We start from the raw sequence: 288,358 nt of genomic DNA, 5'->3' as shown, positions 1-288,358 counted from the left end.
TTGGTTTACACTGTTGACTTCAAAATAGTTATAACTACTTGGCATACACTGGATTTTTTCCAAAGGACTTAGTAGAAATTGAAATGCTTGGTTGACACTATTAACTATGCAATAAGCTCAATATAAACTCATAATCTGAATAAATGTATGTCACTAATAACAACCATGAGTGGAATGTCAACATAAATAACATTTAATGATTTTAGACTTTTTTACACATTTTGGTATGGACCAGTGATCCCTATGAAAGAAACTTATCTAATTAGATTAAGAAAAAAAATGGGAAGTATCAAGATTATTATATTGTAGAAGACTCTAGAGATGCCTAGTTTAGGGAAGATCAAAAACCCTATACAAGAATGATGTGAAGTGTGGTGAATGCATATGCGAAGGACTTGACTTTTGGAGATTGTACATAAATTTTTGAAGTGAAAGAGTATAGCAATAGAGTGAAGCAGTGAAAACTAGAGAAAAGATATATTGAATAGGAGATAAGATCATAGAGTGGAAAGAGAAGTTCTATATTCAACACTTTGAGTGGAAACTAAAGTATTAGGTACTAATACATTTTAGTAATTGAATCAGGATTAATATCTTAATAGAGTGGTCCTAACAGGCCTATATAAATCTCCTAATAGAGTGCGTACTTCATTGTGATTTTTAAATCCTTTCATCAAGGTAGACCTAATAGTCTTGTAAAGATCTTGACAGGAAAAACCTGTCATAAAATACATCGTTAGAAGTGATCACGTTTGTATCCCTAATAGGAATATTTTATTACTATAGTGGTGAATTTTTTTGGGTGTCATACCCACCCTAATTTTACCTTCCACTTGGAGGGTTTCTTGGTAACCAAAATCTTTTATGTTATGTGTTTAATTTTAAGCTTATGGATTTTATGAGTAGTTAGATCTATTTTTAGCATTTCAAGTTTAAGGTTATGTAATTCATGATCTATATATGAGGTGGATTAAGTGGTGAATATTGTTAAGTTGTTATTGGCTTTGAAGGATAAAATTTTTAGCAATCTTGATTCACCCCCCTCTGAGTATGTCACTTTCCCAATAAACTTCCAACAACAATATACATAAACTCTTATCTTTTCTCTTGTTTTGACTAGTAAAAATTCTTATATTTCTCAGCACAATATTGATCATACTATTTTAAACCAAAAGATCTATTATTTACAAATCTATTGAAATCCATTCTTAAAGAGGCATTTATTCTTCCAAACAAACTATCTTATTAACAAACTTGATATATGCCCCTATTGATCAGGTCATCTTTAGAGACATTATCCATTTTATCTCGTACTCTTTTTGCATTGTCTGTAAAAAAATTAAGAACTTGTCAAATGACATTAGAATCGCTAACTCTTGTTCTAGTTGACATGAATTTTTTCACCCTGTGCTTTTGAAGCATCAATGTTTCAAATTTTTTTATCTTCATCAAAATAGTCAAAATTCACTAGAGGCAGAACCTCTACTCTATAATTCTATAAATTTTTGAATGGAATATCATCATGTTCAAAACCTTTCCATTTTCATTTTTCATTTTGATTTTCTTTAGGGGTGGCTTCTCTCATAGCTCTAGTGAAGTATCTCAAAGCTTATGTAGAGTTGGATGTGGTAAGTTTGAAGGCCCTTGCCTTCATACTAAGCATTAAGGTGTCTGAAAGAGATGATAGGACATTTAAGTATTTTTGTAGACTATAATGGTTGTATTAGCTGTGTTAGAATTGAATAAAATTGTTATCTTAAATCACTTGTTAATTTATCAAAGTTTTATTTATTTTTATTATTGCGTAGCCAATGCATTTTGTAAGAGAATGAATTATTGGAATTGTTTGGACAAAAGTACATACATCATATAAAATACCTTTAGTGAATTTCTCATGATTTTGAGAAATTAATTTTTAAGCCTCCCACCATGCTTCTTCATGTATTTTAAATACAGGATGGTTGGAGTGAAGCTACTTAACTTGATCAAGAATATCAATATGCCAATGATTAGAGAGACTCTTTTCGATGGTTTTGAAATAAGAAATAATTTCACATGCACTATCGTTGTAACTATAATAGAAATTATTGTTGGGTAGGATTTCATCTTATTTCTTGTATTTGACATCTTTATTGAGTACCATATTCTTATTCGTAAAATGATTAGACCACTTCAATAACTTTATTTAGGAATAAACTTCAAACATATTACCAATTGAGATATGTTGTTCCAAAACTCAATTTGGTACTTTCCAAATGGATCATACTACATGAAATATTTAAAGGATAAAATGACACCTAGGATTGTAGACTTACCTATTGGTGTATCTATTATGGTTTTATTTGGATGAGAACTTTCAAGAATAGGAAAAGAGGTTAGATTTACAGATATCATTTTGAATCTATCCATATATAGTGAACCTTTGGAAAATGAAAATGTGCAATTCTCACATTTGTGTAAATTATCTTCAAAGTAAAAATTTTGTACATGAGATTGGGAAGATACATCAGGACCTAGAGTTCACCCTTTAGATAAAATTTGATTTTGTATTGGGGGAGAAGCTATCGCAAATGCTATGGATAGAAAATAAAACATATGGCAAACTATACCCAAGACATCATCCACACTTCTCCTATATTCCCATCATGGTATCTTATACACATGGTATATCTATTCCACATATCTTGTAGATGATCATGTATGATGTGTAGTTATAATCCTAATAGATTAAGATCTCTATAGCTAAAAACTTTCTGGTCAAGAGGAAAAGTTTATGACAACTTTATTATCAAGTTCCCTAATACTAACACCCTGTAACTAAGGTGGGCTTTCTTCTTGAGAATATTTATCACATGGCTTGATTTCCCATTCAATATGAATTTTAATATTTTAATTCTGAAAAATATGGGATGGTTTCATTTTATTGGTTGGACTTTGGGATTTTTGTATGGTTGACAAGGCTTCCCTCAAAGACATGGATTTTTTGGGACTCAAAATTAATCGTGGGGAGATTTTATATAACTTGTAATAAATTAAAAAATATAAAAGTATGGTATACTAAGGCTTTCTTCATTTGTAGGTTCATGTTTTTGAACTCATATATCAAGATAGTATTTAGAGTACCTCTAGTAGACTGACAAAATAATCAAGTAGGAAATCAATGTAAATAGGTCAATCTGACATAAGTCACATTTTTCTTGTTATAAGGCATCATATATTTTAGTGAACCTTGCATCTCTTAACATTTTCATTATAATGATGGGTAACCCTTTACTATAAAGACCTAGAATCCCAATTCTTACATACAAAAAATGCATATAGTAATAGTTTTGGGGATATTGCTAGCATGAATTATGATGATATTCCTTTTGAGGAGTATCCTAAGAATTGGAGAGCATGTGGAAGTTTTGACATGTTGCATTCATAACTATGTTTATCATTGATGTAAATATAGAAGTAATTCTATGAAGACTGGCATAGTAGATGATAGATATCATGATCATACAGACAAAGCTTTGATAATTAGGTGACATGAGGTTATGGAAATGTTCCACATTATGTACTAATGATGAGGTTAAGTGTGTGTAACATAACTCAAAGTGATACAAAACATGTAGGTGATTTACATAAAGCAGTGCATAAATAGAATATCTAATAAGAAGTTTCTTATGATTATATTATATCTATTGAGAGATGTATAATCAAGGTATGCAAAGTTATGAAATCATATAGGATAGTCTAATAATGATGAAAAAAAGTGCTTAAGTCCTAAAATTTCACATGTGAGAAGTTTTAAAGACTATGAGCCAACATTGTAATGTGATAGTGAAATAATTAATTATCTGATTGTGGTCATATTAGAATTAATTGGGAAAGCCTCAAGGCCCACTCAAGTAAATTTTTTGAGGACTTGGTATAAGGGAAATTATTTTCCTTGATTGTAAAGTGCATGGAATGTGAAGTGTTTAAGGAATTGTGAACAAGACAAGAGTGTCTGGTAAATGAGAGTAAGTGATCTAGGGGATTATTGGATGCAAAGTTTGTGATCTGGTATCAAGATCAAAAGGAGAAAAAGTCTAGTGGATAGGATGGAGAAGTATAATTCTATTCTATTATTATACAAGGAATAATATGATATCATTGGACAATGGGTCCATTGGGCTTTCCCTTAAAGCTATTTGGACAATTGATCCATCTTCCTTCTACAACTCCTAACAACATTGGCATAACTCCTAAGAGGGTTGGAATCTCTTAACAGGGATTCAAAGTCTCCTAACAAGGAATTATATGTACTAATTTCTTTTCATAGACTCCTAACATGGTCCCTCCTCTAATAATTAATATTTATATTAGTACATCATCTTGTGGGTACCATCCCCACTAGGGTTTTCACTTTGATCAAGGGTTTCCCTAGTTAACATATCTAGTGTTATTGTGCATGAGTATCCTTTTGTAGTTTTTGATTATATTGATCATACGGGTAAGATTTAATAAGGTTGATAATTTTGATAATAGTTCGATAACTGATTCACACCCCACCCCCCCCTCCATGTTATACTGGTGGACTGTATATTCTAATAGTTCTACCCTATCTTTTCTATTGTCCTATATCATTTTCTTTCAACAACTCAAGTCTACCCTCATAACCATATTTTTATTGTGTGTTGTAGCTCATCTACATTACATTTAATAACAACTTTATATGAAAAAAAAATTGGAGACCTTTACAAATGTCTCCATAGATCTATGATTCTTTTATAGATTTCAAAATTTTGTTAATGGATTAAAGAGGGATTTCAAAATTCTTTAGCATCTGCACCACACATCTTGCCAAATGAAGGTAAAACACTTCCAAGGTGAACCCGGTATTGTTATAATTACTTATAAAGAGTTTCAACATTCTTTTTTATTTTAATAATGAAACTATTTAGTAATCATGGATTTTATTTTGGCCTTCTATACATAATAAGAATGCAATCACTTCAAAATGATTATCCCTTGTATTTATTAAAGTTACTTTGAGGTGACAATCTTACAATAACTTAATCTTATATTATGACATCTAAGAAGATCACAATAGATTATATCTAATATTGTGGATAAAGTTCATTAAATAGTTCATGAATGTTCATATGATAACTATTATTGATGATATGTGTGCACATACCTTATAAATATTTTTGAGTACTCGATGAGTATTATGCAACTTGATGTTTAGAATGCCATTACTTATAGAACTTGGTACATATCATCTGACCTATTCAGCTAAACTACAAAAACATTAATGCTCATTATATATATATTCAAACAATATTAACTTACATGATATTAATATATCTTTATAAACATTGAGTAAACATTAATAAATATTTCAAATAAACTCTCATATATGTTAATATATTATGAGAGTCACATGCCTAGTGGGTCATGACTCCTCATTGGAGTCAGATACCTAATGGGTCATGATACCACACTGAAGTCATCCCCATTGGGCATATGACTCCCTAATTTCATATATAAAAGGTGAGTGATCTATGAATTGAGAAGATGAAATGAATGCAGATTTACAACAATCTTATTCAGTTTCAAATTTGTAGAACTCATCAAACAATGAAGTCCTTAATTTGAGTTTAAATTACTCTACTCAAAATTATATTACATGTTTTATAGTTATAATATTTTTTGAATGAGAAGAAACATATAAATATATTCATCTAGAACATAGATCAAGAAATATAACTCTAAAGAAAACAAATTTCTCATACATAGATAAACCTGATATAGAAAATTGATAAAATATATCAAAGCTTCCTTTTGATTCAAAATTAACATACTAATACTTGTCATTATTCTAATATGTATATAATCACAAGATTGTGCAGATAACATTTCTTTATTTTTAATATTCTGTGAAGGAGTAGTCAAGGAGGAACTTTTGTGTGTGTGTGTGTGTGTGTGTGTGTGTGTGTGTGTGTGTGTGTGTGTGTGTGTGTGTGTGTGTGTGTGTGTGTGTGTGTGTGTGTGTGTGTATTGTTGATATGAGATTGTAATGTTTCAATCATTATTTTTTCACTAATGTCAAACCTGCTACTTTCTGGTAAGACAACTACTTAGTTTATTTGAGTACTATCATTTGTTCAATTGATGAGGATGCTTTGATCAAATATGATAACAAGAACGCCTAAAGGAAAGGTTGAGTTATGATATGTAAAAGGAGTACAATGATCAGTTAAGACAATGATGACATAGTGTATTGATTATCTACTTGAGGTTGGAAAGGATGGATACATTGATCAAGTCTAGAAGAACAAGTAAGAAGAATTAAGTCTGCCAAGGTTGATCAGGTGGATAGTAGATGCTGAGGAAAGTTAGTGTAAGCCAAGAAGAAAATAAATTGGAGATGAGAAAAGTGAAGTTTCAGTGTATATCGAGTGAACTTAGTGTAAGCCGAGTAAATTTTAGTGTTATTTTAGTTAACTAGTTGAAGACGAGTGGAAGAATAGTATGGAAGTTGAGTGATGCTATCGAATGCTAGTATTCATGTTAAATCATAGATTTGACAAATTTGAGTTGACTATTTTGTTTTCTTGAATTGTGTGAAGCATGTGAAAGATAACTACGATGAGCTGGTGGCATAGAATTTAAGGTAAACCATTTTGAGGATAATTCAAAGAGGACTATGTAAGAACTTTCTAGAAGAAGCAAATGGAAAAGTCGGTAGATTCATTGAATCCTATCTAATCCTAAAATTGATAGTTAAGGTTGAATGAAAAAAGATCTTAATTCTCTATTTATAGAGAGAGTTGGTTAGAAGAAAAGTTTGTCATGTGCAAGACCCTAAGGAAGACACAAAATCGAGGGTATTGATTCATTTAGTCACTAAACATAAGAGACTTCTAATGGAAAGCAAAGAAAGAAGGCTTAAAATTATGAATGCTTGAACAGTGAACAAGCTATTAGAGTTGAAGTGTGTGAAAGTAAAGTAGAATGGAGGACTGAAATAGAGATCTATAATTTGCAAGTGAGTTGTAAATTGATATCAGGTCAAGCCTTACTGCTAATTTCTAATCATTGTGTCATTCTAGGGTAAATCCTTTGTATTAAGGTTGATCGAACATTCATTTATAAATCCTTTAATTGGGTGACATTACAAGTGAATGATCTAAAGTCCTCTAATAAGGCTCACTCCTAACAAGGTGATTGAAATCCTCTAACTAGGTCACATCTATGTATTATAACCTTTAACAAGGTTGGCCTTTCACAAGGTATCACTTTAGAAGAGTGAGAATTAGTAGCATGTTATTGGTGGTTTTTCCAAATTAGGTTTCCATATAAAATCAATGTGTCAAATGTGTTATTGAATCTATTATGTTTCATGTTTACATTTCTCTAGGATTATTTTGACCTAGGACAATAACCTACAAATTTTAAGCATTGTATGATCTAATGGATATGTGCATATTAAGTTTTTATGGATATGGGTTCACTAAGCTATGAAAAGTTTTATTTAAACATCTAGACCTTGGATAATTAATTCACCCCCCTTCTCACTTATTCTAAGAATTCTAGAAGTTGGTATTAGAGCCATCTACCTAACAGGACTAGTTTGAAAGTGCTAGAAGCTAAAGATCAAATAAAGGTTCCAACTCTCACAGTTCCACTATTAGTGTTATGGGTTAGAGTTTTTAATCACCTTGGGATAAGTGTAAATGCCAAAAAAATGTGAGTATGTAATTGAGCCATCATTTTGGTGAACTAGAAGGTGTAAATTGGTCGGATGATTGTAATTGTAATTTAGAGCATTCCAAAAAAGAATCAGGTCAAAAGACCCCATGGTTTGAAAGTTATTGCAGTTTTTTAGTTTCTGGAGACATCCTAAGAATGCTTCAATGTCAGGTTAAGGGCATTGAATAACCTCAAATAGGGCCAAAAAATGGGGGAAAAGAATAACTTTTCCATAGGGCTATAGAGCACTTTGATAGCTTTTCAAAAATGTAAACGGTTCGTCAATTGGAGCTATAGTTTAAAAGTTATGCCTCCCGAAAGTTTGGTTACCATTTCTGGATTGTTCTAATTTTGTGCCGACTTCTAATGCGACTTTTAGAGCCTTCTATTTGGTCAGTGGATGCCTACTAGCACTTTCTAGAATGTATTCCTAATCCTTAACCCTCTGAGGTCTATTTAAGAACATTTCTGGCATTGTAAAAAAGCAGTTAGGAGTTGAGTTTGAGAGAAGGTACTAGGAGAAGAATTTATCTCCAGATTTATGCTATTGTAAGCCCATAGGGCATGTTTTGAAGTCTATTTTCTCTATACTAAATGTATTAACTTATTTACAAAGTTAATAAAGTTTCCCTTTCCTGTTGCGTCCATTCTGTACTTGGGTTGTGTTCCCTTCAAGTGGTATCAGAGATGGTTTTCCTGAGTGTGTAGATAGAGCACCGACTGTGAGGCAGTTTGCACCAGGACTGTGTGGTTGTGGGTTTGAGTTAAGAAGATGCCTCCACGAAGAGAGCATGGTGGAAGGGTTGGAGCTATTAATCCTAAGGAGGTTAGGGCCCTCTAAAGGTAGGTACAAACATTGCAGGAGGAGCTCCGTAGAGGAGCAAATGTTGTTGTAGGTGACGAAAGTGGGGATGAAAATGAAGAAGAAGAAATTGGACCATAAGGGGAATTTGAAGAGGAAGTTCTGAATCAGGCAGAGGAAAGGCTTTTTAGGGCCATTACTAAGTTTTGGAAAAGACCTACAATTGATGTGGGTGTATTTTCATGAAATTTCAACCAAATGAGTTGATCGATTGGATTAATGAACTGGAAGAGTACTTTGAGTATGAGTATATCAGGGATCCAGATAGGGTTAAGTTTGCAAAGGACAAACTAAAAGGCCATGCCAAAATCTAGTGGCAAGAGGTTCAATTGGAAAGAAATAGAAGAGGGAAGGAGAAGATCACAAGATGGGATCTAATGGTGGACAAACTGAAGAAGCAACTCATTCCTATTGATTACGAGCTTGATTTGTTTAAGAAGATGCATGGGTTAAAGCAAGCAGGAAAATTAGTCTAAGAATTTATAGAGGAGTTTTATCAACTTCTAATTAGAGCAGGCCATGCAAAAGCAAATAAGGAGAAGGTTGCTCGTTATATCAGTGGGTTATGACCTAGCATCCAGGAGGAATTAACTCTAGTAAGAATGACTAGCATTGAAGAGGCAAAGCAGTTTGCCCTATGAGTTGAACAAAAGCTAAATAAGAGGTTTGAAGGGAGACAAAGAGGGCATGTTCAAGGATGAAGGGGTAGTGGTAGGTCATCTGGAGGCCAAAATGAAACCCAAAAGAAAAATGAAGATGTGGGTACTAGCAGGAACCAGAGGAACGAGGGTTTCAACTGGTCCTGTGATCAAGACTTTGGAAATTAGAGAGGAAGAGGTAGAGGATGTAGAAAAGGAAGAGGAGGCTTCTGTGGTACCTATTTCCATTGCAATGAAGAAGGTCATCATGCCTTTGAATGCCCTCAATGACAAGGAAGGACAAATAGGAGAGCTGAGGTTCAAGCTAGGGTTGCTCATGTGGATGAGGATGCATAATCATCACATTCAAAGGATGTAGAAAGAGGAGAGACTTTAGTAAATGAAAGGGTCCTACTAAGTGGTGAGATTGAACTAGGACAAAGAAGGAGTCTATTCTGTACCAGGTGCAAGTGTGAGGATAAATGTTGCAATGTGATCATTGATGGCGGTAGCACTGACAACTTGGTGTCAGAAGAGATGGTCTCTAAGCTGAAGCTCAAGAGGGAGAAACACCCCCAGCCATATCAGATTGCTTGGGTGAAGGATGATCATAAGGTCCTGGTAAGTGAACAATGTTTAATGAAATTCAAAATTGGAAGTTACCATGATGAAGTTCTCTGTGATGTTATTCCAATGGATGTTTGCCATCTATTATTGGGAAGACCATGGCAGTTTCATAGGCATGCAGTACATGATGGTCATGCAAACACATACTCTCTAACAAAGGATGGAGTTCACCACAAACTGAAGCCCATGAAAAAGGAAGGCGAAAAGGTATGTAGCAGTGCTAGGATTTGTCTTGTTGATGGAAGGAAGTTTTTAGATGGCATGAAACATCAGCGTATGTGCTATGCTTTGATCCCTAGGAAAGATAAAGAAGGTAGTAGTTAAATACCACTTGAAGTTTCAAATTTACTAGGTGAGTTTGGAGATATAATTTCTGATAATGTTCCAGAAGGATTGGCACCGGTAAGGCAAATCAGTCATCAGATAGATTTAATCTCAAGAGCTAGTTTTCCTAACAAGGCTACTCACAGGATGACTCCTACTGAAACTGAGGAGCTAAATAGACAGGTTTAGGAGCTATTGAGAAAGGGTTTGATTCGGGAGAGCCTGAGTTGATGTGTAGTACCTGCAATACTAGCGCCAAAGAAGGATGGAGAGTGGAGGATGTGTATAGACTCTCAAGCTATAAATAGGATAACCATCAAGTATCGATTTCCTTTGCCAAGAATGGATGATCTTATGGACTGCTTGAGTGGAGCTCAGTACATCAAAAAGATAGATCTCAAAAGTGGCTATCATCAGATATGGATTCGAGAAGGAGATGAGTGGAAAACAACCTTTAAGACCAAGGAGGGTCTTTATGAGTGGTTAGTCATGCCCTTTGGATTGACAAACGCCCCAAGCACCTTCATGCGGCTTATGAATGAGGTACTTAAGAAGTTCTTGGGAAAATTTGTTATTTTCTATTTGGATGATATTTTAATTTTTAGCAAGACTTTGGAAGAACATTCATTGCATATTCATAGTGTCCTTGAAAGGTTAAGGGAAGAGAAACTATTAATTAATCTAGAGAAGTGTATCTTTGCAAAAAGGGAGTTAGTCTACTTGGGGTTTGTTATATCACCTGAAGGTCTCAAAATGGATCCAGAGAAGGTAAAAGCCATCTTGGAATGGCCTACTCCAAGGTTTGCTACTGAGATAAGATCATTTCATGGTCTAGTTATTTTTTACAGGAAGTTCATTAAGAATTTCAGTGGCATATGTGCACCTCTGACTAACACAATAAGAGGGGATAGAAAAGAGTTCAAATGGATTGCAGCTGTTGCAAGAAGTCTTGAAATGCTGAAGAAGAAGGTGACAAAAAAACCTATGTTGGAACTTCTAGATTTTACAAAGGTGTTCTAGGTGGATTGTGATGCTAGCGGCAGTGCTGTTGGAGCTGTATTAAACCAAGAAGGTAAGCCTATTGCATATTTTAGTAAAAAATTGAATGATGCGAAAAAGAAGCATTTTGTTTATGATCAAGAGTTCTATGCAATAGTTCAGGCCTTAAAGAAATGGAGGCATTATTTATTGCCAAAGGAATTTGTTTTATATACTAATCATCAGGCATTATAGTACCTAAATAGCCAAGGTAAATTGAATCAGAGGCATATGAAGTGGCTAGAGTTCTTGCAAAGCTATACATTTGTGTGGAAGCATAGAAGTGGAAAATCTAACAGGGTTGCAGATGCATTAAGTAGGAGGCAGTTGTTGCTAACAGTAATGCAGGTTGAAGTAGTTGGATTTGATGAAATCAAAAATCTGTACGCTGAGGATCCTGATTTTGTTGAAGCGTGGAAAGCTTATAAAGAGCCTCTATAGTAGACAGAACTAAGTGGTTAGACTATCTAATTTAGGATGGTATGTTATTCAAGGGCAGTCAATTATGCATTTTAATGAATTCCATGAGGGAAAATCTGATTAAGGAGAAACACAGTGGAGGGATGGTAGGACATTTTGGTCAAGATAAGACCATTTCCATTCTTAGAGAACATTATTTTTGGCCTCATATTTCATAGGATGTGAAGAAGTTTGTACAGAGTTGTCAGATTTGTCAAGTTGCCAAGGGATTTAGTCACAATACTGGACTATATCAGCCATTGCCTATTCCATCAAAGCCATGGAATGACATAAGTATGGATTTTGTTCTTGGATTGCCAAGGACACAAAGGGGTAATGACTTAGTATTTGTGGTGGTTGATAGGTTCTCCGAAATGGCACATTTCATTCCATGCCACAAAACTCATGATGCTGTCCATATTGTAGACTTGTTCTTCAGAGAGGTGGTGAGACTACATGGTCTCCCAAGGAGTATAGTTTCTGACAGAGCTACTAAATTCATTTCCACACATCACCCGTAGACTGACGACCAAATAGAAGTGGTAAATAGAAGTCTGGGCAATTTGCTGAGATGTTTAGTTGGGGATAAGCCCAAGGGGTGGGATTTGATTCTACCACAAGCAGAGTTTTCTTACAATAACTCTATAAATAGGAGTACAGGTAAATCACCATTCCAAATTGTATATGGAAGTAGCCCAAGGACTGCACCAGAATTGAGGAAGATAGAGCAAGGGGAGAGGACAAGTGCTGAAGCTGAAGAATTTGCTAAACATATCAAGCATCTACATGAGAAGGTTCAGGCACACATTACCAAGATGAATCAAGAGTATAAAGCTAGGGCTGATCAAATGAGAAGACATAAGGAATTCCAAGTAGGGGATCTAGTCATGGTACAATTAAGAAAAGAAATATTTCCAGCCGGTACTTACAACAAGCTAAAAATGAAGAAATTTGGCCCCTACAAAATTTTGAAGAAACATGACTCAGGAAATGCATATGAGGTGGAGTTGCCAGATGGTATTCACATTTCTCCTATTTTCAACATTTTAGACTTAACAGAGTATCATGATGATGGTGCAGATGAGGAGCCGATGTTAGAGCCATGTCCAATTCCTACTTCTAAGAAGGAAGAGATAGAAGACATTCTAGATCATCGTGTGGGTAGAAGTACCAGAAATAGGTAGTATGAAGAGTATTTGGTCAAGTGGAAAGGATGACCGATAGAGGACTCAACTTGGATACCAGTAGCTGAGGTTTCCCATTTGGGATTTCCCCTACCATTCATAAAGTGACAGGGTCACTTTTCAATCTACCCTGGGTGTCTAATGTAGGAGCATCCAGAGGTATAAGGGCAATCCTATGTCATCTAAAAAAATTTACTTAGACTTAGTTTCTATTTCATGTGTTTTTATTTTTGGATACCCATTTGGGTCAAATAAAGGTTCCAACTCTCATAGTTCCACTATTAGCGTTCTGGGTTAGAGTTTTTAATCACCTTGGGATATGTGTAAATGCCAATAAAATAGGAGTATGTAATTGAGCCATCATTTTGGTGAACTAGAAGGTGTAAATTGGTTTGATTATTGTAATTGTAATTTAGAGCATTCTAGAAAAAGAATTAGGTCAAAAGGCCCCATGGTTTGAAAGTTATCGCAGTTTTTCAATTTTTGGAGACATCCTAAGAATGCTTCAATGTCAGGTTAGTGTCATTAAATGACCATGAATAGGGCCAAGAAATGGGGGAAAGGCATAGCTTTTCCATGGGGCTATAGAGCACTTTGAGAGCTTTCTGGAAATGTAAACAGTTCGTCAATCGGAGCTATGGTTCAAAAGTTATTCCTCCCGAAAGTTCGATTACCATTTTTGGATTCTTCTAATTTTGTGCCGACTTCTAATCCGACTTCTAGAGCCTTCTATTTGGTCAGTGGATTCCTACTAGCACTTTCTAGAATGTATTCCTAATCCTTAACCCTCCGGGGTCTATTTAAGAACATTTCTGGCATTGTAAAAAAGCGGTTAGGAGTGGAGTTTGAGAGAAGGTACTGGGAGAAGAATTTATCTCCAAATTTATGCTATTGTATGCCCATAGGGCATGTTTTGAAGTCTATTTTCTCTGTACTAAATGTATTAGCTTATTTAAAAAGTTAATAAAGTTTCCCTTTCCTATTGTGTCCATTTTGTACTTGGGTTGTGTTCCCATCAGGTACCCAAGCTTAACAAGGATAACTTCCCTACATGGAAAAGTCTAATTAATCTACATCTAGGATATCTTGGAGATCATGCATAATTCAAAATTATCACTGAGCATATCAATCCTTCTCGAGTCCTAACTGGTGAAGATCTAAAAGGAAGAAAGAACACAATTAGGCAATGTTGGAGATTTCTTTTACCCTAAGTTATTGTAATTTCAATGATATCAAGGGTTGTGTGTTAGAAACATTACTCCAACAAGATAACTGAGAGGGGGGTTGAATCAGTTATCTAACAATTAAAACATTTATCTTCTTTAAACAAACTTAACCATTCAACCAAAGTAAACAACAACCATAATAAGATTCACATAGACAATTATACCAAATATGTTAACTAGAGAAACCCTTGATCAAAGGGAAAACCCTAGTGGGAATGATGCCCACAAGATGATGTACTAATATAAATATTTCTTGTTAAAGGATGGCCCTTGTTAGGAGTCTATTACAACATTTAGTACAAAGAGTCCCTATTAGGAGACTTTGAATCCCTATTAGGAGATTCTAACATTTTTAGGAGTTGTGCCAACCCTGTTAGGAGTTGTAGTATAATGTATGAAAGAAAAGCCCACTACCCAAAACTACAATTTCAAAGACAAGAAGAGCTCACTGCTCAATCATGCAATTTACTATTATGTTCTTCTTTCCTTTTTTTTTTCAATCGAACCAATCACTGCCAGACCCTGTATACAAGATCATGAACCTTGGATCCAAATATCAAACCTTGGATCACTTAGTAGAACCTTAGTAATTAAGTTTCTTTCACTTCTACTCTGCTCTTCTTAACTTCACATTCTACTCTTACTATTTATTACCATCAATCAAAAACCATACCTTATGATCAAGGATAATATCCTTCATTTATACCAAGTCCTCAAAACAATTCCTTGAGTTAGCTATTAGACCTTCTCAATTAATCATTATAGGACCACATTAAGAACATGTTAAACTTAGTGATAACATTAATCTTTCATCTTGCAACTTGAATATATTTCTATACACACAATCTTATGATGAAAGAACTTAGTTAGAACATTATCAATATATCTCCTTCATATCCTCAATCTTGATTCTCAGAATAACAATTTTACTAAGAGATATAACAAGTTTACTAGAACATGCCTCTATAAACTCTATCTTAGAACAAACATCACCAAAACGTACATAACTTCTTTTAGACTTATCATTTCTTCTTCCAATGTTAACAACATATACTAGATACTCAGAAGTATCTCCCATAACCTTAGATAGTTAGAATATTCAACTAGTCATCCATACCAACTTGATCTTTCCATTGTTCTTCTGTTAGATACCACAAAAAGTTTCTATGTTGACACTAATGTCAAACTCAATCATGAATGTAGCATACCATCATAGTAACATATCTCAATACTCCCCTATGGTAATATCATCAATATTCATGCTTGTAACAATCTTCCCCTTTGGCATTGATGTCAACAGAGATGAAAAACATCTAGTTCCTAAAATACCAACAAAAGACTATTCATCTTTCTTTTCAAATCCTCTTTACCAATAATTCTCCCCCATTGATATATCTCAATGTTCTTTCTATCAAACTTTCATTCCATGCTTGTTGTACTCATGCCAAACTTCTCCAACTATCATGATGTATGTTGCTTTTCACTATTTTTCATGTTGAACTTCTACCCCATTGACATCAATGTCAAAGGTTTCATCAACCGATCTTTACTGCATCAAGCTCTACAACAACTGATTCTTACTTAGCTAAAGTGTCAAAAGACATTGTTTAAAGCAATATCCAACAAGAGACCTAGATGACACTATCCATCATAGATACTTCCCCATAAAGGAAGCATCGATATTTGGTGAAGACAATAATGGTACTCTATTACACTAGACGAGTGCACTCTTGCATCTTCTACTCTAACATAGGAAGGGGCATAACCCCAAGCATACCTAAAAAATACTACAAAGTCTCTTTAGGAAGAGTCTTAGTGATTATATCTATAATCTTCTCTTTAGTGGTCACATATTCCAATCTAATTTCCTTTTTTGCAACTTTCTCTCTCAACATATAATACTTAATAGAAATGTGCTTTTGTCTTAGAATGCAACATTGGATTCTTAGACATATTTACCATGCTTGTGTTGTCACAATGTATAACAATTGGTTCATTGATTTCTATTATTATATCCTTCAACATCTATTTCATCCAAATAACTTGATTGCAATTCTTTTTTGCTGAAACATATTTTACTTCTGCTATACTTCGTGATGTACAATATCACTTTTTACTTAGCCAAGAAACCAATCTTCCTCCAAGAAAAAAGGCTCCATCACTAATGCTCTTTCTATCATTCATACTACTTGCCCAATCTGCATCAACATAAGCACTTAGAGTGAAATCAATAGATCTATAATACTACAATCTAAACTCAGATGTTCCCTTTAGATATCTAAATATCCTTTTGACTTCTGCATAATGTGCTTTTCTAGGATCAACTTGAAATCTTGTAACAATTCCAACTGCATTTTCTATGTCTAGCCTTGTGTGTGTCAAATATTGCAATCCTCCAATCATAGATCTGTACTTCTTCTACTCATCAGTGGGTGTCTCATCCTTTTATATAACTTGTGTCTAGTTGCCATGGGTGTTCTAATAGGTTTGCATGTTTCCAAACCAAACCTTTTTAGTAAATCATTCAAGTACTTAGTTTGAGAAATAAAAATTCCTTCTTTATTCTAGATAATATATAATCCTCAAAAGTATTTTTGTCTCTCCTATCATACTCATTTCAAATTCTTTCTTCATCTCTTCTCAAACTTCTCATCATTTCCTCCAAATATGATATTATCAACAAATATTACCAAAATCATCAAACCATCATCAATTTCTTCCCAATAAAGATTACTATTTGCCATACCTTTTCTATATCCAAGCTTTGTCAAATTCTTGTCCAACCTTGCATACTAGGTTTTAGGTGCTTGCTTCAAGCCATACAATGTTATCCTCAAATTGCATACTATGTCCTTGTCATCTATCAAAGGATAAGCTTCAGGTGACTTAGTGTACACTTCTTCTTCAAGTTCTCCATTAATAAATGCTGACTTGGCATCCATCTAATACACTTTAAATTTCTTTTCTATTGCATAGGCTAAGAATAATCTCACTGCTTCTATTCTAGTCACTAGAGCATATGTCTTCTCATAATCTATTCCTTCTTGCTATGAGTAACCTTTACATACCAATCTAGCCTTTTTCCTTACAACTTTGTCTTGTTCATTCATCTTTTTCCTAAATACCCATTTCATTCCTATCGCATTCTTGTTTCCTAGTCTAGGAACCAATTCCCATGTCTCATTCTTTACTATCTGATCCAATTCCTCTTGCATAGCTTGTTTCCAATGATCATCTTTACATGCATCATATACATTCTTAGGCTCAACTTGAGATATCAAACATAGTTCTTCATTCACTCTACTTTTTTTCATTACACCTTTATCTTTTCTTCTGATGATCTGCTCAGATGGGTAATTCTTTATCATATTCTTTCCTGATGTAGGAGTTGTTATCTCAACTCTTGGCTTTATTGAAGGTTCTGAGCTTTGTTCCTACCTTGGCTCTCCTTCATTCTACAAATCACTATTATTCTCAAGAAATATCTCATCATTCCTTGGCTTAGGAACAACATCATCATCTAAATTGTAATAAACTATTCTCTCTTGTATCCTAAATTTCTCATCAATTCTCACATTTACATTTTCCATATTAGTTTTAGTTCTTTAATTATAAAATCTATAAGCCTAACTTTTCAATGAATAACCAAGAAACATACCTTTATCACTTCTAGCATCAAAATTACCAATATCATCATCTCTTTTCATATAATAGTTACTCCCAAAAATTTTGAAATACTTAACTGTAGCTAAGTGACCAAACCATAGTTCATAAGGGGTCTTGTTTGTGTCTTACTTGACTTGCACTGTGTTCATAGTTTAGACTATTGTCTCCACAACTTCTCTCCAAAATTTCTTGGATCCCTCATTCTCAACTAACATAGCTCTTGCAGCTTTTGTAACTGACATGTTCCTTCTCTCTACAATGTCATTCTATTTAGGGGTTCTCAGAACTGATAACTATTGTTTGATACAATTTTTTCCACAAAACATGTTAAACTTATTTGTAGTAAATTCTCCTCCTCTATCTGATCTTAAACATTTAATCTTCACACAAAATTCATTCTCAACTCTATTCATGAATATCTTAAACTTATCAAATGTCTCATATTTCTCTTTAAGAAATGTAACCGACATCATTCACCATAGAATCCATTAGTCTTTGTAGGACCACTGAGATTTGTATATATAGTCTCCATCTTTGTTGTAGTAGTAAACTTCTTGCAAGGAAAAGAAGTTTTGTTATGCTTTTCCAACACACATTCCTTACAAATAGTGTTAGTAGGCTTTACAATCTTTGGCAAATCTCTAACTCCAAACATACTAATAGTCTTCACAATATTATCAAAGTTTATATGAAAAAACCTCTTATGCCATAACCAACTATCATCTACCTTTGCAATCAAACATGTCATTTTAGTGGGGTTCAAATGAAATGCATTACCTCTAGATCTGGTTTCCATTCCAACCACCTTTCTACCTTTCTTTTTTATCATTGATGTCTTTGTTGTGAACTACAATTGATAACCTTTGTCCACTAGTTGTTCAACACTCAAAATATTGTGCTTTAAACCATCAACATAGTATACATCCTTAGTGTTATCTTAACATCAATAGTTATAAATCAAAAACATTTAGCTTGGCATGTTGCATTGTTTCCAACTCTGACAATGCCTCCGTCCTGACTTTTGAAGTCCACAAAATTTTTCATATCACCATTCATATGATGTTAACAACCACTATCAATTATCTAATCAAATTTCTTCTCAACCTATGACACCAAAGCTACTTTCTCTGAACTTTCTTCTTTAATTCCATGAATCCTATTTCATCATCACTAGCACTCACTACTTGTTCATCAAAATCATTATCTTCATTTGCATACCAACACACTCTATCTTTTCTAAATTTGTAATTTCTCTTATAATTTTTCTCTCTTTTAGGACACTTAGATGAATAATAACCATATTCATCAAGAGTACAACATTTAAAAAAATTCTCACCTCCTTTTTCTCTTTTTACCAGACGGTCTACTCCTTCAATATTTCTATCCTCCTCAGGTTTGTTGTGGCTAGCAAGATCTCCTCTAGCACTTGTGCTTCTTGATAAACTAGGTCAAATATTCAAGGCGCTGGAAGCTATCTCTATTTTGGTCAATTCTTTGGACTGTCTAAGCTCATTCTCAACTATTTCAACTCTTCCAAGCAATGAATCCTTTGTGAAATCTTTGCTACAAGATATCAACAATTGAATCATTTGAATTATTGACTTAAATGGTGGTGTTAGAGTCTTTAATATCTTCCATATAACCTCATTTTCTTCTTTGGTTCCTCCTTGATATTTAATACCTGCAATAACTTTTGATATCCTACATACATATGTTCTTATAGATTCATCTTCCATCATTTCAGCATCTTAAAATTCACAAATCCAACTTTGTAGCCTCAACTTCTTAGAATGTACATAACCTTCAAAACTATTTTCTAAAGCTTTCAAAATCAAATATGAAGTAGCAAGTTACTTTACCTGATTGTATTCATATTTTGGAAGTGAAGTCAATAGTGCTTCTCTAGATCTCATGTTGCACATAAAAAGATCTCTTTCCACCTCGATACAAGTTTCCAAATCCTTTACAACAATGATTGTCTTCATTGATTTTGTCAAGATCCAATATCATGGACCCATACACATTAGATGTGTCTTCATCTTGTCCTTCTAGCTATCATAAATTGTTCAATCAAACTTTAGACTATCTTTCCTGAACATGCTCATCATGGATTTCCCAAAGCTATTAAACTTTACCTTCAAGGACCCGATTCTCTATTATCAATTGTTAGAAACAATAGTCCACCAAGATAACTAAGAGAGAGGGTGAATTAGTTATCTGATAATTAAAACATTTATCTTCTTTAAACAAATTTAACCATTCAACCAAAGTAAACAATCATAATAAGATGCACATAGACAATTACACTAGATATGTTGACTAGGGAAACCCTTGATCAGAGGGAAAACCTTGGTGGGGATGATGCCTACAAGATGATACACTGATATAAATATTCCTTATTAGAGGATGGACCCTATTAGGAGTCTATTACAACATTTAGTACAAGGAGTCCCTATTAGGAGACTTTGAATCCCTATTAGGAGATTCTAATCCTATTAGGAGTTGTAGTGTAATATATGCAAGAAGAACCCACTACCCAAAACATGGAATTTCAACTACAAGAAGAGCTCACTACTCAATCATGCTATATAAGATTGTGTTATTCCTTCCTTTATTCTATCAACCAAACCAATCACTATCAGATCTTCTAGGCTAGGTCACAAACCTTAGATCCAAATGTCAAACCTCAAATCACTTAGCAAAACCTTGGCAATGAAGTTTCCTTCACTTCTGCTCTACTCTGCACAACTTTGCATTTCACTCTTACTATTTCTTATCATCAATAAAAAATGATACCTTATGATAAAGGAAAATATCCCTCCTTGATATTGAGTCCTCAAAATAATTCCCTGAGTTAGCTATTAGACCTTCTCGATTAATCACTATAGGATCACATAAAGAACACGCTACACTTAGCAATAACATTAATCTTCCATCTTGTAACTTGAATATCCTTCTGTACACACAATATTATGATGATAAAACTTAGCCACACTATCACCAACATGTATCCTTAATATCCTCTACCTAGATTCTCAGAATAAAATTTTTGCTAAGAGTTATAACAAGTTTAGTAGAACATGGCTCTGTAAACTCTATCTCAGAACAACCATTACCATAAATTACATTACTTCTTCTAGACTTATCATTTCTTCTTTCAATGTTAACTACATATAAGTTAGATACTTAGAACTATTTCCCATAACCTTGAATAGTTATAATACTCAGCTAGTCATCTATACCAACTTGATCTTTCTGCTATTATTCTGTCAGATACTGTAGAAAATGGCTATGTTGACATCAATGAAAAACTCAATCATGAATATAACATACTATCATAGTAACATATCTCAATAATCCCCTATGAGAATATCATCATCAATCATGCTTGCAATATTTTGATAGTGCAAAGAAAATGTGGGATGCTCTTCACACCATTTATGGAGGAGACACAAATGTTCTAGGAGACAAATTTGAAAGTTTTAGAGGTAAGTTCAATCATATGAGAATGGAAGAAGGTGAAAATGTTGCACAATATTGCTCTAGAATAAAAGATGTTGTTAATGCTATAAGAGGAGCTACTAGTATTATTGATGATGATAGTCTATTGAGTAAAGTACTAAGAATACTATTGCCCATCTATGCTATTAGAGTTTATGCCATACAAGAACTAAGATGTATACTAGGTTTTAGACTAACTTTGGAAGGTTTGGTAGGTAGGCTTACTATCTTTGACCTCTCAAATTTTGATATTTTCAAACCTAACAATGTTGAATCTTCTTTCAAAGCTAAGTTGTCATTAAGAGAACCTAAGGAGAAGAAGAAAGAGGTCAAAAATGTTTCTAGCGATAGTGACCAAGATGAGGAGGATGTAGAACAACTTGAAGCACTATTAGCAAGGAGATTTCATAGAGGCAAATGAAAATTTAAATTTAAGTTACTTATCATGTCATTTTATTGCAATGAGGTTGGCCAAATTGCTGTAGATGTCCAAGGAAGAAGAACAATGGAAGTGGTGACAAATATAGAAGTAGAAGAAAGGTAGACAACAAAGATTACAAAGAAAAAGGCAAGAAGTCTTGCTACATTGTAAAAGAGGAAACCAAAGGTAGATCCAGTGATCATGATGATGACATGGTGTATGTTGTAATGAAGGATGAATTTGATGAGGATCATTGATAGTGGGTGTTCACATGACATGATTGGAGATAAAATTAAGTTCATTACCCTGAATTATTATGATGGAAATAATGTAAGGTTTAGTAATGATGTACCCTATCTAATAAAAGGAAAAGAATATATCAAACTAACAAAAAAGATTTTACGTGACAATACTTATTATGTTGAAGGACTTAACTATAATTTTTTGAGTGCCACAACTAAATAGTTCAGGTTGCAAGGTTGAGTTTGAGAATAGGATAGCTAAGATCTATGACCTTAATGAGAAACTAATTGGAAAAGGTGATCAAAATAGAGGTAATCTATTTTATCTTGATATGAATGTTGCTACTTGTCTTGTTGTAGAATGTGATGATGTGTGGCTATGGCACAAGAAGTTATGCCATGCTAATTTTGATAACTTGGTCAGTATTAGTAACATGATCTAAGAGTTAGAGGTCTACTTAAGTTGAAGAAACCTGAAAATGTATTTGCAAACAATGTCAAAATCTAGCCTTAAGAAGTAGAAGAAATGTGGACAACAAAGATTTAAAAGACAAAGGCAAGAAGTTTTCCTATATTGCAGAAGAGGAAACCAAAGATCGATCTAATGATCATAATGATGACATGGTGTATGTTGCAATGAAGGATGAATCTGATGAGGATGATGCAACTGCACTGGCATCTTATGTGAACAAGAGTGACAAATGGATTATTGAGAGTGGGTGTTCACATGAAATGATTGGAGATAAAAGTAATTTCATTACCCTGAATTATTATGATGGAAATAGTGTAAGGTTTGGTAATGATGTACCCTATCTAGTAAAATCAAAAGGACTTATCAAACTAACAAAAATGATTTTGTGTGACAATGCCTATTATGTAGAAGGACTTAACTATAATTTTTTGTCATAACTAAATAGTTCAGGTTGCAAGGTTGGGTTTAAGAATAGGATAGCTAAGTTCTATGATCATGATGTGAAACTAATTGGGAAAGCTGATCAAAATAGAGGTAGACTATTTTATCTTGATATGAATGTTGCTACTTGTCTCATTATAGAATTTGATGATGTGTGGGTATGGCATAAGAGCTCATGTCATGTTAATTTTGATAACTTGGTCAATATTAGTAAAATGAGAAGAGTTAGAGGTCTACCTAAGTTGAAGAAACTTGACAATATATTTGCAAACAATGTCAATTAGGCAAGATGACAAAATCTAGCTTTAAGAGTAATAGTCACACCTCTAAAGGAATTCTCAAGATTGATAATACTGACTTGTGTGGACCAATTAATGTGTAAAGATACAAGGGTGACAAGTACATTATGCTATTTGTTGATGATTAATCTAGAATAATGACAATTCTATTTTTGAGACATAAAACTAATGCTTTCCAAATGTTTAAGTGGTACTTACCAAGAGTTGAGAAGGAAAAAAGTAAAAGCCTAAAATGTTTAAGATCTAATAGAGGAGGAGAATTTACATCAAGTGAATTTGAAATATTCTATAATGATAGAGGAATCAAAAGATAGACATCTGTACCTAGGATCCCTCCATAAAAATCTATAATAGATTGTGCTAGGACACACATGATGGAGAAGAATGTTGCTTTGAAATACTGGAGTGGTTGTAAGTATAGCTATCTATACATTGAACCATATGCAAGTCAAGAAAGGTACTCATTCAAAACCTTTTGACTTATCGTATGGATACTCATCCAGTGTAAAATATTTTAAGGTATTTGGAAGCAAGTGTTATATTCTTAAAGAGTTTAGGAATGGTAAATTAAATGATAAAAGTGAAGAATGTATATTCTTTGGCTATACCACAAGAAGTAAAGTTTATAAGTGTTTAAATACTATCACTAAGAAAGTTGTGGAAAGTGAAAATGTGAAGTTTGATGAATATAAATAGATATAAGAGGATGAATCTATGTAGGAACCAGAGAATACAAATATTTTTTATACTTTTATGAAGGTATGCCTATTGATGAAGATGTTGTAAATCAAGTTGTAAATCAACAACAACTTTCAATGGCTTTTGAGTCACATACAATGAATGTAAACCTACATTGAGGAGCTAAGCTACAGTTAAGTATCAAGTTGTAGACTAAAGCTAAGACACATTCTAATTCTAAGATTAGTATACATGAAAGAGATGTTGAATTACCTGATAGAGAAGTACAAAGTGATTCATAGGTTGACATAGCTAGTGAGGAAAATAGAGGTGAACCAATATTGTCAAAGTATGTCAAAACACATCACCCTGCTAAACAAATTGTTAGAAACAAAGATGCTAGACCAATGACAAGGAACAAGCTAAGAGATGATACATGTTTTCTAAGCATGCATTAACCTAAGTTAGTGAAATATTCCTTAGACAATGTGAACTAGAGTAGAGCCATTAAAGAACAGATTGAATAGATTGAGAAGAATAAGACATGGACTAGTTCCTAGACCAAATGATAAAAATTTGATTGGAACGAAGTGGGTGTACAAAACAAGTTAGATGAGAATAGTGAAGTCACAAGGAATAAGGAAAGATTAGTTTGCAAAGGGTATGCACAAAAAGAAGGGATAGACTATGGAGAAACATGTTCCCCTATTGGAAGATTGAAAGGAGTAAGAAGTTTACTTGCTTACTCTAAATACAAAGGTTTCAAATTTTATCAAATGAATGTGTAATCTACATTTTTGAATGGAATATTAGAAGAAGAGGTTTATATAGAATAGCCAGAAGGATTTGTTGATGCTAACAACAAGAACATGGTATATGGACTACACAAAGCTTTATATTATTTAAAGCAAGCATGAGGAGCATGGTATGAAAGGCTTCACAATTATCTTGTGAGAATTGGATTCGGGAGGACTAATGAAAAAACCAATCTATACTTAAAGACAAAAGGAGGTAAATGGAATTTATTAGCTGAATTTTTTGTTGATGATATCATATTTGGAGGTCAACATGAATTATGTACAACATTTGCATATGAAATGAAGAAAGAATTTGAGATGTCTATGTTTGAAGAGATCAAGTTCATTGTTGGTTTGTAAGTATATCTAATGAAAAATGGTATATGCATCACTCAATCTAAGTATGCGAAGGAAATATTGAAAACTTTTAGATTGAAAGATTCAAAACTAGTTAGCACACCTATGGTGACAAGAGACAATTTGTCAAAGAATGATGATTTAGTCAATGTGAATCAAACATTATATAGGTCTATGATTCACAAATTGCAATATGTAGTACATAGTAGACCTAAAATTGCATTATCTATTGGGATAGTTACAAGATTATTTGCTAATTCTAAGGAGAATCATTTGATGGTTATGAAGAGAATAATGAGATAACTAAAAGGAACAAAAGACTGTTATCTATACTACAAGAAAAATAGAATGTTTGAGTTGAGAGCCTAAATTGATGCTCAATGGACAGGAAACATTGATGACAAAAAGAGCACTAGTGGTGGAGCATTTTTCTTAGGAAAGAGGTTGGTCACCTAGACCAGCAAGAAATGAAATTATACATCTCAATCTATTGCTGAGATTGAATCTGTGTTTGCTACAGTAAATTGTATAAGAATTGTATGGATCAAATAGTTTCTCAAAGGTATGAAGGAAAAATTACTAAACCTATGATACTTTATTGTGATAATACAAGTGCTATAAATATATCAAAGAACCTAGTGATGCACACAAAGACCAAGCACATTGAAATCAAGTGCCATTACTTAAGAGAGTTAGTTCAAGACAAAGAGGTAAAGATGGAATATGTGAATGCAAAATAGTAGATAGATGATATATTCACAAAAGCATTACCAAAGGATGCTTATGAGTATCTAAGAGGTAAACTAGGGGTGATACCCCTATCTAAAGTTATTTGAGAAGCATAAGTAGTGCCCTACATCAACTGGAGCTGAATGTTGTATCTCAAACATTTATGCAATGGATATTACTTTTAGAGCTACCTAAAGTAATAAAAAAGACAAAATAGAAGATTATCCAAAAGTAAGGTGACAGAGGGAGAAATTTAAATTTTTAACATATGCATGTTGAGATGACAAGAATTTGGCATTATTGTCAAAGATGAAGAATATATAGTACACATCAAAGGGATAAATATGGAATATCAACTCAAAGGGAGATAGTGTTGAGGGAGATATAAGAATAGAGTTGAGATACCTAAATACCAGAAAGAGGGAGTGGTCAAGAGGAAGTCATTAGGATGAGTTTATTGTTTGTTGATTAGAACAAAATTTTGTAGCCTATATAGAAGACGAAAGTTGATGATAGAGGGAGAGATTTCACTACAAGGAATTATTGTCTTTTCAGTATGGTTTTCTATCAATGCCAAAGATTGAGATTGTTGATATGAGACTATAATGTTTTAATCATTGTTTTGTCACCGATGTTAAACCTACTACTTGTTGGTAAGAGAACTTATTAGTTGATTTGAGTACTATCATTTTTTTGATTGATGAGCATGTTTTGATAAAAAATGATAACAAAACACCTAGAGGAAAGGTTGAGTTATGATATGTAAAAGGAGAACAAAGATTAGTTAACATAGAAATGACATAGTGTACTGATTATCTACTTGAGGTTGTAAAGGATAGATACATTGATTAAGTCTAGAAGAACAAGTAAGAATAATTGAGTCTGCCAAGGATGACCCAATGGACAATAAGTGTTGAGGAAAGTTAGTACAAGCCAAGAAAAAAATTAGTTGGAGCCAATCAAAGTGAAGTTTCAGTGTATGCTAAGAAAAAGTAAAGTTTAATTGATGTTGAGCACTAGTAAACATTAGTGTTTGTAAAGTTAACTAGTTGAAGATGAGAGGAAGAATGGTATGGAAGCCGAGTGATAGCATATTGATGCCAAGTTCTAGTATTTATGTTAAATCATAGATTTGATGAATCTAAGCCAACTATTTTTTTCCTGAAATGTGAAATGTGTGTGGAAGATAACTATGATGAGCTAGTGGCATAGAATTGAAGGAAAACCATTTTAAGGTGAACTCAAAGAGGATTGTGGAAGTGGTTTCAAGAAGAACCAAATGGAAATATGGGTAGATTCATTGAATCCTACCTAATCATATCTAACCCTTAAATTGATTATTGAGGTTAAATGGAAAAATATCTTAAGTCTCTATTTATACATAATGTTGTTTAGAAGAAAAGGTTGTCATGTGTGAGAACCTAAGGAAGACAAGGAATCTAGGATATTGTTCCCCTCAATATCTAAATAGAAGAGAGTGTTATTGGTGAGCAAAGCAAGCATGTTTAAGAGTATGAATGCTTGAACAGTAAACAAGCAATTAGAGCTGAAGTGTGTGAAAGCCAAGTAGAATAGAGGACTAAAATAGAGATCAATAATCTGAAATTTTGTTATAAATTTTTATTAGATCAAGCCTTACTGTTACTTTTTAATCATTGTATCAGTCTAGGGTAAATCCTTTAGATTAAAGTTGACCTAACATTCATTTGTTAATCCTTTATCTAGGTGACATTCCAAGTGAACGATCTAAAGTCCTTTAACAAGGCTCACTCCTAACAAGGTGATTGAAATCCTCTAACTAGGTCACATTTAATAGCGTGTATTGTAATATTTAATAGGGTTGGTCTTTCATAGGGCATCACTTTAGAAGAGTGAGAATTAGTATCATGTTGCTCATAATTTCTCCCAAATAGGATTTCCATGTCAAATTCATGTGTCAAATGTGTTGTTGAATCTATTATATTTCATGTTTACATTTTTGTAAAGTTATTTTGACCTAGGAAAGTAACCTACAAAGTTTAAGCATTATATATTCTAATGGATGCATGCATATTAAGTTTTTATGGATATGGGTTCATTAAGCTATGAAAAGTTTTATTTGAAAATTTGGACCTTGGATAACTAATTCCACCCACCCCCACCCCTACACAACCTCTTAGTTATTCTAAATAATTCCAACATGTGTATGTGTGTGTGATTAGATTCTTTCAAGAATCAAGGCATTAGATTGTAGAGTATGCACTCTATTGGAAATATTCAAGACTATGTTATGTTACTGAGAGGAGAGGGGTGAATTAGTAACTTCTAAAATTTCTAACAATTTCAATTCTAAATCCAATAAACCATTTGACAATTAATTTATCATGTTAGATCTAATTTCATGCACATGAAACTAACAATATAAAAGCATCCACAATGATTGAACATAATGATTTGGTAACCCAGAAACCTTCCAAATAGAAAGTAAAACTAGGGTGTGGATGAGACCCACAAAACTTCAATACTACAGCATAAAGTTAGTCTGTTAAGGGTTACAATGATCACTTCTGATAATTTGTCCTATAAAGAGCAATTAGGACTAGTAGGTCCACCTTGTTAAAGGTTTTTACGAACATTCGATAAAATATGCACTTTGTTAAGAGATTTAAGAAAGACTATTATGTCTACTTTTTGAAAGGATTTAGACTGATTCACCTACTAGAATGAAATAGTAGATCTCTGACTTACAACTAAATTGCTGATAAAGATTCCTTAAAGTACTGATCACCTTTTGTGATGGATATGTCTTTGCTGCTCCTTTTCTAAAATGGCCTTCAATATATACTTTATCTATTTCCTGGTCACATTCACATTCTTACATAATTATGTTCATGAATTACATATTTACACACATTGGATATGATAAAATATATTACATATATACCAATATAATTTAAATAATAACAAATTCAGCCATTATATAAGTTAACATCGATATTACAAAGTTGGCCAAAATGAAGAAACTCGGGTTCTAAAGACTAACTTGGTGAAGTTCTAATAGTAGGCATCCACTATCATTACTCGGCATTGTCATGCACTTGGTAGAAGTAGAAGCTTGGTCCATACTAATTAACAGTAGTCTTGAACTTGGTCTACATTGCTGACTTAGTAGATACTGTATCACTTGGCATAAACTAAATTACTAGTTTACCATGACTTCACTTGGTAAATACTAACTTTGCATATGGCTCAGTTAACACTAGCTTCACATCACATGAACTACTAGTTCAGTAGAAACTACAAAGCTTGGTAACTACTAGAGTGCTTAGTTTGAACTGCTATGCTTCACACTAATTGAATTCCCTTGGTAACCATTGGAATGCTCAGTGGCCACTGGAATTAGTCCAGAAGACTCAGTAGCAATTGTAGAATTTGGTGGCTACAAAATTACATGGCAAACACTATAGACTATTCAATGAGTTCAGTAGCCATACTAAATCTAAATAAGTGTTTTCACTAATAATAAACTTTACTAATATGTCAACAATCTCTCCCTTTGGCATTAGTGACAAAAACACTTATTAGCCAAAACTTATATACATCACCATGTCATATTGGCTCGATAGAATATACTATTTTGAGATTTTTAAATTTTTTTTTGTCTTTGTAAGTATATATAGTATACTATACAACATATCTGAAAAATTCTCCTCTACTATATACATTTTCTCCCTTTGCATGATTCTCCCCCATACAATATACATAGTGTCTCACTATACATAGTCTCTCCCCCTTTTTGACAATAATGCCAAAGATTTATTCAAAAATTATTTACATGGGGATAGCAAAATGAGATAGAAACTCATAATGTACCTTAAGAATAAGTGGTAGAGTTTTATCCTTGTTCTCTTGCAAAATATTGCATGTATGAAGAACAATTTGAACTTCTATAGAGAGTTCTATCATGTGATCTGGAATAGAGAAGTTGGTTTCATGGATCAAGGTTTTTGAATTAACAATATGTTTCTACATTGTATCCATGATAGGAAGGACCATATTCTAAATATCTATCAATGTAGACTGGATCCTTGCTTCTTCTCTCAACAACACTTCGTGCATGTCTAATAGAAATTTGATCTTCATATGATATTCAGAGCTTGAACTAGAGTCAAGTTGCAATTGTTGTGTACTGACTTTCAAATCCTCTTCAATATTTGTCAATTCACCCTTTATCTCCTTTGTGAACTTGGTAACATCACACAAATTTCCAAAAAGTGATGTCACATTAATGCAAGAGGTTTCAAGACTAGTCAAAATTGAGGAAAGCTCAACTCGATGGATATCAATTTGCTGAGCAAATGTGCTCAAGCACTTTATTGTCAAATTTCTTTTTTTCTTTCTCAATTAATTTATCTTGACCACTAGTGTCCTCATTAAACTTTTGGACTAACTTAGCTAATTGCAATTAAATAGGTTGAGAAGTATCAACCTCAATACCTATAGCCTTAGAAAAAATATTCTTAGCATCATCTATAATTTTATACTCTCTCTCTCTCTCTTAATTCTTTTTTTTCCTTCTTCTGGAGGAGTTCACCAGCTTTATGCATTTGATCCACAGTAAGATTATAAAAGTCCCATTTTGGAATTTCTATTTCCTCATCTAGGTCTATATCCTCTTCTATCTCCTTACCTCTACTCAAAAATCTTGTACTCGGTTAAGCCTTAGGTTCAATTGTCCTTATACTTAATGTCTTTGTATTTGGGATGGAAATGATTGTAGATATACTAGGACTTGCTATGAAAATTGATATAGTACGAATTGATGGAATACTAATAGTAATGCTTGTTGAATCCATAACTAAAGTCATAACTGATGTATCCATTACTGAAGTAGAGAAAATTGTAGAATCCAAAATTGAAGTACTTACTACTAAAGAGCTCAAAATTGTAGAAGCCACTGTATTCATAACTAATGACTACAACTTAGGAGCTAAAGAAGAGGGAGGGTGTAGATCGGTAGATGAAGTGGTAGTCACTTCTATCAATGATGTGCTAAGCTGTGTGGGGGCAAAGAGTGATTGGACATTTGAAGTACCTGTAGTTGTCACAATCAAACTTGTTGAAGTTGTCTCTAAGCATGATATAGCAACTAGTTTGCTTGGAGAGTGAGGAAGTGAGGAAATGATTGTAGTTGCTATCTTCATTGGGCTAGTCTCCTCATCATCTTCTTTATCTTCCTCTATAGCTTCTACTTATTGCTCGTCTTCTTCCTCATTTTCTTTTTCCAATTGCTCCTTATATTCTTCATAGTCAATAGCAACATAATGAGTTGCTCCTTCATCATCTTCTTCATCCTTAGCTTCTTCTTCTTTATCATTATCCTTTACATCAACTAGGAAGTCACTTGGTTTATGTAGATGATAAACATTCTTCCACATGCTTGTGGCATTCATAACTACATGTTCTATATCCTTGATCAAAATTAAACATGTATTAAATCTAAGTCATGTTATCTTCATTTTTTTTCAAGGACTCTTTCACCTTAGCATCTATCATGCTTGGTAACAATTGCCTCCAGGTTTGTGCATAAATATTTTTTACTATTTGCATTACGAAGTCCCTTCTTGGCTTTATTTTCTCTAATAATTCATTAGAGATTTGGGAGGCTATTTGATTTGGCCAATACTTCCATTTTCCCATTTTGGTCAACACCAATTCTTCACCTATTTCTTCTCTACCTTTGTCGTAGTTTCATACTTCAAGGATTTTAAGTTTGTTATGCTTGCACCTTCTTCCATCTATTTCAACTTTTCATGGAAGGTGGTAGGAGGTTTGCTAAGGACAATTTCACTGCCTTTCTTCCTGGACCTCTTTGTGAAGACTCCAGTGGATGGTTTAGGTGGCTTGATAATGATCACCTTGCCTTTCTTCTTCACAGGTTCTTCTTCTTTTTCTAATTCCTCTTTATCCTCTACCTCTTCATCTATATCTTCTCCTTTTCCCTTGGTTAACATAAGAGGTGTGCTTGATTTTAGTTTTTCTATCCTTCTCTTACCTTTGTTGACCACTTGTGGGGGCTTTATCTCTAGTTCTATCCTTGATTTTTCCTCATCATATGTTCCAAAGTGTGGTGCCTTTGGATCAATAGGTTCATTAATCAAATTTTCAATAATGTCCTTTGTTTCATCAATGTTTACCTCATAGGGAAGAGGTTTTACCCATACAATTCTAGGCTTTACTGCCTGAATGTGGACTGTATCACTATCTATCATGAAACAAACATCATCTTTGTAATCTTTTACTAGTTTCCTAGGTATTTTGAATCTATTATTCATTTTCTCATTGAATACTTCAAAGTAATTGTCCATAATGCTAACAAATTTCTCTCCCATTTTTGCAATGTGTTCATTAATCTAGTATAGTATATGCACATATTTTCTCCATACTCCCATGCCTTTGGAAGGGAAGAACTTCTGAACATAGAAGAATACACATGTCAATAGAGAGAAAAATTTGTAGGGCTTGTTCTTGGAAGTCCAAATACTTTCCATGTTATTGTTGAATTTCTTCAATAATAGATATGCCAAGTCATAAGACAAATTGTTCTTCACAACTTTGTAAGCTAAGTCCACAGCTTCACATGATACACTATTAAGGTGGCTCAAACTATATATCTTGTGAGCTATCACATGTATCCTAAATTTCAGTTTTGCATCAGTTACACTACTAATTTTCATGCCTCTGCCATCCCACTTGGCTAGGGTTTTCTTTTCTAGCTTAGCTTGACCTAGGGTTTCGTTTGTTTTAGCTTTTGTGAGCATGGGGAGGCTGGTGATGCAATGAATCATTTTCTTTGTGATTACAACTAGTTTCTCAAGCCATAGCTAATCATTATACACTCAGCTTAGAATGTACTTGGTCCATTTTATTTGAAAACCTTGGTGCATGTGAGGAATGTGGGTCAAACCTATGTCTTCCAAATGTTTATGCTTAGGTTTGAGAACTCCATTAGCACACAATTCACTTAGGGAATCATCCATTTCTAAGGTCTAATTTCTTGATAGAACACTTGAAATGAGTTTGAATATTGTTAATAAGGAGTACCTTAGGTGGGATTTGGAATTGAGCTCTGCTTGGGTTGAGGGTTTCTGCAATCATGGGTACAAGTTTGAAGTCTAGCACTTTCCACTTGACTCCTTGGACCCACATCTCAAACCATTTCTTCACTTTGTTGTTGCTACTTGATGTCATAATTACTCAATAAACTATGAAAACCTTGATAACTTTGTTGCAAATTCTCTTGAAGTCACTTGATCACACTGGAATTTGCTTCTTCACAATAGCACTTAGATTTCATGGTGAAAAATGAATTTGATTTCAAGTTTTTTGTTAAAATTTGGCCATCAATACTTAGTACAAAGGTAGCTAGGTTGACATCATGCTTAATATTATGCTCAACAGCCTATCATCCACTATTGAATTGATTACTTGATGAAGGCTTCATGACTCAGTAACCATGTGTGCTTTATTACTCCCGACCTTTCTCAGTAGAGTCTATGACCCATCCTTACTCAATAGAGAAGGTAACTTGATGATAACTGATACCGTTCTTCCTCAATGATCCTTTTTTATCTTGAATATTGATTTGGATCTTTGTCACCTTTCAATTGGAAGTATTTGAATGTGATCTTGATAATGTAGTTCTAGTTATCCTTTGGAAATCTAGTTGAAAATGGTGGAGTCACCCACTTCTTGAGTGACATGACCATCATTACTTGAGCTAGCATCTTTGGTAGATTTAGGAATCCATTTCTACCTCATCAATTTTTTCCTTCTTTTCATCTTCAATTTTACTTGTGTTCATGCAATTTTTGGCTAGATGACCAAGTTTAGTATAGGTGAAACATCTTATGGTGGTATCTCTTCTCCTTATGTGATGTTTAATACAATTCATGCTAATGTGTCCATATTCTCCATAGTAATGACATCCACACCAAGTGTTGTAGTCCCAACCAAATATTGCTTTCACAATTTTCTCATTTGGATTGAATGACTTAGTTCTGCATTTTGATGCCTTGTGATCTTGTTTCTTGCACTTGTGACGATTGCCCTCAAATTTTGGTTTCTCTTTGCATTCATTAGAATTGTGACCATGCTAACTACACTTGTAGAATTTTCCATTAAATTTTGTTTTACCATTATTCCAACATTTGTTTGATGTATGAACTAACTTACCACAATAATTGCAAGTAGATCTTTGATTCCTTTGAGCACCTTGTTCGGAGGATTCACCTTCTTCGTTGTATCCAATTTTTTCTCTACCCTTTTGTCTATAGACATTCTTCTTATCTAGTTGAACCATGTTTGGTTGAGATTTCATCATTCTTTCATTTATTTTGTTTCTAGTGTTTAGGTCATTTTTCAATCTTTCACTAATTTTCTTTTTAGACCTTAGCTCATTTCTTATTCTTTGATTGATTTGTCTTTCCAAATTTAGATCATTTCTTAATCTTTCATTGATCTATCTTTGGGTCATGATTTCCTCATTTTCATTAGAGATTTTATCCATAAGATTTGCATGCTAAGGGGATTGATTCTAGATTTCATTGTTTCATCCATCCATTTCTTCTTTTATCTTGTTTCTCTATTCCAAGATTTCACATAGTCTCACTAACTGAAGTTCTTGTTCTCCTTTTAGATTTCTTACTTCTTGTAGGGAACCATTCTTCTCTAGGAGTTCTTTGATTACATCATTTCCTTCATCTAAACTACTTGAAGGGAAAAGGTTTTCAATTCTTGCTTCAATGTATTGATGATCATTCATCTGATTTGCAAGTTCCTTCCTTCTTTTCAGTGATTGGGAAAGTTTCTCCTTAGCTCTCTTGAATTATGCAATTGTTATTTCCAGATCCAACTTTTCATTGTCAATTTCCTTATCAGATATGTGCAAGATCATGTTCAACCAAACTATGCTCTTAAGTGGCCATAAAAAAAAAAAAAATCAAGGTTATGTCAATTTGACATGCAATTTTCTACTTGTTATTAACTTTACATCAAAAAGTTGAGACAAAAGATTCTCTATCAAATTGAATCTAGTTTCTAAACTAATAGGACTTATCTCAAAAAAAAATTTCAAAATTTTGAAATTATTTGCAATACTAGAAAATTTTTAGAACAAAAATAAGAAGTAGACGTATGTCTGACCACCTTAATCAAAATCAAACGATAATATTTTTTAATAATATTCTAGATATCCTGGATGTGGCACATATTTTTGGGTATTTTTATTCTAAATAAATAATTATTAATTAATTTTTGACTTTAGTATTTTTGGAATCAAAAGACTCTCGCATCTGACCACCTTAACTAATTCAAAACTCTACAAAATCCAATTTTTGATCTTTTTTTCCTTATAGTAGAAGAAACATAGAATGTGATGCACCTTTTGGATTTTTTATTTTTCAAGTAGTGTGTTAGTCAACACTTTATATGTAACTCCATTAGAAAATAAGTAATAATTACTTACTAAACTCATAATTTGACAAACCTTGCATTTATTGAAAGATAAGAACATCTTAAGAAACCCTTTTCATTTCATCAAAATTTGGTGAATAAAAAGTTCTCAACTACATGTTTGAACTAGAAATTACATAAAAATATGCCAAAAGCACACTTTTAAGATGTTTTAAAAATTGACTGGATATAGGTTTGGTATCAAAAGATATTAATTGTATTCATTTAGTATCAGGGTGGGTGTGAAAAAAGTTAGAATATATTTTGAAATGGTTTGAGATATTTCAGAACTACAGGTTTTTTAGATTGCCACATTTTCGCACACCATGATCCTGCACATACCCTATCAATTTTGAATATCTCCATATTCTTGATCTCTACTCAAGCTGTTCAACTTTCTCCTAAGAACCACAAAGCACTAATACCAATTGTTGGAAATTTTAAAGACTATGCTAAGTTACTAAGAGATTAGGGGTGAATTAGTACCTTCTAAAATTTATAACAATTTCAATTTTGAATCCAATTAATGATTTGACAATTAATTTATCACATCAGATCTAATTGCATGCATGTGAAACTAAAAATATAAAAGCATCCTCAATGATTGAACAAAATGATCTGGTGACCTAGAAACCTTCCAAATAGAAAGTAAAATTGAGGTGGGGATGAGACGCACAACACTTCAATACTGCAGCATAAAGTTATCTTGTTAACGCTTAAAATGATCACTTCTAATGATCTGCCTTGTAAAGAGCAATTGGGACTGCTAGGTCCACCTTGTTAGAGGTTTTACAAACATAAAATAAAGTATGCACTTTGTTAAGAGATTTAAGAATGACTATTAAGTTTACCTTGTGAAAATATTTAGACCAATTCACCTATTAGAATGAAACAGGAGATCTCTGACTAACAACTAAATTGCTGATAGAGATTCCTTAAAGTACTAATCATCTTTTGTGATGGATATGTCTCTGCTGCTCATTTTTTGAAATGGCCTTCAATATATACTTTATCTACTACTTGATCACATTCGTATTCTTACATACTTGTGTTCATGAATTACATATTCACACACATTGGATATGATACAATATATTACATACATACCAATCCAATTTACATAATAACCAAGTCAGCCATTATACAAGTTAACATCAATATTACAAAGTCGGCCCAAATGAAGACACTCAAGTTTTGAAGACTTGGTGAAGTTCTAATACTCGACATCCACTCTCATTACTTGGCATCTTCATGCACTCAATAGAAGTAGAAGCTCAATCCATACTAATCACCTCAAAGTAGTCTTGAACTTGGTCTACACTGGTGACTTAGTAGATACTGTGTCACTTGGCATAAACTAAATTACTAGTTTACCATGACTTCACTCGGTAAACACTAACTTTGCATATGGCTTGGTTAACAATAGCTTCACATCACATGAACTACTAGCTTGGTATAAGCTACAAAGCTTAGTAACCACTGGAGTGCTCAGTTTGAACTGCTACACATCACACTAACTAAATTCCCTTGGTAAGCATTGGAATCTTCGGTGGCCATTGGAATTAGTCTAGAAGACGCGATAGCAACTATAAAATTTGGTGGCTACAAAATTATATGGAAAACACCATAGACTATTCAATGAGCTTAGTAGCCATACAAAATCTGAAGAAATCTTGTCGCAAATAACAAACTTCACTGATATTGCAACACACTCAACATTGGAAGGAGTCATATTAAGAGAAACATAAGGGTTCTTTGTACCTCAAGTTGAAAAAACTCTATAATCCATCTCTTATGCTGAAAACCTACCAACATAAAACTTCATTTTTAAAAATTATTTGTAGTTAGTTTGTACTTGTTTATCCCCCATCTTAATAATTAGTTTAGTATTATTTATAAAATATAGAAAAGGTTCTTCCAATTAAAAATATTATTACATCATATTAATGACCAATAATAATCCCATCTAGGTTAATTTAATGCCTAATATGTCATATTTAATTCTCTTTTAAAATTAATCCCTCTTTCCATTAATTTTAGATCCTTTTATGGGGCAGTGTCTCGGTACTCTTATAAAAATACCATGTGAGATCTTTCAATTTTTTCTTTAAAAAAGAGTATATGGCATACAGGAATTCATTTGAAAGAAAACAAGTAATTACATCATGCTACCATAATTTAGATCAATATTAGATTTTCTCATTCAAGACCCTTAGTTGAAGACAATTTGAAAAGAGTATTTTTCATATTTGAGTGATACAATTAGTAGTTCCTGCCTATGATAGGATACTAATGGAATTGTTTGATGAAAATCCATAATTAATTAAGTGAATAATATTTTAATATTTATTAAAAATTTATACATTTCCTATGTTTATATATTTATTCATATTTCTAAAATATTATATAAATTGATTATCTTGAATTCTATTGGTGGAGAGTAAAAATGGTAAGGAGAAAAAATTTTTTTGTTGCAAATAATTACATAATTTTCTAAACTCTTTCTAAAGCAGTGTTGGATATTGTGAGAATTCTAGAAGCTTCTCACTAGTGGCAAGTCTTTGCTAATCATAATTCTAGAAATTCTATTATGCTTCATGAAAGGTTAAAACCTAACTATTCCATCAGTAGTGCACCGAATAGGGTGAATTGTGATGAGACTATTTAGAGACATGACACCTAAGCCAACAAAGAATTTCTAGGTACTCTACACCAGCTAGAAGGGCATGGGATAGTTAGGAAAACTCCTCCATTTCTAGGGCTACTATTCCTATTGCATCATCCATGGCATTATGTGGCATGGCTATCCTCCATTACAATTGATGGAGGATAACCCATAAACCTTAAATCTGCATTGGATAAAAGTTAAAACCCTACATGAGAAACACTAAAAAATTTTATGGACAAACTAAAATTGGCATTTTCCATTCACTAGATTAGGACAATGTATTGAGAATATACCTCTGAGAGTGTTTATTATCATATCATTGCAACATATTATGAAAATGTATAGGTGAGGACTCTTTAAAGCAAGGTTTGGAGTGACAAGTTCAATGTAAGAAAGGTTTGTGATAGAGATCATCCACCATTGGAGGGAGTTCAACAAAGAAGCCTATGAATGGTTTGAGATTCAAATATGTACTTGGCTTCCTAAACCTGGGTACCCAAAATACCCACATTGTCTACATTTCTTACAACTTTGAGATTACAATGCCATGAAAAGAAAGAGGAACATTATTTAAATCTTTAGAATCTCTAATTCACACCCACCACATAGAAACTAAACATGAATTACTTGAAGGTTGAGGAGGAAGGGAACCTCGATCTCCTCTACTTTGGTAGCCAAGGATAAGAAAGTCATAGCTGCGAGTTGGGTCATCTAGGGCTTATCTTTCTATAGTGTATTCCTGTTAGTGTATACAATTATTATTTATGCTTTACTTTTAAGTTTTCTTAGGATAAATGTATTATTTTATTATTTTTTAGGTTAGACACCTAGGAGTTTGCATACTAAAGTTTGTATGAACAACTCAGTCATCATGTAGACAACATAGTTTTTCACACTATTATTTTAGCACATGGTGTCTAAAACATTATTATACATACTACACCTTTGTAGTCTTATCCTCTCATAATTTCACTAACTCTTGTGCTTAATGGAGGATAATCCACACCTAGTGGATATGTGCTTGGCTGTAAGACTTATCATGTTGCTAACTCCTAGACATTCTAGATGCATCTTAGAGGCCTTTATATATAGGAACCTCTAGCAAATTCGTACAATTACTTCTTGTGTTTTTTGTTGATGATCTGATCATTATAGGGAGTACAACATCCATTATTGATAGTGTAAAGGCTACTTTGCACCTGATAGGTTTTTGATGACAGACTTGGGTCTACTACACTATTTGCTTGGCATTGGGATATGTCGGTCTTCATTAGGGATAACACTATCACAACCCAAGTATGCTCTTGATCTTCTAGCTTAGTTTTTCATGAGTGATTGTAAGGGTGCACCTACCCCATTCCTTTTAGGTGTTAAGTTAGAAACTAAATGTTCCACTCCACTTGTTGATGCAACCTTGTATAGACAATTGGTTGGAAGCCTTATCTACTTGACAAATACACGCCTTGACCTCTCATCTGTAGTTGACATGGTTTCTTACTTCATGCAAGATCAACATAAACTTTATTGGAAGGTAGCCAAGTAAATCTTGCAAGTCTACTTAAGATATATGTTTCATCTTGGTTGGAAGACTAATAAGCAAAACACCATTTCTCTCTCATCGATTGAGGTTAAGTATTGAGGCACTAGGAATGTAGCAACAGAGGCTATTTGGCTACATCAAATTTTGAAGGAGTTTGGCTTTGATCTACCTAGACCTACAATCATCCATTGTGATAGCTAGAGTGCTATTGAAATCTTGAAACAATTAATCCAACATCAGTGGACCAAGCATATTGAATTTGATATGCACAACATCAGAGAGTTGATCCATGAGTAGGTCATCACATTGCAGTATTGTCCTACTAAGTAGCAGGTAGTCGACATCTTCACCAAGCCCTTCAGAAAGGTGAAGTATATTTATTTGTGAGATCTCTTAGGGGTGAGGGATTTTTTACCAGGAGGGGTCACATGATCCTTCTCTTTTATATTGTACATATCTCTCTTTTTGGGTTAGGGTTTTTCCCCCATGAGGTTTTTCGTCTTTCTCTACTTGTAGAGAGATTTCATTACTTTTTAGCATTGCATTGTACTTGGGTACCTAACATGGCCTACTATTCAGGACCCATTATGCATTTCATCGTAGCTTTTTATGAGCTTAAGTCCATTCCCCTAAGTTGCACTTAAGAAGGGGGTTTTAGTGTAAATAATTAATTTTTACGCTTTACTTAAGTTTACTTATGATAAATGCATTATTTTAATATTTATTAGGTTAGACACCTGGGAGTTTGCATACTTGTTTGAGTTGTCATTTTGACAACACAGGAGTAAGCAACTCTAATTTAGCACATGGTGTCTATAACAATGGAGCTTGCATAAACAACTAAGTTGTCATGTAGAAAACATAGTTGTTCACACTATTATTTTAGCACATGGTGTCTACAACATAAATGTACAGGCCACACCTCTGTAGGCTTATCCTCTCATCATCACAATAACTTATGTGCTTAATGGAACATAATCCACATCTGGTGGACATGTGCTTGGTTGTAGGACTTATCATGTTGCTTACTCCTAGACATTCTAGATGCATCTTAGAGGCCTTTATACATAGACACCTCTAGTGTACTATACGATGAATTGAATATCATATTGTTATATTGATCATACTCTATTGGTCTATTTTGTGCTAGTTATTGTGCTTCTTGGTCATGGGTGAATTTTTCCCTAAGGAAAATTCTTACAATTCTACCATGGTTAAACACCAAAAATAGACAATGTTATGCATTCCTCCATTGTTAAACCTCAAAACATACAATGCTACAAAATGAATTTACAAATATAACACCACAAGAACCCATATATCCAATATTATAATAGAAAATATCTCATATGTTGGAAATACAAGAGGAGCAACTAAGAAGGAGGGGTATTTCATTTACCATTAAAATAAATCCTAGATCCCTTAGATGTCAATACAAAGTAAACTCAAAAAACTTAACTTTGTTGATGCTTGGCAAACACATAGAAAAATGTTGTAACTCAATAGACAATGAAAATGCTCAGTAAATACTTAACATGAAAACCTTTAAGATGTTATTTGTGATTACTATTACTTTAACTTAGTTGCAAACAAATAAAAGAAATAGCAAGAACATATTTGACACCAAGATTTAACATTGAAACCCAATTTGGGAAAAACCACCAATTGCAACTAGTTACTAATTTTCACTCCTTTAAAGTCTGCCCTATTAGGAACCAATCCTATTAAAGGGTATACAACACATTGTTAGGTGTGACACTATTAGAGGATTTAATCACCCTATTAGGAGTGGCCTTTTTAGATGTCTTTGGACAATTCAATAGAAATGTCACCTTGTTAGAGGATTTAGAAATAATTCTTAAATCAACTTTGCTAAGAGATCTAGATCATTGCTACAATGGTTAGAAAGTAACAATGAGATGACCTAATTTCATATAAAATAGAATTGTTGATTATAGATCTTAATTCTGGTTTTAATACTTGATCCTTCGTAATCAACTATATCTTTTCAACTCTACAAGGATATTTTGCTCATCCTTCTGATTTTCTTGCTCTTAACATCTTCAACTATCTTCCATGCATTCACACTTTCTAAATTTCAACTTGACCTTATACTTATATCATTCATATTGTCAAGTTGGATAGAAAATAACTTAGAATAATTAATATTTGTTTCCTCAATTTGCTAGAACCAATAGACAAATCAATTCGAAGTTAATATGCCAAAACAAGAAAATCCTTCATTAGTCGATCCTACTCAGCAAACACTACCTCAGAAACAATTTTCCTATGTTAACCAAGTGAACTTGGTCAACACTACATGCTCACAAAGTTCCTTTGGTAATTTAGTGAGGTTGGTTAGCACTAGTTCCATCCAATATTTCCTTCATTAAGCAAGTGAGCTTGGTTAAAAGTCAACTTCTACAAACTTTTCTTTAGTGCCTGAGTGAACTCAGTAGATACTATTTCCTAAACTTTTTATTAAACTTTGGAATGCTAAAAAGACATAAAAAATTGTCTTCAATGCCTGAGTGAGCTCAACTTACATTGACTAGTAATGATATTGTATTTTGTGTAACATCAAAGACAATGTGAAATTAATTAATTATTTCAACAATCTCACTCTTTGGCCTTGATGGCAACACAACATTTACAATATAATGAAATTTTAGATCTAAAATAAAATAAGGAACATATCCTTAGTTTCATTTATATTCTCATCCATGAGAACTCCTTCTATCAGTGTGAACTCTTTCTACCTTTAGTTTCTCCCTCTATTAAAAAACTTCTATCTACTATAACTTAATCTGATAGCAAACTCTACCTTTGGACCAAGTTCATTCTCGCTTTGCACATCTCTTTACAAAATTTCTATGAGATATGACAACAAACTTCTCCCTCTTTGACATCTCATGCTAAACACAATGTTCAATGAATATCAATGTATGTCATGTATTGATTCATTTCCAATATGCCCTTGTCAATACTACACCAACTAATTGATCTTCAACATGCTCAGGTTGATGCATCACTAAACTTCATTTAGTGAGCTTTAGATAGGTGAATGACACCTAGCTTACCTTTTAGATATAGAAATGCATCCTTAGGTAATGACTTGGTGAATATGTCGGCAATTTGTTCTTTTGTATTCACATATTCCAATCTTACTTCTTTATCTTGTACCAATTCTCTCAAGAAATGATATTTTATAGCAATGATTTTTTGTTTTGGTATGCATCACTAAATTCTTTGATATATTGATTACACTAATGTTATCATAGTATATGACTACTGGATCCTTGATCTCTATCTTGATACCTACCAACAGTTGTTTGAACCAAACAATATTACAACAATTTGCTATGGACTTAGAGAAACAATTATGTTTCTTGCTTGTCCAAGGCACTAGTCTTTTACTAAGAAAGAATGCTCAACCACTGGTGCTTTTTCTATCATCAATACTTCCTACCCAATCAACATCAGTGAATACTTTTAAGTACAAATTGCCTCCTATTTTGTACCATAAACCATAGTCTTCAGTACCTTTTAGATATCTCATGATTCTCTTGATTTCTATCATATGATTTTCTTAGGGATTTTCTAAGAATCTTGCCACCATATTGACTACTAATGCAATATCAAGCCTTGTATGCACCACATACTACAATTTTCCAATCATTGATCTGTATGTGGTCTGATCTACCTCTTTGGAGTCATCATTTTTGGAAATCTTATGTCCAGTAGACATAGGGGTTCCAACTGGTCTTGAATCTTCTATTCCAAATTTATTTAGTATCTCCTTGATATATTTATATTGAGTAATGTAGATACCATCTTCCTTCTACTAGATCTACAATCCAACAAAGAATTTTATCTCTTTAAACATAGACATCTCAAATTCTTTACTCATTTCTCCTAAAAATGCCTTGCATAAGTCATCATTTCCTATATAAAGTATCATCAACAAATATTTATACCAACACAATCCTTTTGTCTAGTCCTTGTTTGATATACAGACTAATGTTATCATTTGTTCTTTTAAAACCAATTTGTACCAAGTAGTTATGAAGTCTTTTCATACCAAGCTCTGGGAACTTGCTTAAGGCCACATAAAGCCTTATGTAATTTACAGACCATGTCCTTTTTGCTCGGATCTACAAAACTTTCAGGTTGTTCCATGTAGGCTTTCTCATCAAGAATTACATTTAAGAATGCAGATTTTACATCCATTTGATAAAATTTAAATCCTTTATGTGCTGTATATGCTAGTAAAGTTCTGACACCTTCTAATATTGCAACAGGAGAAAAAGTTTCACCATAATCATTACCTTCTTCTTGAGAATAGCCTTTACAAACTAACCTTTCTTTATTTCTAGAAACTTCTCCATCTTCACTTAGCTTGTTTTCAAATACCCACTTTGTGCTAATTACATTTTTATCCTTAGGTGTAGGAACAAGAGTCCAAGTTTTGTTCTTCTCTATCTATTCTATTTCTTCATTTATTGCTTCAATCCAACTTTCATTGTCTAATACATCTTTAACATTTCTAGGTTCAAATTCAGCAAGCAAACATGTACCTTTCAATTTGTTTCTTGTCATTGTTCCATTTGATTTGTCTCCAATGATCTAATCAAGTCTGTGATACATTTTGACATATCTTGCTAACATAGATTCTTCGCATTTGGAGTGTGTACTAATTTCATTATGAGCTTCAGTATCAAGCTCAAGTCCCACTATTTGTGACCCAAGCCATTAGACTTGGTTTTCTCTTGTAGTAGCTTGCTAACCTCTGATTATGACTTGGGTCCTTTAGACTGTGACTCGAGTTGCATTGTTTGCTACTTGGTAGTTGTTGGAGATTTTGGGGACTCAGGAGGTGAAGCTTCCTTTCTTCTAGATAGATTTTGTAGGGTATCAAGTTCATACTAAACAAATATTTTGTAATCCTCTTGCTCTTTGTTGCTTTCTTCTTCACTCTTTTTTGAAAACTCGTCAATTCTTACATGTGTACTTTCTATGATTTTATGAGTAGATAGATTCAAACATTTGTATGCTTTACTTATGCAAGAGTATTGTAGGAATATGCCTTTGTCACCTTTGACATCAAATTTACCTTTTCTAGATTCTTTCAAGATATAAATTTGTTACCAAATACTTTCAATTAACTTACATTAGGTTTGCAACCATACCATAGTTCATAAGGAGTTTGATTTGAGTCTTTCTTCAACTATACTCTGTTCAAGGTATGTACTGCAGTGTTGATTACTTCCTTCTAGTATTTTATTGCAACATTCTTTTCTATTATCAATATTCTTGCACAATCCATTATGGATTTGTTTCTTATTTTAGGTATGCCATTTTGTTGAGGTGTACCAGGGGCTAATACTTGTCTTTTAATTATTTTTTCAATGAAGAATCCATTGAATTTAATAGAGATGAATTCACCACCTCTGTGTGATTTCAAATATTTCAACTTCTTTCCAGTTTCTTTTTCTAGTCTTGCCGGATACCTCTTGAATTTTTGAAAAGATTCTAATTTTTCTCTTAGATAAATTACAATCATCATTCTGGAATAATCATCAACAAAAAGAGTGAAAATCTTATGTCCACTATAAATCTCTATTCTAATAGGTCCACATAAGTCTGTATGCACAAGCTTTAATACTTCTTATGAATGATAGTTCTTGCTTTTGAAACTAGTCTTTCCCATCTTACCAATTTGAAAATTTTTGCATAGACCCATATTAGGTTTTCTCAAGCTAGAAATACCTCTTACTCTTCTTTTTTGTCTTAGCTTAATAAGATCATCAAAGTTTACATGGCATAATCTTTTGTGCCATAACTAGCTTTCTCATACTTGAGTAATAAAACATGAACTTTCATTGAGATCAAGATAGAATAGGTTACCTTTTGTTTGTTTTCTAGATCCAACTGGATGTCCTTTTCCATCTAGTAGCTCGGCCTTTCTATTCATAAATTCTACCTTGAATCCAATTTTATTCAATTGTGTCACACTCAATAGATTGTGCTTTATTCCTTCAACAGAATAAGAATTATCACATATAAGTTTATTTTTTAATGAGATACATTCTTTTTCTTTTATAAAACAAGGTTCATTATTTTCAATTCTCACAATACCAACATCATAATATTCCATGTGCTCAAACTTTATTTTATCTCCAATCATATGATGTGAGCAGCCACTATCAATAATCCATGTATAATTTTTGCTAACATGAGAGATTAGTGCTATCTTATCCCCTTCATCATCAAATTCATCTTTTATAACAATATATACCATTTCACCTTCACTATTATCAGAATATTTAGCCATAAAATAGATTTTTTACCTTTGTCCTTGTAGTCCTTGTAGTTTTTGAATTTCTTCTTGCCTTTGTACTTATTTCTTTTCTTTTCACCCTTGTTTTCTATGTTTGGTCACCTTGCAGCAATATGACCAACTTCTTCAAAAGGAAAATAGATTAGAGGAATTTTACCTTTGTACTTTCCTCTGCCTTTGGAATATTTCCTTGCAAGTAAGGCTTAAAAAACTTCAAGATCATTGTCTAAGCTTTCTTCTTCTTCTTCTTCTTCACTTTCCAATTGATTGGTCTTTGATTTCTTACTCTTGAGTGAGATTTTAGGTTGAAATGTAGACTCAATACCTTTGGAATTATGAACATAGTTATCATAGTTATTTGACACAAAAGTTGTCAATCTTCCAACTAGAGAATCCAACGTTAATTTTCTATTTGGATCACATCTCATCTCTTGAATAGTAGACACTCTAATTACATAGATAGGAAGAAGGGTTCTAAGTACCTTGCTTATAACTATTTTATCATCAATGTCTCCTCCAGATGCTTTAATTGTGCTCACAATTTCTCTAATTCTCTCAACATAATTTGCAATCTTTTCATCTTTTCTCATCTTCATCTGATCAAATTTTCCTCTGAGACTTTTAACTTTAGCTCTTCTTACATTATCATCTCCTCCATAAATATATTTTAATTTAATCCACATATCATAAGCTGTCATATAACCTTTAACTTCATCAAATTTAACATAATTAAGAGTAGATGCAATATCAATCATCATGATGTTATGATTTTTCTTTTTAGAAATTTCTTCAACTAATAATGTTCTAGTGGGAGTCTTGTATTCAGTATCAAGATACTTACCGTCTCAAACATTGATAGTTATCATATGTAATTTCATAAGTCCTTACCATGTTACAAAGTTATCTAGGTTTAATTTGGGAATCTCTCTTCTATAAGACATCCTGATCTTTAACTTAGGTCCTTGAAACCTTCTCTTCAAGCACCAAAAGCTATGATACCAAATGTTAGAAATATAAGAGGATTAACCAAGAAGGGAGGGGTGAATCAATTACCACTAAAATAAATCCCAGATCCCTCAGATGTCAATACAAAGTAAATTCTGAAAATTGAGCTCTGTTGATGCTCGACAAACACATAGAAAAATCATGTATCTTGGTAAACACTGAAAACTCTTGGTAAATACTTAACATGAAAATCTTTAAGATATTATTTGTGATTACTATTACTTTAACTTAGTTGAAAAAACATAAAATAAATAGCATAAACACATTTGACACCAAGATTTAGCACAAAAACCCAATTTGGGAAAAATGACCAATTGCAACTAGTTACTTATTTTCACTCTTTTGAAGTGAGCCTATTAGGGACCAACCCTATTAAAGGTTACAAAACACACTACTAGGTGTGACCCTATTAGAGGATTTGATCACCCTATTAGGAGTCTCCTTGTTAGAGGTCTTTGGACAATTCAATAGAAATGACACTTTGTCAGAAGATTTACAAATAGCTATTAAGCCAACTCTATTAAGAGATTTAGATCACTGCTACAATAGTTAGAGAGAAACAATGAGATGAATTGATTTTAGATGCAATTGACTTGTTAATTATAGATCTAAATTTTGGCTTGTATACTTGATCCTTCTTCATTGAATATATCTTTCTAGCTCTACAAGGATATTCTACTTATCCTTCTTATTTGCTTCCTCTTAGCATCTTCAATTATATTCCATCCATTCACACTTTCTAAATCTCAACTTGACCATATACTTATATCTTTCATATTTTCAAGTTAGCTAGAATACAAATTACAATAATTAATATTCATCTCCCTAGTCGGCTAGAACCAACAAAAAAATCAATTTCAACTTAATATATTAAAATAAGACAATCCTTCGTTAGCCGACCTTGCTTGGTAGACACTAACTTAGAAATTATTTTAATGTGTTAACCAAGTCAGTCAACATTGTATACTAGCAAAGTTCCTTTGGTAACCAAGTGAGCTCGGTTAGCACTGGTTCTATCAAACATTTCCTTTATCAACCAAGTGAGCCTGATTAACACTCAACTTCTACAAATTTTCCTTTGGTGCCCAAGTGGACTCAGTAGATACTGTCTTCTGAACTTGGCAAAATCTAGAATGCTCAGTAGACACAAAAAACTATCTTCAATGCTCAAGTGAGCGCAGTATACATTGCCTAGTAATTATATCACATTTTATATAACATCAAAGATAATATACAATTAATCAATTGTTTCAACAACATATTCATAAAGATTTCAGACAAGATAACAATAACACACATGTCCAATGTTGTGAAAGTAAAGGCCATCAATGTATATTAACTTCAAGGACATAATCAAAAGAATCCATGAGGGCTTCACAATACCTACTCCCACATATGTCATATTGAAATTGAAGTAGAAACTACCATAAATAAATAAAAGGATTAGCAAAAAAGTCAGATTCATGAATACAACAAGGTGTGTTATATTGGGTTTGTTTTGTCTCCTATCATATTCATCCATGCAAAAAGAGAAATAATATAGTAAATTATGGCTCCATTCATAGCTCATGCTTCGATTTTCTCCTTCCCCATCTTTTTCACCCTTGCAAGTGTAAGATTTGAAAACATAGATAGGGTACATGTTTTCTTTTGCATGTAAGCCATGTGTCAATGACATTTAACAATATGTTTGACAATCTACCGCCAATATAAAACATAAATTTTTTTTTTTTAACTATTAAAATGAATCACCTGCATCTACTATTTCATTCTGATTACCATTCTTTAATTGATTATCCTATCTTTGTCTAATGTTTTTCTCCAAAATATTTTGTCAAGAAAATGAGACAAACTTGTGTTAACACAATAAATTTTCCTTAGTGAATTCATATTAGTAGAATATTGTTAGAAATGGAAAAAGAAATCTATAAATAAGCAATACCAGGAAAGAATCTAAGTGAGTAAATGCATGAAAAGATATTACCATAAAATAGGAGAGAGAAAGCTTCAAGTTCCAACACCATGAGACAAGATATTTGAAAAGGGGAAAGCAAAGAAAACCCCTTGTGACATTATGAATGAGGCATGAAAAGCCTAAGAAGAGAGAGAGAGAGAGAGATAGAGAGCAATGCTCATACAATAATTGAGAAGAGGAAGAAACCTCATTGTGAATGAGAGAGGAGGGTCATCTCTTAAATAGAGATGAGAGAGAGGAGTTAGAATGTAACTCCCATGTCTATGAATGCCACCATTCATAAGTGTGTGAGGCCAAGTGTGAGATTCCTCTTAAGGAGGAATAATCTAAAATTAGAAATTACAATAAATATTTGTCCTCACATATTCCACTAGATGACAAAATAAGATGTAGTGGAAAAAGGACAAAAAAGAAATATATTAGGATACCTTGGCTTATATCCTAATATATTACAACAATAAAGAATGAAGTTCTAACCTTGGTTTATAAATACACCAAGGAAAGATTACAACTTCTAACACCCCCCTTTAATCCTTACTTGGGGTAATTACATCAAAGGGTATTAAACCCATAATTTACAAAAATCTGCAACTTAATCTTCAATATGAAGTAATTTGACTATCTTCAAGCCATATGGAACATTTGTAGATCCAAGAGAAGTACATGAGTTCTTTCAATGTGATCAAGTGGAAGCATAGACACATCTTCATATGTGAAAAATTGAGAAGGTTCCTTGATGGATCACCTGAAAAAAAAGTAGAGAACCAAAAAAAACTATCCACAAGTAGAATGCCATCATATATGCAAATTCGAAATCCTTTTGAATAAGGATAATAAAATTCTCATAGAGAAACAATAAGTAAAACATGTTACCACAAAACAATGGAGATAACCTGATATCAAGATAAAGTATATGCTCAAAAATTGTCAACAAGGACAAATTGAGTAAAAAGCTTGATCAATGCTCTCATGAAAAGTATATTATACTAATGCACAAATGACCACAGACAAGGCCAACTAATGATACTTGCATCAATCTTGCATCAATCACATGGATATAGACAGTCCACTTAATGAATCATCCCACTGCAAGCTAATGGGGGCATCCCTCCATAACATGCATGACTCATGATCTAAGCAATAAAGTATGCAGATCATTATCACATTAATATATGAAAATAACATAAAGGAGAGACATGCTGATTAAAGTAGAACTATCATGATTTGTTAGGATAATCAAAAGAATGGATTATGAGGATATAACAACATATTGGCTTCAAATTGGATCAAATCATCTGAATTTGGAGAGAAAACTCCAATAATAACATCCTCTTCATTGAGGAACAAAAATGGAACAACATGGAGGGAAACTCCATAAAAATATTATCCTATCAAAATGGAACAGATAGGATCAAATGGAGGGAGACTCCATATAAAATGAGTGCATACCAATAGAGGATGGAGGTATACTCCATGGGCCAGATAAGGAAACTATGTATCAGTTATACTGAGGGGACCTACATAGTTATCCTTGAAAAATTGGCTCCCTATGCAACTCAAAAAATATCATTTAAATCATGTATATCAAAAACCATAAAGTGCCAACATGGGCATGGAACGATGCTATAAAAGCATAAAACTGCAACCATGTGCAGATAGATCAATAAAATCAAATCATTAAATAATGAAGGCAATAGTGTAAGATTACTCATAATCCAATTAAGTAGAATGATTTAAGGAAGATCAACTAAATATAGATATCAGGTATAAAACTCCATTGAGTGTAAACATGAGTATTTAATTCATTTTGCAAAGGTATATATGAATTTCTGAAAAATTATAGTCATAAATTATATATTTATCTGGGCATATATGTGGGCCCCCATATATACTCAAATAAATATACGAAAATAGATTGGTTAAAGAAAATAATCACCTTTCCATACTTAATATTTTGGAAAGTCACAATATTTACCTTGGTTCAAAAATATAACCTCAAAGTAATAAAAACATAAAGTCATGGGGCAAAAAGATCTCCCCATTTTTCTCATACTTTGCCTTCAAGATTGGAAGTGATTCAAAAAGAATTTTTTTTGAAATAAAACATTAACAAAGATATAACTAAAAAAACTTAGTAATTAATGATAGAGGTCAAATCTGGTAGATAAGAATATACTAAAAGGAGTTTAAAAACTTTTCTAAAATTTTTTTGAATAAAAGCTTGTAATTAGTAAGAGAGATTTAAAATAGAATATTGCACTTGTCTGAAAATGAATGATTTCATGCCAAAAATAGGTTGACAAAAGGCAATGATAAAAGCAAATGATGCCTCTGTCAAGAGCTCAAAAAAAGAAAAAGAATCTTGCATGAAAAGACAAGAAAACATTACTAAAAATAATAGATTTTAGGAATAGACTGACGAAACCAAATAAAATCATAGCTAGCTAAAAAGAAACACCTGCCATAAGTTCTCAACGACAAGGAAAAAACTAGGTAATGTAATGGTAATGGCAATCTCAAGAAAAATAAAGGGATATGGATTCACTGACATGCATAGCTCAGCTGTCAAACATAAAAAATTTCCACGATATATGGATAGTAAAAAACATGATAGTTGGAAGCTGACACAAGAAACTAAGTTTTCAAATTTGCAAGCAAGATCACTGTCTCGACATCCATTTGGCAATGCTTTGGCTTTAAGAAAATGGCCAAGTGATTGCAGAGAGTTGGAGTGCAAGGATCATTTTCCCCAAGTGCAAGGGAAGAACTTAGTCCAGTCAGGTTATGAATATGACACTCTGAACTCACAAAATTCTTTTCACAGGACTGAGTTGGAGCAGGGAATTTCTTCTCAATTAGAAGGGTCGTACAAAGAGGAGACTATAGAGCTGCAATTAGGACCATTTAGAAACAATTGGGGGAATGTGGCTTTCAGTTCACTGAAGGAGTGCCAAAGTCTAGAGCCATCAATAGATGAGAACTGCTATTCTAAAAGACAAGTTGTAGAGGCAACTCTAGATGTCTCCTTTCCATTTAGACATAAGGTCTATGATAGATCTGGATCATTTAAGAGGGGTCCAGAGGGGCATCAATCAATTCTACTAGCAAGCTCTAGTTTCTTAAGTTCAACAAAATAGACAACGGATGATAATTCAAAGGGTATCAGAGAAAACTTTGTGTTAGATTTTGAAAACAAAAGCATCTCCTACCCATATTCTCCGCGTGCTTCTGGTCTAGATTATCCGAAGGAAACAAAGGCACTAAAAGGAATTGTAGCCAAGGATAATTCTTTTCCAGTACAAACTGATTCGATATACTCTCTTCCTCAAAGAGAGGATTATCAAACATCTCTCAGCACAAATGATCAGGCGATGAACCACAGATTTCTTTTTCCATTTCTAACAAATATTGTTTTAGAAAGAGTATGAATTTAATAAATAATTTAGAAATAGTGTATTAGAGATAAAGATTTTTTGTGGACATGATCTTTATATCAGAACAATAGAATGAAAACTCTATCTTGGAATAGTTTAGCAAAATGACTCTGTTCAGTAAAATGAATCTTATTTTCAGCCAAAGAAATTTACAAATGTTTATCAACATATCAGGATTATACCTTGTATATTTATTAACTCTTCTTGTGTGGATATTCTTTCAGAGGTAGAATAATATATTCAAGGATTTTATTTCCAATGGATTTCAGCTAGGTGAAAAGACTTGGTTGCATATTGTAAACCAGACCACAATTCCGAAAGGATAAACTGATATCCATGTATAATTTTCTAGTGCTAGCCCTAAGATGTTTCTTTATTTTTCCCATTGAACATTGTCATTAATGATCTTGGTAATGGAAGCTCTAGAAATTTTCAATTTTATTTTCCAGGTTTGGAAGCTATAACTAAAACAAGCCATAAAATCTATATTCACTAAGATTGTAAATTTTACTTTAGATTGCAAAGTGTTCTGTCAAAATTTGTGTGGAACTTGTATAACCTATCACGCATTTTTAAAATATTAGCACTATAATGGAATTTGCATGGTAAAGCTCATTTATGCTTTATTAATTTACCAGCTAATAGAAATCTTTCTCTTTGGTTTGACAATAGTAATTGGTTCCCATTTAGCCATTTTGTTTCGTAAGTTATGCTCCATTATCTTTTTATCTATGAACTAACTTTCCTAGTTTTATGAATTTCAATTTTTCCCTTTAGGAAATTTTCACATTTAGTTGCCATTCATTTCATCTGATTTGTTTAGAGTTCTTCCCCTCTCTTTATGATATGAATAGCATCGTTGATTCAAATTTTCAGTAATAATATAGTTCTTTCCATTTATCAAACCTAAACATCTATGATTTTAAGCTTGATGAAAGTTCAATTTGATAGATCATAGGCCACCTTATATTTAATTACTACCTTTCTAATAAATAAATGTAATAAAGTAAACGTAAAATAATCGTAGACAAACTAGCTCATTCTCTTCACACTAACTATGCTCCCAAGATTCTGTTGGTATATATAGCATTATTTTCAAGAATTAGGCTATTATTTCTTTTGGAGATTCTAATCATTAGAAAATTTTTTTGAGGATTTTTAAATATTGTGATTAAGAAAATATGTCACTAGGTTTTATTTAGAATATTTTAATTTTTCCTATCAAATGTGAACAATTTAAATGTTTAAAACTAACAATATTAATTTACTAATGAAAGATTTTGTTTATGTGCTTAATATATTAAATATCAAAGATGGCTATTTGAGACTCAAAACTAGATGATAATGCAGAAATGACATGGTCCTTTAGTCTAGTCATTGTTAAATTAATTGTTTGAGTTTGTTCTTCTAATACATCTTATATTTCCTGATCAGTGAGAAAATAATGTAGTGTCTTCATATGACTTATTGAATCGAAAGGAGATTAGAAATAATGCAATTGTAAATGGATAATTTATAAAGGAAGTGCGTACATGCATTTATGTATAAAGGGGTATAAATATGCCTTAGCACCTTAGAACCTAGACTTTTGGTCCTTTTCTAAGCCCATCATTTCTATTGCAATATAGATTCTATACATGATTGTGATTGTAAATTTCACTTCAAAGAAAAGCACTTTATTTTTAAGTTAACAACTTGGTACAACAACAATTGGTAAAGGTATTAGGTGCAATTGTTCCACTACAAATAAACATGCATATCTATAGGAAAAAAAGTCTCAACCATCACAACATCTTTATCTCTAATATTTCTTCTCAAACAAACACAAATCTCACCTCTTTGAATCACAAAGGTCATGAAATACACCAATTTGAGAGTTTTAAAACACCAAAACACTTGCAAAACTTCACTATAGCTAACACGATACAAATGTATACATGCTCGTCATATTCTAATTTTTGTTGGCTTATACTCTAATGAGTGACCTATATATATGGTGTCACATATGTACATGCAGATGGCTCTAAGGAGTTTGGAGTTAACATGGATTGATCGACAACTTGATATTTTAGATATTCATTTCTCTGAGTTAGTGGCATCCTTAAATAATTTGGTATTTTCCTAAGTTAATTAATGTCTTTTAGATGGACTTTTATTAAAATACATTTGTAATTTTAGTTTTCATTCTATAATTGAATAGTTATGCATATCCTTAATCAAAAAATTAACTACTTAAATGTGTGGCTTACTTACTAATGTTAAATTTCTTCATTGCTATAACTGTCACAACACTTTTATATATATATATATATATATATATAGGTTTCTTCTTTTATCAAATTCCATCTTATGTCTTTTGAAAATTTTCAAAATAGTCATCTGGATTTTTTCACATTAAATGTATTTTGTGGAGTGGCTTATGAAAATAAAATATTGTTATATTTATATTTCATTGTATAATATTATTAAACTTAATCCCTTTTCTTGTACATTACATTTATCGAATGAAATGCTTCTCTTCCAACTATCAAGTTATGGAACATCAACATATAAGTAGCTATGAATTATGTTAGTTTGCAATTGATCGTCTATTAAATAAACATGAACAACTTATTTTCATAATCGTTTACACTATTCTTACCAATTTCAAACTTTGATCCACATTGTGTTGTTACCATCATCATGGTGCTCCATAAAGCATTAAATCATACTTCTCAGAATTAGTTTGTCTTCATTCATTAAAAGTTCCTCTTGGTATCTACGTGCGATTCCACCACTCAAAACCTTACCTCAAAACATACCATACTAAAGGCAAGAACTTTGGGGCTCCCACCCCTTGTTACTTTCAAGTTTATGTTTAAATTTGTTTTCAATATTTAATTTATATTTATTGGTTTGGTGATTTCTATATGGTGCTCTCTAATATAGATATAATCCTTGGTTTTTACATTTTAGATTTTTTTTCTAGACACACAATTAAGGTCATTGTGTTTACTTATTTTTCTTAGTAGTGATTGCTTTTGATAATATTAATCAACAAGATCGAATGCTTACATAATGCATATAAGACATTGTTTAAAGATATAAGATTGAATATTATTATTAATATTTAATTGTGTATCTTTTGACATTCTAATAACTATGATTTCATATATGTATTATTGAATTGTTAATCTTAATACAATTATTGAAAATTTAAATCTCAAATTCAATAAATGACATAAAGAATATCTGCATAAAAAAATACATACAAATATACATACTGCATAATTTTTTTTTACTAATCTATTAAAAACATAAATCTAATATTTAAAAAAATTAAAATTCCTAAATACTTGGAACATCGATAAATAAGTAGAAAATACAAAGACAAAATCATCTTTCACCACAATAAAACAAGTGCCACTAGTGGCCAGTATTTGTTGTAGATTATAATAGTTTTATAAAGTACAATTGAAAAGTTTGAAAATATAAGAGAATAAATTAAAATAGTTGTAATAGAAATATTTAACACAATTTAAATAATATTCTAGTATATTAGTAATAGAGAAATATTTACAATTAAAATTAATTTTTAATTTGATATAAATGTAGATTTATAATTATAATGTGATTATAATATTAAACTTTATTAAAACATAAAATTGTTAAATTTGGATTCATGATGTAGATGATATCCTTTTGGGAGATATTAATTAAACATTATATATATATATATATATATAATCTTCTAAAATCAAATAGTAGCTACTTCCAATCCATTCTATAATATCCAATGCACAAGTGATTACAATATTATAATGCCTAACAAATACAATAAGAACATAGATAGGAATGGTTTGTTTTTAATTAGCAATTCCTAGTATAGGGGAATCCTCAATGTGAAAAAGGCTGGCTCATCAAGACATTAAGACACATTATGGTTAAACCCACCTCTATTGATAGAGAAACAGAAAAGTACTAGTCAACCTTTCCTTGACTCAGAATTCAGTTTCCCAAAGAAATAGTAAATCATGGCTGACCAATGAATCTAGAAAAGTCCAGTAAATTGTGGTTATTTCATCTCTGAAGTTTCGATGCAATATATAAATTGATAACATCTATTGTTTGGTTAAGGATGAGTAGCAATTTTAATGCAAATCCAAGAAAAAGACTGACCAATGAATTGAAAAGATTCATTTTAAAATTTTATTTTATTTGAGCAGAGTTCCATAATAGACTTGAAGTTTGTAGAGACATATTTTATTTTAATCCATTATTATGATGTTAATTCTTGTTTGATTAGCAATACCTAGGTTGTTAAATCCATGGCTGAGATATTAACCGTTTTGCTTAGATTTGGAAAAGAGTCTATATATAGACGCGCCTCTCTGAAAATAGAATGAAGAATTAGGCAGGCCCAAATTTGCACTTTTTTGGTATTTGAAAACGCTGGAGGGTTTTCAATTATCCCATTGAGAAAGTGACAGGTCTAGGGTCAGCTAACTCCCATTTTCAACATGCCATTTCTGACAACAGGCCAACTATAATGACCCTTCTTCTACTTTAGGCTCTACTAAACCTAGGTAGGTAGACCTCATATTCCAATGATACCGTACCAGTGCAAAAACATATCCCTGAATCTATTAAGCAGATGAAAACCCCTTATATCTCCTAAGAACTCATGAAATGACACAGATCTACGATAGCTAAATACAAACCTATGACATACAAAAGCTGAGTGAGGGTTAAACTTTAATGCCCACTTCAACATGAACAACTGAATTGATTTGATTTAAAGATTTTGAATTCAACAAAACCCCTAATATGCATCAGCATGAACAAGTGATCCTATAAATGACCTGTGCCTTATCTATTGAGCAAATCCATGAATTAAATGCATACATATGAATATTTGAGACATATGTGTATCTTCAGATATCTGATCTATCCATTTAACTTGTAAATGGACATCTATGCTCAATCTAAACGTCATTCTTACATGATATCCCCATCAGCAAACTTGTAACCCTGTTGATTCTTTGAAGCATTTACACAACCTCTTGAGTTATAAGCAACAATGAATTAACATACAGCCTTAAGGAGCTACAACTACAACCTAAGCTCTTTGTTCAGAGATTGTAAAACATTGAAGATCACTGATAAAGGAGACGAGAATCAGAACGAAACTAATGAAATTCCTATTCCTTTGTATTAATTTCCTTGAAACAATACATTTAAATGCATGCAATCAAAACATGAAAACACCTAACATGTCTGAACTATCTGTATTATTTGCACTACTGCTGTTCATACAAGAAGAATTTGCTGAAGAATGGAGGTGGAATCACAGTTCTAGATCCAAAGAAGTAGTCTCACAGAATGACTACAAATTTCCTACCAACAATGGTTTCACAGTTAAAAAAAAACTAGAACCCTAACAATGAGAAAGAAAAAGAGATATATAGAAGAAAGAAAATTTTGGATTTTCTCTGTTTCTGACATCTGTCCACTTGACATTCCCTCTCTTTGCCATCAAAAGACTCTCTCTAACTTCTCTCTTCAACTGAATATTTGATTTGATTTCATCATTTCTATAACTAATTTGCAAATATCTTTTTCTGAATGAGGAAACCTTTTCGAGTCATCAAAATATCTAATTTTGCTTGGTAAAATTCAAATTTTACTAAATGAATGTGTTCAAATTTCAACCCAAACTGTATTTTTACTACCCTTTAACCATATTCAGGTCATCACCATGCTAGAAATCACAACTGAATTTTGATACCTAAATTTGGTTGCAAGATAGGAACCTGAGACAAATCCTCCTATAACTTGAACAGACAGATTCCTGTGTAAAAAAAACTCCAAAATCGAAAACTTTGGATTTTCACGATTCTGACGGTATATGATAAGGCACATTTTGGCTTCCAGAAACCTCTTCAATCTCCATTTGAAAATGTCCCTCCTTGTTGAAGACTCAGATATGCACATTTAAAAATTTTAAATTTTCAAAAATTTAAAATTTGTCTAAAGTTCAAACTTCATACTTAAGCCTTCTGAATTAAAAAAAAATCCTGCACGTCACTCCTTTGAGAAAATAATAAAATACTATTATTTTTCATTGCCTTCATATTTTCCTTTACCCTGTGATTCCAGGGTCAAACCTCTGTTGACTAGGTGCCATGTGTCAGCATATCATTGGTCTTACTTGCTGCACAATCATCATCGCTATCTCGCTATGTTAATTGTCGTGCACCTTCCGCTTGGCGAGTTAGCAACGACCCTCCAATCTGATAACGTGTCACGATCTCATTGCAACTAGTTTTAATTCACCACATCACCTCCTGCTCGCTACCACTTGGCATGATCTGATTCATTGTTGCTCCTGCAAGCGAGACCCCATAGCATTTTGAATCTCGTCAGATTTCAGAGTTTCCCGACAACCTCGCTATGTCGCTAGCTAGATTTTCTGAGATTTTCCAGCTAGCGAAGTAGCGAGGCGCCAGATTTTTTAGTTCTCTGGTAGCTTTCATTCTGCTAGCGTCATGACACTTTTGCTTGCGTGTTGGTTCAAAAGTTAACCTCTAAATGTTTAAGTCGGACCCACTTGCTGCTGCATGGCTCCACAAAAATGTCTTTTTTTTAGGACATTAGACAAGGTGTGTGCAATAGTATTTAAAAAGATAAAAACTTGATACCGTAACCCATATGGGATAAAATAACCTGTCCAAGCCTTCCTATACTCTGTTCTATTTTCCTGCCATGCATTCAATGCGTGGGCTCTGCATTGGATAGCTTATGAATACCAGCCTTCATTGCTGCACACAAACTTAGTCGAACATGATGTCTTTCATCAATATTTTGACCATTACTCTCTACTTTGTCTGCGCTAATCTGCTGTACACTTGATGTGCCTTTCTCCCTTATCTCTTACGTGTTCCCTCTTCTTGTAAAGCATGGGTTACTTAGTTCATGGCTTCAGTTTGACTTGTGGTTTCAATATGATTACTGCGCCATTCTTTCCACATGGGATCCTTCCAATTCAATGCCGCCTCCCCTGCTAGTTCCTTGTGGTGGTTTTCGTTCCTTACATGGGCATTTTTCCTTCTTTGCATGTCTGTCGTCTTTATATGCTGTAAACGTTGTGCAGGAGCAGTTGAGGAGGCAATCTTTCTTGAAATCTTTCTGTGTGGTTGCATCAGGATATGACGAAGCAAAACCATTAGGTAACGTGATGTGCAGCTCCAGGAATCCGTCCGTGCTACCATTTTTGGCATCATCGTTCAATGAGTTCTGCCAAATACAACCACTCAGCCATGACTCTCCCGACTCTCAAGCATGAGCATCAGCTGGAGCGAAGCCTTCAATGCAGCTGCAAGATTGAAGATTGATGGAATTGCAAGTTCTGAAAGCGCCGCAGAGACCATATACAGAACATTGGTCTATTGGTTGAGACAAGATCATGCTCCATTCCCCATTCCCATTATCAATTAGAAGATATAATTGCATCCCTCCAGATTTTATTAGGACGTATCGTGACAGCGCGTTCTACATATTCATCAATGAAAATGTGAAATACAAACCGGATTTAGTATCTTCAACACTGATATTGTAGAAGTCTGTGTTCGTCATTTGTGGGATTTGACTGAAAACTTTTCCGTCCCATGTTCCGCTTGTCCAATACTGCTCAGAATTGTTCCATTTTAAGATGAACTGTTTGGTTCTAGATGGATCGAGCTGATAAGAGAAAAACCCAGGAGAAGGATCCAATGAGCTTTATCAAGAGATCAGCTTTTGCTGTCGACCAAACCTCATGCCTGGCAAAAAAGTGTCGACTGGATAGTCAAAACTCTGCCATACAGTTTCGGATTTGGTGTCACCACTGAGCATTACAAAGTTACCAGACTCTAATACTTTTCAGTTGGATACACACTCCAAATAACAAAAGCGGGCTTAAGCAGAACTTCTCCCTAACTTTCTCCATTGCTCAAGTATAGGTTAACGATGGAGAAATCTCCCTCTAGAGTTAAAGTATAGGAGGCATGCTCAAGCAGAAAACCACCTGAAGGAGAGAAGTCACTTCCAAGAGACCTTGACAGTCCAATTACATGTTCTGGAAAAGACTATTCCATGGATGGTCGGAGATTTTAAAAAAGTACCCATGCTGTCTTGTACAACCTATTCCTGTACTCTGCCTATACATACAAAGCCAGCTCTCATTGCTCCAATCGTGTCCTTAGTTAATATTGACATCTCCTCATCCTCTTATATTAAAACCATTCAGTCCAAGAAGGTGCTTGACAAAGACGAAAAATGAGGATACACCCAATTACTCATTCTTTATATTTCAACGCAAACAAATATGAGAATGTAAGCACTTGTAGTAACAACCCTACATGTTACTCCTTGAAGCTCAAAGTAATCCAGTACTTTAGCAACCTGCCTTTTTAAGTCAACAAAAAAAAGCTAAATGGACAATTTCAATCATGCATAACACTTATATGTTAATCTGATGAAGATTGGTCAGGTCTCAAGGCGGGTCTGACTAACAAATTTTCATTTCCAGACAACTGATCCTTCAGATTAACTCACTTGGCATCTCGAACTGATTGCAAACAAAATCCATCACTGAAACAACATTTAAAACTCATTTTATCACTTTCTACAACTAGTCAAATTTTGTGCCAGGAGGTCCATTGACTAGCCTCAAAAACTGACCAAATCACCTGATCGGGCTCTAGAAACTAGCACGCTGATTCTCTCTTCCGCACACTTCTACCCTGTCAAATCTCTTCGCATGACGAATTCCCAGTCAAAAGATATTTGTTGTTAAAGTTGACCTCTCAAAATCACCTGCAAGAAAACATGTCAGAAAACCATAAATTGGTTTTGGATTTGGCCTTGAAAACTGGGCAAACTAACACTTGGGAAGATGAAAACTGGGGCATTGGTTCTTTGTCATGAGGACATTATGAAACTGCGATTTGGGCTCACGACAAATAACTAGACGCAAATGGCGAGCAGTCAAAGTAGGCTATTTGGATTCACTGACTGAAAACAATGGAAGAAAATCATTTTTTACAAATGGAATTGACCCAGAAAAGTGTGCATACAGATTCCTCATGACTTGCAAACTGACACATTTGGAGAATTTTCAGAGGACAACATAGGAGTACAATCGATTCGACTTGACCTATCACAGATCTTAAGATATGATGTCACGAAGAGGGCTTCCAATCAATCTGCATATACTAACACCAGTAAAAGATAAAAAATTTATTTGGAATCGCATTTGAAAATTGATCAAATGGATTCATCAAGAGCTGAAAATTGAAACATAACAAATCCCTAACACCTAAAAAATAACGCAATAGTAATTTTTACATTTGGGTCAACTAGTCAAAAGTTATAGCACATCAAACAGGGCTACCCAGAATTAGGAATTAATTGCAAAAGTATGAAAACAGTAACTGACCAACTTTGAGGGATTCAAAACCTAGTCAAATGGATTCGAAATGACTCAAAATCGAAAACATAAGTTCTCAGGTATGGAAACTAGATACTCTCAAAGTGGCGGCTCATGACACTATTCTTGGTCCAGGATAGTCAATGGCAAACATAGCCTCCTATCGCTGTTTAACACTTAGTGTAAAATGCAAATTAGAAATGCACTCAAAATAGGACTTCGTAGAATGGTTTGAGACGTCAGTTTGTCATCATGGAACACTTAAATGCACTGAATGGAAGGTTTTAGAAACATTAAACACCTTAGGGGCCTCACAGGTACAGCTAGGTACATATGCAATTATGGGCATTCATAGGGCTTGGTTTGACTCAAAATTTGAAATGGGGCTAAAAATAAAGCATGCAATTTTTCGTCCCAACACACTTTACCAAGTAGCGAGGTGAAATTCTCTTTAAGATACTATTTTCATTACAACTTTGAGTTCCTTCTTACGATTATATTTTCTTTATCCAATTTTAACAGGTCCGAAATCTGTCTGGCATGGATTTCAGAAGTCTCTCTCTGTTGCTCATTACCTTTTTTGTTGGGTTATTGAGTTTCACACGTTCCAATCCAGATGGTAACCTCTTTTTTCTTCTTACATGATTTCGATCTTGCAATTTTAGTGACATTATATTGTGTCTTTTGTTCAGGCTTCTTCAACATCAACTGTGGCGCCATCGATAACTAACAGACGAGCAGAACCTACTTTGGATTTCTGATTCCCCCTTCATTAGAACTCGCAACATTTGGACGACCAGTTCAACAGAAACACTCGCCATGCAATTCTGGACACTTGCCTACTTTAAGGATCCGTCAGTGAAGAAATATTGCTATCTCATCCCTGTGAGTCCTGATGTAAATTACTTGGTAAGAGCATCATTCGGTCCAAATTATTGAATTCCTTTCCCAAGATTCTTTGATTTAATTGGACGAATGTCAACCTATCCGGTACAGACAATGAAACATTTAATGCTTACGAGATCATCTTGGCTGCTAAAAGTGCGAGTCTGAGTTTATGCCTTGCCCGCAATAATCAGACAGAACAAAATCATTCTGTTTTCATTTCAAACATCGAGCTGCGCCCACTCGAATCCTCCATGTACAATTCAACGGATTTCCAAAAGAGCGCATTAGATCGCGCACATCGCATCTACTTCGATGCATCTATTGACAGCTTCCTGAAGTAAGTGTTTTATGAATGAGATTCCAACTTGCTACGAATCTTTGGCGCAGTAGACGCGAATCTAACAACTGTTGTAATTATCCGAAACATATTTTTGCTCATTTTGGCAGGTACCCTGACGATCCATTTGATCGCGAGTGGTATTCTTCAGTAGCGAGTAAAGGTAGTGTCAATATTACCGTTGATGGCGAACATACATCTTCATTAGGGAAGGAGCTAGTGAATAAACCACTGCTTAACCTCTCAAGTACTGCAATTGGGATGGGAAAAGTAGCCAACATGACTATTTCAGATATATATATGGTGTCCTCTGACCCAGGCATTTACTCTTTCGCACTTTACTTCTGCAACCTCAACCAGACCAAGCTCAGACAGAAATTTGCTGCCTTCATTAACGAATACCAAATATCAGATTTCATAGAGCTTAAGTTTTTGGAATGCTACCAAGCAAATAAAGACTTACAGCTTGACAATCCCGAGCCCATTTAAATAACTTTGCAACCCAGTTTTTTATCGGAGTTGTGACCCTTCATAAATGGAGCAGAAATGTATAGAAAGCTTGAGACCCAGACAACTACAGACTCCGAAGTCGGTGAATTTCTGTATTCCATTCCTACTCTCTATTGTTTTGTGTATATTATTAGTTCCAGATATTATATACGCTAATAATGTCTTCTGCAATTGTGGGAGTTCAGTGGTTGCAATCAGAAAAATAGCAGATGCAATGAGTGTTCCAGACGATTGGACGGGAGGAGATCCATGTTTACCAGCTGGTTATTCTTCAACAGGGATTACCTACAGCGAGGACGATCCTCCGCGAGTCATCATCATGTAAATTAGCTTGTGTTTTAATTATTCATCGGAACATATATCTTATGCTATTAATGTGTATGATTCGAATATTTTTTGCAGAGATCTAACAACAATGAATCTGAAAGGCGCGATACCTTCAAATATAGCGGACTTAACAGCACTACAACAGCTGGTAAGAGTTTAGTAATTCGCTTCTGTAGTGAGAAAGCCAAAATTGCTTTGGGTACAAATTATATTGCTCAATCCAGTGTTACTGTGCTACACTAACTCTATGTCATCGGTTGTAGCTGCGAGGAAATAACAATTTGTCAGGTGATATTCCGGACCTCAGTTCACTGAAGAATCTTAGGATACTGTAAGGCCTCTTTTGTTTATTCCCACCTGAAATGCCTTGTTTCATTGTGAAGGGTGGATTTTCCTTTCTCTTTGTTAATCTTGCACTGGATTTTCCTCAAAATAGTATTGCGGCAAGCAGCCACAAGATTAAAGTTTGGGTGGTTGGACTGTTGATTGGGTGTTCGGTGATGTTAATTTTGGTCATCTTTTCCGCAATTTTGCTATGGAGGCGCAAACACGCATCGCAACCATTTTCAACCACACATAATCCAAATGTATCAAACCAACATATATTTGGAGGTATTTATCCAATCTGTTCATTGAAAAAAACAGGTCCAACTTTAGTGTTTCTAATTTGAATGGGGAAGTTTTATTCCTTTTTCTTCCTTTTCGCGCCTTAAATAAGTTTTCTTCATTTTTTCAATCTCAGGTCAAAATAATCAAAACGATTATCACAGGCTGGCAATAGAATACACATAGAGAGATATTGTTGGAATATTTAATGCTGTTGACGTTTGCCCTTGGAGCCAAACGCCCACCTACCACCCCTGATGGACTCCAAAATAGACATAAAACATAAATGTAGTGGGTGAGTTTTGAAATTAGGAAAAGAGAGAGAGGAATATGACAAAAGGAATGTTTTATTTTCATTTCAGACTGTGTGTTCAACAGAACAAAGAAGAGAGACCAGTTCAGCAAATCAGAAGTTTAGCAGAGCAGAGCAGAGTAGAGAAGGAAGAAGAAGAAAGTGATCAGTAGATCCAATCTCTCCAGTTGCACGTGATTCCTCTGATTCATTCAGTAAGTTCGTTATTGTTGGTTTTGTCATGTTGAAGCAATGATTGCTCTAGGCACCATTGTATGCAGCCATTAGAGCTGCAAGTTTAAAATTCGTTGAAGTTTGAAGTTTTATCAGTTTAGGGTTATTTTAGGGTTCTCTAGTTGAAGCCGAATGCTCCCAGATTTTGTAATGTTTTTAATTTCAGTTGAATAGAAATCAAGCAGGCATACTTGAACCCATTGTCCTTCTTCTATTCATTGCATTTGTGAAGTTTGTTTAGAAGCTTCAAGCTTTGGCTCTCTGGTTTTAATAGTGGAAACATTCATGTTGAAATTTCACTAAGTTATAATTTTTTAGTTTGAGCCGAGCTCACTCGGCATCCATTGTTGCAAAGCATTGCCTTTGTGTGTCGAGCTTACTCAGCTTCTTCTTGTGTCGAGCTAACTCGGCACCTACTGCTTGTCACTCGGCAATTGTTAGTGCTAAGCAAACTATCACTTGGCACCTTCACGTGCCGAGCACATTGCCACTCGACACCTTCAAGTGCCGAGCAAACTAGTACTCATCACCTTCATGTGCCAAGCAAGTTGTTTTAGATTTTAGAGTTGTGAGTTTTAATTGAATTTTATATCTCTCACATAGTATCAGAGCTTTGAGAGCCCACATCCACAGTGAGTTAGGGCATTTATTTTCTTTGGATATTTGACATGGTAGTAGATACAAGAAAGATATGGCAGTAGCTACCATCCTTTAATAAGAAAAATTATGATACATGGGCAAAGAAGATGAAAACCATAATAGTTGGAAATGATTTATGGGACTTTATTATAAATGGGATCAATGATGTGACAAACCCAGCTCAGTATGCTACTCATACTAATAATCAAAAGACTCATTTGAAAGAGTCAAGGAGGAAAGATGCAAAGACATTAAGTTTGATTGAAGCAGTAATGATAGAGACAATATTCCCAAAGATTGCAGTAGAAAATTATGCAAAGGAATCTTGGGATATCTTTGATACAAACTTCAAAGGGATTGATAAAGTCCATATTGTAAAGCTACAGAATATAAGGAGGGAGCTTGAGAACCTTTAGATGAAGGAAAATGAATTAGTTCCAGATTTTAGTTCAAGGACCTCCAATGTGATTAATCAATTGAAATCAAATGGAGAAGACTATCAAGAGCACAGGATAATGGAAAAGATATTGAGGAGTTTACCTCATAAATATGACAATTTGGTCATGACATAGAAGAGGCAAAATACCTCACTATTTTGACAATGGATGTGTTGATGGGTACTCTTCAAACCCATGAGGATAGGATAAACATATTTGCATCTTCTTTTTCGTAAGAGCAAGTATTCAAGATTCAGTCAAATCCAAGAGGAAGGGGGAGATGAAGAAATGGCTTAAGCAGAAACTCTAGAGGTAAAGGTCGAGGTAATGGAGGACAAAGAAATGTTGCAGCAGAAAGCTCAGGAAGAGCAGATGGAGCAAGTAGCTCACAAAATACTTCAAGAGGAGGTAAGAAAAATTACAACTCAAATAGGAGTAATGTAGAATGCTACTACTATCATAAATATGGACATTATGCAAGTGAATGCTGGAAGAAGAAAAATGATTAGTCAAGACAAGCAAATGTGGCTAATGTGAACATGGAAAGTGGAAACAATGCCACTGCCTTCATCATGTGTAATGTTGGTGAAGAAGGAAGCCCTAAGGTTTGGTACCTCGGCTGTGGATCTAGCAACCACATGAGTGGTAATGAAACCTTGTTTTCATTCATTGACAAGAGTTTCAATCTGAGATTAAAATGGGTAATAATGGAACCCTACCAGTACTGGGAAAAGGATCTATTATGGTCTGCACCAAGCAAGGTGAGAAGAAGGAAATAAAAAATGTGTATTTTGCCCCTAGTATGAAGCACAATTTGATGAGCATTGGTCAGCTCATTCAAAATGGATACAAAGTGTTGATAGAGAATGACACGTGGGTCATTCATGAAAAAGATGGGAGAAAGAACTTACTTGCATCAGTTCAAATGACAAAGAATATAATGTTTCCCTTGAGGATAGAGACATGTTTCTCATCTCAAGTTAGTGCTACACCTCCCACACAATCAGCTCTAAGGAGTGTGATTGAAGACCCCTCACGGTTATGACACCTCAGGTATGGTCATCTTGGCTATGCTAGTTTAAATTTGTTGTCAAATAAAAGAATGGTAGAAGGTTTGCCACAAATAGGAAATTCATGTGACAAGTGTGAGGCTTGTATTTTGAGTAAGCAACATAGGCTTCCCTTTAATTCTGAAAATTCTAGGAGGGCTAGATATCCATTAGAGTTAGTGCATACTGACCTAGTCAGTCCTATGCAAGTTACTTCCATTGGGGGGAGTATTTATTTCATGACATTCATTGATGATTTTAGTCGTAGGATATGGGTTTATTTTTTGAAATCTAAATCTGAAGCATTTGATAAGTTTCTTGAGTTCAAAGCCTAGGCTGAAAGAGAATGTGGACACTATATCAAGGTCCTAAGATCAAATAGAGGAGGGGAGCATACCTCCAATTCTTTTGTAAACTTTTGCAGAAAACATGGTATAAAGAAAGAGCTCATAGCTAGCTATACACCATAGCAGAATGGAGTGGCTAAAAGAAAGAATAGGAGCATGATGAAAGAGAAAGGTCTCCCAACTAAATTTTTGGGAGAGGCTGTGGCAACAATAGTTTACCTAATTAATAGATGTCCTATAAAGGCAGTCTGTGATAGAATTTCAATGGAAGCATGGTCATGAGGAAGATAGATAGTTGAACATCTAAGGGTGTTTGGATGTGTTGCATATGCACATGTGCCTAAAGAGAAAAGGCATAAATTGGATGAAAAAGGTGTGAAGTGCATCTTCATAGGGTATAGCTCAAAATCAAAGACATACAGATTGTATGACCCATTGAACAACAAGATGATTCTTTCAAGAGATGTGAATTTTTTTGAAAATCAGTCTTGGTATGGTCCAACTGATGAGTCACTGAGCACCTCAAGTAAAGTGTCAATTATGAGTGAAGAAGATGCTGATGAATAGCAAGAAGGAGCAAATAGAAGAAAAGGCAAGCAACCTCAGTCATTGCCGAGCTCCTCTAGGCATGACCAAGTGTCAATGCCGAGTACTAGTGAAGAACGAGTTGGTCGGCAAAGTAGCAACAGTGAAGATTTTGATCCCACACTCTCCTCCCTATTACCAAGAAAGACCAAGAGTCTTAGGGAGATATACCAAGATGAAAGGTATGAAGATTATGATAAGAGTGTTAATTTTGTATTACTTTCTCATAGTGATCCAATATATTTTGAAGAAGCTGTTAAGGAGAAGAAATGGTGTAAGGCCATGGAGGAGATAGATGCTACAAAAAGGAATGAGACATGGGAGCTGACTGATTTTCCTTCCAAGAAGCAAGTGATTGGAGTGAAATGGGTCTACAAGACCAAATGCAATGCTGAAGGCAAAATTGATAGGCATAAGGCAAGGCTGGTAGTAAAGGGCTACAAACAGCAGTATGGAAGAGATTATGATGAGACATATGCCTCGGTTGCAAGAATGAAAATTGTGTGTGCTGTCATAGAAATTGCAGCTCAGTAAAAATGGAAAGTATATCAAATGGATGTGAAGTCCGCCTTCCTAAATGGTATATTGAAGGAAGAAGTATATGTGGAGTAGCCACCTGGTTATGAAGTTGCAGGTGAAGAGAATAAAGTATATAGATTGAAGAGAGCTCTTTATGAGCTCAAACAAGCTCCACGAGCATGGTACAATAAGATTGACTCATATTTGATGAGCAATGGCTTTAGCAAAAGCAATGGTGAACCTACTCTCTACATCAAGGCAGCAAATGGAAATGTGTTGATTATTGTCTTGTATGTAGATGATTTGATTTTTATTGGAAATGACAAGGCTCTAATTGGTGAGTTCAAAGAGGCCATGAAAAATGAGTTTTAAATGATAGACCTAGGTCTTTTGAAATACTTTCTAGGCATAGAAGTAAAAAAAATGCATAATGACATCTTCATCTCTCAAGAAAAATATGCAAGGCAGATCTTGGAGAGATTCAAAATGCAGAACAGTAAGGCAGCCCCCACACCAACAACAGTAGGTCTGAAGTTGAGCAAGGAAGACTCTAGCAAGAGAGTGGATCCAACACTATATAAGAGTATGGTTGGAAGTTCAATGTATTTGACTGCAACTCACCCAAACCTAATGCATGCAGTAAGTTTAATGTTTAGATTTATGGAAACACCAAAGGATTCCCATTGGCAAGCAGGAAAGAGGATCCTAAGGTATGTGAAAGGTACCAAGGAATTTGGAATTTTGTATACTACAAATAATGATTTCAAGTTGGTGGGTTATACTGATAGTGATTGGGCTGAAAGTTTAGATAATAGGAAGAGCACTTTCGGATACATGTTCCATATGGGATTGGGTGCAATTTCATGGGCATCCAAGAAGCAACCTATTGTTGCTCAATCTATAGTAGAGGTTGAATACATAGCAGCAAATGCATCAACATGTCAATCAATTTGGCTAAAGAGGATCTTGACATATTTGAATGAAAGGCAAGAGGATGGAACCACAATTTATTGTGACAACATTTCATCAATTGCATTGTCCAATAATCCAATCTTCCATGAGAGAAGCAAACACATTGAAATCATATATCACTTCATTAGAGAGTTGGTGGAGAATGGGGATATCAAAATGGAATTTTGTAAGTTTGAGCAGCAGCTAGCAAACATTTTTACTAAGCCTCTAGGCATTGGAAGTTTTGTACACCTAAGAGAGTGTCTTGGTGTAGTTGATTTGGATCAGCAATGATCCTTATTTTTTTGGCTCAGGACAAAGAGGGAGTATTGGAATATTTAATGGTATTGACATTTGCCTCTGGAGCCAAATGCCCACCTACCACCCCTGATAGACTCCAGAATAGACATAAAACATAAATGCTGTGGGTGAGTTTTGAAATCAGAAAAAGAGGGAGAAGAATATGACAAAAGGAATGTTTCATTTTCATTTCAGAGTGTGTGTTCAGCAGAACAAAGAAGAGAGATCAGTTCAGTAGATAAAAAATTTAGCAGAGTAGAGAAGGAAGAAGAAGATAGTGATCAACAGATCCAATCTCTCCAATTGCACATGATTCCTCTTATTCATTCAGTAAGTTCATTATTGTTGGTTTTGTCTTGTTGAAGCAGTGATTGCTCTAGGCACCATTGTATGCAGCCATTAGAACTGCAAGTTTAAAATTCATTGAAGTTTGAAGTTTTACTAGTTTAGGGTTATTTATTGTTCTCTAGTTGAAGCTGAATGCTCCCAGATTTTGTAATATTTTTAATCTTAGTTGAATAGAAAGCAAGCAGGCATACTTGAATCCATTGTCCTTCTTCTATTCATTGCATTTGTGAAGTTTTTTAAGAAGCTTCAAGCTTTGGCTCTCTGGTTTTAATGGTGGAAACATTCATGTTGAAATTTCACTAAGTTATAATTTTTTAGTTTGAGCTGAGCTCACTCAACATCCATTATTGCTGAGCATTGCCTTTGTGTGCCAAGCTTACTTAGCTTTTTGTGCCAAGCTAACTCGACACCTACTGCCTGTCACTCGACAATTCTTAGTGCTAAGAAGACTATCACTTGGCACCTTCACGTGCCAAGCACATTGCCACTTGGCACCTTCAAGTGCCAAGCAAACTAGCACTCAGCACCTTCATGTGCCGAGCAAGTTGTTTTAGGTTTTAGAGTTGTGAGTTTTAATTGAAATTTATATCTCTCACAGATATTAGAACTTCTACCAATAACTATTCCACATTGATTCGTAAGGGAAGTTTTGGATCTGTATTTTATGGTAGACTTTCAGGATTTGAGGTTGCAGTCAAAATACTTAAGACTGATTCTAACCAAGGCCACCAAGAATTCTAGACTAAGGTTTGTATTCTTAAACAGATTTAATAAATCATCAAAAACTCAATTTTTGTTAATTCTATAAGTTATTATCCTTTCAACTCCAAATTAAGGAATATTTTGTGGTTACATGTAGCTATATTATCAAGAATATATCATAGAAATCTTGTAAATCTTATTGGGTATTGCAAACAAACCATAATGGCATTGGTCTACGAATACATGCCGTTTGGAACATTAACCGATCATCTGTATGGTATTTGTTGAACCTTGTGTGAAGTCAATATGAATTCACCAACATATGAAAGAAAAAATTTTATATTGGGATTTTTCATGTCATTTGTAGGCGCAACCAAATTGAAAATGCTACTTAATTAGCATAAAAGATTAAATATTGCTCGGCAAGCAGCGGATGGTAAGCTGTTTGTGGCAACAATTGATTGATGTTTTTTATTGTTTTGGGGAAAAAGTAAATCTGATCATATTTCAACGATTTTGCAGGTTTGCTTTACCTACATCAGGGTTGATATATGTCAATCATACACAGAGGTATAAAGTGTAATAATATATTGTTGGATAACAAGATGTCTGCCAAACTAGTTGATTTTGGCATTTCAAAACTGGTAGAGAGTTCCATTGGATATATATCAACAAAAGTGAAAGGAACCATGGGCTATCTTGATCCTAAGTATTTCACTTAACATCAAATAATTTCCTCTTTTTCTTAAATATTCATAGTTTAAGCACTCTTCAATATATTTTTCATCTAGTTTTTGTAGATTAAAAGGTTAAGCATTTATGTAGATACTTCACCACATCATCATTAAATGAGAAGAGCGATGTCTATAGTTTTGGAGTGGTTTTACTAGAGATTATTTCAGGAGTATCACCCAAGGAGGGAAGAGCACAATTGCTAATCCATCTATTTGGTGCCCAATTCAATATTTTTAGTCATTTTTTGGGTATGTTTATTGAAAACATATTGAAAAAGTTATTGCATCAGGCACACAAGCTGCTTTCATGTGGCAAACTAGCAGAGCTTATGTATTCATCATTGGGTGGCCAATATGACATAGAATCAGCTTGGAAAGTAGCAGAGGTGGCATACATGTCGACAAAAAAGGAGTCAACAAATAGACCCAAAATGAGCACTGTGGTGAAAGAATTGGAAGAAGCTTTGACACTTTCATTTGGTGATAAAAATTATGCTTCACCACATTCCATGGCATCTTTTAATCTTGGTGACTTGCCCATCCTTAGGTATTAAAGATCTTATCATCGTATTCTGTTGGCTTACACATCTTTAGGCATAGTTTGAGTAATCACAAAATGTCTTATGTGAGGGATATATATTATTTACTATTGTTTGTGTTGAACTATAAATTGCATTTCTAATATCGTTCGAGCACCTTAACCATCATAAGAGTCATCTATATAGTGGCATGTCTGTTAGACTTATCTTGTATTTATGTGTTTGAATTAGAATTTGTCATATCATCAGTTTATTTGATGTATACAATTTAATCTATTCTACCTAGCAAACTAAACTAGAAGTAACAGAAGAATATGCGAGAGATGAAAGACAAGATTGGATAAAAATAGTGTACAAGTAGCATCTATATTTATTTCTTTTTATCAAGGTAGGTTTAATCACATTTCATGTTTATCTTCAAAGCAGGATTGAATTATAATTAAATCAGTAGAATTTTATTTTTTTTGGTTGTAAGAGTTATATCAATAGGGTTATATAGAAATGTTTAACCACATTAATATCTATTAAGAAAAATTTACATTTATTTCTTTGAAGGTTGTAAGGGTTATTTCAATAGTGTTATATATATTAAATGATTTTTACTAGCATTTATTTCTTTCAAGGTTGTAAGGGTTATGTCAATAGTGTTATATATATTATATGAGGTGATTGTAGTATTGATGTAGAAAATTTTCTCATAATATTTTTCCTACCCAATAAAAAAATATTAAGATAATTTTATCTTTATTGTTTCTTCTTCTTTGATAACCATGGAATACACCTTCATTTGTTTGCTCCTCCATTTCTTTGTCTCCTGGAACTTGTCCTTTCATTTACTTATCAAATTCAACCTCTATTGCTTCTTTTCTTGAAGAAATTGGGTTCCCTCCTTTATCACCATCCATGTCTTTCATTACTAGATAATAGGAAACACTTGCACCATTATTCTGAAATAAGGTTTCCACTTATTCAACATCACCTTCACCTTCAACTTGAATTCCTACCACTTTCGTCACGTCCAATTTTATCCTCATTTGCACAAATGTATTGTCTTCCTATGAGGCCTCTATGTCCCTACAAAACTAACCTTTGTCACACCTTCCAACCACAATGAAGGAATGGAAAAAAACTATTGTGTATTTATGTGTCATAGATATCTCTTTATCATTCCTATATTCTATCTCTTTATGTGACCTATGTGTGATAGCTCTTCCATGTACAAATTTTGTATTGCTCTAGCTATCTTTTTACAATTTCAAGTCTTCTCTAACATAAATCTTAGTTTTAAAATGAAATTGTCAAAATATCATTCATGGTAAATAGATAATATGTCTTCATCAAATTTATTTTTCTAAAATAAACCCTAAAATCCTTGTTTGTGGCATACATACCTCCACTAAATTATTTCTTAGAAAACAAAATAACACTACATATTAACATATCTTTCCTCGATCTAAATTCAAAGAAGGAGATTTTCATCTGAGGTTGAGTTTTAACTTTTTTGTGTGTTTAGGGACATAGTTAGTTGTTTGATTTATGGTGCTTGTGCAGGCTCTTCGTTTTGGCTGATTGGCTAGGTTTTTAACCTTTCTACAAGTTGATTGGGGTGATGACTATTGTTCTAGTACTATTGTTCTGATCTACTTTAACTTTTGTGATGTAAATACTTTTGTGATTTGAAGTCCCCTAGAAAATCCCTATTTAACCCTTAATCAAAAATAGAAGAATGTGACATATAGATTTTAGGAATTTGTGCATAAGCCTCATTACCATGCATCTCAATTGACTTATTGATTTTAAGAATGCATGAATAATCAATTTGCATTACATTTAATGTCAAATGATTGGTCAAATCTCCCAAGACTATAAAATGTATATGTATGTGTGTGTATGTTTACATACACTCACATACATATACATATTATAATTAAACTGATAGTATGTTTTAGTACTAACCAAGCAAATATGCATAGTATTTCATCTCAGTTTGATATGAATCTGCCTCCTAAAATAAAATAGTCACAATTAGTTAGTATTAAATAACTAATCAAATCTTGTAGGAGATCAAACTAGTTAGTTAATGTACTAATTAAATACATAAGAATATCATGACTCTTGGTATAGAAAGATCATGACTTATCTTGAGAAGCATCTATTAAATACAATATATATGTGCATCAATAACTATAGTATTGAGATAAAAATCAATAAATGATCAATACTTACAAAAGATCGATATCCTTCCATATTACTCTACATTTCTTCCTTGCATTCTAATTTGTATTGCACTTGTAGATCAATGTACCTATGTAGTCTATTAGACCGGCACTCATACTTAGATATTGATATTACTTGTAGATCATATTCACTAACATAGTGTGACTCATATATTGTAGAATAAAGAGTATTGTACAATATTAATAAGGGTGAATCTACCCATAAACGATTAAAACTTTCATCAATTACTAGTGGTAAAATTTGAAAACCTACAATTTGATATAAGTTTCATCATTTACGTGGTATTAGAGCCATGGTTATAAGAGACCTAAAATTAAACTTCAGAATTTAGATTGTATACCTTTAACTTATCAAAATTTATCTTTCCAAATGACAAGTGCAATCAAACTTGAGGATCATCTTGAGGGAGCCAATAACTTCACAACATGGAAACTGTGAATCCTAATGGTATTAGATAAAAACAAAGTAGATTCATTTGTTAAAAATAAAAGTATAGGGCTTGAAAATGAGCCAGAAAAATTACAATGGATTTAAAATTATAAGAAAGCTATGAAATTAATAGTGGATTCTATAAGGAATCGCATTGTGCCTATTCTTAAAAAAAAAAAAACTACACACCTCATACTCAAGTCCTTAGAAAACACATTTGAGATAAATAATAATGGAAGAAATTATACCCTAAAAATACAATTAAACCACATCAGGATGAACAAAGGTGAATCTGTATATGCTTAATTTATGAGAATTATAGAATTAAGAGATCAATTATGTAATGTTGGGTATGAAATAGATAACATGGAATTGTTCCTAATAGCCTTAAGTGGCCTCCCAAGTTCATGGGAACCATTCAAACAAGGTATTCATGCAAGATTAAAACTCTTAAAGTTAGACCAACTAAGATTTATCTATTTAAAAGAAGAAGGTAGGTCGTTACCAAAAGGAATCAAAAAAAAATCCTTAGATGAAGACATACACGTTCTGAATACAAATACTAAGAAGAAATTCAAAAGAAAGGAAATACTTCATGGTAAAGGGAAATATGAAAAATATGCTTCAAAAATACAATGCTCTAGATTTGACCAATAGTGACACTCTGTTCTAAATTGTCCTAACATAATGAAAAACAAGCATCTTATGCCCATGCTACAAAAGTAATCTCACAAGAAGAATATGAGAAGTTTGTATTTTATCCAGCACTATGAAATCAAGTATCAAACAAATCAATCACCTGGGTAATTGATAGTGGGTCATTCAGACATATTGCTAGATTTTAAAGAAAGATGAAAACTATGAATTAGAAAAAAGTGATGAAGAAGTGAGCATCCAAGATGGATTTTCACAACCTCTAAAAGGTGTAGGGACCTGCAACATTAAACTAGAATCAAGCATGACAATTCAACTAAAGGATGTACTATACCTACCTAAACTTAGAGCAAACTTAACATCTATATTATCTCTTAAAGATAATGGATAAAGGATCACATTAATGGATGAGAGAGTTTTGGCATGGAATAATTCCACCACATTTAAGAAAAATAAACCTATAGGTATAAGGAAAGGTTATCTATATAAACTATGTATAGAACCTAAACAAGCTCTCATTCTTGAATCTTGCGATATAAATGAAATCTGGCACAAAATATTTGGGCACATATATTATTGATCTTGAACTTTAAGGGATAAATTGGTCACCAAACTACCCACACTAAACTCCTCACATTCTAGAACATGCAAAGGATGTTCTTTAGGGGAAAACACCATTTGATCATTCCAAAATAGTTCAAGAAAAATGAAAGATGTATCGGAACTACTTCACTCTGACCTATGTGGACCTATGACCTCACCCTCCAAGGCAAGAACCATGAACTATGGAATGTTAATAGATTATTTCTTAAGGAAAGCATGGATATATTTCAAAAAATGTAAAGAATCCAAGGAAATCCTAAATATATTCAAATAGTTCAAAGACCTTATTATTCAAATTTATTTGGGAAGAAAATTAAGACCTTGAGAAATGAAAATGGCATAGAGTACACTTTAGCATTATTCATACAATATTGTGTTAGTTTAGACATTAAGAGGGAGTTAACTATACCCTACAATTCTCAACAAAATGGGGGAGCTGAAAGGAAAAATAGAACTATAGTGGAGGCAAAAAAATCCATGATGTGCTAGCAAAATCTATTATCAAATTTCTATTCCTCTTTTTGAGCAGAAGCATCTAGAGTAGCTATTTAGATTCAAAATAGATGTCCACATTCTCATCATGATAAGAAAACACCTGAGGAGATATTTACTAGGCAAAAACTAGATATAAGTTATCTAAGGATCTTTGGTTGCCCAGTGTACATTCATGTACCCAAACAAAAGAGAACAATACTAGAACCCTCTGATAGAAAAGGAATCTTCATGGGATATTGACATAGAGAAGATCTAAAGGTACCCCTACTAGAGGTAAACTAGATCCTTGCAAATCACCACATAGGAGAAACACAATAACAATGCAAGATTTGATACCAAATGTAACTCCTTGTTCATATATAACAATTGTTTACATGCAATCTGCCTAGCTATAATACCTTCTAGGTTAGTGTCAAATACAATAGCAATTACCAAAAAAAAAAAGTTATGCAAGATCCCTCAAGATCCAATCCCAAAACTAGCTAGTCTAGATCCACACTCTTGTAGAAACTTCCAAGGAAGATCTCAACTTGTGCTTGCAAGCCCACTAAGCAATCTCCTTATTTCCCCAACCTCAAATACTAGCCCTTCTCAAAGTTCACTCTTCTACCGAATCCTCTTCTCCAATCTAGATGATAATGACTTAAGACTCCACAAAACACCCTTACTTATACCCAACTAAGCCACAACTTGGCCTAGCCCATTAAAAATTAAAATAAACCATTATATTAAATATTAACATAAGCCACAAGTCGGCTGCAACACTCATTAACTACCCACAACCCAAATTAAATGCAAAAATTTGGCTCACAGACAACTTTTCCAACATAGACACCAAGTCCAAAATGGGCATTAGTGAACTACTTCCAAACATTAACAAATCAACAAGCATAACTGAGCCAACTTAGACAATAGTAGAGCTAAGTTCCCAATGTAAACTGACCCACATATACATCAAGTTCCCCCTTTGGTGGTTGATTCCCTTCAATGAATGAGCTAACTTGGTTAACACTGTAACCATAAATGACTTAGTTTTGACTCAAATCCTAGTGCACACTAAGTGCCTTTGATAATTGAGCACCTCCTCGTTCTTGGACCAAGTCCTCCAACTCCAAGATCAAACCACACCATCCTATAAGATTTCTAGCCAACAAAGGATGCTCCTACATGAGACACCCTAGGTTCAAGAAGATGTTCTTAATAGCTAGAAGAACATCTTTTGGGATTCAACACATAAATCCCAAATTGGTTCTTCATATACATATCCTCCAAGTCCTCAACTTGTATACTCTTTCCCTTGGTTTTCTACTTCTTCACATCCATCTTTGGTGTTTCATAGGTCTTCTTTTCACAAAGATCTCTAACCCTCTCAAAAACCTTCAACTCAACTCAACTACCAATACTAAGGTTCCTCCTACCAAACTCTTCATTCTATAAAGGAATAAAGGAATGCTTCCTACCACCTTTCACAATTGAAATCACATTCTTGGTGTAATCATACACAACCTTGCAACTATACTACCAAAGTCTACCAAGTACCAAATAACAAGTGTTCATGTCCACAATAACACACAACACTTAATCTTTATACTACCCAATCTTGAAATCAATAAGGTAGTACTCTCTTACTTCCAAAGGATGCTCACCTTACAACTAACCAATCATATAAGGACAAGAATGTCCCAGTCTCTTGAAATCAAGTTTCTAAACCATCTCCTCAGCAACAAGGTTATCTATACTACCACCATCTACAATCACCTTGCCGACTTTACCACTAGACTTACAATAAGTCTTGAACAAATTACTCCTCTTACAAGATTCTAGCATCATCTAACCAATCAGTACTACTAGAGGTCATCTAGATCCCTACAAATAACCACTTAATGAAAACACAACTATAATGCAAGATCTGACAAAAAATGTATCTCTTTATTCATATATAAAAACTATTTACATATGATATGCCTAGCGGTAAGGTCTTCTAGGTTAGGACCAATACAATACCAATTACAAAAAAAATAGTTCTACAATATCTCTCGAGATCCAATCCCACACTAACTAGTCTAGATCCACACTAATGAGGCCAATTATTACCTCTATTTTATGTTAATTTTCATACTCTATTTTTAATACTACTAGGATATTTGTGAACTCATAACCAATTGAACTTATGATGAAGTCCAAAAAGAGAGTTGTTAAACCATGGGTAGATATTTATGTCATATTTTACCAATATTATACATATTATGTAGTATTTCATATAACCATCAAAATGTGTGTTCTAATATTTGGATTTAATTTTTTTAATACTTATTCGCATAAATATTTCTGCATCACAACTAACTTGCTAGAAAAGGAAGAAGCTAGAGAGTAGTTGACAGCATTCAAGATGGAGCATCAAGGCCCAACTATGACAAAGTAATCATTATGTCACTAGAAGACATGACTACTAAAAAGGAGGAGCTATTATTCTAGGAATGCAAGGCTGAAGTGTTGTTATATTCCCTCTACATTTACAAATGTGTTGAATTGATTGCCCAAACTTTATTGCTTATACAGTGGGTTGTTATATTTCCCACTTCTTCTTTGGCAGGTTTTTAGTTATTTTTTTTTCTTTCATGTTTTAGAATAAGTGTCAATATTCTATTTATAGGGATGGAATTGATAGTTTTGGAAGGTTGGAAAAAGTTTATGCAAAAATGTTATTGACTCTTGTAGCGAGTTATCTATAGTTTTATTTATTGTTCTTATGTAAGGAGTTTTTGAAATATAATGAAGTAATTGTTGGTTTACATTTTGTATTAGTAGATTAGAAGAAGCTAGCCAAGGGGGGCCACTTGGGAGGTGGATTAGATTAGAGTAGTGTAGATATCCTTCCAGCATTTCCAGTATTTTAGATAGAAGTTACAGTTTCTTCCTGCAACATCATACTTTGTGAATGTTCTTGCAACATCTACAAGAGTAGTTATAATGGATGGTCTAGGTTGAAATATAGGTTACCATAGAGTTGTATTTCTAGCATACATTTTAGTAAGGAGTTAAGTGTGTCACTTTCCTATAGAACTAGTGTAGGTTCTTTATATGCATTTTACTTTCTTGCAGCATAAGCATAATGATTCTTCAAGGAACCTAGTGCACATACCGTGCTAACCATTTCAAGTATATGTCCTAGGCTTGACAAATTAAATACACCTCATGGTGGCAGAGGTAATCGTTATATTGAGTAAACTATTCCTAAGTAAGGCTTTGGGCATAATTATCACACACCTATTATGAGGTGGATCATTTTTGTTGTTGTTTTTAGGTATGATGTCAAGCTAGGAACATCTTTTTGAGTCATAGTTTCTTTCATATATGCAGGTTTTTTTTAGAGATTTGTAGTTCTAAAAATTATTTCATAATTGTGAAGAATTCAATTGCATGCATCGAAGAGGAAGACCATGAGATGATATGGTAGATTTCTTCCATGAGGGTCTATTAATTTGAATGACAAAATTGAAGAAGTTGAGTTGCCTTTTGAGGATGCAAGCCTTGATTTTCCCACAACATCTTTCTCTAGTGTAGAATCCTTGGATATAAGTGGTCTTCAACCTTTTTTTGGAACCTTAGCTAGCTTTCTTGATAGTTCTAGTCCAAATCCACTTATTTTTAGCAATCTCCTAGCTAATGCTCCTTTCTAGCAGAAACCTCATACTCAAATACCTCCAGTTTAATGGCACACCCTACTTTTCCATTTCCTCTCCTAAACCTCATGAACAATGCTAATCTCAAAAGTATACCCGTAACTACTCTTCCAAATTTTTATGGCCTTGTAACTAAGGATCTTGATACTTTCTTGCTTGAGTTTGACATACTTTGTTGTAGCTTTGAGTATAATATTGATGTCCACAAGCTCAAGTTGTTTCCATCAACACTGAAAGAATCAACCCTATGATGGTTCATGGGCTTAGGAGCCAATGCAACAGGTACTTGGGATGAGATGTAGTGCCTCTCATGTTTGCAGTCTATACCTTGTCTATTTTGATTTGAGAGATACTTGATATTGTTATTGTAATTTGTATTTGGAGATGACCTAAGGGTTGGATGTTATAATTTGATTTAGTATCATAGATGCTTTACTACTATGCTATTTAGTTTATCATATTTTCATGTTGATGCCATTTTGAGATGATAATATATCTATGATGATATTTGATTATCTAGTATTTGGGCATATTCCTAATTATGTTATGTGATGGATTTCATGCTATGGTTATTTAATTCATTCTTGTATCTCTATGCTTTATGAAAATGTGAGTGACATAAATGGATTAATTAGTTATTTAATGCATTTTGCTTCGACTATGATATTATTATGCAATTACACTTGATCGTGTGTTTTAGTGTGTAGGAATTATATTCCTGGCAGTGGCACATGGAGTTAGTGATTCATCTATTCATATTCTACCAATGTCATCCCTGTATGGTCAACTTATCCTTATTTTAAGTGTTTAAATTAAGACCTTTTGGTGATTATTAAATCTAAACTCATTTGCATTATGTGATTAGACCAGTAAGTGTGTCTATGCATTTAAGGGTTTGCATTGTCACGAAGGTTGTTTAGAGATTTCTATGATTTTGTGTTTTTGGGCTTTAAATCTTTTTGGATTTAATTTCTAGTAGCTTTTCCTTAGGTGAATTTCCATTATGGATAATAACCTATTTTCGTTTGGGTTGAGTCAAAGTCTAGCTAGTCTAACCAGCTATGTGCTGTAATTGACTATTCACTCGAAAAGTGAATAAGTATTGAAACTTCTCACTTTTTTCAAAATAGAAATTTGAGAGCTTTTTGAGAATCCTCTTCTAAAGGATTTGATTTCTATTCATTCTTGGAGCTATGAGTGTGGGTTTTTCATGAGATCGGAGTTATTGGATCTGACTCAGGGAGTTCTTGCCTTGCCATCACTTTCAATAGTTTCGGTGCGATATTTATTTTATTAGGCTATTTTTGGTTTTTTCCCATTTTGCTATTAGGTAGGGCCTTCCTATTTTATTTTTTCTCCTCCATTTCAACTTTTGTTTCTTATAGCAGTACGTTAGGAGGCTTTGAACTAGTGTTTCCCTTTGTTTCTATTTGCTGGTTCTACCCAGTTGGTTAGGTATGAATGTTTTTCTTGCTTTCGGGATGAGGGTTTGAAGTTTTGAGACATTATGTTGGCTATTTTTATATACAGAGTCTAAACTCAATTATTTTTTGTTTTTGGGGCTTTTACATGCAAAGGCCAAATGGGTTTTAATTTTGAAGTTTTCCAAATTTTGGGGTTTTTACCTCGTTTTACTTGTCACCATGTTTTCTTAAGTTTTCTTCGCACAATGTGGGTCATGGACCTAGATGATCTATTTTGATGTCAGTCAAACCACTATTGCACTTTTATGTTGCATTCGGATGCATGTTGCATCTGTCATCTCAATCTTGTTTTTGGTTGAGTGATTTTCTACATGGAGTTCTCATCCAATCCTTGTGTTGTAATCTTCATGATAGTGTTGCACCACACATGAGTACATGTGTGTACATCTATCAGGTGACTTGTGAGGCTTGATCTTCCATGGTACTTTTGGAAGTTATGATCATTAGGGTTTGGTTGGGGATTTGCATGCCTATGGGCACTCATCATTGGATGAGCATGGGTAGGGTAGGGTAGCATATGGAGGGGGCTTCTACATCACAACCTAGTGATCATTGTGCCCAGAGGGTTGGAAAAGGAAGTTTTAATTAAGTTATAACTAAACGAAAATACTAGGTGGTAATAAATAATTTAAGATAATTAAAATTAGACTGTGTGCCTTCTGTTGGGGAGAGCAGCTACCACTACTAGCTTGGGCTTGTCAATGCCAAGAAACTCTCTATGATTTCAACCCCTACTTAGTAGCCCATTGATTGTTTGACCAATACTTTTAGTTTATGTAGTCTTTATGTCTTGGTTTCAGTCATCATACTACCTAGCATGTGTGTTAGCCATGGATGTTTGTGTCTTTCTGGTTGGATCATTATCTCCATCAGCATGGTAGGTATGGACCTATGGATTCCATGTGGTTGCGAGGCATAGCTACCTAGACCACTACTAGGGATGGGTGTATAGAGATGGTCTTTTGTCCTAGCATGACCATTCTTGGATGTTCTCACTTGGTGCTTCAAGTTCTAGAGTATGCCTTCTTGTGATTTATGCTTTCATTGGGATGCTTGTATATTATGTTTAAGTGATGTTAATTATTGTCACATTTCTTATTATGATGATTAGCATGTGATAGGTGATATTATCTACTTTGTAGGATTATCTTATGCTTTACTTCTAGCATGTTAGATTTTCTTATGCTTATTATTGTACCATGTTTTAGTAGTGACATCCTTATTATGATAGTACCAATGATCTGATTAGTGGCTTGGGATGTTTACATAGGGGATGGCTAGGGCCCATGATGGTCTTATGATGTTATTGTTGGTTGGGAAGAACTGCATATTTAATTTGTTTGTACTACTCATTGCAATGTTATTTCCATTTACTGGGATGTTGCTTTTGTACTCTGTGATGTTTCCCTTTTGTACTTTCCCTTCTCTGCTATTTAGATGGTTAGATGTAGTTTTCATCTTTTGGTAGTGTGTTTGAGTGTTCATGCCTCAAATTGTGGATCTGTTGCTCCCTGGTGTGGAGGTTTTGAACACTGTTTAACCTTTTTTTTGTTGTCCTTATGTGTTTTCTTTCTTTTCCTAGGTGACCATGTGTCAACATGGGGTGAAACAATTTTATGTCACATGCCCATTAGGATTCTATTGTGTGAAACTAGAAAGTATTGCACCCCTTAGGAAGAAATATCATGTGATATTGGAAAGTATCACACCCTCTTTCATGAAGTGTCATATGGGTATGTGCAGGATCATGGTGTGCCAAAAAGTGGCGATCTAAAAAATATGTAGTTCTGAAATGTCTCAAAGAATTTCAAAATCTATTCTCACTTTTTTCCCACCCATCCTGATACTAAATGAAAACAATTAATACCTTTATAATTCCTACTATATCTTTCAATACCAACCTTATATGGTCATCTTTAAAACATCTTGAAAATGTGTTTTTGGCATGTTCTTATGTGTTTTTTACTTCAAGCATGTAGCTGACGACTTTTTTTAAACCAAAATTTGATGTAATGAAAAGGGTTTCTTAAGAATGTTCTTAGCTTTTTATAAATGTAAGTTTTGTCAAATTACGAGTTCAGTAAGTAATTGTTACTTATTTTCTAATGGAGTTAGCTACAAAGTGCTGATTGACATACTGGTTGAAAAATAGCTATAACTTTCAAACCGTATAAGATTTGTGAAATCCAAAAGATGCGTCACATTCTATTCTTTGACTAGTATAAGAAAAAAAAAAAAAACTTAATTTTGATTTTTTTTGAACTAGTTAAGGTGGTCAGACACGAGAGTTTTTTAATTCTGAAAATAGTATAGTAGAAAATTCATAATTAATTAATTATTTCGAATAAAAATTTCCAAAAATATGCGTCACATCCAGGCATGAGTCTACTTTTTATATCTAAAATTATATTTAAAAATATTATCATTTGGTTATGATTAAGGTGGTCAGACAAACACCTATTTTTTATTTTTGCCCTAAAATTTTTGTAGTACTGCATTAAAATCCAAACTTTTGACCAATCAAATAATTTTTTCTCTAGATAAGGCCTAGTAGTTTAGAAACTAGATTCAATTTCCTACAGATTATTTTCTTACAACTTTTTGATATAAAGTCCAGAACCACTTTAAAATTATGTGTCAAGTTGACATTACCCTGATTTGCTGGTTTTTCACTGCCACTTAAGGCCATAGTTTGGTACACCATGATCCTGCACATACCCATATGATACTAGTAAAGTATTGCACACCCTTAAGAGTAGTATCATCCTATCCTTGAAAGAGTCACCTTGCTCCATTAGAAATTTTGCACAATACTAGAAAGTATTGCCGAGTGCTGATTTAAAGTATCACCTAGAATTTGCAAGAAAGAAAACCTCCACAGGCAGAAAACACGCACTTTCTAGTAAGACCCAAAATTTTTGGGAAATGTTTAGAGTACCCTCTTAAGTGCCCCTTAATCCTTTGGTGTCACATTTTTATTTAGTATGTTTTGATTTGGATTCAGTTCTGCATCTTGTGTTGCTAGTCACTTTGGTCAGTAGTGGCATTTGGAGATCCACTAGTGTCAGGATGTTTGGATAGTCTTCCATTATGATATGTATGACCCTTGTGTGATGCAATCTTGTGCACTCATACTTGTAAAAACAAAAAAATCTTGGCTTGTATTTCATCCTTGTTCCAAGCATCTCTAGGTGGGGCACGATTACTATTTCTGGAGATATACAAAGATTACTGCAAGGGGAGTGATGCAAGGGGAGATGACATTTTTACAATATCAGAAAAGGAGGATGAAACATCGCAAGACTATGTTTTACATTTTTTGTACACAATTTAGAAGAACCCCCAACATGTACTAGCAAAGGATTCATAGAAACTAGTCTTCTTGAGAGGGGTAAATGATAATTGTCTAGAAGCACTAGACTTTATGGCTTGTGGCAATATATACCAATATTCTTGGGATGACCTAAAGAAAATTTGTCTTAACTACTCTAGGTCAACTATGAAGAAATGAAAAGGGTACTGGTCCACAACCACTAAAGGGATTAGTTAGGGTATTTCAAAGCTCTAGATATCTAATTTAGTTTTATATTTCAAGAAGGACATCATAAATGATGTCGTTAGACATCTCGACACAATGACTGGAAATAAGAAGCACACAAAGGCTTAATCATGATTGACATATTATGGTCCTCACTATTGCAAACTTAAAGCAAGACTACACATGTAAGATGGTAGCCAACCTAGAGAATCAACATTTTCTAACTGAGTACATAAAGATAGATAGGGACAATGATCAAGTGTTCTTTGTTGCTCAACATCAACCATGGGCTTCAAGACAAGGTATACCTCAAGATCCTCTAAAGTTTTCAAATCCTTACAACAATCAATGGCACAACCAAAGTTATCAGAATCCTTCTTAGTACTCCCAACCTCCATAGAAAAACCAGCAAAAAAAATAGTGGCCTAATTAGAAAAATAATCAATGGCAAAACTAGCAAAACAACCGGTAGCCTAATTAGCAAAATAACTAGTGGAAAAATAAATGGAATCAATGGCAAGCACCACAAGAAAATTGGCAAAAAAATAACCAATGGAGGGTGCCTCCATAGTGGCCTAACCAAAATTATGGTAACCTAGAACTACCACCTCTAGTGCAACCATATGCAATAATCCCACTTCTTGCAACAAATAATGCTAATCCTAAGCCAACCAAACTACCCTCTAAATCTCAACCAAATCCAAACAAAAAGCAATCGTATGAGCAAATGTACACCATTGATGCTCAATAGTGCCCTACTTATTCACTACAGATATCTGATATCCATTTGAGATCTTGTACAACTTTTCCTACACCAAAATATCCTTTTATCATAGAAGTTGCAGACACTCTTGTAGTACCACTTCTATAGCTACATTACCAAATACCAATATGCTAACTGATGTACCTAGTAGGACTACTGACCACACCTTAGTGAATCCTCCCTTTCCACATAGGCTAAATAAAGAGAAATCCATATCCCAAGAGGAAGAGACATTTGATATTGTTGAGTAGCTTAAAAACATGTACATCCAAATCCCTCTATTCCAAGCTATCAAGGATGTCCCTCTTTATGGAAAGGCTTTTAAGGAAGCATGGCTTAAGAAGCCAAGGAAAAAGAAGAAAGATCCTCAAACAATCCATGTTGTTAGATAATTACCAGATATCATGTTAGGGAAGGTACTGATACCAAAGTATTTAGATCCTGGTAGTCCAGTAGTTAATCTGATCATAAATGGATAGGCTATGAAAAATTCTTTAGTTGATTTAGGAGTAGCTATAAATGTGATGAGTAAAGATACAATGCATAGGTTACACATAGAAGGCTTAAGGAAAACTCCCATAGTGTTACAACTTGCTGATAGTTCAACTATTACTCCAGATGGTCTCATAGAAGATGTGATAGTGACTTTAGATTCATGGGAATACCCTACTGATTTTCTTATCCTATCATCTAAAGTAAAACTTGTTGGTTGTCCTATCATATTAGGGAGACCTTGGTTAGCCACTACTAATGCTAAAATTAGGTGCAAATCAGGTAGTATGAAAATTTCAAATGGACAAACCATAAGGAAGCTAGCGCTATATCCACCTACCCAACCCCAACTAGACTTGGGATAACCTATTTGGCTAGATTTAAGGAATGAAGAGGACGAACTGAATTCTATAGCCTAGCTCATGATGTTGCATAGGCACTCTTTTTCAAAAATCCAAGAGGAAGATGATGTAATACATAGTATTGTTACCAATGAATGTATAATGGCTAGAGATATTGCTAAGAGTTTTGTCTTAAAGCTTTGTACCTATGAAGACTATGTCTACCCAGCAAGCCTTGAGATAATTGATCAATTAATGCTAAGTGAAGTAGCTACAAGTCCAGTACCATAAGTGTCAATGGTAGAATTAAAACCTACTGTGGAACTCTCTCCCAGTCATAATCTCCATGTAAATAGAAATTTGTTCTAATCACAATTGTAATTGCTAACCAAGCTCCTCAATTAGCATGAAAAATTATTTGCTTAGGATTATAAGGATATGTTAGGAATGAGCCCTAAACTTTGCACCCATTGGATCTACATCAATGATGGAAGCTTGCCACTTTGTCAACCTCAGAGGAGAATAAATCTAGCATTGCATGAGATAGTTAAGACTGAGTTGTAGAAGTTTTTGGATGCTAGATTCATCTAGATCCAATCTCTTATAAAAAATGGGTATCACCATTAGCTATTTTACCTAAGAAAGGAGGTAAGTGGTAGATATGTGTAGATTATAGGTAGTTAAATAATTCCACAAAGAAGGATCACTTTCATTTTCCCTTTATTGATCAAGTTTTAGATAATTTAGCTAGAAAGAAATACTTCTCATTCTTGGAGGGATACAGTGGTTACAACTAGATAAGTATTGCTCTAGAAGAGAAAGAGAAGACCACATTTACATGTCCTTGGGGTACCTATGCCTATTCTATATTAATTTTTGGCTTATGCAATGCACCTACTACTTTTCAAAGAGTTGTAATTAGTATCTTTGTTGACATATCAGATGATTGCATGGAGATATACATGGATGACTTCACTACTTTGGTGTCACATTTGAGGAAGCCCTAAAGAACTTGGAGAAAGTATTAATCTAATGTGAAGATTACAACCTATCTTAGTGAGAAATGATTTTTGATGACGTAGGAAGGCATGGTCTTGGGACATTTTATTTGTAAAGCTCAAATCTAGGTAGACCCTATGAAAATAGAGGTAATTCTCACACTCCCTATTCCCACAAAGAAAAAACAAGTCAAATATTTCCTAGGACAAGTTGCCTATCATACAAGGTTTATCAAAATATTTAGTCAGATAGCTAGTCCTCTATATACTTTGCTTACAAAAGAGGTTGAATTTTCCTAGACAAATGAATGTGATGGATCCTTCTAGTAGCTAAAGTTATTTTTGAAAAATGCACCAATATTTAGGGGTCTTGATTCGACATTTCCTTTTCAAATACATATAGATGCTTCAAACTATGCCATAGGTGTAGTCTTAGGACAAAAATCTCAAAACCTTGAAAATGCAATCTACTATATTAGTAAGAGACTTCATGGACAGGAGTTAAACTATACAGTGACTGAAAAAGAACTATTAGCAGTAGTTTATGCTCTAAACCAATTTCAGCATTATATAACTACTTATCCCATATTTGTGCATACTAACCATGCAACAATTAAGTATCTCATGAATAAACCTGCGCCATCATAGGCAGGTTAACAAGATGACTACTTCTTTTGTAGGAATTTGATATCAAAATCATTAACAAACTTGGGAAAGCAAATGTGATAGGTAATTATTTATCGATAATCCACCATGATGAAAAAGATACTAGTTTGATAGATTATACATTTCTAGATGAGCATTTATTTCATATTTCTATCCAAACCCCATGGTATGTAGACATAGCTAATGAAATGCCTGTACATTTCTCTTAAAAGTATATGAGGCTACTTGCAGAGAAAAACTTCCATTTCTCATGGATTGATAACACACTGTTTTACACTAGATCTGATCAATTTATGAGGAGATGTGTAGGAGAACATGAGACATATGACATTATACATGCATATCATAATGAACCATGTAGGTGGCACTTTTTAGCAAAAAGAACAATGTTGAAGATTTTAAAAACTAGTTACTATTGGCGTACACTTCATAAAGATGCAACCAATTATACATGAAAGTATGATAAATTTTAAAGGATGGGCCAAGCAACAAGAGCTGATAAAATGCCTCTAAATCCATAGGTGGTGCTAACAACATTCGACAAATGAGGCATGGAATTCATTGGTCCAATAGATCCTCCATCTAATGGGTAATCCTACATCCTCATATCCACTGACTACTTGACAAAATGTGTTGAAGTCAAAGCCATGAGGCATGCCCATGACCATAAAGTTGCCGAATTTCTATATGAAGAAATATTTACTTGATATCGCATACCTAGAGAACTTTTTACTGACCAAGATGCTCAACTCACTTCCAATCCAATCACAAAACTCATGAAGGAATATAATATCATACATCAGAAATCAAGCCCTATGATCCTCAAACTAATGAATAAGAATAAGTTACAAATTGGGAGATAGAAGCCATCTTAAAAAAATTAGTTCATTTGCACTACAGAGATTGTAGTAGCAAACTACAAAAATTTGTCTAGGCATATCAAACAATATGGAAGACCACCACAGGGTTCACACCATTCGATCTATTGTATGGAAAAGCAATAATTCTACCCATTGAATTTGAACACAAAACTTTAAGAAAACCACTGGAGTTAAACATTGATCTTCCTATAGCATAGTGAGAGCACTTATTGCATCTTAATTCTTTGGATGAGATGCACAAGTCTACCCTAAAATACACATAAATCATATAGAAGCAAAGAAAAAAATGACACGATTCCCACATTATGAGTAAGAAAATTCAAATTGGATATTGGGAATTACTTTATGATTCCAAATTCAAAGAAATACCAGGAAAGCTACAAATAAGATGGCTAGGTCCCTATGAAATAAGCCATGTATTTGCAAATGGAGCAATCTAGTTAACCACAATTGATCCAATAAACTTCAAGTTATTAGTTAATGGACATTAGCTATACTTGTATCACTAGCACCAAATGAAAGAAGATTTCCTGTAGCAATTTCAATAGCTAGTTCCAAACAAAACAATAGGTAACACTTCCTACAATAGAAGGTGCCAACCTTCTTCCTGCAGTTCTTAATTAAGAAGTCCTTCAAGCATGCTCATAATAAAAACTTTATGTTTACATAAAGTTCAATTCTCCATTCACTTTATAAATTCTTCTTTTTAAATCATCTCATTTCTTTCTCTACCATCCACCCACCTTCCATGTTATCATTTTTCAATGCTTTCAATAATATGGTGAGTCCATTGGCATATGTTGTTGCTTCCATTCTTTCGCTCTTGCCACCTTTATTTGGCATGTGTAATGATCCAATTGACAGGTATAAGCTTTTCAAATTTTATTCATTTTTAGTGCATAGATTTCATTGGTTATATCTACTACTACATTAAATACATCATCATGTCATTATGCTAGTTCTATACCTCGTGCCAACTATGACAAGTGAGGAAACTTGTCCATGTTTCATAGGGGGTAGAGAAGGTTCATAATTCCCAATGAAATTTCTATTTACTCATTAAAGATCCTCAAATCTATGCTCTCTCTTTGTTTTATTAAAATCCAGTTGGCATAGTATGCAAGTGTCAAGTGCCATACCTTTATTCCTGAACAATTGATTATTCTTAGACTAAGACATGACCTGAATTAAATTAGAATGTGACCCAAATTAAATTTTGAAGCGATTCACATATATATGATTTATACTATTAAAACCACATTAATATTGTTCATGATGGAAATTCATAGAAAATAATGTGAAAAGGGTATGTGGTTTTATAAAGAAGAAGTCTGAAATTCACAAAAGGGAATAAGGTAATTGTTGAGAACAAAGCATAGGTTGAGATTAGTATGCACAAATGGGAGGTCAGATATAATGACATGAACCAATAGATGATAGTGTTTTACTTTCTAATGTAGAAGCATTAGGAAGATTCAATGCATGTGGCTGGCTAGGATATTTCTTAAAATTAAGGAATGAATAGTGGAAGTAATTGGGTTGCCAACAGTAGGGGAACATTACCCCAATGAGCATGATGCCATATCAGCTAGGGCCCAATTGTCCCTACCAGGTGACCCTCTATTGGAGATTATGAAATAGGGGTACAAAAGAATGTCTCTTCCTCTATCATACAATGAGTTGGCCATTCATATTATCAAGTCTTTTACCTATGAAGGAATATTTTCTAATTTTCATGCACATCATTTTAAGTTACTCAATTATGTAAGGCATAATTTTCTACTAAATATCCACAATTTCTTGTTTAATATGTTATGCATTAGTGCTGAGGAAACCCAGAAAGTAAACGACAATTTCATTACTCACCATGACCTAATTAAATTTTTCATAGAAAGATCTCTTAGGCATCTCCCTCCTATGTCATTGCCAAAATTTTTCTAGCATAATACCCTATAGCCTCAAATTGTCCCTTATGTACAACCTAGCCAAGATAATGCAGTCTCCAGTAACACAACTATTAAGTAAGGCACCCAAGGTGTGGAAATTGAAAATGTGCAAGAAAATGTTCCTTTACCCACTCAAATGAGAAATGTACCTAATTCTACCAAAGTAAAGAGAAAATATAAGTTACAAGTTGAAACTTCAGTTCTGACAGAAGAAAAACAAAACCCTACAATCTTAATACAAAAGAAAGTAAATTCAATTCTTGTAGTAGCTACTCATGTAGTAGAAAAATTGAAGAGGGTTAGCAAGAAAATGGTTGTGGTGCTTGAAGAAACCCCTATGTGAAGAAGTTTTAGAATGAGAGGACAATTTTTTAAAGTGACCTCAGAAACCTATTACACTATACCTAAAAAATTTGATGAAGAACCTCCAGTACAAGTTATCCTAGATGATTCCCTCAATCAACCTAAAATTAAAAAAATTCCTCAGAATCCTAATGAGGAATTTAACACTGAGATGAATGAATGCCCAAATGATTCCCAAATAAGTCAATAGGACACCCCAAGTTGTGAAGAAGAAGAAGACCCAATAATGCACTCATTAACATGTTCAGAAACTTCCTAGGTTCCTATAAGAAAACATGGTTTACAAGCTCCTTAGAATTTTTGTGGAGGGAACAGAGGAAGAAAAACAACTAGGATGAAGAAAGTGGCCCGATTACCTTACAAATGCTTCTTTTTTAGCTATATAATAAACATGTGTTAACAACAAGCTTATGGGAAGAAGAGAAAAAGAAAATGAAGAGGGTAATAAAAGACCAAGGTGAAGAAATTGTAACATTAAAAGAGAAATTGGGGAGATAGAAGAAAAAGATGGGCCATGCCCTTAAGTTGGCTAACCAAATAATTACTTACAAGATGCCACTTAGGATCTATGCCATCTATTTAAAAGAAAAATTCCTCTTATTCTAGTTGATGATGAACCTCAAAGATATAGATATAGAATTTAGGTCAACTCAAGAATTGTATGGTTTGTACTAGACCCTTCCATCATGGCATAAAAATTTACTCTTTGAATTGTATGTGCATAATTTCATTATCCCTATAGAAACTCAACAAAAAACTCTACTTTATATAGGGGATATACACCTTAGGGTCGTAATGCCTTGGATACACAATGAGGCCAACTATGATAGACATCTAAACAATTACAAAGAAAAATAGAGAACAGAACCCCTACCATTAAAAGTAGAAAGTAATACACTAGAAGAAATCCTTAGGGATTTGTTTAGGCTAACCTTTAGGTGTTGACATTACAACTTATTCATATTGTGATCACCTACCAAGATTATTATATAGTTAATAGCATTAACCAAGCATTTTAGTTGATATGAAGTCCTTTGGACAGTTTACAGTTTGCACCAAGTAGTTACTACAAAGTTGTTGATTAGTAGTATAAACTGAGCATCTCAGTGTATGTTGAGTTTACCAATGCAAACCAAGTCTTGCAGGGCTTACTGAGTTCACAGTTGATGTGATGCAAGTCTAGTGTTAACCAAGATACTCAATGTTAACCAAGTGACTCAATTTATACGGAGCTTATAACAGTAGTATTGATTGAGCTATGTAGTGTGAATCAAGTGATTCAGTTTATATGCCGAGTTTCATAGTATTCACCAAGTTACTAGTGCAGACCAAGTTCAAGACTACTTGGAAGTGATTAGTATGGACCAAGCTTCAAAATCTATCAAGTGCATGAGAATGTTAAGAATTGATAGTGGATGTCGAGTATCAAAACCTCACTAAGTCAGTCTTTAGAACCCAGATTTCTATAGTTTAGCCAAATTTGTGATTTTGTGTAAACTTGTATTATGGATGACTTGTAATTTTTTAATTGGATTGATATATATATATATATGTTTTTTTGTGTGTGTGTGTGTGTGTGTGTGTATGTAATGTATTGTATCACATCCAAAGGAATTGATAGGGAAGTATGAAATAAGTAGTGAAGAGCAAATTACAAAGGCTACAACAGTATAAGGAGCAACAAAGATTTATCTATCATAGCAAGGTGATTTCTACACTTAGAGGAATCTCATTCAACAAACTAAGTTTTAGATCAGAGATTAGCTACTATTTCATCCTAATAGGTGGATCAGTTAAGTCCATTAACAAGGTAGACCTAACAGTCTTGTATAAATCTCTTTACTAAGTGCATACTTCATTGTATGTTTGTAAATCCTTTTGAAAGGTGGACCTAACAGTTCTTATTGCTCCTAATAGGGTAGCTCATAAGTGATCATTGTAAGCCTTAATAGGCCAACTTTTTACTACAATTCTAAAGCTTGTGTGTATCATCCGCACCTCAATTTTACTTTCTATTTGGAAGGTTTCTGCATCACCAAATTTCGTGTCAAATGGGTTATGAATGCTTTAATGTTTTTATTTTCTCATGCATGCAATTAGATTAGAATACTCATGAAGGATTAATTGCTAATTAAGGATTAAGTTATATCAATTACTAATTCACCCCTCCCCTCTTAGTAACTTAGCCTATCATAATATTTCCAATAATTGGTATCATAGCTTTGTGGTTCTTAGAGATAAGTTTAACAACTTGAGCAAAGATCAAAGGCTATAGTGGTGTTCAAACTTGACAAGGCTATTGACAATGAGAAGCTAGATTTGGAATTGGCTATTGGATGACTCAAGAAAGCAAAAGAGAAACTTTCTCAATCCCTGAAAAGAAGAAAAGATATTGCAATCCATATGAATGATCAACTTCTTATTGAAGAAAGAATTGAAGGCATCTACTCAAATAATTCAGATGAAGCTAATTAAGCAATCAAAAAAAAAGTTGAAAAGAATAGTACTCTTCAAGAAGAAGTAAAAAATTTGAAAAGAGAGAAAGAAATTCAGTCAGTAAGATTGTGTGAAGTCATGGAAGAGAAAAACAAGATAAGAGAAGAGATATAAGATAAGAATAGTGAAATTCAACATCTATCCATTCAATGTACAAACTTCATTGATCAACTCACTAATGTAAGTGAAGAAATCATGAATCTAAGATTAGAGAATGAAAGACTATAGAATGATCTAAACACTAAAAGGAAAACCAATGAGAGCATGATGAAATCTCAAGTAGACATGAATAAATTGAATGATCAAAGCCATTATAGACAAAAAGGAAAAGTAGGAATTGGATATATAGAAGAAGGTGAATCATCCAAGCAAGGAGCTCAAACGAATCAAAGACCTACTTGCAATCACTATGGTAAGATAGGTCATACATCAAAAAAATGTTGGAGCAATGGAAAAGAAAAATTCAATGGATAATGCTACAATTGAAATCACTATGGACATAGGTCTAATGAAGGCAAAGATAACCTAAGTTTGAAGGAAAATGTCACAAATACAAGAAGCATGGGCACAATTCATTAGAATGTAAAACTAAGATATTGAATCTAGTAGAGAAAATTGTAAAAGCTATATTTGGTTGGAACTATAGCAGTTGGTGTAGATGTCATTACTATGGAGAATTTGGACACATTGGAATGAATTGTGAGAAACATCACATGAGGAAAATAGATACTACCAAAAGATGTTTCATTTTTATTGAACTTAGTCATTTTGCCAAGAACTATATAAATACTAGAAGAATTGAAGATGAAAAGAAGGAAAAAGTTGATAACATTAGAAAATAGATGAGATGACAATGGGTTCCAAATTCTACTAAGAATGTAAGTCCAAGAAACCATGATCATGTCAATCAAGAATTGGGTGACTCCAACATTTCCACTTGATTTCTCAAAGGAGAACTGGAACTAGGATACTAGAGAAGACATCTAACACTAGTTCTAGTTGATAGAATGAAAGATCCATGTTGGCATTAAAGATGACAAGGGATCAATGAGTAAAGATGGTAGTCACTACCAAGTTACTATCTTACTGAGCGAGGTCAAGTTGTAGACCTTGTTGACCAAGGTCAAGTGTAACCAAGTTTATGTGGCTACCAAGTCATGGAAGACTCTACTGTGTATTCAATGCAAGTGAAGTGGACACAATTTGTCATTTGAAGAAACAATCATGCCAGGAATTTATGGTGAAATTTGATAAAAAAGGGTGAAATTGAAGTCATTTCTCATCATCAATTTTCAAGAGCTATTTGTGCAAAGTGATCTTCTAAGTATTCAAGTGATTTGAATGAATTGTTATTGAATGTTTTTTATTCTCTCAAACCCTACCAAACGAAGATGGAACCCACTAGTAGCAAGTCAAAGAAAGGTTTAGACATGATTGTTTGAGGCATGAAATGGAAGGAACTAGATTTCAAGCTAGGTCTTGCAATTGTGAAAACCCTAGATCCAAGTGGAGTATTCATAAATTCTACCTAAGGTACTATTAATCAATGATATTCATTTGCATTTCAATGTGCTATTCAAGATATCAAAAAATTAGAGATGGATGAATCATTGAAGGGGTTATGCATTGATGGTGTATTGAAACCTAAGCATTAACATCTCAAGACAAAATGTTTAACTCACATTCCTCATAAGCCATGGGATTTCCAAATAAAATGAATAATATTTATTCTAAATCATGTGCACAATAGTCAACTGTGGTTGGATCAACTAGTTTTGATAACTCAGATGATGATCCATAGGATCACTAGTCTTCTAATGTTAGCCAAAGAAAAAATAACCAAAACCCTAGGTTGGGTTGAATTGGAGAAGAAAACCCTTGTCAAGTGGGATAGAAGGAAAATGAAGATAAGCTTTGTCACTAACATGGAATTGAAGTTTGGTATACATGTCATTGCCCACAAAATCTATAGCTCGAGTAGATTGAACAATGTATCATGTGAAGTAGTTGATTTGGCATATAAGGTGGTAAAAAAAACCTATCACTTGACCTTGACAAGTTACTATCGAATCAATTCAACAAGAAAAAGGAGAGCATTAGAAATTCCAAGAAAAATCCATGTAAGTTTGGTTCATTCTTGACTTGTTTTTTTTCTATGTTCAAAAGTTCTTCCCATCAAAAGGTACAGTAGTTTAGAGGAAGGATGTACCTATTCTATATTAGATCAATGAGTATATTGTTGAAATGGGAGAGAACTATGAAAGTATTATGGATAACTACTTCAATGCATTCAAAGAGAAGATGAATAATAGATTCAAGATTCTAAGGAAGTTAGTTGATTATTACAAAGATGATGTTTGTTTCATGGTTGATAGTGACAAAGTATACATTTAGGAAGTTAGGCCAAGAATAGTATGGGTAAAACCTCTTGGATATGAGGTAAACATTAATGAAACCAAAGACATAATTGAGGCATTGATTAATGAGCCTTTTGATCCTAGAGCTACTTATTTTGGCATTTAAGATGAGGCAAAGGCTAGGATAGAACTAGAAATCAAACTCCCTTAGGTAGTTAACAAAGGAAAGAAGTGGATTGCCAAACTGAAAACCAATTCCACTCTTATGCTGACTGAAGGTAAGGGAGAGGATGAAGAAGCAAAAGATTATGAAAAATTAGAGGATGAAAAAGCCACTGAAGAAGAAAGGTAAGGTAATCATTACCAAGCCTACCAAGACATCTATTATTGTGTTCACTAGAAGATCATCCAGGAAGAAAATAGATAAAGAAGGAGGAGACATAATCACCAAGAGGTCTCCATCCACCTTTGAAGAAATAATGAAAGAATTAGAATCAGGATCTGGCAATACAAATTTCAAGGCACTAAAGTACGAGTCCTAGACTATAGAGGAGTAGGAGCAAATAGAAGATATATTAATATCCAAGATGGGTAAGTGGAAGTACTCACTTGACCAGCTAACTTAGTAAATTCCAAATGCTCTAATGGAGAATATTAAGCCAAGATGGGTGAATGCCATGAAAAATACAAAAGATATATATGGGCAAACCCTAACGCAACTCATGTCAAGTTTAGATGACAAGGAGGTAAAGGAATCTTTGAAGAAAAATGATTAAAGTTAACTTTGAGATTTAACACTTGTCTTATACTATTGAAAGATATTGAGCATGTTGTGAAGAAGGCTACAAACACATGGAAGAATGTCTATCTTCTTCACAAGCTAAGTGATTTTGTAGTTACTGTAAGTGACAAGGATGATGATGATGATCAAGAAAAAGATGAAGAGATTGATAATGAAGAGATGGCACATTTTGGCAATGTAGATGATGAAGAGGAATAGGGAAGAAAGCTACTGAGGAAGACTTATCAGATGTGCAAGATATTGAGGAGACCAACCTAGTAAAGATTACTGCAATGGTCATAGCCTCATTTCCTCATTTTCCATGCAAAAACTTGAAAACTCTAAGCCCTGACAAAGCTTTATCAGGATTGATTGTGACCAACACTAAAAACACAAGCACTCAATCAATCTTTGCACTTGTCTAGCTCAATACTTCATTGATATAAGTGGCAAGAACTTCATCTACTAATTTTCAAGCACTTCCCTCTACATCAATTTACCCCACATCAGGTATTTCTACTATAGGTATTTCAACAATGAGTGCAGTATCTACATTTTCAATGAGTTCTACCATTTCCACAATTGTTTTCATTCCTAGTATGCAATTAATAAGTGCAAGGATAGTTGAGACAAAACCTCAACTGAGCACAAAATTTTTGGGAAAAGGTAAAGAGAAGGAATATGACATAGATCTTGATGAGGAGATTGTTATTCTGAATTGGGACATTTCCAATCTAAATCTTGATTAGATGCATGTTTTTGGCAAAATTCTTCAAAAGAAAGCTAAGCAACAGAGGCTTAGAGAGGAAAGGAACAAGGAAATCAAAATAATTGAGGATGCTAAGAATATCCTTGCAGACACTTTAAACATAGAGGTTGATACTTCTCAACCAATTTTGAACTAGTTAGCGGAGGTGATCTAGAAATTTAATGAAGATTTGGATGGACATGATAAATTGTTGCAGAGAGATGAAAAGAAGTTTGAAAATAAATTTTTGGAACTTATTGCTCAACGAATTTCTATTCATCAAGTAGAGTTATCTACTATTCTAGGCTCACTAGAGACCTCCTGCAACAATGTATCTTTACTTTTTGGTAAACTATGTGATACGTCAATTTTCACAAAAGAAATAAGAGATAAATTATCAAAGATTGATGAGGATTTGAAGGAAAGTGCACAACAATTGCAACTTGACCCAAGTTATAGGTCTATCCACTTCAACAAAATCAAATTACTAACTAAAAAGTAGGTGAAATTTCTAAGAGAAGAGGCAAGAATAAGAGCTAAATTGATGCATTGTAGAAACACATTCCACATGCAAAAATGCTCATCTATGACAATAACTTCTCTATTTTAGATCATATGATTGAATTTTGAGTAGAAGTGCAGATAGCATTATACACATGCAAGGTATTATGAGAGAATTGGGAAAAGACTTTGGCACTTATATTGAAGGTGCATTCAGATTTCTTGTCACATTTTGTCATTTTTGTATAGAATATATAGCATAAATATTTGGCATTAATGTCAAAAAGTGGGAGAAGATTGCAGATTGTATAAAATGTATATTGTATAAAGGAGAAGACTATAGATTGTATATAGATGTGTTTGTATTGTGTAAAGGAGAAGATGTGAAAAGATGTAAAGTGTAATGTATATTATGTATGGGGGAGCATTACCATATTTCTCATGTATAGAAATACATCTCTTACAATTTTTTTTTTGATAAATCTCATAAATAGTATACTCTATGGAGTTGGAGACATAAGGTGATGGATAAAGATGTTCTTGAACATTTTGAATTCAGTTTTGGTTGATAAGTGTTTTAGTCACTAATGCCAAAGGGGGAGACTGTTAACATTATAGTCATGTTAGTTATTAGTGACATATACTTATTTAGATTGAGAGCATTTACTAAGCTTATTGTATAGTTAACAATGTTAACCAAACATTTTAGTTGCTATCGAGTCCTTTGAATATTTTTCAGTTTACATTGAGTAGTTACTACAAAGTTGTTGATTAGTAATGTAAATTGAGCATCTTAGTGCATGCCAAGTTTACTAGTGCAAATTGAGTCTTGCAGTGCTTACCAACTTCATAGTTGATGCGGTGCAAGTCTAGTGTTAACCAAGTGACTCAATTTATATTGAGCTCATAGTGATAGTGTTGGCTGAGCTATGCAGCGTGAATCAAGTGATTTAGTTTATATGTCAAGTTTCACAGTATTCACTGAATCACTATTGCAGACTGAATTTGATGCAGGAGCATCCAGAGGTATAAGGGCAATCCTGTGTCACCCAAAAAAAATACTTAAACTTAGTTTTTGTTTCATGTGTTTTCATTTTTGGATACCCATTTGGGTCAAATAAAGGTTCCAACTCTCACAGTCCCACTATCAGTGTTCGTGTAAATCCTGAAAAAAATAGGAGCATGTAATTGAGCCATCATTTTGGTGAACTAGGAGGTGTAAATTGGCTAGATGAATGTAATTGTAATTTAGAGCCTTCCAAAAAAAGAATCAAGTCAAAAGGCCCCATGGTTTGAAAGTTATTGCAATTTTTTCGGGTTTTGGAGACCTCCTAAGAATGCTTCGAAGACAGGTTAGGGGCATTAAATGACCTCAAAAAGGGCCAAAAAAGGGGGACGATCAAAGCTGGTCCATAGGGCTATAGAGCGCTTCGAGAGCTTTCTGGAAATGTAAACAGTTTGTCAATCGAAGCTATGGTTCAAAAGTTATGCCTCCCGGAAGTTCGGTTATCATTTTTGGATTCTTCTAGATTTGCGTCGACTTCTAACGCAGCTTTTGGAACCTTCTATTTGGTCGGTCAATGCCTACTAGAACTTTGTAGAATGTTCTCCTAGTCCTTAACCCTTCAGGGTCTATTTAAGGAGATTTCTGGCATTGTAAAAGACAGTTCAAAGTGGAGTTTGAGAGGAGGTACTGAAAGGAGAAATTATCTCCAGATTTATGCTATTATAAGCCCTTAGGGCACGTTTTGAAGTTTCTTTTCTCTGTACTGTTTGTACTAGCTTATTTTCTTAGTTAATATAATTTCCCTTTTCTATTGTGTCCATTCGATGTGTGGGTTGTGTCCCCATCAAGTGGTATCAGAGCTGGTTTTCCTGAGTGTGTAGACAGAGCACTGACTATGAGGCAGTTTGCACCAGGACTGTGTGGTTGTGGGTTTGAGTAAAGAAGATGCCTCCACAAAGAGAGCGTGGCGGAAGGGCCAGAGCTATTAATCCTGAGGAGGTTAGAGCCCTCCAAAGGTAGGTACAAGCATTGCAGGAGGAGCTTCGTAAAGGAACAACTATGGCTGCAGGTGATGAAAGTGAGGATGATAACGAAGAAGATGACATTGGACCAAAAGCGGAATTTGATGGGGAAGTTCTGAATCATGCAGAGGAAAGGCTCTTTAGGGCCATTACTAAGTTTGGGAGAAGACCTACAATTGAAGTGGGTGTATTTTTAGGAAATCTGAAACCAGATGAGTTGATCGATTGGATCAATGATCTGGAAGAATACTTTGAGTATGAGGATATTAGGGACCCAGATAGGGTTAAGTTTGCAAAGGCCAAACTGAAAGGCCATGCCAAAATCTAGTGGCAAGAGGTTCAATTGGAAATAAACAGAAGAGGAAAGGAGAAGATCACAAGGTGGGATCGCATGGTGGACAAATTGAAGAAGCAGTTCATTCTTGTGGACTACGAGCTTGATTTGTTTGAGAAGATGCATGGGTTAAAGCAAGCAGGAAGATTAGTCCAAGAATATACAGAGGAGTTTTACCGACTCCTGATTAGAGCAGGGCATGTAGAATCAAATAAGGAAAAGGTTTCTCATTATATCAGTGGGTTGCAAGCTAGCATCTAGGAGGAATTAAGTCTGGTAAGAATGACCAGCGTTGAAGAGGCATACCAGTTTTCTCTACAAGTTGAAGAGAAGCTGAATAAAAGGTTTGAAGGAAGACAAAGAGGGTGTGGTCAAGGAGGAAGGGGAAGCGATAGGTCATCTGGAGGCCGCAATGAAAGCCAAAAGCAAAATGAAGATGAGGGTACTAGTAGGAACCAGAGGAATGAGGGTTTCAACCACTCCCATGATCAAGACTTTGGAAATCAGAGAGGAAGAGGTAGAGGACATGGACAAGGAAGAGGAGGCTCTCGTGGTACCTATTTCCATTGCAATGAAGAAGGTCATCGTGCCTTTGAATGCCCTCAACGACAAGGAAGGATAGATAGGAGAGCTGAGGGCCAAGCTAGGGTTGCTCATGTGGATGAGGATGCACAATCATTACATTCAGAGGATGCAGAAAGAGGAGAGACCTTGGTAAATGAAAGAGTCTTACTAAGTGGCGAGATTGAACCAGGACAACGGAGGAGTTTGTTCCGTACCAGATGCAAGTGTGAGGATAAATGTTGTGACGTGATCATTGATGGTGGTAGCACTGATAACTTGGTATTAGAAGAGATGGTCTCTAAGCTGAAGCTCAAGAGGGAGAAAGATCCCCAGCCCTATCGGATTTCTTGGGTAAAAGATGATCATAAGGTCCTGGTAAGTGAACAATGTTTAGTAAAATTCAAAATTGGGAGTTACCATGATGAAGTTCTCTGTGATGTTATTTTAATGGATGTTTGCCATCTATTGTTGGGTAGACCATGGCAGTTTGATAGACATGAAGTACATGATGGACATGCAAACACATACTCTCTAACAAAGGATGGAGTTCACCACAAATTGAAGCCCATGAAACAGGAAGGCGGAAAGGTATGTAGCATTGCTAGGATTTGTCTTGTTGATGGAAGGAAGTTTTTAGATGGCATGAAACATCAACGTATGTGCTATGCTTTGATTCCTAGGAAAGATATAGAAGGTAGTAGTGAAATACCACTTGAAGTTTCATATTTACTAGGTGAGTTTGGAGATATTATCTCTGATAATGTTCCAGATGGATTGCCACCAGTAAGGCAAATCAGTCATCAGATAGATTTAATCCCAGGAGCTAGTTTGCCTAACAAGGCTACTCATAGGATGACTCCTACTGAAATAGAGGAGCTAAATAGACAGGTTTAGGAGCTATTGAGGAAGGGCTTGATTCGGGAGAGCCTAAGTCAACGTACAGCACCTGCAGTACTCACACCAAAGAAGGATGGAGAGTGGAGGATGTGTACAGATTCTCGAGCTATAAATAGGATAACCATCAAGTACCAGTTTCCTTTGCCAAGGATGGATGATCTTATGGACTGCTTGAGTGGAGCTCAGTACTTCACAATGATATATCTGAAGAGTGGTTATCACCAGATACAGATTCGAGAAGGAGATGAGTGGAAAACAGCCTTCAAGACCAAGGAGGGTCTTTATGAGTGGTTAGTCATGCCCTTTGGATTGACGAACGCCCCAAGCACCTTCATGCAGCTCATGAATGAGGTACTTAAGAAGTTCTTGGGAAAATTTGTTATTTGTTTATTTGGATGATATTTTAATTTTCAGCAAGACTTTGGAAGAACATTTATTGCATATTCGTAGTGTCCTTGAAAGGCTAAGGGAAGAGAAACTGTTAATTAATCTGAAGAAGAGTATCTTTGCAAAAAGGGAGTTAGTCTATTTGGGGTTTGTTATATCACCTGAAGGTCTCAAAATGGATCCAGAGAAGGTAGAAGCCATCTTGGAATGGCCTACTCCAAGGTCTACTACTGAGCTAAGATCATTTCATGGTTTGGTTAGTTTTTACAGGAAGTTCATAAAGAATTTCAGTGGCATATGTGCACCCCTAACTGATACAATAAGAGGGGATAGAAAAAAGTTCAAATGGATTGCAGCAGCTGCGAGAAGTTTTGAATTGCTGAAGAAGAAGGTGACAGAACAACATGTGTTGGCACTTCCAGATTTTAGAAAAGTATTTCAGGTGGATTGTGATGCCAATGGCAGCGTTATTGCGGCTATATTAAGCCAAGAAGGTAATCCTATTGCATATTCTAGTGAAAAATTGAATGATGCAAAGAAGAAGTATTCCGTTTATGATCAAGAATTCTATGCAATAGTTCAGGCCTCAAAGAAATGGAGGCATTATTTGTTTCCAAAGGAATTTGTTTTGTATACTGATCATCAGGCATTATAGTACCTAAATAGCCAAGGTAAATTGAATTAGAGGCATATGAAGTGGGTAGAGTTCTTGCAGAGTTATACATTTGTGCTGAAGCATAGAAGTGGAAAATCTAACAGGGTTGCAGATGCACTAAGTAGGAGACAGTTGTTTCTTATAGTAATGCAGGTTGAAGTAGTTGGGTTTGATGAACTCAAGAATTTGTACCCTGAGGATCCTGATTTTGTTGAAGCATGGAAAGCTTGTAAAGAGCCTGTTGCTATAGATAGAACCAAGTGGTTAGACTATTTGATTCAGGATGGCATGTTGTTCAAGGGTAGTCAATTATGCATTCCAAGGAGTTCCATGAGGAAAAATCTGATTAAGGAGAAACACAGCGGAGGGATGGCAGGACATTTTGGTCGAGATAAGACCATTGCCATTCTTAGAGAACATTATTTTTGGCCTCAAATTTCACAAGATGTGAAGAAGTTTGTACTAAGTTGCTAGGTTTGTCAAGTTGCTAAGGGATTTAGTCACAATACTGGCCTATATCAGCCATTGCCTGTTCCATCAAATCCATGGGAGGACATAAGTATGGAATTTGTTCTTGGATTTCCAAGGACACAAAGGGGTAATGACACAGTATTTGTGGTGGTTGATAGGTTCTCCAAAATGGCACATTTCATTCCATGCCACAAAACTCATGATGCTGTCCATATTGCAAACTTGTTCTTCAGAGAGGTGGTGAGACTACATGGTCTCCCAAGGAGTATAGTTTCTAACAGAGATACTAAATTTGTGGGGTATTTCTGGAGGACATTGTGGAAGAAAATGAAAATAGACTTTAAATCCAGTTCCACACATCACCTGCAGACTGACAGTCAAACAGAAGTGGTAAATAGAAGTTTGGGCAATTTGCTGAGATGTTTAGTTGGGGATAAGCCCAAGGGATGGGATTTGATTCTACCATAGGCAGAGTTTTCTTATAATAACTCTGTAAATAGGAGTACTGGAAAATCACCATTCCAAATTGTATATGGGAGTAGCCCAAGGACTGCACCAGACCTGAGGAAGATAGAACAAGGGTAGAGGACAAGTGTTGAAGCTGAGGAATTTGTAGAACATATCAAGCGTCTACATGAGGAGGTTCAAGCACACATTACCAAGATGAATCAAGAGTATAAATCTAGGGCTGATCAAAGGAGAAGACATAAGGAATTCCAAGTAGGAGATTTAGTCATGGTGCACTTACAAAAAGAAAGATTTCCAGCCGATACTTACAACAAGCTAAAAATGAAGAAATTTGGCCCCTGCAAAATTTTGAAGAAACATAACTCAAGAAATGCATATGAGGTGGAGCTACCAGATGGTATTCGCATTTCTCCTATTTTCAACATTGCAGACTTAACAGAGTATTATGATGATGGTGCAGATGACGAGCCAGTGTTAGAGCCATGTCCAATTCCTACTTCTAAGAAGGAGGAGATAGAAGACATTCTAGATCATCGTGTGGGTAGGAGTACTAGAAACAGGTAGTATAAAGAGTATTTGGTGAAGTGGAAAAGACGGTTGATTGAGGACTCAACTTGGATTTCAGTAGTTGAGGTTTCCCATCTAGGATTTCCTCTACCATTTATAAAATGACAGGGTCAATTTTCAATCTACCCTGGGTGTCTGATGCAGGAGCATCAAGAGGTATAAGGGCAATCCTGTGTCACCCAAAAAAAAATATACTTAGACTTAGTTTCTGTTTCATGTGTTTTCATTTTTGGATACCCTATTGGGTCAAATAAAGGTTCCAACTCTCACAGTCCCACTATCAGTGTTTGTGTAAATCTCGAAAAAAATAGGAGCATGTAATTGAGCCATCATTTTGGTGAACTATGAGGTGTAAATTGGCTAGATGAATGTAATTGTAATTTAGAGCCTTCCAAAAAAAGAATCAAGTCAAAAGGCCCCACGGTTTGAAAGTTATTGCAGTTTTTCGGGTTTTGGAGACCTCCTAAGAATACTTCAAAGTCAGGTTAGGGGCATTAAATGACCTCAAAAAGGGCCAAAAAATGGGGGGTGATCAAAGCTGGTCCATAGGGCTATAGAGTGCTTCGAGAGCTTTTTGGAAATGTAAACGGTTCATCGATCGGAGCTACGGTTCAAAAGTTATGCCTCCCGGAAGTTCGGTTACCATTTTTGGATTCTTCTAGATTTGCGTCGACTTCTAACACAGCTTTTGGAACCTTCTATTTCGTCGGTTGATGCCTACTAGCACTTTCTAGAATGTGCTCCTAGTCCTTAACCCTCCAGGGTCTATTTAAGGAGATTTCTTGCATTGTAAAAGACAATTCAGAGTGGAGTTTGAGAGGAGGTACTGAAAGGAGAAATTATCTCCAGATTTATGCTATTGTAAGCCCTTAGGGCACATTTTGAAGTTTCTTTTCTCTGTACTATTTTTACTAGCTTATTTTCTCTGTTAATATAATTTCCCTTTTTTGTTGTGTCCATTCGGTGTGTGGGTTGTGTCCCCATCAGAATTGAAGACTACTTTGAAGTAATTAGTATGGAGCAAGCTTCTACATCTATCAAGTGCATGATGATGATGAGAATTGATAGTTGATACCAAGTATTAGAGTCTCATCGAGTCAGTCTTCAAAACCCAAGTTTTTACACTTTGGTTGACTTTGTGATTCTGTGTAAACATGTATTGTGGTTGACTTTGTAATTTTGTAATTGGATTGGTAAATATTTAATGTATTGTATCAAGTCCAAAGGAATTGATATGGAAGTATTTAATAAGTAGAGAAGAGAAAATTACAAAGGCTACAATAGTATGAGTAGCAAAGATTTATCTATTATAGTAAGGTGATTTCTACACATAGAGGAATCTCATTCAACAAATCAAGTTGTAGATTAGAGATCAGCTACTATTTTATCCTAATAGGTGGATCAATCAAATCCATTAACAAGGTATACCTAATAGTCTTGTATAAATCTCTTTATCGAGTGCATACTTCACTGTATGTTTGTAAATCCTTTTGCAAGGTGGACCTACTAGTCCTTATTGCTCTTAATAGGGAAGATCATCAGAAGTAATCATTGTAGGCCTTAATAGGCCAACATTTTATTGTAGTACTAAAGCTTGTGGGTATCATCCTCACCCAAGTTTTACTTTCTATTTGGAAGGTTTTTGGGTTAGCAAATTATGTGTCAAAAGTGTTATGAATGGTTTAATATTTTTAGTTTCTCATGCATGCAATTAGATCAAAATACTCATGAAGGATTAATTGGTAATTATGGATTAAGTTTTATTGGTTATTGATTTACCTCTCCCCTCTCAGTAACTTAGTCTATCATAATATTTCCAAAAATGGGGATGTTTGCAAGGAAATAAGAAAAAAAATCTTTAAGGCTAAAACAAAAGTGTATGCAGAGTATGACAACATGCCTTACTTTCTCTTTCAAAGAGCCATGGCTGGTGTCAAAAGTAGATGGAGTAGAGTTGTAAAGGGAGTCTAAAGGTTATAACCATACAACCCTACCAAGCTAGAGGTATCTCTTCACTATACACCACAATACATGCAGCTACGAAGGAAAATGAGACCAGAACTTTGGTTTCCATTAGTGATGCAGACATTAATGCTTCTTTTGCCCCTGTATGACATCAACTCTGAATTACTTGATAGGTGGAAGGAGGATCATAGGAGGGAAGTTTGGGGAAGAAAATGAGAATTCTACTACACTTTTAGGAGTAACAAGGGAGGGAGGACTGAGGTTGGAGACTTGAAATCACTTTCTAGAAGATGCAATACTTGAGGACAAGCATGAAACTTACCAGGTGGGCAAATGATGAGGCTAATTATTGCCTATATTTTATGCTAATTTTAATACTTTGTTTTTAATATTGTCGAGACATTTCTGAACTCACAACTAGTTGAACTTATGATAAAGTTTAGATAGAATTGTTAAACCATGGGTAGACAGTTATGTCATATTTTGATAATATTATCTATATATATATATATATATATATAATATATATATATAAAATGCAGTATTTCATATAACCATTAGAATGTATGTTCTAATATTTTGACTTAATTTGATTATGTTTACTTGCATAAATATTTTTGCATCGCAACTAACTTGCTAGGAAAGAAGAAGCAAGACAGTGGTCGACATCATTCAAGAAGGAGTGTCAAGGCCCAACGTATCATTATGTCACCAAAAGACACAACTATTACAAAGGAGGAGCTATTATTCTAGGAATATAGTGATGAAGTGCTGCTATATTCCATTTGCATTTACTATTGTTTTGAATTGGTCACCCAAACTTTATTGCTTATATTGTGGGTTGTTATATTTCCCTCTTCTTCTTTGATGGATCTTTAGTTTGTTTGTTTTCTTTCTTGTTTCAGAATAATTGTCAATCCTCTATTTATAGGGATGGGATTGATAGTTTTGGAAGGTTAGAAAAGGTTTACGGAAAAACATTGTTGACTCTTTTAGTGAGTTATCTACAGTTTTATGTATTGTTCTTATGTAAGGAGTTATTGAAATTTAATGTAGTAATTCTTGGTTTACACTCTGTGTTAGTAGATTTGTAGAAGCCAACCAAGGGGGCCCACTTGTGAGGTGGATTATATTAGAGTGGCATAGATTTACTTCCAACATTTTCGATATTTCAAATAGAAGTTACAATTCCTTCCTACAACATTTGCAAGAGCAGTTATAGTGGATGGTCTGGGTTGAAATATAGGTTAGCATAGAGTTGCATTTACAACATCCATTTTAGTAAGGAGTTAAGTGTGTTACTTTTCTATAGCACTAGTGTAGGTTATTTATATGTTTTTTACTTCTCTACAACATAAGCATAATGACTCTTCAAGGAACTTAGTGCACATATTGTGCCAACCATTTCAAGTATATGTCCCTAGGTTGACAAGTTAAATACACCTCATGGTGGGAGAAGTAATCCTTAGATTGAATTAACTATTCCTAAGTAAGGCTTTGGGCATGATTATCACACACCTATTGTGAGGTAGATCACACACTATGGTAGAAACCCCCAAGGAAAATCTCAACTTGTGCTTGTGAACTGACAAAACAATCTCCTTGTTTCCTAATCCTCCACTACTACCCCTTCTCAAAGTTCACTCTTCTTCCACATCCTCTCTTCCAAGATGGATGAAAATGACTTAAGAATCCACAAAACAACCTTACTTATACCCAACTAAGCCACAAGTCAGCCTAGCCCATTACAAATTAAAATAAACCCTTATCTTAAATATTTGCATAAGCCACAAGTTGGCTGCAATACTTATTAACTATCCACAACCCAAATAAAATGCTAATAGTCAGCTCATAAACAACTCAACAAACATAGACACCAACACCAAACTAAGCATCAATGAACTACTTCCCAACATTAGTAAATCACCAAGAATAATTGAGCTCCCTTCATTGACCCAACCAACTTAGGAACACTTGATTCGATTTCCCAATGTAAACTAAGCCATAGTATATGTTAAGATCCCCCTTTGGTGACTAAGCCCCTTCAATGATCAAGCTAAATTGGTTAACACTTCAACCATGAACAACTCAGTGTTGATTGAGTTCCTAGTACCTGTCTAGTGCCTTTGATAATTGAGAACCTACTCTTTCTTTGACCAAGTCTTCCAACTCCAAGGTCAAACCACAACATCCCTTAGGATTTCTAGCCAACCAAGGATTCTCTTACATTAGACACCCCAAGTTTGGTAAGATGTTCTCAGTAGCTAGAATAACATCTTTTGGGATTCAACATATAAATCCCAAATTGGATCTTCACATAGATATCCTCCAAGTCCTCAACTTGTACACTCTTTCCCTTATTTGTATGCTTCTTCACATCCATTCTTGGTGTTTTATAGGTCTTCTTTCCACGCTGATATCTAACCCTCTTAGAATCTTCAACTTAACTTGATTGACAATACTCTGGTTCCTCTTACCTAGCTCTTCATCCTATAAAGGAATCAAGGAATTCTTCCTACCACCTTTCACAATTGAAAACATATTATTGACACAATCATGCACAAACCTACTATCATACTACCAAGGTCAACCAAGCAACAATGACAATTACTCATGGCCACATATCACACAATACTTGATCTTATAAGGACAAGGATGTCTCACTCTCTTCAAACCAATTTTTTGAACTATCTCCTTAGCCCCATGGTTATATGTACTACCACCATCTGCAATCACCTTGAAAACTTTGCCACTAGACTTGCAACAAGTCCTATTCAAATTACTCCTCTAAAAAGATTCTAGAGTCCTATGACCAATCAATACTTTTAGAGGTAATTTGGATCACTCCAAATAAGCACATAGTGGAAAAAGAAAATGATAATGCAAGATTTGATACCAAATGTAACCCTTTATTCATATATAACAAGTATTTACATGAAATATTTCTAGCTATAATGGCTTTCAAGTTAGGGCTAAATACAATAGCAATTGCAAAAAAAAAAAGTTTCTACAAGATCTCTCAAGATCCAATCACAACATAGCTAGGCCAGTTCCACATTATGGTAGAAATCTCTAAGGAAGATCTCAACTTGTGTTTGCAAGCCCACCATGAAATCTCCTTATTTCCCAAGCCTTGAGTACAAGCCCTTCTCAAATTTCTCTCTTTTACCACATCCTCTTCTCCAAGATGGATGATAATGACTTTAGACTCCAAAAAATACCCTTATACCCAACTAAGCCACATGTTGTTCTAGCCCATTACAAATGAAATTAAATCCTTATATTAAATATTTACAGAACCCACAAGTTGATTTCAACACTTATTAACTACTCACAACCCAAATTAAATGCTAAAAGTCAACTCACATATAACTTGGAAAATATAAGCACCAACACCAAATTGAGCATCAATAAACTACTTCCAAACATCAACAAATCACCAAGAATTATTTAGCTCCCTTCATAAACTGAGAAAACTCAGCCAATAGTAGTGCCAAGTTCCTAATATAAACTAAGTCAAAGTATACATTGAGTTCCCCCTTTGGTGACCTAGTCCCTTCAATGATTGATCTAAATTTGCTAATAGTGCAACCATAAACAACTCAATGTTGACCAAGATCCTAGTGCACACCAAGTCCCTTTGATAACTGAGCACCTCCTCCTTTGATCGAGTCCTCCAACTCCTAGGTCAAACCAAATCATCCAATAGGATTTCTAGCCAACCAAGTGTGCTCCTACATTAGACACCCCAGGTTCAAAAAGATGTTCTTAATAGCTAGAAGAACATCTTCTAGGATTTGGCACATAAACCCCAAATTGATTATTTATAAACATATCCTCCAAGTCCTCAACTTGTACAATATTTTCCTTTCTTTTTCTTCTTTACATCGATCCTTGGTGTTTCATAGGTCTTCTTTCCACACTAATCTCTAACCATCTCATAATCCTTTAACTCAACTTGGTTTTCAATACTCTAGTTATTCCTACCAAGCTCTTCATTCTATAAAGGAATTAGGGAATGCTTCCTACCACCTTTCATAATTCAAAACACATTCTTGACACAATCATGCACAACCCTGCAATCATATTGTCAAGGTCTACTAAGCACCAAATGACAATTATTCATATCCACAATATCACACAAAACTTGATCCTTATATTGCCAAATATAGAAATCAATTAGGCACTGCTCCCTTACTTCCAAAGCATGCTCACCTTGCAACCAAAAAATCCTATAAGGACAAGGATGTCTCACTCTCTTTAAACCAAGTATCTAAACCTTCTTCTCAGCAACAGTGTTATATGTACTACCACCATCCACAATCACCTTGCATACTTTACCATTAGACATACAAAAATTCCTAAACAAATTACTCCTCTAACAGGATCCCAACATCCTCTAACCAATCAATACTTGTCAAGTACTAAATTCTCTCCTTGTTCATGTTCACTAGTAGGGTTTTTAGCCTCATTCACAACAACAAGTCTTGTCACTATCCTTCTATGAATATTCATAAGATCTATGTCCTACTTTACTAGATCTTTAGCAAGTACCCTTAAACTCACCTCTACCTATCCTTCTCTTTTGATCAATGGGTTTTGGTTCATCTTTTGGACTCCATTTAGCCTTTGCTAAGTAGTCAAACTTCTCATTCCCTTTGGAATTACCTTTACTTTTCCTCCTCAACTTATCATCATCATTTCGGGCATACTAAAAAGAATCCTCAACCCAATCAATCTTCAATATAACAACTTTTTCTTGGATATTGAAGTTTAAACCATTAATGTACTGAGCTACTGTCTCCTTTGACAATTCTCTATGCTTAGACTAAATAGTCAATTTGTAGAACTCCTCGATATAATCTTTCAAAGTTATATCTTTTTGTTTCTAATTTTGTAACCTCTTAAACAACTCAAGTTCATAATCAATAGGAATAAACATAGCCTTCAACATAGTTACCATCAACCTCCATCTATTGATCTTCATTTCACCTTTCTCCTCTCTATCTCTTTGTAGTTATTTCCACCAAAGAGAAATATGTCCTTTCAACTTAGTTTGTGGCAACCTTTCTCTAAGAGGATCCTCAATATTCTCAAGCTCAAAGTAGTCTTCCTATTCACCAATCCAATCAATTAGGTCTTCAAGATTCAAAGTAATGAAGAATTTAGAAACCTCCATCTTATGCTTCAATTTCAATTGAGATCTAGGTGTAGAAAAATGACCAACCCTATTTCTCATAGGTCTCTCGACAAAATTTGTTCTGACCCACCACTCGATCTAGCAACTTTCTCAAAACCATGTTTAGTACCCACATGCCGAGGTACACCACCTATAGCATTTATGATCTCATCAATCATATCACTCTTCATTAATGCCATCTTAGATGTAAAATAGGATTTAAGATCCTCTATTTTAGATCTAAAATTTTCTTTAACCTACTCTGAGATTATTTCTTCCACAACATTACTAAGATCATCAATCACCCTAGGGTCCAATCTTCTTAAAGACATCTTCCAAGATCCTTTTCAAACTCAAAGAAATAAATCCACAAATCCATAAGATCAATCAGCTCCACTAGATCAACCTTCTCCTCTAGTCTTCACCCAAGCCCTAGTACAAACTACCTCAACTTTGATGCTCAGTCTACACACTTAAGAACAACTATACTCTAATACCATCTAATGTAGAGAGGATCCAAAGGTACCCCTACTTGAGGTAATCTAGATCCCTGCAAATAGCCAGATACTAGAGACATAACAACAATGCAAGATCTGATACCAAACGTAACTCTTTATTAATATATAACAACTATTTACATGTAATATGACCAGTTATAAGGCCTTCTAGGTTAGGGCCAAATACAATAGAAATTACCAAAAAAAATTTTGGAAGATTCTTTAGGATCCAATCCCAACACTAGCTAGTCCAGGTCCACATTGTGCTAGAAACCTTCAAGGAAGATCTTAACTTTTTCTCATAAGCCCACCAAGAAATCTCCTTATTTCCCAAGCCTCAACTACTAGCCCTTCTCAAAGCTCTCTATTTTTCTCGATCCTCTTCTCTAAGTTGGATGATAATGACTTAAGACTTAAAAAAACACCCTTACTTATACCCAACTAATCCAAGAGTCATCCTAGCCCATTACAAAATAAAATTAAACCTTATATTAAATATTTGCATAAGCCACAAGTCGATTACAATAGTCATTAACTACCCCAACCCAAATTAAATTCTAAAGCTAGCTCATAAACAAATTAGGCAACACAGACATCAAAAACAAATTGAGCATCATTGAACTACCTCTTGTTTGAAATTAACAAGTGGGAAGTATACTTCTTGTGGGGGGGGGGGGAGGGGGGGTGAATCAGAAGTATTAAACTTTAATCAATAGAACTCTTAAACTCAAAAACACTTCATGCATAAACATATTAAAATATCATGTAAAGTAAATGCATCCACATGAACACTTGACACATTATGATTAACCAAAAACCCTCCAATGATAAGGTAAAACTAGGATGGGGATAACACCCACAACTCTTCACTACTGTAATAATAAAGTTCACCTATTAAGGTTACATATTTTGACCATTCTTTTGATCTATCCTATGAAAAGCCTACTCTGTTAAAAGCATACAAGGATTTTAACACTCTATCAAAAATGAATCAGGCAAAAGGATTTACAAAAAATTCACTTGGAATGTCACCCTATTAAAGGCTTTACACAATAGTTGTTAAACCAACCTATCTCCATAGGATTTCATTCTACCAATACAATTATTAGAAAGTACATTAGAATGTTTGACCTAATCACTTGCAATCTAATATTATTGATTTTAGAACCTTGTTCTATTCTATCTAATCCTTAGTAATTTGCTATGGAACTATTGTGACCTTGATTCTCTATTCTACTAACTGATATGGAAATGTTGTCTTTATTCTAAGTCAACTCACCCTTTTCATTACCTTCAAACTTCACTAGTTTTATCTTCTTGCATGCATTCTCTTCCTTTTGCATACTCTCTCATACATTGCTGAATTATGGGATTTTGACCTCCTTAAAAAGGTTTTGTGACTTAGGGTTAGGTATGAATCTATGATTGAGATTCATCCATCTTTCTCGCTCAAATCTTTCCATTTTTATGATTGGTTGCATGTTCATTGCATAGGGAATCAAGTAGATTCGATCTTATCTTTTAATTCTTTGAGATTTATCCATATGTCAGCTCAAAAATGGTTTACATATTAGTTTTTGAAGGGACAAACTCTTATGCCAATTCTGTTTTACTTGGTACTTACTAATTACTGATGCTTGGAACATACTAAATTCTATCTTTCTCGACACTTGAACTTTGCTTGGCGTCTATTAGTCACTCGACATCTGAAAATTACTGAACACTATTTGTTTGCTTGACATCTAAATGACTCAACACTTGATGAATTTCTGGCTTAGTACATATTGTGACTCAACATCTATATTATAATTTGCATCAACTTCAAAAAAAATTTAAGTGTGTTGACACTCAATTGTCAAAACCAATCCGAGATCGATAATCTCCCCATTTGACATGAGTGTCAAAAACACTTAACTATACATAATGAAACTAATCTCTTCAAGTATAATATACATTCTATTTGGCATATATACAAAACATCAAAATTGGTCAAAATTTTATGAAGAAATATAGAACTCAAAATTTTGTATCTCCCCCTGAGTTGATGTACCATATCCTTGAAACCAAAATATCTCTAAATAGATTGATGTGTCCTTGTTATGCTCTAATTTTCTCTATTTATTTTATTACTCCCCCTTTTATTTTAGCTCCCCCTTTCACATGTGTCCCTTGTAGATTAAGTGTCCTTTTGGATTTTCAATTTCTCCTAATGTACTAAATTTCTTCCCCCATCAACAATATCTCCCCCTTTCTTACACTTATGTCAAAGGGTTTTAGACACTGACTAAATACTTAGCCAAGAAGTTCTTGTTTACTTCCATTACAACTCATAGAGCAGCATCCCAATTTTATATTACAACTTCTAGGGATTTATTTTGAATGGTTGTCTCTACTACAAGGTGAACTAAGCCATCTAAAGTGGAAAGATTAGGATATTTCTTTATCACATTCTCTGCATAGGCTAGTTCCTTCTACAAAATTTCCATGTGAGGGGTGAGGGAGGCTTGTATCTATACCAATTTGGCTCTTGTGTTAGCCTCTTCTACTATTAATATAGCTAATTCTTTTTGAGTGTGAAGCATTTTATTAAAGTTCTTCTCACTTTTAGCTAGATCTTTGGGTAGTTGCATACTTGATATCTTCAAGTTCCTCTCCAAGATCATGATTCTCTAGCTGGTTTCCTATGTGAAGATAGAAGGACCACACAATTTTGAGTACAATGAGAAGATGTTCTCAAGTACTTGCTTCACCTTTTCATTTTTTTTAGCTAGTTCTACTTAATATAGTGCTATCTCAGTAGATATTCTTTCATCACTTGTGCTTGAAACTTCATTTCTTACCATTCCATTAGCTTTGCATTAGTATCATTGTCTTCACTATGCACATGGTCCACTATGTTTGAAAGTTGTTCCATTATGGGTTTTGTTTCATCATGTGCCTGTAAGCTAAATGCATCTAAAAAGATGTTCTCTATTTCAATCAATGCTTGCCTCTATTTATACTCATTCCTATGTATCTCCTACTTCTTTTTCCTCTCTAGTGCCTCTTGCACTTCATTGATTTAATCAATGTTCATAGTTTCATAGTCATACATAGGAATGTCTATTTCTTCATCTAGTGCAAGGTTTCCATATTGAAGTTCCCTTGCAACCTTTATAGAGCTTGAGCCTAGTGCTGATATTTGAAGTGGTACTACTTTAGTGCTCGGCTTTTGTTGCATTTTTGTTGGAGTCCCAGAGGTTGGCAGATTAATCAAAGTTTGAATTGCTATGTGCTCCTTTTCTTTTGGGGTCTCCTTCTCCTCCTCTTATCTTCCTTGATGAATGATTATTATCTAAGGTGGTGCACCTTGTGCTTGTGTAGTAGGAGCAAAAATATCCATCTATCCTATTTGATCTTTTGTTGGCTCCTCGATAGTTGTAGTGACTTTGACCATGGAGTCAACCTTAGCTAATCTATCTTGTGTAGCTTGCTCTTTAGGTTGTCCACTTGTAGCTATAAGGATGACTAAAGATTTTTCTTGTGTTGCCATCTTATCCCTAGTCAAATCAGCTACTTCATTTTGTAATTCATTTATACTGACCGACAATAGATTGCTACATAATTGGGCTTGTAGAGGTGTTTGGTCAAGGATCTTCTTGAGATCCTCTATAGTCAATGGATTTATGTTTTGACTAGAATTGTTAGGAACATCCTTTAACATTATTGCTTTTGTAGATGTAGAAGTGTCATGTAGAGGACATGGAGGTGGCAGTTGTGTGTCATACACACTCTGTTCTATTTGTTTCTCTTTAGCAGTTGGCATATCATCCTTTTGTGTTTCTACCTCTCCACTATATCTAGCTTTTCTTTTTCTCCTTCACCTTCCTTTTCATTTTCATCCTCCTCTCCATTATTTCTCATTTCAAAGGGATCTTCTTCTCCTACTTTTATAGTTGTGAGGCCATAGATTAAAATTTCCACATTTATGTGGACTATTCACAACATCCTCTATCTTATTTTGGGGAATAGTGAATGCTCTATATTTGGGTGCAAATTTTCTCCCATGCTTCTTATTTTCCTTTCTTATTTTCCCTTTTGTGAGCTCAAGAATTATTTGAGCTAATGGTGACTCTCTTATTTATTTTTCCATATTAAGGAAATAATTCCATTTATTTTCTACAATAAAATATAACTCCTTAGGCATTGAATTGTCAAGTTCAAGTGGAGTGTTCTTGAACTTGGCCATCATAGTGTATACAAATTATTCAAATATGTTCTATTATTCTCCATTAAAGTTATTAAAATCAATGCTTTTAAAACTAGATAAGTTTGCATTATCTCTAATGTTAGCATATACATTTTCTAAATCAGACTTGGTGGTGTGACTTACCACTTTTCCTCATCTAATTTAGGAGGTGTAACATACTTTCTTCTTAGCTTCTTCTTAGCTGGACCTTCTTATGTAGTAGCCTTCTTATTTTCCTACTCCTTAGCCTCCTTTTTTGTAGCTCTTGTACTTTCTCTTGTAGTAGGCTTAGCTGGAGTTGGCTTTGCTAGCTTCTTGCCTTTGGGCTGAGCTACAAGCTATTTTTGAGCTTTCCTTTCCTTTGGCTTCTACTTGGTAGGTGCCTTCTCAGCTTGTTCTTCCTCCTCAACATCTTCTTCCTCTTCAGCATCTTCACCCATGCCTTGTGTTAAGGAAAGAGGCCCTTGGCCCTATTCTTCTTCTTCTTCTTCTTCATCTTCTTCTTCTTCTACTTTAAAAATCCCCTCACCAAATCTGGCCTTTAGCTTGTTGACTAGTTTATCCTTCTTCTTTAGGGTTGAAGTAGTTTTCAACTCCATCTCTACATTGGATTTCACAACATCAAAAGTGCCAAATTGTTTTGCACTTTTATCAATATCTTATGCAAGCAATGTTGTAATTGTTGTTGATGCCTCATCAATATTAATTTCATAACCAAGTGGTCTTAGCCATCTTACCCTTGGTATTGCTGCTTGGATGTATCTATAATCAATGTCAACTAAGAAAAAAATGTGATATATATGCTGATCTACTAGAGATACTAGTATTATGAACCTTTTCTTCATAGACTTCTTAAAGTCTTCAAAATAGCTTGTCATTAAGGTTTCAAAATTGGCTCCCATCTGCTCTATATACTCATTAACCTATACTGCTATAGACCTATTTTTTTTCAACGTATTTTTTCAAAAGAGAAAAATTCATTCTGAACATAGAAAAATATACATATCAAAATTGATCCAAAATTACATTGAGCACTCTTGGATCTCCTTATTGCTCCTAAATTCTCTATAATCTATTGTAGTTGCAGCTTTGCTAGAACATATGTATGATCCTTCTTGACAATTTTATGTCCTACATCAACTAAAACGTATGGGACACTATTTATTCAGCTTGAATAGTAGAATTTATGGGATGTTATTCTACAAATGGATCTCTAATTGTGTCTATTGTCATGTCTCTTTTGTTCCACTTAGCCCCAGTGTTCTTCTCTATCGCTTCTTTTGAATCACTCCTCAAGGTCTTTGGTCATTCTAGGGTTGGGTACCCTATTACTCTATGTATGATTCTCTTTAACAACCTTATGGGTCCACCCTTAAACCATAAGCATCCATCATGAATTTTGCTCAACAGTATTCTTCTCCATTCAGTTTTAAAACTACAAGGAAATCTAGGGCACGAGTTAAGCCCTTTCTCTCAAATATTCAGAATTCCTCCTTTAATACCCAATTTTCACAAAGTTTATCATAATATTTCCTAATCTCCATGTCACCTATTTCTCAAACTTTGCAATTGTAACATTTTTTGACATCTTGCACCATAGAAACCTTTGGTGGGATAATAGATAAAATGTTGGCAAGGTCATTTTTATAAGCAACTTCAAGAATTAGTTTGAAATTTGGTTGTTTTACATCATTGCTAACAAACTAAAACTCAAACAGTTCCTTGTATTTGGGATTCCTAGAGCTATATGCCATTTCTGAAAACTAGAGTTTCAAAATATAGAAATTTCATAACTGCGTAGCTCAACACTTGAGTAAATACCTTAGATCAAAAAAGCAATGTTGAATCTTAGCTAGAATCTTTGCACAAGCATCAATCTCTACTTGGAAGTAATTTCTATGCTCTTCTTGCTCTTGCACTATGTTTGCAATGATGAGAAATGATTGAAAACTCAACCTTATACCCTTTATTTCATAGCATTTAATGCTTAGTGCATGTATAGCTGTCCACTCAGCTCCTTATGTAATTTTTTTTCTTTCAGCTTCTATTGATTTTCCAACACTCAGCATCCACTGGAGTTTCCCTTACTTAGCTTCAGTACGAATTTTCTTTTTTAGTTGGCAATCATTACACACTCAGATCATACTAACTTTGGCAAACAACTCGGCATACACTAGGATTTTACTCGACAACTGAGGGAAACTTTCCTTACTCAGCAATAGTGTAAAAACTTTTGAGGTTTTAACCTTGCATTTTTATTCATGCTGATTTAACCTTTTCAGTGCTACATCATTCTAGGAACTGATGTATGATAAAGCATTTAAATATCAGTCCCACATACCTTCTTACTTAGTTTGATGAAGTATGACCACCTAACCCTTTAGGTGAAGTGATCCCTTCATTTGATGTGCTACATCCATCTTTCTTCTTCTATGTTTTATTCATCTCTCCTCTAATATGATTAACATCTACCTTACCTTTTCCCTTGTCTAAGTTAGTGTTAGGTGTCGTCGTCCATGTTGGGTAATGCTTGCTGATGTGACTAGTCTTAAAACAACTAAAGCATGTAGTTTGGTGGAACCATCTATTGTAGCTTCCACTAAAACATGTTCTTGTACAATTATTAGGGATGTGTCTATACTCTTGATAGTAATGATAGCTATGTCTTGTGCTGTAATCCCAATTATAGGAATTTTCATGGCTTTTTCCCTTGTTTGATGACCATATGGACTTGGATCTACATTCAAAAGCTTTATGTTCATACTTTTGATAATTGTAGTAGTGTCTTTCAAATCTTGGTGTATGCATTGTCCTTGTTCTACATTCATGTGCCTGGTGACCTTGTTTGTTGCACTTGTAACAATAGGTCACATTCTTTGGCTTAGCATTCTAACTATCATTCTTGTTCTTACAAACATTAGTTGTATGTCCTTTCCTACCACAAAAATGACAAGTGGTTTGAAGTTCTTACCTTTTTTATTCCGTTGTTTAGAAAAGCCTTGGATGGCTCTCCTTCCTCAGTGCTTGTATAGCCCAAACTTGATGTGTCTTTACTGGATCTAGGGGATTTCAGTAGTTGCTCAAAAGACTTGATGGCTTCATTTGGCTTATTGAAGCTTTCAACAAATTCCTTCTCTCTTTTTAGGTCTTTCTAAAGTTGCTCATTTTTCAATTTCAATGTCCTTGACATTCAACTCATGGTGGGAGATTATCATTTGGCTCAAGGTATCCAACCACATGCTTGAGATCCTTGAAAACTTTGCTAACTTTTCTTCCAATCTATTTAACAAAATTATTTTATCTTCTTCAATCATTCCCATATCCCCAATGACTTTCTTCTTTTTTTCATTTACTTCACATAGTAGTATTTCCTATGATTCTTGCTCCAACTTGAGATTTCTAATCTCTCCATCTTGTGCTCTGTTCTTGTCCATGAGATCTACAATTGTTGCATCAAACTCACATGAGTTACGATCTATAAATAAATTTGTATTGTCAATCTCCTTGTATTGAGTGTTATTCTTAGCTATGGAAATTTGTTTCCTTCTCTTTAGTGAACTCCTCAAGGCATTTCTGCCTTCATCTAGTTGTTGTAGTAGGAGGCATATCTCAATCTCCTGATTCTCAATGGTTTTTCCCAACTTGTAGACTTCCATCTCAAGATATTTTCTCCAAGTTGTAAGGCTTCTCCTGATGAGAACTTAGCTTTGTTACCAACTTCTATGAATTAATAAGTGGGAAGTATAATTCTAAGAGTGGGGGTGAGTTAGAAGTATTAAACTTTAACCAATAAAACTTTTAAACTCAAAAACATTTCATGCATAAATATATAAAAATAGCATGTAAAGTAAATGCATCCACATAAACACTTGAAACCAAATATGATTAACCAATAATCCTCCAATAAGAAGGTAAAATTTGGGTGGGGATGACACCCACAACTCTTCACTACTGCAACAATAAAGTTCACCTATTAAGGTTACATATTTTGACCATTCTCATGATCTACCCTATGAAAAGCCTACTCTATTAAAAGCTTACAAGGATTGTTAGATCTTGCCTTGTTAAAGGATTTTAACACTCTATCAAAAGTGTACCTAGCTAAAGGATTTACAAAACATTCACTTGGAATGTCACCCTATTAAATGCTTTATACAATGGCTGTTAAACCAACCTATCTCTATAGGATTTCATTTTTCTAATACAATTATTAGAAAGTATAGTAAAATGTTTGACCTAATCACTTGCAATCTGCTATTGTTGATTTTAGATCCTTATTCTATTTAATATGATCCTCATTGATCTAGTATGAAACTTTTGTGACTTTGATTCTTTGTTTTGCTAACTGATACTATAATGCTATCCTTCTTTAAGTCAATTCACCCCTTTCATTACCTTCAAACTTCACTAGTTTTATCTTCTTCCATGCATTCTCTTTTTATGGCATACTCTCTCATATATTGCTGAATTATGGGGTTTCAACCTCCTTAAAAAGGTTTTATGACTTAGGGTTAGGTATGAATCTATGATTGAGATTCATCCATCTTTCCTATTCAAATATTTCCTTTTTTCTAATTGGTTGCATGTTGATTGCATAGGGAATCAAATAGATTCAATCTTATCGTTTAATCCTTCAAGATTTATCCATATGTCAGCTCAAAAATGGTTTACATATAGTTTTTGAAGTCACAAACTCTTAAGTATGTTGATTCTATATTACTTAAAACTTACTAATTAGTGATGCTTAGCACATACTACATTCTATCTTTCTTGGTACTTGAACTTTTCTTGGCATCTATTAGTCACTTGACATCTGAAACTTCCTTCGCACTATTTGTTTGCTTGACATCTACATGACTCAAAACTTGATGAATTTCTAGCTTAGCACAACTTGTGACTTGACATCTATATTGTACTAAGCATCAACTTAGAAAATTTCTTAAGTGTGTTGACACTCAATTGTCAAAACTAATCTAAGATCAACACCTTTGAGCATCAACAAATCAACAAGCATAACTAAGATCCTTCATTGACCGATCAAACTCAAGCAATACTAGAGCCAAGTTTCTAGTTTAAATTGAGCCAGAGTATACATTGAGTTCCCCCTTTGGTAATTGAGTTCTTTCAATGACCTAGCTTACTTGGTTAATACTTTAACCATGAACAACTCAGTGTCAACCAAGCTATCAGTTCATGTCAAATGCCTTTGATAATCAAGCACCTCCTCCTTCTTTGACCAAGTCCTCCAACTCCAAGGTCAAAATGGAAAAGAACTATGATGAGTTAGAAAATCAAAATCCAACCTTAAACAAGGACATATATTCTAATCTCTAGATTTAGTCAAAACTCCTTGAAGACTCCTCATTTCAAAATCCACCTAAATCTGAGACTCCAAAGGAGTATGATGATGAAAATCAAAATACCAACAAGATAAAACAACCACTTTTGGGTAGGAAAATTGTCAAGGAAGCTGAAAACTTTGCAACACTTGATGATACATTCAAAGAAAGCAAATGGCCCCACAAACTAACGTATAATGCATTGATGAGAGAAATTCTTAACTCTAAACCAACCAATGTTAATGAAACCCTCAAAAAAAAATCCTAAAAGATGCCATGACAAAAGAATATCACTCCATTTTAAAGATTAATGTTTAGGAGAAAGTTCCTAGACTAAATGGAAAATCACTTGTTTCCTCCAAGTGGTTGTTAAAACTTAAACATGTTGTAAATGGTAGGTTAAAAAATGAAAAGGCATATTTTTTTGCTAGAGTATTTTATTAGAAGGAAGGCATTGACTATGAGGAAACCTTCACACCTATGGCTCAGTATACCTCTATTTGAGCTATGTTGCCATTGCAATAACCAAATATTAGAAGGTTCACCAAATGGATGTAAAGATTGCATTCCTAGATTAATCTATAAAAGAAGAATTTTATCTATAATAACCTAAATGATTTATTGTTAATAATGTCGAAACTCATGAATGCAAATTAGTGAAGGCTCTATATGGACAAAAATAAGTTCCCTAAGCCTAGTATGGAAGAATTGAGGAATACCTCATGAAATCAAAATTCTCAAAGAATGTTTCTAATCCAAATCACTATTTTAAAATTATTAATGGTGATATGATCATTCTAATTCTATATGATTATTACTTATTACTCATGGGAGAGTATAATCTTATTACTAAATGCAAAAGAAATTTAATTGCAAAATTTTAAATGAATGATTTTCATATTCTACACAACTTTCTAGGATTAGAGATATGGTAGAAACCTAATGGTTTCTTTATAAGTGAAGGAAAATACACCATTGATATACTTACAATATTTGGAATGTTAAACTATAGACCAATGTTGACTCCCATGGAGACAAACTTGGATGTGCTAAAAGAAGCTACAAAAAAATCCAAATTTGCAAATCCAACACTTTCTAGTAGAATATTGGGTCACTTATGTATTTGGTTAACAGTAGAGCTAATATATGCTATGTAGTGAATGCTTTAAGTTAGTTCATGTGTGAGACTCATGAAATTCATCTTGTAGCTCCCAAACATATTTTTAGATACCTACATGATACTATTGGATATGGCCTAAAATACAAGAAGATTGATCTTGATCTACATGGATTCATAGATTTAGATTGCGTTGGCAGTGTGATAGATCAGAAGAACACATCCAGTTATTGTTTTAGTCTATGATCCACTATGATGTCTTGGACAAGAAGAAAAAAATCCTTCATAGCACAAATATCTACAAAAGAAAAAAATATTGCAGCTTCTATGGGAGTGGGAGGAGATATATGACTTAGGAAATTGATTTAGGAACTATTTGGAAAACCACTAAAGCCTACTACTATTCTATATGATAATCAAAGTTGTGTCAAGGTGTCAAAAAATCTAGTGTTCCATGATCGGTCCAAGCATATTGAAATTCCCTTTCACTATGTGAGAGATATGTTAGAGAGAGAAGCCATCCAATCAGATTATAATAACACTACTGATCAAATTGTAGACATTCTCACCAAGTCTCTTTCTAGAGCTAAAGTGGAACACTCTAAAAAGAAACATGACTAGTATGATTGCAATGTAATCAAGGCTCAGTCTCTAATTTATTTCATTTGTAAAATTATATATTAAATATGTTTAATGTGTAAAATCCCTTTTTCATATCTATGACTCTATGACTTATGGGCCATCTTCTTATGTAAATTACATTAAGGTGATGATCTTTTTGATAATATACACTTGTATCAAACATTGTGAGGTGACTACTTTATAATGTTTCTTAACATGATAGTGTTATCTCTAGAATGTTTTAATGGATATCATGAGATGTGGTATCTTTCTAGATCATTGTGTTCCTTATGAGATAATCGTGGTGGGATGCCATGATGTATTATGGTAGACATCATGCGACATGGTATCAATCCTAATGCTAGGGTTATAATTTTATTATTATTTTGTTTTTCCTTTAGGAGTCATAGGATATTAGTGCACTAGTCCAACTTATTAAATGAGATAATGAGGTATATATATTTGAATATTAATATTTTGTTGACTTATCTAGGATGAAATACTAAGAATATTTTAGTTGATTGTTTTGTTAGTCTATAGTAGGCATCAAACTATTTTCCCATTCTCATACAAATTCTAGAGAAGAGAATATGAGTCTACAAAATACTTTGTCATAAGATTTTTAGGCTATGTCTTATTTTGAAGTTAATTTCATCCATTACTATTAGGAAACTAAGAGGATTTTCTTGGTGTTAGGTTGGTGCTATTCTTTGCATCTATAAAGTCTAGTGATTTAATAACATCAAATAACTCAAGATTAAGACTATAATGTACAATTTTTAACTTAAATATATTTTACAGATGACTTGAACTACATATGAAATTTCTTGGAAACTAAATGATTAATTTCCCATGCATGCAGATGAATTATTGAAATATAAGAAATTTTTATTTCCATTACATCCAAAATACATAACAAGGAACCTTGCAATGAAAACACTCAAGTCTACATTGAATGGTTCATACAATGATTCTCTCACATGAAAATTCTATAAGTTTTAACTACTGATTGCATACATGAATCTACATAAGGACAAGTAACTAAATCAAGAACTTCATCATGGACTACAACCAAACTATGCTCTAAAGTGGCAATAAAAAAATTAGAAAATCAAGGTTATGTCAACTTGACATGCAATTTTCTACTTGTTATTAACATTATATCAAAAAGTTGAGAGAAAAGAATCTCTAGAAAATTGAATTTAGTTTCTAAACTACTAAGACTTATCTCAAAAAAAAAAAAAATTGATTGGTCAAAATTTTGAATTTTAAAGCAATATTACAAAAATTTCAGAACAAAAATAAGAAGTAGATGTATGTCTAACCACTTTAATCAAAATCAAATGATAATATTTTTCAATAATATTATAGATATAAATAGTAGACTCATGCCTAGATTTGACACATATTTTTGAGTACTTTTATTGCAAATAAATAATTAATAAATAATTTTTGACTTTAGTATTTTTGAAATAAATAAACTCTCATGTCTGACCGCCTTAACTAATTCCAAACTCTGCAAAATTCAAATTTTCATTTGTTTTCCTTATAGTAGAAGAAGCATAGAATGTGAGGCATCTTTTGGATTTAAAAAATGTTGTACCATTTGAAAGTTATAGTTGTTTTTCAAGTAGTGTGTCAATCAACACTTTATATGTAACTCCATTAGAAAATAAGTAATAATTACTTATTAAAATCATAATTTGAAAAACCTTACATTTATTGAAAGATAAGGACATTCTTATGAAACCCTTTTCATTTCATCAAATTTTGGTGGAAAAAAAGCCATCAACTACATGTTTGCAGTAAAAATCACATAAAAATGGGCCAAAAGCATATTTTTAGGATGTTTTTAAAGTTGACCATATATGTTTGGTATCAAAAGATATAATAGAATTTATAAAGATATTAATTGTTTTCATTTAGTATCAGGGTGGGTGGGAAAAAGTTGGAATAGATTTTTAAATGCTTTGAGATATTTCAGAACTAAAGATTTTTTAGATTGCCACTTTTTGGCACACCATGATCCTGCACATACCCATATATATAAGTATATAATAATTTATTTTTCTCCTTCCTATACAAAAATAAAGAAAGAATACAATCTTCTCTTACAGTGCCAACTATATACATAGCATCAAATCTCACTTTACACATTTCTAATAATATACAATAGGGAGTAATTCCCTCTCACATTACAAAAAAACAACAATGGAAGTTTGATATCGAACAACACATTATAAGATGGAATGGAAAAGATTGATTCCTTCACAACACTTGATTCTTCAAAAATGCCAAGGGTGAAACCTTGGTCTCTTCATAAGATTCATTCTCAAAAAACCTACAAAAAACAACACAAAACTAGGAAACATGGAGGCTCACCTCCCATCCTAGACCTCCAAAGTGGCCACCCACCGAGCTAGGGAAATAGGGCCCAAACAAGATACAAAAAAACATTTGTTAATACATACAAAAAAGATAATGCAACATAAAATAATCCCTCCCATGGCTTTCATATTGTTTCACCATTGGAATCATGAATACATTGGGTGAAGGTGGACTCTTCAAAGAGGAGAATACCATATCCATAATACAAATATCAAACCACAATTTCATTTTTTCCTTTCAAGGCTATCACAAAAATCTCCTTCTTCTTACACAATCCACTTATTCCTCCAAAAACACAAAAGGCATGTGGCTTTAATGGAGGCCACACTCCATGAAAGAAGAAACAACTCCTCACTATGAGGTAATCTCTCTCAATTACAATGTTGGGCCCAACTAACCCCTTCACCCAAGGCTGCTCTTCCCTCCCACGGGTGAGTGAAGCCTTCACACCCATTAACAATTCAACATCTCAAAAACAAACAAAGAGATCAAGAAGGAAAAACAAAGAACATACATGTAACACAAATCACAATCACAATCACACCATCACAACACAATACAAGGATTCACAATAACAATATATGACTCCACAACAATAATACATGCTTTCAGTTCTGTTATGAAAATGCAAAGAATGGTCATGGTTTGAGCACCAACCTTGGTCCAAGCTAAAAGAAATGATAGTTGATGAAGAGCTCCCTTCTTCTTGGACTCCCTCAAAAACCCTAACTGTCTCTAAACATAGAGAGTGGGGTGAACACTCCACTAGTTTGTCCATGCCCCCCTAAAAAGGTTCTCCCACTATCTATCTTGGTAAAAACATCAAGCCACTACCTCTTAAAACCTTTTCTACCCCAAGTTTTCTATTTTTGACTTAGTGGAAACATGGGGAAGAACTCATGTGACAACTCCATTTTTGAATTAGTGGAAGAATGCATTGTTAAAGGGGTCCTCTAGGATAGCTAAGCATTAACATGGTCAAATTTAGGCCCCTAACATCACTAGTAGAAATTTGGAAAATAAATGCATAGGTGACAAAAACATTTAGTCACGTGACTAATATTTTTTGTCACATGACTAAAATAGATCAAATTTTATTAATTTCTTATAAATCACAAGTTTAAATGACTAAATAAATGACTAGTTTGGTTACCAAGTAAAATTAAAGCTAAAAAATTAGTCACACATATAATAATAACTAAATAAATAACTACTTGAAACTTCTATGACGAGGTTTTTTGCTTTGCTAGGGTTTATTGTTTCATGTGAACTTGCAGTTTTCTTGCACACAGTACTTTGTCTAAACTTTCCTTCTATAGTCTCCACTTGTCACACCACATTTACTATATGAGCTTTTAGGCTAGGATTTAATGGCCTCAGCTAGTGGTGAACCAGTTGTTTTTGGTGTTCACACTATTGTTTTGGATTACCATGGCATGGCCATAGAACAAATGCTCTCGTAAATTTTTCTTGAAGGTTTTTCATGAGGTAATCTTTATATTATCCTTTCTTTATAAGAATTTGATGCTGCATGTGACTAGTAAGAGCAACATACTTTGATAGGATATTTTATGGGTAGGACTCCTCCTAAAGCTATGCTTCGAGAATGGGTTAACAAGTGTTGGACTCCTCATGGAGTCCACCTTGACGCTATGGAAAACCTTACCAAAGGTTTTTTTTCATTTCACTTCACCAACCCATCGTAGGTAGATGCGATCTTTAACAATGGACCTTGGTATATGTGGTCGTGCTTGCTTGTTTTTCAAAAATGGTCATGAGACTTCATAGTCTCTAATGATAAAATGCTTAGGGTTCCTATGTGGGTCGAGTTCTAAGGTTTACCCTTGTCATGCTCGCCTTTCATTGAGTCCATTTCCAAAACCCTTGGCAAAGTTGTCACAAAGGAGCCTGAGAAATTTTTTAATGCTTGCCCATAGAGGTGTGTTTGCATTGAGGTTGATCTTTCCAAGGATCTTAAGGATTCTATGGAAATCTAGATTGGGGTTCAAACCTTCTCTCTTATAAGATGCTCTATTTGAATCTCCCCAACACCTATTATAGGTTCCAGTCTGCAAAACAAAAGATTAGGGATTGCCCTTTGGCTATGCCTAGGGTTAAGTCCACACCTAAAGAAGTTCTTACCAAGCTAGTCGAAGGGAGAAAAGAAGGGAAAAATGAAGAATGGGTTACTGTTGGGTGCAAGGGAAAGGCTACCGTGGCTCCCTTGGCCCATAAATAGTCCTACACGATGGTTATTACGACTCCTTCTCTCCCCACAAAAGCATCAATTCCTACCAGCATAGGGATGCAAGCAAATTCCACAACACCTACTTCGAGGGTTTTCTAGGTTTCAAAACTTTTTGGTACACAGGGGACTAAGGGAATCACCAGGGCTTTTCCCTTGGCTATGGTTCATACCCCTCTTGCTACTTCTTCCATTATGCCACAAGTGATGTAGTGTTCTTGCAGTCCTCTTGGGCATGTGGAGATACCAAAGGTGAAAGAGTAGGCTATAAGTTTAGAGGATTTTCCTTCTGACTTCTACCAAGTTTCTACCTTCTTGTAGAATAGCTACTCCTCTCTTGAGGAAAAGGATGATATGGAAGAATTTTCATGAATTTTTTATCATGGAATGTTAGAAGTCTCACAAACCTCCCTAGAAAGTACTATGTTTGGGATACCTTTCATAGACTTGGTAACTTAGATTTTATCTATCTACAAGAAGTTAAGATTTCTGGTTTCATGCTTTCTTCTGCATGCCATGTCATTTGGCAGGATGGAGTTATAATTCCCTCTCAGCATGAAGTTGGCTGAGGTGGTGTAGTTACTCTCCTTTCACCTCATCTTCATTCTACTATTATTTTGCACGGGCCTAACCCCATGCATGGAATTATTTTGCTTTTGCTTTCCATTAACAATCATTCCTTTGGAGTTATTAATGTTTATGCTTCTAATGATGTTATCGAAAGATCCTAGATGTGAGGCTGGCTAGCTAACAACTTGCCTCCAACAACATGGGTTATGTGTGATGACTTTAATATGGTTAAGGTGGCCTCTGAAAAAGATGACGTTCTACTCTATAATTGGACAACTAGGGAAAGGGAAGCTTGGTACTAGATGTACGATAAATTGGGCCTTTCTAATCCCAATATTAATCACTGCTAGGATAGTGGGGTTTGGCACACCTAGTTCAACTTTTGACCTGGCTCTAACTGCATATTAAAGCATCTTGATCATGCTATGATTACTATGCAATATATTTTCTCTTTTTCTAAGGATCAATGTTTTCCTTTCATTCCCTTTCCAGATGTTACATTATCTAACCATTATCCCATTTATTTTTGTCATTTCATGGCAAAAAACTATCCCAAAAGTTGCCAAGTCTCGGTTCTTTCTCAACATGTCTATGCTTATGCATGCATCCAACATCACTCATATCCTATGTGTCTAGAATTTGGAACCACATTCTCATTCTTAGAAGGGATGGATTCAATGGTGGAATGATGTCATTTCTAGAACTGCTTATTTTCTATAGATTTACGGGCACTAGTTGGCAATTTTTAGAAAATGGTCATATGAAGCCAACACTCTTGCACTCAAAAAAGCTTCTGAGGCTCTCACCCTTAATCCATTCGATGTGGATTTGCAAATTTAGTTGGCCAAACTTTTCCATGACAAACAAGTTGTTGATAAATATGCCACTCAAGGAGCCCAAATCAAAGCCCATCTCTACTGGCTAGAGGTTAGCAATAATGATTTGAAGGAGTTCTTCCAGGCTCTTTGTGCCCATCAACCTGATGTTGGGATTTAAAAGATCAAAGAACGAATTGTTGTTCTTTCCAGTCTCCCTGACATCCTGCAAGCATTTTTTCATCACTATGAGAACATTTTGCTTCATAGGGAAATTTGGTTGCTCAAGAGAAGCTCTTAGAAAGTGTATTTCTATTACTCCAAACTGCTTAGTAGTTGAGCAACATGCTTTCTACGAGAAACTTCTTTCCCTCTAAGACCTTAAAGAGGTGGTCTACTCCATGGCTAATCACAAATCCCTTGGGTGTGATGGGTTTCCCTGTGAATTTTACAAACACCCTTGGGAGCATATAGGTCCTAATCTACACAAACTTTACCTTGAATCCTATCATTCTAAAAGCTTATGAGCCACTATAAACAAAGGAAATATTAAATTCATACCTAAAGCCAGCAATCCAGAGGATATTTGCAATTGGAGGCCCATTACCCTTCTAAATGTGTCTTATAAGATGATTTCCAGGGCACTCTCTCTCAAAATTTGGCATATGTTGCCTCTAATTGTGTGCCCTAAGAAAATTGGCTTTATTAAGTCTAGATACATTCTCAACAACATTATTGTTCTCTAGGAAGGCATGGAATGGGCTCATAGGTCCAACCAAAAGGCCATCTTTCTAAAGATTGATTGTTTTAAAGCTTATGATCACATTGAATGCCCCTTTATTTTGTCTATGCTCTAGGCTTTGGGTTTTGGTTCCAATTTTTTACAGTTCATGGATATTCTCTTTGGTGATGCTAATGCTTTCATTACCATCAATAATTCACAATGAAAGGCTTTTTCCCTTTTTCACTCAATCAAGAAAGATTTCCCTTTGGCTCCAACACTTTATGTCCTTGTTGCTAAAGGTTTTGGCTATTTTCTAGCTCATTCTATGTCTTCTGGATTGGTTCATGGTATTTCCTTGTCTCAATCATCTTTACAGTTAGTCAATGGCCACTTTACAGATGATTCCATTCTCATTCTTCTTGAGGATGAAGAAAACATCAACAATGGTTTAACTTGCTTGGACACCTTTTGCCAAGCCTCTAGATCTGCCATTCAATGGCATAAAATGCTCTATTTCTGCCAGTCATTCTTGCCAAGTCCACCTTGGCTTAGCTAGTTTGAATTTAAATGGGTTACACATGGGTAGATTTTCCACTTTCTAGGTATCCTTTTGCTTTCTAGGCTTTTCCTATTGAACTTTGGAATGTTGTGCTTGCCAAGATCACCAAGAAGCTTCATTATTGGATTATGAAATTTCTCTCCCTTGCAGGAAAATTCTAGATTTGCTCAAAGATTCTTGCAACTACTCATGTTTATTATTCTTCTTGTTGGGCTCCCTCCGAAGCTTCTTACTCAAAATTTAAAAGACTTCTAATGGATTTTCTCTAGGCTTCTAGTTTAGATCATCATGGGTTTCATAGAGTTGCTTAGGATTTTTGTTGTCTCCCAAAAGAATTTGATGGTCTTGGCTTGCTTTCCACTTAGAAACAAGGCCTTACACTTTGTGCTAAATGGATTATTTGTGTTATCACTAGAGATGAAGCCTTGAAGATATTGGTTCGACATTGCATATTTTCTAGCTTTCCTATCAACAGGCCTACTTGGAAGGGGATTGGTTTCAACACCCTTCTCATCATGCATGAGCCAATAACCATACATGGCTCATTTTTCATCAAAAGCATATGGAAATCTTGGGAAGCTATTAAGCCTTAGTTTCAATGGGCTTGGGATGAGTTCCACAATGGCCTTTCCTTGAATCAGTAGAGCATTTGGTCGTCTCCCTTATTTTCCACTTAAGATAATCTGCTTACTAAGACTCAAGGTGCTAGTGCCTTGTATTTTTTCAAATGGGGTGTTAGAACTCCCAAGGACCTCTTCTCAAGGGTTTCCATGAGTTTTAGGTCCTGGGAAGATATGCAGGTATAGTACCACCTTATTCATTTAGAGTGGTAGACTTTTGACCTATTGTGCTCTTCAATTCTAGTCCACTTAATTCACAAAATGGGTATTCAATTTTCTTAGCCTTGGTGGCATGATTGGAAGTAATATCCTAACAGTCCATTTTCCAATTATAAGCCAAGTCTGGGACATCGATGGCTTTTGCCCCATCTTATGATGGTGGACATGCTCAGCCAAAGATGGTTTTTGCAATCTTCTCTCTTAGTGCAGAAAATGCTTTGATACCATTTGGAGTGCTATAAAAAAATCCAAGATTGCCCATTTTGCTTGGTGCCTTGCCTTCCAAGGTCTTCCCCTCGGGTCTTGGCTCAAACATATTGGGGTTCCAGATACCAGATGCCCTTTTTGTGGACAAATAGACTCTTTCATTCATATCTTCTAGTTTTGTAGGCATGCCCAAAATTATTGGCACTTGATTCATGATTTTTTCAAGCCATTCAAGCATGAAACTTTTTCTTGGCACATGATTTTGCTGGGTGATTCTTCCAAAATCCCTTAGAATTCACCTAGATTTGGCATACTTTTAGGATGGAAATTTTGTTTACTTTGTAGAAAGATAAGAATGTTGTTCTTTTCACACACAACTTTTTGGCTATTAATATTGCAATGTACACTAAGGCATGCATTTTTAATAGTGTAATTATACAGATTCAGGTGCAAGCTAACAAAGTTGCCTTTGAGGTAGCTCACCTACGAGAGTTGCTAAACCATTGGGGCAATGCCCCCTACACTATTTCCAGAGTTCCTCCTTATGCCTCATTAGAGATGTCAATGCCTCATGGCCACCGTTCGTGGTATCATTCCTTAGGTTGCCACTCGCACACACCATGCTCCTAGGCTTCTAGTCACTGCTCTCCTAGTGGAGCTAATGGTGGATGGAGGCACTGATTAGCTTCCTCACCCCATGGTGGTTTTAGTTAGTCCTTGGCTCCCCCTCCTGGTGCTCATTGGGTGTTTTATGGGAAATGGCCTCTCCTAGATCTAGTGATTTCTCCTTCACGTCTAGAGGCAAAAGATGCAAAGGCTGCCACTGATCCTCTTGCTACTACTACTGAAGATTTCTAGACTATTCTTATCCCACACCCCAATCCCAAAGATGATTGGGGCTTCCATGATAGAGATGAACCACCACCTTTAGCAAGCACTACTTTGGCCTCCTGAGGTTGCCTTTTATATGTTCTTTTTGATGAATAGTGTATAATTTTGAATGCAATCATGTGTTTTTGCTCTGGCTATGACCATGTGAACTCATTCGCAAGGTCATATTATATCCCCTGACCCTTTTTTGTGAATTGTATATTTTTATTAATAGAGAAGGACTATTCATCAAAAATATTCTATGACTAAATAGATGAATATTACTCCTTTAGTCATATTTCATATATGTATTTATTTTATTTTTGTATTATCATTTTAATAAAAAAATTATTCTTCGTATATTTAATACTATTATTATATTACAATTAGGTGTGAATACTTGTAATCACCCAATTTTAGGTCTAGTAAAATAAGTGTTCTCAATTTGAATAATTAAATTAAATAAAAAACTAAACCTTATTATGCATTCATTAAATTTTTCACAATTAAATTCATCATTTAAATCTTTATTCATTTCATCAAAAGATGATTAATTTGATTTAATTCTAAAGTTTAATCACCTAATCCTATGTTAATTTAATTAAAGAGCCCCATCTCTTTTAATTAAAATACTTAAATCGCCTATTCTAAAATACACATTAAAATTATATTCTATAATAAAGTAAAATAAAATGACACCACTTAAGCACACACTTTTGGGAAACTTCCAAAACTATGAGCACATAGATCACCAAACATCCAATGTCCACTATTGCTCAATGTTGCTCATTATTGTACCTCAACCATTAAAATATTTATACAATCTATAAAAGGGAGACCTCGATCTCATTTGAAAGGATTCTAACTTTGTACTATTGTTATTTTGCTAGTTTGCACAATGATTTTTCTTTGAGCTTCTTAGAGCTCTTAAGCATTTATCTTATTCTTCATTTCTTTGCATGTAAGATTAAATAATATAGATTAAACTAGCATGGATTGTAATATTTCATCTTTGTTAGTTTAGTCTTGATTTTTTCTTAGGTTTGTTTAATCATTTTTCGCATACGTGCATTCATGGATTTCTTAGGGTTCTTGCAAACCTATTGCATGTAACTTCTTTGAATTTTCCATCTCACTATACACTTTGCAAATGTCTCATCACTCTATTAGAGATCACATTTCATATCAAAATACGCTTTTGAAAGATGTGATTGAGAAGTTGTACAATATTTTTCAAGGGCTTAACTAAATATATCTATTAGATATAATGATCTTCAAAAGCATGCAATTTTTGTGATATAATACAATGACATGCATGGACACGAGAAGATATAAGATGAGCTCTTTTTATTAGTGTATGACCTTTATTGATGCTTAGGAATAGGAAATATGGATGAACTAAAAAAATATAAATATAAATTAAACATCTTGAAATCCACTCCTTTGTGTGTTATTTTAACAAACTAATTATTAGATTTCAAAAGATTGAAGATTGATATCAATATTAAGCAATAATAATAACAAAGAGGCCAACTTGGAAATATTTTTTACTATTATACTTAGATACATTTAGAAACATTCAAATGCACATTATAAATATTTTCATCATAGGAAAAAAACAAATATTTCTAATAAAAAAACTATAAATTTTTCTTTAGTAAAAATTATTTTAAGTTGAACGTTTTGTTTACAAAATGTTTTAAAAAGTGACAATTTTCTTTGATCATTAAATTAGAAAATAGATTAAATTTGATAAATTTAAGAATTTTTAATGATTTACAAGAATAATAGAATAGAAAGATTCTCTTTTATATATAGAAAAATAATAGAATACTTTTATTTTAAAATATGTAATTATGTGCATATAGAAAAAGGTAAGAATGAAAATAGAAAGATTCCATTTATATGTAAAATTATTTTAATGTCTAATTTTAAAATTTATTTTTAAATAAGATTTACATACATTAATTTTTTATTAAACTTCAAAATGAATTTTTTTAAAACGTAAAATAATATAAGAAAAAAATAAGAAAAAAATGCAAGATTAGAGTAGAACTCATGCTTTCCCTAATATATTTTCGAAAGGAACAATTGTTAAATCCAAGGATCTAGGAATGAGATTTTTAGCAAGCATGAATGTATGAAAATTTCAGTTTAATTTTTTTCCAGTTTTGAATAGGTTCTTCAAAGGAATGATCATTGAATATGAATATCTATTGAATTTTAGTGCAAGTGTAGGGTGTGATTTAAATTTCAAAAATCAGATTGAAATGAGACATGGAAAACATCTTTATCAAGAAGTCATACAAACAAGAAGAAGAGGATTTTTAATGAGTAATGGAAGTGAGGATAATGATGTAGTTACTGGTGAATAGGCTATGATCCATTTTAGAATTAATCCAAAAGAAAGTAGTCTGTGCACTCTAATATATGGCATGGTGAGACAATGAGAATTATAGGTACATCACAAGGATAGATGTTGTGAGTGAATCGAAGAAAAATGTAGATGAAATTTTTTTATCTATGTATCTGATGAGGTAATAATGTTCAAATATGATGCCCTAATATGATATTGTATGTTCTGAAGTTGGGGAAGAGCATGAAGCTAAAGCATAATGTAGCAACACAGAACTTCAACTCAAATATTGTGGAGAATTTACAAACCCACCTTTAGAGAAGATAGTTGGGAGAGAGATTTTGGACCTAATTCTGATGGGGAACCCTAAGATTTGCAAGGATGACCTAAAACCCCACTTTCATTTGCTTCTTCAACCCTTGAATTGAACTAGATAGGTATGTGCTAATTTTGTAGTAATTCTCTTTTCACCAGTGATGACTTCATCTATACAACCACTAGAGGATGGAATGACTATCCCTATGCAAGTTGCAAGGTACAATGAGAGCATGCAAGGGTTTTAAATAGTTTTTAGAATTTACGTGATTTTTTTGCTTACTTGAATGATTTTTTTAAAATCAAAAGAAAACATTAGCTATAAGAATCATTTCATCAATCAATCATTATAAAGAACTTGAATATATGTACAAATTCATTGGAAAAACTTAGCCAATTATGTATAATAAAGGATATTTGAGTGGAAAAGTAAGAATTAGTGAAAATATTTTTTTATTCAATCAAATTTAGGCACAAAGTGGGGAACTTTTGGCTCTCTACTTCCATGGAAATAATAGAGAACCATAGAATATTTTGAAGGTAAATATTGTAGCCTTTTTAACCTTTCTTGAACCTCTCACCTATCTCCATGCCATGAATCATTATTGTTAGTAATAATCATTTAAGGATTATTTTGAAAGTCTTTATGGTGGCTGACCTAAGATGGGATCATCTTTTGTGGTCGTGTATAGATTTGGGTCACTTTTGTTTTTTTTTTTTTCAAATCCTACCAAACAATGTCTTAAATGGACCCCTCTGATTTTAGTTTTTTTTTGTTCATAGATGAAGGCCTAATGTAGGTTGTCATATAACTAGAGCATTAAACTCATTACCTTATCCTTACTAGCAATCTCATCAAGCCATTTTTTACCCTCAAGTAGTAGGATCCATCAATGAATGTTAATTATTTATATCCAATTATAGATCCTAATGAATATTACTCATTTTCTTTTACGAATAATCCTCACCAGTGTGATATTCTAATGAAAGTTTCATAATAGATCATTTAATAATTTTTTATTTTACATATTGAAAGAAAATGAAATCTAAAAGATTCAAGAATGAACTGCATGTAGACTTTTTATAAAATGCAATGATTATCTGGAATTGGGATGATATGACTCCTTAGATTAGTATGCAGTTAAAGTTTAAATTGGCAATGCTTGATGGTGAAATCTTTAAAATTGTTTATAGTTATAGGTCATTAACTCAAAGATATTCATGCATTGTATAATGGGTTATGTGTCCTTAAGATGACACTAAAATATGTCCTTCCATGTTGAAAGATATATCATTGAAAGGATCAGAGCTTGTAATTTTCCATAAAATCTACACTAGTATTATAGATGAAATTAATGGGAACACCCTGATTGGCCTGCAGCTTAAGTGTAGCCTTATCGTGTGTAGTCAATTTAATCACATGTCCAATAGATAGGGAGTGAAGGTGATTTATAACAATAAAATAATTCAGGTGCAACTCCTAGCCCAGTATTGGCGAGTTACTTATCCTTGTTTTTGAAATTCAAAAGATACTATAAACTTATTATTTAGACCAATATCCTATCAAATAATTATATTATCCTTACTTCGATTATTTCATCATCTTTTCATAGTTTGCATCAAGTTTTTAAAAATTTTCTGAAGAAAATAAAATGGTACTAAAGTAAGGCTCATCATCTACCCTAGGCTTCTCAAGATCCTCAAAAGTAGCTTTGGTGCTTGTTTTCTGAATTTTTTTTACTTTGTTATTTCTTATGCAGTAACATAGTGTGCTCTAAGTAGTTCCTACTCTAAAGGGACTTTAAAACACTATTGGAGGGAGTGGAGATCAATAATTAATGGTAACTAGTAGCTAAGATTCTAGTTCATGTCCTTTATATTTGACATTTGTCAATATTTTGTAATTTTTTATTATTCAATTGACATTGATTACCTCTTTATTATCCATTTTTATCCTAATAGATTTTGCAACTTGTCTATATTATTTTCATTATTCAATTAAGATTAATTAATTAATAAGGTTTATATTAGATCTAGGCCATCCCTTAATTTTTCTACTATATTACTAAATGCATTTTGTAGTAGTTCATCTCTTATCTAGAATTCTTATTTATGAAATGAAAATGTTAACTCCAAATCAAAAATGTTAGGAATAACACCTAGATGTTGAGCTATAATTTGACATTTTGTACAAAAGGTAGCTGCAAATGAAAGTTGGAATTGAACTAATAAAACCATGCTAAAATAATAAACTATAATAATAACAAATTCTAGCACAGTAGAAATGAACCGTGCTTCTGGCCTTTGTTGACTTCTAGCATGAAAACCAAAAAACTGGCAATAGGTTAAAAAGAAGTGAACCATATGTGAACTAAAATTGAAGAGATTTTCATTCTTTCTTTGAATGTATTGTCTATCTAGAGTATTTATAATTATTTTATAGTTTACCTAGCTTAGGACCTATCAACACAATCTCTTCCATCAATTACAAACTTATAGTTTTGACTTTCCAACATTGGGTGCCCCACAATTTCTACATGTAAAGGAAACTTCTCATGACCATCCTTATTTTTATTATCCTCTTATTAAATTTATTTTTTCATGATGAGAAAATGCAATTGAGTTAGATGAAGAAAGGGTACCATCAATTAAAGATAAGAATTCTATTTATGTAATCTGTGCAATTATATCATCTAATTAAGGAAGAATAGGTTGTTAAGCCATGACCTCTTAATTCCAATGGATATTGGAATAGGATTCCTAAAATCTAAACTATGAGTTTCTTTATGATGTCATGAGACCCACTGGCATCATCATAAATTGCTTCAAATTTATTCATTTTTAAAATATAGATGTAAGAGCATTCAACTACATTTGTTGTTGATCTTGAAGTTCTTGCAAGAGCATTTCCTAATGTTTATGCCATATGTAGACCTATAGAGTCCAATATATGTTGAATCATAAATCTCCCAATTTTGCAAGTGCCCAAATGTATTGAAGGAAAGGGCTTATCTTCCCTTTATTAGCCTATTAAACAAATCTGATTTTCCTACATTTGACTTTCCAATGAGAACTATTATTGGAACTTGGACGTATCTTGACTTAAACTCTATCATATGAGAACTATAGTTGGATTGAATGAATAACATAGTAATTCATCTATTGCAAACTATTAAAATCAATTTGTCTAGAATTGACTTTTCTATTGACACATTTTTTTAAATTATTGACCACACTGAGTTATACTATGTTTGATATGATTTGTTTTGAGAAGGGACAATAATTGAATGATTATCTAAAGAGAGAAATGTTTCACCAATGTCTACGCTGACATCACAATGACAATTTGGTAATTTTAATAATTAAATTAAAAATTATTTTGTAGTTGTATCTTACATTTAAATTTAGTAAAAAATATTTTTTTTGATGTTGACATAGACATCGCCCAATGTTTCTTATAAAGAAATTATAAAACTATTTTTAAAATAAAAATAATTAAAAAGTGAAACAAAATGAAGTTACTAAAATAGCTTATTTTAAGAAATTAATATTTCTATTTATTTAACAACACAACTTTAATAATTTTAGAATGAGAGGTCATTCCAAAATATTAATTTTGTAAACACAATAGAATTTTGTGGGTGCTAAACCATTTCTGCAGAAAAACCCTAGGTGGCACTATGGTTTTTGATAACTTCTTGTGTTGAAAACAACATTATATAGTAATAGGTATTAAAAGCCAAATTTTACTTTAAATTTTTAGAAATACTAAAATTTTACTTGTTAAATCCAAAATATTCTTTCATTATGGATTTTTCTCCTACAATACCACATATATATATGTCCTAGTTAAATCACTCCACCTTAACAAAATAGCAAAATTCTTGCTACTTGAAACTAGCAATCTCGTCCTGAATTTCTCTTACTAGGGGAAAATGATAAAAATATTTTGGACTATCATAGAAAAAATTATTTGACAAATCATGTGTGGTTACCTAGATGGAAAGACTCAAAGTTTGAAACTAGGCAATTTATATGAGATTTTAATATAAGTTTTACGCCATTCATGATCTATATGAGAAAAAAGGATAGAACAAAGTTTAACCATACAACTATTGAATCTCTCCATTAGCTCAAAAATGACACACTTAATGGAGTTATGATTTCTCTCGTATCAGATATACACACTACAACTACAAGGTCTCCAATACATTGCAAAAGAAGAAAAGGGAAAGCATGAATCCATTGCCAAATCAAATGGTTTGTCAATTAGATCATCAAATTAATATGTTAGCCAATCATTCTATCAATTATTGTCACTTTTATCCATAAAAGATGAATAAAATAAAATTAAAATAAATGAAAATGTGTTTATCACATATCAGTTTAAGTTATTGCACTAAAAATGGGTCAATGAATGTTCTTTGATCTATTAGCATAGATTATATTTAAAAACTTATTTTGGGTGATCGACATTAAGTTTCAAGTGACAAAAATGAACTTGTAATTTTTGAAGGGCAATCAAATTTCCAACATTAGAGATAACATCTTAGCAATATGGTTTGTTAGGATCCAAGAGTTGCGACAACCATGAGAGGTGATCTGTGTGCTCCAGAGGTTCTGCATCATTTACAAACTTATTTCCAACCATAATTTATGCTCTCCAAATCCTACCGTAGCCACATTATTATTTTCAACTAGCTAAAACTTATATTAGTCATGATCCTATAATTTTTGGAGGTCTTATCAGTACTGTATTAGGTGTTTGGTAAGTGGGTTCAACCCAAGAAGAGTTGCACCACTCGTCACGTATTTTGTACTAGCATTTGGAGGGTTTTACCATGTTGAATCAAATGTAAAGACGACTCCCCAAGTCCACTAGATGAGTAATTGGTGTTGTAATGAGTAATTTGGATCATTATTTTATATTGGAGTATTTTGAATATATTCATTTGACTATGTTTAGCTTATAGGCTATTACATTGGAGAAACCTCCTGATAGTGTTAAATTCCTCAACCTGGGAGGAAGGAAAAAGTGATCCTTATTGATGGAGGAACCCTTATATTGGGAGATATGTTTGTGAGTGTCTCATCATATTGGCTTGTCTATAAAGAAGAAAGAAATAATGGGGAAAGATTGACTCTTTAGGGGCTTAAGCTATGATATTGTTGTTCAAATTTGTGCATTTTCTTGTTGCAGATTAAAGACATTAAGGGTATCTAAAAACAAGCTTTCATGAAATGCTTTTTATGCCTATTTTAAAGTTCAATTTATTTGGTGTTGTCACACATTTGATTGAAAATTATTTATTGTTATTTCACAAGAGATGCACTTTTCCAAATAATATAGAAGCATCATAGAAGCATCTAGTAGCAGTGCAACATGCCTTCCCCATTAAGGATTTATGTGGGAAGTTTACGTCCAATGTGGTGTGATGAAACCAATATTAGATTCAGAAGATCAAATTGGGTAAGAAATCATGGGGCAACTCAATTTTCGAATTGGTTGAAGAATGCATTGGTTAAGGGTCTCCCTAGGCTAGATAAGCACTAAAATGGTAAAATTTAGGCCCCTAACATGTTATGCTATCATATGGGTAGCTTATTTTCACACAAAGGAAACTTTGAGACCGCATAATGACCCTTTCAAACCTTAGTCAAGTCTGAGTTCGAATTTCCCTTTGATATTGACTCATCCTATTCCTTCTCAAGTGGGTTTACTTAATCTTTCACAAGATAATTAGTTTAAGGGTTAAATGCCATCAAAATTAAAACCCTAGGTGACAGGTGATTAACACATAACAATCTACAAGTGTCAACTGACACATTAAAGAACATTACACATCATCATGAAATGTCCCTAATGCATCTTTGAGATTAAAATTTTTACACACATGCAAGCTTACATTTACAAAATAAAATACATCACAATGAGGCTTTTGAGTCTTCCAAAGATTCACCTCGGCTAAACCGTGTTCACATGAGTTTGGACCTTGTTTCCCTGATAAATTTCTATGGTTCCACTTCCTACACACCAAACTTGAGCATCAATAGTCCAGAGGAAGATCACATAAAATACATGTCATAATGCATACAAATTCCAATGCTATGTAATCAATATTATATAATTCAATTAAATTACTTTTTTTAATCATTTCAAATAAAATATTTCAAAATATTAAAATATCAAAATCTGCATATCACATTTAATCTTAAATCAACATGATCAAATTAACATTTTGCATCACATCCGAATCTAATTTTCTATCCTACCATGTGTAAAGTGGAATCCATATTTGTTCAATCATCCCATACAAAAAAACTTGGTTCTTAATACATATCATAGGTGGATTTTACTATTGTAAATACCAAAATCAATAGATAATATAAGCCAATGTCCATCTAAGCCTCAAATAAATGTCAAAATATCTAAATCTTGAATATACAAATGCAAGTGAAATATCTATGCTATGACGGGTTGGGGTGAGGCCTCACACCCCCCCACCCCAGGCATGAACTTCCTCCTAGAGTTCATCATAAAGGTATGGGTACTGAAATTTCATCCCAGTTGCATCCACCCATGAAGTTGTGACCTTGTCATAACAATCCCACTAGACTGTAAGCTTGACCCTCAAAGTGTGATGGTCTATCAAGCCAAAATGTGAATGGGCTCCAACACTATTTTTTCATCTAAATCCACCTGCAAAGCATCCCAATCTATGTTGTGATATTATTCATAAATATACTTTGTTAATATAGATACATGAAATACATCATGGATGTGTGACAGGCTAGGTGGTAGGGCTAAATGATAAGCGACTAGTCCTATCCACTCTAAAATCTCAAAAGGACCCAAAAAATGAGGTGCTAACTTAGAGCCTTTTCCTAAATGGATTGGGCTCTTATGTGGTTGAACTCTTAAGAAGATTCTATCACCAACCATGTACTCCCTATCCACCCTCTTCACATCTGCATATTTCTTGTGTCTATCTTGGGCCTCTCTAAGACATTTTCTAATCAGAATCACTTGTTACTCCATATCCTTGACTGACTGTGACCCTATAGATATCATGCCTTCAATCCTATCCCAAGTCAAGATTGTTTTGTAGGACCTACCATACAAACCTTGATAGGGTGGCATGCATATGGAAGTGTGATACCCATTTTTATAGGAAAATTCTACAAGATGAAGGTATTATTCCCACTTGGACTAGTAGTCTATCATGTACATTCATAACATATCCTCTAGGATCTGGTTAACTCTCTATGTTTTCCCATCTATCTAAGGATGATAGATCATGCTAAAGTTGAGCTTAGTACCTAATGATGTCTATAATTCCCTCCAATAGGATGATGTAAATAAATAATCTCTTTCTAAGATTGTCTTACAAGGAATGCCATGGTGTCTAACAATATTGTGCAAGAACACCTGTGCAACTACAAGTGCTATGAAGGTAGTGTGAATGGGTGAAAAGTGGGAAACTTTGGTTAAAGTGTCAATTGTCACCATGATGGCATCATGATGATGTGAAGACTTTGAAAGACCAACAATAAAATCCATTGAGATAGTACCCCACTTCCACTCAGGTATCTCATGTGGCTGCAAGAGTTAACTTGGATGTCTGTGCTTTTCTTAACTCTCTAACACTCTAAGCATTTAGTCATGATGTTGGAAATTTTCATTCTCTTTCCTAGCCAATGATATAATAATCTCAAATCAGCATGAAGCTTCTTAACACCTAGATGTGCTACATAGGGTTCTTTGTGAGCTTCCAAAAAAGTGAACTCATGTAAGTCACCTATGGAGGGTACATAAATGTGCTCTTTATGGTGTAGTAATCCATCCAGACTAATAAGAAATCAAAAAAATTTCCCTCTAGGGGTCTCTAAGAGTGGACTAACTAACAAACTTATTCATAAAATACATCTTTATGTAGGTGGTGTAGTATGTGCTTTCTCAAATTTGTCTTAGTAATCATAGAAGACATCTCATGATGCCTCCTACCCAAGGCATCTACAACTACATTCTCCTTTCCCTTAATGTAATGCACATCAAAATCATATTCACATAAGAACTCCATGCATCTTCTCTATCAAGAATTAACATTTAGCTATGTGAAAATATACTATATACTTTTAAGGTCTAAATGAAGCTCAAAGTGATGACCCAAAAGAAATTGGTGCCATCATGCCAAAGCATGAACCACTACAAGAAGCTCTAAATCATGGGTAGGATAACTAAGCTCTTGATTCTTAAGTTTCCTAGACTCGTATGCTATAACTCAACCATTCTACATGAGAATGACTCCAATCCCATCCAATGAAGTATATCTGCATACTAAAAAATCTGAAGAAGTGTTAAGTACTACTAGGATCACTAGTGACTATCTTTTGAGTTCTTGAAGGCCTTCTTGTACTTTTATACCCATTCAAACTTCTTCCTTTCCTTTGAAGGGATGTGATGGGATGAGCTACCCTAAAAAATCTTTCCATAAACCATCTATAATACCCTACTAGTCCCATGAAGCTCCTAACTTTTGTAACATTAGTTGGTGCTGGCCAATCAATGATGGCCTAGATCTTGGATGGGTCTACTGTGGTTCCATCCCCTAATATCATGTGACCTAAATAATGTACTTCCTTTTTGAAGAAAGAACACTTTGAAAAACTACCATATATTTGATTTTCCCTTAATCACTATAACACATGTCTCAAATGCTCTTTGTATTCCTTCTAATCATGAGAATATATCAATATATCATCAAGGAATACTACTACAAACTTATCCAAAAATGTGTGGAATACCCCATTCATAAGGCTCATAAATGTAGTTGGAGCATTTGTAAGACCAAATGCTACCACTATGAACTCATAATGGCCATACCTTGTACAAAATGCAATCTTATGAAAGCCACTTTCCACAATCTGCAACTGATTATACACAAACTTCAAGTCTATCTTAGAGAATACTCAAGAACACTATAGCTGATCAAACATGTCATCTATTCTAGGGAGCGCGTATTGATTCTTGATAGTTAACTTATTTAATTTTTGGTAATCAATACACAATCTAAGTGATCCATCCTTCTTCTTTACAAAAATCATTGGTGCACCCCAAGGTGATAATTAGGATGGATATGTCATTTATCCAAGTGTTCCTCCAACTAAATCTTAAGTTGATTTAGATCATGTTTAGTCATCCTATATCAAGATCTAGAGATAGGCTCATCTCTTGGCACAAGTTCTATGTGGAAATCAACTGCCTTAGGTGATAGAATACCTAGAAGCTCTAAGGGAAAACCATCCTTGAATTCTTGTAATATTTGATAGTCATCTAGAGAGGGTTCCCCCTCATCTTCTTCCTCCTTATTACTAATAGATACTGCAAACAACTAACATCCCCTTCATAAACACCACTTAAGTTGCATGGCAACGATCATATGAAGAGACACTAGCCTTTGCATCCCTAGAATTACTATAGGAGTACCATGATCATTTCTTCTATCCATGGTCCATCTTAGTGGTATGTGCACATAGCCAATCCATTCCATGAACTACATCGTAAGATCATAGGGGAGTGACATGTAGATCTAAGGTAATGCTTATGTCTCCAATTTGAATTTAACAATCATGAATAAAGGAATTAACTATCACCCTAGCCCAAGAGGCCAAGTCAACTTCCCAATTATCATCCTACCTAGTTTCCACTAGCTTGCAACACTCCACTACAAAAAAGAAATACAAAAGAATTAATGGCTCTAGAATTAAACAATATAGAAACATTAATACCTATTATTATACTTGTGGCCCCAATTACTCTGGCCTAATGCTCAGCTTGGTGATTATCAACTGCTATAAATATCTTGTGGGACCTGCCTATGTCTCCTACTATAGTCTTTGAAGTGGCTCCTTGCTAATTACCGATTATTGGTCCCTATGGGCACTCTCTAGCTATGTGACCCATACCACCACAAGTAAAACATGGTCTATGAGTCTGAATCTAAATGTTGTACAACCTAGACTATTATTGACCCCCCATCTTGTTGAACCCACTATAACCTCCTTTGGAGGAATCTTGAGTCCTAGTTGGCTATACATATGGAGCCTATGAGCTCCTTGGGAACCCTGTGATTGCCACTACTTGGGCTTAGAGCCCTGATACCTCTTTGAAACCTTCTTCTTATAATCCTGTTGGGAGCTTTGTTGTGCCTGTGGGGCCTTAGAGGACCCCACTGAGTGACTCTAATAATCCTTCCATGAGGGTTTTTGTTGTCCTACATGCTAGGAGAAATTTTGGTTGTGAGATCAATCATAGGATTCCTATTTGTTATGGAGGTCTTTTTGCAACCAATCTTGTCTTAACTACCTCCTTGAAGGTGCATGGAAAAGCTAGGCATACCAAATTTTGAAGAGAAAAATTAAGACCCTTAGTGAATCAATAGATCCATAGCTTCTCATCTTTAATGTACTTGACATAAGGAAGGATCTCTAGAAATCTACTCTCATGTTGTGTTACAATAAGGCCCCTCTATTGGAGATCATGAAACTCCTCAATCTAGCTTTGTCTAAAATGCTCTGAAAGATACCTATCTCTTAATTTGACCACAAATGCCTCCCATATAAGAGTGTCTACCCTCACTTTTCCTATGGTCTCTTCCTATTTCCACCAATTGGAAGCATTATCTCATAATAAGTGTATAGCAAGTCATGCCTTCAAATTGCTCCCATAAGGCTACAAACCAAAGCACCTCTCTAAGCTTTGTAACCATGCCTCTTCTTGTGTACCATCTATGGTTCCAATGAAGAGAGGTTGTTTGAATTAAATTAATTCCATAATATCATTCCCTATGTCTTTGGGTTCTCTCACTACTACTGGTGGCTCTAAAATGTGTGGTGGTTCAATCTAATGAATCGAGGCCTCTTTATGATCAACTTGTCCCTCTACATCTCTAGATTTGGGGCTCCTGCTTCTTTCCCTATTATCTTCTCTATGTTCCCCTATTCCTTGTTGTTTGGGCTATGGAATTACAGATGGTATCCTCTCCTAAACTACTCCAATAAGGTTCTAAATGGCTATGAAGAGCTGATTAAATTTTTGAAGTTGCTCGAGTGGGGTCCACCAATACCATGTTCTGCCCCTCCTTGTGCTACTCATACATCCCTAGAGACTCTGGCCCTCTGACAACCATTATGTGTGACAATAGGCATCCTACACACAAGTTTCAATTTTAATGTGTTAAGCATAATGGGTTAGGCTCTAGTGCTAAAACCTGGCTCTAATACTAGAATGCCATGCCCAAGTTCTACAAGGAAAAACACAACCCCAAATTTCTTTTTTTGTAACTATAAAAAATTGCATAACAAATATGTTGGTTATGATTACTCTAATGAGCTATTTAGTGTTCAAAAAAAAATTTACTCATGTTTCTTGCATTATGGTTAAGTACACAGATGATACATTCATCAATTATTAAGTCAAACATAATCCTTTAAGTTGATTGGTAACATAGACAGAGAGAGATTCTCAATAGCTTATGGAAAATGTTAACACTTCAACCTTATCTTAGGTATCATGAGTCAAATGATAGTTGCAGCTTGGGGAATAAATAGTCTTAGGTGATGTAGGAGAATTCATTTCATTTGGGACTCTAGTCCTTAGAGTTTAGCAGAGTATTAATAAGTTTTCACAATGCTACCTTTGTTGAAGTCCAAATAATAACATACATACTAGAGGGTAATATGGGGTATTACTTTTAATTCCTATATTCTAACTTATCAATAACCATTGTGTGAACTATATGTTTGTCAACTTGGGACAAGGAATAGATAGAACTATGCATATCTTTTATTTGTTGTGATTTCCCTGCATTATAACTATCTCTTTTCCAACATAAGGTATCCTTAATTCATTCATATTACTATGCCAACTCTATACTCTTTTATGTTTTTTTTGTATAAGTGATTCCTATTAAATGTAACCTTACATTTCCTTATTTAGTTATGCCTTACCTCTATTAATATCCTACCAATTATGTTATTAGATTAATTGTTAATTAATACTACCTTACATTATCAACTATATACCATTACCCTTAATTATTAATTAAAATTTATACCTCTCAATACTAAGCTTAGTAAACATTATTTACTTACTGACAAGTTCAAATACTAACTAATCCAATAAAAGCCCACAATCCAAAAACTACTTTCATTAATCACTAACAATCTAATATTACTTAAATTTTAAATTAAATAACTTAAATACCAAGTATATTAATTATACTAAACTCTTATTCTAACTTGGATCAACTTAATACCTACTATACTCCCCTAAGCCAATAACAAATTTCACTATTACTAACAATTCCTTACCTAAAACCATTTGCAAAATCATAGCTTTATGATCATAATTAGTTACCAATTACATCTACCAAATGAAAAATAACTAACTACCATTAATTTCTACTAACCATTAAATTAACTTATACTATTCTAATTTCTAGTCATCTTTTATTAACATTGAAACCTACTAACCACTACTTAAATAACTCCATACTACTCTACCCACCCCTACCAACCATCAACTATTCCACAAACTCAACTTTGAAATCCACTTTCATTTCTATCCTTACTACCAAGCAAAATTCTCTTCAACAGAAGCCTATGTACCCACCAAGTGCATTTTCTCTCCATCCAAAGCGATATGACATGGATCCCATCTATTTTAACCTCCTTAGGTGCCTAGGTTGGAGAAGTTGATAGCTTTTTCTAAGGCCTAGGGTGGCGGTCTGCAACTCGCATGGGGGGTGGTGCCACTTGGAACCCATGTGGGCCAAAGTACCTGTACCTAGCTTAAGTTCTTTGCTCACCCTCCACTTGGTTAAGTTCCTATTCATAGAAAGGTACAAGGATGTAAGATGTGTAGGTGGGGTTGGAAGTGGAGATCTTTTTGGGGAGCTTGTTCCAAACTTAGTGGTTGCTCACCACCTCTCTAATTGTAGAGATACTTAGGATTTGGAGGAAAAAACTTGGAAGCCAAGGAATTGAAGCTCTTCATCACCATTCTTAACCATTAGCTTGGAAGGAGTTTAGTGCTTCATGCCATGTTTTCTCTCATCTCATGAAAGTAGTTCAGATGGAAATTGTAAGAGTGTTCTTGTAGGATTTATGTGCTTTCATATGGTGCATGTTGTAAATGTTTGTGTATGTGAATGAGAATGTTGAATCTATTTGCATTTGGTTTTGTTTTCTTGGTTTGTGGTTGTGGATTGAATGTTGTGTTGGGTGTGAAGGCTTCACACACACTTGGGTGGGAAGAGAAGCCTTGGGGTGGAGGGGTTATTTGGACTCAACATTGAAGTTGAGAAATCCTTCTCTTAGAGAGGGGATAGTTTTCATAGAGTATGGGCTCCATTGCAAAGCCATATGCCTTTATATTGTTCTATGGGAGGTATAAGTGAGGATTTGTGAAGAGGTGTAATGTCCCCTTTTTGGGACATTCATATATTTTTCCATTTTCATCCATACCACTTTCATAATCTTCTATATGATGATTCTTCTCCAAAGTTGATTCAATATATATATATATATATATATATATATATATATATATATATATATATATATATATATATATATATATATATATATATATATATAATTTTATTATAAGGGTCACTTCCTTTCATTATATCAATAATAATAATATAGTTATATTATATTACTTATATATTTATATTAATAAGTTTTTGATTAATTAATATAACTATATTAATAAGTATATCATTTATATATATTTTATAAGATATAAGAATTAAATATGTTATATAACATTATATGTTTATAATAACATATTCAAATATATGTTGTTATAAATATAATATCATATTGTATTATTGTTTATATTAATTCTTGTATTATTAATATATATTGTATTGATTAGTCTATTAATCAATTTATTATTATTATCATTAGTTATTAATATTATATATATTCAAATGTGAATACATTATAATCTTCTTTGGTTTCATAATGTAATTATAATATTTATTATTATCTATTTATTATTATTCTTAATTATTATTATTATATAATATGTTATTCAAATATTCATATATCCTTAAATTTGGGGTCATGACAAGTCCGCCCCTCTCGAATTTTCTTGTCCTCAAGAAATAATCATTTTCATATTTGTTCCACCTTATATAACGAAATTGACTACTAGATCCTATTCAAATTTTTACTTATAAGATTATTTCATTCTATTCTGCAAAGAGCCACACATGTAGTATGCATTTGAATGCGAGGTATGCATATGAATGCATGAGGACACAAAGAAAACACAAGGCATACACATTGATGCATAAAGACACGAAGTAGACACAATGTAGACACATCATACATAGTCTTGATTAAATCCTAAAATTAACAATGCACAATGACTATACTTCTTTATTAGGCTTATGAATCTTGCAACCACAACAATAAGCATTAGTACATGCATATATATAAACTTAAAAGAAATTTGAATGATAATAATTTAATCAAAGCCAAATCCATGCTAAGCCCAAGAGCAGAACTTTTGGCCCCCTTGGCCTCGGTGGTAGGTGTTAGGCATCCACACGAGGTGGTCTACTTAGTCGATTGCTTGTTTGACTAGAAAGGTTCTTGTGAAAAGGAACCATTACTATCTTTCCCTTAACTAGCACTACAATAGGGTGTCCTAACCGCTCTCCCTTGATTGCAGACTCCATAGAAAAGTTGATAGGGTGCCCTTACTATCCTCCCTTTAACTAGTACTACAATAGGGTGTTCTCTCCTGATTGCAGACTCCATAGGAAAGTGGTAGGATTCCCTTACTATCTTCCCCTTAACTAGTACTACAATAGGGTATCATAGTAGCTCTTCCTTGATTGTAGACTCAATAGGAAGGATAGATGCCCTTATAGTCTTTCTCTTAACTAGTACTACAATAAGGTGTCTTAACAGACCTTCTTTAATTCCAGACTCCATAGGAAAGTTAAATATGGCCTTTCCCTTAACTGATACTACAATAAGGTGTCTTAACAGACCTCCCTTAATTGCAGACCCCATAGGAAAGTTAAATATGGCCTTTCCCTTAATTGATACTACAATAAGGTGTCTTAACATACCTCCCTTAATTATAGACCCCATAGGAAAGTTAAATATGGCCTTTCCCTTAGCTGATACTACAATAAGGTGTCTTAACAGACCTCCCTTAATTGTAGACCCCATAGGAAAGTTAAATATGGCCTTTCACTTAACTGATACTACAATAAGGTGTGTTAACAGACCTCCCTTGATTGCAGACCCCATAGGAAAGTTAAATATGGCCTTTCTGTTAACTGATAATACAATAAGGTGTCTTAACAGATCTCCCTTAATTGCAGACCCCATAGAAAAGTTAAATATAGTAGGGTTTCTATATAGTCTTTCCCTTAACTAGTACTACAATAAGGCATCTTATAGACCTTCCTTGATTGTAGACTCCATAGGAAAGCTACTTTAAATCCCTAAATCATTTCTCAAATAATCAATTTTACACCCTTATGATTACATTAATTAAGAAAACTTACAATTTCATATTTTTAACTATGGTTGAACTTTCTCGAAGCTCCATTGGCTTCCCTCTTTGTTCATTGACTGAATGTTATTAGTGTTTCCTTAATCATATCTCATCTTCTTCGGTGTTATTTAGGCATTCATGACTTATAGAAAATAGTCAAATTTTTAAATCACTATTTATTCAATCATCCTTATTGAGGCACACAAAAGGAATGATGCTTCTATATTTTAATATTTAATATTTGTTAATCAATTTGTGATAGATATTTTCTTTTACATCTAATAGATCATATTTTCTTATTAAATTTCATTTTTGAAATATAATATCATCCTTATAGATTACTATATACTTTTATATCTATTAAAATACCCATTATGTGTTAAGAACTTATATAACACATTTTAATAATATGAAAACAAAAATTAAAAAAAATCACAATGACTATACTTCTTCATTAGGCTTATGAATCCTGCAACCACAACAATAAGCATTAGTACATGCATATATATAAACTTCAAAGAAATTTGAATGATAATAATTTAATCAAAGCCAAATCCATGCTAAGCCCAAGAGTGGAACTTTTGGCCCCCTTGGCCTCGGTGGTAGGTGTTAGGCATCCACACGAGGTGGTCTACTTAGTCGATTGCTTGTTTGACTAGAAAGGTTCTTGTGAAAAGGAACCACTACTATCTTTCCCTTAACTAGCACTACAATAGGGTGTCCTAACCACTCTCCCTTGATTGCAGACTCCATAGGAAAGTTGATAGGGTGCCCTTACTATCCTCCCTTTAAATAGTACTACAATAGGGTGTTCTCTCCTGATTGTAGACTCCATAGGAAAGTGGTAGGATTCCCTTACTATCTTCCCCTTAACTAGTACTACAATAGGGTATCATAGTAGCTCTTCCTTGATTGTAGACTCAATAGGAAGGATAGATGCCCTTATAGTCTTTCTCTTAACTAGTACTACAATAAGGTGTCTTAACAGACCTTCCTTAATTCTAGACTCCATAGGAAAGTTAAATATGGCCTTTCCCTTAACTGATACTACAATAAGGTGTCTTAACAGACCTCCCTTAATTGCAGACCCCATAGGAAAGTTAAATATGGCCTTTCCCTTAACTGATACTACAATAAGGTGTCTTAACATACCTCCCTTAATTATAGACCCCATAGGAAAGTTAAATATGGCCTTTCCCTTAGCTGATACTACAATAAGGTGTCTTAATAGACCTCCCTTAATTGTAGACCCCATAGGAAAGTTAAATATGGCCTTTCACTTAACTGATACTACAATAAGGTGTGTTAACAGACCTCCCTTAATTGCAGACCCCATAGGAAAGTTAAATATGGCCTTTCTATTAACTGATAATACAATAAGGTGTCTTAGCAGACCTCCCTTAATTGCAGACCCCATAGAAAAGTCAAATCTGGTAGGGTTTCTATATAGTCTTTCCCTTAACTAGTACTACAATAAGGCATCTTATAGACCTTCCTTGATTGTAGACTCCATAGGAAAGCTACTTTAAATCCCTAAATCATTTCTCAAATAATCAATTTTACACCCTTATGATTACATTAATTAAGAAAACTTAAAATTTCATATTTTTAACTATGGTTGAACTTTCTCGAAGCTCCATTGGCTTCCCTCTTTGTTCATTGACTGAATGTTATTAGTGTTCCCTTAATCATATCTCATCTTCTTCGGTGTTATTTAGGCATTCATGACTTATAGAAAATAGTCAAATTTTTAAATCACTATTTATTCAATCATCCTTATTGAGGCACACAAAAGGAATGATGCTTCTATATTTTAATATTTAATATTTGTTAATCAATTTGTGATAGATATTTTCTTTTACATCTAATAGATCATATTTTCTTATTAAATTTCATTTTTGAAATATAATATCATCCTTATAGATTACTATATACTTTTATATCTATTAAAATACCCATTATGTGTTAAGAACTTATATAACACATTTTAATAATATGAAAACAAAAATTAAAAAAAATAATGGCTTACCACATATACTTACCTTAAGGAGATCCTAAGAGTATATTTTTGTAGCAATAATAATCTGTGCCATGCATATCAAATAGGATATATCCCAACGCTTATACGTAACGATCAACATCTCTTTTTGTACTCCCCATGTACTTTGATTGAGTAGCTGCTCACATCTTATTGCCTTCGTCCACGTATAATTCGTACACTATGGTGGTGTTTATCCTTCTTGCTTGGGTTCGAATCCCTTTGATGCGCTTGTTTCCTTCTTATTAATGGTGTGAATTGCCGATATTATATTTTCAAGGCTTTGAATCTCCAAGTGTTGGATATCTCTTAACTTGGTAGTTTATTACTGGTCTTCAATACGCATAAGGAGTCAACTATAAGGAAAATTCTATTGGAATGATTGCAATTATTATATTAATCAATCTAGTAATTGGAAGGTATGCTGAGTTCCCCGTCTAGCCTTCAATCTGTGTAAACTATGTTCTTCCTGTTATCACCTTGAATGAATTTTGTTTGATGTTTCTGGCATGTAGAAAACATAGTGAATCCCCCTCGATGTACGTAAATGTTTGACTGATGTAGTTGTTCACTGAATCTATGTTCATGGCCTATTTTGGTCATTGAGTGACCTATGTTATTTTTTTTTATCCTACCCTCTTTGCCAACCGTGTCTTTTTGATGACTTTGGTGGTTTTATGGAGGTTTATGTATGCTCTCCGAACTATGTACATCTGTGCATCCATGGTGAATGATGACTATTCCCGTGCTTTGTCCTTGGTCTTATCTCCTCCATTTTCCTCCTTATTTGGTCCATGCTTCTTCGTCATTATTGCTCCAAATTCTTACGAGTTTTCTATGTACAACCTCACCTTAGAATATTTCCATTTCTCTCAATTCCTCCTTAAGAAATGGTAAGGATCGATAGAAATAATATGAGGCACGTAAGCATCCTTGTACTTTTTCAGCAATTCATTTGATGCACTGAAAATGCATGTCGACTTATCATAACCTTGTAGTACATAATGGACATTTGACATCGCTTCAAGCAGCCATTTTTTGTGGTGTGAATCAGAAACTTTGCCAATTCGCTCTTTGAGGTCTAGATTGTGGTGTAATTGGAGACATTACCAGTCCGTGTGTGGCTTAATTTGCCCATCTAATGATTTTCTATCTAATCCAGGCATTCGAGTTTTTGCAGGAACATGCTAGGGATGACAATGCAAATGTTAATATTTTATCACACATTCTTCTTGTAACTTTAGTAGCGATATTACAGGATGGAAGAATCAGGCTCTAATACCATTTATAATGTCTCCTTTTTTGAGACATTCATATATTTTTCCATTTTCATCCATACCACTTTGATAATCTTCTATATGATGATTCTTCTTTAAAGTTGATTCAATATATATATATATATAATTTTATTATAAGGATCATGTCCTTTTATTATATCAATAATAATAATATAGTTATATTATATTAATTATATATTCATATTAATAAGTTTTTGATTAATTAATATAACTATATTAAGAAGTATATCATTTATATATTTTTTATAAGATATAAGAATTAAATATGTTATATAACATTGTATTTTTATAATAACATATTCAAATATATGTTGTTATAAATATAATATGATATTGTATTATTGTTTATATTAATTCTTGTATTATTAATATATATTATATTGATTAGTCTATTAATCAATTTATTATTATTATCATTAGTTATTAATATTATATATATTCAAATGTGAATACATTATAATCTTCTTTGGTTTCATAATGTAATTATAATATTTATTATTATCTATTTATTATTATTATATAATATGTTATTCAAATATTCATATATCCTTAAATTTGGGGTCATGACACTAAGCGCCACCACAACCTCTTTTTGTGATATGGTTTGTTTATTTTTTTGGTGATGGTTCCCCTCTTCACTAATGAGTATCATGGGGTGGGGTAAGGTATTTTACACACACACACACACACATGTTTTGAGGATTAGTCCTAATGCTAGGGTTATAATATAATTATTATTTTGTTTTTCCTTTGGGAGTCATGGGATATTAGTGCACTAGTCCAACTTATTTAATGAGATAATGTGGGTCTAGTAGGTGTGTGTGTGTGTGTGTGTGTGTGTGTGTGTGTGTGTGTGTGTCTGTGATGGTTGATTATTTTATTAATATGTAATAGGCATCAACTTATTTTCTCATTCTCAAACAAACTCCAAAGAAGAGAATGTGTGTCTACGACATACTTTCTCACAAGACTTTTAGGCCATTTCTTGTTTTAAAGTTAATTTCATCCATTAGAATTAGGAAACCAAGAGATTTTCTTAGTATTAGGTTGGTGTTATTCTTTGCATCTATAAAATCTAGTGATTTAATAGCATCAAATAACTCAAGATTACCACTATAATGTACAAGATTTAACTTAAATGTATTCTTCAAATGACTTGAACTACATATGAAATTGTTTCAAAAGTAAATGATTAATTTCCCATGGATGCAGATGAATTATTGCAATATAATAAATTCTTATTTTCATTACATCCAAAATACATAATAGGGAACCTTGCAATGAAAACATTAAATTCTACATTGAATGGTTAATATGATGATTCTCTTAGATGAAAATTCCATAAGGTTTAACTATTGATTGCATACATGGATTTACATAAGGACAAGTAACTCAATCAAGAACTTCATCATGGACTTCACAACAATGGGCATTCATTCACATATGTATATTTCCCTTCCTATACAACAAGAAATAAAGAATACAATCTTCTCTTACAATGCCAACTATATACATAGCATCAAATCTCACTTTACACATTTACAATAATATACAATAGGGAGTAATTCCCTATCACATTACAAAGAACAACAATGCAAGTTTGATATCACAACACATTACAAGATGACATGGAAAAGATTGATTCCTTTAAAACACTTGATTCTTCAACAATTCCAAGGGTGAACCCTAGTCTCTTCTTAGGATTCATTCTCACAAAACCTACAAAAAACAACAAAAAACTAGGAACCATGGAGGCTTATCTCCCATCCTAGGCCTCCAAAGATGCCACCCACCGAGCTAGGAAAATAGGGTCCAAATGAGATACACACAAACATCTATTAATGCATACAAAATACATAATATAGCACAAAAAAATCCCTCCCATGGCTTGCACATTGATTCAGCATTGGAATCATGAATACATTAGGTGAATGTGGACTCTTCAAAGAGTAAAATACCATATCCATAATACAAATATCAAACTATAATTGCATTTTTGCCTTCCAAGGCTATGATAAAAATCTCCTCCTTCTTACATAATCCCTTTGTTCATCGCATAATAGAAAAGGCATATGGTTTCAATGGAGCCCATACTCCATGAAAGAAGAAACAACTCCTCACTATGAGGTAATCTCTCTCAACTACAATGTTTAGCCCAACTAACTCCTTCACCCAAGGTTCCTTTGCCCTTCCAAGGGTGAGTGAAGAATTCACACCCATTAACAATTCAACATATCAAAATAAAACAAAGAGATCAAGAAGGATAAACCAAGAACATACATGTAACAAAAATCACAATCACACCATCAAAACACAATACAAGGATTCACAATAACAATACATGACTCCAAAACAACAATACATGCTTTTAGTTCCATTGTGAAAATACAAAGAATCATCATGGTTTGAGGACCAACCTTGGTCCAAGCCAAAGGAAATGATAGTTGATGAAGAGCTCCCTTCTTCTTAAACCCCCTCCAAAACCCTAACTATCTCTAAACTTAGAGAGTGGGGTGAACACTCCACTAGTTTGTTCAAGTTTCCCTAAAGAGTCTCTCCCACTATATATTTTGGCAACAACATCAAGCCACTACCTCTTACAACCTTGTCCCCCCCAAAGTTTGTTATTTTTGACTTAGTAGAAAAATGCGGAAGAACTCATGTGACAACTCCATTTTCGAATTAGTGGAAGAATGAATTGGTAAAAGGGCCCTCTAGGATAGCTAAGCATTAACATGTTCAAATTTAGGCTCCTAACATCTTATACTATCATATGGGTAGCTTGCTTTCACACAAAGGATACTTTGGGACCACCTAATGACCCTTTAAAAACCTAGTCAAGTCTAAATTCAAATTTCCCTTTGATATTGATTCATCCTATCCCTTGTCAAGTGGGTTTACTTAATCTTTAACAAGGTAATTAGTTTAAGGGCTGAATCCCACCATGACCAAAACCCTAGGTGACATGTCATTAACACACAACAATCTACAAGTGTTAAGTGACACATTAAAGCACATTACACATCAACATGACATGTCCCTAATGCATCTTTGAGATTAAATTTTTTACACATATGCAAGATTACATTTACGAAATAAAATACATCACAATGAGGCTTTTGAATTGTCTAAAGATTTGCCTTCTCTAAACTATGTTCACATGAGTTTGGACCTCGTTTCCTCAATAAATTTCCATGGTTCTACTTCTTGTTCACTAAACTTAAGCATCAGTAATCCAAAGGAAAATCACATAAAATACATATCATAATGCATACAATTTTCAATGGCACATAATTCAATTAAATTTATTTTCTTAATCGTTTCAAATAAAACATTTCAAAACATTAAAATATCAAAATCCACATATCACATTTAATCTTAAATCAACATGATCAAATTATATTTTAGATCACATCATAATCTAATTTGTATCCTACCATGTTTAAAGTTGCATACATATTTGTTCCATCATCCCATAAAGAAAAATTTGGTTTTTAATACATATCAAAGGTGGATTTTACTATTATAAGTACTAAAATCGATAGATAATATAAGTCACTATCCATCTAAGTCTTGAATAAATCTTAAAATATCCAAATCCTGAATATCAAAATGCAAGTGAAATATATTGGAATTATAGAGGGGGTAACTGAGAGAGGGGGTGAATCAATTACCACAAAAATAAATCCAGAGATCTCTTAGATGTTTTAAATATATAGTTACTACTGATACTCAATAAACACTACAAAAATGCTATAACTTAGAAGATTAACTTGTTACTAATCTTCAAGCATTCATAATTATAACATGCATGTAAAATTAAATAACATAAAAACAAGAGACACCAGATTTAATGTGGAAACTCAATATGGGAAAAACTACAAAGTAACTAGCTACCAATTTTCACTCTTCTGAAGTGAGCCCTGTTAGGTGCCAACCCTATTAAAGCTTACAAAACACACTATTAGGTGTGACCTTGTTAGAGGATTTAATCACCTTGTTAAGAGTAGCCTTGCTACATGTCTTTAGAACAATTCAACCAAACTATCACCTTGTTAGAGGATTTTAAAAATGGCTGCTAAACCAATTATTTTAAGAGATTTAGAAATCACTACTACAATGGTTAGAAAGTAACAATGAATTGACTTGAACAAGATGCAACTAAATTTTTTGATTACAGATCTCTATTCACCACTAATAGATCCTCCTTGATCAAATAAAACTTTCCTACTCCTCAATGATCTCTGATCAACCTTCAAAATTCACTCTCTCAATAATTAGTCCTCCTTCACATTCATATCACATCAAATCCATCACACACACTTAGAATTCGCAACTTGACCTCTTATATATACCATTTAGATTATCGAGTTGTCTCATTCACAAGTTACATTTACCAAAAAACCATACATCAGTTGGCTACAAATATTGCATTAAACAAATAAACTTTATTCCACAAAATAGTGAAATCCTTCATTGGCCGACCCTGCTCGATAAACACTGCTCTAGAAATAATTTCCTAAGTTAACCATCTCAACTCAATTAACAATGCAAAATCTACAAAATCCTTTGTCTACCAAGTGAACTCAGTAAGAATAGAATTTCCTTTGCTAACCATGAGAGCTCGGCAAGAACTGTCTCTACCATATTTCCCTTTGATGACCGAGTAAGCTCGGTAACAACTAAATTTCCTTGCTTAACCTTGAAATCTCACTAACAACTGTCTGCATAAGGTAAAGCTTGAGAATGCTTAGTAGACACTGTAAACCTTCTTTTCTAACCTTCTAAGCTTGGTAGGCTCTATCTTTTTCCTTGCTGACCAACTTAGCTCGATAAAATCTGACTGATTACTAGTATGGCACTTGTGTAATATCAAAAGGAACACATAATTGAATAATTGTATCCAATAATCTCCCTCTTTAGCATTGATGGCAACACAACATGTCATTGCACAATGAAATTTTAAAACAAGTCTTCACTGATAGAATGCTTCACCTTCTTACATTTCATTCCACATAACTCCTCAAATAAAGTAATCTCCCTCTTTCATAGTAATCTCTCCCTCTTGCATAAATTCTCTTTTTTTTAAAATTTTTTAGAAAGATACGACAATAAACTCTGTCTCTTTAACAACACATGGACAACACAACTCAAATTTAAATGAAATTCAATGTTCCTTAAGTACTAATTCATATGCAATGTCTTCATTACTTTGTTGCATCAACTGATAGATCTTCAATTATGTTCATGTCGATGCATCACTAAAACTATATTTTAGTGAGCTCAGATAGGGGAATGACCCCTAACTTACCTCTTAGATACAAGAATGCATCCTTAGGTAAAGGCTTGGTGAATATGTCAGCAATTTGTTCCTTTGTATGGACATATTCCAATCTGATCTCCTTTTCCTGAACCAATTCTCTGACAAAGTGATACTTTATAGCAATATGCTTGGTTTTTGAATGCATCACTGGGTTTTTGGATATGTTAATTGCAATAGTATTGTCACAAAACATAACAACGGGTTCTTTGATTTCTTCCTTCATACCTTCCAATAACTATTTGAACCAAACAATGTTTGAATACTTTACTGTTGCTACAACATATTTAGCCTCTACTGTGGACTAGGATGTTCAGTTTTGCTTTTTACTTCTCCAAGAAACCAACCTCTTTCCAAGAAAGAAAGCTCCTCCACTTGTACTTCTTTTGTCATCAACATTCCCTACCCAATCTGCATCAATAAGCACTTTTAAATCTAGATTTCCTCCAATTTTATACCATAATCCATAATCTTCAGTTCCTTTCAAATATCTCATGATCCTTTTGATTTTCTAAAAATCTTGCTACAGTACCAACTGCAAGAGCAATTTCTAATCTTGTATGTACTACATATTGCAACTTTCCAATCATAGATCTATACAATGTTTGATCCACTTCTTTTGTTTCATCATCCTTGGTAATTTTCAATCCAATACACATAAGAGTCCCAACTAGTTTGTCGTCTTCCATACCAAACTTTTTCAGTCTCTCCTTGATGTATTTAGATTGAGTGATGTAGATGCCATTCTTATTCTGTTGAATTTGAAGACCAACAAAGAATTTGATCTCACCAAACATTGACATTTCAAATTCCTTGTTCATTTTTTCTAAAAATTCTTTGCAAAGATCATCATTTCCTATAAATAAAGTGTCATCTACAAATATATCTACCAAAACAATCTTATTATCTAGTCCTTCCTTAATATACAAGTTACTATTATCATCAGTTCTTTGAAAACCAATTTGAATAAGATAGTTATGTAGTCTTTCATACCATGCTCTAGGGGCTTGCTTTAGACCATACAAAGCTTTATGTAATTTGTAGACCATGTCCTTGTTGTCTAGATCAACAAAACCTTCAAGCTTTTCAATGTAAACATCTTCATCTAGTATACCATTGAGAAATGTTGACTTGACATCCATTTGATAAACTTTGAATCCCTTGTATGCAGCATATGCAAGTAAGGTTCTAACACCTTCCAATATTGCAATAGGAGCAAAAGTCTCTCCATAGTCTACAACTTCTTCCTGAGAGTATCCTTTGCATACTAGTCTAGCTTTGTTCCTTGACACCTTGCCATCTTCATTTAACTTATTTCTGAATACCCACTTAGTTCCAATCACGTTTTTGTCTTTTGGCCTAGGTACAAGAGTCCATGTTTTGTTTTTCTCTATCTTCTCTATTTCTTCATTCATGGCTTCAATCCAACTTTCATTTTCTAGTGCATCTTTGACATTTCTTGGTTCAAAATCAGCAAGTAAACAAGTGCCTTTCAACTTACTTCTTGTCATAGTTCCTTCAAATTTATCTCCAATGATCCGATCTGGTGCATGATGCCTCTTGACATACTTGGCTAATACAAGTTCATTGCCTTTTCAATGCTTTGCATTTTCATCCTCTTGCACTTCAGCTTTAGGTTCTGGTTGCTCGGGTTCGATAGATATTGATTTAGTAGCTTCTATTTGCAACTTAGGTCCTTGCATCTTGGTAGGTATTGGCTTGGTTTGAACTTCTTGTAACTCAGTTATTGAAGACTTGAGAGTTGAAGATTCCTAATTGATAGGTGTATTTGGCACTGTATCAGATTCAATGTAAACGAATCTCCTGTTCTCTTCTAGTTCCCTTTTGCTTTCTTCTTCGATTCTTTCTACAAACTCATCAACTTTCACATGTGCACTTTCTATGACTTTGTGAGTAGACAAATTCAAACATTTGTATGCTTTACTTTTGTAAGAATATCCCAAAAAAATTCCTTCATCACCCTTCACATCAAATTTACCTTTTCTTGATTCTTTCAAAATGTAACATTTGCTTCCAAATACTTTTAGGTAACTTACATTGGGTTTGTAGCCATACCATAACTCATAGGGGTTTTGAATGAGTCCTTCTTCAACTGTACTTGATTCAAGCTATGAACTATAGTGCTGATAGATTCCCTCCAGTATTTCATAGGAATGCTCTTTTCAATCATTAAGGTTCTTGCATAGTCCATGATAGATATGTTCCTTCTTTTAGCTATTCCATTTTGTTTAGGAGTTCCAAGTGCTAAAACTTGTCTTTTGATCCCCCTTTCAATGCAAAAGTTATTGAACTCATGTGAAATGAATTCACCACCTCTATTTGACCTCAAACATTTCAATCTTTTCCCTATTTCCTTTTCTACTCTAGCCAAATAGTATTTGAACTTTTCAAATGCTTCTGATTTCTCTCTTAGGTACATGACAGTCATCATTCTTGAGTAATCATCAAGAAAAAAAATGAAAAACTTTTCACTAGTATAACTTTCTATTCCAATAGGTCCACACAAATTAGTATGCACAATTTCTAAAACTTCTTCAGAAAAATAGTTTTTACTTTTAAAGATAGTCTTTCCCATCTTGCCAATTTGACAATTCTTGCATAGATGAACCTCATGTTTCTTTATGTTAGGAATGCCTCTTACTTTCTTGAATTTACTTATTTTCACCAAGTTATCAAAATTCACATGACACAACCTCCTATGCCATAACCAACTTTCTTTAACTTGAGCAATAAAACATGAACATTCACCAAGTTCAAGATAAAACAAGTTACCTTTTGTTTGAGTGCCTGATCTAATCAGCTTTCCTTTGCCATCCAACAGTCTTGGTTTTCCATGCATGAATTTCACTTTAAATCCATTATTGAGTAGCTATGCCACACTTAATAGATTGTGTTTTAGTCCTTTTACCCAATATGCATTATCACATACAAGTTCTTTAGTTACCGAGATTCATCCTTTTCCTTTTATGTAGCAAGGTTCATTATTACCAAATCTCACACTGCCACCATCATAGTCTTCAAAATGTTCCAACTTATTTTTATCACTAGTCATGTGATGAGAACAACCACTATCTATAATCCATGTATCATTTTTGCTCACATGAGAATTAAGTTCCCTTTCCTCATCATTATCAGACTCATCCTTTACAGCAATGTAAACAATTTCATCTTCTTCTTCATCATCAAAATCATTAGAATCTTTAGCCATGAAACATGTTTTCTTACCTTTATCCTTGAATGATTTGAATTCTTTCTTTTCATTGCACTTGTGACCTTTCTTCTCATCCTTGTTATGGTTATTTGGGCACCTAGTAACAATATGTCCAATTTCTTCACAAGAAAAATAGATTAGAGGAGCCTTACCTTTTTATTTCCCTTTGCCTCTTGAATATTTCCTTGCTAGCAAAGCTTTAACCATCTCAAGATCACTATATGAACTCTATTTCAATTCTTCATCACTATCTAATTGAGGATCCTTTATCTTCTTGCCTTTCTTCTTGAGTGAAAGCTTGGCTTCAAATTCTGATTCAATGTTCTTGGAAGCTCAAACATAATTATCATAGTTGTCTAGCTCAAATGTAGTCAATCTTCCAACTATGGCCTTTAAATTTATCTTATGATTTGCTTCACATCTTCTTTCTTGAATTGCAAAAACTCTAATTGCATAAATGGGAAGTAATGTTCTAAGAACTTTATTTATAACTATTTCCTCCTTGATATCTCCTCCAGATGCTTTTATTTCACTAACACATGCTTTAACTCTTTCAACATATTTTGCAATGTTTTCATCTTCTCTCATCCTCATTTGATCAAATTGACCTCTCAAACTTTCTACTTTGGCTCTTATCAAATTATCATCACCTCCATAGATCTCTTTCAACTTGTTCCACATTTCAAAGGCAGTTTTGTAATCCTTGATGTCATCAAATTCTTCATAACTTAGGGTAGATGAAATATCTATCATCATGTTGTTGTGAGTCTTCTTTTTAGCAATATCATTTACGGATAATGTACCAACAAGTTCTACATATTTTTCATCAAGGTACTTTAGCCCTTAATCAACAATAGAAGCTAGATGAAGTCTCATCAACCCCTACCATGCTAAGAAGTTGTCCCTATTAAGTCTTGGAATTTCCCTCTTGTAAGACATCATGATCTTTGCCTTAGATTCTTGAATTTTTTTCCTGCAAGCACCAACAACTCTGCTACCAATTGTTGGAATTATAGATGGGGTAACTGAGAGAGGGGGTGAATTAGTTACCACAAAAAAAAATCCACAAATCCCTTAGATGTCTTAAATAACTAGTTACTACTGATACTCGGTAAACACTACAAAATGTTGTAACTTGATAGATTAACTTGTTACTAATATTCAAGTATTCAAAATTATAACATGCATGCAAAAGTAAATAACATGAACACAAGAGACACCAGATTTAAGGTGAAAACCCAATATGGGAAAAACCACCAAGTAACTAGCTACCAATTTTTACTCTTCTAAAGTGAGCCCTCTTAGGAGCCAACCACGTTAAAGGTTACAAAACACACTATTAGGTGCAACCCTGCTAGAGGATTTAATCACCCTATTAAGAGTGGCCTTCATAGAGGTCTTTAGAACAATTCAACTAAACTATCACCTTGTTAGAGGATTTACAAAATGGTTGCTAAACAAAATCTGTTAAGAGATTTAGAAATCACTACTACAATGGTTGGAAAGTAATGATGAATTGATTTGAATAAGATGCAACTGAATTTGTTGATTACAGATCTCTATTCTACACCAATAGATCCTCGTTGATCAAATAAAACTTCGCTACTCCTCAATGATCTCTGATCATCCTTCCAAATTTTCTCTCTCAATAATTAGTCATCCTTCACATTCATATCCCATCAAATCCATCACACACTTAGAATTCATGACTTGACCTCTTATATATACCATTCAGATTATCAAGTTGGCTCATTCACAAGTTACATTTAGTAATAAACCATACATTAGTTGGCTACAAATATTACATTAAACAAATAAAATTTATTTCACAAAATAGTGAAATACTTCATTGGCTGACCCTGCTCAGTAAACACTACTCCAAAAATAATTTCCTTGGTTAACCATCTCAACTTGGTTAACACTACAAAATCTGCAAAATCCTTTGTCTACCGAGTGAACTCGATAAGAACTAAATTTCTTTCACTAACCATGAGAGCTTGGTAAGAACTGTCTCTGCCATATTTCCCTTTGATGACCGAGTAAGCTCAATAACAACTGAATTTCCTTCCTTAACCTTGAAAGCTTGGTAACAACTATTTACACAAGGTAAATCCTGAGAACATTCAATAGACAATGTAAACCTTGTTTGCTAACCTTTTGAGATCAGTAGACTCTGTCTTTTTCCTTGCTGACCAACTGAGCTTGGTAGACATTGATTGATAACTAATATGACATTTGTGTAACATCAAAGACAACACACACTTGAACAATTGTATGCAAAAAAATATCTATGCTATGATGGGTTAGAGTGAGGCCCCACAAAATGTAGGTCAATTTTGACAAAATTCTTAAATTAATATGTCTACCATATGAACTCAAATGATTCTTCATAAGTTGCAAAATTATAATTTTTTACAAGGACTATCATCAAGTACTATAAGAAGGCCCTATAAGACCTGGTTTCCACATAATATGCACTTATAGAAGGTCAACCTTTCTTGATGTGGGCCTTGCTAGAGGTTGGACCCACTAGATGTGGACTCCATTTGGTGTGGACACTGCTTGATGTAGGACACTATAGATAGGTGGGTCCCATAGGTAGGTAGGCCGCACATGTAGGTGGGCCCCACTATTGAAAGAGTTAGATTAAACAATGGGAAATGAAATTGATATATTAATAATATGGACCAATTTTTGATGTAAATGCTCAGAGGCATAATAGCATCAATATTTTCCAATGTGTTATATGATATATTTGATATATAACTAAGATATGAAATGCAAAGAGATAGCTTGTTTATATAAGCATGAGTTGATAGAAGGTTTGGACAAGGTTTAGACAAGTGTCTCAACTTGGACGAAGTAGAGTCCTCATGGACTCAACCAACTAATATTCACCTATAATCAAGAAGGGTAGTCTCCAAATTGGAGTCAACCACATGTGACATTTTAGGGGTAGTTGAAGTCAAATGGATGACTTCATAATTCCTCCTAATTTATGATTTCACCTAAGTAAACTTAGCAAAAGAGTTAAATGGGAAAAAACCATTTACTCTAATAGGAACTTCATGTTTTCTTATCTTCTCATTACAATAGGGTTAACAAATTGGTATGGTTACATGTCATGATTAAGCGACATACTAATACTAATTGTTGATAGTTGGCCTCATAGGCTTTTAAAGGGCAAACCCACAATATTAGGTTACACTTTTTAAGAGAAAGAAGTTTCCTCCAAAACATAAAATGCTAAAAAAAAATCTCATGAAGTTTTGATAAAAAGTCGTTTACTTTCATTCCAAAGTGCCTTTTTTAGGTACTTTCAATTGAAAGTAAAACAATTTTAATCAAAATTACTTTCTTGAAATCATGTGAAATTTTTGAAATAGTTTCAAATGAAAATACCCAAAATAGTTTTGATCAAAACTACTTTCTATAAAAAGTCCCAAGCATACTTTACAAAGGCTAAATAATTTCTAAAGAAATCTTGGCTTGGAGACTCAATTAGTGGGAACAAATGCAAAAATTAAGAGGTGCACATTACATGGAACAAGTACTCAAAACAAGATTTTATAGATTTCATATATTTTTGTTTTATTATGTAAATATTTTTTGACGTGAATTAAACATAGGTTTGTTGTCCAAAATGAAACTTTATATTGGACACTATTAGAAAAATAATAAGAAACATAATAAAAATTCTTGAAAAAATAAAAATATTTTTATATGGGTCATCTACGTAGCAAAAAAATAAAAAATAAAATTGGATAAACAAAACATAAGTTACATCTATAATAAACAACATATGTAGAAATTAGAGTTAGGTCAACTTTAAACATCCATAAAATATGAAATACCAAGAGTATAAACATCAAACCACCTTCATGATCATGGTATTGGTGTTGCAAACTAAATTTAAAAAAAACATTGATATCTATTATAGGAACAATGTAATGCTTGTAAAAAATAGAGCCACTCTTTAAAAATCAAGTTTTTGACAACATACAAGTTTTCTTGTAAGAACAAATAATAGAATCAAATAAATTCAAAAACTAGAATAAAAAATATTTATAATATAAAAAAAAACCCTAAAATAATATAATTTACTTCATCTTCAAATTATCAACTATTAAAGGATAATTTGCATCTAAAAGTTAATTTTTTTTTGAAAAATCACAATTCTATGTGAGTTTAGGCAAAATAGTGTAACCCAATGTTTAGTAATTGTTGTCAAGAAGAATAGTTGTCATCTTGTGATGAAGAAAATTGATAACCCCTTATTTATTTATTAACAAATAACATCATTCTTTAACACAAGGAGACATGAGACATATTACATTTCACCACTATGTGTCATGTAATAACAAACTGATGTCCACATCTAAATTACTTGGTAACACACTAAGAGAAAATGATGCTCTCAATAGAGATATTTTGTACCAATTTAGATGCCATGGTGTATCTAGGTAATGATAGAAGATAAGAAAATTTTTATGCTATAGTAGCATGTGGGACCCACAACCTCTTAACTAATAAATTATTCATGTTCATGTATGAAAGGGATAAGTCATCACAACCTTGTAGGATAAATTTTAGTTAAGGAAATTAGTTGTGATCTTGTAATGAAATGAATTGATAACTAAGGTTGGGTAAGTTACAAGATTTTAGAATTTTATATAGATTACTTAAAATAATATTTGACAAAATATTAGGAAAAGAAGTGGTGGAAGGAAGAATTTCAGAAATGACATTAGCAATGTTCGAGTATTGTAGCTTTTTGTCTAAAAATCATCCCCTTATCAGAAAACCATTCCTTAGCATTATCAATTGGTTTAGCACCACAATCCATGTATATCAGTTGTAATTTGACTTAGTTTAACCCCTTTTTATTATAGTAAAATCCCTATGTAGCCTTACAAATCCCCATTCTTAGAATTCAAATGAAGAAACACTCCCTTCTAATCATGAAAACCCCAGATTTAGACAACACACATAACTCATTATGCACTTCTCTTTCTACATTTAAACCATTTCTAACATTTTCAAGTTACAAATAATGAAGCATCAACTATCCCAAGATTGGAAGAGAGTTTTTTTTGTTTGAGTTCTAAGGATGTTTCAAATCTTGTGGTAATTGTTAACCTTTTTAGTTTAAAATGAGAGAAATAATTGAATACAAGAAGGGAGCGATACAAAATTAGCTAAGTGTATTGTCTAGATTTGGTATATTCATGATTGGAAGAGAGTTTTTCCTTTTTTGATTTCTAAGAATGTTTCTTGTTGAGGCTAGAAAATAATTTTACTACAGCAAGAATGCATTAGACCAAGCCATCTTGTAAGAAATATATAAGAATCATGATGGCGAATGAGTTGATAATACATTTTTTAATCATAGAGATATTGAAAGATATAAAATTTTAAAAAAACTTTGTCCACAAATTAAAAATGCCTCTAACCTTTCATATTACTACTTTTCTTTCATTTTCTAGAATGGAATCAAATTTTTTTGGGTATAGACATAGAAAATGGGAGTTTGAAGTCATTTGTTTCTCCTTCTATTGTATTTTTAAATCCATTTACCCTGAGGGAAGATGGTTCAAATTTTGTATCCTAACATTGTATGAGTCAAAAAATACATGTTGATGATAATGGGATGGATTAGAAATCTTTTTGAATCATAGGCCTCATAATAATAAGAAAACATAACATTGCACTCTAGATGTTAATCCTTATGCAACACAATAAATGTAAGTAGGAAAACATGCCATTATATATTCACTGATAGGGAGGTTGGATGAATCACTCATTGATTCATGCTCTAGGTCCTCATACAAGACTCATAGGGCATCTCTTCCATACAATTTATCACCTATAGGACCTTAACTACCTAAAGATCCCCTAGTCTCTCTAGCCAACCCAATTACCAAGAAAGATTCCTCAATCAAGCCAAAACTTGGTGCATTCTAACTTCAATCAACCTAGCCCTTAAAGCAACATAAGGGCTCTCAACCTCCAAATATCGAACTAGATGTTGCAGAGGTGTCAAGGTTTCTTCAACCACTTCAATCCAACCAATTAGGTGTGTTAGAAGCCCCATCATTTTTATCTTCCCATTTGATTTCTTCAATTCTTCTCAAATAGGCCTAAAAGGCTAGTAGCCCCAATTAGGTTTTCTATAGCAAGAAAATATGGCTTTTATTGTATGAATTCCAAAATAACCCTACAATATTTTATAGGTTTCTTTTTTAATTATTCATCGCCTAAATTTTTTTTGGGTCTTATACCCTTCCATCCATTAGCCTAACCCAAATTAGGTGAAAATTGGGCTTTTTACGCTTCACAAGTTGCTTCAACAATCTCAATTGTTTTGGGATTGTTCTAGGATTTGTGTGATCCTCTCCAATTCATGAGATGATAGAAATACTTCCTTCTTCCATGTCTAAAGGAATCTAGACTCTAGCTTTTCTCCCCTACAAGATATGTTGATTTATAGATGGTCTTCCTTAGCCAAGAGGACCATAGGCTCGCCTAGGGGAAGACCTTTAAAATAATTTATTTGTATTTGAGTGCCCTAGATTTAGTAAATATTATGTACATTAGGTCTAATAACTATTCCTAAGAGGTCATATAGATTGGACATTGGGAAAGTGAGTTAGAGATCTATCTTTAACAACTACTTAGACAAAACCAATGAGAGTGTAAAACCAAAGTAATTTTATAGAAGGAAAATAAAATGAACAAAATCCCTATCTACCAATGCATAGAATCAAGAAAACATGTCATACAAATTTTTTATAGGTGAGAGTATGAGTCTTGAATTTCTAACTACCTTCTGTCACTAAGACCAAAGAAAATGCTCACAAAATACTTCAAGATGTTGATTGCAAAAAAACTCAATCTATACAATGGGCATCCAACTCTTCTCATCAATCTCATAATGCCTTATATATGGTGGTTGAGTGGTTATTTATTCCTTAGGTCTCCTCTCCAATGATTTTCAACTTCATTGACAAAATTTTCTCAATCAACATTTAAAAGTTGCAAAGTTACACAATGCAACTTTCACATCTTTTAGCAACTTTTCTCCACTTTGATCAAGTGACCTTCATATCTTCCAAAACTTAACCAGAAACCTTAACTAAGGTAAAAAATTTACACTAACCTTTTCTAGATGTTATTTACCTCATGATGACATCATCATCATGCTTTGTACCAATTAGAGGGCTTTACAACTTGCTAGCCACTAATTGTACCTAGTAAAAGGCTCTAAGATACTATGAAAAAAATCTTCATTGTACTCCTACCATGCTCAACATGACCTTATATCCAAAACATCTAAAATCCTTAAGGCTCACACCCCGACAAAAAAAAACATGAAACCTTATAAAATTTCCTAGGAAATCCCTATGTGCTCTTGCACCATTAAGGAAACAAGTTGACAAATAGAAAAAAGCAATTCGATTATATACATAGAAGAGTGAAATAGGGCCCCATTAGAATATTTAGAATAATTGAGAGGATGGGGGTGAATCATTTATCCAATTTCAAGACGTATCAGTTGAACAAAAAAAACTTAAATAATTTCAGACCTTATTTTTCAATTTCTCGGTCTCTAGTGTAAACTATTTGCAACATTAACTAGTTGTCCATTGTTCTTAAAACTAACTGTATAGGATAAAATATGGATGTTGAATATGGTTTTAGAATAGTGCACATGAAAGAGACCTTGAGCCCATATTTTAAACATACATATAGATTATTATGATATGAGATGTAAATATAGGAGACTAATATTCAAATCAAGAAATAAAGGGCACTTACCTCTGAAAAAGAATCGGTTGAAAACCCTATCAAGTGATCTCAAAAACTATTTATTTCCATTTCCTTCAACCAAAATTGGGATATCTTCAAAACGTAGAAATATTTTCCTTTTCTAAGGTTAGGTTGACCTTGACACAAATAGAGGGGCGCAGTTGTACCCTAGTGCAAAATCGTGCCCCAAAAAGTTGACCTTGAACTGCACTGCTCCGATAAAATTTATGTTCATTGATTTCATTATTTTGACAAAAAGGGTATCGAAATCTACACTAATATTTGTTGTTCCACACATGTAGCTACAATAATTTTTTTTTAGCTTGTTTGGTCAAACCCTAGTTTGGAATCAATCTTGAAATGTAATTCAAATTATAATATGAAAAAATAAAGTAAATGGAACAATTCACCTTGTTTATGCTGAAATCCTTGTGGAGGATTTGAATCCTTGAATCCACAAGTAGGTATGCTCCAAATAAATATAGAATGTAAGATGTCTCAAATCAATGGCATTAGATCTTCAACATCAATATTGAATGGAAATGGATGAATCTTCAACAAGAGGGCTCCATAGAGCTTGAATCCTTCAATAGCTACTAATGGATCTCCTTGATGAATTAAATGCTTGAAAATGGATACTTTCTTAAACTTGATAATGCTTGGATGCTTGACCATGAAAGATTATAACTTCATCTCATCTCCTTATGTCTTGTTCTTTTTCTTAAGTCTTAGAGAAAATGAGAGAAGGAGGATTCCTTATATAGAGATCTAGAGGACAAACTTCTAGAGAAGGCCGACATGGGAGCATTAAATCCCAATTAACTTTAACCCCTAGAAATGGACCTAAATTAGATGCAATTTAAGATTTTACCATTTCAAAAACCAAAACAATTAACCTAGAAGTAGGAAAATAATTCTTTTCCAAAACTCAACATTAAGAATTCATGGAACTTTTAATTGGACCTAGGGTCAAGGATGAGGTCAACCCTACCCTAGGTCAAGGTTGAGGTTGTCCATGGCCTAGGTCAAGGTCAAGCTTGACCTTGATCTAAAAGGTTTTCCTTGACCCTGAGTTCAAAAATCGTAGGATCTCAGTCCAAAATACCAAAAAATTGCAGAAAGAAAGTGGAAAAGGGGGCAAAATAGGGTAAAAAGCTATATCCAAGTCAAAGACCTATTCAAGGAACTTGACATTCCCCTAGACCACTTAATTTAAGGGCTAAACACTCTTGACATGGAACTTCTTCAGTTTTAAGATGATACATTTAGCCCCCACTTTAGCAAGAGTATGGAATCGATGTAAACTCTTCGTAAAGAAGAGCATAATGAAAAGATATTCTCATTAAAATCAAAGGGACAAAGGGATCCTAAAGCCCCTATATACTTAAGTCTTGTTTAACTCCAAGATCATGATAAGAGAGATATCTCTAGAAAAGAAAGAGAACAAAGATAGAGGAGTGGATAGCTCACCCAGTAAGATGTGTGAATCTCACTATGTACCACAAAATAAATAGGATAGACTACCAAGAAAGAACTTGATAGTCACCCCATAAAGTTGTGTGCCTTCTAGTGGCTTTGTGCATGTATATAGTGTGTCTTTTGACAAGTTTTATAAACTACCCATGGATCCATATTCTCATATAACCATATAATACATTTTATAAATGTGTATCTCTTTAGGGTTTAGCAACTTATCTATGTTATCTTCCAAGGATTTAGCATATTTGAAATTGTAAATGCGTGTCACTTTAGGATGTAGCCACTTATTTTTTTTACCTTCCAAGATTTAACATGCTACAAAAAAAAAAGGTTAGAACAAAAATGCATAATATAGAATGAGGGAGGCCATATATATTCCCCCCTCCTTAAGATGGAAAAAATACATATATTTTAACATGATAAGGAAAGAAAAGAACAAGGATGAAGCCTTCCTCAACATCAAGAAAATATCCATAGACAACACCCAGTCCAAGCCAAGAAGGTCACAACTCCTATGACACCTTGGAAGAGACAAATGCAAAGAGATATCATGAAAGAAGAGAAAAAGTAACCAATGTGAGGGATAACACATTATCCAAATTCCAAGGTGAGAGATTTATCATCCATGGAAACCCAATGTCAAATAAAAAAATACTTATTGTTAAGGATAGATATCTTCAATGCAACCCATAATTTTCATGTATGATTGAATATCACATAATAAATAGATACTGTTTAACCAAGGAAAGGTGGATCCTAGAAAGATAGAAAAGAAGGAGATGACATCCTTGCCCCCCCAAGCATAGGAATGAGGATGAGAGGATACCTATTATATTGTTCACAACACTATACAAGAAAATTCACCCCCAAATCATAGGCTAACATTGTTTACATAATGCAAAGTTCCATAATAGAAACATAAATTTTAATTGGAGAAAATAGGATTGAAATACAATTCTTTTCCATGGGAAATATAAATAACCTTACTATCAATGAGCTACCTAATCCTATAATGTTAAGCTTGACATTTATTAGTAGAGTGATCATGAAATCTATGATATAAACAAAATTGAGAGTCTACAAGTGTGGACTACATTTCTTTTTGCATTTAGGTCTAGTAATTATTTTAGAACAAAGGACTTTAGGCAAACGAACTTCTTTGTCAAAATCCTTCGTAGTTTCATCATGTTTTGAAGTGTTAATTGACATGTTGTGAACATTGATTTTTTGTTGAGGATTAAATCCCAATTTATAAGAATGGTGATGCCCCCCATTCTTTTAGGGTGTTTGAATTCCTTGTTTATTTATACCACATGCTTTACAATTGAATGCTTGTTTAACTAGGAAATGAGAACCAAGACCATAATGAGAAGCCATATCAAAAGGATTCAATGGAACTTCATTAGTCACTATGTCATTACTAGTAGGTATCATAGTTTCATTGCGGATATAAGTAGCAAAAAATTTGCTACAAAGAGATTTAGAAATTAAAAATCATTGTTCAAACTCTCTTTGTGGCTTCATAAAATCAATATCAAAAACTTTATACTCTCCAATACTCTCCAATAAAGGTAGAAGAAAAATCCAAGGTTCCCCAATCATCACCAAGAAGAGAATTAGAGGAAGAATTATTACTATTAGAAATAGGATTAGTGTGATTTTAAATATTCAAACAAGGATTTGGCACATCATTCATTTGAAGTGTATATATCATGTTGTCATGCATAAACTTGGCTTTACATGAAGGGTGGAAGGGATAGCATGCATCTCATGTGACCAAGGTCTATCAAAAAGAAGGTTATAATTCAAAGGTCCTAACATAACTTGAATAGGTGTATTCATGATGATTGAACTTACTTTGGCAGGTAAGGTAACGATTCCCAAAGTGCTCTTAGAAATATTATCAAAGCCACATATAGGAACAATATTAGGTTGAATAGTTGAAAGATCAACTTGAATTTCTTTTACCATACCATGCTACAAACATTAAGCCCAAATCTATTATCAACCAAGGTCTTCCAAATGATACCTTTATTGATAGTAACGGCCACCATAATAGAATCATATTAATTTTGAACTTATTTAGAACATAAATCCTTTTGAGTAAATACAATGTTAGGAACTCTCAAGGTAGTATGCATGCATTGTAAGAATGTATTAATGTTCTCTTGATTAGGAGGTGGAGTGGGAAGAGTTTCTAGAGCTTTTTGCAAGGCTTCATAGTAGGTAGGTGAAGTTTTAAGAAGCTCCCATAAAGAAATCCTAGTAGGGGTATTTTACAATAGGTTTATCAAATCATACTCCTTGCTAGGAAGATGGCATGGAGGAGGAAGAATGGGTTGAGAAGGTGGAAATGAAGTAGAAACCAATAGAATAGGTTGAAGGTTACTACTTGTATGATATGTGTGGGCTATAGAACTTTGGTCATGAAAAGACTCTAAAGACTCCATAGGTTTACCTTTGATAGTAATGCAAGGGCAGCCTTTGATAGTCAAAAAAGGTTCTAGATAATCCGTGTTAGTCATCTCAATACTAGAAACAAATTCATAAGAAGGAAGAAAATAAGACATCATAGGAGAAGATGAATTAGAATCTTCATGCTTCATAAGATCATCACTAAGAGGGAGAGAATTAAGGAAAAACATATCATTCTCCACTACTGCCTCAACACTAGAAGGAATCTCAAATGGAGGTAAACCATCTATAATGTCATCTTCATTCAATAAAATGTCTACATAAGGGGAGTGTGTGCTAGAAAAAGAGTTATCATTGTGTATGAATATGTCATTGATTAATAAATTACCCTCTTTTATGGAAGACTCTTCATGAAGAGGGAATAAATCAATGTCTTCATCCATAGGATCATCCACAATGGTTTCATGAGGAAGTGAGTAATCAACATCCAAATCTGAAGGTTCATCCCAAATAAGAGAATTATCATACCTATCAATAAAGAACATTGTAGGATTATATTCTAAAGAAGGCTCATAGAAAGGAGACATATTAGGAGAAGAATTAACACCAATCCTCAAATAATCTCCACAAAGAGAAATATGATGGAGATATAGATTAAGGTCATCTTCCTAGTCTAATATATCAATACAAGGTAATTCAAATGCATTATCACACGCACTAAAAAAATTCTTTCTAGGTGTAACACCATGTGATGGTAAGGTAAGAGGAGAATGTTGTGTAATCCTAGAAGAACATTTGGAAAATATTTGAAACAACTTGTACAATATGATAACAAATAAAGAAATGCATAAAAAATAGATCTAGATGAATTCAAATGAAATTTATATGCATGAAAAGAAAATCAAACGCCATAAACACAATACGGCATCTAACTCCACAAGGCATTAAAAATGTAAATGTTTTTTGTATTTTTGAAGAAATTTTGCAATTTTTTAATATCTTTTAAAAAAGCAAGAGCATAAAAGAAATTTAATTTTATATGCATGTAAGATCTAACATAAAATGCAAATCTAAGAACAAAAGAAAGAGTTGTCTATTGCAGGTTCACCAATATGTGAGATGAAAGTGAACACAAGATATTTTGAAGGGAAAACTAACACAAAAAATATAATAGGACATCTAATTATAGAAAAGAGAGGAGGTAGGCACATTGGGTTCACCAAAATATATAGGATAAAATATGGATGATGAATAGGGTTTTATAATAGTGCACATGAAAGAGATTGTAAGCCCATTTTTTATACATACATATACATTATTATGATATTTGATGTAAATATAGGAGACTAATATTGAAATGAATAAATAAAAGGTACTTATCTATGAAAAATAATCGACTAAAAACCCTGTCAAATGATCTCAGAAACTATCAACTTACGCAATTTTGAATCAAAATTGCGAGATCTTCAAAACCCAAAAGCTTTTCCTTTTCTGAGGGTAGGTCGACCTTAACTTAGATAGAAGGGCATAATTGTACCCTAGGGCACAATTGTGCCCCCAAAAAGTTGACCTTGACCTACATTGATCCAAACAAATTTTTGTTTCCAAATCCCAAAAGTTCGACGAAAAGGGTATCAAAATCTACACTGATATTCATTGTTCCACACTTGTACCTGCCAAAAAAATGGTTTTTGTTTTAGATGGGCCAATTTTCCTTGGTCAAACCCTAGTTTGAAATCAACCTTGAAATTTAATTGAAATTTTAATATGAATAAACAAAGTAAATGGAAAAATTGACCTTTTTTATTTTGAAATCCCTATGGAGGATTGAATCCTTGAATCCACAAGTAGGTATGCTCCAAATAAATGTAGAATGTAAGATGTCTCAAATCAATGGCATTAGACCTTTAACACCAATCTTGAATGGATCTTAGATTAAGAAGAGGCTTGAATTGAAATGGATGAATCTTCAACAAGAGGGCTCCATAGAGAGTGAATCCTTCAATGGCTACTAATGAATATCCTTGATGGATTGAATGCTTGAATATGGATTCTTATGTGAACTTGATAATGCTTGAATGTTTGATCATGAAATAGTATAACTTCATCTCATCTCCTTATGACTTGTTCTTGTTCTTAAGTCTTAGAGAAAATGAGAGAAGGAGGCTTCCTTATATATATATATATATATATATATATATATATATATATATATATATATATATATATATATATATATATATCTAGGGCACAAACTTCTAGAGAAGGTTGACATGGGAGGACTAGATCCCAATTAACCTTAATCCCTAGAAATGGACCTAAATGAAATGTAAATTAAGATTTAACCATTTTGGAGACTAAAAAGGCTGACCGCGAAATGAGAAAACCATTTTTTTCTAAAACCCAACATCCAAAAATCATGAACTTTGAAATTTTGACCTAGGGTTAGGGACAAGGCCAATCCTGCCCTAGGTTAGGATCGAGGTCATCACTGATTTAGGTTATGGTCAAGGTCAATCTTGACCTAAAAGGTTTTCCTTGACCCTAAGGTTAAAAATCTTAGGATCTCTGTCCAGAATGGTAGAAAAGTGTAGAAAGAAAGTAGAAAATGTGGAAGAATGGGGCAAAAAGCCAAATCCAATTCAAAGACCCATTCAAGGCACTTGACATGACCTTAAACCACTTACTTAGTGGGATAAACACTCTTAACATGGATGTGCTTTCATTTTAAGATGACGCAATAATAGACTTAGAGAATGTAAAATTAAATCAATAAAGCATCAAAATAACATTCACACAAGTTTGTGTTGGAAACTTACAATTAGGAAAATTGTTATCTTATCATTGATGACAAATCTATTGAGAAGATATATTGCTACCTAATATAAATATCATATCTACTTGATCGATGAAGAGGATTTGAGAAGTTGTTCATAACAATAGCACCTAGAGGAAAGGTTGAATTATGAGGAGCAATTTACAATAGACATTTGATTAGATAGACTTTGATAAAGAAAAGTGTTTTTTTATGTCAAGAAAGCTAAGACAAGATGACAAATATAGAAAAAATTCTAAGGAATGTTGAGTAATATGAGTGTCAACTGAGCTATTATTTCCAAGAAAAAATATTTTTTGATCAAAAATTAGCATTGACCAATTAAGACAGTTGATGTTGAGTCAAGAAGATTTTTAGAGACCAAGTGTTCTAGTGATGATTGAGTGTTATACTTTAGATATTGTCAAGTGATAGTATGAGAATGAGTTCAAGGAAATCATGACATATAACTAACTCAATTGATTTCTTGGGAGATACAAACCAATATGAAAATAAGATAGATGAGTTTGATCATTAAATTACAAAGAAGGATTAGGTAAAGACATAACAAAAGAATTCTGAATGATTTTTTGAGAAAAGGATCCAAAAGATGGACAAATATAATGAATCAAGTTGAACCTGATTGAAAACTTTAATATCTATGGTATATGTAGAAAATGGTAAAGCACAATTTACCCATTTAGAAAGGTACAGAGCCAAACAAGTATGTGTGTATATGTGTGTGAATGTGGGAGCTTGTATGTGAAGAGAGATATATAGAGAAAAGTTTATTAGTAACGAACGAGTGTGAGTGATTGTGGAGCTAAGAGAGAAAATTTGCATATATGATGTTGATGTTGATAACTAAATCTAAGCTAAAGGCTTATGTGCTATTGAGAAGAGCGGATTGATTCCTTGAAGGATCTCCAAGTGAATCAACTCAGAAATGGAAGTTAAGAACTTATCACCTAGTCAACACAAGGACTGAATAGAGATCTAAACCAACAAAAATGAGTTGTAATCACATAGATCAAAATCTACTATTTTCTTTCTATTCATTGTAAATAGTTTGTATTGAAATCCTTTTAACATGGTTTCACCTAATAGTCGTTTGAAGACTTGACAATCTGTGTAAATCCTTTAACTAGGTGACATTCAAAATGGAATGATCAAAGTCCTCTCACAAGGTCACTCCTAATAAGGTGATGAAATGCTCTAATCAAGTCACATTTAATAGTGTTTTTTATAACCATTAACAGGACTAGCTCCTAACAGAGCTCATTTTGAAATAGTGAAAAAGAGTAACCTATTGTTCATAGTTTTTCCCAAATTGGGTTTCCACATAAATATCCTAGTGTAAAAATTGTGATGAATGCTTTATATATATTTACATTTTATTATGTTTTTATTATGCAATAAAAGTTATGTTTATGATTGTTTTACAGTATAGATTGAGCAACAGTAAGATAAATAGGACAATGAAGAGTTTTTTTTTAAATTGTGCAAGTGGTACATATTGACCTTGAGTAAATGATTTATCCCCCCACCCAGTTACTCTATACAATTCTAATAATTGATATCAGAGCTCAATGCTTATAGAGATAAGTTTGAAGGTACTTAATGTGAAAGATCATGACTAATAAGAGAGATGTACCCAACTTGAACAAGGAGAACATTTTTGCATGGCAAACCTTAATGATGTTGCACATAACAAGGTAAAAATAAGTACTCCTTTGATTGTTGAACAACTAAAATAGAAGCTAGAACATAACCAAGTAGTGTTGGAGATTTCCTTAGCCCTGAGCTATGCTGATTTTGTTGGCCTAAAAGACTATAGAAATGCAAAGATGATGTTGGAAAAATTAAAGACCATATATGAAGGTGATGAAAATGTTCTAAGATAAAAATTAGAAAGCCTAAGAGGTAAATTTTATGACATGAGAATGATGGAAGGTGTGAACATGGCACACTACTTCACAAGAGTTAAATATGTTTTAGATTATGATAAGAGAAAGTTTTGAAGGGACCTCAAAACCCTTTAACAACTAGGGAAAAGATATAGCAATAAAACCACCAGGAAAGAAGTCCTAAAACCAACAACAAAATCAAGTTCTGTAGGGACCTGAAACCACAAACATAGTCCAAAAAAAGATGTTGTTAATGCTATTTGAGGTGAAAATTGAGAAATCAAAGATGAAAAAGTGATAAGTAAGGTATTGAGGACTCTACTCCCTATTTATGCAATTAGAGTCTCTACAATCCAAGAACTGAGATACACATTGGGTAACAATTTGACCTTACCATGTGTAATTGGTAGACTTGATACTTTTGAGATGTCTAACTTTGATAACTATACACCTACTACTATTGAATCTTCTTTCAAGTAATAACTAGTTCTTAGTAAGAAGAAAGCTAAATATGTGAAGAGTGATAGTGATAGTTTTGATGATAACATTAACGAACTTGAAGCCCATTTTCCAAAAAGTTTTGGAAAAGGAAGAGGTAAATACAAAGGTAAGTTACCTAACATTTTTTTTTTCACACAAAAAAGTTGGTCATATTACTAGTAGATGTCCCGATAGAGATGATAAGGATGAAAAGACAGAAAACAAGTACAAAGTTAGAAGCTATGAGAAAGACTACAAGAGAATCAAGGATGAAAAAGGTAAGAGATATAGTCATGCTTCTATAGAAAGGACTATAATAAATCTAAGAGTAATGACGATGAAGTTGTTTATGTTCCTATGAAAGAAGATTCTAATGAAGATGATAAAATTACATTAATTTCTTATGTGAACAAAAGTGAAAGATGGATAATTGTTACTAGATGTTCTAATCATATGACTGGTGATAAAGATATTGGTCCATATAATGGTGGATGTTTTAAGTTTGGTAATGACATACCATGTATTATAAAAGGTAAAGGTATTATTCAACTGATTGATAAGATAACATGTGACTATGTTTACTAGGTTGAAGGACTTTAGTACAATTTGTTGAGTGTTTCACAGATGAACAAATCTGGTTATAGAGTTGAATTTCATAATAGAGAGGCCAAGATACATGATGGTCAAGATAAGATAATTGGAATTGGTGAGAGAAAAAGAGCTAACTTATTCTATCTAGACCTAGCAAGTAAGACATGTTTTTTTACATGACAACAAGATGTTTGGTTATGTCACAAAATATTATGTCATGTAAACTTTGACAATTTGGTGAATATCAGTAAGATGAAGAAAACAAGAGGGTTGTCTAAACTTAAGAAGCCTCAGAATGCTATGTGTAAACAATGTCAATTAGGAAAGATGACAAAGTCTAGTTTTAAGGGTCAATTATATACTATTAGTGATATTTAGGAATTAGTTCATATTGACCTTTGTGGACACATTGGTATTCAAAGTTACCATGGAGATCATTTTTTCATTTTATTTTTGGATGACTACTCTAGAATGATGACTTTGATATTTCTTAAAGCTAAATATGATGCTTTTTATTTATTTAAGTGGTATTTAGACAAAGTTGAAAAAGAAACAAGGAATATTATGAAGTGTTTGAGATTTGATAGAGGTGGTGAATTCATTTCACATGAGTTCAATACATTTTGAAACAATAGAGGAAGAAAAAGATAGATGTTAGAACCAAGGACAACTCCTCGGAATGGAATAGCTAAAAAGAGAAACAAATCAAGAATGGACTGTGCAAGAACATTAATGATGGAGAAGAAGATATCACAAAAATATTGGAGATAAGAGGGTAGTATTTCTATTTATACCCTAAATAGGGTACAAGTAGAGAAAGGTACAAATGCTACACCTTTTGAACTATGGAATGGTTATGATCCTAATGTAAAGTATTTCAAAATATTTGGTAGTAGATGCTATATACTGGAAGATAAAAGGAATGGAAAACTTGATGCAAAAAGTGATGAAGGAATATTCCTAGGTTATTCCACTAAAAGAAAAGCTTATAAGTGATCAAACTCTAACATTAAAAAAGTTCTCAAAAGTGCAAATGTGAGAGTCGATGAATTTTTAGAAAGAGGTGACACTTCATGTAATGAAGAAATTAAAGAGTATAGTACATTCATCTATATGGTTGATGATTCTCCTAGCACTCAAAGTGAGCAGATAGATTAAGCCGCAAGTTCCCATCAGATAGAAAATGATGGAGTGCAAATGCAAATTGTCAAGTAGCACAAAGTGGGTACCAAGAAATGGAGTAAATATTTCAAGTCATAGAGAGGTAATGTTGACCATCAGATAGCAAATGTTGAGCATGTAGAATCTATATCAACATCAAAACAAGGAAGAGAAAATGAACTTGACATTCATCTCCAAGATGAACCTATAGAAGATTAGAGAAGGAAACTACCTATGCTAGCAAAAAATGCAAGAAGAGAATAAAAATATGAACAAATCATTGGTGATGTTGAATCAAGTGTTATGAAAAGAAGAAGAATCAAAGATAATACATGATTACCTTGTGAGTTTGAGCCCCCAAGTCAATAAAGGATGCTTTAGACAATGAATATTGGATCCAAGAAATGAATGAATAAATTGACTCAGATTAGGAAGGAAATATTAATGAAAAAACCATTCCTAGTGGAGGTTCATTCTTTCTAGGAAAGAGATTTGTGTCATGGAAAAGAAAGAAGCAAAATTGTATTTCCCAATACACAGCTGAAGCTGAGTATGTGGATTAAAAAATTATTGAAATATATGAAAGAAGAAATCATAGATCTAGTGGTTATCTACTATGATAACACAAGTGCTATCAACATTTCAAAGAATCTAGTTTTGCACACTAAGATAAAGCACATTGCTATCAAGTATCACTACTTGAGGGAATTAGTTTAAGACAAAGAAGTAAAGCTAGAATAAGTGAATACTAAAGAACAAATTGATGACATATTCAAAAAATCCTTAACTAAATATGGTCATGAATTTCTTAGAGGCAAACTAGGGGTGATTCCCTTAAATAAAGCTACTTAAGTAGGCAAGGTGCATTGCATCATATATGTTAATTAGAATATCCTACATAGTGGTGCAATAATACTCTACTTTGAGAAGTTTTGAAGGTATATAATTTAGTGGTTCATAAAAAAATAGTGATAGGTAGATGACAAGTATCAGCCAAACATGTAAAATATACATAATTGAGATGTATGAAGAATTTGAAGTTGAGATAACTACATGTCTTTGGCATTATTGTTGAAGAGGGAGAGATTACTATAGAGAGAGAAATCTAAAGAGAGATAAATTAAGAGAAATATTACTAAAAAGAGATTGATACTGTAAAGAGAAACAAAGATTATTTTTAAAGAGGGAGATATTGAAATAATATACATTTCAGAGGAAGAAACTTATAAAAGAGAATCAGCTTGTTACTAATAAAATCTTTTGGATTGTACTCTAACTAAGACACAACTAGTATTGAGATATTTGGGATGTTGCCATCAATGCCAAAGAGGGAGCTTGTTGGAAAGTTACATTTGGAACAATTATTTTTTAGTCATTGATGTCAAATCTATTAATAAGATAGATTGATACCTAATCTAAATGTAATATCTATTTCATTGATGAAGAGGATTTGAGAAGTTGTTCATAACAATAGCACCTAGATGAAAGGTTGATTTATGAAAAGGGAGTTATAGTGGACATTTGGTTAGATAGACTTTCATAAATCAAAGTAATTATTTTTGTCAAGAAAGCTAAGATGATATGGGCAATAAAGTAAAAATGCTAAGGAATTCTGAGTAATGTAAGTGTCAACCAAGCTATAGTTAGTGCAAAGAAAAACTTGTGTTGACCAAAGAAAGAAAGTTTATGGAAAGTCAAGAAAAATTATCAAGACTAATTATTTTAGTGATGACTATGTGCCATAATTTAGAGATTATCAAGTGAAAATATGAGAATGAATTCATGGAAATCATGAGATCAACCTGACTTAGTTGATTTCATGGGAGACATAAACTGTATTGAAGATAAGATAGATGAGTGATTGGAAATATGATTAGATAGATGTATTAGTGGTTGTCATTTATGGAAACATGTATTCAGAATTTCATTTATGCATTTAGAGATAGAAAATTGTCTAAGTGTTAGATAGTTTGTAGTAGCATAGACAACATATGTGATGTGTACCGATAACTCATTATGAGTTACCTTATATGTAGTTAAGGGAAGCTCTATGACATTGTTGTGATGATGTGTACCAGTGTGTAGCTGTGTACAAATAGTGTACAATGAGTTATGATTGAAATACCACTACAGGTATTTAATAGAGCATAACAAAGCATAACAAAGAATATGATTGTACGACTTGAGGAATTATTTTGGTTATGAAATAGTTACTAAGCCATGATGAATGGACTATGTGTATATTATTTCATAAGTTATTTTATATTATGTCAAGTGTGTGAAGGCATGAAGGTTGACTAAGAGAAGAATAATGAAGATGTGAGGTATAAATAAAGATCTTATCTTGTGAAGATATGTGTGTTGTGCAAGTGAAAGATATGTGAGATATGTGATAACCTATGCAACATATCTATGACCTATGCAACATTTGTGATATACAAACTACATCTGATATTTGACTAGAGAAAGTGCAAAATAAAATAGATAGAAAGTATTTTTGTAATGCCCCACCAAGGGATCCAAAGAATTAACCTAGAATTTTGCTAAGTTTGGTAGCATTTTTTTTTTTTTAAAACATGAAAGTAAATACCACTTTATAACTTATACACAATAGAAAAAGCAATAGCAATGTCCATCTAAAAGTAAACATAACATACATAACAGATTATATTCTTTAAGGATCCCTTAACGTTGAATTACATCTAAATCAACTAACATTATTGAATCCATTTAATACAAAAACCACATGAAATAATAATGATAAGTCCAATGTTTATACATTACATTTCTAAATGCTCAATCATCCACTGTACATGTCACAGGGTATGAAAAGCTTAAAAGAATATACATATGTGAAATAAGGTACATCATCCTATTCTAATCCATGATGCATCAAAGTAAAGATAATCACATGATACACATGATACATCATCATAGAAGATATATACATCCATCATAAAGATCAAACATAATAAACTAAGTGCATGGTTCCTCCCAACTATTAACAGCATCATTAGACCATCGTGGGCCCTAGCCATCCCTCCATACGTAACATTCCAAATCATCGAGGAGATCATCAGTATTAACATAGTAGGAATGTCACTCCTAACATACTACATCATATGTAGAAAATAATCTAACATGCAAATATAAGAATAAGATAACATCATCTAACATATGCTAATCATCAGTGAAAGGATACATATCCACCATCACAAAGGATGCATTAGCCACGATGTCTCAAATGGATCTCAAATGATAAGAGTGGAAAAAAACTACCACCCGACTGCGTGGTACCTAAGTGGTACACTCCCACCATGCTGAGGAGATAATCTCAAGTCCCAAATAGGCTATCAAAATAATATAGCATAAGAATACTCTCTAAGTCTTAGAATCCTAGAAGTATACTAACTCAAAGGTTCCAATCACAAAACTGACATCTAATTCCCAGAGGCACACAAAGACATGTAGGAACCTACTATGCAAGTGGGAAAGTGTCATCACATATATCATGTAGAAGTTACCCTAGTAGTTAGCTAAACTCCATGGGTCCCTACTGATCCTCATGCGGCCACTAGTATCCTCTCATACTAACAAGGCATACTATGGAATGCAAGGTCGCAACCATGCATTCTCTCTACTCCTATCCTAGTCTATACAAGCACTCGAGGCATTCACGAGAACAAAAAAATTATCTTTTTAGGTTCATTTAGTTAGTATTAGGTGTGAATGTTTTCACTTATTAAACAACTTACAATGAGTTACCCCGATAGCCTCTTAGGGCCCCGACCCCCATTGCAAGCCACTTCCTGACACTACAAGCAGATAACCTACCCTAAGCTCATGGAATCATAAATCTCAAAATCATAAAAGATAATCCATAATAAGAACATCAAATATTCACAATAAAAGCATCAAATCTCCATGAGCAAGCATCCATAGAAAATCATGACCACAACAGCTCTCTATTGGAAACTGAAGCATCGCTAATAATCAAAAGTAACCATTGGTTCTCAATAACCAAAATATATCTCAAATAATACTGATCAAAGAATCCAAAATGGTTGAGTCAAAACATGTCACAACATGACATCATAAATCAACATTTCAGTCCCATCATGGCAACTAGAAAATAAACAAAGATAACTAATCGATGACTCAAAAATGGTTAAGTCAAGTGTCTCATACATATGAATCTCAACTATAACAATTAGTAATTATAAAAATTACATAGAGCATTCCATCACATAACCATGGTTTGTTTTATAAAGATCAGAAATAAGACATCATCAAGACATCACAATCATAACCCCCAAGCCTCTGGTAGACGTCCTATAACTGGTCAACACTAGTCAACCCAAAACCCAAAACAAATAGCATAAAGAATACACAATGCAAGCACATGTTTTGGTTTTGCTAAAAATTACATCATTGAATTAAATGTAGAGGTCTCAATTTACGTTATCAAGTTTGGATAATGAATGGAGGAACATTTTTGTATTTTTTTCCTAGCCCATGTACTTGTTTGATAGATAAAAGTCTCTCCCTAAAACCCTTAGAATCAATTTTCCAATTAGTCTAATGATATATTGTTTATATAAATATTAGTTGAAAAAGATCCCCATCAAATTTAAATCGTAATTGAGAATTTACCAATTCTTTTTATTAACTTCTCTTCTTCATAATACAAATCAATTAAATAATTTAATTAAACCTAAATTATCAAACTTTAATATTACAACCTAATTTTTTATTAAAAGAAATGATCTATTTAATACAAATCATTTTTAAATATAATAATTATTTATTATCATCTATATATATATATATATATATATATATATATATTTATATACATATATATATAAACATATTTATATATATATATACATATATATTATAATAATAATATTTTATATAAATGAAATATAAAAAAATGAATTTTACAAAGCATATCATTATAATCAAGGGCAAGTTATTTAATAACCGCCAGTCACAAATGTGCAACCTGCGGATCGCAGGTACACTGCAGACCACAGGTACTCTGCAGTACCACAGTCTGCATTACATTGCCGTCGGGGGGGTGGGGAGATAAGTCTCTCCTGCCCCTCATAAAACTTCAAAAAAAAAATTTATCATGTTTCTAATAAACATTACAAACATGATTGCGATTTCATTTTTTTAAATATTTTTTGAATAACATTTTTTAAAACATATTCGATCAATCACGATGTGATATCATTTGGCTTTTCAAATAAGTATATATATATATATATATTTATTTATTAATTTATATATGTATGTGTAGACACCTAAATTGGATTATATTGCTTCGGTAATCCTATTTAGTTATCTCAAAAGGCATCATTAATTAAATTCCTATTTAATTAATCCTTTGCCATCCCCTAGCTGATTAATCTAATTAATCATCTATAGTCCTAATTGATAAATCAAATAACTTATTACTTATCAATTAAATCCTATTCTTCTATTTAATTCCAAACTCCCCATTTATTAAATAAATCTATTTGATAAATGAAACCCTCAAATCTAATAACCCTTAACTTATTCCTAAACCCTCTTTTTAGCCTAATCCACCCCATCCACCCATACTAACTAAGCTTAGTCACTAACTCACCCACCCTCATGAATGCCATCCACTTGCAAATCTCTAACATCCCTAATCTAATCCTAAACCCAAGCCTAATCCACCCCCTAATGTTGTCACATTCCCTAAGAAAGCTTAAGACTTTCCTAAGCCAAGGAAAGTCAACGAACTCAACTCCTCTCAAAATATCCCAACCACTAAGCTTTGAATGCTCTTACAAAAGCCATAAAGACTCTTACAAGCTCTTACAAGCCATAATGAAGGGTCTTTATGAAGATATTATCCTTTGAGCCTCCTTTGTTGACTCATCCTTCCCCTTTCCTCCATCCACTCACCTTGTGACATGTGTCACTCCCTGATTGGTGCTAAACAAGCACAATCCATGTGCTCCCTTTTGAGTGCATCCTAGCCCTCCTTAAGCTTTCATCTTTCCTTCCATCTTAGCCCTCCACCCCTCAAGCCCTTATCCTATAAATTGAATCCCCTCCCAAGCCATTTCATCACAAAAACTTTTAAGCCAAAGTTATAATGCTAGTTTGAGAAACAAAGCCTTTTACCATACCCTTATAATGCCAAATTGAGAGCTCACAAAGCTACCAATTTTCCATGTTCCATCTCCATTGAAGTATAAGTTTGAGAAGCCTTGAGCATACATACCAATCATTTACATAGACTCATCTACCAAGCAAAGAGCTAATTCCTTTTGGGAGAGTCCATTCATTTGGCTCACATTCTTAATTAGGGATTTCTCTTTAGTCTCTCTTATATGTTATATTAGTTTTGTTAGTTAATGCTTTGTTCTCTTAATAGATTAGTATTTCTTGCTAACATATTAGTATATACATTTTGGCACGCCCGGTGGGACCCCACTATGGGTCATTTAATCAACCATTTTTATCTATATGTTGTTTTTTCTAACCATCTAATGTTTGTTGTTGTTTGAGTGTGTTGTAGGGTGTTTTTCTTATTTTTGCAGGTTAAAGAATGCACTTAGGAAGAAGAAATACCATCTAAAAATCCGAAAATAGCAAAAAATTAAAAAAATTCTGGAAAAAATTTGCGTTTTTCACCCTTTTTCACCTAGTGTTGTCTCCGTAGTTTGGCGTCTGTGCCTACAAACTATCGTCTCCGAAGTGAATTCTGTCATTTGCGTAGATCAGTGTCTTCGCGTTTAAGCATATCCATGTTTTAGCATCTCCACCTGGCTTTATCGTCGTCTCTGCCTTTAACCATCATTTCCACCTGTCGTCTCCGTTGCTACCATCAGTCAAACTGTCATCTCCACTGCCGCCAGCAAACAAACTGTCATCTCTGTCGCCGCCAACTTAATATGTTGTCTCCGCCTCTTCCTCTATCATTTGTGCAGATTAGCGTCTTCGCAGTTTGGCGTCTGTACCTGATGAACTGTCATCTGCGCAAATCAGTGTCTCCGCTTGTCACCAATTTTTTGCGCCACAAATCTGACCTGTCGTCTCCGCTCTGTCGTTTTCGAATACTAGCGTCTTCGCATTTCAGCGTCTCCATAGTCTGGCGTCTTCGCTTGATAGACTGTCATCTCCGCCTATTTAAGTTGCACTTTTTCTTTAAAATCTTTATTTCTGCACTTTGTAGTAAAAATTTGACTTTTAGTGGTTCCGTAGGATTTAGACCATTTTAAGCATTTTTACGCATAGGAAAAACAGCAAAAAAAATTTAAATTTTTTTTCCCATAGTTAAGCTTTCCTTTTTGAAGATTTTGGTGACTAATCAATTTCTTTTTTGTTTTATTGTAGGTTGGAGCAACTTTTTGGGTGACTAATCATGTTTTTTAGGTTTTTCATGGAATGAACTTGGATGTTTAAACACATTTTCTATTGAATGAATGTTGCTAAAAAACACACTCTTGAATGCCATGGGTTAAAATCAAATTTTCCTTGAATGCATGATTAAAACAACAAATCCAATCTTGAATGCTAAGGATCAATTAACCATTGCAATATCAAACACTTCATTTGGAGCTTCTAAAATTGAACAAAACAAATCTCTTTTCCACATGCAATCTAGGTAAAGTTTGATGTTTGGACATTTAAGAAACCTTGTTAAGTTAAAATACAAATTCACAAAAATCAATTTGAGTAGTTCCTTGGACTCACCTCTTTTCTAATCACCCATCAAATATTAACCATTGGTTGCAATCTCAGCGCCATTTATGGGGATGGGTCTACTTGAAAAAGATGTTAAATGTTCCACAATCTAACTCACTCACTTGGTCTTTGAACATTTGCTTTAACTTTATCAAAATTCTTAAATGATCAAAACTCTAGATTAAATCTATCACACTTCAAGTTTGGGCACTAAAAATTGAACAACTACTGACGTGGAGAGCCTCCGGGCGCGTGCTTGAAATCGAATCTCACACACCTTTGTTTTGGGCATAAAACAAACTCACACTCAATCTTGAATGCCTTAAAGAAAATTAATCGATACTTGACCTGGAGGGCCTCTAGGCACGCGAGTTTGCTTTTGTTGACCCTAACTCTTCTTATTGTTTGCATTCTTCAATCGGTTTACTTTTGTTGGCATTTCAAGTTGGAATTGAACATTGTCTTTTAAACATGAGTGCTTGCAAATTCTAGATTAGGACACATAAGAGTCAGTTGGTAAAAGAACAAGCATGTTTTTTAGCCCAAGGTCATCCAAGTCTTCTCTCCCCTTGTCGTCTTTCAAGGCCATCTTGGGTGCATAAGATTAGGATCCAAAACCTTGTTTCTTTTTAGGAGGCCTACTTGGGGATTTCATCACCCCTTGGACAACCTCAACTCTAGCGTTCTGGTGGAGTATAACAATTGGGAGGTGAATCGAAAGACACCTCTCTTGGGATCAAGATTTTTTCACTCGGGCTAAGCCTCAAGGAACTTTATACCCTTGAGAAGTGAAAGGGGAGAAGTGGGTTACCGCTCCTCTCGGCTGTGTGACATATTTTTGGTTTCATCTACGGATTTGGGCCTCACGTACCTTGGGTATATCGAGGACTCCCTAACTAAACCAACTGTCAGCCTTGTAGATAACCATCTAGGATGTTAATGTGCTTGAAGTAACTGATCGAAACATTTGTAGAGCACACACACTCCTTGGCATAAGTATCACATTCTGGGAATCAAAACTTCTATCTGGTTGTTTCTATCTATTGCTTGCTTTTTTATTTGTTGAATGAATGTTTGCCAAACTTGGTCAATCCTAGCTTAGGGTATACTTAACGTAGTCACTGCCTATTCTAGAAGTTGAACAAGTTGAAGAAAAATAACCGAGGTCTCTCAAAGCCAAGCAGATTTAAGAATTGATGTCAGAGCAACCCAAACCCAAACAGAAGTTCCACAAAGTTAAACTCAAACCATCTCAGGCATACCAAGAACTTTCAGCCAAGAGAAAGGAACTAACACCAAGTCCTTGAATTGCCAAACTCCACAAAGCAGAGGAAAAAGTTGCTGACGAAGCCCTTCAAGACACCTAGTTAGATTGTACCATCCAATTTAACCAACATCCAAGACTTAAAAATGCTTATGCCTTACCAACTAGGCATGATTTCTATGATTAGACCCCCTTGTTTCTCCACATCTTCTTGGATAAGCTTCACTTTAGAGTCATCTTTGTAGAAAAACCAGCCATTTTAGGTTATCCCCTTAAGAATTATTAGCTCATCCATCTCATTTAGAATCAAACCATCTAGCCAGCAATCCAAAATCTTCACATCCAAGCCTTCAAAATTTGTTGTCACCTTGCCAAAAGTTTTCCATTCCTAAAAACTTTCAAATCCACCACTCTCACCAAGGTTATCTCTTTGACAGAGCTTTGTCTAGGGTAATCTAGCTTTGTCACTTGTTATCCCTCATCACCTTGAGCTAAAGGTTGGGATCCACAAGTGGTCAATCTCGTGTTCTTCCTAAAGGATCATCAATCTATCCTTAAGTTGACACAATCACCAGCAAGCTTGCACATAGGAAAGCAGACCTTTTGTGCTTTGGCAACATATCTTTGAAGTTAGAATCCCAAACCCAATCCTCCTTAGGTTTTTTCATATAGCTTTGCCTCAACCTAGGAAATCATTTTCATAGAGAAGCCTTCCCCCTTTTGCATCCATCAGCATTATTGCATCTCATCCCTAGGAGCATTTTTCATGCCACCCGTCACTCACTTAGCCAAGAAGAAAGAAACAATGGAGCCCTATCATTTGGATCGAATAGCCTCACCCCCCTTGAGCACTCAGCCATCCTTTAGCCCAGAGAAAGCTATGCCATCACCTACTGACATTGAAGCTTTCATGAACCAACCAGGAAATGTAGTATTGGTAAACGCCATTATAGACAAGAACAAAGAGACAATCATGGCTAATTTTCGAAGGGACAATGTAGGAACCTTTGACTTTGGAAGACCCCCTCCATTATCAGATCCATCTTACCCATTGTTTGGGCAGCTGCCACCACCCATAGGCTCTTATGATCCAAATTATCCTTAATATATGCCAAAAGAAGAGCCTCCAGCCAATCCATATGATCCAATAGACCCAAACATACCATCATCCACCCAAGTTGAAATCTCCATGCCGCAAGCAAACCCAACCACCACCACTCCATCCTTGGTTCATACCTCTCCGCTTCAAACCCCCTTTACCCAAAACACCTCATCATTCACCCCCTTCACTATTGCTTCTGCTGCTCCCCAACCTAGCCTTCAAAATACACCCATCTCCCAAATCAGTGCTAGCATCTTTGGCCAACCTCAGCAATATACAACAGGGATGCTGCCCATGGGGCCAAGTAATAAACCTTTCATCACCCCCAACTTGTTCACCACAGCCCAAAGCACAATCCCATCATTTCCATTAGGTCTTGGGAGCTCAGCGCCATCAGCCACAAATCCACAAGCTACTACTTTCACTCCACAAAGCTATCAAATCCCACAAGCTACTGCCAATTTTCTACCAAGCTCCCAAGTGACCCCAGCCCCTGCCACCACTCTACCAAGCTTCCAAATCCAGCCACAAAGCTATCAAACCTCATCAGTTCCATTCCCAAGCTTTCAATTCCCACCACCTCCACCACCAACTAATCCATTACCTCCAATTACCAACTACTTTTCAATGCCACTTCTAGGAGGTAATCCACCACCCCAGTCAACCACCAATTATTTGCAGATACCATCCCAAATGGGGGCACAACCCACATATATTGGTCAAACCCCACAAGCCCCCCGATCCTTTCCCCAAGCCTCACAACCATCTTATACCTTACCTCCACAAAGAAATCCATTTATCCCACAGCTAGCTTATGTTCCTCAATCCCAACCTCAAATCCCATATCAACAGCAAGCCTCGCAGCACATGCAGCAATATGCGCCACCTCCCCCTCAGCAACCTGTCATCCACCATGCAGCTGCCCAAACAACGTACAATCCCTATCAGCAAATCCCTCACAACCATCCATACTCAGTGGCCCAATCTAGCACATACCTACCTCAAGGCACTCCTACATTAGGGGAACCCCAGTCATCACCTATCAATTCAGAATGGGAGCAAATGAAGACAACTCTGAAAGCCATCCAAGAAGGGAATGATCCAAAGACATTCAAGTTTGAGAATGTGTGTCCTTACCCATTTGACAGAGCTATTACCATGACACCATTTCCTGAACACTTTGAGGTACCCAAATTTGACAAATTCAGAGGAAAAGGAGACCCTGTCACACATATCAAAGAATTTTACATGCATTGCCAGGACGTGGCATACAATGATGTCTTCCTCTTGCACCTTTTTCCCAAAAGCTTCGCTGGACCAGCTCTTGAATGGTTTTATAGAATCCCCTATGGCACAATTAAAAACTTTACTGAATTATTTGAGGCATTTGTAGCCTAGTATGCCCATCTTGTTGAAACAGAGCTATCAATAGTTGATCTTGTCCACACCAAGCAAAAAGGTGGAGAAAGCCTTGCTGAATACCTACAAAGATGGCAAACCCTTACCACCCGCATATCCTGCACCTTGCCAGAATGCCATGTGGTGAAAATGTTTATTGATAATGCACATCCCAGCTTGGCTCACCACATGACCATGAACTGTTTGCAGACCTATAAGGATATCAAAGAGAAAGGAATGATCCTTGAGCAAGGACTCATCAAAGATGGTGTGGTAAAGATTTACAAAGAAGCCAACCAAAATCAATCACATTCCAATGACAAGTCTAGGTATTGGAACAAAAACAAGCATGTTGTAACAGATGGGGTTACTAACACCAGACATGTGAATATCGTTGGTCCTTCCCAAAATCAGTCTAACCCACCATATCAAACAAACAATCAACAAGCTATCAACTACAAACAACAGAATAACCAAAGCTATCAAAACCATAATACAAGACCCAACTTTCAAGGGTCTAACAATCAAGCTAATGCCATCAATGTAGCTGTAGGGCAAAAACCTAGATTCCAACCTACACCTAGAAACTATACACCCCTTGGTGAGCCATTGGATATCATTTTTGAGAAATTGGCTAAGGAAAACCTCATCAAATTTCCTCCTACCCAGCAAATTGATCCAAGCCAATCCAAAGCTGCATGGTACAAGGACAATGAGTATTGCAAGTTCCATAGGGTAAATGGTCACACCACCCTCAGATGTATGAAACTGAAAGACTATGTGCAGGACCTCATTGATCAGAACGAAATCATTGTTGGTGCCCAAACCTCTCCCAATGCAGGCTTACAAATCTATCAAAATGGTTTCCTCCTCACAACAATCAAAATCCTGGAAAAGCACCTATCCAAACCAACAACAACAACACCAACAACCGTCAGGCAAATGAATAGCATGGGAAGAACAATGACCACACTTCATCCTATATAGACTATGGTAGCCTTATAGGTTGTATATCCGAGAAAGAGCCTTCCATCAATGTTATCAATATCCAAGGACCAAACAATGAGTGTGCAGTCACCACTTGAAGAGTGCAATTTAACATCGCAGGCCCACCCGTTTCACTAGCACCATCAGCTCCATCAAAAACCTAGTACAATATCTTGGAACACCTTGGGAACATGCCAGCCCAAATCTCCATTTTAGACCTTCTTCGCACTAGTCCTGTGTACAAAAACATCCTCGATAGTGCTCTCATAGAATCCCGTGTCCCTTCAGATATCAACGCTACTGATTTTTGTAATCTCGTTGGACACCTATCCTCCTCATGCGCCCTATCATTCAAACCCACCGACATACCCATGGTTGAGCCAGATCACACCCTTCCGCTTCGCATAGCCATCATGGTATCCAACTTTGCCGTGAAAAAATTAATGATAGATAATGGATCAGCCTTGAATATTTGCACCCTAAAATTCATAAAACAAGCTGGGTATACTGAGGCAGATATCATCAGTGAGGTTATCACCATCAAAGTTTATGACAACTTGGAAAGAACTACAGAAGGAACTATTTTGCTGCCAATCAAGGTTGGGCCAGTCATCCAAGAGACAGTTTTCCATGTTATTGATCTAAACCTACCATTTAACATCCTCCTCGATCGCCCATGGATTCATGCCATGAAAGCCATTCCATCCACTTACCATCAGTGTGTCAAATTTTTGCATCAAGGCACTGAGGTAACCATTCATGCCAATCCAGAACCCTTTGCTTACTACAATGCAATTGAAGCTTCATATACAAACCATTGCCCTGGAATTGATATCGGCACATCCATCGCCAGCTCATCCCACACTTATAATGACCTAGAAACCATCCTCACCTCTACCCTGTCTACTGTGAAGATCAATAAAAAAAGGTTGTGGAGAGTGTAGTCTGTTGCATGCATTTGTTGTCGGAGCACTCCCACTTGATCCACATGCGCATGGAAGACCGACATATCACAAGGCTAAGGAGATTCCACCTCCTCGATACCAACAGTTTGGCCCAACAACCTTTGTATCCTCGAAAATCCCTCTTCATGAGGAGCTCACTCAAGATATCAACAAATGGTTACATAAGGATGCACCTCAAAGAAATCAAGCACACCTTGATCACTTCAGCCAAAAGTATCCCCAAGAACATAAGCTCATCACTAACAAATGGAACTATCAAGGTGGTGGTCTAGGACCAAAAGAAAGAGGCATGCAGTGCCCCATTGACGCACATAAGTTGGAATCAAAGTCAGGTCTTGGCTTTGGCATACCCACAACTGGGGGCACCAATGAGAATGGTCACGCTTTTTCGAACATTCATCGCGACCTTGTCAAAATTGAAGACATTCCTGAGGAAGTTGAAAAGAGAGCCTACGATGATATCCCAGACCAAATCTTCCTAGGAGATTCTATTCTCCGAGAACTATCCATCCACCTCATTGACCTACCACTCGCCCATCCACAACTCATAGATTGGGACCAACCAAGCGTCATACACATCGATGAGTTCACATCAGAGGAGGCACTTCTAAGATTCATGGGAGCTGAAAATCCTCACAAGAAAACAAAGCCAGATTCTACCTATATCTACAAGCTAGATCCCAAGGGGTATTTTGGAGAAAATCCCCAACCTAGTTCCGATACACCCAAAACTGGAACTAAGGTGAATCTGAGACTAGCTAAGGCAGTGAAGAGAACTCCTCGGAAAGAACATCTAGAGCCACAAGCAGAACATGAGGATTTAGCATTGCCTCCTCAAGATAATCGACCAGAGATATCTTCTATTCTAATTGAGGATACTAGAGAAGTCAACATCGGTTCTTCAGAGATCCCTAAGCTTGTTCACATTGCTGCATCCCTATCACAGGACCAAGCTGACTTCCTTTTTGAGGTCTTAAGAGAGAACATTGGTCAATTTGCATGGTCATATCAGGACATGCCAGGGCTTGATCCAAAGCTTGTAGTTCATCACCTTGCAGTCGATCCAAAGATCAAGCCCGTTAGACAAAAGCTTAGAAAAATGCACCCCAAAGTGGCATTATTGGTCAAAGCTGAATTAGAAAGAATGTTAGTTGCTAAGGTTATCTGCCCTATCGACTACTCAGAATGGATCTCCAACATGATGCCTTTTGGCCTAAAGAATGCTAGGGCTACCTATCAAAGAGCTATGACAACCATTTTTCATGATCTCATCCATAACATTTTGGAGGATTATGTGGATGATATCTTGGTCAAGTCTCATACCTTCATGGATCATCTTGCAGATCTGGAAAAAGTCTTTGATAGGTTATCCAAATATCATCTCATGCTGAATCCCAAGAAATGTGTCTTTGGGGTCACATCTGGCAAGCTTCTAGGCTTTATAGTTTCTAAACGAGGTATAGAGATCGACCCCAAGAAGGTCAAAGCTATCTTAGACATGCCTCCTCCCCAGACACTGCGACAGCTTTGCTCTCTTCAAGGAAAGCTCCAATCTGTTCGGTGCTTCATCTCCCAGCTTGCAGATAAGTGTACACCATTTTCACATTTACTGGAAAAGGATGAGAACTTCAAGTGGGATCCTTTATGTCAACGCAGCTTCGACCATCTCCAGTAGTATCTCATCAATCCCCCTATCTTGGTTCCACCAGTTCCTGTTCGTCCCCTGATTTTGTACATATCAGCAACACCTACTACTCTAGGGGCACTTCTAGCATAGCTTGATGACTATAGCAGAGAAAGAGCCATCTACTACATCAGTAGAACCCTAGTTGGTTATGAACTCAATTACACTCCTATGGAAAAAGCTTGTTTGGTAGTTGTTTTCTCAACTCAAAAGCTTCGCCACTACATGCTAAGTCATACCATCCAACTAGTCTCCAAGATTGACCCTCTCAAGTATATGCTCTCCAGGACAGCACTTACAGGTCATTTCACCAAATGGGTTATGCTCCTTAGTGAATTTGACATCTAGTATGTAGACAGAAAGGCAATCAAAGGGCAAGCTATAGCAGATCACCTAGCTGATGCACCTCTAATAGATGCTTATCCATTGATCATAGAATTTCCAGATGAGCATATATGTCTAATTGAAGAAAAACCCCCATGGAAACTTTATTTTGATGGCTCATACACATCTCATGGATCAGGGGCAGGAATATTGTTTGTCACAACTCAAGGAGATTACATTCCAAAAGCCTTCAAGCTACAATTCCCTAGCACCAACAATATAGCTGAATATGAGGCCCTCATAGCAGGATTAAAAATAGCTACAGAATGGAACATTACTGAGCTACAAATCTTTGGCGATTCTCAGCTCATCATCAAGCAAGCCCTAAATGAATATCAAACCAAAGATGAAAAGCTATTACCCTACAAAGAGCTAGTTGATCAGCTAACCCAACATTTTACAAAGCTTCAGTTTACACAAGTGCCTCGAATACAGAACAAAGTAGCTGATGCTATGGCTACTATAGGCTCACTCTTGGAAATTCCCCAAGTAGCTACACAATATGAGTTTTTAGTGGAGCAGCTTGTCACACCCGCCTATGTGAATGAGAATTCAAACCATGTTTGTATCTTGGTTGGTCCCCAATCCCCTTGGTAACATGAGATTCATGCTTACCTTAACGATGGTATCATATCCCCTCACCTCACACATACCCAACGCTAGAACCTCATTCAAAAATCATCTCGCTATGTTATCATAGCCAATACCCTATATCGTCGGGGTTATCACGATACTCTCTCTCGATGTTTAGACCAAAATGAGGCCGCGATGGTGTTAAAAGAAGTACACTCTAGAATTTGCGGTGCCCACACGAGTGGTATTGTCCTAGCGTGACAAATCCTTAGAGCAGGCTACTATTGGCCTACCATTGAAGAAGACTCCTGTGACTTTGTCAAAAAGTGTCTCCCATGTCAGCAGCATGCAAATCTTGTGCACGCTCTAGCACAAGATCTACAGCCTATTGCACCACCTTGGCCTTTTGCTTGTTGGGGCCTTGATCTAGTTGGAACTATCACACCCCTCTCATCTGATGGACATAAATGGATAATAACAACTACAGACTATTTCACTAAATGGGTGGAAGCAATCCCCCTCGTCTCAGCTACAGGAGTTCAGGTCTCCAAGTTCATCTTATACCACATTGTTTGCCGCTTCGGCATCCCATCCACCATCTTCACTGACCATGGAGGTAAATTTGAAAATCTCAACATGGAAGAATTATGCACTTCCCTTTGCATCCATCACCACTTTTCTAGCCCATATTTCCCACAAGGTAATGACCAGGCAGAGGCAACTAAAAAAACCCTCCTCAAAATCCTAAAGAAAGTTGTCAATGATTCTGGCCGTGATTGGCACCTACATATAAATCCAGCCCTATGGGCCTATCGAACTTCCTTTCGTACATCCACAGGCACAACTCCATACTCCCTAGTCTATGGTGCCGAAGCGGTACTACCTATAGAGGATGAACTTCCCTCCTTGCGCATATCTTTGCAAGGGAAAATATCAAATGAAAAATACAGAGTAGCTCGGCTCACCCAGCTAGATCTCTTAGATGAGAAGCGACAACAAGCCTATGATCATCTCACAATCTATCAAACTTGTCTCAAAAAGAATTTCAACAAGAAGGTGCTTCCACGACACTTTCAGCCAGGTGACATGGTCCTTAAAGAAAACATGAAAGTCCAAGCAGATCGAGAAAAGAAAGGCAAGTTTGAACCTACATGGCTTGGTCCTTATGTTGTCACTGCTTCCTTTGGCTCCGGAGCCTATCAGCTATCTACACCGGAAGGAGAACTCTTGAATGATCCTACTAACATCATTCATCTCAAGAAGTTCTATGCTTGAAGATCCTTGGTATACCCAGCTTTTGAAATACAAAAGTACAAAAAAAAAAAAAAAAAATAGTAAAGAGAAATAAGCGTCCAATGGTGAAAACTTGACAATTCAAGCGCCTTGGATAGGTACCTTGGTGAAAACCTGGTAATTCAGGCACCTTGTGTACTACGACTAATCCATTGTCTATCACTAGCCTATCCCTCATCCATTCACCCACCATCCCATAAAACACCCACTTGTTCCCTTGATGTTCCAACCAAATATCCAAAATCTAATGGAGCTTGTAAATACCTCCTGTACAGCTTGTAAAATCTTGTACCAAAGGTTGTATTATACCTTATAAATCTTGTACCAAAGCTTGTATTATACCTTGTAAATCTTGTACCATACCTTGTATATCCAAATCTTGTCCAAAGTTTGTACCATATTCTAGCCTGTAAATAATCTTGTATCCTAGCTTGTATACTATCACATGCACACACAAAACCCCATTTTCACTTAAGCTTTTTGCAAACCATCTACCTAGCCACCTATAAACTATTATAGACATCCCATCCTTCAGAAACATTTTCATCTCACAAAAAACCAAAACATGAACAAACTTGAACATTTGTAACATATCTTGGTCCGTCAGCTTGTACATCCTCGTTAGCTTAGTACCATTGTATCTATCCAGTGTTCATGTCAGTTTGTCCTTGATCAGCATCTTGCACACATCGCACAACCCTTGGTTAGCTATTCCAAATGCATCCTTTAGCTAGATTTCCTATCACCAAAGTGTTATCCTTCTTAGTTCAGCTTGCCAGACGCATCACTCATCCAGATCCATCAGCTTAGGTGCTCTCCAATAGGTCCTTGCAGGATATAGCTTTCCTCATGTCTAATCTTGGTTTGTTAGTACCTCGTCCTACCCATCTCGTTGGCAAATGTCTCTCTTTTGGATTTTCACTTTCTTTTGATTTGGGATCTTCCCTTTCGGGTCTTGAAGTATCATTTCCAAGAAATCTCCTTGTTCCCTCCTCAAGGTTGCCACGATCTTCCATATCATGGTATGCTGTGAATGGGGCAATTAGAGCGTAAGGTCTTGATCAAGTCTTTCATTTGTTTTTCTTTTCTGCTTGTGGGTTACCCAGTGTCAGTTTTGCACTGCTTCCTCTAGGATTCATGTGTGATGCTGGGGCAATCTTTGTGTGTTTGTTTTGAGTTAGTCCATTAGTCCTCTGGATAGTTGGTGAATAGGCCTTGATGTTCTTGGTAACCTTGGCAATTAACCAACTTTCCTATAGAAAATCTAGTGCTCAACTACATGGTGGTACTTCTCTTTGAAGTATCCCCCCACTAAAAAAGCTTTAATGTTTTTCCCTCATCTCCATTACCCCCCCATCCATATCCAACATTCGTCTCTCCTACCCTAGCTTATGCATCAGTATCTCTTTAAGTCACTCCTCACCTTTAGCTTTAGGGATCCACAATCCTAGTCTTAGGGATCCACCAATCCAAATCAATCCACCAAGCCTCATCTTTCGAGATCCACAATCCTAGTCCTAGGGATCTCTGAAACTCATCTTCCGCCAATCTGACTCTTTGAAATCCTATTGCATTAGCTTTTTAATCCCCTCATCCATCTCTCCATCCTGGATTCCTTTTATAGCGCTCTGCTCCTTCATCCCCCCCGCCCCCGCCCAATCCCAAAAGTCTTAAGCTTGTTTCCTCTTGTGCCCCTGATTTCCCTTTATCATCCTCCCGTAGTGAGAGTTTGAGCTAATTCAGCCCCTTCTCTTTGCCAACCTGTGTCTTAGCTCATCTCAATCTCTTGTACTTTTCAAGAAGTCATCGAGCCTCATTTCTCTCCCCGCCGCCTTCTCGAGGGGGCATCATCTAAAGTCTAGTCTCTCCTCTTCTTATCCGAGACTGGGGCAACCTCGTTGCTAAAACACCTTCCTCGTGTTGTCTTCATTCAAACTTCTTTGAAATAGTGTTGTCTCAACACTATGTCAAAGAGGGGAAAAATGTAGACACCTAAATTGGATTATATCGCTTCGGTAATCCTATTTAGTTATCTCAAAAAGAATCATTAATTAAATTCCTATTTGATTAATCTTTTCCATCCCCTAGCTGATTAATCTAATTAATCATCTATAGTCCTAATTGATAAATCAAATAACCTATTACTTATCAATTAAATCCTATTCTTCTATCTAATTCCAAACTCCTCATTTATTAAATAAATCTATTTGATAAATGAAACCCTCAAATCTAATAACCCTTAACTTATTCCTAAACCGTCTTTTTAGCCTAATCCACCCCATCCACCCATACTAACTAAGCTTAGTCACTAACTCACCCACCCTCATGAATGCCATCCACTTGCAAATCTCTAACATCCCTAATCTAATCCTAAACCCAAGCCTAATCCACCCCCTAATGTTGTCACATTCCCTAAGCAAGCTTAAGACTTTCCTAAGCCAAGGAAACTCAACAATCTCAACTCCCCTCAAAATATCCCAACCACTAAGCTTTGAATGCTCTTACAAAAGCCATAAAAACTCTTACAAGCTCTTACAAGCCATAATGAAGGGTCTTTATGAAGATATTATCTTTGAGCCTCTTTTGTTGACTCATCCTTCCCCTTTCCTCCATCCACTCACCTTGTGACATGTGTCACTCCGTGATTGGTGCTAAACAAGCACAATCCATGTGCTCCCTTTTGAGTGCATCCTAGCCCTCCTTAAGCTTTCATCTTTCCTTCCATCTTAGCCCTCCATCCCTGAAGCCCTTAGCCTATAAATTGAATCCCCTCCCAAGTCATTTCATCATAAAAACTTTTAAGCCAAAGTTATAATGCTAGTTTGAGAAACAAAGCCTTTTACCATACCCTTATAATGCCAAATTGAGAGCTCACAAAGCTACCAATTTGCCATTTTCCATCTCCATTGAAGCATAAGTTTGAGAAGCCTTGAGCATACATACCAATCATTTACATAGACTCATCTACCAAGAAAAGAGCTAATTCCTATTGGGAGAGTCCATTCATTTGGCTCACATTCCTATTTAGAAATTTCTCTTTAGTCTCTCTTATATGTTATATTAGTTTTTTTAGTTAATGCTTTGTTCTCTTAATAGATTACTATTTCTTGCTAACATATTAGTATATACAGTATGTATATATATATATATATATATATATGTATGTATGTATGTATGTATATATATATATCTATGTATGTTTATATATATATATATATATATATATATATATATATATACATATGTATGTATATAAATATATATACATATGTATGTGTGTACATATATATATATATATGTATATATATATATGAAGGTATATATGTATATATATATATATGTGTATATATATATACGCAAATTTTATACAGTATAAACATATATATTTTTATAAATGTATTTTTATGCAGATTTGAAATTATATGTTTTTCCACCAAGAATTTATATATATACAATTTTAAGAATTTCCTATAAAATATTTGCTCTTTTAAATTTACTCAACAATTCTTTTAATGGATTTGGCTATATTTTTTTTTTTTTTTTTTTTTTTACCCTAGTCCATAGAATTCTCAGATCTATGCATATAAGGTTTTCTCAAATAAATTTGAACTAACCATATTGAGAATGCAAACAACCAAAATATGGAAATCCTCAGAAAACATATGGAAGACACGAAGAAGATAGGAAGTGCAAGATGCGAAAATAGCATAAGAAAAATCACAAGAGTCTACCCGAATTCTGATGCTAATTCGCTCTTCCTCAGAAAACCCGTAGAGCAAGCCCCTCCCTTCTCCAAAGTTCTCGAGTCCTCCAATGCTCCAAAACGCTCTCCAAATGCTATGTCTAAGCGTCTAGGAATGCCTGAATATAAAGAGTTCTCAGGAAGCACCTAGAATGTCTGTAGAAACAACTAGAAGGTGTCACCAACTAAGCATGCATATTTTCCAACCTTCTAGATGAGTCATAAGGTTATAGACACCATGTGCTTAATTGGTGCACTAACTCCCGTGTTGTTGACATATGAGAAATGAAAAGGTGCATTAACTCCTAGGTAAACTTATAACTCTAATTTAATTTTTTTATAACTTTCATTTTCATTTTTATAACTTTTATTATTATTATTTATTTATTACTTTATTATTATTTTATAATTATTATTAATTTTAATTTCTAATTTTCTTTTATTTAATTTTTTTTCTCAATTCATTCTCATTTAATTAATTATAGTCAAAATATCAAAGATCATGATATTATATTAATTTTCTCCAAATAATTAATTTATTAAGACTTAATTAATAGAAAATTCACCATAGACCTCCAAGATAAAATATAAAACCCATCATAGAACAATTCACACAAAATTAGTCTAGAGGGTTAAAAATCACGAAATATGTCATCTGACACATTCGGTGGGTAAAATATCCAGATACTTGTCCTACCTCACTAGGACAAATGGTTTAAGGGTTTGGGATTTGGACTTGAGAATTTATCTCCCTTCTCTTATGATTGAGATAATATAATAGGGTATGCTCATCCTGGCAATTCAGGGAAGTCGATACTCGGTACCTGTAACTTGCATAGAAAACCATGCTTGTACATACAATATATATATATATATATATATATATATAAGCTAAATAGGCAATGGCAGGAAGTTGTGGATCGTGTAGATCCCAACTAGCAAGTGACTACGACTCCCTTTCTTAACCACATCAGAAACGCCATACGATAAGAACAAACATGCACACCATACACATGCAAGTATGGGGTAAGTATCCATAATAAAACACATGAGATAATAAACCATCATCATCAATAACTAAAAGCAATACAATGATCATCATGCATACATGAAATGTAAAGTCTAAATGATCTCATTATATACCAACTAAATCCATAACATAATATCTGATAGTTTCAAAACAATACCACTAATCCATCAACATAAAACTAGTCTAACATAGTCTGATAATAATAGCAACAATGTCCAAAAAGATGTGAATGAGGGTAGGCACTACAATTTTTATGTATATCTATTCTTGTGAAGAACTAAATTGTATAATTATATGTTAGGGCAATTGGCTCTTCTTCCATACATTGTATTTTTTCCACCAATTCCTAATAGGGTTGAGGCTTATAACAATGCTTAGTCCTCTAATAAGTACTTGAGACACTATATTTACTTCATAGACTCCTAATAGGGTCAATACCCTTAACAAGTTCTTATTTTTTAGTGAATCATCTAGTGGGTATCATCCCCACTAGGGTTTTCCCTTGGCCAAGGTTTCCCTAGTTAAAAAATAATGGTGTTATGAGTTCTCTATGTGCATGGTTATATATATTGTTTATAATTATTGGTTTACTCTCATATACAAGTTATAAAGTAATTAACAATATTCAATTGTGGACAAAAGTTTGTAGAATACTAAAATAACCCCCCTACTTAGTATTATGTATTTCTAACAATTGGTATAAGAGCACAGTTACTCAGAAGTAGTTGAACTTCTTGAGTAAGATTCTGGAAGATATGGAATAGTTGAAGAATCTCTTGAGAAAATTTACCTTCATACTAAAGAAAGAGATAGCATGAAAGATATATATGAAGATGCGACAGTTTTTATTGGAAAGTTAAAAGATAAGATTGATGATCTAAAATTTGGAAAGGAATCAATTGCACAGACTAGTGACAATAATGTAGGAAATCTCTAGAAAGAAAATGAGGTTTTGAAACATGAACTAAAAATTGTTTAACTTGACTCTTAAGAAAAATGGTGTCAAGAATGAACCTGAAATAAAAACTAAGAATGTAGACCTTAGATCCTAGTTAAATCAAGTTACATCTGAACTAGATGCTATCAAAATTGACATGCAGAATTAGAAATGTACAATATCATTATGAAAGGAGAATTGACACAAGATAAGAAACAATTAGAGAAACTTTATTGCAATAGTGAGAAGATAGATGGACAAATATTTCACCAAAGACCTTCTTATGACAAGATAAGACTTGGATATCTACTTAGAGAGAAATTAACAAAGAAAGTTTAAATCAGAATAGAACAAGATCTAGTTACTAAATCCCCTAACAAATATGATCTGAGTAAGATAGAATCAAGCACATCTATTGAATTCTCAAATGAAGTCAAATTAATTGATTTGTCAAAATAACAATATGAACATAAGAAATTTGATAAACCTAAGCAAGTTGAGCCACCCAGTGAAGTAAGACATGAGTTTAAAGGTAGATATTTCATCTATAATGAAGTTGGACACATGAAAAGATATTTCATAGGTAAGAATTTTAAACATATTACCAATTTCTATTGTTATAATTGTCATGGTTATGGATATAAGGTAGTAGAATGGTAACAATGCAAATAGTACAATGTTTAGGAATACTAACCCTATAGGTAATGAAAGAGGAAGATTAAATAAAATATTGAATGATGGAGAGAAATCTAATAGAGAGATGAACCAAGTTGTATTTTACAAGTGTAACAACCCTAGACACATTGCAACGAATTACAGAGCACCAAAGAATTAGAATGGAACTGATCAAAGAAGAAATGAACTTTTATGTCATTTAGGAAATAACTTCACACACATAGAGAGATATTTCAAAATAGATAGAAGGAACTTTAACATGAATATGAAAAATAGAAGGAACAACAACAAAATGAAAAAAGAAATGATAATGGCAGTGATAAAAATTAGAAGAAAATAATTAAGAAAAATGTTGATGAATTAAAAGAAGCATTTGTGATAGCTAAAGATTGAGAAAGCTCTTATAAAATTTTGGAGAAATACTATTTTGATTCACCTGATAATACATTGAATTCATATATTGTTTTTGACTCATCCTACTTGAATTATGTAGTTTTTGTAGAGGCAAAGCATCAGTTGGCCATAATTGATGTTAGAGAGATAGTTGGGAGTTGTGTACTTAACAAGAGGTTTGTTGGAAATATTAAGGATGAAATGTGTTACTGAGAAGGGAGGGGTGAATCAGTAACATATAAAATTTTATGCATTTTAACCATTCATCATTCATTCATCTAATCTACTACATAAATGAAAGATCAATCGTTCATAACACATGAACACAGTGAATTGGTGACCCAGAAACCTTCCAATTAGAAAGTAAAACTAGGGTGGGGATGATGCCCACAAAACTTCATTACTGCAGTATGAAGTTGTTCGGTTAAGGCTTACAATGATCACTTCTGGTGATATGCCCTGTTAGGAGGAAGTAGGACTGCTAGATCCACCTTGTTAGAGGATTTCACAAACATACAGTGAAGTATGCATTCTGTTAGGAGATTTACAAAAGACTGTTAAGTCTACCTTATTAAAGGATTTAAAAACTGATTCACCTGTTAGGATAAAATAATGAATCTACTTACAACTTGTTTGCTGATAAGATCCTTTTGCATTGATCACCTGATGTGATAGATATAACTTTTCTGCTCCTCATGCTGACCTTGCTGTATTCCTTTTGCTCTGCTGCTGATTGCAATACCTTCTTCACATGCAAATAATATTTTCTTATTTCATGCCAATATGTTCATATTCCTATTCATATTTCAAAAATGATATCATACATTACATATATACCATTCCAATATTTTACATTTATAAGGTCGGCCAAAACACAAGTGAACAAAACATTACTGAGTCGGCCCATTAGTAAACTTGGGTTCACTAAACTGACTTAGTGACCTTCTGATACTCAGCATCCACTACGTCACTCGGCATTGTCATTCACTCAGTAGAAGTAGAGACTCAGTTCATACTAGTCACAAAACATTGCTTGGAACTTGGTAGCCATTGGTGACTCAGTAGATGTAGTATTACTTGGTAGAAACTATCTTCTTTGTTTACCTTGCTTAGCTCAATAAACACTAAAATCTGTGTTTACCTTTTTCACTCGATAAACTCTTCTGATCTTTGATTACCTTTTTCACTCGATAAACACTGCTGAACTTCCTTTACCTTTTTCACTCAGTAAACACTGTTGAACTTCCTTTACCTTTTTCACTCGGTATCTTCTGCAATGCTCGATGAGAACTATTTACCTGCTGAACTTATAAGGTAACCACTGAATGCTCGGTATATACTTGAGACTAAGTGATGAGTAAGATAAGCATTTAGGATAGAATAAGTGTTTGCAATAATGACAAATATATGATAATTCCAACAATCTCCCCCTTTGGCATTAGTGACAAAAACACTTATGAGTAAAAACTTATTGTACAAAATCTAATGTATTGATTTACATATATCTCCCCCATACAATATGCTCGAAATATTTACAAATATCTCTATCTTTTCTAACTCTATCTTCCCCTCTAAACTCTATCTCCCCCTTTTTGACAATAATGCCAAATTAAGCAATATATATTTACACAGAGACACCAAAATGGGAGATGAATTCAGAATATACCTTGAGAATAAGAACCAAACTCTTATCCCAATTTTCTTGCAAAATTTTGCAGGAGGAGAGTGCTATTTGAACTTCTGCTGAAAATTCAATCATATGATCTGCAACTGAGAAATTATTGTCATGGATCAATGCTTTGGAGTGGACAATGTGTTTTTGCATTGTGTCCATGATAGGAAGGATCATGTTCTAGATGTCTATTAGGGTAGACCTTATCCTTGCTTCCTCTCTCAACAATTCTGCTTGCTTTTCTAACAAAAATTTGATTCGGAGATGATGAGATGAACTTGAATTGGGATCAAGTTGCAAATTTGGGCACTGCCATTCATATCCTCATCAATTTTATTTAATTTTTCTTTGATCTCCTTTGTGTACTCGGTAACATCACAAAGTTTGTCAAAAAGTGAAGTTACATTATTAAAAGAATTTTCAAAATTGGCCAAAATTGTAGACAATTCTACCTATTTTATTGCAATGTGCTAAGCAATGTGCTCAAGCACCTTATTATCAAATTTCCTTTCAGCCTTCTCAATCAATTTTTCTTCACTAGAGGTATCCTCATTGAATTTATTTACAGCCTCTTCTAATTGAATCAAAATGTGTTGAGTAGAGTCTACTTCAACACTTATAGCCTTTGTAATAATGTTCTTGGCATCTTCTATTATTTTGTATTCCTTATCCCTTTCAGATCTTAACTACTTCTGCATAGCCTTCATCTCTATTAATTGACTAGCATACCTCATTTCTTCAATGGTAGCATTTTCATAGTCAATTTTTGGAATAACTATATCTGTGTCTAAATCAATTTCTTCTGGTATTTCCTTTCCAGTTAGCAGAAGTCTTAATGGTTGCTTTTGTTTGACTTTTTTGGCCATTGGTTTAATCTTAGGAATAGACAAAATAGTAAAGATGGAAGGGCTAGCAGCAAAAAATGGGATAGGACGTGAAGAATGAATGCCAATAGAAGTATTTACTGAATCTGGAATACTTCCCAAAAATGATGATATACCCATTATAGTAGTATCTGAACTAGTTATCCTTGAAGTAGATGTAGATAATGTTGTCAAAATTGCTAGAACTAACAAAATTTTAGAACTTACTGATGTGTCGCCTGATGATGTTGGAACAGAGGAGGCTAGCTCGGTAACTGAAGAAGAGGGCTGCAGCTCGGTAGATGAAGTGGTAGATACCTAGAGCTGTGAAGTGGCAGGTGCAGATGATAAATCTAATGAAGATGTTATCAAACCTGTGGAAGCTAACTCCAACCTTGATGATGTGATAGTTTTAGGTGGAGAGTGAGGAAGGGATGCACTGACTGCTACTACAATTTTTACTAGATCATCTTCCTCCTTATTTTCCTCTTCAGCTTCTTCCTCTTTTTCTTCCTTGTCTTCCTCCATTAATGCATGTAGCTCTCTTGGTGAGACTGTGATGGATGGAGAGGCAGTTGTATCATCACTGTCACCGCTATCATCATCCTAGATTTCTACTGGATCTTCACTGGGCTTATGCAGATGATAGATATTTTTCCACATGTTTGTTGCATCATTTACAACATGCTCAATGTCTTTGATTAAAATCAAACAAGTGTAGAATTTGATCATCATTTTTCTTTCATGATTTTTCATTGTAGCCTTTATTTCTGCTCCAGTGAGATTTGGTTGAAAGTTTTTCAGAGATTGCTCATAGATATCTTTCACCGATTTGGTGGCTGTTTCCCATCTTGGTTGCAATCTCTCTAGTAGTTCCTTGGAGATTTCAGAGGCAAGCTAGTCCGGGGAGTATTTCCATTTTCCCATATTGGAGAGTACTAGTTCCTCTATCTGCATTTTCTTAGCATTTGTTCTTGTTTCAAATTTCAAAGCTTTGAAATTTGTGATGCCTGCCCCTTCTTCCAATTGTTTGAGCCTTTCCTCGAATATGAGTGGAGGTCTGACCAATATAGGTTCTTGTTTCCCTTTTCTGGTCCTCCTTAAGAATACTGTAGTAGGTGTCTTCTTAGGTTTGGTAATGGTTACTTTACCTTTCTTCTTTAGAGGTTCTACTTTTGCAGATTCTTGTTCTTGTTCTTCTTCTCCTCCTCCTTCTTCTTCATCATCTTCTTCATCCTCGCCTTTACCTTCAGTTAGCATAAGAGGACCAGTAGAAATTTTCATTTTGGCTATCTTCCTCTTGCCGTTGCTTATTGCTTGAGGTAGCTTGATTTCAAGCTCTATTCTAGCCTTTGCTTCATCATAGGTTCCAAAGGCGGGAATGTTGGGGATAGTTGGTTCATTGACCAATGCCTCAATGATATCTCTTGCATCATCAATATTTAATTCATAAGGCAATGGTTTTACCCATGCCACTCAGGGTATGATTGCCTGTATGTACACATGATCACAATCAACCATGAAATAGATATCATCTTTGTAATCCTCGACAAGCTTAGGAGGAATTCTGAACCTATTATTCATCCTTTCCTTGAAATCTTCAAAATAGTTATGCATGACTTTGTCAAAATTTTCACCCATTTCTGCTATGAACTCATTAATCTGATATAAAATTGGAGTGTCTTTCCTCCATACTACAGATCCTTTTGAGGGAAAAAACTTTTGTACATAAAAGAATAAAAAAATTAACAAAGAACCAAATTTACAGGGGTTATTCTTGGAAGTCCTTATGCTTTCCATATTTTTATTTAGCTATCTTAACAACAATTCTAACAAATCAAATTCAAGATTTTTCTTTACAATCTTAAATGCTAAATCCACAGCTTCATAGGGTACACTATTTAATCTGCTGGAACTATATAACTTATATGCAATCACATAAATACCAAATCTGAGTTCCACATTAGATATATTGTTAAGCTTTAGTCCTCTACCATCCCACTCTGCTAGGGTTTGCTTCTGTAACTCATCCCGACCTAGGGTTTTAGTGGTTTTAGCTTTGCTTAGCATAGGCAAACCCGTGATTTTATGAATCATCTTTTTGGTTAACAATACACGTTGTTCCAACCACAACTGACCATTATGAACACGGCTCAGAACATATCTCACCCATTTAACTAGGAAATTTCTTGGTAGGTGCGGAATATGGGTCAAGCCTTTTTCTTCTAGGTTATTGTGCTCAGGTTTTAGGGCTCAATCAACACATAATTGACCAAGGGCATTATCTATATCTAATGTACCAATCTCTTGAATAGCATATTTGAAATGAGCACAAATATCATTAACAAGAAGTACCTTAGGAGGGATTTTTGATTGAGCTTCGTGAATGTCAAGTGATTTTGCAACTGCAGGCACTACCTTGAATTTTGGGGCTTTCCGTTCGACTCCTTTTACAAGAATTTTAGAACCTTTCTTCACCTTGCTACTGCTGGTGCTTATGGATGCCATTGATGCTCGGTGGATGAAAAGATTTTCAAAGAATTACTTCGTAGGAATTCTGCTTCAAATTGCTTGGCATGCAAATGGAAATCCTTTTTGCTCTGAGAATTTTAAGTCACAGTGGAAAATGAAATCGAATCCTACCCTTTTTAATTAAATACTGTCATTAAGGCTCGATACGAAGGTAGATGAGATGACATAGTGCGTGCCAGTCTATCATTGAAATACTTGGTAGAACCTTGCAACTCGATGGACTAATAAAATCTTTGATACTCCCGACCTAGCTCAGTAAGGTCTTTATTCAGCCTTGCTCAATATATGCAACTCGGTGATTGATACCATTCCTATGGTCCATGTATCTGAAATACTGTATTGATCATTTGCACCCATTTTTATAATCTGGAACTATTTAAGATGTGGCTAGAAGATGTAGTTCCTAAGTATTCTTAAGTCTCAATTGGAAATGATGGAGTCACCCACTTCTTGAGTGACATGATCTTTATTTGAACTGTCTTGATCGGTAGATTTAGGAATCCACTGTTGTCTCATTTGCTTCCAAATGTTATCAGCTTTTTCTTTCTTTTCATCTTCAATTCTTCCAGTATTCATGCAATTCTTAGCTATATGACCAAGTTCAGTACATGTGTAACATCTTATGGTTGTATCCTTCTTTCTTAGGTGATGTCTTGCATATTTTATCCCGATGTGTCCATATTCTCCACAATAGTGACATCTACACAAAGTATTGTAGTCCCAACCAAATATTGCTTTGATAATTTGTTCTGCTGGATTAAATGCCTTTGATTTTCATTGAGATGTCTTGTGACCTAATTTCTTGCATTTGTGACATTTGCCTTCAAATTTTGGTTTTTCTTTGCATTCATTAGCTTTGTGACCATACTGATTGCAGTTGAAGCATTTTCCATTGAATTTTGCCTTTCCATTACTCCAACATTTGTTTGATGTATGACCTATCTCACCACAATGATTACAAGTAGTCCTTTGATTTCTTTGAGCACCTTGTTTGGAAGTTTCACCTTCTTCCTTGTAACCAAGTCCAGCTTTGCCTTTTTGTCTATGAAGATTTTTCTCACTTAGCTGATTTAATTGAGTCATGTCTGCTTGTGATTTTATCATTCTCTCATTAATTTTCTTTTTAGTGTTTAGGTCATTTTCCAAACTTTCATTGATTTGTCTTTCAGATCTCAAGTCATTTTTTAAGCTTTCATTAATTTGTCTTTCAGTGATCAGATCATTCCTCAGGTCTTCATTTTTAGATCTCAAATTCATAATTGCTTCGTTTGCATTGGAAAGTTGATTTATAAGATCTTGATGCTGAAGGGATTGACTATTTCTTACCTCTAACTCTTCATTTGCCTTGTTTCTTTGTTCAAAGACTCCACATAGCCTTATTGATTGGATTTCTTATGCTCTTTTGAGTTTTCTTACTTCTTCCTACAGGGAACCATTCTTTGCCAGGAGTTCATTGATTGCCTCATTAGCTTCATTTGAACTACTTGAAGGTAAAAGGTCTTCAATCCTTTCTTCAACATACTGATGATCATTCATTTGTCTTGCAAGTTCCTTCCTTCTTTTCAGGGATTGAGAAAGATGCTCCTTAGCTTCTTTGAGTTGAGCCATGATCATTTCCATATCTAACTTTTCATTTTCAATAGCTTTGTCAAGTTTAAATATCTCCATTGCTCTTGATCTTTGCTCAAGCTTTCAAACTTTGTCCTGAGAACCAAATGCTCTGATACCTATTGTTGGAAATATTCAGGATGAAATGTGTTACTGAGAGGGGAGGGGTGAATCAGTAACATATAAAATTTTATGCATTTTAACCATTCATCATTCATTCATCTAATCTACTGCATAAATGAAAGATCAATCATTCATAACACATGAACATAGTGAATTGGTGACCCAGAAACCTTCCAATTAGAAAGTAAAACTGGGGTGGGGATGATGCCCACAAAACTTTGTTACTGTAGTATGAAGTTGGCCGGTTAAGGCTTACAATGATCACTTCTGGTGATCTACCCTGTTAAGAGCAAGTAGGACTACTAGATCTACCTTGTTAGAGGATTTTACAAACATACAGTGAAGTATGCACTCTGTTAGGAGATTTAAAAAAGACTGTTAAGTCTACCTTGTTAAAGGATTTAAAAACTGATTCACCTATTAGGATGAAATAGTGGATCTACTTACAACTTGTTTTCTTATAAGATCATTTTGCATTGATCACCTGATGTGATAGATATAACTTTTTTGCTCCTTATGCTGACCTTGCTGTATTCCATTTGCTCTGCTACTGATTGCAATACCTTCTTCACATGTGAATAATACTTTCTTATTTCATGCCAATATGTTCATATTCCTATTCATATTTCAAAAATGATATCATACATTACATATATACCATTCCAATATTTTATAGTTACAAGGTCGACCAAACCACAAGTGAACAAAACATTACTGAGTCGGCCCATTAGTAAACTCGGGTTTACTGAACTGACTCGGTGACCTTCTGATACTCGGCATACACTACGTTACTCGGCATCATCATGCACTTGGTAGAAGTAGAGACTTGGTTCATACTAGTCACAAAACATTGCTGGGAACTCGGTAGCCATTGGTGACTCGATAGATGTAGTAGTACTTGGTAGAAACTATCTTCTATGTTTACCTTGCTTAGCTTGGTAAACACTGAAATCTTTGTTTACCTTTTTCACTCAGTAAAATCTTGTGATCTTCGATTACCTTATTCACTCGGTAAAAACTGTTGAACTTCCATTACCTTTTTCACTCGATAAACACTGCTGAACTTCCTTTACCTTTTTCACTCGATATCTTCTGGAATGCTCAGTGAGAATTGTTTACTTGCTGAACTTATAAGGTAACCATTGAATGCTCGGTATATACTTGAGACTAAGTGATGAGTAAGATAAGCATTTAGGATAGAATAAGTGTTTGCACTAGTGACAAATATATCATAATTCCAACAAAGGTTAAGGAGATAGAGAGAATACTATGGTCAAGTGCATAAGTCTTGATATGATTGCAATAATCAAGAATTGAGAAATCAAGCTTATTGGTAAATAGAGACAGTATTTGAATCCATGGTAGATATGCATTGAATGTGTAGTATGATTTGAAATGATTTAAGGATCACAAACAAGATTATATTTACTATTTCTTAATATGAAGTGTCTTGAGCATATCGAAGAGAAATTTGATAGTGAATTGAAGTGTGAAGTGAGTGTTGTGAAGCAGAAAGTTGTTGAAGCACTAAAATGCAATTTTAAGGTATTTTGTGAAGTTTGAATTGAGTATTTCAATATTTATAGTTAAAATCAAGCTTATTGGTAAATAGAGATAGTATTTGAATCCATGGTAGATATGCATTGAATGTGTAGTATGATTTGAAATGATTTAAGGATCAAAAACAAGATTATATTTACTATTTCTTAATATGAAGTGTCTTGAGCATATCGAAGAGAAATTTGATAGTGAATTGAAGTGTGAAGTGAGTGTTGTGAAGTAGAAAGTTGTTGAAGCACTCAAATGCAATTTTAAGGTATTTTACGAAGTTTGAATTGAGTTTTTCAATATTTATAGTTACAATTCAATGGCTAGTCAAAATGTGTATGATGTGAGTGATAGAACATGGTTATTTTCTAGGAAGCATCCATTTGTGTCACTATTGAATGACCCAATGGGCACATTTTTACAAGTTTTGGAGAATGTGCTACATTTGAGGATGTTAGAAGCTATATTCACTGTAAGATAGAAAGTATTGGTGATGATGATATTCATAAGGATTTAGGAAAAATATGTAACAATGAATTTTCTTTGAAGTCTGAGTATGTACACCTAGATGGATTAAATCTAGTGAAGTATATGTTTTATATAGAATTTGGCAATCACGACTAGACTTGAATTATTCTTAGTCTGGTACACAAATGATTTGTTGTTGTTAGGTAATGCACATATTGTTATTGACAAAAACCTAATTCATAAGTTCATAGGATTGAGTAATGAAGGTTGCAATCCTATTAATGAGAGGAATGCTAGGAAGATGGTTGAGATGAACCTAAAAACTAGGTCAAAAGGAACATGAAAGTAGAATCCATTCAAGACAAAGGAGTAAAGATGCTAAGCAAGATATTAAGGTACAAGTTCAACCATGGATCATGAGTTAACTCAATACTAGCTAGATTTTTACATGTAGCTTTTGTAATGGTTGTACAAGGTAGAAAATTTAATATTTGTGAGATTATTAGATTGTAATTGTTGGATAACATTGTAAAGTTGAAGAAATCATGAAGCGCAGTCTTTAGATTTGAATCCCTACTAACTCATCTATTATTTTATACTACAAAGAAGTTTGCTAGCATGACAAATTGGGATAGAAACAAGTGCACAATGAAGATGGTGACTCAATGCTGCAGATCAAAGTTAGATAATTATATGGATAATGACATAGATAGGATGATGAAGAACTTTTAGATTGAAATGATACAGAGGTGTAAAATACCTCCCTCCATGGTGAGAAAATACAAGGATGAAATATGCTTCATGGTGGAAACTGATAACACCTATATGGAAGTTGTGGTACCAAGGGTTAATTTCATTAAGCCTATGGGATATGAAATAAGCATTGAGCTTATTTAAGGGTATGTGCAAATCATACTCCAATTAGAGAAGGACACAGAGTGTTGTAGATAGGGAACATATCAGGAGAAAATGAGTGTAGTTTATTCATAACTACATAGAAAAGAGAGAAAGAAGAATGTAGAGAAAGTCATTGATTCTATCCTTAAAGAATTAAGAATGACAAGAGAAGATTTCAATAAGATCAAAGAAATTATGATGGAAATGAGAGAAAATGGATAGTCTAAAGTGATTGCAAAAACTCCTATTGATCTAGCAAGACCTTCAAAAGGTGTGACCATGGTACAACCATGTGCACAATTCCCCATTACACCTTAAGTAGTAGTTATGCAAGTGAAACGTGTAAAGACAAGAGTCAAGCAGCCAACGAAGTAGCTAGAGGTGAAAGCACCTACTACACAGAGAAAATCTAAGAGATTGGTCAAGGTGAAGCAACAACCTACACCTTCACAAAAGAAAAGGGTCAAGAAGACCACCGATGGACTAGAGAAGAGGAGGAAAATGATGCAAGTAAATGATTTAGAGAGTTCTCAAGATGAATTCGATGATAGGCCAGTAGTATAAGATACATAGGAAGGTAGAATTATAGCTAGAAAGAAAGCATGGAAACTAAAGGTAGAAAACCCAAACATGCAAATTATTAATGATGAAAATTTTGTATAGTTGAATAAGTATTATAGCTTATACAATAACATGGATAGGAGGAAGTTAGAGAATGCATGTAAAAGAAATATGATTTTGAGATATACAAAGTTTGATAACATTCAAAATTAGATACCAAAAGATCTATATAATAGGCTTATAAATAGAAGAAAATGAGTATTGGTAGAATATCTGAATATGAAGATCTCTACAATAAATAAAATGTGTGAGGTTGACTCTAAGGAGGACTAAAATAGATTTTTGAAGGGTATTGAACCCCTACTAAAGAACAAAAGAAGAGAAATTCTTCTGTGAGAAGGCAATTATGAGGATGTAAGGAAAGAGATAGAAGAAGAAATTATAAATTACATGATCATAATGCCAAAGATGAGTGCATAGTCAAAGCCTAAAAACCCAATGTATGTGCAAGTCCATAAACCTTCCAGTAAAGAGGAAGAAATAGAGGAGACACAATAGGCACTTTCACCACTGCATACTATTATATGTACTAAATCCATGAAAGTGGATAGTATGTACATAACTATAGATGTGAAATAAAATTCATTTGCATCTTATGGCCAAACTATTATTGGCAATATTATAGGTTACTCTAGTTTAGACAATAATGGAGAAGAGAAGAAGAAAGACGAGAGAAGAAGAAAGAAACAAAAAGGTTAGCAAAGGAAAAAAGGATACATGAAGAAAAGAAAAAGGAAGAGGAAGAAAAGAAAAAGAAAGAAGAAGTAGAAAGGAAAATTGAATAAGAAAAGATAATTAAAGAAGAAATGAAGAAAGACAAAGAATATGTAAGGAAAGAAGTAGAAGAAATATTGGAATGAGAGAAGAGGGGATCTGAGGAAGAGAAGAAGGAAGAAAAAAAGAAGTTACTATAAAAGTCACTCTAGTAGTAGCTACAACAATATTAGTGCCATCAAATGATGAAGATCAGCAATGATTGATGAGCTCACTAAGCAAGTTATTTAAGAATAAAAAATCAGTAAAGTCTTTAGAGAAGACATTAACTGAAGTCTTGGATAGAATGCAGATGATAGTTTCTAGAACTATAAAAAATTAGGACTTGTAGTCAAAGGCCAAAGAGTCGGTGAAGATCTTTGATGAAGATTTCATGACTCTAGCAGAAGTAGCTGTAGCACAAGCACAAGTGAAGCATGATGCATCATTGTTTGATATAGTATACACTAATGTGAGAAATTATTTGAAAGCACTTGATGGAAGCATCAAGGAATTGAGAAAGCACAATGATGAAGGGAAGAGATTGTATGGATAGTCCACACTATCATACAATTAGCTAACTAGTTCTGAGAACCAAATTAAGGGAAGGTTGACTGAACTTGAAATACTCCCTACTGAGTTAGAACTTTTAGAGACTAGTATTGAGAACTGTAAAGAAGAAGTTGAGAAGATACATGATGTGATCAAGGGCTTGGAATTTGATTAGGAGAAGGTAACAAGTAGATTCCCTAGTCGTAGAGAAAATTTTTCAGCAAAGATCAGCATTTTGTAGAGGTAATTAGAGGAATATCTTGTGGCTAAGACTTCCTATGGTAAATTTTCCTATACTGACTTCACCCTAGTTGAAGTGACATCTTATACACTATGTGCACTAATCAATATTTTAGATATAGTGAAGGAGAACTAGAAGAAGGAAATGGAAAGATTAAAAGTTGTATATATTCATATTTCTTTTCTAGAATATCAAGTTGATTAGTAGTGGACCACCCAGTTTTAGTTGATATAGTTTTTTTATTGACACCTTTGGCATTGATGTCAAAGAGGGAGTATTATGTTGATGGAAAATTGTATAGTTATAAGTTTTATATTGTATATGTAAGGGGGGAGTAAACTTATGTAGTTATGTATCAATGTAAAGGAGATATAAGGATTGTAATGAACCATCAAAAAATGAATAACATTGTTATGTTTTGAAGGAAATTTTGTGTAGTTAATTTTCTTTTTTTTTCACCATGTATGAAATCATTTTGGGACTTAGTCAATTTTCCCAAATTTTTCCATCAACTCCAAAGTGGGAGATTGTTGGAAATACGGTTAGATAGATGTAGTGATGGTTGTGACTTATGGAAACATGCATTCAACATTTAGTTATGCATTTAGAGAGAGAATTTTTTCTAAATTTTAGGCAATTTGTAGCATCATAGAGTAGAGATATGATGTGTATAGATGACTCATTCAGAGTTAGCTTATGTATAGTTAAGGGAAGATCTAAAACATTTTCTTGATAACATGTGTTAGTGCACCGATGTGTATAGATAGTGCAATGTGAGTTATGATTAAAATACCAATGTGATGGTTGTGACTTATGGAAACATGCATTCAACATTTCATCTATGCATTTAGAGAGATAAATTTGTCTAAATTTTAGAGAATCTGTAGCATCATAGAGTAGAGATATGATGTGTATAGATGACTCATTCAGAGTTAGCTTATGTATAGCTAAGGGAAGATCTATTACATTTTCATGATAACATGTGTCAGTGCACTGATGTGTATAGATAGTGCAATGTGAGTTATGATTGAAATACCAATGTGGGTATTTAACAAAATATAACAGAGCATAACAAAGAATTGGATTGTATGGCTTGAGGAATTATTTTGGTTATGAAATAATTACTATTTCATGATGATTTAACTATGTAGATATTATTCCATAAGTTATTTTATATTTTATCAAGCATGTGAAGACATGAAGGCCAACTAAGAAAAGAATAATGAAGATGTCAGGTATAAGGATCTTATCTTGTGAAGGTAAGTGTATTGTCCAAGTGAAAGATATGTGTGATACATGATAAACTATGCGACATATGTATGATAATTGCAAGATTTTTGATATATGACCTACATCTTGTTGGTTTTTTGAAACACCATAGTTTCAAATTACCCCAATGAGAACAAGATACATCTAGGGGTAGCTACTTCCCATTTTAAACATACATTTTCAAGCGCTAGGCCAACTATAAGGCTAGACCCTTCTTCTGCCTCAAGTTCTACAAATACTAGTCAAGTGGACTTGTGGATTCTTCATATTGTAAAAGTTGTCAAAAGAATTCACTAAAACTAAACAAAGAAGATAAAAAACCTTAATCTTCTAACACTTATGCGAAGATCTCAGATATGAAATAGCTAATAGTATGGCCAAATAAATTGATAAACTAAGTGAGGGCATCCTTTTCATCTCTTCAACATGAAAGGAAAAGATTTTGATTAGAATGATGTTGATTTTTAGTAAAACCGTAAATATGTAGTAGTAAGAACAAGTTGATCCTCTAGTTGATTAGTGACTTATCTATTGGACAATTATGTGAATCACACACATACATCTATGATACCATTGGCATATTCTGTACATCAAGATATCAGATGTATCTTATTAGTTTGTGAATCAAACATTGGTGTTTATAAAGACCTCATTCTCATGAAATATCGCTCTCAAATAACCAACAACCCAGTCAAATACAAAATCATATACTTAGCCCTTTGTTCCAACAAAAAAAACAAATCAGACATACAACCTTAAGGGGATCCAAATGGGTCTCAATTCTTTGTCCCTAAAATAAATAAGATTGTATATTGCAAAGATAGGGGATGAGAATCAGAATGAAACTAAGGAGATTCCTACTCATTGTATTCATTTCTTTGAAACTATACATTTAGATGCATGTAAAATAGTTCATAAAACCACTAAGTAGATTAGAACTGGCTATATTAACTTAACTACTATTGTTTATACAAGAGAAAATATGCTAAAAATAATGGTATCACATTATTAAAACACATCAAAACTAGAACCCATGGTCTCATAGTGAAATTTGTCAACCTTTACAATAGATGTGAAAGAGAAAGATATAGGAGAAGAATGGAATCCCAAATCTAATCTGGAAGTGACATGTGTCAACTTGAATCCTCATTCCCTACTATTGTAAATACATATCTCATCTTTCTACCCATGAAATCTGATATGATTTTCATCATTATTTTGTAACAAACCCAAAATATCTCTTCTTTAATGATGAAAACCCTTGTGTTGGCAAAATATCTTAAATGCATCATGAAATGTTGATAATACCTTGATTCAACTGACTTGGAGGTAACAAATCTCTCCCATAACTATATTTCTACCACCTTTTACATTCATTCATTTCATCATTTTATTGGAAATCAAATCTAAACTTCCCAAACTAAATGAAACAAGAAACTAGTTACCTAAGACAAATCCTCACATAATTTGAACCAGTGGCCTCCTATGCAAAAACAAACTCCAAAAATGGAAAGCTCATTCTATCCTAATTTCAAAAATATATATGTTGGAAATATTATGACAAACTAAGTTACTAAGAGGGGAGGGGCAAATCAGTAACTTCTAAAAGTTTTACTACTAAGTACCTGATTAGCAATTAATCCTTTATGTGAATTTTGATCTAATTGCATGCATGAGAAATTAAAAATAGTGAAAGCATACACAACACTTTAACACAAGATTTGGTGACCCAAAAACATTCCTAATAGAAAGTGTAATTGGAGTCAGAATAATATCCCCAAGCTTTAGTACTATAGTATAAAGTTGGCATGTTAAGGCTTACAATGATCACTTCTGATGATCTACCCTATTAGGAGCAATAAGGACTGCTAGGTCCACATTGAAAAAGGATTTACAAACATACAATGAAGTATTCACTTGGTAAAGAGATTTACATAAGACTACTAGGTATACCTTGTAAAAGGATTTGACTCATCCACCTATTAGGATGAAATAGTAGCTGATCACTTGATCTGTAACTTGGTTTGCTGAATGAGATTCCTTTGAGTGTACAAATCACCTTGCTATGATAGGTGAATCTTTGTTGCTCTTTATACTACTATAGCCATTTTAATTTTCTCTTTTTCTCTTCTATGATGATTACATTACTTCCTTTTGATGATTTGGATGTGATATAGTAAATTACATATATATCAATCTAATTACACAATTACAAAGTTGGCCACAATACAAGTTTAACAAATATCACAAAGTCAGCCAAAGTGTAGAAACATGGGCTCTGAAGACTAACTCAATGAGGTTCTGATACTCAACATCCATTATCAATGCTTCGCATCATCATGCAATCAATAGAAATAGAATCTTGGTCCATTTTGATAACTTCCAAGTAGTCTTGAAATTGGTTTGCATTCATAACTCGATGAATATTGTGAAACCTGGCATATAAACTGAGTCTCTTCATTTATACTGCATGACTCGGTAAACATTATTGATGATGCATATTAATGTCTCAAATCTGATATAGTTTTTATATAGTGTGAACTTACTCTTTGAGCCTTGTGAAAAACATTTCCAACATATTTGTTTTAAATATCTTGTAAACTTATGTCGGTTATAGTTGGAACCTATTAAACTTATGGATAGTGGATATGACATACCTTGCTTAATATTATATATAACATGCAATATTTCATACAAATATTTTAAGCTATGTTTTAACATTTGAATAATAGTAGAAATGTTGTTGTGCATATGTTTTGAATGTTTCTAATTTTTAGGGAATGGAGAAGTGGTGCAAAGAGTGGGGATTACCATATTAAAGGATGAAGTAATGAACACCGTTGATGGCAAAAGAAGCACAGATCAGTTTTGAATGATAAGTCATATCTGCAAGGAGAGTAATTGTTCTAGAAAAAATAGGAAGACCCAACTTGCTATATTTCCTGTGAGCTATTATTTTTTTACTTTATCAATGTTTTATGTCATGGTTGACATTTCACCTTTTTTTTCTGGCAATGTTTGTACGTAGCTTTTATGTTATGTTTGTAATAAGTATCCAATCCTCTATATATAATGGAGGAGGGGATCATCTTAGGGAGAAAAAAGGAAAACTTAATGAAACATTACTAGTTTTAGATTTAGAAGTTGCTCGTTTCTCTTCTTCATAAATTACTCAGTCATGTAATCAAAGAAAAATTCTAATGAGAGAGTATATTGGAATACCTATTGTGTTCTTAGTTAGTTGAAGCTAACCAAGTGGGCCCACTTGGGAAGTGGAATAGATTTAGGTAGAGTAGAGTAATTTCTTGCAATCCCCTATTTTAAGATAGATTTACTGTATTGATCCTGCAATATAGTTACTATGAAAGTTTTTGCAACACTTGTGGAAAATAGTTATAGTGGATGTTTGAATTCTTTACTAGTTTAGAATTTCTTTTCTAATGTTTTCTACAATTATCTACTTTTAGTCTAAGTGTTTTTACTATTTTGTACTGGTAGTATAGATTCCTTTCATGCATTTTACTTTCCTATAGCATAGGTGTTGAGACTCTATTTAAGGAGCCTAGTGCACATATTGTGCTGACCCATTTCAAGTTCTACATCCCTAGGTTGACAATTCAAGTGTATTTTTAATGATGGAATAGATAGTTATCAAAAATGGACATAGTACACTTGAGAGAGGAATAATGGTGTGATTATCTTGATCTATTATGGAATTGTGCATTTTTGGCATCATTGGATGGGATGGTGTCAGACTAGGAACCTTTATGAGTCCTTTATTTTCATATTAGTTTGTTAGTTAGAAACCACAAAACTGTGGGCTTGATTAACAAGTCACCAATTCAATTGCATGCATCAAAGATGGAGACAATGAGATGAAAATGGGAGATTTCTTCCATGGGATTCTATTAATCTAAATGAAGAAATTGAAGAAGAAGCTAATTTTTCTTTTTTGAATGCAAGCCCTATTTTTCCTATAGAGTCATCCTCAAGAGAAAAACCTCTAGATACAAGTGGTCTTCAACCTATTGGTGAAATTTTGGCTAGTGTCCTTGATAGTACTACTCCAAATCCACTAGCTGTTAACAATCTAGTACCCAATGCTCCTTTTTAGTAGCAACCCCATAATCAAATACCTCTAGTAATGGCAAAACCTACTTTTCCATTTCCTCTCCCAAGTCTCATAACCAACGCAAATCTCAAAAAGATACCTTTGAATGCTCTTCCAAAGTTTCATGGCCTTGCAACTAAAGGTCCTAATACTTTCTTATTTGAGTTTGACATACACGATCATAGCTTTGACTACAACACTGATGCCCATAAGCTCAAGGTGTTTCTAGCAACACTAAAAGAATTAGCTTTATGATGGTTCATGGACTTAGGAGCCAATGCAATAGGTACTTGGGATGAAATGTAAACCCTATTTTTGGACAAATAAAAAGAGTATTGTAAATCAAATTATTCTAGAGGAGATGATATCTTTAGAATATCATAGAAGGAGGATGAAACATTAGAAGACTATGTTTCACATTTCTTGTATACACTACAGAAGAACCCTTAGCATGTACTATCAGAGGATTTACAAAAGCTACTCTTCTTAAGAGGGGTGAATGATAATTGTATAGAGGCACAAGACTTGATGGCTAGTGGTGATGCATATCAATCTTCTTGGGATGACCTTAAGAAAATCTATCTTAACTACTCAAGGTCAACTATGATGAAAGGAAGGGGACACCAAACTATAGCTACTAAAGGAATTAGGTAGGGTATTTCAAAGCTCAAGATATCTTATGTGTTCCCAAATTTCAAGTAGGACATAATAAATGATATTGCTACACATCTTGACACAATGTTTGCAAAGAAGAAGCATGCCAAAGCTGAGGTACAATTAGTAGGGTATTGTCCACACTGCCAAAAGTAGAAGAAAGTTTGACAATTCAAATTGATCACTAGCATGAAGAACCAACACCTTCTAACTAAGTACATCAAGATAGATGAGGAGGATGAGTAAGTATTCTTTTTTGCTCAATGCCGGCCATGGGCCCAATGTCAAGGTATGTCTCAAAACCCTTTAAAAAATTCAAATCTATATGGTAATCAATGGAAAAACTATAGCACCCAAGGTCCTAGACCATACAGTCAACCTAACTGAAATAATGCTTGGTAAAATAATACATAATAGCCTTAATGGCCCAAAGATTTCCAACTTTTCTGACCAACGCAGTAAAATAATCAATGCTAGAACTAGTAGAACTAATGGCAACCACCCTAAGGGAATTGGTAGTCTATAAACCAATGGAGAGGACCTCAACAATGGCCTAACCAAAATACTAGTAATCCACAATTACAAAAACTACCACCTCCAGTCCAAAAACCTACATTAATGCCAACACCTGCAAGTCCTTGAACTCAAAAGCAAATCTAGTTGCCTACACAAACTCAACCAAATCCAAATAGCCAGAAGCCACAACAACCCATGTATTTTGTTGATGCTCAGGAATACTCCACTTAAACTTTAAATGTTGCAAATATACATTTGAGATCTTCTACAACCCTACCAATGCCTAAACTACCTCCCATAAGTAAAATACTAGATACTCCTGCAGCATCAGAACTTGCAACTTCTAAGCCACAAGTGGTTGACCCAACCAATGTAACTAGATCAGCTCAAACTCAAATAGTAGTTGAACCTCCTTTTCTAGAAAAACTCATACAAAGTAAACCTGAACAAATAGAGGAACAATCCTTTGACATCATTAATCAATTAAAGAACATGCATGTCCAAATACCCTTATTCCAAGCTATTAAAGATGTTTCTATTTATTGCAAAGCCATTAGAGAAGCATGTCTAAAAAAATTCCTAGGAGGAAGAAAAAGGATCCAACTATAGTCCATGTTGTAGGACAAATTGCTGACATCATGTTAGGAAAATTGATTATTCCTAAATATTGTGATCCAAAAAGTTCAGTTGCAAATGTGATTATAAAAGGATAGTCTATTAAAAATGCTTTAATAGATCTTAGTGCTACTATAAATATCATGACTAAGGATACTATGAAAAAGCTAAATATAGAAGGATTGAGGGCTACCCCAACAATTCTACAACTTATAGATAGTTCTACTGTCACTCTTGATGGGATGATATAACTCATAGTAGTAACCATAGACTCTCTAGAATACCCTCCAAATTTCTTGATTGTCCCCAAAAGTCAATTTATATGGTTACCCTACCATTTTAGGATGACCATGGTTCGCTACAATTGATGCAAATATAAGTTGTAGGTCAAGAAGTATGGCCATATCCAATCGAAAGGCAACAAAGAAATTTTCTCTATATTGTCCAGCACAACCAGAACCAAATTATAGTACATTTGTATGGCCAAATTTAGGGAATGCAGAATTAGAGTTAAACTCTATAGCAAAGCTTATGATGTTACATAGAAACCTTTTCTAAAGCTGTAGGAAGAGGATTCAGTAATTCAAAGTATTCTTAATTAAACTTGTGTGGTAGAAAAAGATGTATTTCACAGTTTTGTCTTAGAATTAACTACACATGAGGAGTGTAATGAGATTTGTTTTCTACTCAAGTATCTAGACATTATCCATTAGCTCCTACCATGTGAACTAGATATGAGTCCAATATTTGAAGCTACTATAGTTGATCTTACAAATACTACTGAGTTGTCAAAAGGTCATAATCTCAATGTCAATCCCAAATTGTCTTGTACACAAATGAAACAATCAATAGAGCTTCTTCAAAAGAATGAAAAGGATTTTGCATGGGAATATGGGGATATGAAAGGGTTAAGTCGTACAATATGTGCTCATAGAATATACATCAATGAAGGGTGCCTACCACTCCGTCAACCCTAGAAAAGGACTAATCTAGCCCTTAGAACAATAGTTAAAACTAAATTGCAAAAATTATTTGATGTTGGTTTTATTTATCCTATATCAGATAGTAGATGGGTTTCACTACTAGTGATAGTGCTTAAAAAGGGAGGAAAATGGTGAATTTGTGTAGATTATAGAGAATTGAATAAGGCAACCAAAAAGGATCACTTTCCTTTACCCTTAATTGATTGAGTTCTGGACACTCTAGCTAATAAGAAATGCTTTTCTTTTCTAGATGGGTAAAGTGGTTATAATCAAATAAGTATAGCTCCTAAAGATCAAGATAAAACTACATTTACATGCCCACGGGGTACTTTTTCATATTTTGTCTTGTCATTTGGCCTGTGTAATGCCCCTACAACATTTCAACAAGTCATGATCAAATTTTTTGCTGACATATTGTATGATTGCATGGAAATATACATGAATGATTTCACAACATTTGGAGTCACCTTTGAAGAAGCCTTTATGAATCTTGAAAAGGTTCGTATCTGATGCAATGAACATAATCTATCCCTCAATAGTGAGAAATGTTTCATGCTCATGCAGGAAGGAGTGGTGCTTTGTGATTTCATATTAGTTGTAGGAATACAAGTGGATCTAGCAAAGATAGAGGTAATTCTAACACTATCCATACCTACAAAACCAAAAGATGTAAGATATTTTTTTATGTCATGCTGGCTATTATAGATGTTTCATAAAAGATTTCAATAAAATAACTAGTCCTCTATATACACTAATTACTAAGGAAGTTGAATTCATTTGGACACCCGAATGTAATTAAGCCTTCCTCCAACTTAAGAAACTCCTCATTATGGTACCAATTTTAAACGTACCTAATTGGTCAATTCCATTTGATATCCATACTAATGCATCAAATTATGCTATAGGAGCTATATTAGGACAAAAGCCTACTAATCTTGAGAATTTCATCTACTATATCAATAAAAGCCTTCATTGAATTGAATTGAATTACATAGTAAGTAAAAAATAACTTCTAGATATAGTCTATGCATTGAACAAATTCAGACATTATGTAATTGGATATCCTATTTTTGTTCATACTAATCATTCATTTATAAGGTACTTAATGAAAAAACTAGCTATAACTGGTAGATTAGCAAGATGCCTCTTATTGTTACAAGAGTTTTGATACTTACGTTATTGATAAGCCAAGAAAATCCAACATAGGTCCAAATTATTTGTCTAGATTGAACATTACTAATAAAGATCTATTTTTAACTAAAGATACCTTTCTAGATGAGCACTTGTTCCATATAGCAACTCATACACCATGGCATGCAGACATAGAGAATTATCTTATTGCAAATAGAATGCCCCCACACTTCTCTCACAAAGAAAGGAGGAAGTTAGCAGAGAATTTTTTTTAGTATTATTGGATAGATAACAGTATTTTCTATGTTGGACAAGATTAGGTTATGAGGAGATCTGTCAGGAAAGATGTGATATATGATATACTACATGCTTGTCATGACAAACCATGTGGAGGCCATTTTGAAGGGAAAAGAATAGGTACTTAAAACTAGATATTATTGGCTAACTATAAATAAGGACGCAATAAATTATACAACTAACTATGACAAATGCCAGAGGATGGGCCAACCAACCAAAACTGATGAGATGCTACTCAATCCATAGATTGTAGTAACACATTTTGATAAATAGGGTATGTACTTCATATGTCCAATTGACCCAAAATCAAGTGGAAAATCCTAGATCTTAGTATGTATGGATTATGTAACCAAATGGGTAGAAGTTAGAGCAATGAAACATGCAAGAGATGAAAAAAGTAGACAAATTCCTATATGAAGAAATATTCACCCATTATGGAGTCCCCAGAGAACTTGTTACAGATCAAGGAGCCCAATTCACATCAAACTCGATCACTTAGGTTATGAAAGAATATAGCATAAGGCACCATAAATCTAGTCCCTATCACCCTCAAGGAAATGGGCAAGTAGAGGTCACCAATAGAGAAATTGAAGCCATTCTAACTAAGATAGTGCACATACACAAGAAGGATTGGGCCAGTAGATTAACTAAAGCTTTTGGGGCATATAAGACTACATGGAAGACAACAACTAGATTCACTCCATTTGATCTTGTCTATGGTAAAGCAGCCATGTTTCCTATTGAATTTGAGCATAAAATGCTATGCAGTACTTTAGAGTTGAACATTAGTCTTCCTACAACACAAGAAGTGGGACTTCTTCACTTAAACTTGCTGGATGAAAAAAGAAATACAACTTTGGAAAGAACATAACTTATTCAACAAAAGTAAAATAAATGGCATGAAGCACATATCCATAATAAACAATTCAAAGTAGGAGAGGAGATTGGGTTCTCTTATACAATTCTCACTGCAAAGAGAATCTAGGGAAGTTGTAGACTTGATGGTTAGGGCCTAATGAAATTCAAGAGTACGTGCACCAAGTTGTGGTGCCAAAAAGGTGACACCTCTTTTTTTTTTTCTAATTTTCAATAGTGTGCATGCGCTATAGCATGCACGAGCTATGACTTGGGTAACTCAAGCCATAACACATGTGCGCTATAGCACATACACACTTTAGAAAAATCCCAATTTTTATAAATGGGTTGCATACCCACAACCCATTCATTTTAACCTTTATTTTCTACTTCTCCTCACTATAGTGCATACATGGATTGCATTCAAACAAGTTTTCTACCACCTTCGTTGCCAATATGCCTCCTCACCATTGAAGATCGAGATCACGAGCATGAAATATGTTATCTATCTCTCTTTTTCCATTGATTGATATGTTTTTTATATTGTTTTGTAGGTTTTTTTCAATTTTTTTAAAAATTGTTTATTTATTTAGATTTCAATTGATTTCTTATTAGGAAATGTTAATACTGAACCAACAAATCCCCAAGAAGGTCAAAACCAAAACCCTCAAGATGATCAAAACCAAAACCCTCCACAAGAAGAACAACAAATTCTTCAACCTAAACCAATTGCAAGACCTCAACCTGGCACACAAGAAAATATAATAAATAAAATAGAAAGAGGCAAAACTGAATTAGAAGGACTCATTGGTCAGTTGAAACAATGTGGACAAACCAATCCAATGAGAGCTCAATTGGCATCGTCCCTCAAATCCATTAAGACCCACATAGCTACTGTTAGTGGTCAGTTAGATGTTTGGTGGGTTAAGATGGAAGAACAAAAAAGATATTAAGCAAATAAATTATCATATAAAGATGTTAAAAAAAGGATATACGAAAAGGTAGAATATGTGCATTATTTAGAAACCATGGTGAACAAGATACTATTAGAGTGGGTACTAAATGGTTCCCAATCCATTGGTGCTTACACAATGCTATTAGAAATAATTTTTGGGATAGATGGTGGATGGTTTTTGATTACCCTCCTTGCAATAATCATGAGGTCCCCATGTATTTCTTAAGGAAATCATATTGTGAGTTTGTCTTTGGGGAGATCCCTAATTTTTTTGATTTATTAGACTCTCAGGGTAGAGGGGGGGGTCATCATTTGAGAGGTTGGGGGCACGTTGTGATCATAATTTAGTTAGGGCACCTGTGGTCAAGCCACATGGTGAGCATGTGACTATTCCTTCAATTATGAAGGAACATGTAGAGGCCAGTGCTCTAGGGACTATTAGAGCTTTAACGCAAACCCTCATTCATTGCATGAGTCCATTAGTTGAGGAGGAGCCTTTTGCATGTCACGAAACATGTGTACATCATGTGGATCCTTATGCACATTTGGTAGTCATGTTGAAGATGGTGCAGATGATGGGCTAGTGACTCATCAATTCCTAAATGAGATATTTGACATTCACACACATGTAAATTAAAATTATAATTAGCTAATTTGATCACATTTCATATGTATAGTGAATGACTAATTAATTAGCATGTATTGAAATTGTTCAAAATTCAAGGTCAGAGTGTTGGCGGGCCTAGTAGCAATCTCCTGTCCCCATTTTTTATCCCCTCAACAAGTCCAAAGGTATGTATTGATTTAATCATTTAAATGAATACATATATTTATTAAGTAATCATATGAAGAATTGACCAAAAAAATTATGCATGTGCATCAGTTCTCTATAGGACCGTCGACATTCGCTACAGACTCTAAGCCTAGATGCAACATGAGCTCTATAGAGGTACATTTTTTTCATGTTAATTAAATTCATTTCATTATATTTGTTTCATGTTTCATGTTTTTAACATGTATTGTATGACATGTAGTCCTTGACATCAGAGACTCCTCATCTCTGACAGTCCATCGATCATGGAGTGGCTATAGCTATGGCTAGTTCATATCCATTGACTAAGGTATGAAAAAAATTTCTTGGTTTTAGTTTTTGTTTATAATAGTTAGTATTGAAATTCCTAATGTTAGTTATAAGTGATTATATTGATTCAATTTTTTTAGGTTCTTGTCACACCTAATCATCCACAAGCCTTCTAAGTAGACTTGCAGAGCAACTATATGATGGCGGTAAGAAAATTATTAATTTTGTGTGTACATATATTTGATTTCAATGTATAATAATTATTGATTTATATCTACTTTGTTTGTATCAGCTTGTGTTAGAGAAGAGCCTCAACAAGAGAACAAGCAAGTGTGTGAGGACCCCATCATCGCCACTGCCTCTCTCCACATGATGACTGAAGGCCTCTAGAGATTTATTTACTTCCCCTTGTGGGAAGGAGAAGATATAGTTGATAGAAATGTACATGTATAGGAATCAGCAGACATATATATTGGGTTTTATTTCAGTGGACATATTTGATATACATTTGATGTATATATGACATTTTATATTTGAGGCATGACATTATTAGACTCATGACATTATTGGTTAATATATGATATGTTTGTTCATGTACAAAATTATTGGTTATCATAATATATCATGTGTTTGTTAATGTACATGACATTATTGGTTATCATTTTATATTATATGTTTGTTTATGTATGACATTAAATTCAATACCTAATCAGTTTGAAACATTGATAGAATATTGATTAACAATAAACTTTATCACTATTTAAGCATAAGTTTATCATTTCCAATATGTCATCATCATATGATTTATGATCTTGTTCATGTTTAAAGTTTTCCTTCTCTGTCATTTGCATATCAAGCTTAATTCAATAGCTAATCAATTTGAATTTTTGATACAATATTGGTCAGCAATAAACTTTATCTGTGTTAAAGCCAAAAATTTATCATTTGCAATTTATTTCATTTTCATATCGATTTATGATCTTCTTGTTCATGTTTAAAGCCTGCCTTCTATGTTATGCATCTAAAAATTCATCATAAATTATTATTACAAACATATAACAAATCTGAAACTAAAAACAATACATTACATTAATTGCAAGGTTTAGTTATGATGTAGAGCCTAATAGGATTCTCAAGGTTTCATTAATTCCATATGTTAGATCTGCCATCATAAAATACCAATTGTAATGGGCACTCACATGTATTCCAATGCATATATTTCCTTATATGGACAATTGGTCAATGTTGTACCTTATAAAAGATAGAATTTTATAGGTAGAATGATACAGAGGTTAGGGTACAATAAGCACAATGCTGACATCAATCCAACAAGATAGATTATACACCCAAACTTCTACACCTTAACACAACAAAAACACTAAGGGATCATCATTAATCCATACAACTTTACACTAGCAAATTTGGGTTCACATCCATGAATGGTGGATTCTCACAAATAAGGTTGATCAACATGTTAAAGGGTTCATCCCAACACTAAAACCAAGGAACCATGGCCAAAAAGCAACCCAAACATGAATTTCATAACTCTGTCCTCATAATGCAACATTTAGGCTACTAGTCATTCTGAAGACAAATTAGGCAACAAGTAACATATCTTCCAAAAGACCTCAGGAACTAATTAGCATTCCAAGTACCCTTTATTGAGTTTTTTATATCCCCAAAAGGTAAATTTCTAAAGTCATTTAGAAGCCTTCCAAAAATGGACTATTATACAAGACTAATTGCCCCAAATAGGTCACCTTAACAAAGGAAGTACCAAAAATCTAGCAAAAAAGACCAAACCAATGCATCCAATGATTAGGTTAGGACAAGGGAAGGTAGATTCCAAAGTTTCACATACTGGTTCAAACCCCAAGGCATGCAAATTAGCAAATTCCATAATGCAGCAAAGTTGTCACATGGTAGTGCCAACTCATTTGTGCAAATTCCATACAACCACCATCTGCTCTAGCCTAGAAACCACCAAAATATTAATGTACATTTGACAACCTCCCATTTGACCAAAAATTAGAATTTTCCAATGGTAGAAATGGGGGAAATCAACATTCTTTTCCCAAACCTTAAGTGGTTAGGGTTTGAAAGCAACTTTTACAAAAAACCTTATATCTCCAACCTCCTAGTGAATCAAGGGCTTAGCGTAGGCTCATTGGAAAGGTGACTCTACAAGATTCAGTAAAAAATAACTCTCCAAGCCCCTTGATCTATACAGTCCATACAATGCATGAAAAAATAGTCTTTTTGCAAGAAAAAATATGGGTTTTTTGTTGATTTCAAGGAAAAAGTACAATCTATGTCTTCTTCTTGCTATTAAGGGCTTATGAAGACCTTCCTCCAACTGTTCCAACTGATTTTTAATGGTTGTGACCATTGGAGGGAGCCATTACAAACAAAAATCTATATTATTGCACAAATGTTGCATTTTTACCCTAGTTATGCAACTTATTTTTCTTTTTATGACTTTATAAAGACTTCTAAAGATCTTAACACCTCCTATGACTTCTAACAAGACCTTAGGAGACTACTAGACCCTTGTGACCTCATGAATCAACTAGTTTATAGAAATACAAAAGTTATTCATGGGTTCACACAATATGGTCTAAATGCAAGAAAGCCTACAAACAACTAGGGTAAAAGCACAAATCTGTGTCACCATTTATGATACCAAAAACTATTTTGGTCAATTCTCATTTCTCTATCAAAACTCAATTTTTTTCAAAAACTAAATATACCCTTTTATAGATCTTAGATTCAATATCATCATTATATAGATTTTTGAGTGTTTTGATTAGTTATAATTGTTATAATCTCAAAATATTATAAGTCAATATTTCAACATTTCAAAAGATGCTCACTCAAAAAAGGGAAAAAAATAGTAAATCATATCAAAAAAATAAACATAAAAATATATATCTCTAGAGGAGAGAATCCTCTTCATGAATATGTAATTTGTTTTCAAGAATGTATAGATTTGATAGGGATGTTTTGACGGGAGGAAAAAACTATGGGATTCTGATAAGTTCAAACTTAAGTACTTATAACAAAGAAAATATACATAAAAAATAATTATTTATTTTTGTGTTCACTAGCTATACATGTCATGTATAAGATATTTTCATATCAGAACAAAAAATAAGATGATTTGCATATACTTGTTTGATGGGAACTACAACCTATATTTTTTATAGTTAAAAAAGGGATTTGAAAATAAAATAAAATGAATAAATTCTTAACCAAAAAAACTATAAAAATTATAGACATAAAATTAATCTAATTCTACATATTTCATCAGTTTATATCATCTTCATATTTTAAACACAAATACCATTTTTTTTGTCATTAATGTTGAACTGTCACATTCTAATATCACGTTTCTTTATAAAAGGTGACATAGGTTTTTGATTTTACCCACCAAACATGATAAAAACAATTTTGAAAAGGCCTTGAAGACCTTAAAACTATTCATTTCAATGCGAGAAGACCTTATGACTCCTTGGTTTGATGGGGTGCTCTTGCACTATAGAATTACTCAATCTTGTACTACACTAGATAAGATGTTCTCTATTATGCATAATGTTTAGCTCTAGCATTATTTATAAGTGTGTTTAAAGGTTGGGAACCACTTCAAAATCCTTTACATGGTTTAGAGGTAATTTCATTGTGGCAAAGGCTTATAGAAGGGAACGAGCTTCGTGATTTTGGCATTTACACAGAAGCATAACTTGCTTCTTCAACTCCTTACACTTAACTCTTCATTGAAGTTAATCTTATAGTACTGAGAATAGTTGCTACAAATTCCTAGGAACCAATGGACCCTTAACCTATGCTACATTTTCTAGAGGCATAGGAGAAGTTACTACATCCTTTAGTACTTCATAACAATCTGGATCATATACTTGGGATCCTCATAGGGAGACTATGCCAATACATGCAGAGTTACATCCTTGGCTTCCATTTTTGGGCCAGTGTATGGAGCCTTTATATCCAACCATTCATTATAAGTTATGGAATGTACATGTATTTTTCTTATGGCTCATTAAGTACATCACTTCTTGAGATTTTACTTCAACACAAGATCATCTCATCCTTTTCCATATTTTTCCTTATTTATGTGTTGGGGACAGGAGTGTCAATAATGTCATAAAGTCTTCCAAAAGTATCCCCAACAAAAATTTAACTAGCTTGGTCTCATTTAATGGCTATCATTCAATAATTGGAAGCTCGACATGAATCCATTAACCAATCCAAATGAATTTGACCAACTAAATATATATAAGTAACACTTTCTTATTATTATAAAATGATTAAAGTTACACACAAGTATTTGTTTTAGTTTTATTCTATTTAGTATTGATACTAAATTTTTGTACATTATTGCTAGTGAAACAAATAATAAAGAAATCAATTCAACAATATGTGATTTCTAAAACAACTTCTTAGGATGAAACATTAAAGAAAATAATTCCTTGTTGTTAACAAACTAATATATAAAATTTATATGGTAGGTCTAGTCATCAATAGTTTTTCATCATTTTTTTAAGAATTGTAAAGTATTTATATGTGTTTCCAAATGGTAAGAATTACCTTTGAAAAAGTTAACCACAATTCAAATGTGCTACACAATCAATAGAAAAAAATGAAATCATTTTTGAACTACTTAAAGGAAAGACAGAGAAATTTAACTTCTAATTCCCTATCTAAATGCAAAGTGCTATTATCATTCATTCATTATGTTTGGGCATATCAAAATATTATCCTAGAAACAACAATGTAATACATCCCATAGCAACTTGTGGACTCAGACTTGTTGCAATTAAGGAGGAGAAGAAATTTGAAGGGGAATAAAGTATGGCATCATGTTGAGACAATTATGATGCAACTAGTTCCTAGTTCTTTGAATCTAGACTATCTTGGTGTTTCACTTATGCTAAATACAACCCACCTTTAGCCCTAATGTGAGTGGAAAAGATGACATTACATTTTTTATGAGAATTGGACAAACATGCTCCCACAAAATTCCCCAACTTCCACCCCAAAATTAGATGAACTCTTTTAATGCTACACTTATGTTTATCATAGCACTTATGTTGATCCTACCACCTACTTTTTCTCACCCTCTCTCCTCACCCATCCCCTACTCTCTAGATCTCTCACACACACTCCCATCCCCCCCTGCTCTCTCTCCCTTCCCCACTCCCTCTCCCACTACCTACTATCTCTCTCTCTCTCTCTCTGTCACACTCTCTCTCTCCATCTCTACTCTCTCTCCCATCCCTTACTCTCACTCTCTCTCCCATCCCATTCTCTCTCTGCCACCTCCTACTCTCTCTCACACTCTCTTCCATCCCCTACTCTCTCTCTTACACACACTCCCATCCCTCCTCTCTCTCCCTCTCCCACTCACTCTCCCACCACCTAGTCTCTCTCTCCCATCTACCACTCTCTCTCTTTCTCTACTCTCTCTCCCCTCTCCCACCACCTACTCTCTCTCTCACTCTAACTCTCATTCTCTCTCTCTCTCACTCTCTCCCTCTCTACTCTCTCTATGCCACCCTTACTTTCTCTAACATTTTCACCCTCCCTCCCATCCCCTACTCTCTCTCTCTCTTACATGCATTTCCATCCCCTCTCTCTCCCTCTCCCACTCCCTCTCCCATTGCCTACTCTCTCTCACCTATCCCCTACTCTCTCTCAAGCTACTCTCTCTCTCCCCCTCTCCCATTCCCTACTCTCTCTCTTTCACACACATGTACTCTTATCCTCCTCTCTCTCACTCTCCCTCTCCCACTCTATTTCTCACCACGTACTCTCTCTCCCCCATCCCCTACTCTCAGTCTCTCTCTCCCATCATGTACTCTCTCTCTCCCCATCCCCTACTCTCAATCTCTCTCTTCCACCCTATACTCTCTCTGCCACCCCTACTCTCTCACACTTCCTCTTTCTCCCATCCCCTACTCTCTCTCTCTCCCTACTCTCTCTCCCTCTCCCATCTCCTACTCTCTCTCACTCTACCTCTCCCACTACCTACTCTCTCTCCCCCTCTCCCACTACCTACTCTCTCTCACCCTCTCTCCTCTCACATCCCCTACTCCCTACATCTCTCTCACACACTCCCATCGTCTCTCTCTCTCTCTCTCTCTCTCTCTCTCTCTCTCTCTCCCCCATTGCGTACTATCTCTCTCTCACTCACTCTCTCCCTCTCTACTCTCTCTCCCATTGTCTACTCTCACTCTCTCTCCCATCTCATTCTCTCTCTACCACCTCCTACTCTCTCTCTCACAGTCTCCCATCCCCTACTCTCTCTCTTACACACACTTCCACCCCCCTCTCTCCCTTTCTCACTCCCTCTCTCACCACCTAGTCTCTCTCTCTCTTTCTCATTTTCTACTCTCTCTCCCCTCTTCCACCACCTACTCTCTCTCCCACTCTCACTCTTACTCTCTCTCTCCGACTCTCACTCTCTCCCTCTGCTCTCTCTACCACTATTCTCTCTCACATTTTCACACACACTCTCTCTCTCACATATTTCCATCCCCACTCTCTCTCACTCTCTCACTTCCTCTCCCATCACCTACTCTCTCTCTCTCTCCCATCCCCTACTCTCTCTTGAGCTACTCTCTCTCTCCCCCCTCTCCCATTCCCTTCTCCCATCCTCATATCTCTTGATCTTCCTCTCCCACTCTCTCTCTTCCCCATCTACTACTCTTAATCTCTCTCTCCCATCCTATACTCTCTCTCTCCCCATCCCCTACTCTCAATATCTCTCTCCCACCCCTACTCTCTCTCACACTTCCCCTCTCTCCCATCCCCTACTCTCTCTCTCTCTCTCACACACACACATTCCCCTTCCCCACTCTCTCTCCCTTTCCCACTCCATCTCCCACTACCTAATCTCTCTCTCCCATCCCCTACTCTATCTCTCTTATACACACTCACATTCCCCCTCTCTCTTCCATTGCCTACTATCTCTCTCTCACTCTCTTCCTCTCCACTCTCTCTCTCCCATCCCCTACTCTCACTCTCTCTCTACCACCCCTACTCTCTCTCACACTCTCACACTCACTCTCATTCCCTACTCTCTCTCTTACTTACACTGCCATCCCCCCTTCTCTCTCTCCCTCTCCCACTCCCTCTCTCACTGCCTACTCTCTTTCTCTCCCATCCCCTACTCTCTCTCTATCTCTCTCTCCCCTCTCCCATTCCCTACTATCTCTTTCATACACATACCCATCCATCCCTCTCTCTCCTCTCCCATCCCCTACTCTATCACTCACTCACTCTCCCTCTCCCACTCCCTCTACCACCACCTACTCTCTCTCTCTCACTCTGACTCTGACTCTCTCTCTTAATCACTCTCTCCCTCTCTACTCTATCTCTACCACCCCCTACTCTCTCTCAAATTTTCACTGTCTCTCCCATCCCCTACTCTCTCTCTCTTACACACATTTCTATCTCCCCTCTCTCTCCCTCTCCCACTCCCACTCCCCCTTTCATTTCCTACTCTCTCTCTCTTTCACACACACCACACACTCCCATCTCCCTCTCTCTCCTCTCTTATACCCTACTCTCTAGATCTCTCACACACACTCCCATCACTCTCTCTCTCTCCCTCTCCCACTCCCTCTTCTACTGCCTACTATCTCTCTCTCACTCTCTCCCTGTCTACTCTCTCTCCCTTATCTCTTTCTCTCTCCCTCTTCCTTCTCCCGTCCCTTACTTTCTCTCTCTGCCACCCCCACTCTCTCTCACACTCACACTCTGTCCCATGCCCTACTCTCTCTCTCTCTCACACACACTCCTATCCTCCTCTCTCTCTCCATCTCTGCCTCTCTTGCTCCCTCTCCCACTACCTAATCTCTCTCTACCATCATGTACTCTATCTGCCACCCCTAGTCACTCTCACACTTCCTCTCTCTTCAATCCCCTACTCTCAATCTCTCTCCCCCATCTTGTTCTCTCTCCTTGCCACCCCTACTCTCTCTCACACTTCCTCTCTCTCCCACCCTATGCTCTCTCTACCACCCCTACTCTCTCTCACTTCCTTTCTCTCCCATCCCCTACTCTCTCTCTCCCCTCTCACATCCCCTACTTTTTCTCTATCTCTTTATCTCACACACACACACACAACCATCCCCACCTTTCTCTTTCTCTTGCTTTGCATCTCTTCTTTCTTCTCTACGCACCAATTAGGTCTCAATAGTGCATGCACCCTATAGTGTGCATGCACTATTAAGACCCAAATTTGAAAGCTTTAAAATGTGTATTCATGCTATAGCATGCATGCACTATAGGGCATACATGTTATGCAAATATTTGTATTAAAGCCAATCCTAAGGCTTGGTTTTTCCTTGGAGATCCAACCCATAGGTTTGGAGTTTATAAACAAGGCTTAGACATGTTTTGCTACAAACATACAAAAGTTGATTTATTTTTCTTCTGTGCTCTCCTTCAAGATTCCTCATGGTTGGGCATTGATAAGATCAGGTTACATGACATTGTAGGTCTCTATGTTAGCTATATAACCATATAATTTATTTTTAATTTGAACTATTTCAAGACTTTCATCTATAATTTATTTTCAATGTATGTCCATTTTTTGTCAAAAACCATCGTGTACTAATTCCGCTGTAGATTTTAGCTTGTTCATTGAATTTTACAACAACTTAATTTTTTAGAAACTAGACTCCATTCTACACACTTTGAAAAAAAAAGTTTTGATTTTAGATTAGTTTTCAATTATTTTTACGGGGATTACATATATATTTCATGTTTTTGGGATGTGTCTAGTTAAAAAATTCTTTAAAAAAAATGCACATTATAAAATTACTTGAAAATCTAGGATAAACTACATAGTGTTAAGTAACTTTTGACTAGAGTGATTAAAGAATTTCAAAAAAAACATAAAATTTTAGGGGGGCCACACTTTGTACTGTGTTATGTTTTTTTGGAATAAACAATACCACTTTCTGTGGCCCCATTTTTTGAGGACCTAAAACTAAACCATTTTGAAAAAAAAATTAGTAGTTTAGAAATTAGATTCAGTTGACTACAACTTTTGTTTTTGTTGTATCTTAAAATTTTGACTGTAACTATCTTCAAATTCTTTTTGAAGTTTAGAAATTTTTGTTTTCAGGAAAAATGTATCCACTTATATCCCCCTTTTGGCACCTCAACTTGGTGCACTTACCCTCAATATATGTTCAACAATGGAGTAGGGCAACTGACAATAATTGATCTTGTCCAATTCAAGTTACTTGTAAATGGCCATAGGTTGCACCTCTATCATAAACCACAAACCAAAGATGAGTTCCTATAGTAATTCCAACCAATTAGTTTACTAGCTCCTATGAACACAATTCCTATAGCAGAAGGTGATAACCTTCTTCCTATAGCCATTCCATAACAAACTTTCATGAAACCCTCATAATAAAACCTCATTTAATATGAGGTCCATTCTTTCATTTACTTTTCTCTTTCTTCATATCAACCCATCTCATTTCTCTATCTACCATCCACTCACACTCCATGTCATCTACAAATTCTATTGTGACTATTTTTAATCAACTATACTGTCAGCACCTTTTATGCAGTCATCAAACTTCACCACCTTATTAATCTGCATGCAGATGTACACTCTCAAATTTTTAGGTATAATAATTTCTTTACTCTTTATTCATTTTTAATATATAGGTTTTGATTTTTATATCTAATACTACATTGTATTTATCATATAAGTCTTAAGACAATTTTTCATTCCTATACCAAAATTTTTAAAGTGTGGACACTTGTCAAATTTTAGTGCGGGGCCAAGAAAGTATATTAATTTCTAATTGTCATCTCCATGTCATGTTATAGGCTATACTTTAGTGGTAGTCTAATATTTTTCATTAATTTTTAAAATTTTTTTGTATCTATCGTACCTTCCCATTATGATTATGGGGAAGATCACCTGTCTTTGGCATGATTGAAAGGTCTAAGAGTTATTATGAAGACACATTCAATTAAGCCTTGATGTCCATAATTAATGCATCATTATTTTACATGCCAAACACAATAGACTTTTGTTAAGAGAAGTGGTAATGGTATTTTTAATAAAGATCTGTTTGAAATTCAGAGAAGAGGGAATTCACTAAGGTGAAAAGTGGAAAAACTTATTAGAGTCGTGAGAGTAGAGGAAATCAAAGCTAGACATTTTGAGATGGGGGGAATAGTTAAAGAGATATGAGCCAGTCACTCATAATTTTACTCATCGATGTTGAAGCAGTTTGGAAATTTCATGCTTGTGGATGGCTTGGCTATTTCTTACAATTAACCAAGTACAATGAAAAAGTGGCAATGGAATTTATGACTATATTTGATGAAGGGGAAGCTATAGTGTGGGGACTAAGAGTGATTGCTACTGAGAAGAGGATAGAAAAAGTCACAGGATTACCAATAGTTGGGGAGAATTATCCAAATGAACATGATGCTAGGTCCTCACAGGAAAAATCCACTTAGCCATGTGACCCTCAACTAGAAATTATAAAGCAAGGGTGTAAAAGACTTTCTCTTCTAGTTCAATATTCAGAATTGGCAACCCACATTATCAAGTATTTGACCTATGAATGCAGTTTTTCAAACTTGCATGCTCATCATTTTAAATTGCTTAGTTGCATAAGACATAACATGCAAGTTAATGTCCCCAATTTCCTTTATAACATGTTGTGTATTAGTGCTGAAGAAAATTAGAAAGGAATGGCAAATTTTGTTTTCCATCATGCCCTCGTTAAACTTCTAGTTGAAAGATCTCTTAGGGATTCTTCCCCTATTTCATGGGCAGAATTTGTTAAAATAAAGATTTTATAGCCACAAGACAACCCTATTCCTCAAAATTTAAAAAATGAGGAAGAAATTATAGAGCCAAGTCAAACTTCAGATGAAATGGAAAAAGAACCCTTTCTTGATAAGCTTGTTGAACCTATTTTAGAGGATGATATACCAAGTTCTTCTACTAATAAGGGCAAGTGTAAAGTTAGTAAAGAAAGCCATAACCTTTAAAAGGAAGCCCAAAACCCCTCTATTAAAGTAACAAAAAGAAAAAGGTATGTTCCTTTAGCAACCATTCCTGTAGCATCTAGTCTAGTCATGCCTAAACTAAAGAAGACCTGTAAAATAGTCAAAGCTAAAGAGATTCCTATGTGTAGAAGCCCTCATATGTGAGGCTGAACATCTGTAGTTTCCATTAAAAATCCAAATGCCCCAATTTCAAAGTATCACACAAAATTAATAGTTGAAAATATCCTAGATGATTCTCCTATGCAATTAGAACCCCAAAATGTGGAAAGAAATGAAAATGAGTTTGTTGATGAAATATCACAAGAGAATTAGGAAATGTATAAATCAAACCCTACTAGTGTTCCAGAAAAAGAAACTAGCTATGATCAACCTACCATGCTTCCAGTCCCTAAATATTTCAATGTTTCTCTTATACCCTATAAATCTTCCTAGTACACTCAATATTTCCATCAAGTTTCCAAAGAATAAAAGATGAAATCTAAGGCTCAAGAATTTTTGTCATTCACAATTCACATAATATTGTTTGGTCTATACAATCATTTTATTTTTCAAAAGTCCTTGTGGAGGTAAGAAAGAGATGAAATGCAGAAGGCAATATTTGATAGAGATGAGGAAATTGAATCATTGAAGAAACAACTTGAAAAACAAAAACAATAGATGAATAAAGATTTAAAGCTAGCTAATTAGGTAATAGCCTATAGACCACCCCCATAGGTGTATGCTATTTGTTTGAAGAAATAGTCTATGTTATTTTAGTTGATGATGACAATGAGAGATATTGATTGTGACATTAAAAATTCTCAAGATTATTATAATGTGTATCAAACCTTGCCTTCATGGCAAAAGAATTTGTTGTGTGAGCTCTATTTGCATAATTTCATAATTCTACATGAGACAAAGTGTAATCCTCTACTTTACATAGGAGATGTTCACCTAAGAGCTCTAATGTCATGGATGCACAATGAAATAAATTATGATAGGTAGTTAGATACATATAGAGATCTTAAAAAGTCTAAACCATTACCACTCTAGGCTAAATCCCATAAGCCTTAAGACCTTTTGAGAGATTGGTTTAGATTAACTTGTCGGGGACCAAAACTAGAAATTAGAGGGAAAGTGTTTGAAGAAAGGGAAAATTTGTATAGAGAATACCAAACACTTACAAATTTTATATATCAAAGAGTAATTTCAAGGCTTAGAAATTGATGGAGTTGATTGCTAGAACCTTTCATAAAAGGCTGAACCACATAGCTTTATCAATTTTGAGGCAACAGTTAATAGAGTGGCTAAATATATGCAATTGGGGAGACAAATTAGAAAAGAGCTATGGATGCCACTAACGTTTTAGCTTCCTACCCTTCTCTGCCCTTTGTATGAAAATAATGATATCAGGTTAGACCCATTGGTTGAAGAACACTTGGGTGAGAATTGGAAAAAAACTAGAGGATATTTCTACACCTTCAGTAGTGGGAAGTAGGGGAAGAATATAGTGGGAGATTTTCCAGCCATGGAAAATATGTACAATGCTTGAGGACAAGCATTTGCATAGTGGGGGGTAGATGATGAGGCATATTAATGTCTCAAATTTGATATGGTTTTTATATAGTTTGAACTTACTCTTGAAGCCTTGTGAAAAAAATTTCCAACATATTTATTTTAAATATCTTGTCAACTTATGTTGGGTATGGCTAGAACCTATTAAAATTATGGATAGTGGATATGATATACCTTGCTTAATATTATACATAATGTGTAATATTTCATACAAATATTTTAAGCTATGTTCTAATATTTGAATAAGAGTATAAATGTTGTTGTTCATATGTTCTAAATGTTTCTATTTTTTAGGAAATGGAGAAGTTGTACAAAGAGTGGTGATTATCATATTAAAGGAGGAAGTAATGAAGACTATTCATGGAAAAACAAGCAATGATTAGTTCTGAATGATAACATGTATCTACAAGGAGATTAATTGTTCTTGGAAAGAACTAGGAAGACATGACTTGCTATATTTCTTGTGATCTATTATTCTATTACTTAATCAATGTTTTATGTCATGGTTGACATTCTGCCTTCTTTTTTCATGATGTTTGTTCATAGCTTTTATGTTATGTTTGTTATAAGTATCCAATCCTCTATGTATATAATGAAGGAGGGGATCATCTTAGGGATAAAGAAAGAAAATTTTAATGAAAAATTACTATTTTGAGATCTAGAAGTTTCTCTTTTCTATTCTTCATGAATTATTCAATAATGTAATCAAAGAAAAATTCTAATGAGAGAGTGATTTTGGAATACCTGTTGTGTTCTTAATTAGTTGAAGCCAACCAAGGGAGCCCACTTGGGAGGTAGAATAGATTTAGGTAGATTAGATTCATTTCTTGCAATCTCCTATTTTAAGATAGATTTACTGTATTGATCCTACAACATAGTTACTGTGAAAGTTCTTGCAACACTTGTGGAAAATAATCATAGTGAATGTTTGAATTGTTAACTAGTTTAGAATTCCTTTTTCAAAAGTTTTTGATAGTTATCTATTGTTAGTCTAAGTGTGTTTACTATTTCATATTAGTAGTATAGATCCCTTTCATGCATTTTACTTTCCTATAGCATACGTGTTGAGACACTTTCTAAGGAACTTAGTGCACATATTGTGTTGACCCATTTCAAGTCCAGTGTCCCTAGGTTGAAAATTCAAGTGTATTTTTCATAAAGGAATAGATGGTTCTCAAAAATGGAAATAGTACCCTTGAGAGAGGAATAATGGTATTATTATCTTGATCTATTATGGAACCATGCAACTATCACCTCAAGCTCTTTATAAAACAAGTTTCTTGGTTAACCTTGAGTAGCTCAGTTAACACTAGACTTACATCACATCAACTGTGAACTCGGTAAACACTGCACAACTTGGTTTATACTGATAAAATCAACATACACTAATATGCTTGGTTTACATTGGTGATCTTCAACTTTATAGTATCTGCTCAGTTTAAACTAAAATTTATCCATAGGACTCCATAGCAACTATAGCACTCTGTAGCAACTGAAATGCTTGGTTAATACTATTAACTATACAATATGCTCATTGTGAACTCACAATCTAAATATGTGTATGTCACTAATCACAAATATGACTGAAATGTCAACAATCTCTCCCTTTGGCATTAGTGACAAAAACACTTATCAGTCAAAACTAAATTATCCATCACCCTATAGCTTGATCTCAATAGAGAATACTATTTTTGAGATTTTTCAAAAATTTGTTTTGTAAAGGATTGTAATTCTTTCTCCAAAGTATAATATATAGTATATTGTACATACAATATATATTTTCTTTACACTTTTCTTACAAACTTCTCCCCCTATCTTTTTATGTCTTTCTCCTTATGACTTCTCTAGTTCTCCTTTTTATATTATCTTATATCTTATCCAATATCTTCTCCCCCCTTTTGACATTAATACCAAAGATTTATACTATATGTATTTACATAGTAATGCCAAAATGAGACAAGAAGTCTAAATTTACCTTTAGTATGAGTGCTAAAGTATTTTTCTAGTTCTCTTGCAAGACCCTACTTGTGTGAAATTCCACCTGCACTCTTGCTGATAGTTCAATCATATGGTCTGGAATGGAGAAATTATTATCATAGATGAGAGTTTTTGAATATGCAATATGCTTCTGCAGTGCATCCATGTTAGGGAGTATAATATTTTGAACATCTACCAAAGTAGATCTAATTCTAGCCCCTTCTCTAAGAAATTGTACCTATATATCTATCAAAAATCTAATCTTATTGAAATAGGCAGAGCTTGAACTTGGATCAATCTATAATTACTGAGCACTCACCTTCAGATCTTCATCAATCTTAGACAATTTATCTTTTATTTCCTTTGTAAAGCTTGAAATATCACATAATTTATCAAAAAGTAAAGTTACATTAGTACTAGAAGTTTCCAAAGAACTCAAAATTGTAGATAACTCTACTTTGTAAATGGAAATCTTTTGAGCAATAAGTTCTAAGATCTTATCCTCAACCTTCTTCCCTACATTTTGTAACAATTTATCTTGTCCATCTAGATATTCATTAAACTTCTAGACTACCTCTACCAACTAATACAAAATTGGCTAAGAAGAATCAACCTCTATACCTATAGCTTCTATCAAAATATTCTTAGCATCCTTAATGATTTTAAATTCTTTGTCTCTTTCCTCTCTTAGCCTCTTCTACTTGGATTTCTTTTGGAGTAATTATCCAAAGGTTTGCATTTGATTAGGACTGAGTTTTGAAATATCTAAATTACGAATCATAATTTCCTCATCAAGATCTGCATCCTCCTCCTCTTTATCTTTACACAAAAATTTTGTGCTTGGTTGAGGCTTGGTCTTGACTTTCCTTGCATTTATTACTTGTGTACATAGAACAAAAACAATAGTAGAAATAATAGGGCTTGATGCAAAAATTGATACTACACTTATTGTAAAAATACCTATAGAAATAATACCTATTGTAGCAAAAATTGATGTATCCAAAATTGTTGTATTCAAAGGTATTGAAGAGAAAAGAGTTTGTAGCTTAGTAGATAAAGTACTTAGGACTTTAGTCAATGATGTGTTGAGTTAAGTTGGTGCATAGATGGATTGGATGTTTGTGCTTGTAGTGCTAGTCACAACCAATTCTACTATGGCTATCTTCGTGCTTGATGTTGTCACTATTTTGCTTGGAGACTGAGGAAGTGAGGCAATGATTGCTACAACAACCTTGAATGGGTCAATTTCCTGAACATCTTGTGCATCTTCCTTGATAGCCTATTGCTTATGTTCCTCTTCATCATCATCATTATCAAAATGTGTTACTTCCTCATCATTTTTCTCTTCATCTTTTTCTTCATCATCATCATCATCTTTGTCACTTATGCTGACTAGAAAATCACTCAGTTTATGAAGAAGATATACATTTTCCCATGTATTTGTTGTATTCTTTACAACATGCTCTATTTCTTTCAACAAAATAAGGCAAGTATTGAATCTTAAACTCAATTTTTCTTCATTTTTCTTTAAAGATTCTTTCACTTTCTTGTCAGTTAGATTGGCATAAATTGTTTTAGGGGTTTCTCATGAATATCTTTGTAGCTTATATTGCTTGTTCTCATCTTGGCTTTATTTTGTTCATTAATTCATCTAGAATCTACTAATTGAGCTGATCAAGAGGGTATTTCCATTTACCCATCTTAGATATCATTATATCTTCAATTTGTTTCTACTCTTTAGCTATTTTGGTCTCATATTTTAATGCTTTGAAATTTGTTATCCTAGAACATGATTCCAATTCCTTCATCCTCTCTTCAAATGTGGGTGGAGACCTCTTGAAAGTTACATCTCCCCCTTCTTTATCTACTTTCTTCCTAGATGATCTCCTTGTGAACATTGCATTGGATGTCTTGGAAAGATTAGTAATGATTACCTTGCCCTTTTTGTTTAGTGGTTCCTCTTCCTCTAATTCTTCATCGTCTATTTCTTCATCTTCACCTTTTTCCTTGGTTAATAATAGAGTAGAACTAGTTTTCAACTTGGCAATCCACTTCATGCCTTTGTTAACTACCTAAGGAAGCTTGATCTCTTATTTTATTTGGTGCTTAGCCTCATCATATGTACCAAAGTATGTAGCCTTGGGTTCCACTGGCTCATTAATAGATGCCTTAATTATATCTCTTTTTTCATTAATATTGACCTCATAACCTAGAGGTTTCAACCATGCAATTCTAGGCCTAACTACCTGAATGTATACCTTGTCACTATCCACCATAAAACATACATCATCCTTATAATCTTCAACTAGTTTCTTGGGGATTCAATATCTATTGTTCATTTTCTCCTTGAATGCATAAAAATAATTATCCATGATACTGGTATAATTTCCTCCCATCTCAGCAATATATTCATTAATCTAATAGAGTACAGGCACATCTTTCCTCCAAACAATAGTACCTTTTAATGGAAAGAATTTTTGAGTATAAAAGAACAAAGATGTCAAAAGTGAGCCAAACTTACATGGATTGTTCTTTGATGTCCTGATGCTCTCCATATTTTTGTTGAATTGATTCAAGAGTAGCTTGACAAGGTCAAGAGAAAGGTTGTTCTTGACTACCTTTATGCTAGGTCAACTTCTTCACAAGACACACTATTCAACCTGCTTGTACTATAGATCTTGTGTGCATTGATATGGATACCAAACTTCAACTCCATATCAGTGACACTACTAATTTTCATTCCCCTACCATCCTGACTAGAGTTTTCTTCTCCAGTTCAACCCAACCTAAGGTTTTTGTCATTTTTTCTTTAGCCAACGTAGGGAGACTAGTGATCCTGTGGATCATCTTTTTGGTAATCAATATTGGTTGCTCCAACCACAACCGTCTACTATGGACACGACCTAGGATATACCTAATCCATTCAACTTCGAACTAGTGGGGCATGTAAGGAATATGGGTTAAACCATTGGCTTCAAGATTTTGTTGGAAATATAGATGGAGTAACTGAGAGGGGAGGGGTGAATCAGTTACCACAAAAACAATTCCAAAATCCCTTAAATGTCTATAATTCTTACTTACTGCTGATACTTAGTAAACAGTGCAAGAATACTATAACTTGGTAGATTAACCAGTTACTGATCATCTAGCATTCATAGTTATTAATATTCTTTCAAAGATTAAAATAAATGAACACAAGAGACACCAGATTTAACGTGGAAACCCAATATGGGAAAAACCAACAAGTAACTAGTCACCAATTTTCACTCTTCTGAAGTGAGCCCTGTTAGGAGCCAACCCTGTTAAAGGTTACAAAACACACTTTTAGGTGTGACCCTATTATAGGATTTAATCACCATGTAAGGAGTGGATTGGTTGGAGGTCTTAAGAACAATTCAACTGAATTGTCACCTTGTTAGAGGATTTACAAAATCGCTGTTAAACCAACTCTGTTAAGAGATTTGAAGTCACTGCTACAATGGTTAGAAAGCAACAATGAGTTGACCTGAACAAGATGCAACTGAATTTTCTGGCTATATATTTTTGTTCAACAGCATTAGATCCTTCTTGATCAAATATGGCTCTGCTGCTCCTCAATGATCTCTGATCATTCGCGTCAACAATAATCAGCCTTCATATCACAATTATTTCATTCACTTGCACACTTAGAATTTGCAACTTGACCTCTTACTTATATCATTTAGATTGTCAAGTCGGCTCAAATATAAGTTACAACAACTAAAAAAAATCATTACATTAGTCGGCTATTTGAAACAGTTGATCCTAATATCAAAACAGTAAAATCCTTTGCTAGTCGACCCAGCTCGGTAACCATTACTCCAGAATGGTTTTCTAGTGTTAACCAAATGAAGCTCGGTAAACACTACAAACCCTGCAAAAATCCTTTGGAGACCGACTGAACTCGGTTAGCACTGATCTTCCTCTGCTGACCTTTTGGAGCTTGGTAAAAGCTAACTTTCTGTTACTTTTCCTTTGATAACTGAGTGAGCTCGGTAGACACTGGTTTTTCTTTGTTAACCGTGGGAGCTCGGTAGAAGCTAACTTTCTGTTACTTTTCCTTTGATAACCGAGTGAGCTCGGTAGACACTGGTTTTTCTTTGTTAATCATGGGAACTCGGTAGAAGCTAACTTTCTGTTACTTTTCTTTTGATAACCGAGTGAGCTCGGTAGACACTGTTTGATGGCTGATATGATATTTGTGTAACATCAAAGACAATACACAACTAACAATTGTATCCAACAATCTCCCTCTTTGGCATTGATGGCAACACAACATGTCATGTTAGAAATGAAATTTGAAAACAAGTCTAACAACTTTATTTATTAGATAGCAAACTCTCCCTCTTTCAGTAATCTCCCTTTGTGAAGGAATTACATAGCAACCTTCTTTCTCTCGAACAAATTTCAGAAAGATATGACAGTAAAACTCTCCCTCTTTGACAACACATGCCAAAGACAACACAACTCAAATGAATTTTAATGTACCTATAGTACTAATTCATATGCAATATTTCCTGATTATGCTGCATCAACTGATAGATCTTCAACTTGGTAGGTGTTGATGCATCATTAAAAATTTATTTTAGTGAACTTTAGATAGGGGAGTTATCCCTAACTTACCTCTTAGATACAAGAATGCATCCTTAGGTAATGGTTTTGTGAATATGTCAGTAATTTGTTCCTTTGTATGAACATATTCCAATCTGATCTCCGTATCTTGCACCAATTCTCTGACAAAATGATATTTTATTGCAATGTGCTTGGTTTTGGAATGCATCATTGGATTCTTAGATATGTTGATTGCACTTGTATTATCACAGAACATAACAACTGGTTCTTTGATTTCTACCTTCATGCCTTCCAACAACTATTTAAACCAAACAATATTAGAACAGTTTACTGTTGCAGCAACATACTCTGCCTCTGCTATAGATTGGGATGTACAATTTTGCTTTTTTCTTGTCCAAGAAACCAATATTTTTCCAAGAAAGAATGCTCCTCCACTTGTACTTTTTATGTCATCAAGGTTTCCTTCCCAATCAGCATCAGTAAACACTTTCAAATCTAGATTACCTCCAAATTTGTACCATAAACCATAATCCTCAGTTCCTTTCAAATGTCTCATTATTCTTTTGATTGCCATTATGTTATTTTCTCTTGGTTTTGCTGAAAATCTTGCTACAATACTAACTGCAAGGGCAATATCTGGCCTAGTATGAACTACATACTGCAACTTTCCAATCATAGATCTATACAATGTTTGATCTACTTCTTTTGATTCATCTTCCTCGGTAAGTTTTAATCCAGTACACATACGAGTCCCAACTGGTTTACAATATTCCATTCCAAACTTTTTCAATATCTCCTTGATGTATTTTGATTGAGTGATGTAGATACCATTTTTATTCTGTTGAATTTGAAGACCAACAAAGAATTTGATTTCTCCAAACATAGACATTTCAAATTCCTTGTCCATTTTTTCTGAGAATTCTTTGCAAAGATCATTCCCTGTGAAAATAGTATCATCTACAAATATTTCTGCCAAGAAAATCTTATTATCTAGTCCTTCCTTTATATACAAGCTACTGTTATCATTAGTTCTTTGAAAACCAATTTGAATAAGATAGTTATGCAATCTTTCATACCATGCTCTACGAGCTTATTTCAGATCGTACAATGCCTTGTGTAATTTATAGACCATGTTCATCTTACCTGGATCAACAAAATGTTTAGGTTGTTCAATGTAAACCTCTTCATCTAGTATACCATTCAGGAATGCTGACTTGACATCCATCTGATAAACTTTGAATCCTTTGTGAGTAGCATATGCTAGTAAGGTTCTGACTCCTTCCAATCTTGTGACAGGAGCAAAAATTTCTCCATAGTCTATTCCTTCTTCTTGAGCATATCCTTTGCATACTAGTCTAGCTTTGTTTCTTGATACCTTACCATCTTCATCCAACTTGTTTCTAGATACCCACTTAGTTCCAATCACATTTTTATTTTTAGGCCTGGGTACAAGAGTCCATGTCTCATTTTTCTCTATTTGTTCTATCTCTTCATTCATAGCCTCAATCCAACTATCATTTTCCAATGCATCTTTGATATTTCTAGGTTCAAAATCAGCAAGTAAACAAGTACCTTTCAATTTATTTCTTGTCATGGTTCCTTCAGATTTGTCTCCAATGATTTGATCTACTAAATGATGTCTCTTGACATATTTAGCTAATACAAGTTCCTTGCTTTTTGAAAGAATTTCATTGTTATCCTCTTGCATTTCCGGTTCTGGCTATTTTGGCTCGGTAGATATTGGCTCGGGTCCTTCAGACTCGGTAGATACTTTCTTGGTAGTGTTTGAATGTAACTTGGGTTGTTGTTGCTTGGTTTGAACTTCCTGTAACTCGGTTACTGATGACTCAGGAGTAGAAGATTCCTGATTGTTTGGTACTATATCAGATTTAATGAAAACAAACCTTCTATAATCTTCTAGTTCCCTTTTGCTTTCTTCTTCAATCCTTTCTGCAAACTCATCAACTTTCACATGTACACTTTCTATGATTTTGTAAGTGGACAAGTTCAAACATCTATATGCTTTACTTTTGCAAAAGTATCCCAAAAGTATTCCTTCATCACCTTTCACATCAAATTTTCCTTTTCTAGATTCTTTCAAAATGTAACATTTACTTCGAAATACTCTTAGGTAACTTACATTAGGTTTATAGCCATACCATAGTTCATAGGGAGTTTTGAATGAGTCCTTTTTTAGCTGTACTCAGTTAAAGGTATGAACTGCAGTGCTGATTGCCTCCTTCTAGTATTTGATAGCAATGCTCTTTTCAATCATTAAGGTTCTGGTACAATCCATGATAGATCTATTTCTCCTTTTAGCTATTCCATTTTGTTGTGGAGTTCTAGGTTCTGAAACTTGTCTTTTGATTCCTCTTTCAATGCAAAAGTTATTGAACTCATGTGAAATGAATTCTCCTCCTTTGTCTGACCTCAAGCATTTCAATCTTTTTTCTGTTTCCTTTTCTACTCTGGCCAAATACCATTTGAATTTCTCAAATGCTTCTGATTTGTTCTTTAGATACATGACAGTCATGATTCTTGATTAATCATCAACAAAAAGAATGAAGAACTTTTCTGTAGTATAGCTTTCAATTCCAATGGGTCCACATAGATCAGTATACACAATTTCTAATATATCTTTAGAATGATAGTTTTTACTTTTGAAACTAGTCTTTCCCATTTTACCAATCTAACAATTCTTGCATAGACCAACCTCAGGTTTCTTTATGTTAGGAATGCCTCTTACTTTCTTGAATTTGCTTATCTTTACCAAGTTATCAAAATTGACATGACACAATCTTTTATGCCATAACCAACTTTCTTCAACTTGAGCAACAAGACATGAACATTCACCAAGTTCAAGATAAAATAAGTTACCTTTTGTTTGAGTGCCTGATCCAATCAGTTTTCCTTTGTCGTCCAGCAGTCTTTCTTTTCCATGCATGAATTCTACTTTGAATCCATTATTGAGTAGCTGTGCCATACTCAAAAAATTATGCTTTAGTCCTTCTACCCAATAGGCATTATCACATATAAGTTCTTTGGTTAGAGAGATTCTCCCTCTTCCTTTTATACAACAAGGTTCATTGTTACCAAATCTTACACTGCCACCACTATAGTCTTCAAAGTATTCAAACTTAGTTTTGTCACCAGTCATGTGATGAGAACAACCACTATCTATGATCCATGTATCATTTTTGCTCATATGAGAAATGAGTTCCATTTTCTCATCATTATCATACTCATCTTTTATAGCAATGTAGACAATTTCATCTTCTTCTTCATCATCAGAATCATTTGAATCTTTAGCCATAAAACATGTTTTCTTACCTTTATCCTTGAATGATCTGAAGTCTTTCTTGCCATTGAACTTGTGACCTTTCTTCTCATTTCTATTCTGCTTGTTTGGGCATCTAGCAGCAATATGACCAACTTCTTCACATGAAAAATAGATTAGAGGAACTTTACCTTTGTATTTTCCTCTACCTCTGGAATATTTCCTTGCTAGTAGAGATTCAATCACCTCAAGATCACTGTCTAAACTTTGTTCTAATTCTTCATCACTTTCTAATTGAGATTCCCTTTTCTTTTTGCTTTTCTCTTTGAGTGAAAGCTTGGTTTCAAATGCTGACCCAATATTTTTGGAAGCTGGAACATAGTTGTCAAAGTTGTCTAGTTCAAATGCAGTTAATCTTCCAACTATGGCCTATAGGTTTATCTTATGATTTGCTTCACATCTTCTTTCTTGAATTGCAGAGACTCTAATTGCATAGATGAGAAGTAGAGTTCTAAGAACTTTACTTATAATTGTTTCCTCCTTGATATCTCCTCCAGACGCTTTGATTGCACTAACACATGCTTTGACTCTTTCAACATATTTTGCAATGTTTTCATCCTCTCTCATCCTCATTTGATCAAATTTTCCTCTCAGACTTTCTGCTTTGGCTCTTCTAACATTATCATCTCCTCCATAGGTTTCTTTCAGCTTTTCCCACATTTCAAAAGCAGATTTGCAGTCCTTGATATCATCAAATTCTTCATAACTTAGAGCAGATGCTATATCTATCATCATAATGTTGTGGGTCTTTTTTTCAGCAATATCATTGATAGATAGTGTACCAGCTGGTTCTGCATATTTTTCATCGAGGTATTTTAGTCCTGTGTCTCCAATAGAAGCTAGATGAAGTCTCATCAACCCTTGCCATGCTAATAATTTGTCCCTGTTAAGTCTTGGAATTTCCCTCTTATAAGACATCCTAATCTTTGGCTTAGATCCTTGAAATCTTATCCTGCAAGCACCAAAAGCTCTGATACCAATTGTTGGAAATATAGATGAAGTCTCTGAGAGGGGAGGGGTGAATCAATTACCACAAAAACAATTCCAAAATCCCTTAGATGTCTATAATGCTTACTTACTACTGATACTCAGTAAATAGTGCACTAATACTGTAACTTGATAGATTAACTAGTTACTAATCATCTAGCATTCATAGTTATTAATATGCTTGCAAAGATTAAAATAAATGAACACAAGAGACACCAAATTTAACGAGGAAGCCCAATATGGGAAAAACCACCAAGTAACTAGTCACCAATTTTCACTCTTCTGAAGTGAGCCCTGTTAGGAGCCAACCCTATTAAAGGTTACAAAACACACTTTTAGGTGTGACCCTGTTAGAGGATTTAATCACCTTGTAAGGAGTGGTCTGGTTGGAGGTCTTAAGAACAATTCAACTAAATTGTCGCCTTGCTAGAGGATTTACAAAATGGCTGTTAAACCAACTCTGTTAAGAGATTTGAAGTCACTGCTACAATGGCTAGAAATAAACAATGAGTTGACCTGAACAAGATGCAAGTGAATTTTCTGGCTACAAATTTTTGTTCAATAGCATTAGATCCTTCTTGATCAAATATGGCTCTGTTGCTCCTCAATGATCTTTGATCATTTGCTTCCACAATAATTAGCCTTCATATCACAATTATTTCATTCACTTGCACACTTAGAATTTGCAACTTGACCTCTTACTTATATCATTTAGATTGTCAAGTCGGCTCAAATATAAGTTACAACAATTAAAACAAATCATTACATCAGTTGACTGTTTGAAACAATTGATCCTAATATCAGAATAGTAAAATCCTTTGCTAGCTGCCCTAGCTCGGTAACCATTACTCCAGAATGATTTTCTAGTGTTAACCAAATGAATCTCGGTAAACACTGTGAACCCTGCAAAAATCCTTTGGAGACCGAGTGAACTCGGTTAGCATTGATCTTCCTTTGCTGACCTTTTGGAGCTCGATAAAAGCTAACTTTCTGTTACTTTTCCTTTGATAACTGAGTGAGCTCAGTAGACACTGGTTTTTCTTTGTTAACCGTGGGAGCTCGGTAGAAGCTAACTTTCTATTACTTTTCCTTTGATAACCGAGTGAGCTCGGTAGACACTAGTTTTTCTTTGTTAACCATGGGAACTTGGTAGAAGCTAACTTTCTGTTACTTTTCCTTTGATAACCGAGTGAGCTTGGTAGACATTGTCTGATGGCTGATATGACATTTGTGTAACATCAAAGACAATAGACAATTAACAATTGTATCCAACAGATGTTGGTGCTCAGTTTTCAAAACACTATCAATGCATAACTCTTTTAAACATTCATCCATTTCAAGTGTGCCAATATCTTGAATCGCACATTTAAAATGAGAATGAATATTGTTGATCAATAGTACATTGGGAGGGATTTGTGATTGCACTTGACTCGAATCTAGGGTTTTAGCAATGCTAGGAGTGTGGTTGAAGTCCAGTGCCATCCATTCTACACCACAAACTAACATGTCTAACCCTCACTTTTCCTTGCTACTAGTAGCTATAATATTTACTTGGTAGGGTTTGAGGGAATTCAAAAACTTTGACAACAATTTACTCAAATCACTTGAATTCTCTTGAAGATCACTCTACAGAGTTTTGCTCTCAAAAATTCATGATAAAAATGACTTTCACTTATTTGCTTTTATCAATTTTTTCTATAAATGCTTGGTACAAATGTTAGATTAAATTGAGAGACTGTCATCCACTTCACTTGCATTGATTACTTGATAGAGTCTTCAATCATTCAGTGTTGTATGAAACTTACCTACTCTAGACCTCACTTGGTTGAGTTTGTGACCCAACCTCACTCAGTAAGGAAGGTAACTTAGTAGTAACTGGTGCCTCTTACTTAGTGATCCCTTTGCATCTTAAATTTCATTATTTTTCTCCTTTCTATCCATTCTCTTATCTTTTTTTTCTCTTCCATGACTTCACACAATCTCACTGACTAAATTTCTTGCCCTCTTCTTAGTTTTCTTACTTCTTCTTGAAGAGTACTATTCTTTTCCAATAGTTCTTTGTTTACTTCATCAGCTTCATCTAAATTGCTTGAATGGATGTCTTCAATTCTTTCTTCAATGTAGAGTGAATCATTCATTTGAATTGCAAGATCTTTTATTCTTTTTAGGGATTGGGAGAGTTTCTTTTTTGTTTTCTTGAGTTGTCCAATGGCCAATTCCAAATCTAGCTTTTCATTATCAATAGCTTTGTCAAGTCTAAATACCTCCATTACTTTTGATCTTTTTTGAAGCTGTTTAACTTTCAACTGAGAACGGCAAAGCTCTAATACTAATTGTTGGAAATATTATGACAAGCTAAGTTACTGAGAGGGTAGGGGTTAATCAGTAACTTCTAAAAGTTTTACCACTAAGTCCCTAATTACCAATTAATCCTTGATGTGAATTCTAATCTAATTGCATGCATAAGAAATTGGAAATAATGAAAGCATACACAACACTTTCACATAAGATTTAGTGACCCAGAAACTTTCCAAATAGAAAGTAAAACCTGGGTGGGGATACTACCCAAAAGCTTTAGTACTATAGTATAAAACTAGCCTATTAAGGTTTACAATGATCACCTCTAATGATCTGCCCTGTTAGGAGCAATAAGGATTGCTAGGTCCACCTTTCAAAAGGATTTATAAACATACAATGAATTATGCACTCAGTAAAGAGATTTACATAAGAATATTAGGTCTACCTTGTTAAAGGATTTGACTAATCCACCTATTAGGATGAATAGTAGTTGATCTCTTGTTCTGCAACTTGGTTTGATGAATGATATTCCTCTAAGTTTACAAATAACCTTGCTATGATAGATGAATTTTAGCTACTCCTTATACTATTATAGCCTTTGTAATTTTCTCTTCTACTCTTTTATGATGATTACATTACTTCCTTTTGATAATTTGGATGTGATATAGTACATTACATATATATCAATCCAACTACACAATTACAAAGTCAGCCATAATACAAGTTTACACAAATATCACAAAGTTGACCAAAGTGTAGAAACTTGAGTTCTAAAGACTAGCTTAGTGAGGTTCTAATATTAGGATCCATTGTTAATGCTCAACATTCTCATGCACTCAATAGATGTAAAAGCTTGATCCATACTAATCACTTCTAAGTAGTCTTGAACTTAGGCTGCACTGGTGACTTGTTGAATACTGTGAGACTTAGCATATAAACTGAGTCTTTTGATTTACATTGCATGACTCAGTAAATATTGTCACCTCAAGCTCAGTATAAACTAAGTTTCTTGGTTAACCTTGAGTAGCTTTGTTAACACTAGACTTATATCACATCAACTGTGAACTTGATAAACACTACACAAATCAGTTTACAATAGTAAACTTAGCATACATTGAAATGCTTAGTTTACACTATTGATCTTTAACTCTGTAGTAATTGCTCAGTTTAATATGAAATCTATCCATAGGACTCAGTAGCAACTATAGAACTTGGTAGCAACTAAAATTCTTGGTTAACATTGTTAACTATACAATATCCTTGGTATAAACTCAAAATCTGAATAAATGCATGTCACTAATAACAAATATGACTAGAATGTCAACAATATAATAGTCCTATAGTTGCTTATCAAAAAAGCCTAGAATCATATTTTGAAAATCCAACTCTTGTCATGGCTCTGAAACTACATTTGCTTGCAAATATTTAATTTTTCCTAAAGTTAAAACTATAGGATTAAATAAAAATTTATTTAAAATTCCTTCTTTACATTTACAAAAAGGAGAAAATAATAAAAATTATTATTTTATGTAGTTTTATTTTTCCATTTGAGTCAAACCTATTTTCCAAGCTATGACATGTGTCCATTTTGATTGGTGCATCTACTGCATAGTCATTTGACACCTGCCACCTGGGTGTGATGTGTCACACTACTATTGATCACCTATTCTACCACATTGCTTTCACCATGTTGCTATTCAAGTTAGCATGTTGTCATGTCATCATGACATAGTGACATCATGACACATGGCACCTTAATCCACATTAGCATCCAATTGGCAGTGCCACATCAACCTACCATGTCATCGATCGCTATGTCACATGGCACCTCAACATGGTGCAATGTCATCACAACATAGTGATATTGCAACACATGGCACTATCTACCACATCAACACCTTGGTTTGTATGCTACATCTAAATCATCCTACCACGTGTTAATTTCTTATTGATCCACCTGGTGCCATGTGTCATGTTTTGGTTCATTATTCACTTAAAATTTTCCTCCCTCTAACTTGTTGTGAGCCTCACATGAGCTATCTAATTTTTCCATCAGAGCTTGCCTTTTAGAAAATTAGCATAGAAGCTTCGGGTATTTAACAAGAAAAAATCTTCCAATGGCATAAATGTGGGATAAACCATTCTTACTATTTTTTTCTTTTAGAGCTCAAAATGCAAGAACTACAGTCGAATCAATTACACCTCTAGAAAGAAAAAACTTTCCCCCCTCTTTGATTGGTTATGAGCATGAGGATTTAGTAAAGAATTTATGGTAATGATGTCCAATCTAGGTTTTATGGTCTTCTTGTAGTGATAAATGGGGAAAGGACTTGAGAGCTCTAGAGCCAAAAAAAAAAAGGCCTTTCCTAGAAGCAGATCATGGGTATAAAGACCCACACATAGAAGGCTAGCCTCTTGTTGTAGAGTATTGGTGGTGTAAAAACTCTAATTGCTCCTCCCTCTCATACACTTAATCAAAACTCCATCAATGGCTCTAAAAACCATAGCATGGTCAAAAAAAGCCTGGCATAGTTTATAAGCTAGAGCAACTTGTACTGTTCTAACCTTTCCTTGAGGTAAAAGTGCAGATTTGGTTCCAAGTTTTTTTAATTTTTTGTCTACAAGTGTGTCAGTGGAATGTAACTTTAATTAACAAAAAATACCAAACAAGTATGGGGCAATCCTTTCACCCTCTTTTTTATGCAATCTCCATCGTGTGCCTTGTGGTTTATTTGATGTTTGCTTAGCTTAAAAACCTATAGATCCCACATATCTACTTGCTCAGTGTCTCTTCCTTATTGGCTCCACCTCTCATACAAGAGGACACCTCAAAATGATAGATGGTGGATTCTATCCATATCTTTACTTCTCAACTAGCTACTTCTACCTTGCCTTCTCTACTGGTAACCCCTGTCCAAGACTCCTATACAGCTCACAACTTCTTCAATTCCTTCAGAGCACCACCAAGCTCCATTTTTCATGTATGGTTGTCTACATTGGATGAATGATCCATTAGTAATGTTGCCTTCCATGTTACAAAATCAATGAGAAGGGTGAGTACTCCACTATAAAGTCCTACATACAATATCTTCTACAAATGTCATTTTCTAATGTTTTGTACATATTCAATTTCATTACTATGGATGAATATGCAAATAACATATGTTAACTATAATTTCCTCATCTGACATATGCAAGCTTCAAATTTTCTCCCTAGATGTCTTTTGATTAAGATAAATAGCCTGTTATTAGGTTATTTATAGTTACTTGACTGGTAGTTAGGATCTATGGATAAAATTTAGTTGTATTTCTCATTGATTTGTAGCTTCTTCAATATAATGCATTCAAACAATGTATTAGATTACACATTAGAGTTTCCATTTTGAGAAATCTCCAAATCTATATTTTTTTCTAAGTGTTAAACAAAAAAGTCACCATTTTGTTGGTGTTTTGAAACATCACTATTTCATATTATCCTAATGAGAACCAGATACATCTAGGGGTAGCTACTTCCCATTTTCAATATACCCTTTCATACACTAGGCCAATTATAATGCTAGACCCTTCTTCTACTTTAGGCTCTACTAAACCTAGGTGGGTGGACCTATAGATTCTTCATATGGTACTAGTTGTCAAAAGCATACATTTTTTGAACTCAAAATCGCCTTCTCGATTTGAGTACCATTCCAAGCTTTTGATCCCTTTCAAGTGTTTTTAAAATGCATGTGTACCCACCTATTCATTTGAGGCCTAAGAGGTGTTTAATGTTTCTAGCACCTTGCAGTCAGTATATCTATGCATTTCATGAAGATAAATTTCCATTTTCAGTCATTCTGTAAAGATCCATTTTGAGCAATGTCCAAATCTGCATTTTTGCCCAAGTGTCAAACAGTGACAAGAGGCCTAGTTTGCATTTGAATATCCTACACCTACTAACATTTCATGATTTTCCATGTTGGGAGTGTTTAGTATCCATACTGAACAACATATTTTTCATATTTTGAGTCATTCCAATATGTTTTGACTAGATTTTGAATCCCTCAAAGTTGGTTGTTTATTGTTGTCGTACTGATGCAAATTGCTCAAAATTGTGGGAGGCCTTGTTTAACTTGATATAACATTGACCCAATTGACTAAACTAAGATAATTCTTTTTGCATTGTATTCTAGATGTTAGATACTTGTTATGTTTCAATTTTGAGCTTATGAAAGATCTGTTTGATCAATTTTGTACATGATTCGATATGTAATTTGTAAAGTTTTACTGGTGTCAAGAAGTGTAGATTGATCAGTAACCTTGTTTGAGATGTCATAACACTGAATCCGTGATAGATGAGATCAAATGTATTTTACCATTTTGTTTTACTCTAAAAATTATTTAAGTTTTCCAATTTACATGTCTTGACGAATCCATCTGCACACTTTCCCAAGTCCATTTCATTTGCAAAAAATGCTTTTCTGCCATTATTCCTAGTTCTACAAATCTGAGTAGCCCACTTTCACTGCTTGCCAAATGCATCCGATTATTCTTCATGAGCCCAAATACTAGATTTACACTTTCCTCATGATATTGAACCAATGCCCTAGTTTTCATGCCCTCGAGTGTCAGTCTGACCTATTTTCAAAGCCAAAACTGAACAAGATTTATGGTTTTCTAACATGTTTGCTTACAGGTAGTTCTGATAATGCAACTTTTAAAGTCAATATCTTTTGACTGAGAATTCTTCATAAGATGAGATTTGGTAGGGGAATAGAATGTGGAACACTTAATTAGTGTGTTATATCCCTAGACCTATTTGGGAGTTTTGATCATTTTTCAAAGCTAGTCAGAGAACCCCTTAGCATGAAATTGACAATTTGTAAGAGAAGTTAGAAAATGAGTTTTAATGGATGGTTTAGTGGTCAAATGGTTCTCATTTAATTTTGGATGTTTAGTTGGCCATTTTGACACATTAGGTCTTTTAATTCAAAAATTTTTTTAGTCAGACCTACTTTCGGGCCCAACCAACTTCACAAAATTGATAAGCTATGGGGATTCAAGAGGATATAGAATCTACATGGGGAAAATTCATCTCATATTTGTCACTAAAATATGATGAGTGTTTTATACTTCTAAGTTTTAGAAGTTCACTGTGGAACATTATTGGATGTTATGTCTAAAATGTACACATATTGAGATGAATGGCACATGAAACTATTCATAATGAACATATGAGAATTGGAAATGCATGAAGAATATGGAGCATACTTCAAGTTCTTGATGGAATATTGTTTTTTGTTTGGGATTCCATTTCAAATAAGAGATGTAGTAGGATAGATACATATGTTTGTAATAATGACAGGTTAAAGGAAGATCCTAAGCACACCTGGGGTCCCCAACCTCATGCTTGATTAAATGTATCATATGGGATGAAATAGCCAGCATAACTATGGGTAATGTCAGAAGAACATCAATCATTAGAGTTATGATATGCATAGAAGAAAAATACATTGATTGTAGTTTCAAGTACCTCATTGATTAAACCATTATCCAATTAGCTAATGAGAACATGTGGAAAAGCATTTTTATTGTCTTAACTAAATCATTTTCTTTCAAAGCATGCCACATGCCAGCCTCTCAAACATATTGAGACCAATATGCATGGATAGACAAAAATGTTGAAGGCAAGCTCATCCCTATTTTACAAACTTTGGCTAATATTGGGTGTAAACCTAGTTGTCCCTATGCCCTCCATTCATACATGCACAATTTTATACCAATCATCCTCACCATAAAATGTAGGGGGTCAAAGTTGATTCTTTCTAATCATATCTTATCACAAATTATTGCAAAAATGAATCCATTTTCGATATAGAAATTTTGTTAGATAGAGGTAGAGTGTGATTGGGAAGGAAATAGAGTTTGAAGAGATTCATCTCATTGAGCATACAAAAGGAAATAGGTAAGACGTGTTTCCAAAATAAGCAAGAATGGCTTAGTGGAGGGGAAGCATCATATTTTTTGCAAATAGAATAATTCATTGAATGTTTATTGTTGTAGTATACATCATCAATTCATTAGTATTTGATGACACTCCCATTCACCTCAGCCACAATTTATGAAAGGGATCACATTGTATTTCAGGAACAGAAAATGAGAGAGAGCACAAGCACTGATGTAGATAAATGTCTCTAGCACGGTAGGAAGTAGAGAGGACAAAAGGAAGCTGCGTCTGTTCTCCATTATCATAGCCCATCTAGACATCTGTAGCCATAATTAAATTAGGATCAAGAAACATCCTCAATGATGTGAGAAATAATAGAGGATTTGAGCGATATTATGAATTGAGAAAATACACATGCTATAGGAGGAGGTTATGATGCTTGGTGAAAGATGCCAACATTTGTTACTTCGACTTCATTTTAGTAGAATTTAAATCAAAAGGAGATTGTATTTCTAACTAGACCATGAATATTTACAAAAGTCATTCAAAGGAGCACCATTAAAGAAGGAAAAACCCACAAGAAATAGAAAATAGTAAAGTATTTAGTCCTATATTGACTAGATGATAAGTTTTTTATATGTATAAAAGCTAAGCCACACAAAGCTAAGTTGTCTCAAGGACAAAGACTTAGAAGATAGTGCCACATGTCACAACATTCCTATGTCACAATGATGTGGCATTCTGCTAAGGTGTCATGCAACATAGAAATCAATGATATGGAAGGCTGACATGGCATGGTGATGAGGTAATGATGAGGTGAATGACATGTCTTGAGGTGCCACATGTCATGACATCACTATGTTGCAATGATGTGGCAACACACTAATTGGGATAGTGACATGACCACCACTACATGGTGGAACAAGTGACCAATAGTAGTGTGACATGTGGCACATAGATGGCAGGTGTCAGATGATTGTGTAGCGACTAATCAGAATGTGATACATGTCACAGCTTGGTCAAATAGGTTTGACCCAAATGGAAATTTGGAGGGAAAAATCAAACTGCATAAAATAATAATTTTGTATTATTTTCCCCTTTTTCTTAACATGTAGCAAGAATTTTAAATAATTTTTTATTTAATCCTATAGTTTTGACTTTAGGAAAAATTAAATACTTGCAAGCAAATGTAGTTTCAGAGACATGACAGGGGCTAGATTTTTAGAATAGGATTTTGGGCATTTCTAAAAAGAAAATATAGCACAATTATATATCGTCAGAATCAAGAGAGAACAAGCTTTTCATTTTTGGAGTTTTTTTTTTTTGCACAAGAGGCCACTAGTTCATGTTATGCAAGGATTTGTCTCAAGTACTCAATTTTTAGTTTCATTTAGTTGTGGCAGTTTAGATTTGATTTTTAGTAAAATGATGAACTTAATGAATATAAAATGTGATAAAAATATAGTTAGGGGTGAAATTTTTTACATCCAAGTTAGTTGAATCAAGGTATTATCAGCATTTCATGATGCATTTTAGATATTTTTGCAACACAAGGGTTTTCATCATTGAAGAATAGATATTTTAGTTTTGTTACAAAATAATGATAAAAATCACATTAGATTTCATGGGTAGAAAGATGAGAGATGTTTTTCAATAGCAGGCAATGAAGATTTGAGTGGACACATGTCACTTCCAAATTATATCTATGATTCCATTCTTCTTCTATATCTTTCTCTTTCTCATCTATTGTAAGGGTTGGCAGTTTTCACTGTGACACCATGGGTTCTAGTTTTGATCTATTTTCACTACTGTGATACCATTATTCTTCAATATATTTTCTTTGTATGAACAATAGTAGTTAGGTTAATATAGCTAGTTATGATCTATTTAGTGGTTTTATGAATTGTTTTACATGCATCTGAATGTATAATTTCAAAGAAATGAATACAATAACCATGAATATCCTTAGTTTCATCATGATTCTTGTCTCCTATCTCTATAATCTGCAATCTTTTGTGTTTTAGGGACAAAGAACTGAGACCCATTTACATCCCCTTCAGGTTGTATGTAGGATATGTTTTGCTGTTGGAACATAGGACCAAGTAAATGCTTGATGCATTTGACAAGGTTGTTGGTTATTTAAGAAGGATATTTCATGAGAATGACATCTTTATGAACATTGATGTCTAATTCACAAAGTGATAAGATAGATTTGATATCTTTATGTACAAAATATGTCACTTGTATCATAGATTTATGTGTGTAATTCATGTAGTTTCCCAATAGATAAGTCATTGATCAGCTATAGGATCAACTTGTTCTTACTATTACATGTTCGGGTTTCTTCTAAACATCGACATCATTATAATAAAAATCTTTCATTTTCATCTTGAAGAGCTAAAAAGGATGCCCTCACTTAGCTTATCAATATCTTTGACCATGTTATTAGCTATCTCATGTCTAAGATCTTTGCATAAGTGTTAGAAGATTAAGGGTTTTTATCTACTTTTTTTAGATTCAATGTATGCTTTTGACAACTTGTACCATATGAAGAATCTACAGGTCCACTCGCCTAGGTTTTGCAAAGCCTAAAGTAGAAGAAGTGTCTTGCCTTATAGTTGGCATGGTATCTAAAATGGTATATTCAAAATGGGAAGTAGCTGCCCCTAGATGTATCTTGATCTCATTGGGGTAATTTGAAACTATGATGTCTCAAAACACCAACACATCTGATGTTTGATCAAAGCAAGTGCAAAATACAATAGATAGAAATTATTTTATCTATATCCATTCTTGTGAAGAAATGAATTATACAATTGCATGTTAAGGCAATGGTCTCTTCTTGCATACATTGTATTTGTTCCACCAATTCCTAATAGGGTTGAGGCTTCTAACAAGGCTTAGTCCTCTAACAATAACTTGAGACACTATATGTACTTCATAGACTCCTAATAGGGTCAATATCCTTAACACGATCCTCTTGTTTAGTGAATCATCTAGTGGGTATCACCCCACCAAAGTTTTCCTTTGGCTAGGGTTTCTCTAGTTAACAAATAATGGTGTTATGAGTTATCTATATTCATGGTTATAATTATTGTTCAAAATTGTTGGTTTACTTTCATATATAATTTATAAATTAATTAACAATATTTAGTTGTGGGTAAAAGTTTGTAGAACATTGATTCACCCTACTCTGGTCCCCCAACACTCTCACCCCCCTCGTCTTAGTACTATGGATTTCTAACATTAGTTTATCATTAAATTCAAAGTGATGATAAGATAAATACCCAATAGAAGACTTATAAACAAGTTTTGAGAAGGAGATCAATAATTTCAACAAATACAATGAATCGAGTTGAACTTGATCGTAAACCCTAAGATCTATAATGGATATAGAAAATTGTAAAGAAAAAATTTCCTATTTAAAGAACTATAGAGCTAATCAAATGCTTTGTGTGTTGTGTTTTGTGTGTGTGTGTGTGTGTGTGTGTGTGTGTGTGTGTGTGTGTGTGTGAGAGAGAGAGAGAGAGAGAGAGAGAGAGAGAGAGATCTTGTATGTGAAGAGAGATATACAAAGCAAGGTTCATTAGTAACACACGAGTGTGAATGACTATGAAGCTAATAGAGAAAGATTGTAGAGATGATGTTGATGTTGATAAGTGAATCTAAGAATAAGGCTTAAGTTTTATTGATAAGAGTGGATTGATTGCTTGAAGGGTCTCCAAGAGAATCAAGATCAGAGAAGAAAGTGAAGAACTTATCAACCCGTCAACACAAGGATTGAACAAAGATCTAAACTAGAAAAAGTGAGTTGTAATCACACACATCAAAACCTATTGTCTTCTTTCTAGTCATTGTAAATAGTTTGTATTCAAATCCTTTTTATAGAGTGTGACCTAATAGTCACTTGAATACTTAACAATCTATGTAAATTCTTTAACTAGTTGACATTCTAAATGGAATGATCAAAGCCCTAAAACAAGGCCACACTTAATAGGGTGATTAAATCCTCCAACCAAAGCACATTTAATAGTGTTTTTTGGTACCTTTAATAGGGTTGGCTCCTAATAGAGCTCACCTCAAAAGAGGGAAAAATAGTAACATGTTGCTTGTGGTTTTTCCCAAATTGGGTTTCCATGTAAAAATCGTAGTGTCAAAAATGTGATTAATTATTTATGTATGTTTACATTTGATAATTTTTTCATTATGCAATACAAGTTATGTTTATGATAGTTTTCTAGTATAGATAGAGCAATAAAAGGATAAACATAACATTGAAGTGTTTATTGTTTAATTGTTGTACATATTAACCTTGAGTAACTAATTAGCCCCCCAACCCTAGCCACCCATTTAGTTATTCTATATAGTTCTAATAGTTTGACACTAGGCTTTTTATGTAGAACCCCGATTTGGGAAAAACCACTAGCAACATGTCATCAATTTTTAGTCCTCTAAAGTGAACCTTGTTAGGAGCTAACTCAATTAAATGTTATAATGCACATTATAAAATGTGACCTTGATAAAGGATTTAATCACCCTATTAGGAGTGGCCATGTCAGAGGACTTTAGAATATTCTATTAAAATCTCACCTAGTTAAAGGATTTACATAGACTCTTTAGTCCTTATGAATGATAGGTCATACTTCTTTAAGGGATTTAAAATACTATTCACAATGGTTAGAAAGTAACTGTAGATTTTATCTATTAAGTATAAATCATTTTGCATGTTTAGATCTTTTCTCAAATCTTAATATTGATTCATTGTTTGGCCTCCATTATCGTCCCACTCTCAGATTTCCTTGCCAACCCTTCTAGAAATTACCCTTAACTTCTTCACAATAAAGCCTTTTGCTTAGATTTTCCAATCAACAACATCACTAATAGCTCCAAATTTGTAGCACTTCTTTACATGCGCACAACTTCTTTGCACTATATTCTCTCTTCCACACACATTGAAAGTTTTCCTATGTACTTCTTTAAATAGGTAGTTCTAATATTTTTCCACTTAATTAATATTATAGATCTTAGGGTTCATAATTTGATCTATCAGATACTATGTATCTAATTCCCATTCTATTTATCTCATATTTTCTAGAATCTTCTCCTTGAATTTGTCTCTGAGATCATTTACATGAACCTCTCCTAGAAGTAATGATCTAGCTCATTGATCATTATCTTCAACATGTTTTCCATATTGCAAGAAATCAAATTAGTCAGCTAAAAATTACAATTCATCACAAAAAATTAAATAATTTGTCCCTCAGCTAACTCTATGTTTTGACACTTGGTCATTACTAAGTTTCTTATTCGCTACAACAAGGCCACACTTACTAGGGTTATTAAATCCTCTAACCAGGGCACATTTAATAGTGTGTTTTGTTACTTTTAAAAGGGTTGGCTCCTGATAGAGCTCACTTCAAAAGAGTGAAAAATAGTAACATGTTGCTAGTGGTTTTTCCCAAATTGTGTTTCCATGTAAAAATCGTAGTGTCAAAAATGTGATTAATTCTTTATGTATGTTTACATTTGATAATTTTTTCATTATGCAATACAAGTTATGTTTATGATAGTTTTCTAGTATAGATAGAGCAATAAAAGGATAAACATGACATTGAAGTGTTTATTGTTTAATTTTTGTACATATTAACCTTGAGTAACTAATTACCTACACCCCCCCCAAATCCTAGCCCCCCATTTAGTTATTCTATACAATTCTAATAGTTTGACACTAGGATTTTTATGTAGAACCCCAATTTGGAAAAAACCACTAGCATTATGTCATCAATTTTCACTCCTCTAAAGTGAGCCTTGTAAGGAGCTAACTCAATTAAAGGTTATAATGCACATTATAAAATGTGACCTTGATAAAGGATTTAATTGCCCTATTAGGAGTTGACATGTCAGAGGAATTTAGAATATTTTGTTAGAATCTCACCTAGTTAAAGGATTTACATAGATTGTTTAGTCCTTATGACTGTTAGGTCAAAGTTCATTAAGGGATTTAAAATACTATTCACAATGGTTATAAAGTAATAGTAGGTTTGATCTACATCACTAATAGCTCCAAATTTGTAGCACTCCTTTACATGTGCACAACTTATTTGCACTATATTCTCTCTTCCACACACATTGAAAGTTTTCCTATGTACTTCTTTAAATAGGTAGTTCTAATATTTTTCCACTTAATCAACATTATAGATCTTAGGGTTCATAATTTGATCTATCAAATACTATGTATCTAATTTCCATTCTATTTATCTCATCTTTTCTAAAAACTTGTCCTTGAATTTGTCTCTTAGATCATTTACATGAACCTCTGCTAGAAGTAAATGATCCAAGTCATTGATCCTTATCTTCAACATGTTTTCCATATCACAAAAAATCAAATGAGTTAGCTAAAAATTATAATTCCTCAAAAAATTAAAAAATTTGTCCATCAACCAACTCTAATTTTTGACATTTGGTCATTACTAAGTTTATTACTCGCTACAAAAATTACTGCTTGACATCAATATTGTCACTCAGTCAATACTAATGCTCTATTAACACTAAATTTGGTTGACACTTACTATGGCTCAATTGACACTAGCATCACTTGGCATGTACATTAAAATATCATAGTCTTTTACTCTATTACCTAGTTGAGCCTACAGTATTGTCAACTGAGTTAAGTTGGAAAATTTTGAGAAGGTTGGAGATTAATATGGAAATAATACCTATAGCACACCTAGGATGGTTATGAAGAAGTAGAAGAAGAACAAGGAAAATAATCTTTGTTCATGGTTTGAAGACTTGAACATTACTATCTTCTCCTCTATCAACATGATTTAAACAATCAATTTGTCTTGTTAAAGTCTAACTAATCAAATGCCCATTTGTAGTTTCCTCTTCATAACTCAACCTTTCCTTTAGATCAGATAGAAAATTGTCTCTCTAGTAGATTTGACATCAATGAAAACACAACATTTGTTCCAATTATAGTTTCCAACAATATTCCTCTTTGACATTGATGACATAACCTCAATGAAAATATTTGTAGAAATACTTTAGGTTACCATATAATCCAAAATCCATAGAGAATTTGAGTATCAAATCTATTATTAATATCCTTAGTTTCATTCATATGTGTATCTCTAATCTGGTAACACCTCCTTAAGAGATTATGAGCCCCCTCTAAGCAATCAATCCCTCTTTCTTATCACGTCTCTACTAGCATTTTATTTCTCTTTTCTATTAGCTTGAATGAATAATCTTCCTCTTTGAAGATAGTCTCACCTTCTTTAATATATTTGATATTTCAATCTCTCCCTCTTTAAAAATAATGCCAAAGACACTATCTCTTTTCTTCATACATCGTTGATTACATAGATAATTGCATGCCAACTCTATATGCTTCACCTATCATCTTCATATGACTGATCTGGTATATTATTTTTCCTCTTCACTACTACCTTAGGAATTAACTCCTAATGTAGAATAGTCTACATCAATGTGTAAGATAGTTTGATCAGGAGATTTGATGCAATGCTTCTCTATAGCTCAAGTGGATTTATCTAGAGGAATTACCCCTAGTTACCTCTAAGATGTTTATGATAATTCTTAGGTAAAGCTTTAGTGAATACATCAGAAATTTTCTATTTTGTGTTCAATATTCTAATTTCAATTCTTTGTCTTGAACTAGCTCCCTCAAATAATGATACTTGATAGCAATGTGCTTTGTCTTTGTGTCTATAATGGGGTTCTTTGATATATTAAAGTACTTTTGTCATCATAATAGATAACCATTGGATCAATAATTTCTTCCTTCATACTTTTCAATAATTGTTTGATCCAAATGATATTTCAAAAATTTACTGATGTTGCCACATACTTTGCTTCAGCTTTTGATTAGGATCAAATGCAGTTTTGTTTCTTGCTTGTCCATGAAAGGAGTCTCTTTCATAGAAAGAATGCACCACCACTTGTACTCTTCCTATCATCAATATTTCCTGCCCAATCAGAATTAGTAAATATCTTTAGTTCAAACTTATCATTCTTCTTGTTATACAATTCATTATCTTTTTATCCATTTAAATATCTCAGTTTTCTCTTTACTTCCATCATATAATTATCCTCAGGACTTTCTAAAAAACTAGCAACTATCCCAAAAACTAGTGCAATATGTGGTATTCTATGAACAAAATATTGCAATTTACCAATTATTATTTTATATTGTGTCTAGTTCAGATAAAAATAATTATCATTCTTAATAGTTTGTGCCTAGTAACCATAGGTGTACCCACTCATTTAGAATCTTCCGTCCCAAAAACAATTATTATCTCCTTGATATATTTGGAATAAGTAATGAAGATGTGTTGCATCATTTGATATACCTGCAAACCAAAAAAAGAATTTGATCTCACCAAACATTGACATTTTAAACTTCTTCTTCATTAATTCAAAAAAAGTTTTGCATGATGCTTCCTTTCCTCCAAATATAAAATGATTAACAAAATTTTTAGATAAAAATACCTCATTTTTCTTTTCAGTCTTCAAATATTGGTTTTTGTTATCATTTATCCTTCCAAAACCAATATTCACCAAATAAGTATGCAGTCTTTCATTCTATCTCTAGGGGATAATTTTAAACCATATAAAGCTTTGTTAAACTTGCATACCACATTCTTCTTGTTAGGATCCACAAATCCTTCAAGTTATTCTATGTATACTTTTTCTTCTAGTATTCAATTTAGAAATGTAAATTTGACATCAATTTGATATACCAAATCCTTTATATGAAGGATATTCAAGAAATGTTCTTACTCCTTCTAATCTTCCTACAGTGGAAAATGTTTCCCCATCGTCAACACCTTTCTCTTGTGCATATCATTTGCATACCTATCTAGCTTTATTCTTTGTGACTTCACCTTATCATCCATCTTATTCCTTGATATCCACTTTCTTCTAATAAAAAAATATCTTTAGGTTTGGGCTCTAGAGACCATGTTTTTTTCTTTCAAGTTGTTCATTTTTTTCAATTTTTTCATTAATAGTTTGTATCCAATCTTCATTCTTTGAACTATGTTTCATAGGCTTGGGCTCAAACTCTCAAAGTAAACATGTATCACTTTGAGTTTGTTTCTTGTAGTAACACTAGATTCTTTATCTCCAGTGATCGATTGAAGGGCATGATGTCTTCTCACATATTTTTCTAACACATGCTTTTTCCTTCTTTTTCTTCAACAGGTTAATCATGAAAAATAATTTCAAGCTCATTACCTTTTTCTTGTTCATTTTTTGGTTTACATTATGCATGCCTGACATTTCCTTCCTATTTTTTGGCTTCCTCTATCTATGACTTAGCACCATTTATCTATTACTTGACACCCATAGCTTGTTTCTCTGTAGCTAACTGTTACAACTCGACATTCCCAGTTTGTTGAGGATCTTCCCCTTTAAATTCTTTTATAGGTAAAGTGCCTAGAGCATTATTATTCACATATATGAATGAACTATAATCTTTAGGTTCTCTTACATTCAACTTCATTTTTCTCATAATTTTGGCAACTTTCACATTTGCACTTTGCACAACTTTGTTAGTGTTAGAGTTTAAACACTTACAATATTATCTCTTGCTGGAATATCCTAAGAATATACCTTAATCACTTTTAGCATCAACTTTCCATTCATATTATCTTTAAGTATTTAATATTTTTTTCTAAAAATTTTGAAATATTTCACATTAGGTGCATAACCATACCTTAATTTAAAAGATGTAGCATTTGTACCTTTCTTGAATTGCACTCTATTTAGACTATAAACAAATTTACTTATTGTAAGAATTTTCCTTAGGGAAAAATAACACTAAGATCAGGAAACTCAAGCACTAGCACAATATAAGTCAACAAAGATATAAGTCTCACAACTAAGAACATGTCCACCAAGAGTGGATTATCGTCCATTGAGCATAGAAGTTAGTGTGACGATGATAAGATAAGCTTAACATAGGTGTATCTCATAAAGAGATGTTGTAGATACCATGTGATCAATCAGAGTACAAACAATAATGTTGTCTACATGACAGCTCAAATAAATATGCAAAATCTTGTGTTGTCAACAAGACAACTCATCTAACTATGCATACTTCTAGGTGTCTATATGATAAATAATAAAATAATGCATTTAACCTAAGTAAACTTAAGTAAAGTGTAATAATAATTAATTACTTACACTAACACCCCCCCTTAAGTGGAACTTAGGGTAATGCACTTAAGCTTACGAAAGCTATAATTAAAATGCTTGATTGGTCCTTGCTACTAGGCCATGTTAGGCACCCATGTACACATGCAATGCAATCTCTCTAAAAATAGAGAAAGAGGGAAAACCTAGTGGGAAAATCCCTCCCCCAAATAGAAAGATGGATAAAAAAGATGCATGGATGGATGGAGTAAATTATGACCCACAGATTACAACATATATCATGTATATACAATAGAGAAGTATGAGAAGGAAAAAACCCTCAAAGAGGAAAAGGTCCCACCCATAAGAGAGAATAAAAAGAAGAAGAAGAAAGGAGACAAGGTAGTCCCCCCTCAATACAAAATGTGCATCACTAGTAGCTACTCCAAGATGAATGTAGAAGTTGATCCATGACTACTAAATAATTTTCCTCCCCTTAGGAAGAAACAATGTCATAGGTACATATGAGATGCTTCCCTAATGTGTAGAAAGAATTTTGAAGATTAATGGTGTCTCAAAAAACTACTCAATTTTCCATGTGTCAATACTAATGGTCACCCCTTCCAACACTATTGAAAAGAACAATTGTGGATCTAGCAAGGATCAATGTAGAACATATCCCAAAGAAGAAAATATCTCCTCAAATGATAAAGAGACCTTTTGCAATTGCTATACATAAGGATACACAATCATATCAACCTTGAAAGATTGATCATGTAGAGAATGGACAAGAGGGTTAGAGTGTTCCCTTGCAAAAACTGAATAAAAATCTTCTTCACCAAAGAGAAGATGTATATCGTCAATAATGTCTCCTAGATCTACTATATAGGACTCCACAAACAACTGTGAAATGTCTCTCAGGTAGTCATCCCCTGATACTGGAACTGGAAAACATAGTGTACCCAATTGTACTAAATTACATGGACCTATCATTGTAGCAATGTATCCATGTGGAATTTTTTGATGTGGTGACCTTGTTCATTTATTGGAAGGATTCCCAACCAATGAACCTATTCAATCACTGTCATTGTTGTCACTATCAGTTTCCATAACATATGAATTATGGAGAGGATTAGAGGATAAGCTAGGTGAAGTTTCCTCAAAGTGAACAATCCTCTCTATGTATATTTCATAAGTCTTAGAATTGATAAGTCTATATGCCTTAACACTTTCTTCATATCCAATGAAAGTACAAGACCATGGTGGTGGTGCCTTGCATTCCCTTGAAGACATGTGTGCCCATGCTAAACAGCCAAAATCTTTGAAGTGTTTCAAAATTGGTTTTCTTCCATGCCATGCCTCAAAAGGAGTCATTCCATCTAAGACATTGTGAGGAGATCTATTAAGGATGTGATTGGCACTACTTATAGCTTCTACCTCAAGTGATGGATCAAGAGACTTAGGTTTGATGGAGTCACAACCCAACAATAGAATGGACATAATAGAAAAGGGGAATTATATTAACTGAGAAAATAAGCTAGTACAAACAGTGCAGAGAAAATAAACTTCAAAACATGCCCTATGGACTTACAATAGCATAACTCTGGAGAATATTTCTCCTTTTAGCACCTCCTCTCAAGCTCCAATCCGAACTGCCTTTTACAATGCCAAAATCTCCTTAAATAGACCCCGGAGGGTTAAGGACTACGAGTACATTCTAGAAAGTTCTAGTAGGCATCCACCAACAAAATAGAAGGTTCCAGAAGCCGCGTTAGAAGTCAGTGCAAATCTAGAAGAATCCAAAAATGGTAGCCAAACTTTCGGGAGGCATAACTTTTGAACCGTAGCTCCGATTGACGAACCGTTTACATTTTCGGAAAGCTCTCGAAGCGCTCTATAGCCCTATGGACCAGTTTCGCTCGTCCCCCATTTTTTGACCCTTTTTGAGGTCATCTAATGCCCCAAACCTGACTTTGAAGCATTCTTAGGAGGTCTCCAAAACTCGAAAAACTGCAATAACTTTCAAACCGTGGGGCCTTTTGACCTGATTCTTTTTTTGGAATGCTCTAAATCTCAATTACATTCATCTGGCCAAGTTGCATCTTCTAGGTCACCAAAATGATGGTCAAATTGCATGCTCCTATTTTTTTGGGATTTTCAAATGCACTGATAGTTGAACTATGAGAGTTGGAACCTTTATTTGAGCCAAATGGGTATCCAAAAATGTAAAGACATAAAATAGAAACTAAGTCTAAGTACATTTTTTTTTTGGGTGACACAGGATTGCGCTTATACCTCTGGATGCTCCTGCATCAGACACCCAGGGTAGATTGAAAAGTGACCCTGTCACTTTATGGATGGTAGAGGAAATCCCAAATGGGAAACCTCAGCTTCTGAAATCCAAGTTGAGTCTTCGATCGGTCGTCCTTTCCATTTGACCAAATACTCTTCATACTGCCTGTTTCTAGTACTCCTACCCACACGATGATCTAGAATGTCTTCTATCTCCTCCTTCTTAGAAGCAGGAATTGGGCATGGCTTTAAAACTAGCTCCTCATCTGCACCATCATCATGATACTCTGTTAAATCTGCAATGTTGAAAATGTGAGAAATGTGAATACCATCTGGCAGCTCCACCTCATATGCATTTCCTAAGTTATGTTTCTTCAAAACTTTGCAGGGGCCAAATTTCTTCATTTTCAGCTTGTTGTAAGTACCAACTGGAAATCTTTCTTTTCGTAAGTGCACCATGACTAGATCCCCTACTTGGAATTCCTTATGTCTTCTCCTTGCATCAGCCCTAGCTTTATACTCTTGATTCATCTTGATAATGTGTGCTTGAACCTCCTCATGTAGACGCTTGATGTGTTCAGCAAATTCTTCAGCTTCAGCACTTGTTCTCTCCCCTTGTTCTATCTTCCTCAATTCCGGTGCAGTCCTTGGGCTATTTCCATATAAAATTTGAAATGGTGATTTTCCAGTACTCCTATTTACAGAGTTATTATAAGCAAACTCTGCCTGTGGTAGAATCAAATCCCATCCCTTGGGCTTATCTCCAACTAAACATCTCAACAAATTGCCTAGACTTCTATTTACCACTTCCGTTTGGCCATCAGTCTATGGGTGATGCGTGGAACTGAATTTCAAGTCTGTTCTCAACTTCTTCCACAATTTCCTCCAGAAATACCCCACAAATTTAGTATCTCAGTCAGAAACTATACTCCTTGGAAGACCATGTAGTCTTACCACCTCTTTGAAAAACAAGTCTTCAATATGGACAGCATCATGAGTTTTGTGGCATGGAATGAAATGTGCCATTTTGGAGAACCTATCAACCACCACGAATACTGAGTCATTACCCCTTTGTGTCCTTGGCAATCCAAGAACAAAATCCATACTTATGTCCTCCCAGGGCCTTGATGGAACAAGCAATGGCTGATATAGGCCAGTATTGTGACTAAACCCCTTGGCAACTTGACAAACCTGGCAACTCTATACAAACTTCTTCACATCCTGTGTAATTTGAGGCCAAAAATAATGTTCTCTAAGAATGGCAATGGTCTTATCCCGACCAAAATGTCCTGCCATCCCTCCACTGTGTTTCTCCTTAATCAGATTTTCCCTCATGGAACTCCTTGGAATGCACAATTGACTACCTTTGAACAACATGCCATCCTGAATCAAATAGTCCAACCACTTGGTTCTATCTACAGCCACAGGTTCTTTACAAGCTTTCCATGCTTCAGCAAAATCAGGATCCTCGGGGTACAAATTCTTGAGTTCATCAAACCCAACTACTTCAACCTGCATTGTTGTAAGCAACAACTGTATCCTACTTAATGCATCTGCAACCCTGTTAGATTTTCCACTTCTATGCTTCAACACAAATGTATAACTCTGCAAGAATTCTACCCACTTCATATGCCTCTGATTCAATTTACCTGGACTATTTAGGTACTGTAATGCCTGATGATCAGTATACAAAACAAATTCCTTTGGCAATAAATAATGCCTCCATTTCTTTAAGGCCTGAACTATTGCATAGAACTCTTGATCATAAACAGAATACTTCTTCTTTGCATCATTCAATTTTTCACTAAAATATGCAATAGGCTTACCTTCTTGGCTTAATATAGCCCCAATAGCGCTACCACTAGCATCACAATCCACCTGGAATACTTTTCTGAAATCTGGAAGTGCCAACACAGGCTGTTCAGTCACCTTCTTCTTCAGCAATTCAAAACTTCTCGCAGCTGCTGCAGTCCATTTGAACTCTTTTCTATCCCCTCTTATTGTATCAGTTAGAGGTGCACATATGCCACTGAAATTCCTAATAAACTTCTTGTAAAAACTAACCAGACCATGAAATGATCTTACCTCAGTAGCAGACCTTGGAGTAGGCCATTCCAAGATGGCTTTTATCTTCTTTGGATCCATTTTGAGACCTTCAGGTGATATAACAAATCCCAAATAGACTAACTCCCTTTTTGCAAAGACACACTTCTTTAGATTAATTCACAGTTTCTCTTCCCTTAGCCTTTCAAGGACACTACGAATATGTAGTAAATGTTCTTCCAAAGTCTTGCTGAAAATTAAAATATCATCCAAATAGACAATAACAAATTTTCCCAAGAACTTCTTAAGTACCTCATTCATGAGCCACATGAAGGTGCTTGGGGCGTTCGTCAATCCAAAGGGCATGACTAACCACTCATAAAGACCCTCCTTGGTCTTGAAGGCTGTTTTCCACTCATCTCCTTCTCGAATCCGTATCTGATGATAGCCACTCTTCAGATCTATCTTTGTGAAGTACTGAGCTCCACTCAAGCAGTCCATAAGATCATCCATCCTTGGTAAAGGAAACTGGTACTTGATGGTTATCCTATTTATAGCTCAAGAATCTGTACACATCCTCCACTCTCCATCCTTCTTTGGTGCAAGTATTGCAGGTACTGCACATGGACTCAGGCTCTCTCGAATCAAGCCCTTCCTCAACAGCTCCTGAACCTGTCTATTTAGCTCCTCTGTTTCAGTAAGAGTCATCCTGTAAGCAGCCTTGTTAGGCAAACTAGCTCCTGGAATCAGATCTATCTGATGACTGATTTGCCTTACTGGTGGCAATCCATCTGGAACATTATCAGAGATAATATCTCCAAATTCTCCTAGTAAATCTGAAACTTCAAATGGTATTTCACTACTACCTTCTTTATCTTTCCTAGGAATCAAAGCATAGCACATACGCTGATGTTTCATGCCATCTAAAAACTTCCTTCCATCAACAAGACAAATCCTAGCACTTCTACATACCTTTTCACCTTCCTTTTTCATGGGCTTCAATTTGTGGTGAACTCCATCCTTTGTCAGAGAGTATGTGTTTGCATGTCCATCATGTATTGCATGTCTATCAAACTGCCATGGTCTACCCAACAATAGATGGCAAACATCCATCGAAATAACATCACAAAGAACTTCATCATGGTAACTCCCAATTTTGAATTTTACTAAACATTGTTCACTTACCAGGACCTTATGATCATCTTTTACCCAAGAAATCCGATAGGGCTGGGGATGTTTCTCCCTCTTGAGCTTCAGCTTAGAGACCATCTCTTCTGATACCATGTTATCAGTGCTACCACCATCAATGATCACATCACAACATTTATCCTCACACTTGCATCTGGTACGGAACAAACTCCTCCGTTGCCCTGGTTCATTCTCACCACTTAGTAGGACTCTTTCATTTACCAAGGCCTCTCCTCTTTCTGCATCCTCTGAATGTGATGATTGTGCATCCTCATCCACATGAGCAACCCTAACTTGGCCCTCAGCTCTCCTATCTGTCCTTCCTTGTCGTTGAGGGCATTCAAAGGCACGATGACCTTCTTCATTGCAATGGAAACAGGTACCACGGAAGCCTCCTCTTCCTTGCCCACGTCCTCTACCTCTTCCTCTTTGATTTCCAAAATCTTGATCATGGGAGCGATTGAAACCCTCATTCCTCTGGTTCCTGCTAGTACCCTCATCTTCATTTTTCTTTTGAGTCTCATTGCGGCCTCCAGATGATCTACCGCTTCCCCTTCCTCCTTGACCATGCCCTCTTTGTCTTCCTTCAAACCTTTTACTCAGCTTCTCTTCAACTCATAGGGCAAACTGGTATGCTTCTTCAACGCTGGTCATTCTTACCAGACTTAATTCCTCCTGGATGCTAGGTTGTAACCCACTGATATAACGAGCAACCTTCTCCTTATTTGCTTCTGCATGCCCCGCTCTAATCAGGAGTCGGTAAAACTCCTCTGTATATTCTTGGACTGATCTTCCTGCTTGCTTTAACCCATGCATCTTCTTAAACAGATCAAGCTCGTAGTCCACAGGAATGAACTGCTTCTTCAATTTGTCCACCATGCGATCCCATCTTGTGATCTTCTCCTTTCCTCTTCTAAGTCTTTCTAGTTGAACCTCTTGCCACTAGATTTTGGCATGGCCTTTTAGTTTGGCCTTTGCAAACTTAACCCTATCTGGGTCCCTTATATCCTCATACTCAAAATATTCATCCAGTTCATTGATCCAGTCGATCAACTCATCTGGTTTCAAATTTCCCGAAAATATACCCACTTCAATTGTAGGTCTTTTCCCAAACCTAGTAATGGCCCTAAAAAGCCTTTCCTCTACAGGATTTAGAACTTCCCCGTCAACTTCCATTACTTCCTCTTCATTGTCATCCTCACTATTGTCATCTGCGGCAATATTTGCTCCTCTACGAAGCTCCTCTTGCAATGCTTGTACCTGTCTCTGGAGGGCTCTAACCTCCTCAGGATCAATAGCTCTGGCCCTTCCACCACGCTCTCTTCATGGAGGCATCTTCTAACTCAAACCCACAACCACACAGTCCTGGTGCAAACTGCCTCACAGTCGGCGCTCTGTCTAGACACTCAGGAAAACCCGCTCTGATACCACTTGATGGAGTCATAGCCCAACAATAGAATGGACACAATAGAAAAGGGGAATTATATTAACTGAGAAAATAAGCTAGTACAAACAGTGCAGAGAAAATAAACTTCAAAACATGCCCTACGGGCTTACAATAGCATAACTCTGGAGAATATTTCTCCTTTTAGCACCTCCTCTCAAGCTCCAATCTGAACTGCCTTTTACAATGCCAAAATCTCCTTAAATAGACCCCGGAGGGTTAAGGACTAGGAGTACATTCTAGAAAGTGCTAGTAAGCATCCACCGACAAAATAGAAGGTTCCAGAAGCCGCGTTAGAAGTCGGTGCAAATCTAGAAGAATCCAGAAACGGTAGCCAAACTTCCAGGAGGCATAACTTTTGAACCGTAGCTCCGATTGACGAACCGTTTACATTTTCGGAAAGCTCTCGAAGCGCTCTATAGCCCTATGGACCAGCTTCGCTCGTCCCCCATTTCTCAACCCTTTTCGAGGTCATTTAATGCCCCAAACCTGACTTTGAAGCATTCTTAGGAGGTCTCCAAAATCGGAAAAACTACAATAACTTTCAAACCGTGGGGCCTTTTGACCTGATTCTTTTTTTGGAATGCTCTAAATCTCAATTACATTCATCTGGCCAAGTCACACCTTCTAGGTCACCAAAATGATGGTCAAATTGCATGCTCCTATTTTTTCGAGATTTTCAAATGCACTGATAGTTGAACTATGAGAGTTGGAACCTTTATTTGAGCCAAATGGGTATCCAAAAATGTAAAGACATAAAACAGAAACTAAGTCTAAGTACATTATTTTTTTGGGTGACACAAGATTGCCCTTATACCTCTGGATGCTCCTGCATCAAGGTTGAATCATAAAACATGTCATTCACTTAAGAGTTCTAATTCTCATTGCTGCAACACTTGTATTTTGTGCACTAAATGCTATAGGATTATGAAGATCAATACCTTTATTTTCACAAAAGTCTCTAAGTATTGAGTTCACATATCTATTTTCATTTTCAGTACAAAAAACCTCGATGGCTTTACTTGATTGCTTCTCAACATGACTCTTGAAGGCTAGAAACTTATCAAACACTTCATTCTTGTGATAAATAAACTAGACCCATGTGTAGCATGAAAAATCGTCAATGAAAGTGAGGACATAGCAACCCTTGCTAGCTAATGTCACTAAAAAATAGACTTGCTAGAACCATGTGAACCAACTCAAGAACAACTAATGCTCTCCAAGACTTCCCTTTGTCAAAATTCTCTTCTAGATGCATATCGATCAAACAAGTTGAACATTCACCCTTAGAAATGTTGATTGTAGGTAGACCTTTGACCATATTTTTGAGCTAAGTTGATGAAGATAGTGGAAGGCAAGATGTTCATACCACTCATGCAATAATTACTTTGTGATTGTGAATGTGTCAAAAAGGCATGTGAAGGAGACTTAGGCACAAAGTGGGAGAAAGAATAAAGCCTTGTATCATGATTAACTTTACCCACTACAACCAATGAATCATCCTTAAGATTTCACATCATTACTGAATTAGGAAGGAACTCAACTTTATTTTGAAACCTAGACCCTTATTGCTACAAGAAAATCTGTAAAGATTTCTTAGAAATCATCCAGTGTAGCACAAATGGAGACCGATTTGGTAAATTGAAAGGAGATTAGTGCTAAGGTTAGGAACATAAAGAATATCTTTGAACTCTCCATTTTCCATCTCAACTTGTCCTTTCCCTTCAACTTCCACTTGTGTATCATTCCCTACAAAGATGTGAGGTACCTTAGACTACTTCAATGAAGGAAAGTGTCCTCTTGAAGAACCCATGTGATTTGAGGTACCTGAGTCAAGAATCCATTTCCTTGAAGAACTTAAACTTACCATAAATTCTTGCCCTTTTCCCTCTAAAGTTGATGGATTTGAATCCTTGGAAGCATTTGGCACATTGATTTTTTTCTTCCTAAGTAAGTTTTCCAACTCATCTATTCTCTTAGTCTTGCAATGATGCTCATCATGATTTGGTTTCTTACAATATGCAAAAAATAGTTTATCCTTCCTATTGTTGTTTCCCTTCTTGTTGGAAGAAGAATTGCCTTGTTGTGAGGAGGAAAATTGTTGTGTCTTTGATTGTGATTTTGGCTTCCACTCCTTTTTCTTGCTATTAGTAAAACTTTTTCCAACTTGATTTGTGTCATTCTCATTACTAGCCACCAATGCTATAGACTTGGAAGACTTGAGAATTCCCATATCTATCAACTTGGATTGTTCCAACATCAACATTTCTACAAATGCATTAAATGAAGGCTCAGTGAAGGAACTTTCCATGGTCAACCTATGAGTGTTTTAAATTAAAACAAAAGATGCATACTCTGAAGGTAGCATCTTCAAGATGTGATAAATTAATCTATCATCCTTCATGACTTTACCACAATGGTAGTGTAATCTGGCCTACTAGTGATAGTCAAATGGTCATCAAATTTAATAGTATCAAAAGCTAACATAAAAAAAAAAGGGGCTTGCTTGGTTGATGTGACAGTTCATATGGTATAGAATTGTATAGCTTGGGTGATGTGTTGTTGATGTGGGCTATATAGAATAGGTGATGTGGATTTGATTGTGTGTATGGATGCACTAACTTGGCTATTGATGTTACTGCTAACATGTCACTGATGTAGGTGACATGTTTGCGATGACATGTTAGTGTTGACTATACTATATGGCTGACGTGAACTATATGGAATGGTTAATGTGTCTACTTTCATGGTGTGGTGTGACATGTCTAGGGTGACTAGGCAAATGAAGTGGTACATTTGATTACTGATAGGGCTAAGAGCCCATGGTTGTTGGATGGTGGGTGGCCCAATGATTAGAAAAGCTCAGTGGCATTAGATTTTGTAGTGACCATTAGTAGGAGGGTCGTCAGAACTGGAGTTTGCCAACATTAGGAGTGGCTAGAGTGGGAGTTTGTTGGTAGATGTACTGAAAATAATCCCACATGCACCAAAAATGACGTGCAAGGGTTGTATAAAACATGAAGTTGCCAAAGTGTAAAGGGGCTTAAGTCTACCAGGTTGTTGACTACCATGGTTTAAGATGTCGTGTGAAGTGTGCTTGACTGTTGATAGTGGTTGGATCCACCAGTTTGAGGAATATGTTGTGGAATTGTAAATGGAATATGCTACTAGTTGTAATGGAATATTCTACCACGAGTGCTAGTATTTGACCTTCCAGTTTCCTACAATAAAAACTGCTCCTCTATAGGGCTAATGGAGAAAAAAAATTGAAACAAAAAATATAGATCCAAAAAATAAAATAATTGTAGAGATGCAAATATGCAAATTTGCAAATTTGCAAATTAAATTCATAGATGTAAAAGATCATACCAAATTCCACAAATTAGGCCTATGGGTTCTAGTTTGCAAAAGAAAATTTGCCTCAAATTTGACTATGGCCTAGGGTAGGAAAATTTACAGTCAAATTTCATTGAATCAACACTTTGGATGCAATGGTGAGGTCCACTTTGGATCTAGATGCTTCCAATTACTACAGATACTCTGGATTTGAATCGAGGTCCTCTGAGAGGTGAAGCAAAAATGATCACCAATGGCTATGTGAAGAGAAGCTCCCTTAGCTTTGATACCATGTAAGAATTTTCCTTAGGGAAAGATAATACCAAGATCAAGAAGCTCAAGAACTAGCACAATATGGACCAATAATGGATGATCATAATAACAATAATGAGAATGAATATCATTATGTGTATATACACACTACAAGTACCTATATAAAAAGGCCTCTAGAATGGATAGGAGTCAGCAAATTGATAAATCTCACAACTAAGAAAATGTCCACCTAGAGTGGATTATCCTCCATCAAGCATAGAAGTTAGTGCAATGATGAGAGGATAAGCTTAACATAGGTGTATCTCGTAAAGAGATGTTGTAGACACCATGTGCTCAATTAGAGTACAAACATTTGTGTTGTCTACATCACAACTAAGATAAAAATGCAAACTCCTATGTTGTCAACAAGAAAACTCATCTTACTATGCATACTTCTAGATGTCTATATGATAAATAATAAAATAATTCATTTAAGTTAGGTAAACTTAAGGGGGGGTGTTAGTGTAAATGATTTTCCTTAGGGAAAAATAACACCAAGATCAAGAAGCTCAAGTACTAGCACAATATGGACCAATAATGGATGATCATAATAATAGTAATGAGAACGAATATCATTATGTGTACATACACACTAGAAGTGCCTATATATAAAGGCCTCTAGAGTGACTAGGAGTCAACAAAGTGATAAGTCTCACAACTAAGCACATATCCACCAAGAGTGGATTATTCTCCATTGAGCACAAAAATTAGTGCGATGATGACAAGATAAGCTTAACATATAGTGCGATGATGACAAGATAAGCTTAACATAGCTGTATCTCATAAAGAGATGTTGTAGATACTATGTGTTTAATTAGAGTACAAACAATTCTATTTTCTACATGACAACTAAGATAAATATGTAAACTCATGTGTTGTCAACAAGACAACTCATCGAAGTATGCATACTTCTAGGTGTCTATACGATAAATAATAAAATAATACATATAAACTAAGTAGACTTAAGTAAAGCATAATATTAATTAATTATTTACACTATCACTTATCACTTCTCTCTAGTATTTATGTGACACATTCTTCTCCATCATCATTGTTCTAGCACAATTCATAATTGATCTATTTCTCCTTTCAGCTATTCCATTCTGAGGAGGGGTCATAGGTGCAGAAACTTGTCTTTTGTTTCCTTTTTAATTACATAATAAGTTAAACTCATTGGAAATGAATTCAACACCTCTATTAGATGTCAAACACATCAAACTCTTCCATGTCTCCTTTACAACTCTAGCCAAATACCACTTCAACAACTAAAAATTGTCAGATCTTTCTTTAAGAAACATCACAATCATCATTCTAGAGTAGTCATCAACAAATATTGTGAAATATTTGTCTCTATAGTAGCTTTAAACTCCAATAGGTCAAAATAAGTGAGCATGAACCAATTCCAAAATGTCATAAGGTGAATATTTTTTGCTCTTGAAACTAGAGTTTTTTTTTTTCCCAATTGACATTGTTTACACATAGCATTCTTAGGTTTCTTTAATTTAGGAAAACCTCTTAATCTTTTCATTTTACTAATTCTAACTAGATTGTCAAAATTTACATAACATAACATTTTGTGCTATAGCCAAATATCTTTATATTGTGCAAACAAATATGTCTCATCAGATAAATCTAGGTGGAACAAGTTACCTCTTATTTGATCACCACTTTCAACCAGTTTAACATCAACATCAAATATTTTTTCCTTTCTATGATGGAATTCAAATCTATACCCTGATTTTTTAAACTATGAAATTCTTAACATATTATAGTTAAGTTCTTCAACCTAGTAAAATTTGTCACATTTAATTTTATTAGCTAGTCAAATTTTCCCTTTACCTTTTACAAGATATTGAACATCATTACCAAATTTAATACAACCACCTTATCTAGACTAATGTCCTTAAATTTACTTTTATCATTAGTCATGTGATTAGAACAACCACTATTAATTATCCATCTATCATTTTTGTTCACATAAGAGATTAAAGTCATTTTCTCATCTTCATAAGAATTTTCTTTCATAGCAATATAGACTACATCTTTGTCATTACTTTTAGATTCAATATAAATTTCTTCTTCAACAATATGAAAATATTTGTTACCTTTCTTTTTGTAATCCGTGTTCTTCTTGAAGTCTCGGTCATCTCTTCTTCCTTTGTACTTGCTCTCATTTCTTTCATCCTTGTCCTCTTTGTCACAACACCTTGCAGCAATATGACCAATGTTGTTGCATAAAGAATAGATTATGGGAAGTTTACCTTTGTATTTTCCTTTTCCTCTTTCAAATCTCCTAGCTATCAGCAACTCAAGTTCATTAATTTCATCATAAAAAATATCACTACCATCTTTCACATGTTATCCTTTTATTTTCTTGCTTTGAACCAATTGTGATTTAAATCCAAATTCAATACTAGCAGGAATATAATTGTCAAAAGTTGACATCTCAAAAGCAACAAGCCTACCAATTACACCTTTTAGAGTTAGGCTATTACCTTGTGTACATCATAGTTATTTTATTACAAAAATACTAATAACATAATGTTGGCGTAAATAAGTATTTACTTATTACACTTACTTAAGTTTACTTAGGTTAATGCATTATTTATTTTATTTGCGAGACACTTAGGAGTTTGTGCACTCTTGTGATTTTTCATGATGACATCATAGTGGTCTACACCTCTTTTAAGCACATGTTGTCAACAACACAAGAATCTTCTACATACATATGACACTTTGTCATTCTTATCCATTCATCTAGAATGTTGGATAAGGTGCTTAGTTGTCTTATCTTTTGGTTGTTTCTAGAGACATTCTAGGTGCTTCCTAAGAGGCCTTTATATATAGGCACTCCTAGTGTACTCTTAATCATGGCATATTGAATACATTGTCATTCTAATCATACTGTCTCTCTCTCTCTCTTTGGTCTACTATGTGCTTGTGTTTGAGTTCTTAGTTCCTAGGTGAATTTTTTTCTTAGGCAAATTCTTACGTGGTATCAAAGCAACTTGGAGACTTTCTCATCACATAGCCATTCGAGACCACTTGGTTGCTTCATCACCTCAGCCCAAATCTTGAGTATTGTAGAAATTAGGAGCATCTAGAGCCAAATCTGACCGCACCATTGCATCCAGAACATTGAACCAGTGAAAATTGACTATAAACACGGGTACCTTGGCCCAAAGTCGACCGTGAGGCAAAATTTTATGCGAATCAGAACTCAGAGGTCCTGATCTATAGGTTGGTCACCCAAGTAGAGAAAATTTATTTTGCCAAACTGACACCCTGGCTCAGCTCTATATTTTTGGAAGAATTTTATTTAATTTTGTAGGGTTTATCCTTGGCGAGCATTTATTCCAAGTTTGCATCCTCTGCAAAATTTGGTGACCACACAAAGTTTGACATCATCTAATGGTTATCTCAATTCAGTGTGGATTGTGAGTGCTATTATTTTTAAATAATGTGCTATACCAAAGTCCTATGCATGTGGGACTAAACTGACAAAATCTGGTGCTTGTGTTTGGTAATATCGAGTAGCATTGAAGATTCTGGCCATCCAATTATAGGAATCCCGACAGCCATCCTCAGATCTACAATGACTAAACTTTCTAGTTTGGATTCCTGGCATGGTAATCAAGTTTTTCGGCAGCTCCTTTACCTATATTAAGTCCTGGCCATTGCTGCAATACATTTTTGGTAGTATGTAATTCTGTTGCATATTCACACATACTTCAGCCAGGATTCCTAGCTCGACTTTTAGTTTTCCAACCCCGCATCTCAGATCCGATGAGCGAAACAGCTCAAGGTGAAGCAATTTCCCAGCGGCTGTTTTGACTCGCGCTCTAGCACATTGAAAAATTTGGGAATCACAGATTGAAGTATTTCCCCGTGCTTTCTACATGTTTTTTGAGAAGTAGTATTAGATTTGGATGAATATTCCAGTACATTGAAAATATCTGGCAATGTGCATTGGTTCTCCGACGGCGGCTTTATTTTCTAGCTATTTGTAAATTCCTGCCTGCATTTGGTATTTCCATCTACTTAATAACTATTACGAGCATGTGAGTTTCCCGCCCTATGCTTGAGACAGCGGACGGTGACCCTCCAAACTAGAGCCATGTGTTCCAGTGAAAAATTGCCACATGGACTATAGGCCAAGTCATTGCTAGCCTGTACTTTTTTGCCAACTCATTTGAGTTTGCCACATCGCCACGTGGAACTTGAACTATTTTCCATGTCATTTTATGACACCTAAGATGTTTTCATCCATGCAGTATGGACACATCTAGTCAACTGTCATGTCACCAGGGGAACTGTCTTTTTTGCTGACATCAAAAAAAACACAAAGTTAAAAATGATAGCCATCTGATCATCATTTCCAGGTGTTTTACAACTACAGTGATTGCCATTTGACCATCAAATTTAGACTCATAGTTTTCCCTCTAGACCCCTCTTCAAATTACTTTTCAGTTTGGCAGCCCGACTTTGCTAGCCCATATCTTAGACATTAAGACTCTAATTCAGGTGCAATTTTTTTTTGAAACTAGGTAGAATTTCTTGAATTTTCTAGTGGTGGCATTGTTTTCTTATTTTAGTGCAGATATTTTGCAAAAAATGCATTTTTTGGTGACTGTACCTACAAAATCTTACATTTTACAACTTCAAAAGCTCCGTACGGGCACGTCTAGTCATTTTTTCAGGTTCTATTTTTTTTGAAAGTGCATTATTTTTTGTCTACTTTCTAGATTTGAAGTCAAATTAGAGGGTTGTGTGGACCAATTTATCACTTTTAGAGTTAGGCCTTTTTTTAGCATTGTAAAGCTTTGATTCTTTTTCAGAATTGTTGTCAATCTAAACTACAGTGCTTAAGTGACAGATTTAAGGCTCATAAGAAAGTTTTAACACCAAAATCAGAAAGTCCACTTTGTTCATTTGGACAAGTGGCCCATTGTAAGCGCACTACTTATAAAGTGCCAACGACGTCTTTTTTTTGGGAGGGGGGGGGGGGTTCTTTTGATCGAGTGAAAAGGGGGGGTGTGTACTGTGTTTTTGTCTCTTTTGTGCTTTTTTCATTTTTACATCATGGGTTTTAAATGAAAAGAGAACAAAATAGAGACAAAAGTCAACATCATGATATATCATACAACCAGGCACATGTCCACTAGATATGGGTTATCCTCCATTGAGCATGGGATTAAGTGTGATGATGTGAGGATAAGCTTAAAATGGTGCAACATACAAATTAGTGGTGTAGACAACATTTGCTAAATGAAGAGTGCAGATAACTGTGGTGTCAACATGACAACTCAGTGAATGATGCATACTCATGTGTTGTAAACACCATGTGCATAATTAGAGTTGCATAACTCAATGAGAGTTCACAAACTCCTAAATGTCTCACCTAAAATAATAATAAAATAATGCATTAACCTAAGTAAACTTAAGTAAGTGTAATAAGTAAATACTTATTTACACCAACACACCCCCTTAAGTGCAACTTTGGGGAATGCCCTTAAGCTTACAAAATCTAGGATGCAATGCTGAATGAGTTTGGGCTACTAGGCCATGTTAAGTACCCATGTACATAATGATATGAAATCTCTCATAAAGTGGGGAAA

This window comes from Cupressus sempervirens, chromosome 4 (assembly GCF_028749045.1).
Source record: "Cupressus sempervirens isolate cs-2001-9-10 chromosome 4, ASM2874904v1, whole genome shotgun sequence".
NCBI lineage: Eukaryota > Viridiplantae > Streptophyta > Pinopsida > Cupressales > Cupressaceae > Cupressus > Cupressus sempervirens.
This window is presented reverse-complemented; position numbering follows the sequence as displayed.